This window comes from Petromyzon marinus, chromosome 6 (genome assembly GCF_048934315.1).
Source record: "Petromyzon marinus isolate PM22_M1 ecotype Great Lakes invasive population chromosome 6, UKy_Petmar_22M1.pri1.0, whole genome shotgun sequence".
Classification (NCBI taxonomy): Eukaryota; Metazoa; Chordata; class Hyperoartia; order Petromyzontiformes; family Petromyzontidae; genus Petromyzon; species Petromyzon marinus.
This window is the reverse complement of record NC_133672.1, coordinates 310872-599229: the sequence shown is the minus strand read 5'-3', so window position 1 is coordinate 599229 and position 288358 is coordinate 310872. Positions and strand designations below refer to the sequence as shown.

The window sequence follows — 288358 nt, the reverse complement described above, 5'->3', positions numbered from 1 at the left end:
AGGCAGGAAGGGGGGAGGGAGGGGGGAAGCCCTCCAATCATTGAAAAAGCTGTAATGATATCAGCATCGGCCACAGCCCTATCATATAAATGAGGTATTTGCCCAAACCGTATACATATGAAATAACAGCCCGAGAGAGCCCGGCTTGGGCTGTGGTTTTTTTTGTTTTTATGAAAGGAGAATGAAATAAAAAAGCACATAAATAAGTCGGCAGTTCAATGGCATAACCTGGACAGACCGTGGTTCAATTGAAAGGGAAATATGAGAAGGACGGAGGCATTGTTACAGGGAGACTGTGAGCGACTGATGGGCAGGTGACAGCAACGAGCGCTGTTTCATGCACACAAGCTCGGACCCAGTTGAATGTAACGCGCGGTGTATGCTGGCTTGTTGTTGTTTGTTGACAGGCCAGTGAAGAAAACCAAACTGCGGCGGACTCTAAACGCTCTAAACGTGTCGTGGCGGCGGAGGAGGTTGTGCAGCAGCCGCGGATAGGAGGAGTTCCTCTTGGGGTGCTGGACATTGTCGGCGAGTCGCGTTCTCCGATGTTGCGACGTCTTCTGTGCCGCCCAGGGAGGCAGTGTCGGGCCACGGTTTTGGGGCTGCAGTCTCCACGATCCCCTAGAGAATCACCAGAAACCACGAGGGACCCTTGTCGCAGACTTCAAACGCGAGCGTGGTTCAAAGGGATTATTCTCATACTCATCTGTACTCAAGTACCCCTTTACTGTTGCTGTGACATTGGTGGAAATTCCATATTTCGATGGCAAGGGCCGGTTTCCCTATGACAGACCCACCTTTGACGTTGTGCAATGTCTTGATAGGTTTGTCAACCGTGTGGAAGGATGGTGCCAATTATAGCGATGGACTGAGTCAACCCTAGGCTATCAGAGTCATGAGCTGATAGTAAAAATAAAAATCTGAAAAAGTGCGCTAAGAAGCGTGGAGAGAGATGCATGTTTTGGAATTACATTGTCAGACAGGTAAGAGGAAAAAATGGTTTGGATAGCATATGCAAGCTGGAGACATCATTTTGACTATTCAGGAACATAGAATGGGCTTGGGCAGGACACGAACCTACGGTAGAGACTTAACGATGGAGTGGCAGCCAAAGGAGGGAAGAGGCCTGAGATCGCACCGCCGTGGAGAGAGAGCAATGGAATCAGCTCGTGCGCAGGAGCTCGGGGGATTGTTGCAGCGCGTGACCGTGGGGGTGGCGGTGCTGGCAGCCAATGTAGAGAACCTGCAGGAGAGGACATCCACCACAGAGATGGAGACATTAAATGATCTCGTGTGCAGACGTGGCAGGGAATGTCCCATCGCGTGATGGTGAAGGATGGCGATGGCTTGGGGAGTCCATTGTAGTCATCGCAGCTGACGACGATGACGACGAAGGTAAGCGGACGGGAACTTGTGCCTGGACGCGTTCCTTGTCCACGGCCACGCCCGGAGTGCACGGCTCACCCTGGCTCGGCCACGTGGCCGGGCTGTAGCTGTGAGTCTGCCTCAGATGACGACTCACGGGCAGCCGGGCGCGTTCTCCCTGTCCGGCCACTCGAGAGAAAGAGAGGGGGGGGGTCTGGGGGAACGAGAGCCCCGTGTCCTCCAGCCTGGCCACCTTGCTTCCAATCAGAACCCCCACCCGCTGATTTCACTGCCGTCTCATTACCCGCCGAAATTGACACTTCAATCGTGCCCCGTTAAGTCATTTGGATGCAAATCGGGTTTGAATGGAAATTGTGGGGCGATCGCATTCCCTAGGGTCGCCGACCTGCCAAGCCGCCCCGTGGGCGTCTGAACTCTTCCTGCGGCCACAGCGCGGTGCGGGGAGTGACAGGCGGGCGCGCTGGGTGGGGGGGGCGTTCCACGGCCGCAGTGGGGAGAGAGTGAGCGCACTTTATTTGCTCTCCCGACACAATTATATGGGCCGACGGCACGTCTCAAATATGAAGGTTGAGAATAACGTAAACACCGCCGTGAAAAGTTTGAATTGAACAAGAAATCATAAGCGGCACCTAATTATGAGATGTGGCTTTTGTGAATGCGGTAATCGCAGTAACAAGTGTTTAATCTGCTCGCTTGTTTGCGTCTTTAACAGTCTGGCCATTTGGTGAAAATGGCTCTTTCTCAAATGAAAAAAACTGGCAAATCCTCGTGAGTCCGTGATTATTCATTTGTTTTCTTATTCAGTTTGCTTCGTTTTTAAACAATATAGTTATTCAGTAAGACGACTCTAAGTACATTTTGCAGGTGCTCAGAGCGTTTGTTTTTTTTTCCTCGCGTCTACCATACCGGGCAAAAATAGCCAATTTTTCCGCAGAGTTTACCCCCTGCCACTCCCAATTGCTTATGCGATATGGATGTCCTGCTGTGGCAGTGTGAAAGTGTTTGATTGGAATCGTGAAAGCATTCACACTTCCGCTGGAAACAACAGTAATCTGCTTGTTTATGATAAGCATGTTGTTTAAACATAAATTATTTTTGGGAAAGAAGAAAGGATGTGAAGAGAGGAGAGCAAGCGGAAGGGGGCAAACGGAGCCTCGACCAAAATTATAACTGCGGTGGGGGAGCGGTAAATTTGTCATCGCCGGAGCCCCAGCGCCCCCCCCCCCAGCCCCCGCTAACTGCGCGGGGCTGGGGGGCGTGGGGGGGGCGCCCGCGGGGGGCCGAGCGAGGCGGCGGCGGCGGCATCGCCCGCGGTTCGCGTCGCAGGTGACGGGGGAGTTTTTCTCGACCATGAATATTTCATCCAGGCAGCGCTGAAGTGTCAGCAACAGCCGAGTGGGCTGTGATGTCGCGAGATGCCATCAGCCCAGGCACAGATACGCGCCCTGCCGCTAACGGGTTCCGGCGACGGTGTTGGGCCCGTCCCTTTGCAATAGTGCCGCCTGGCAGATGCGTAATTACATTTTCGTTTCATTCCGATAAACCTCCCAACGCAGGTGGGGGAGGTACGGGGCGAAAGAATAGAAGCGATGGTAACGGTGACATTTAACCCTGTCGCTGGCGGCAGCGGTCTCTGCGTTCGCCTGCGGTGTTTGGACGTTCACGCCACAGACAAGCGGAGCGGTCCGTGCGATATCCTCCCTCGGGGACGCTCGGAGCCGTCCTCGCCCTCGACGCTCGCGGTTGTCGGGGCCGCGCGAGTTCCTCCTCCATCTCGGGGAACGGCCCCGCGGCGCGAACTGGAGCCGCGAGGCCGTTTTGCGCGCTGCTGCGCAAATCGGTTCCGCTGCTTTGGACAGAAATTTTTTGTATGAAAATTAATAAGCAGTTTAAATATGTATTTTTATATTCTTGGTTCTTTCCCTTCTACGTGACTTTACCGAAATAACCAAGAATATGAATCCCTGCAGTCACGAAATCTTTAAGTCGAAATGTATTTTTATATTCGCCCTGCACGGTTGCGTACATCGTTTTTTTACGGTCGGAGCAGGCGCCGGACTGCTTTGCCTCTGAACGAACAACTTTGAAACTCCCTCGTCGGAAGGTGCAGTCAGTCCTTGGCCACATTGAATTGACATTGCTGATAGCGGCAAGCAGGGGATACGAGCAGAACATCAATCTTGGCGGCGATGCGTACAACATTCCAATTCGTACCTGCAGACACACACACAAAAGCACAGATGCAAAACAAACGGCAAGGCCGAGGTTTTGAGTTCAACGGCGGCCGTAAATAGTGAGAGGCGAGACGCGTGAGAGCGCGAACGGTGCAGCGGCGACCGTCTCCGACTCCTCCTGAGCTGTTCGGGAGGACGGCAACAATTGCCCCTGGTGATGCAAATCGAAGATTTCCGTTTTATCTTTGAAGCTGTCACTTTTGACTTCCTTTACCTCGTGTAAGCACATTAAGTGGCTAGAGCTAGGTGCGTATTTTAAATTAATGACTATTAAGCGCTTGCCAACAAAGCAATTTTCTGCACTTCGAATGGTCACAGGCTGTTAGGTTTTCAATAACAAGTTTTGATCATAATTTATATTAAGGCGGGAAATGCATTAAAACGAATATTTTTGTGGCCCATCATAGGGAATGCGCATTTTGATGGCATCTCCTGTTTGATCTGGGAGATGCGTTTATTTGCGGAGCAGGTGTGATGAAATGTAATGGTCAAATCCCCGAGCATTAAAATATTTTCTTCAAAGGACGTAATGGCTCTAATTAAACATCAGCAGCAATATGTCCCCAGCACTGTGATGGAGTCACAGCGTTTGAAATGACGGGGACCTCGCGGGTGCGGAGTTCAAATATTGCCAACAAAAAATGTTTACGATGAAGAAGTAATTGTGCCACCACCTTGATGCCGCAAAAATATTCAAGCACATTTTCAATACGGATTTTTTTTATATTTCTGATCGAGACAAATTACCAAGATGTTGTAAAGCATCAACAACACAAATCTGGCCAGCTGTGAGAATATTTTTTTTCTTTCCTACGCTGTACTTTTTTTCCAAACGTATGTCCTTCTCTAGCCTCAATCGCAAATTCTACTTAGAAGTCAAAATGCATGTTCGTATTGCAACAAATAAATTCTGGAATGCATTGTGATACATTATTCTGTCTCCTGCCCTTTTTTTCAAGGGTTTTGATATACTGTGAGCCATTCTGATTTGATACACCGTTATGATAAAGCATTCTCATTTTTGCAAGTGTGTCGCCCCATCAGCGGCAGACACGATTTAATGTTATATGCATGAGATCTGGCCCTGTCGAACGTGCCGCGTGCAGACATGCAGATTGCGCGCGATGCTCGCCGCGCGGGGCCCTTCCTTCCGCCGCTCGGAGTCTGCGCTCGGACCCCCCCCCCCCCTGCCCCCGTCTCACCCCGCATCGCGCGCGCGCTGCGTTCCTGCTTGACCCGCGGCGGACGGAACGCGGACGAACGTCCGCCGCGCTCCGCGAACGAACTTCCCCTCCCGGCCGTCGGAAGATTTCCGCGAGAGGCGCCGCCGCGGTCGCCGCGATGCGGTCACCGGCGTCGGACACCGGCGCGGGTGCGCGCGTGCACGGAGGTGGTTTGTTCACGCTGCGCGTGGGGGGTCGCGTGCGCGTGGCCGCGTTGCCACTCGAGCCACAGTTGGTGAAGTCGCAAGGGCAAATCGTTGGTTGCGGGGGTCACCTGAGCCCATGGTCTTACCTCGGCAGACCACACAAGTGCCACCTTGGTGGCACATCAACACGGGTCGTAGCACGGAGATACTGAGCCCACCCTCCCACCTCCTCCATAGGAATGTGGAATTTCCACCAACGGATCTGGCCAGCTAACGTTTGGGAGTCGCTGGCATGTGCGAGTAAGTGTTGCTGTGCGCACAGCAGCAGTGGTGGAATTGGGTCGGTATATGCATTGCTCACGACACCAACGAGACGCGTGTGCACCGCTGCTATTCAGACAGCTTCCTGTTCCTATCCTGCGATCTTTCCAGAGAGGGGAAACGGCAGCGAGCATGAGGCTGTAGCACGAATCTGGTTTACAACGGCACTTCTATATTTACAATTCAGCCACTGATGCTGATGCACAGTAGGTTAAGTTATATGTGTATGTTTACATAGGAGCATGGTTATATCTTATCTGGTGTGTGATCTCTGACACTGCGAGTGTTTCGTTTTTCAACTTTATACCAAATATATTACGTTTGTATGCATGTGTGTCTGTTCTCCCGTATCACCTCCCATGTTATGAATATCCCCGAATGATAAGGCCGCAAAGAACCCTCTCTGGTGTACGATGTGTTTGGATTTAGAGAGAGCTGTGGGGTTTGAGAGAGAGTGTGGGGAGAGGCGCTGTGGAGGCGGCTCGTGAAGGACGCTACTCGACAGTTGGAGGCAGTCGCCCGCTAACAAACAACGGAGGGCAGAGGAACGACGCTCACAACAACGAGCAACGCTTGGAGCGGATAAAGCGCAGAGAGTTGGCATAGTAGGGAGTGCAGGTGGTGCATCTTCCAGTCTTCTCAGTCATTAATTCGAGATTTGAAGCTTTCGTGACTGCAAGGATTCATACTCTTTGATTTTTTCGGTAAAGTCACTCAGGTATAATAAAATTTAACATAAAAGAAAACAACTAAATTAAATCACGACGTTTCGGAGGCAACACAAGCTGCCGTCTTCAGGTGGAACAGTCACAACAAGATAGCTGCACCACTTTATGCAGCTATCTTGTTGTGACTGTTCCACCTGAAGACGGAAGCTTGTGTTGCCTCCGAAACGTCGTGATTTAATTTAGTTGTTTTCTTTTATTTTTAAGTTTATTTTACCTACGTGACTTTACCGAAAAAACCAAAGCGTATCTTCTCAGTCAACCTATGGCTCCTGGGTCTGTCCCGTGACCTACTCCTGCCAGCAAGCCTTCGACACTTCACGCAACAGCATCAAAGTGCACCTAGCCTGACGCAAGTGCGAATGGTGGCTGTTGTTGTCGAAGGCACTGATGAGGCTGTGGGGAGCTGGGTGGGGGGAGACGGCGTGGTTCGGGGTGAGGGGTCATCGCTCTCGGGGGGCCAGGGTCAGGCGTCATTCATTGCTCTCGAGGGGTCGTGGAGAGGTCCGTGGAGGACGCTTCCCTCCGCTGCTGCCATTGCTCCCGCTGAGCGATGAACACCCTGGCTCCACTTTCGTCTTTCACCACGAAAATTAAAACTTACGTTGTTGATGATCTCAAACTGGCCGTTAATCTTAGACGCATCCGGAATGCAGATTAGTCATGATATGTCTTAATGCGCGTGTAAAGATCGGCACTTTTACAAATATAATTAAAGAGGGGGCAAAAGTACGATTGAGAAGGGAATTTAATATTTCTTTACTTTGAAAAAAAAATTGCATTGTCTTATCGTATTAATAACAAAGTTGTGGCGATGAAATTATTACTGTCATTCAATTAATGAACGTTGGCAGTTCCATTTGCGAGAAGCGACTTGAAGACAATCTCATTCTTATCTCCACGCAGCTGCCACCGTGGGTGACACTCGAACCGAATGCAATTTGTTTTTTGAGGTTTAATTCTTAAATATTAACCAAGTCGCCTGAATGCAGTCTTTTTCTATTGGCCGAAACTTATAATTACCCCACTTAAATTGCTGTATATTAAATATTAATACTTGTATCTTGTATTGGCGTAAACGATTTATGAAAAACACTTTTTACTTAACATACAGAATACAATATATTTGTTGTTTGATTATAAAGTATGCATGTTGGAGTCACATACACGCACGCACGTATACTCCGCGCACGTACACACCACGCACGTATGCACCATGCACGTTTACACGCGCAGAATGCCACAATTACCGCAGCCTAATCCCCGGCATGGCAAGAAGCACACGGTACGTCAGTTAACACGCTGTAAACACCAATTAAATAAATTGATCCGTTAGTATTCGCAGCGTGCCTAATAAATACATTAATATGGATGTATATGAAATCAGGTTGCATTAGCATATTGAATTAACATCATTCAATCGCGCGGGGGGCTTGCGGCGCCGCAACTTCTCAGACGATGACGCAACTGAGTCTTGGCAGCTGCGCCATTGTGGCCGTTTGACAAAAGGAATATTCTTCAGTGGCCTTTGAAATTGTTTTATCAAAGTGTAAATTACAAAACACACGCTGCATATTGATAAAGAAGTAAAGGCAGGAGGAAAGCAATAAATAAAAAGCGTACGGCCAGTGGGAGAGGGAAAAAATGGTTTCCTTTGAAATGATCCCAATTGCGTTGGAATCCACAATGCACTCTGGGTACGAATGGTGGCAGCACTCTTGAAAATTTCATTAGCGACATCTTAACAACGTGTTTTGACCAAGCCGACACAATTCATTAAAATGTAAAGTATGAAGATTTTTTTGAAGCTGAGCGCACAGAGAGGCATTAATGTAATTCAAACACAAATTGCCAGCTAATGGGATAACGTGTGCTAATAGGCGTGGGTCACCTGCCGTACAAAGCAATAAAAGTTTGATAAGACACACAAAGGTAGCGAGAGCCACGTGCCGATCCTCCTTCCGCCATGCTGCACATTAATAAGGGACCATTATGGCAACATTACTTTTGAGAGAGCGGGGAGAACGAGCCACAGCACTCCCTTGAAACCGCACCGGAGTACAGTTAGGGGTGACACAAGCCAGCTCCGAGGACAGCTATATGTATGGAGTGTATCTATCTTGCGGGGTAATTTATGAGCTGAAGGCCTTCCCTGGCGCTTCGCGTGGCTCCAGTGCGGGGGGACGTGCCCGTGGCTGCACGCGCGCCGCCGGTCAAAGCTGTCCACGTGTTTGTTTATCACTCACCTTTTTTAATATATACGCAGACGAGGCGACGTTTAAGAAAACAATCGGAGTGCCGTTGCATTTCTTAATCTAAATGTCTCCCACAAGCAACACTAAAGCGCGTGTCACTATTCGCCGTAATGATCTATTTCCATTTAACGGGAGCGCAAGTTTCAGGAGCGTAATGAGAATCGGAACTTATTGACTAATAAAAGCTGATGAAAAATAGTTGCAGCATTTGTATTTTACTTTGGAAGCAAACATGCCATTGCATCTCCCTGCCTGTTCACAGTGGCTGTTTGCGAGAGACGGTATATTAAGTATTGGGGGTTGGGGCAGTGAGTAAGATTCATATTTATTATGTAGACGTTTTTAATATGCCCCTGAGGTCTCTGTGCTGGGATGCAAAAGCTCGCTATCTCTGCAAGCAGGCGGTAAACTTCCAATACCGCGGCAATTAGCAACTTCCAGTCCGCTATTAAGTCAGACACTGCGGGGTGCAGCCGCAGAAACTAGAAGGCAGCAGAGTTCAACGCCTGCTGCTCGGAATAAATTTACCAATTAATAAAGTCAGATGTTAACCCCCTGGTTGTGTGCATCTAGCAGAGTGACCGAAAATAGGAAGAGCCCTCCAACATGGAGACGCCTGGCTTCAGTGGACTCCGCTGGTCCGTCTTTCTATTCTCAAAAATGTAAGTGTCGCTTTTCGACTGTGATTCGGAAATCATTTTTGGGTTCGGCCACGTAAATGATCTGGCCAAATCTGTGCCGGAAGACCCTCCACCACCCGACGTAACCAAACTATTGCCCCAGTGTGCAGAAGAGGGATACTTGTGCCTGCGATGTAGCTCTGGCTGGAGATGTGCCAGTCGACATGTGGCACGGATACCAATATTACCGTGTGAGTCGGTAATGCATTGCAGGCAGGGCTTTAATTAATCGCTACTCGGGATGACAAAGGCGGCCTGGCATGGTGCTGGCCACCCACCCCCTCGTGTGCCCTGCCGGCCTTAGAATGTACTCACTAACAACACTTGCTCCAACAGTCTGTTAAGGTTATACGGGGGATCTTTGTCTTTGTTTTGTAGGTGATGCATTGCAGCCAGAGAGTTCCATTTCTGCCATGTCTCTCCAGGTAAGCAATCCAGAAACTATTTCGGCATCCAGCACACAGCATTCAGTATTAAAGATAAGATGCATTAAAGATAACATTCGTTGCTTGGTCGCACCATACCTACCAGAGGGGCCTCAACTAGAGGGGGTTCTAGAGGTTTACTTGGCCTACTCTTCCACGCTAACCTGAGTTATTGGAAGAGATGGAAGCACCCACACTTTACCCCACAGCACACGACCTGCTAGTCGACTCACCGCGGTGTATCCGTGTGTACCGCTGGGTGGACTGAGGCCGTGTAACAGGCGGTGGACTCTACAAAGCGTCCCCAATTGTTCCAACTTCCGCGACGGAAGTTGGAAATGAACCGGCGACCTCTGCATTGTCCGGCGTGAGAACCATCGCGCCACGGCAGCATCCCACATCCAGCATACCTCTCGCTACGGTGGTGACTTTGCGCAGCGTGCTCACTGCAGTCCATCCTCGTGACCCGGGACGCATCCCGTGGGAATGAAGTCCTGGCTACGGGATCCTGCGTGTGACGCGGGGCAGCAGTGACGCAGAAGTGCGCGCACTTCGCTCTGAACCTGCTTAGTGAAGTATGGTTAAACAGCCCCCGTGACTCGCACGGCATAGGGGGGCCTTCATCCAGCGGCAGTGGTTTATAAATTATACGAAAAATGTATAATTATATGAATGCAGGATATGTATATATGTGCATGGGTTTGATGTTCTTTATATTATAAAGCTCGAATTTCCAACAGTTCATTGAGCTGAGTATGTTTTATGACTTCATTTTTTCCAATTGCTTAAAGATTGAGGCCATGTGTAATGAATTAATCTGATGCTTGCTTGGCTTTCTAGTGGCCCGCCAATTATACCAACACACGAAAGAATTGCACATGTTACGAACAAATTAATAACATTTTGAATGCATTTCATTGGAATGATATTGCTAGTGCATATTAAAATCATATAATTTATAATAATCTATCCGTTTGAAATTAATTTTGGGCAACAACCAATCTCATTTACTTACTCTTGACCACATGGGTTTTCCGAACCAATGGGAGGCCAGTCTGCATGAATGGTGGGGCACGCACGTGGAGGTTTCTCTGCACCCAGGAGCCACGCTTTACGCTCGAGCCGCGGACACGTCCTGGACGCCGCTGTCCTCGCAGCTCGAGACGTCGACGCCACCGCTGCGCGACGCGCTTCCAGCCCTCCGCCAGGCCATACGGCTGCTGCACAGTGGACACTGGGCCACCTCCACAATCTGCCCCGACAGTCTCCCGGCATCTGCTCTGATGTCTTCCCCTCGGTCTCCGGACTCGTGGAGATCACTCCGATGGCTGCCACGACACCTGCTCCTCCCCCCCCCCCATGCGGCGCACGCGTCGCTCCCGGCACGGCCGCTGTTTCCTCACCGTCTCCACAACGCTCACCTGCCACGTCAGTACCTCGTCTTGTTCCAGGGTTGTTTCTTATTTAGCACCGACTCTCTACAGGGAGTGCTCTCACAGTCACACCTGCGTGACAGCTCATCTTACAAACGTCTATAGAGCAGTGGCTTCCAACCGCGCTGAGCCATGCGCACCACGCGCACCACTCTCCCCAGCCTCAATGTTTGCGGACCACCACTCACCAATAACACGTTGTACGGTTTTAGTAAACAAAGCCAGCAATCAGCAGACTCGGACAACAGCCATCCGTGTTGATGGGCTGTGAGTAGAATGTGAATGGTCGTGTCACGGGCAGTAAAGAATCTGGCGTTTTGCGGAAAAAAAACATGGAATCGGCAAGAGTTGCGCAGAGCACTTCCCACCACGGCCTTGAGGACACGGTGGTCCACGCAGCACTGGCTGGGAACCACGGAATCAGTGCAGTTCGTCTACATTCCGTTCAAATAAATACAATGATATATATTAGTTTCCAACTCCACAGCACTCCATTTTAAGAAGGGATGACAGCCAGGAGGTCATCCACCACGAAGACGGAACGGAGACATCAGCTCGGGTGCCGTACTCGACGCTCTGTTGCATCGTAAGACCATCGTAAGACCATCCAGCAGTGGATAGGTCATGGCCGATGATGATGGTGGTGGTGGTGGTAGTGATGATGATGATAATCGGCACATTAGATGGGCTTCTTTATTATTCGCACCGAAAATTTCCTTTTCTATTTCAGCAACGAAACAGTTAATGATATGTAAATCTGTTGTCACCCTATGTGCTCTGCTTAGCATCCGTTACACCCCATGCAAATACTAGTCCCAGCAGTGGCACGGTGCCAAATGTCCCCATTAGGTGCCAATCGCCACTGAGGCTGAGGAAGCAGCATTGTGCAGCCAGCCGCAAATGTGTTTTGGCTGATGGCGTGATAATATGGCTAAACGCAAAAAATGTAAGGTCAGGAAAGGTTACTCGGGGAGACATCCCCACCAAAAAAAACTGTTACGCAAATGTCTTTGATATTGCGCTGCAAAAAAAAGGAACGCGAGTTTGTTGTGCATTGCGTTGCGCTATCGGACAGAAATGTTGACCGTTTTAAGCTTTTTTTCCAAAGGCGTCGCTTAAATTACACAGCGCTTTTTAGGGTTCGTTTTTTTCCACCAGCGCAGCTGTCAAGAACCACCGTTGTAATAACTTGAAAAATATGTAGCGTAGAAGATTTGGCGGCTTATGAGGGTTATCTAGTCTTAGCCGCGGCCTATGGCTGCGCTTTGTGCGATTCCCCTCCCCGCGCGAGGGCGATCACTGACACAGACGCTCCGCCGGGCCCTTATCTCACCCGCTGGAGCCACATTCTCAATCCACAACTCGCCGGTTTACCGCAGGAACACATTAAATAAATAAATAAAGATACATTTTATACACACTGAAACCTATAAGGGCGACGTTTGTTGTGCAGAGTTGAATCCAGCTTACGCTTGGAATGGGACAGCTTTGGCGTGAAGTGGCGATTGATGCCCTCTTGGGTGTCAGCAGAATTTATTTTCATGTTCATTTTTATCTCATCGCCATCATCATGATTATCATCATCAGAAATACGTTGTAATACATTTTTAGTGAGTCCAACTGAGTCGCAGATGTTATTCTTCAGAGGCAACACATTTATTGTAACACGTTTATACAAAGGGGTAACTGCACCTTTACCAGATAAAGCCTGAGGTGGTGACCACCTAGCTAACTACACTATACATAGGGGTTACAGCTATGAAAGGTCGGACCCTCACTCGGGTCCTCGGCCACATCTTGATGCCTCTTCAGACGTAGGACGTAGAGCTTCCAGCTTGTAGAACGAAGCGACCCCGGTCCCTCCCAGGGACCCACCTTATATCCTCCCGGGTCAAGGCCGGCTCCGCCCTCGGCCCCGCCCACCTTCACGAGCATTCCAGCTCCCTTTCAATCCCTCCCGAGAGCTCTCCCTGAACACGTGATCACTCCCTAGCACCCCTACCTGGGGCCTTCTCTGTGGACACTCCAGATCACGTGTCCACGGTGTCAACCAGAGTGCCATGGCCCGGGGCAACCCTGTCCCTGGGCTGACACTCTCCCGCTCCCCCTTGTGGGAGCCCGCACCACACGCCATGTGTAGTGCCCGCGCTATCCCAGCACTCACCATGCCCCGCTAGGGCTGGTACTACACCCACCTATGGGGTGTACGCGATGACGGTGCATCGCACGCTGTGCTGTGCTAGAGCCGGCCTCACACAGCAACCCACACGGTGCTGTCCGTGACGTAAGTACATCGCACGCCACGGCCCTCCCGGGCCGGCACCATACAGTGACATCCCTGATGTCACGACATCACCCCCCCCCCCCCCCCTTCGTAGCATTCAGCCGTCCCGGCTGTCAACACCCCCTCCAAACGAACAACTTATTGAAATGCAAGAAAAAAACATAGTGTGCCTCAACTATAACAAGAACAGCGATAAATACTCAAACTCACCTGTACAAAATTAACACTATCCACAAATGTACAAAACCCACAGGGAGAAGGGTGTAAACCAACGAACCCATAACAACAACACAACCAAAAAGAAGAAAAAACGCGTGAACCCACGGGATCCCCTCTACCACCACACCTCCCACCTTCACCATGTAACGACGCTCGTGAGCTCAATGGCAGCAAGGATCAGCCAATAACCGCCACGACTCACCGAGCGCGACAAGCAACTGACAGCGTGGGAGCGTGTGTGTGAGGGGGTCACGAAAAACAAGTCTTTGAGCGAGTCTGTGATGCCGGGCCCCCAGGGGAGGTAGGCTCGCTCACCCTGGAGGTCTCGGGGGGAATGTGTAAATGTTCCGCCGAACCCGGCTCCTCATGGAGAGCAGTAGGCCAGGTCGACGGATCGTCCGTGCTCGAAGCCTGCGAAGCCGGCATGAGCAGCCATTCGGGAGACGTCAGTCGTGCAACGCCTTAGGGTGTAGGGAAGCGTAGGATGACGGTGATGCTGGGAGGCGCCATCATGGTACGCGGCAGCCCGATGACACGTGCCCCGGCAGGCCGCAGTTGTAGCAGGTAACACGGCCGCCTCTGGAACGAGACGACGACCTTGGCCACCGCTGCTCGTCCGTCCGTCGTGCGCCACCATCACGCCGGTCACCTCCACCCCGAGTCGACGCGCATGCCGAAAGGGGCTCCGCTCCATCAGGTGGCCCCGGCTCCGTGTGGGACACGGCACATGTCACCTGCGCCCTGTCCCGTTGTAGATGTTGCTGTGCTTGGATGCACTTAGCAACCTTGAGAGACGAGATGTCATCATCTTCGGCTAGAAGAATGGTGTGGAGGGTTTTCGCCAAGGCCAGCAGTCTCTCGAGGACCAACGCGTCGATCCCATCGTGGTCCATTTTCGGGAAGGCGGCTTTTGTTAGCTCCAAAAACGCGCAACAGAAGGTGAAGGCTGACTCAATCCCCCCCTTCCGTCGCGTGGCAAACTTGTGGCGCGTGTTCGCCGGAGGCTCGTAGATAGATGCCATCTGGTCGAAAGCCTGCGTGAGGGTGGACCTCTCCAGCAGTGAGATGGCGAGAAACGCCGCAAGGGCATCGTCGTCGAGGGCGGCAGGCAACGCCCGCAGCGCCTCCGCCTCTGTCCATCCCGCCAAGTCGGCGTTCGTGAGGAACCGCCACTTGAAGGCCACCCAGTCGCTACTGGTAGCCGCAAACTATTTAATAAAGGGAAGCCGACGGCGGAAAGCCGGGATGTCCATTGGCGCCGACGGCGCATCTTCAAGTTTGGCGGGCTGCACGCTCCACGTCGGCGACAAAATCGCGGCCGAATACGCGGCCTGCGCCGCCGAATTTCCCACCTGCTGCAAAATGGCGGAGGAGTCGTCGTCCACGAACGGCACCGCCACTTCCTCCTTCACCGGCAAGACCGTGGGACTGATCTCCACGAGGATCGAAGCTGCAGCATAGAGGAGCTCCGCGAGGCGCATGGGCGCCTCGCGGAGGGTCGCCGACGGTGAAGCGTCGCGCGCCCGGTTGGCGCTCTGCTCCACTGGCAACGTCTCCCCCGCATCCTCTGGAGCTGAAGGTGGCACGAGGTCCTCGTGGTCCCTGTCCGACGTCCTGATACGTGGTCTGCGATGTGTAGTCTACCACTAGCTGTACAGACTAGCGTGTTGGCCACTTCCGACACCAGTTGTAGTGAGTCCAACTAAGTCGCAGACGTTAATCTTCAAAGGCAACACATTTATTGTAACACGTAATACGTATATTCAAAGGGGTAACTGCCCCTTTACCAGATACAACTACACTATACATAGGGGCTACAGCTATGAAGGGGGTCCCCGGCCACGTGTTGATGCCTCTTCAGACGTTGGTCGTAGCGCTTCCAGCTTGTAGAATGATGTGACCCCGGTCCCTCTCAGGGACCCACCTTATGTCCTCCCGGGTCGGGGCCGGCTCCGCCCTCGGCCGCGCCCACCTTCGCGAGCATTCCAGTTCCCTCTCGAGAGCTCTCCCTGGACACGTGATCACCCCCTAGCGCCCCTACCTGGGGTCTTCTCTGTGGACACTCCAGATCACGTGTCCACGGTGTCAACCAGAGTACCATGGCCCGGGGCAACCCTGTCCCTGGGCTGACACTCTCCCGCTCCCCCTTGTGGGAGCCCGCACCACACGCCATGTGTAGTGCCCACGCTATCCCAGCGCTCACCATGCCCCGCTAGGGCTGGTACTACACCCACCTATGGGGTGTACGCGATGACGGTGCATCGCACGCCGTGCTGTGCTAGAGCCGGCCTCACACAAATACCCACCCGGTGCTGTCCGCGACGTAAGTACATCGCACGCCACGGCCCTCCCGGGCCAGCACCATACAGTGACATCCCCGATGTCACTACACATTATTACGATTTCTCTTTGGTTTGATAAGACATTTCATTACTGTTATTCAGCTTCGATAGGAAGCTTGTTTTACTAAATTGAATGGCATCCATTCTCTATTTTTAATAAACATTACCACTATTTGGTTCTTTCGGTTACGTCACGTAGCAAGAAAACTAAATTTAAGAGAGAGACAAAACACAGACACGGAGACACACAGACACACAAGCAGATAGAGACAACACAGAGACACAGAGAGAGACACACAGAGGTGTGTCTATGTTGTCACAAAAGCTTCAAATAAAGTTTCATTACAACTATTGTTTGATAGATTTGGCGTCAAAATGTGCATTACTAAAGTGAGGGAAAATAGTATTTGATCCCCTGCTGATTTTGTACGTTTGCCCACTGACGAATAAATGATCAGTCTATAATTTTAACGGTAGGTTTATTTGAACAGTGAGAGACAGAATAACAACAACAAAAATCCAGAAAAACGCATGTCAAAAATGTTATAAATTTATTTGCATTTTAATGAGGGAAATAAGTATTTGACCCCACTGCAAAACATGACTTAGTACTTGGTGGCAAAACCCTTGTTGGCAATCACAGAGGTCAGACGTTTCTTGTAGTTGGCCACCAGGTTTGCAGACATCTCAGGAGGGATTTTGTCCCACTCTTCTTTGCAGATCTTCTCCAAGTCATTAAGGTTTCGAGGCTGACGTTTGGCAACTCGAACCTTCAGCTTCCTTCACAGATTTTCTATGAGATTAAGGTCTGGAGACTGGCTAGGCCACTCCAGGACCTTAATGTGCTTCTTCTTGAGCCACTCCTTTGTTGCCTTGGCTGTGTGTTTTGGGTCATTGTCATGCTAGAATACCCACCCACGACCCATTTTCAATGCCCTGGCTGAGGGAAGGAGGTTCTCACATAAGATTTGACGGTACATGGCCCCGTCCATCGTCCCTTTGATGCGGTGAAGTTGTCCTGTCCCCTTAGCAGAAAAACACCCCCAAAGCATAATGTTTCCACCTCCATGTTTGACGGTGGGGATGGTGTTCTTGGGGTTATAGGCAGCATTCCTCCTCCAAACACGGCGAGTTGAGTTGATGCCAACGAGCTCCATTTTGGTCTCATCTGACCACAATACTTTCACCCAGTTGTCCTCTGAATCATTCAGATGTTCATTGGCAAACTTCAGACGGGCATGTATATGTGCTTTCTTGAGCAGGGGGACCTTGCGGGCGCTGCAGGATTTCAGTCCTTCACGGCGAAGTGTGTTACCAATTGTTTTCTTGGTGACTATGGTCCCAACTGCCTTGAGATCATTGACAAGATCCTCCCGTGTAGTTCTGGGCTGATTCCTCACCGTTCTCATGATCATTGCAACTCCACGAGGTGAGATCTTGCATGGAGCCCCAGGCCGAGGGAGATTGACAGTTATTTTGTGTTTCTTCCATTTGCGACTTATCGCACCAAATGTTGTCACCTTCTCACCAAGCTGCTTGGCAATGTTCTTGTAGCCCATTCCAGCCTTGTGTAGGTCTACAATCTTGTCCCTGACATCCTTGGAGAGCTCTTTGGTCTTGGCCATGGTGGAGAGTTTGGAATCTGATTGATTGATTGCTTCTGTGGACAGGTGTCTTTTATACAGGTAGCAAGCTGAGATTAGGAGCACTCCCTTTTTAAGAGTGTGCTCCTAATCTCAGCTCGTTACCTGTATAAAAGACACCTGGGAGCCAGAAATCCGTCTGATTGAGAGGGGGTCAAATACTTATTTCCCTCATTAAAATGCAAATCAATTTATAACATTTTTGACATGCATTTTTCTGGATTTTGTTGTTGTTATTCTGTCTCTCACTGTTCAAATAAACATACCATTAAAATTATAGATTGATCATTTCTTTGTCAGTGGGCAAACGTACAAAATCAGCAGGGGATCAAATACTTTTTTTTCCCTCAGTGTATATCCAACGGATTTTTAGCTGTTCTGCAAATGTTCGACAAGATCATCATCATCAGACAGTGAGACGGCTTGGAATCTTAAACTTTCTTCCCATAAAATATAAGTCGTGGTGCATTCTGGGTATGCACCACTACTGTGTTCTGGAATAGAATAACATTGCATTCGATCGACCTGCTAGCCTCTCACAGACATGTTAACCAACAGCATTTGTTCCGGCACGCAAACTCTGGGCCGGTGTCGCTATCCCAGGCTGCTCGGCAGTGCCAGATGTGTCAAACGAATTCTGACGGTTTACCACGTGTGATTGGCCAGTGCCGGTTTTTTCTTCTTTACGCCATGGGTTGTCAAGTGCCGAGACAACGCTATTGTGCACTCGCCGGTAAAATGTATCCAACACCTACTACATGTGCGTGTGCGTGTACCTTTATGTTTCTATGTATGCATGGACCTCATTAGAACACCTGGGAGAGAAGGAAGTGTTGTCTCAAAATCGAATATTCCCTTTTATCAAGAGACTTTCAAGAATGAGGAAACAACCCCGAGTGCAGTGTGCGCTGGTCTCCGATAATGACAAACGTTATTATATCGGCAACGTTGCCGGGCTGCATAAAATGTATCCCCGTTTACTGTAGGCGCTCACGAGGATCCAGATTGAACAGAGGAGCCACATTATCCGCCATTCTGACACGAGTAGGGACAGCGGCATTAGCGGTGTCAAGAGTGTCTTGTTGTAAGCCTCCACCGTGTCTGATCGCTATAGCACGTGGTGTGTGACGAGGCTGTGAGCGGCCGTCTCGTCACGGTGGCCGTATTTAACCAGCTCCGGTCTTGGCAGCCCGTTTATCCGCGTCTACCAGTGTTCGAGTCACTTGTAAATTGGCCCACAATTTCGGCCTTTATTTCAAATGTATATCCCGATGCACAGGTCCAAACGGACGTGGAGTTTAACATTTTTTTTTTATTATGCCACCGAAAGGGAGGGAACTTCAGAGCCAGTGGAGCGATTTTGTGACGCCGCTGCAGAAGAGCACAGTCGTCAGATTGGGAGGTTGTTTGTTTATTCATTTATATATTCCACCTGGAAAATCCCTGGAGAGGGAACGTCTCGTCTGCAAGCGGTGTTCGCGGTGTCCATCGACGCGTGCCGAGCGGACAACGAGAGACGACCCGAGAGGCGTTGGCGAGGAGAGTCGCGGCTCTGGCGCTGACGACAACTTCACCCTGATAAGGACATCGACACAAACAGTTGAAATCGATACCTTTAGCAGTGTGCATTTTATACAATAAACATCTCACCCACTCAGACGCATGAATGAATACAGTGATACGTGTGTGTGTGGCGCAGCGGCGGTGCAGCGGTCACCGCGCTGGGCCAAGAACCTGGTGACCCGAGTTCGATTCCTGCTCACGGCTAACACCATTGACGTTTAAATGAACCTGTCCTGGGCCTCCCCTAGGTCGACTCAGTCTCAAATGAGTACCTGGTGCGGTGTGTAAACAAATCTCTACTAGGGAGACAAAGGCGGTGGGGCGTGGTGCTTTGTATACCGTGCCGGCCTTCATAGGTGCTCGTTTACAGCACTTGCCCCAACAGTCTGTTAAGGCTATACGGGGGATCCTTGTCTCTGTCTTTGTGTATATAATTAGATGGGGCACACCGCCGGTTCATCGAGAATGGACTCCGGCTGTACGGATGTTGTGCGAGTAGAGTTTTTGATTGAAGATTTTAATCAGTGGAGACTTGCGCGGAATATTCAGTCAGCAAATTCACCGCCTGCCCACTCGTATGATCGTGCGTGCAGGCGTCCGTGTGCGCGCCCGCACCGCGAGTGCACAATCACGCGATGTGGAGGCACCACTCGTGTGCGTGCATGCGTGCTCGCTTCGGCTCGCGGCGCGGTGAATTTGCATGGGGAATTCGCGCCCCGTGGTGATCGCGATGCTTCCAGATTGTCCGCACAGCTAATTCACAGTTGAGTCGAGAATCCCGCGGGGAGTTCCACCGTCAACGCGTGGCGGTGTCATCCGAGTTGCGGTGCCGTGGGGGGTGGGGGTTCCTGGTTTTTTTGGGGGGTGAGGGGGGGAAGTGGTGGCGGTGTTCATTTTGAATTCACGACCCCAGCCGTTGCGCATAAAAAAAAACCCTGCAATGCGCGCGCGCGTACCACCACGCGTGTGAGCGTGCATCGCTCGGGTGCAGGCTGGCAGAGAATTTGAACACACACGGGCACACACACACACACACGTGTGTGTGTGTGTGCCCGTGCGCTCACATAACCCCAAGCGTGTAAAATCACACGCCTGATCACACGCATCCACGCAAGGCAGCGACGTACACGTGTCACATACATGTTGCATACATGTTACGTGGCAATCACGTACACCAACACCCGCGGTAGATTGAGAGAGAAGCACTCGCAAAAACACAACGCTCGTGGGAAGATGCTCACGCGATCATCAAGAGAACAACACGTGCGGTAATTGACACGCGCACGCATCCACGTTGGGGATGAGATCACAAGAGAAAACTTAAAACAACAAGCAAGCGTCATTCCACCGGTGGCATTCCCCAACAACTCTTGATTCGTGCGCTTTGTTCTTTCCGCGCCGCTGATACGCACCGAGGGATGGGCAGCACCGCTCTGCAGGCTGTTCCCACACGGTGGGTTTAATCGAGACCATAAGCAAGTTATAATTTTATAGGTCACGTCTCACGAGCTCAATGGCTATCCGGCCTGCCAGTGAAAAGCTTGTGTGAGCTGTCAGTTTAAATAAAGCCCACAGCCTCGTGTTAGCTTATCTGGGAGAAGTGAGGAACTAAAAGAACACAATCAGAGTAGTAATGTAGAGCAGGTGATTTAGTGGTGACGGCGGGTGTGGCGGTGTCGAATTGGCAGCTGCTCCTCTTATCTCTCACTCGCAAAATCGAGAATTGACATTGGCAGAGAGAGCCATAAATAATGGCGCTGCCACGCTCATATTCCGCATTATTATTATTAAACAAATGATGGAGTTCAGCAGCCCGGCATCGTCTCCGCCACCAAAAAATCATCCCACGATGCAAGATTTATTCTGTATAATCACTTTTACGACGGGCAGGCTGAGGGAGGCCGAGATGGGGCGGAGTGGGGAGTGCGAGGCGAGGGGCATTCCCGAGGTCCTTTGTAGAAACCATCTCCGTGCCACCGCTTCCACCACCAGGGGCTGTGGAGGCACGTGACTGGTTCCTTCGAAGGCCCTCTCTCAAGATGCCAGGGCAGGATCGAGCAGTGGCTCTGTTGGGTTTGTGGACAGTTCTCAGAAGAGGTTTATGCAGAAGAGGCTCAAGTGCTAGCGACCTCCGTCGTTCCAAGGGCAGGGTGGCTCGCGACGTCCGGCGGTGATGTCGAGGCTGGTGGAGTCGACGGAGTGCTTCGGGAGAGACGTCGTGAACGTCCGAGACGCCGCCGCCGAATGAGCGAAGCTCCGGCACCGCCGGACGTTGCGCTCCACGTTTTGACTCTCCGATGGCCGCAATCGCCGTGTGGGCGCTGCGTCTCATCTCCCGCCTCATCTCCCGTCCCATCTCCCGTCTCATCTCCTGTCCCATCTCCAGACTCATCTCCCGTCCCATCTCCCGTCCCATCTCCCGTCTCATCTCCCGTCCCATCTCCAGACTCATCTCCCGTCCCATCTCCCGTCTCATCTCCCGCCTCACCTCCCGTCCCATCTCCCGTCTCATCTCCCGTCCCATCTCCAGACTCATCTCCCGTCCCATCTCCCGTCCCATCTCCCGTCCCATCTCCCGTCCCATCTCCCGTCCCATCTCCCGTCTCATCTCCCGTCCCATCTCCCGCCTCATCTCCAGCCTCATCTCCCGCCTCACCTCCCGTCCCATCTCCCGTCCCATCTCCCGTCCCATCTCCCGTCCCATCTCCCGTCTCATCTCCCGTCCCATCTCCCGTCTCATCTCCCGTCTCATCTCCCGTCCCATCTCCCGTCTCATTTCCCGTCCCATCTCCCGTCCCATCTCCCGTCCCATCTCCCGTCCCATCTCCCGTCTCATTTCCCGTCCCATCTCCCGTCTCATCTCCCGTCCCATCTCCCGCCTCATCTCCCGTCCCATCTCCCGTCCCATCTCCCGCCTCATCTCCCGTATCATCTCCCCTCCCATCTCCCGTCCCATCTCCCGTCTCATCTCCCGCCTCATCTCCCCTCCCATCTCCCGTCCCATCTCCCGTCCCATCTCCCGTCTCATTTCCCGTCCCATCTCCCGTCCCATCTCCCGTCCCATCTCCCGTCCCATCTCCCGTCTCATTTCCCGTCCCATCTCCCGTCCCATCTCCCGTCTCATCTCCCGTCCCATCTCCCGTCCCATCTCCCGTCTCATTTCCCGTCCCATTTCCCGTCCCATCTCCCGTCTCATCTCCAGCCTCATCTCCCGTCCCATCTCCCGTCCCATCTCCCGTCCCATCTCCCGTCTCATCTCCCGTCCCATCTCCCGCCACGGGCGAGACTGGCGGCCACCACCGCGCCACCCGTGCGATGCTCGAGTTTGGTTCAGTGTCGACTGCGCCGTTCTTGGCAGCAGTCGCAGTAGGAGCGGTAATGGTACTCGCGGTAGGAGGAGGGCCGTAGAGGATGTTGCGCTTCGAGCCGGCCACTGCTGTCGACAGGGAGAAGGTGATTGGAGGGTGGCGAGGGCAGCGGGAGCCACGTGTTAAGGAGTGAGCGTGCGTGTCTCCACAACAGGGAATGTGCGAGCTACGCCGATCAGAATTTCGCGAGGTCACTGTGCTGGATCCAAAGCTGTCGCCATGGCAGAAGCATCTGTGGCCCGTTCTCACAGCCCTCCAGAGCGGAGTCTGGCCGAGGGAGAGCACTTGTTGTCGTGCATCAGTGTCCCGTTCATCGGCTCCGTCAGCTATCGCCGTGGGCAACGCGAGGCGTCGCGCCTTGCGAGCGTGGCCGCGTGCGGTGCCACCGCCAGTACGCCGCGGCTCTCCTTCCTCGCGGCCAGTCGATCTGCCCCGCGGCACCTCCGATTAGCACGGTTGGCTACGTACGGTGCGAAAGAAGTTCAACGTACAGTACCTACATACCTGATGATGAGTCTTAATCAAGTCCCTCCAGCGGCGTCGTCTGTTGTTGACCAATTTCACAGCTTCGTTCAATAACGTTACTATTATTTGCAGATAAAAAGTACAAATAATAACGGTTCTCATTTTATTTCCATCAGCTTCAAAAGAGAGAGGGCACATGCGAGACATTTCTCTCCTTCTTTTGGCCAAAATAACACCTCGAATTGATTGGTTTCATTAACGTTTTAAAATGTATATATATATTTCATAGTCGACAAGGGTTTGATTGGGACTCATAGTCTGGCAGGGTGACGCTATTCCCAGAGCAACCGTTCCTTCTGACACCGAGCATCTTCAGGAAGGCTCCACAGATCAATGTCTCAGGCTGAACACCACCTGGCCATGGCTGCCTCCTCCTCCTCGCGCGCCTTTTGCTTGGAATCAGAGAGCTGCGCCGCAGTCCGCGAGCGTTCCTTGTCAGAGGGTGGATGAGAAGGGAAGTTTGTAATGCAATCACAGTTTTGCTCTACTGCCAAAACGCCAAATATTGGGTTAGCAATCATGAATGGATGAGTAGACTGTATTAACGTACGAACAGCGTATTATCAATTAGAAAACTATTCCACAGCATGCTGCTTTACATAGCAATCATTTGCCTCTGTTATGTGGTGTCTAACACTAGACTGAGAGAGCCATTTATATTTAAGCATGTTCCATCATTCAAACGTGGAATTATAGCCTCGTATTTTTCTACAGCCGTAGTACTCGTAAATTTACATTTTTATTAATGCAAGCACACATATGAACTGTTATCCTTTGTAAAGATACAAACTGTTAATTTGCCAAACATATATAGCAGGCTTACATGGCCTAACAGTCACAATTCGCTGACAGCGTGCATAATGGAAAGCCACATTTTTACTAAATAAGCTTCCAATTTTGCATGATGATATTTATTCATTTATTATCTGTCACCATTACATTTGGTCAGCTCACGGTGTGGCTCTTTTTTTAAACCATAAGTCACATAATTAATAGGACAATACTGTAATTTAATCAGGAGGCAGCAACCAATTACGAATTAAAATGCCAACAATGAGCATTTGCGTGCGAGAATAGCACCCACCCCGAATGAGGAGACATGCCCAGTGAAAGCTTTGCAATGATTTGCTATTTTTGCGTCCATTTTCACTGAATCACATGATGGCATTAACTTATCTATATATGTTTAACAATCGATATATTTTTTAACGAGGTTAATATTCACGTTTGAATGGAGAAGCCAAATGTTATTACACTGAAGACGGGTGGAGTAGTGGTGCCGTGGTCAGCACCCCGCACCGTGAACCCACTCACCTGAGTTTGATTCTACGTCATAGACAACGCCTGTGGTGAGTGATATCTTCATGAAACCCATACTTGACCAGCGTGGTGAAGTATAGTCAAACACCCTCCATGACGAGCATGGCGTGGGAAGGTCTTCATCCAGCAGCGGATCCTTTACTATTTTTTAATACCGCTATGATTAATACGTTTCACGTGACTTGTAATCATTGCTATTCCTAAGCGTTTAAAAACATACCATTGCGTTAAATGTTGTGCCAGCAACATTGCAAATTTCACATATAATACAAATTAGTTTATTTCATAATACTATTGATTAATGAAGATATTGTTTGGTATTCAGTAGTCACTATTAGGTAAATACCGACTATAATGAGCCAAGAATGTCTGTGTGCAACGCTCGTGACGTCACTCCATGCCGACCAGCCCCCCTCAGTAATAATCATGAACAGGTTACGTTCTCCACATGGACCCCCCCCCCGTTCATTAATAATCATGAGCAGGTGACGTCACTCCACAATGAGCACCCTCCCCCCTCATTAATAATCATGAGCAGGTGACGTCACTCCACATTGAACATCCCCCCTCATTAATAATCATAAATTAACATACTCCAAATGGACACCCCCCCCCCCATTCATAATAATTAGCGGGTGACGTCACTCCACATGGGGGGCGAGGCGCCTCCTCCCCACTCCTCGGCGTCAACTTACAACCCTCACTACAAAGGCAGAACCGTCACGTCACGTGAACTCCGTGACGCTGTTGTTGAGACATCAAAGTAAAAAGGACGTCGTGATGAACAAGGGATTATAACCTTAAAATTAACTAAGTCTGTGTCACAGCGCACTTACAAATTGCACACGAATGTATGCAATGAATATCACGTCGCAGTCTGCTTTTCGCTTGCAAGTTTCAGATTTACTGCAATACACCCGTCCTTGGACGGGCAAAAAGCGTGACATGAGAGAGTTCTGCCTTTGTAGTGAGGATTGTAAGTTGACGCTGAGGAGGGGGGAGGAGGCGCCTCGCCCCCCCCCCCCCATGTGGAGTGACGTCACCCGCTAATTATTATTAATGGCGGGGGGTGTCCATTTGGAGGACGTCACCTGTTCATGATGAACTTTCCCAATTAAAAAAGAGAGATTACATCGTCATCCTCTCAGTCGACAAGAGCAATGCCACAGTCCGTCCTTGTGGAAGAGGTACGTAGATGACACGTTTGTCATCTGGCCAAATGGCCGACCAGCTATGAACCAATTCTTCAACCACATCAATTCCATACACCCAGCCATCAAATTCACCATGGAGGTGGAAAAGGATGTCAAGCTACCATTCTTGGATGTTTTAATCAAAAGGAGACCAGATGGCTCAATGGGATACGCTGTCTACAGGAAAGCCACCCATACGGATGCCTATCTAAAACCTGACTCCCACCACCATCCATCCCAGAATAATTCCCTCATGAAAACTCTGCACCATAGAGCTCGATGTATTTCCGACCATCACCACCTAGCCAGTGAACTGAAACAAGTACACCAAGCTCTCAAGATGAATGGATATTCAAACTCCACAATCCGTAAAGCTATCACCCCAACCGTTGAGAAAGAACCATCTAAGGACCCAATCAAAACCATTACCTTGCCATACATAGCAGGGGTCACCAAAAAGATCTCCAAAATCATGAGCAAACACAAGATCCAGGTTCGATTTAACACAGTGCATAACATTCGTGATCTGATCCCATTTGTGAAGGATGTGATCCCTGACATGCAATACCCCGGCGTCTACAAACTAAGCTGTGTCTGTGGCAGAAGTTACATTGGGAAAACTAAGCAACATGTCTCGGACCGTGTTTGTGAACATACGGCAGATCTGAAACACGGTAGGACCAATACCTTGGCTGTGGCTGATCATTGTTTTAATGCGGTGGGCTCACACGAAATAGATTTATCTAAGACGAAGGTACTTTGCCAACCCACTGGCTACCATCCACATATACAGACACAACTTCAATCGATAAGATGGGTATAAACTGAGCAAGCATTGGAAGGACGTTATCAACAAGTTTAAGTCATAACTGGCTGTGATCTTCACCTCCTAACACCTTCCAATGTTAGTTGTTATTTTCGGCTCTCTGATTTTACATTAACAGGTTAAATTTCCCACACTAACACAGCCACCTCGCTGGCCAAGCTCGATGTTGCTGCTTTGCGATCTTCTATTAACATGCTAATATCTCACATTAACATAGCCACCTCCACGACCTTGTCGTGGAGGCCCCTCTCCAATCTCCCATTAACATGCAAATTTCTCACATTAACATCACTAGCCCCGCCCACTTTGTTTATGACCCTTGGGCTACACCCATTCTAAACCTTTAAAACAGTCTGCCCCAGCAGCTTTCGCCCTCTTTTTTCCTCCTGATGACGATCGCTTGCGTTGTGATCGAAACGTCGTAGTTTTTGTATTTTTTTATTTTCTTTGAACCTATCTAAGTGACTTTACCGAAAGACCCTAAGAATATGAATCCCTGCAGTCACGAAAGCTTTAAGTCAAGATCTGTTCATGATTATTAATGAGGGGGGCTGTTCGATGTGGAGTGACGTCACCAGCTCATGATTATTTATGAAGGGGGGGGGGTTCTCCATGCGGAGTGACGTCACCCGCTCATCATTATTAATGAGGGGAGATGGTCGATGTGGAGTGACGTCACGAGCGTTAAGGCCATTCCTGGGTGATTATAGTCGGTATTACACAAACATCATACACGGAGAATATTTTTTCTAAGCTGCTTGTATTATTAGCATTGCCATTCCAACCAGGCGATCCGGTTGTGGGGGAACGCATCCCAACAGAACACCCCAGTGCACGGGGTGGCAGTCCCACCAATTATCATACGGAGAGGAGTACACAAACACAAGTGGCAATCAAATCTGCAAATGCCGGTGAATCACGGTGTTTTTGTGCCGTTGGCTTTATCCGGGGCCTTTGTGAGGGTTTTAATGGTGCCGCATTGCCCCTGGGTTTAGTGAAGTGGACGAGGAAGGCGACTGAACAACTCGACCCCGAGTCCTCCAACGCGTGATGGCATCGACAACGGAGGCAGGAGGAGACGTGGCCCACACGCCGGCGCCGTGGTCGTGCCGCAGGTCCCGTGCGGTGTCATTCGCGATTGCTCTCTTCTCATCTTCATGCCAACCTTGCGCGTGCGATCCGTTTTGGGTTTTGTGCGTTACCAGTAACCGCGTTGATAAGGACCACCGCCGGTTGTCCCGTGGACAACAAATTGTCCGAGTTGGTTGTCCTAAGGATAGATTCACCCCCGCCTTGGGAATGTGGAATTTCCACCACTGGCCGCGGGCTATAAGCGGGAGATGAGCACCAATGTGTCAGTGCTCAACTGGGCAGGAACTCGCCATGGCTTTGTTCCACCCCCTGGGTTCCATTGGGTCGAGATCTCGCAGTAGCAGAACAAAGCAGCCAGTCACAAATGTGGGGCGCATTGGCGATACACATCGACGTGACACCTCGTGGCAGCTCTGAAATGAAACTTGGCCGTTTTGTTTTTCATACTTTGGCGCAGAAACCTAAAACCCGTCCACAAAAGCGGGACAAGCTCCATCTGTAATGCTGCGCGCGCCTGTGATGGGCCATGTGTTTTCATTGTCATCCCGTGCTCGCGCCGTAGCCCCAAGTAATCAAGCTGTTCCTGGACTTGGCTGAATCCAGACCCATTGCGTGTACGGCTCCTCTCTCGCTCTCCACGTGGCATGTGGCATCTTTTAGTTTTGCCCGGGGGTGATGTCGCTGTAATCTTACATATATCGCTCTCTGTCTCTCCAGATATATTTTAATGTATCTCAAAACCAAACGGATGCTTTGACCTCGAGTTGCGATGAAAATTCAAGGCGCGAGCAGGTTGTGTAGTTTGTTAAATTGCGATTTCAAGGTTCCCCTTTTACACAATAGCCATCAAAGGGGAGAGTCTACCACGTGACAGCGCCACCTAGCGTTGGAGGTGGTGTTAATTGTGGTGTGGTGGTTGTGGTAGTTGGTGGTGGTGGGTATTGAGGTGGTTGTGGTGGTGTTAGTTTTGGTGGTGTGGCTGTGATGGTGGTTGTGGTGCTGTGCTGCAAGCGATCTCGGAGCGAGATATCGAACAGAAAGCCAGCGCATGCACACACGAAGACAAGCCCGTGAATAATAATATAACCATCATCATACAATGTAAAAAATATAGAAAGACAGGAAATACGTTCACGTACCGTGGATTTAGGACCTGTGGGTTGTTGCTACAAATGGCACAAGTCTCACCAGACCATGATCGTGATTCTTAAGTCATCTTTTCTAATCTTGCATACGATGGCAATACGTTCAGGAGCGCAACGCCAATATAGAGGTCTGCTGCTGGCCACGGCGAGAGGGCTTTAGAAGAGAGAGAGTTCGTGCCGTTTTGCTGTTCCTCCTCCGCTAGAGGAGCGCAGACCACAGTGGTTCACGATATGGGTCAATAGTTTGGGTTGCGTGGCCACAATCGCACGCCTGTGGCTTGTGTCTTTAATGACACATTTCCGAACGAGATGTGCTTATCGGCCTGTTGATGTTCTGATGCGGTTGATGCGGTGAGAATGCCAAAGGCTCCATCCAGCAACCAAACTCTAGCAACTGACAGAAGAGCCTCAAGCGTAGTGCGAGAAATGTTTAAGCCGTCGTGACGGGCTGCCTTGTTGTTCAGTACTCTCTGTGCAGAAGACGTCCGCCTCCTCCAGGTAATAGTGACACTCCACGTGTCGATGCGTTGTCCTCAGACAAAGTCCGCTCGATGAAGCTGCATCGTCAGCCACCTCATGTTGAGCTCTTCAAATAAACCCCAGCCGTGCAGTTCACTTTAACTCCCTACAATCCAAACTTCAATCATACTTACAGTTGTGTCCCACACACACATTCATGATCAGGGTTATTTTGGAGGGCTCGCTATCAGAAGGGTTATCATAAAGAAAGAAAAAACACAATTTAATGCGGAAAATAGTGAAGCCTCAAGTGAATATGTAATTGGATTGAAAATCTTTTTTTTTACAAAAGCTTCCAATTTGCCTGGGAATGGGATTGGTGGCAAAATTAATGCTTCAGCGGGAATGATAGCCACTTAATTGACCTGTCCACTGCGGGCAAACAGCAGGTAGGTGCGATATTTTAGATTAGTTCTCTAGAGCTGTCGCACAAAAGGCATTGCTTGCACGTCTGTGTGTGCACGTCTGTTAGTGTGTGCGTGTGTGTGCGTGCGTGTGCGTCCCTGTGATGGGGAGCGGTAGCGCAGTGGTTTACTCGCTCCGCTACAAACTTAGCGACCCGAGTTCGATTCATTCAACACCAGTGACATATCTGAACCGGCCCTGGGCATCCTCTAGCTCGACTCAGCCTTAAATGAGTATCTGGTGCGGTGTGTAAAGACAGCAGCACTGGGGAGACAAAGGCGGCCGGACGTGGTGTTGCCCCTCCCCCCCCCCCCACTTCGTGAGCCGTGTCGGCCTTCATAGGTGCTCGCTAACAGCACTTTTCCCGACAGCCTGTTACAGGCTATAGGAGGATCTTTGTCTTTTGCGTGTGTGCGTCCATGCCTGCGCGCACGGGCACGTGTGTACCTACGCGTGTGATAGTGTGCTGGTTTTGTCGCTGTGTACTTTGCATTATTAATGCTCGCAAATGCCACAGTTCTGCCGAGATTCTTTTCTTGACTTGGGAGACGGAGAGAATTCGGCCCTGGAGAGACAGAGAGAAAGGAAGCCAAATGGAAGAGGCTGGAACATCAGTCGCCCGCGCGTGCGGATTCTGCAAAGGGCGCTCCGTGCTGGATTAGCAATGCAGATCACTCGTGATCCCACACCCCCTCCGATACCGCTCAGCATATGGCTCACGCGTGGACATGAATCGCAATATTTACATTGATCTAATCATCGCCTTCATTCGTTTCTAAACACATCGCCTACACGAGTCTAATAAGCTTGATCGGCACGTCACCTCCCATTATTCCAAATTCATTTACTCTGGGACGGAAGGAGTGTTTTCCGTTATGCTGATATTCTACTTTTGCCGTCGAATACATTTTTAGTTTTAAGTTATTACATGTTTCATTTTATCATAAGTTTATTTTGGGTGAGATATAATACTACATTTTAACTATATTCCTTGACCACCGAACAGAGCCAATCAGACCACGTTAAGAGGTTACAAATGGCCCAAATTGATTTCGGTTTTCAGCAAAACTAAAGAAATGTTGAAAATGTTGCACACATTTAACAATCTTTATATACGACGTCCCGCTGGAGATTACACCCCGCATCATATCGGTGTTAACAGCAGCTCAGCTCTCACTGTCAGCTGGTGGAGCGCTGGACTTCAAATTTAGCATTATGCCTGCACGATCTCATCAAACAGATAATAATTATGAATGCCACCACGGGTCAGGAAAGCATACACGTACTGTATTTTTGCCCACATTTATCTCTGAATTATTACATCTATATAACGAGTTCAAACATTCCACTATCAAACAAATAATCACATGAACAGTGATGAAACATTATTTAGTGGCCCTTGGTTTTTGCTTTCGGCATTAACCACTGAGCACTCTAATCCCTGCGACAGGCATGGCGAGGCGCTCTGTCTTAAACAGGAAGCCGCTCTAACCCGATTATTGTCTTTTATTGGCTTAGCTGTTGCGCGGGGCAAGAGCGCCACTAGAATCGCACGGATTGGAGCCATTGGTGGGGAGTGAGCCCCACGCCTCCTCTACACGGGGCTCGTGTCCACTCCTACATCGACGCACCCCCTCCCTCCTCTGCTTTGCCCCTCAGTTCATCGTTCCCTCCTTTGCTACAGTTTCCCAATTTCCCTTCTACCCGTTTGTCCCTGTTTGCTGATTTTAAACGTGGCGCAAGTGACAATGACTGAGTGTGTTCAACTGCAGCGGGCGGGCGTGGAAGAGGATGGCCAGCCCCGATGGGGATCGCCTGCTCCGCTTGGCGCACACCGCGGCTTTGGTGAGGCCGAATATTCCACGTGGGCCCTGCCACGGGAATATGGAAGTTTAACTACAGACTCAGGGCCCCCAACAAAATTAGCTCCACTGTGTAGCCGTGCGCGGTTGTGATGCCTGGCTCTCTGATGTATTTTATGATTTTTCGACACGGTACCACGTTCCCGAAGAAGCTCCCAAGCACACGGAGCGAAACGTCTGACATCGTGCCAGACGACACGTGGCGGTACGACGCCGGAGTCACAACGGAGAGAGAGACGTGAACGCTCACGAATTTCTCGTTCGGCCTCGACTCGACTGATGAGGTATCGTGGAAATTATTTCTTGGGCGTGATATTTGTTTGGTAGTTGCAACAGACATCGTACAGGGATCCTCATATCCACAGCGTAAACCGGTTTACCGCCCCTTATTTGGAAACGTCTCCTGTTTCTGCTGCCCAGTAACTTACCGCATACACAGCGATGGCCTTCGGTGGCCACACGTCCGCGACTGTGAGCCCGAGCTGATGGTTCACTTGTGAGGGACAGGAGGCGAGGAGTGGAGGAGAGGGGGGGCTCCGGGGCATGGTGAATGAGAGGGGAGTGAGTTGTGGAGTGGTGGATAGGGGGGTGAGTTTGGGGACTATAAACGAGAGGGGGGTGAGTTTGGGGAGTGGAGCAGAGGGGTGGGGTTGAGGGATAGGGGGCGAGGTGCAGGGCTGTGAGGTCCCACGCCTTCACAACGACACGCGAAGCCCCACGCAGCAGCAGCACCCCGCGAGCACAATCATCTATGGATGGAATATTCCGATTAGCGCCTCGAGTGGCCGCTAGTAGTGCCACAGACTGCGAAATATGGAGGAATTATGCACGCATGAGCTTCATGCAGCCAATGGGGGAAGCAATGCCCCACAAAGTGCAACCATTGGAAAGCCTCGATTCTGTAATCGTTGCATCGAGCTTGGGATTGTTATGGGTTGAGCATGGGATCTAGCATGGGGTCGAGCATCAAAATCATATTAATCGATTCCTGTTCTTTAACTCCTTATAGGGGCAAGCACGCGCCCAGGGGAACCTTATTTGAGCATGACGCACCTACCCCACATCACAATGTATCCCTCCATGTGCCACGGCATCATTCTGTCGCTCTACAGCGCCAATCGGTGCGCTTCGGGCATCGGCGTGGCCCGAATATTGGCGCCGGCCTGGAGGTGACGCGATCGGGACGCGGGGTACCATACCGCACACCCACAGTTGTCATTCGCCACAACACCACGCTCGCTGCACGATACTCAGGGCGAAATGGGGGACCGTAGCAGCTGACCCCCACGTGGAGTCAAATACGACTTTACCCTCTAAACGTGTGATGGAGTAGCAGGGCCAGGAAGGGGAAGCTACTCAAGACAATGGCTAAGACGGAGATAACCTCGGACATGGAAATACTTGCAGATGCATTTTGTAGCTGGACACGACCAGTGGTGCTTGTATTAAAATGGGGAGGTCATCATCCAGCTTGATGTCAGAATCTGTATTCATACTGGAGGAATCCGATTAACTTTAAGGCTCTTTTTCGCAGATGGCCAGCCGGAGCAGGTCAGAACGTTACAACAATAAGCTATACAAAACACGTTAGGAGTCGAAGTAAACAAATGTGACGATGATGGTGGTGGTCCTTTAATTGGACCGAATATTGAATTCCCGCTCCCTCGCTGAAGATTCGCTGGTGTTTAATTTCGGGCGTTCCACGTCCCTTGCATGGGTGGGACTGGGTCCACGGTGCCTGCCCACGCAGCCTCACCCCCTGACAGACGGCTTAAATGTCGCTTCTTCAATCTGTCCACATAAAATTTTGCCAAGGCCTTATTTATCTCACGTGCAGGCGAGATCTCATTAGCGAGCTGACCCGCTGGATGTAAATGCTGTGCCATCACTCACTTGACAAATCAGCAGAGCGCATCGGAGCACAAGAGGCGACATCTGATATGGGCCGACCTCTGAGACCCGCGTGTCAAAGGTTAGCCGCGGTAGTGTCACCTTGAAAAGCCACCACCTGCCAAGATCAGACGGCGTGGACTGACAGAGGGCTTCGCGATCATTATTTTGAACCGCCTGTTAAAGCCACATTGACCTTGTCTGGGCTAGCACCGGTTACTTTATTACAGGGATGTCTCTCTTTTGTTCTGCTCTTCTGTCCCCCCCCCCACCCCTCCCTTTTACCTTTTAAGTTGCAAGAAATAAATAAAAACATTGCGGGTGCCTTCTACTTCAAAAGCCACCGTGAAAAATATAACGAACTGCATATGTAGAAATCGCTTTGTGCCGCAGACGCCTGTATCAAATAATGGGCGCACACCACACACACAGCCGCACTGTATAATACATAATCAGATGACAGCGAAAATATGGACATGCCTAAGTGTGCATACGGGTATTTTAGTATTTAAGTATTTTCAAAATGTATAACAATGAAAGCAATTATGCACACTGCCTTGTGTGTGCGGATATTACCATACACCATATTTTTAGTATAATTACATTTAAAAACTGCATTTTAAAACGCTCTAATCTTACAATTACCATTACCGTAAATTGCTCTCGTTCCCACTCAGTCTGGATACACTGATAAAAGGTGGCAGAATCTAACATGTGCTCCCGAGACTCGGCAATCGGAGTGGCTGAATATTTCATTGCCATAGAGGGGAGGGAGTACGTCTAGGGAGCCACGTGACTTTTGTTGTTGATTTTTTTTGTGTGGCTGTGTGTGTTAGTCTGTGTGGGTGTGTGTGCTGTTTGTTGGTACTGATCAGGTTTCAGTCTCCTGGGTGCCATACGCAAGCTCAGACTTATGCCCGGTACTGTTCATCAACACAATTCAATATGGATTCATGAATCGTCTTCGAAGGAAAAGTTCGGAAATGCACCGCAGAAATCAAATAAGGCTAACAAAATAATCTAAGGATTACAAAATAAAATAATAGGTCATGCAAGCTAAATAAATAAGAACACATACATGCATATTCAGTCAGACTACAAGCTTGATCGAGTAAAGGTGTCTTCAGTTTTCATTTGAACGCAGACCGAGAATAGTAAAGTTAATTTAAAAAGGAACAGTAATGAATTGTCCGTGCTTAACAGAGTCTTTGACGTGACTAAGAGAAGGGCAAATTCTGAAGAAAGTGTTATAAATGGACATTCAGAGATAGCAGTGGAAGGGGTTGATACAAAGCGTGGCCATCGGGGATCCATCATCCCAACAACCACGATGACCAAAGGTCAGTAGAGCTCTTTCAAATTACAGCTGACTGTCGTTACGCTTTGGGATACACGCAGACGATTGTTGACACAATCAAGGACCTCTCTCGTCCTCAATAGATTCACCAGCTCTATTCTTAGTTGGTGCTGGCTATAAACACACGTGCAGCGTCGTGGGGCCAGGTGACTCGGAGGTCAGACCATCGAGTTGTCATCCGAATTTCAGGATTAAACTGGTTTCTCAAAAGTAGCGAATTGATTCACTTGGCCCGGTCACCAATGACTGCACAAAAAAGAAGTCGCGTTAAATTTTGATGCCCACTTAATTTAGCTTCAGACATAAGAGCGAACAATATTGCTTTGACTGCCACGTGGCAAAACAATATCATAGCAGAGTGTGCAGGGAAGTGTTGCTTCTACTGTGTAACGAATGAAAATACCACTTCCCTTGAAGGATGTTTTATAATTCCCGTGAGAAATTTCCTCTGCGGCCCTTCTCTGACACGTGGAGTGCACTGCTCTGTGCAGTTCCCGAACGGACTCTTCACCTCCTCGCTGGATGCCACCAGCAGATTGAACATATTTGGGGGGGGACACAAACATATTTAAATATATAAAACACCTAGTACCACTGTTTGAATGCAACCTATTCCATGCCACGTGTAACTGACTGCTAAAAAATCAAAAGGCTTTAATGTAGCATATGATTGGCTTTGTTATACGTATGCCTGGCATTCCCGCAGGAGCAACCAGTTTCCATTCGTCTGTGAGTGTTACATTCATGTGGCTCATCGTCAAAGTCAGAGTGTGTCCCCGCTCCCGTGAGCACATCGGGTGACGCGCATCTTCCTTTAGCAGCTCGTAAAGCAAATGGTGAAAATTCCACATTCCTATTACGGGTGCCATTCTCGCGATGGGATGAGCATTGTTGACTTCCGCAAAGTGATGCGTACTCACTTCTGTCAACTACCGAGGCATCACAGTCAATGAGTCAATTCCCCGGGAGGGATTTTAACTCTCAACATACCGACTGCGATGCTGGCAGCTCTAACCGCACTGCACACCCGCGCCAAGTATTCACGCGTATTTATGAATAAGCAGGTATTTACACTCATTTAGCCTCCGGAATGCTTTCGTCTCGGCCTCAAACAAATAAGGGCTGAAGCGTCATTTCTCCAGGCTTCCGTACCACCCCGAAGCGCCACGGCTGCACCTTTTCGGAAGCGCATGGTTGCAGCCCATTAGGGTTTGTAATTAAATATGGAAATGCGACGCGGGTGCCTTGTACAGTCAGACAAATTGCATCAAAGCCACAAAGAGCATCGAGAATAATTTATGGCGCACACAAGAGTGCGGCAGCGCATCCCCTTGATTGATTCCGTACGAGCACTGGCACAGGAAGTTTGCCTCCGACGTGCGAGTGGCCTTGGGGGACATTGCTGGCAAGAAGTCAAAATTAAGTTCATCAAGAAAAAAAAGGGAGGGGGGGGGGAGGAGAAAAAGGCATTTAGCCGCGTAACTTCATTATCGCCCCTTATGAATATTCAAGCCCGCTCATTAAAGTCGTTAATGGTGGACTTTTATTGCGGTGCAACGCGAGAAGTCATCGAAATTGTCATCGCAACCGGCGCAATTATGCAAATTTATGCAAAAATTTCTAATCAGGCTCTAAGTGCACAAACGAGTGGCCTCACTCCATTGGCTGGCTTTATGAATAATTACAGAGCCTCTCCTGGCTTTTAATAGAACGCGTGCCTTTTGATAAACAAAGCTTTAATTGCCCGAGCGCTGTGGAGGGCTGCTGTGGCGGTCGTTAATTTCCTGTTACGGGCCTCCTGTGTTTATTGGGACGATCCACACGTGCGTGCGTGCGGGCCGTGTGCGCGGCGGTGCCATGGGGGGATGGGGAGGAGGGGCTGTAGGTGGGAGCAGGGCAGCTCAGCCCCGGGGTGCCCTGGGGGGTGGAGGAGGAAGGGCTCGTAGCTCGCTTCGGCTCTACGCCAGTGGCCGGCCCATGCCGCATCATCCGCACGCAGCTCGCCCGCCCGGGGCGAGGCTGCCCCACTCCTCCTCATCGCCCGTGCGTGCGCGCATCAGGGACACGCAGCGCGTCCCCGGGGGGGGGGGGGGGGGCGGGGGCGGAGTGATGGCCGCTCGCGAGTGGTGGTGACAGCAGAGATGGAGTGTGTGCCGAGGGTGGAGGAGACGGGGCGAGCCGGGGGAGGAGTCGTGGGGGGGGGGAGAGTTTTGGGGGGCGAGTTTGGAGTCGTGGAGAGGGGAGCGATTGGGAGGGTGTATGGGAACGATCTGGGGTGGGGGGGGGGCGGCACGGGGAAGGGGGGCATCTCGCCCCCCACGCGGGGGGCCACGTGAGCCGCAGTTCACGCTCCCGTGCCTCGCGCCGCTGGCTGCCGAGGGGGCCCCTCGCCGCGTGGCCCCGCCGGGCGCTCTCAATTTATCAGCGCGCGCCGCGGTGCCCCAGCTGTGGCCAGCCTGCTGCTGCACATTCTCTCAGCCAATTAACGCCTCTGTCGAAGCTACACAACAACAGATAAAAAAAAAATACAGCGAGAAATTAAATATATGTGTGTGCGCGCATCGCGCCGCGTGTACACGTGCGATGATTCCACGCGCACGCCCGCTACGCGTGGCACACGCGCCAGTTGCCCGATGTTTTGTACTTGACTTACCGTGCGCCTTCGGAGCATTCAAAAATGGATCGCTCCCAGTGACACCGTTTACATTTCTTTGCCCGTCCTATGTTGATATTCGCTTTCTGGTTTAAAGCGCAAGCACTTCTGGCTTTATTTTTAAAATGTAATCAACTAAGAGACACTTGATGTGGCATAATTTCGTATTTTTTGTATAGAATTGTGGTTTCATCGATTCCCAAATAGCAATTGTTCCTATACGGCCACTGTATCGTTGTGTGTAATTCGTAAAATAAAATAAATAGATACATAGTTAGCAATGTGTTGCCCTCTGTGAATCCTTGTTTTGACCGGACTTCAAGTCAGTGCGGATTGGCCAATTCAGATGTCGCTCGCCACGAATGTGAGGCCTTGGTCGGGAATCAAACTCAGGCGGCCAGGATCATGGTGCGGTGCACTAACCACTCCGCCGCCGCTCCGCCCCACTGGTTATACATTTTAAAGAGGGAAAAAAAAACATCCTTTTTCCACCCAGCGAACTGCACACCGCGGCTGTGGTCTGTTGCTCATCAATGAGCCGTGAAATCATTATATTTGTTGCTTTGCAACCATTCGTGTGCTGCTTTTTATTCACTAAATTACTCGCGATTTGAAGGTGCACTCGAACGCTGCGAGAGTCGCCCTTGGTCGGTAATGTGAGGCGAGGACCAGAAGACAATATTTAGCTTTGGGCAAAAAATTATCCTTGTTTTGCTTTATTTTGCAATTATCACGCTCTAACGACATAATGTAATCTCGTCAACATTCATCAATGACTGGCTCTGGTGATTGCTAGCCAGTGACACGGCCGTGCGCCACCGATTGTTTTTTGGCCGAAATAACAAGACACACGTAACTGGGACGCGAATGCCACGCGTGTGGAGTCCTCCCCTCGTGCACGCGTTGTCAGTGATGTGTGACGGCCGCTTCGGTGGCACGGCCAGCCAGCCCCGTGGCGTGCGCGTGGCAGCGTTCCACCGAGCGACGTTCCGGTGTCCTCACATCTATCTATCGTTGCGGTGCCTTGCCCTGGTCGACATTGAGAGGTTAATTTTCTCATAGTCAATTTAGGGTGCTTGAGATATTTACGAAATTCATGGGTATTGTTGGGCGGTTTGAATCTGTCCACAACGTGGCGGTGTCAGGAGACATTACCAAATTACAAGTTACAAAATATAAAAGCACGCATTAAATAGATGTGCATTTCTATTTTTTTTGCACATCCTCCAGGAGTGAATACTTTCAACAGCAAGCAAGCGCTGGACCAGTTTCTACACTCAGTGTCTCATCAGCAGTCAAGCTCGCTTGAACCAACGCTTAAGATGTGCACTGCTCGATGTGCATTAACAAATACCCTCTGCATTAGACATGGGTAAGGTAAAACTTTTATATTCCCAATAAAATTAAATAAATTAAGTATTATTTTCATGCATTGTGCATCTCATATATTTACCATTGTAATGTCTTCCCACCTCTATGGGAGCTGGTGGGTTACGTGAGACGCTTTGCTATACTGTCAGGCAAATCGGTTGGCAGAAAAAAAATCTACGAGTTTGCTGCAGATGGGATTACGGTCTGAAATTTGTCATCACGAAATATTCACGTTGCTTCTAAAGTTGCCGAGAAGCTCTTGGAATCATCACGTCCGTGCTTTCTATGCCATACCATGCCATTGTGTGCATGTCTACCGCATATGATAGATTAAAAATAATTCCCTTAGAACTGCTTTTTGTGTTTAGTTTGTTGGTCCATTAGCACGGTTGGCTACTTACGGTGCGAAAGACGTTCAACATACATACAGTGAGGGAAAAAAGTATTTGATCCCCTGCTGATTTTGTACGTTTGCCCACTGACGAATAAATGATCAGTCTATAATTTTAATGGTAGGTTTATTTGAACAGTGAGAGACAGAATAACAACAACAAAAATCCAGAAAAACGCATGTCAAAAATGTTATGAATTGATTTGCATTTTAATGAGGGAAATAAGTATTTGACCCCACTGCAAAACATGACTTAGTAATTGGTGGCAAAACCCTTATTGGCAATCACAGAGGTCAGACGTTTCTTGTAGTTGGCCACCAGGTTTGCACACATCTCAGGAGGGATTTTGTCCCACTCCTCTTTGCAGATCTTCTCCAAGTCATTAAGGTTTCGAGGCTGACGTTTGGCAACTCGAACCGTCAACTCCCTCCACAGAATTTATATGGGATTAAGGTCTGGAGACTGGCTAGGCCACTCCAGGACCTTAATGTGCTTCTTCTTGAGCCACTCCTTTGTTGCCTTGTCCGTGTGTTTTGGGTCATTATCATGCTGGAATACCCATCCACGACCCATTTTCAATGCCCTGGCTGAGGGAAGGAAGTTCTCACCCAAGATTTGACGGTACATGGCCCCGTCCATTGTCTCTTTGATGCGGTGAAGTTGTCCTGTCCTCTTAGCAGAAAAAACACCCCCAAAGCATAATGTTTCCACCTCCATGTTTGACGGTGGGGATGGTGTTCTTGGTGTCATAGGCAGCATTCCTCCTCCTCCTCCAAACACGGTGTGTTAAGGTCATGCCAAAGAGCTCCATTTTGGTTTCATCTGACCACAACACTTTCACCCAGTTGTCCTCTGAATCATTCAGATGTTCATTGGCAAACTTTAGACGGGTATGTATATGTGCTTTCTTGAGCAGGGGGACCTTGCAGGCGCTGCAGCATATCAGTCCTTCACGGTGTAGTGTGTTACCAATTGTTATCTTGGTGACTATGGTCCCAGCTGCCTTGAGATCATTGACAAGATCCTCCCGTGTAGTTCTGGGCTGATTCATCACCGTTCTCATGATCATTGCAACTCCAGGAGGTGAGATCTTGCGTGGAGCCCCAGGCCGAGGGAGATTGACAGTTATTTTGTGTTTCTTCCATTTGCGAATAATCGCACCAACTGTTGTCACCTTCTCACCAAGCTGCTTGGCAATGGTCTTGTAGCCCATTCCAGCCTTGTGTAGGTCTACAATCTTATCCCTTACATCCTTGGAGAGCTCTTTGGTCTTGGCCATGGTGGAGAGTTTGGAATCTGATTGATTGATTGCTTCTGTGGACAGATGTCTTTTATACAGGTAACAAGCTGAGATTAGGAGCACTCCCGTTAAGTGTGCTCCTAATCTTAGCTCGTTACCTGTATAAAAGACACCTGGGAGCCAGAAATCTTTCTGATTGAGAGGGGGTCAAATACTTATTTCCCTCATTAGAATGCAAATCAATGTATACAATTTTTGACATGCGTTTTTCTGGATTTCTTGGTTGTTATTCTGTCTCTCACTGTTCAAATAATCCTACCATTAAATTATAGACTGAGTATTTCTTTGTCAGCAGGCAAACGTACAAAATCAGCAGGCGATCAAATACTTTTTTCCCTCACTGTACATACACATACAAGACGATGCAAAGATCACCGTATAGCCTTAACAGACTGTTGGGGCAAGTGTTGTTAGCGAGCTCTTATGGAGGCCGATGCGGCGATGTTTACACGCCGCACCAGGTACTCATTTGAGGCTGAGCCAACCTAGAAGAGGCCCAGGATCCGTTCAGATAATCGTCACTGTTTATTGGTAGTGAGCGAGAGTTGAGCTCGGGACGCGGGGTTCATAATGCAGTGCGCTAATCGCTAAACTGCCGCTCTCCACACACACACACATGCAACACAGATATTAATCACGCAAATGTGAATTACAGCAACGGAGAACCATCTCGTAATCCGGACAGATTGCTCTGAGCGAGGTTCTCATCATGTGGAAAGCGTGCATTTGGGCCTCGGTGCTGTCAGATAATGGCGTGCCCTGGAGCAGTGGTTCCAACCTTTTATTCGTCCCGTGGACCGCCCAACAATACCCATCAACACTCAAGAATGTTAGCCGGCCACCGCAGCACAAATGTTATATGATTTCACAGAAGAAAATGCATCTGCAGGAGTTCGGCGGACCACTTCCCAGCACGGCCTTAAGGACCAAGAGTGTCGCGCGGAGCACAGGTGAGGAGGAATCACCGCTCGAGACGTCCCGAACTCGTCTCGCATCCTCTCCACAGCAGCCATTGTCACCCAACGGCCTCAGAGTTGACAGAGCCTGGGACTTGACCGCCGAACCCTGCAATGCACAACCGGCGTAAGTACACAATCCTGTCGCACACAATTAAGGGGTGAGGGAGGGGGTAAACCGTGTAAATAAATAAATAAGCTAATGAATAATTAAGCCGCGCGAAGCTGGCATTTGCTCATTTTTGGCGCAGGGTCCGTGGCTCACTGATCTGCCATTTGATTTTGCGAGCACAGCCGACGCCAAGCGCGGCGGAATGTAGACGCCGCAATTAAAGAGCCCTCCGTGAACCGTCGCGTTCACCTCGACCGCGGCCAAGTTGAGAGACTGCGAGGAGCTCTGGCAGGCCACCAGAAGCGCCCCTAATCGGACCGTGGAGCCGACTCTCGGCTGTCTGTATCAAGAACCCCGCGGTCAGCAGCACCCGGGCCACGCGACCCTCTCGACCCTCCTTCAGCTGCGGCGCGACCCTCGGAGCTCGTAGGCGGCGAGAGTTCTAATTAGGAGCTGTGAATGATAAAGGAGATGCCGCTCAGTGAAGCCCTTCCTCTCTCCGTGTGTACGCTACAGAAAGAGCCACGTGACGCGGCGCGTGCCTAAAACATCACATAGCACGAGCAACGTAGAATTCGTCGCGTGCGCAGTTTTCGTTCACTTTCGCAGAGAGAGGGGGAGAGAGGGAGAGCATGACTCAGAAGCGTGCGAAATTAGAGACAAGCGGGAAGGGCTGTCAGACCCGGGGCCAACAATTGAGATCCAACTGGGGCCAACCATTGTCCAAGTAATTCTACATCGGGATATTTGCCCCAACTCCGTTCCTGATGAGTATTTATACACGCGGGCGGAGACCAAAGTACTCAGAGAAAGCCCACGTGAGCCCAAGGGGTAACACTCAAACCCTGTACAGATGGAACAGAGACGGAAATGAACCCGCTTACCCTACTGCCATGACCTGGTCAGCCAGGAGATGGCGAATTCGATGCGTACGGGTAAAGAGCTTCGTGAATGTGTGCAGTGATCCATTAAACCCTCACCTGCACAGTCAAGGAGTGTAGGCCACGTGCATCGCCACCAGGGCGCGGCTATGGCCCAAAGCCATGGGGGCGAGAATTGGTGAATCATGCTGGGAGGCGAGATAGCTTACGGAAGGATCTTGAATGCATCTGTGCGGAGTAATGAGTGTTGTCCCCTCATGCGTGTGTGCCAGGGATTCCCTGGATTGCTGCCACGTGAATGGAATTGGCCAAACATTCCAGAGCAGGACCCAACTGAGACGATCTGCAGACTCAATGAGGCTTTCCTGCGAAACAAAGGGCATCATTATTATTATTTATTATTCAACAACATGGCATTATTCAGACAACTGTCTGGCATGAGCCACAAGAGAAGGGATAATGCAGCGAGTCATGTGAATGGTCGTGATGTGAACGTGAATTGTAGTGATACTATTTAGGATAATATTTTATTTCACTCAGAATTAAAAGATTGGACAGTTTAATTTCGAGTGAATTAGTTTTGTGTGGGAGGGCAGTGCAGTGCCCGAAACCCAGCCGTAGGAGGGAAATGTTCTCAAATGCCACACGGAGGACATTATGCAGCACTGTAGAACTCCTCTCCTTCGCCACCCTATCACCCACAATACCCGTCATCCGCGGGACCTGTTGGGTCCGTGACAACTCCTATTACGTCTGCACTGCTATTCTTGCTATTATTTGCGTTTGTCCACAACTTTTGTTTGCAGATAAGTGACATAAATTTGCGGAGAACATCACATATCGTAGGATCCGTAATGGCCATCCCCTACATCACCGCGAATAAGAGGAGCAAGCTGCCAATGGGGGGGGTCCCTAAGCTAAGAAGAAAAAACTGCGCTCTGAGATGTTCCACTTGTTATGAGCGTAATATAAATGCTACAATTATTAATTTGTTATTATCTTGAAAATGCTGTAACGGTAGCAAAGTGTTGTAGATGGTGTGTCATTCCCAGCGAGGCCGGAATCAATGCCCTCGTAGCAAGTGCAGCACGGTCCAAATGGCAACGTTCACACGCGCACTCAACTCGCACGCCCACAGGAGGTGGTCGTCTCGTCTCGTGGAATGCGCGTCGACGACGAACGCCGTGGTCAATCGATTGGTAACATCCACACACTGCAGTCTTAAGATGAAACACACCACACTCTTCAATGATTGCCATTGCTTCGTCTCGCTCAGTCTCGGGACTCATTTGCAAGAGGGTCCAGCGTTGGGATGCTTGGTTAATCCCGGCGACCAAGTGGTTGGCTTTGGCTGGGAGAAAAACCAAGAGAGCCTGGAGAAACCCCATCACGCTGTGCGCCAGGGGGAGACACTCGGTACTGCCATCTCCTGGCCACACCGCACTGCAGCTCCACGCCTACAACACCTGACAAGCCCCGAATTGGCAGTCACGCATTCAAATAATTGTGAATTAATTAGATTCATTAAAATATTTAACCTGAAAAAATTTCATCTAGAGTGGAACGTCTCGTTTCCGAAGGGTTTCCAGCGATTCAACTGACGCGTGTCTAGCAAACACGAGACGACATGCAGAGGTAACCAGGCCCAGCGCTGCTTATCTTCTGAAACGTGGCTAGACCGGCTGCGTTCGTGGTGGTGAACTGGTCACAGCCAACCCACACCGTCACCACAAAGGCGCTCCGCGACCCCAAGCAGAGGCGACGGATAAATGTCACCACCGCAGCCACGAGCGATCCACGGGGTGGCCATTTTCCAAGTGGTATCGGTCTCGGCGATGGTTCGGCAGGGGGCTGGGAGGACGTCTAAATGGTCCCTCGTGATGCCGCCGGCACAAGCGTGGAGGGGTCTCTGAGCGAGCAGCCAGGGCCCCAGGTAGAAGGGGAGGCTTCCCACAGAGCATGCACAAGTATCTCATAATAGTCCGAAACATAAACAAAGCAATCAGATCTATATTCTTTGGGTCTTTCGGTAAAGTCACGTATCTACGTCACGTATATTTTATTGTGGTTGTTGTTGTTTGACTTGCATCCCACTGGGATTTTTTGCACACAGCGTTGGTGTACGGTGCTTTTTTCAGGAATATTTTGCTGTTTTTTCGTGGATTTTCTGTTTGCACAGTCACATAGTCACTTTAAGATGTTTTTCTTGTTCGTGTTTTTTTGTTTGTTGTGATTGCACCCAATTCAAGAGCCGAATGTCTCACAGGGCTACACCAAAATAAATACAACTGAAACTGTATCTACGTCACGTATCTACGTGGTGACTTTACCGAAAGACCTAAAGAATATGAATTCCTGCAGTCACGAAAGCTTTAAGTCAAGATTCTAAGCAGATCTCGACACAATGTCGGATGTTCCGAAAAAAATTGTCGGATTGAACACGTCACGTGACGTCACTGACGTGACGTCACTTACGTGACGTTACAGAAGCGGTGTCCCGCGGTGTCGGGGAGGCCTCCATGAGCACGGAGACCTTCACCTTCCTCCAAAATGTAAATGATCCATAAATCTGAAAGAAAAACTCCGGATTATCCTTGAAATTTAGGGTTTTTTTCTAAAACTCATTTCAAATGCCTTCACATCTGATTAATTATGTCAGCTATATATATGAGGGAGCCGTGGTGCAATGGATAGCGCACTGCACTAAAGTCGCGGCCATCTAAGTTCGATAACCGACCACCAGTGTCAAGTGGCTTCTGAACCGATGCTGTGCTCCCACCCCTCCACCAAACCGCACTGGCCGGTGCGGTGAAGTATCGTCACCGACACGGCGTAAGGAAGGCCCTCATCCAGTCGTGGATTCACAAAGGTCTGTGAATTATAGATCACACAGCAAAGAATCTGACGGCTGTGAGCCATCTTCATGTGAGCCCCGGTTGCAGGCAGTTGGCGAAGTGAAGGCTCATTAGCGTGCAGCCGAAGTTGCATTACCCTTAATTACTTGTTTGGTAGGCATCCATGACTTGTTAAACCCACACTGTAACTAACCCTTGTTTTATTTAAGGCGCTGCCACCAAGTGAAAATTAAATGTGAACAAATTATGAAATTTCAGCATGAGGAGGAGGAAGAAAACTGAATGGGGTAAAGGATACACTGATGACGATGGGGAAAAGAACGTTTGGAATGTACCGCGACGCCACGTGGCATAATGAGGCTCTTAAACGCCCCCAGCGATCATCAGCGGGGGCATCCCCGGAACTTCTCTTCTCTGCCGGACTCCGTGTCGTCGTCTGCCTTCCCTAATGGGCGAGGGTCAACATTTAGAATTCAAATCCACTTCTGAAATCGTTCAGGAGGAGGATGCCCAGAGAACGGCGACTGATTCCAGCTGCCTCCAATCCCACCCAGATTACACCCACATCGATCCCACTCCGCTCTAAGTGACGATCCGCACATTCCCATTTACTCTTAGAGTGACCAAAGGCTTGCGCACACGCGCACGCGGCCTGCGGGGTTTGTCACTCGTCAATTATAAATTTGTGTGGAATTGTTGGGCAATCACGAACAATAATTTGCTCCTGACCCGGAGTCATTTCGGGCTCGAAGAATATGGGAGGTTTTTTTTTTCTTGCACGGGGCTCCGCTAATGGGCCGTTGAAGTGCCGCTCCACAGGCCACGTCGTTAAGGTCTCGCCGCGGATGGCGGATGGAGCTGGGCGGGAACGTGGCGTTGACCCCTCGCGAAAGGTCGGGGCTCCTCCCAACGCATCCTCGAGGCATTATCTGGACGCGGGGCACGCGCCCCTCCAGTCTAACCCTACCGCTGCCTGCCAGAGCCAGTGATAATTGGGCCCACGGAGGTCGCAGCCCACAAATCTGGCCCCTACTCCGGCAGCAGCCCCCCTCGCAGCAAGCAAAAGGCAGCTCACAGTCACCTTCGCAGCTCGCTCGTCACACTCTCGCTCAGAAGTGACGCGAGCGAGACAGCTCTAAGCGCGCACCTTGCGCCAATTTAGGCACGGCGCATGGTGCAAGCGCAGCCCCCCGTGCGTGAGCGCTTCCCAAGCGGTGTATCTTATCGTTGAGACGCGGGCTGCGTAATTTATAATTAAGTTTCGATGCTACGCCACGCTGGTTGCTTCTCGGCGTGACTCTTGTCTGTTTGCAAAATGAGCATTTCAGTCCGGTGTAAAATCATCCCTGTAAATGATGGAATGTCGGCAAATGTAAGAAGGAGCTAATGATGCCGAAAGAGGAAAATAAAAGATCATCATCACTTAAAGGGTCATTTAGTCTCTTTGTCATAGCGTGCCGGGCGGTGGTGGCTGTGCACGCAGCCTGGAGTCCAGCACTGTGGAGGCAGCAGCGAGGGTTGGTAGATCGCACGAAACTCTCTTCCCGTCTGGGGCAAGTAGACATACCCTGGATCGCCACGAGAAGGCAATACAGCACAGAGCGGACTAATATCGTCTCTCCCTTCTCTATGGCATAGAGTGTTGCCCCCTTGCACGCATTAGTTGTCTGCGGGTGCTCCACTTTTTTGCCACGTGTATAAACGCTGAGTAATTGGCTGAAAACATCCTCACATATAGAGGTCGGCAGAGCTTCGACAATTGTTTGTGACGCCAGCTCACCGCCTGGCTCCAACCTTGCCCGCTCGTGTTCGTGGTTCCCCAGCGATTGTGAGATGCGATTTGCCCGAACGATGACGCGATCTATCAACGTGATGATGATTATTATTATTGCAATTATTTGAAGTTTTATCAGTAAAATACTTTGCACATTTTAGTTACCGTTTTCATGGAAGCAAATCCTTTTCACAATCGTTTTGTTTCACGAACATTTGTGAAAAGAAGAAGAGGAAAATACAATGGCTGTGTTTCCTTTTAATATGATTAATGAATCGTTAGACATGGGTAACAACACGAGTGTATGAGAGATGTCTGAACCAGATCTGGGCCTCAACTTTACGCACCCATACTGACCGGCGTGGTGAAGTATGGTTAAGCAACCCTGACCGAAAGGTGTGAGGAGGCCTTCCTTCAGGAGTGGATTGACCAAGGGCTATAACCCATGATTACTGTGACTATCTCCGAATGGATATCATCACGAACGTCATCTCCACCATCCTTGCCAATGCCATCGACTTGTGCAAAAGGAGATTGGGTGTTTAACAAAATCCGCAGAGCGGAATATTTTGCATCTCTTTCATTTTTTTCTCACATCCATTTTGAACACTGCAGGTTAAAGTGGCTTCCAGCCCTTGCTGCTTGGCATCAACAAAAGCGGTGCACGACTCGTGCACGTGTTTCGCGATGTATCCCAGCGCAGCCGAATGATTGATTAACGAGCCTCGTGCATGCTGTTGTTGGGTTCATCGACGGCACAACGGCGTCAAGAACCCAGAGGCAGCGTGACACATTGGTCCGCCGGAGGGATGGAGAAGGCACGCAGCCGCGCGCCGCTCCCTCCCGAGACCGCGCGCCACTCGCGCTGCGATGTCGACTCAAGGAGGTTTCCAAACGCGGAATTCGCGCTGCGCCTTCCGCACGCGATTGTGCCGCTCTTGCGAATGATGTCACGGGGTCTTTAAGAGCCACACGTCGTGATGTGTAATTTCTCACGGGAATTGTCCGCACAACCACGAGAAGAAGAAGCCATGAATTTCATGCAAATGGACTCAATGTCAAGCGAACTGTGTTAACGCTCTGCCAAAGAGAGCAGTGCGCGTGTTACATGTGACAAAATTGAGGTCGTCACATCATGCCCCACCTTTTCAATATCCCTGCTAATTGTTCTTAAAGTGGCTGCAATTCATGCCTCATTGCCAGCAGAATTCTGCTCATATTTTTCCTTTGATTCTCAAAAAAATGTTCAAGTGCTTTCTCCTGCTCAAACGAGCGTGGCGTTATTGCTCATCTCCCGTTTACAGCTCTGAGTCGGTGGTGGAAAATCCGAATTGCAATGACGGGAGCAAGTTTGTGTTTCCCTCTCTATGTGTGTATAGATGTTGGACTTCTTTCGCACAGTACGTGGTCAACCGTGCTAAGCGGAGGTGAAAGGGAAGGATAAGAACAAGGAAGGGTGAGCTGCGTCAACCCCCAGGCAGGACTAGAACTCACACACTCTACATTAGTAGTAGAACTCACACACTCTACACTAGTAGTAGAACTCACACACTCTACACTAGTAGTAGAACTCACACACTCTACACTAGTAGTAGAACTCACACACACTACACTAGTAGTAGAACTCACACACTCTACACTAGTAGTAGAACTCACACACTCTACACTAGCAGTAGAACTCACACACTGCACTAGTAGTAGAACTCACACAGTCTACATTAGTAGTAGAACTCACACACTCTACACTAGTAGTAGAACTCACACACTCTACACTAGTAGTAGAACTCACACACTCTACACTAGTAGTAGAACTCACACACTCTACACTAGTAGTAGAACTCACACACTCTACACTAGTAGTAGAACTCACACACTCTACACTAGTAGTAGAACTCACACACTCTACACTAGTATTAGAACTCACACACTCTACACTAGTAGTAGAACTCACACACTCTACACTAGTAGTAGAACTCACACACTCTACACTAGTAGTAGAACTCACACACTCTACACTAGTAGTAGAACTCACACACTCTACACTAGTAGTAGAACTCACACACTCTACACTAGTAGTAGAACTCACACACTGCACTAGTAGTAGAACTCACACAGTCTACACTAGTAGTAGAACTCACACACTCTACACTAGTAGTAGAACTCACACACTCTACACTAGTAGTAGAACTCAAACACTCTACACTAGTAGTAGAACTCACACACTCTACACTAGTAGTAGAACTCACACACTCTACACTAGTAGTAGAACTCACACACTCTACACTAGTAGTAGAATTCACACACTACCACTAGTAGTAGAACACACACACTCTACACTAGTAGTAGAACTCACACACTCTACACTAGTAGTAGAACTAACACACTCTACACTAGTAGTAGAACTCACACAATCTACACTAGTAGTAGAACTCACACACTCTACACTAGTAGTAGAACTCACACACTCTACACTAGTAGTAGAACTCACACACACTACACTAGTAGTAGAACTCACACACTCTACACTAGTAGTAGAACTCACACACTCTACACTAGCAGTAGAACTCACACACTGCACTAGTAGTAGAACTCACACAGTCTACACTAGTAGTAGAACTCACACACTTTACACTAGTAGTAGAACTCACACACTCTACACTAGTAGTAGAACTCACACACTCTACACTAGTAGTAGAACTCACACACTCTACACTAGTAGTAGAACTCACACACTCTACACTAGTAGTAGAACTCACACACTCTACACTAGTAGTAGAACTCACACACTCTACACTAGTATTAGAACTCACACACTCTACACTAGTAGTAGAACTCACACACTCTACACTAGTAGTAGAACTCACACACTCTACACTAGTAGTAGAACTCACACACTCTACACTAGTAGTAGAACTCACACACTGCACTAGTAGTAGAACTCACACAGTCTACACTAGTAGTAGAACTCACACACTCTACACTAGTAGTAGAACTCACACACTCTACACTAGTAGTAGAACTCAAACACTCTACACTAGTAGTAGAACTCACACACTCTACACTAGTAGTAGAACTCACACACTCTACACTAGTAGTAGAACTCACACACTCTACACTAGTAGTAGAACTCACACACTACCACTAGTAGTAGAACACACACACTCTACACTAGTAGTAGAACTCACACACTCTACACTAGTAGTAGAACTAACACACTCTACACTAGTAGTAGAACTCACACAATCTACACTAGTAGTAGAACTCACACACTCTACACTAGTAGTAGAACTCACACTCTACACTAGTAGTAGAACACACACACTACACTAGTAGTAGAACTCACACACTCTACACTTGTAGTAGAACTCACACACACTACACTAGTAGTAGAACTCACACACTCTACACTAGTAGTAGAACTCACACACTCTACACTAGTAGTAGAACTCACACACTCTACACTAGTAGTAGAACTCACACACTCTACACTAGTAGTAGAACTCACACACTCTACACTAGTAGTAGAACTCACACACTCTACACTAGTAGTAGAACTCACACACTCTACACTAGCAGTAGAACTCACACACTCTACACTAGCAGTAGAACTCACACACTACACTAGTAGTAGAACTCACACACTCTACACTAGTAGTAGAACTCACACACTACACTAGTAGTAGAACTCAAACACTCTACACTAGTAGTAGAACTCACACACTACCACTAGTAGTAGAACACACACACTCTACACTAGTAGTAGAACTTACACACTCTACACTAGTAGTAGAACTCACACACTCTACACTAGTAGAAGAACTCACACACTCTACACTAGTAGTAGAACTCACACACTCTACACTAGTAGTAGAACTCACGCACTCTACACTAGTAGTAGAACTCACACACTCTACACTAGTAGTAGAACTCACACACTCTACACTCGTAGTAGAACTCACACACACTACACTAGTAGTAGAACTCACACACTCTACACTAGTAGTAGAACTCACACACTCTACACTAGCAGTAGAACTCACACACTCTACACTAGTAGTAGAACTCACACACTCTACACTAGTAGTAGAACTCACACACTCTACACTAGTAGTAGAACTCACACACTCTACACTAGCAGTAGAACTCACACACTACACTAGTAGTAGAACTCACACTCTACACTAGTAGTAGAACACACACACTCTACACTAGTAGTAGAACTCACACACTCTACACTAATAGTAGAACTCACACTACACTAGTATTAGAACTCACACACTCTACACTAGTAGTAGAACTCACACACTCTACACTAGCAGTAGAACTCACACACTCTACACTAGTAGTAGAACTCACACACTCTACACTAGTAGTAGAACTCACACTCTACACTAGTAGTAGAACACACACACTCTACACTAGTAGTAGAACTCACACACTCTACACTAGTATTAGAACTCACACACTCTACACTCGTAGTAGAACTCACACACTCTACACTAGTAGTAGAACTCACACACTCTACACTAGTAGTAGAACTCACACACTCTACACTAGTAGTAGAACTCACACACTCTACACTAGCAGTAGAACTCACACACTCTACACTAGTAGTAGAACTCACACACTCTACACTAGTAGTAGAACTCACACACTCTACACTAGCAGTAGAACTCACACACTCTACACTAGTAGTAGAACTCACACACTCTACACTAGTAGTAGAACTCACACTCTACACTAGTAGTAGAACTCACACACTCTACACTAGTATTAGAACTCACACACTCTACACTAGTAGTAGAACTCACACTCTACACTAGTAGTAGAACTCACACACACTACACTAGTAGTAGAACTCACACACTCTACACTAGTAGTAGAACTCACACACTCTACACTAGTAGTAGAACTCACACACTCTACACTAGTAGTAGAACTCACACACTCTACACTAGTAGTAGAACTCACACACTCTACACTAGTAGTAGAACTCACACACTCTACACTAGTAGAAGAACTCACACACTCTACACTAGTAGTAGAACTCACACACTACACTAGTAGTAGAACTCACACACTCTACACTAGTAGTAGAACTCACACACTCTACACTAGTAGTAGAACTCACACACTCTACACTAGTAGTAGAACTCACACACCCTACACTAGTATTAGAACTCACACACTCTACACTAGCAGTAGAACTCACACACTCTACACTAGTAGTAGAACTCACACACTCTACACTAGTAGTAGAACTCACACACTCTACACTAGTAGAACTCACACACTCTACACTAGTAGTAGAACTCACACACTCTACACTAGTAGTAGAACTCACACACCCTACACTAGTATTAGAACTCACACACTCTACACTAGTAGTAGAACTCACACACTCTACACTAGTAGTAGAACTCACACAGTCTACACTAGTAGTAGAACTCACACACTCTACACTAGTAGTAGAACTCACACACTCTACACTAGTAGTAGAACTCACACTCTACACTAGTAGTAGAACTCACACACTCTACACTAGTAGTAGAACTCACACACTCTACACTAGTAGTAGAACTCACACACTCTACACTAGTAGAACTCACACACTCTACACTAGTAGTAGAACTCACACACTCTACACTAGTAGAAGAACTCACACACTCTACACTAGTAGTAGAACTCACACACTCTACACTAGTAGTAGAACTCACACACTCTACACTAGTAGTAGAACTCACACACTCTACACTAGCAGTAGAACTCACACACTCTACACTAATAGTAGAACTCACACACTACCACTAGTAGTAGAACTCACACACTCTACACTAGCAGTAGAACTCACACACTCTACACTAGTAGTAGAACACACACACACTACACTAGTAGCAGAACTCACACACTCTACATTAGTAGTAGAACTCACACACTCTACACTAGTAGTAGAACTCACACACTCTACACTAGTAGTAGAACTCACACACTCTACACTAGTAGTAGAACTCACACACTCTACACCCCCAAAGGACTAGAACTCACAGCCTCTGCGGTTCCAATTAGTGGTGGCGAAACGCGTTCACGTTCTAGAGGGAAGCGCCACGCCATTCCCGCCTCCCTCGCCGCCTCGTCCCTTACCGGGAGAGGCCCTTCTCGTAGCAACATTTGCTGGCCGGTAAAACTTGCCTTTTTTAAACCTCTTTGAAACTTATTTCATAATCAGAAATCCCAAGAGCTAATTAAGACCGCACGAGCGTCTTGCCACACAGCTGTGCTTGATGTTATGCTTACCCCGTGTTGTCTGGGACCCTCGGGTCCGCAGACGACCTCTGTCGTCAAGAGTCGCTACCTTTTCATCTTTCCTCACTGATAAACGCGGCGTTCCGCAGAAGAAGAAGAAAAAACATCAAAGGCGTCGCGAGACGTGATCATGAACGCTTGAGCAGCGAGGGCGCGCGCGCGCGCGCGTGGCGTCTTACCACGGGCCGCGTTCATGGCCATCGCACTACACGCGTTGGGCAGTAGTTTCAGTTTTGTATTTATTTTCAGTTTTATTTAGTTGGTATAGCCCTGCGGCTCTTGAATCGGGTGCAACCGCAACAAACAAAAAACAAAAACATGAACAAGAAAACATTTTAAAGTGACTATGTGACTGTGCAAACAAAATCCAGGAAAAAATAGCAAAATATTCCTGAAAAAGCACCGTACACCAACGCTGTGTGCAAAAAATCCCAGTGGGATGCAAGTCAAACAACAACAACCACAAGACAACTTAGAATAAGGCCATCAGTCTAACTCCGTACTACAACACACAAACATGGCCAAACCAAATAAGTTTTCGACATCACCAAAATAAAGTACACTGCATCGGCAGTACACTGCATTAGCAGTACACATCATTAGCAGTACACTTCATTAGCAGTACACTGCATTAGTAGTACACTTCATCACCCTCACATTGGCTTCATTGGACAATGATCTGGGTATGTGTGGCCATCGCCACCACTGCGAAGCCGTGTAACCCTAAACTCTGTGTCTCCATGGGTATTTTGTTTTAATGCGCTTTTGACCATCGCATTGCTGCGGGGATTGCCAAGAGCACAGAGTTCTCTTTTTTTCACATAGTCACTGGGCACAGGCCCAAATGCCCGAAACGCCAAGCGCCCAGCAACGAACAGCGCTCTGAAATCTGTAAGAGGTAAGAGTGGAACAGGTTTCTTGAATCGAGCCGGGTTGCTGTAAGGATTTGTGAAAAGAGAGAATGACGGGAGATGGAATTCCAAAGTGGAGGTGTGCCAGGGGAAAATCAGAAAGGTAACTGGTGTGACCTGCAGTGTGGCGGTGAGTGCGCGTGTGGGGAGTGAGTTTACTGTTGCGACCTGCAATGTGGTGATTGAACACCGTGTAGACGAGATGAATCAGTCAGTCTGGTAGACTGAGTCCTCAACACGGGAGTAGAAGGCAACGATTGAGTTCACAAGAACGGTAACCACGGTAGGAGCGATACACGGGTGACACTAAGACAAGAGACTGCCAGTGAGCAAGCGAGTGATCGGGGTGAATCAGTGAGCTCTAAATCATCCTCCAGGCTGACTGTGCCATCCTGTGAATCACCACTTGGCAGCAGAGCCACTCGTTCAGACTGGGAAAGGCCCAGGAATGATTCCCTGTGGGACCTCTGCTGATGCCTCATTACCATCAATGCTCGGCCTCCCTCCTGCGCTGCACAGGAGGGACTTGCTGACTACAAAGTGCTCACCTTATCTCTCATGTTCTGCTTAGTGCCCTCAGAGCCAGAGCAAATAAAGTGCAGAGGAATCCGGTTTTGCATGTGTGGGGGTTTTTTTCATTCTTGGGCAGCCATCATCCCGAGAGGATCAATCTGAGCGCAACCAAGAAGGCGTTCCCCCACACCTCTGATCTTGTGCTGAAGGATCGACCTTGAACCTAGGATCTCAGAACTCTTGGCTGAGTACCCTGTAACAACTTGACTTTTAAGCTTCTCTTAATCTCAATTACTTCAAAGGAAAATGCATTCATTAATATGCCGCGAGAACTGGAAACGCTGGCGAGGAACGTTGGATCGAGTCCACTTCCGCGACACTGGGGCGGTTTTTTTTGTAATGATGAAAATTTATTTGTAATGATGATCATTTCTTCGTGAGGATGATCACCTCTTTATAAAGATGATAATTTCTTTGTAATGATGATAATTTATTTTCAATGATGATCATTTCTTCGTAAAGATGATCATTTATTTGTAATGATGATCATTTATTTGTGATGATGATCATTTCTTTGTAATGATCATTTCTTTGTGATGATGATCATTTCTTCGTGAGGATGATCATATCAGGATGAGGAGGCGAGAGACGCGGCACTTTGAGAACCGCGTTTTAGGTGCAACGAGGAGGACACACATCCTGGCATGGAACGCGGCGACCTCACGGTGTTCATTCTACCAACGGATAGACGCTGCTGCTGTCCACAGCGTCTATTCATCTATTAGGAGCTATGTATTTTGTACGTGTTTATGTATTACTTCATCCATAGCTAAGATCACTATCCGATGATATCTGATTCAGTCTTGCATGATGAAATATGGTCAACCACCTCGATTGACGCAGCGTGGTGGGGTCTTCAACCAGCAGTGGATTGACAATGGATTGTACGTGAATATCCGACTTGGTTCTTTAATTACACGACCTACCTCGATCGACGTATCACAGCGTGGTCACTCGAGTTCCAGCACAGGAGGACCTCCTGTCTCTACGGTGAAGTGGGTCACATCTATGAAAAGGCTCCCGATGCATTTTTAAACGTTTTCATTTTGTTGAGAGAACACTGAGGCTGTTCATCGCCTCTGGATTTTAAGCGGCGTTAAAAGTCATCTTCCTGTGCAATTATAAAACTTGCAATTCAAAATAATGTCCTTATTTTATGTAGATCTTTGGGTCTTTCGGAAAAGTCACGGAGATAGGTCCAGGATGACGACCGCTTGTGTTGCCATCGAAACGTCGTAGTTTTTTGTTATTTTTTGTTATTTTCTTTGGACCTATCTACGTGACTTTTCCGAAAGACCCAAAAATAGGAATTCCTGCAGTCACGAAAGCTTTAAGTCAAGATTTATGTAGATCAGTTGAGTAAAGCAAAGCTCATCTCTCTTCAACAAAGTGACGCGAAAATTACGACCAAAATATAACCGGTTCGAAAACCCTTCTTTCATGTTTCTGTTTTGGGCCATCCATTTATTTTGCTGTTACACCAGAAGAAAAAAAAACCCATTTAGTTACTCCGATGTCTCCACGTGCTCTCAAAACGGTCCTGGATTAACTACGAGATCATTCTCCTACCCCCCAGGCCTGGCACTGCGTCCCTCCTGCCCTCTCATCTCACTCTGCCACCCTCACGTGCTCTCGGCTCTCGGCTCACGCTCCCCAAGCCTCTGCGCCGACGCCCCCAGGGAAGCTGCACTTTGAGCAAGGTCGCCTCTCCTCCTCTCCCGCCCTCCTCACCTGCAACTCGGCTCCCCCAGTTCTCCGTGCTGGTGGCTTCCTGCACCCTTTCAAGTGGTGTTGATGCGAGACGCACACTCTGACAGTAGCGTGCGCCACTGAGTACAGCTGCGAGTAGACGCTCTATTCATCTCGATTCGGATTGGTTTTATACCGACTATAATCACCCACGAATGTCTGTCCTTAACGCTCGTGACGTCACTCCACATCGACCAGCTCTTCTCAATAATATTCATGAGCAGTGACGTCCTCCATATGGACACCCCCCCCCCCCCCCATTATTATTACCTACTATAATGAGCCAAGAATGTCTGTGTGCAACGCTCGTGACGTCACTCCACATCGAACAGCCCCCCTCATTAATAATCATGATAAGGTGACGTCCTCCAAATTGACACCCCCCCCCCATTCATAATAATTAGTGGGTGACGTCACTCCACATGGGGGGCGAGGCGCCTCCTCCCCCCTCCTCGCCGTCAACTCACAACCCTCACTACAAAGGCAGAACCCTCACGTCACGTGATCTCCGTAACGCGATTGAGACATCAAAGTAAAAAGGACGTCGTGATGAGCAAGGGATTATAACCTTAAAATTAAATAAGTCTGTGTCACCGCGCCCTTACAAATTGCACACGAATGTATGCAATGAATATCACGTCGCGGTCTGTTTTTCGCTTGCAAGTTTCAGATTTACTGCAACACACCCGTCCTTGGACGGACAAAAGGCGAGTGAAACAACAATTACTATCTTGATTTGAAGCTTTCGTGACTGCAGGAATCCATACACTTTGGTTCTTTCGGTGAAGTCACGTAGGTAGAAAATTAATAGATCACGACGTTTCGATCGCAACACAAGCGACCGTCTTCAGGTGGGATGGGTGCAGCCTCAGGGTAAGAGATGGTCTCCCTGAGGCTGTTGAAGTGGCTATTGTATTGTGAGAGATTACATTGACATGCAAATCTCTCACAATACAATAGCCACTTCCACAGCCTCAGGGAGACCATCTATAGCACCGCCCTCTTACCCTGAGGCTGCACCCATCTCAGGCCTATACAAGACCTTGTTTCAGTAGCTTTTTCTCTCTCGCCTGAAGACGGTCTCTTGCTTTGCGATCGAAACGTCGTGATCTATTAATTTTCTGTCTACGTGACTTTACCGAAAGAACCAAAGAGGATAGAGTTGTAATAAACAAACGTCAACAAATGATGCAATTGTCCTGGGTTCTAAAAGCTTGGGAAAGAGGATGATGACGAGGGAATTCTAAAGTGGAGCGGTACAAGGGAAGAAGCAGACAGAGAAGTGATGTGATCTATCGTGTGGTGAGTTGGTGGGTGGGTAGATGGGTGAATGAGTGGGTGAGTGAATTGTTGTGACCTGCAGTGTGGTAGCGCATGGGACGAAACAATCAGTGTCTGGTAAACCAAGTCCTCAACACGCGAAGAGGAATCAATGAGTGACGTTCACTCGAGCGGTAAGCACTGCATTAGAAGCAGCAGCAGTGGTTAAGCATCTGGGCGTTAGAGCAGCGAAGGGCTTTTAGTGACGGACTCTCACTCCGTCGGGAGGCCGCGAGTTCAAACCCACCACCCATCATTCCTCTGTGACCAAGAATGTGACGACCGCTTTGTAAGAAGTCAGCGGCTCGGGACGCCAGTGCATGAGAGCCGCTCGCATGCCAGGCTGGACACCGGGCTGTGTGTGCGGCTTGCGCTCTCCACACTCTGCCCCCCCCCTACCCCTTCTGGCTCTCACTTGACCCCACCGTGCTTCACTCGATGTGTTCCGTTCTCTAAGCCGGGGGTGCCATAGACGCCGTGACGTCTTCTGCGAGGACAGTCCGCACGCTGGGGCCAGAAGAAGGAAAAACCCCACACGCACGCACACGCACGCATTTAGCCCGAGAGAGATTCCCGCATTTCCCAAACACGTCCGCAAGAACCGGGAGCCTTGATCGCAAATTGAGACGGTGGGGAATCTCGACCGGAACGAGCCCCGCAAGAAAAAAGAACCGCCGGCGCGGTGTCACGCGGTGACCCCGCGAGGCACGTGACGGGACACCTCCACGGGCAACGAGCGCTATCGGAGGGGGGTGGCAGGCGGCGTTTGCTCGGGCAGGGACTTCGCGTCTGTCAGCGGGGAGCACCGCGCGGCGCTAGGCTGCCCACAGCCCTGCCGGATAAATGGCCTCGGTGTTTTACGTCCGACCCAGAGCAACGCATCGGCAAACAGCAGCGAGCTCCTTTGTAAGATGAAGCAGCAGCCGCGGCGTCAGTGCGGAGGGGGCCCAGCGTGCGGGAGCCGCCTCTGCCGCGACCATCGCGAGCCAGTAGCGGCCCGAGGTTAAAACATCGCTCTCGGTCTGGGCGCTAATCACAGCGGAGGCATTGGCGGGCGAGTTGTTTAAACGCAATTGCGGAGGGGCCACGCCATGAAGCATATAAGTGGCGTCTTAAAATTGACTACGCAGCCACTTGCTGCCAACTGATTCATCAGAACAACAATGTGATTTTCCTGGAGACTCATCTTTTAAATCCCTCTCAATTACAAAGTCGCCCGTAAAATCAACCAGCAATAATAAAGCAATGAATTGCCCAGGAGCCACCGTTAAAGAGATTTACTGCATCAGTAGCTGGGGCGGTAATGCTTATATATATAACAATCAAGACGCCGTATTCCTGCGTAATTGACGTTGTTTGATAATCAAAGTGGCTGCATTGGCGATGCGATAAATATTCAACGCGGGTTTATAAAGCTGCTTTAAGACACTTGAGCAAGAACAACAATCGGCGCCTCTCTCTTGGAGGCATGAAAAAGCGAGTCAGCAAATTAGAGAGTAGGCCTCGAAGTTGTTTTCCAATATACACACATAAATTGAATCATTCACATGGCACGCAGCGTTCGAGGCAGAGGTTGCACCCAGATTTCATGGTGGAACCCGTGATGAATTTGTCAGCTGTGCATTTCAATGCGTCAAAATCTATATAATTACAAAAATGTTTGAATGCGCGGCGCGTAATCGTGTTGTGATAGCTGGAGACGGTTAGTATCAAGATTTAATTGTTTTGAGAAGTGGGGTGTGACACCCCTTGCTAACTTTAAGCCTGTTGTCAACAGCTGCAGAAACAGGATGCCTTGCCACAGCATTCCGGATAATGATGTGAGAATGCATTTTCTCACATTGCACATTAATTATCAAGCAGGCTCGGGTGTGTGCTCCTCCCCCCAAGCCACGCGCCTTGCGACTGAGCGCGGCGAGGAGGAGAGGAGGCGCGGTGCAGACAAAGACCAACAGATAAACAGACACACACAGAGATATTTCCGTGAAATGGGGCTTCAACATTAATTGAAAGTACGACTTGTTTACCAGACTCTGCCATCGTGCTGTCAAGTGTACTTAAGCCAAAGCTGCTGCTTTGCACCAGTCCGCATTAATTGTTTTTCTAGAAGTGTGTGAATCATCATTAACCTCTTTCAGAGCCTGACATAGAAGTCCAAGATAAAATGACAGTCGCATTATTTGAATACGCCAGACGGAAGCCTCAATACATATCGATGTATTACGCTGCGCGTGATATTTATTTATTGTAGTGACTCGCCACCCATTATCTTCGAGTTATGTATCACGTATCGATCGCCTGGTATATGTAAACAGCGGTGCGAGAGAGAGTGTGTGTGTGTGCCAGACTGAGTGAGCTTCTCCACTCCCCGTAGTGACCTCTCGCGTGCCGCACAAGGCTTCGGAGAGCCTCGTGCGATCAGCCCAGAATGACCTCCACCGGCAGCGCCTAGCGTCTACCGCCGGTTACTGCAGGCGGTGGTTGTTGAACATCTACGACGGACACAACACGGGGGGCTCACGAATGCAATTTGCCTTGCGCGACGGATGAACAAACACGGCAGAAGAATCAAATGGCGCCGAGTCGTGTTGACACCTGGATGGTGTCTGTAATGCGCAGCTGCAAATCCGAGAGTAAGCAAAAGAGAGAAGATGTCCTTGTTTGTACGGCGTCAATATGTAAATGTCTGGTGGTGTTGTGCATATCGTGACGGATGTATATTTATGGACATAGATCGTCTGATGTGAGTAGTGGCACGCGAGCGTAGAACCACGTTGATGTTTAACGACTGAAACGCGAGTTGACGTTGTTAAGCGCGCGTCGGAGTTGCAAAACTTTGTTTCAAGTAACGAAGGGACATCATTCATTAGCGGAGCCGCTCGTGAGTGATGCGTGGACCAGATAGACACGGACATCTTCGAAGGAGATGGGACAAAAGCTACGCAGAGAAGCAGGGACAGGCGTGCGCTTGCACATGATACCGAGAGACGCGAAGAGGAGCGTTTGGTGGGCTGAAGATCCCACGCACGTGCAGACCTCACAAGTGAGCACGTGATCTACAGGAGTTGGCCTTTGTGCCTTGTTATTTAACACACTCACTTGTCCTGACATGCTTCAATATCCTCCTTTCAAAAATATACAATATTTATAGAGGCTTCCATGAATTCGTCGTGTTGATACTTTGGTTACTACACATTTTATGGGGGAAAAACCACTTTGTGTGTTTTTAATAGCTATGGTAACACTGCAGCGTTTGATCGCTGGGAAATCTCAAGATGACGCGTCCTGCGCATTGCGTCCCGGGCAGCGGCGTGCTGGCAGTCTCCTTCTTGTTGACTGCCAGTCGATAACCCTCCAGTGCCATTAGACGTTCTGTAAAGAGTATCTTGTAATATTAGTCTTATTATTTTAACACCGTGACGACTTTCTTGAAAACCAAGTAAGCTTACGCTTTTCAAAAATGTCGATGGATGACACTGAAGCAGTTAATTACGACATAATTTAAAATACGATATTCACAGTGCACACCATTGCCTCTGCGACTTACAGGCGGCTGGCTTTATTGCCCCAACGTGCAGCTCACTCAGTTGGGATCATACAGCAGCAGCAACATCATCGCACCCTACAGCGAGACGACCGCAGGTCGCGTCTGTGATGCAGCAGCAGCAGCGCCGTCCTGCGTGATCACAACCTCCTTGCGCTCTGATAACGATGGCCCCGAACCCGAATGCCTCCTCTGTGATTTGACGATGTGATGCGATGCAGGGACGGGCGAATGCCAATTGTACGTATAACGTGGTGACATGTGCTCCCAAACCCTTACGCGATGACCCACCGATCCACGGCAAAACGGGGTCTCGACACACACAGACACTCTGAAACTCAGGATGTGGCTTCAATGATTATCTGCAGCGTATGCGGCCACAGCAGCAGCCGCAAGATGTAAGCTGTCAAACTTTTAGATTAAACTAAAGAGATGGAAACAATATCGTCCGTCGACTTGTGTTTACCTCTCCTCGCGTCATCATATAACCTCTGCAACGCCGTGGCTGGTGGCTGAAACCTGCACGGTCCAGACAACCCTGTGCTGGATGCTTTTACCACCGTTGTTGGCGAATGAAGAGGGTTTTTTTCAGTTTCCCAGCTCATTCACGAGTTGACGCAACGAGCGAACGTGACACTTAGAGAGAGCTGCAAAGCAAGGCGGCACTTCGTAGCGTCTCTCTTCTTCGTGTTACCCAACTCAGCTGACCTCGAGAGGCTTAAAACGGGACACGTCACTCGAAGGGACGATAAGAACGTCCACCACGAGGAGATGATGCCATGGATTGAATGTGACATTGCAGCATCGAGGGAGGTGGCAGAGATCCGGGAAGCTTTCCTTCATCGAGCAGTAGATTGACTGTGGTTGATGATTATGAACCCTGCAAACATGAAGTCAGGAGGCAAGTGGCAATGTGTTTGTTGTCATCATCATCACATCCCTATGGGGATACAAGCTCCGCCATAGACATGTGGACATTCCCCACACAGATTGGGCAGAACTGTCTCCCGAAAATGTATCACTAACAACAATGTTAATTGCATTTCGCATCTAACGCAATGGCATCTCAATACACTTAACAAAAACGAACAAAGGAATCTCGGGGTGAAAGGGGGGCAGTAGGGTGGGTGGCAGGGAATCGCGGGAGAGAACAACACCGCGACACAGCCCGGAACCCAGCAGCCGGGGTCCAGCGCCAACGACAACAACCACAACCGCCACGACAACCACAACCACCACGACAACCACAACTATAAGCCCCAGGGACTTCCGGGGCAGCCGGTGCGTGCGCCGTGTGGACTCGTCGCAGGCAGCCGGACGCTGCACGCGCGCCCTGGCATCACGAGACACTCCCAGCTCGTCAGGGTATCGTCGTCACCTTTTATTCAGCAGCGTTCCTGTCGCGTTTCAAAAACCGATTAAAAACGCGGACGGATAAATAGATACAAGAAGGGCGCTTGATGAAGACGCACGCGCTCCAACGCGTGTACCAGAGCCGGCGCGTTGTATCTGTGCGCGTGTCTCTGTACCCCTGCGTGTGCTTGCAGAGAGAACCCCAGATTGGCCACGCGTGTCCGTGCGGTGCAAGAAGCCGAGAAGCATGCTTGGCCGCCACGTTCACGGCATTCCTCGTCACAATACACGGCCCTCGAAACGCGTCATCAAGTCAGATTTTGTTTTAAAAAAACCCAAAAAAATAGCAACATTCGACCATACGCTTGTGTGATTTAATTGAAGGCATAATTGGTGCTGAAGATGATTATAGGTTTCGTCGAGTCGCCAAAACGTGGGGTTAAAACGTTGGATGCGATTCTCCGTTGTGAATGCTGCGTGCTTTTAAAACGACTTTGCTGGCGAGTGAAACCGTGCGATTAACCACGCAACAAATTCAACATTGCGGATGCCAAGCTACAAACTGCATCGAAACGTGGTTAAGTGCGCATGGCCAGTTTAAGAAAGCAGACTCTCACAAAATCTCACAAAACATCGTCTAAGCCCGAACCGAGAACAAAACCATTGTGACCCCTCTGCTGTAATGTTTTGCCGTCGCCCCCCCCCCCCCCCACAAGTGAGTGAAGACTATATCACGTGTTCCTTTGCCCAGTAGTCAAAGGAAGAAACGTGCAATTGATAGTGAACCACTTGCCAAACATTGTCTTGTGATATTTTATCACTTCCAGACTAGTACGTGTCTGGTCCAACAATGCCAAACATGAACGTGCCTAAACATGCAAGAAATCTGAATATTTAGATAGCACTGTGTAACATTTTTTTTGTTCCTGGGTAATAAGTATTATTTCCCAAAAGTACAGAAAATGGATATTATTCCCCACAAACTGTGCTTTTGTGACCAGGACGGTGATATTTTGATATATACCTATTTTCAATGAAACAACGGGCGAATTTGTGTCTTTTCGCTCACATAAAGTCAGAAAAAATCAACATATGAATCAAAATTTGCATGTATATATATACTAAAGTAATACAACAATTACTACAAAAGATTTAGACACCAACGCGCACTACCACAGGCGGGACTGGCCACAGCTCACCGAGTTCTCTGTGGGGAGGAACAACGTCAAGTGAGAGCCACTGGTGGACCCCCGGAAGGTGCTGATGCCACCACTGCACATCAAATTGGGCCTCATGAAACAATTTGTCAGAGCTGTAGATAAGGAGTCGGCAGCCTTCAAGTACCTTCAAGACTTCTTCCCTAAGCTGTCTGAGGCAAAGGTCAAAACCGATATCTTCGTCGGAACACAAATAAATAAGATCCTGGAGTGCAATGAATTCCCCAAAAAGCTCACTAGTAAGGAGAAAGCGGCTTGGAACAGCTTTGTCGCAGTGGTTCGTGGCTTCCTGGGCAATCACAAGGTCGAAAACTAGGTGAGGCTGGTTGAGACTCTCGCGAAGAACTACGGCACTATTAGCTGTAGGATGTCCCTCAAAGTCCATATCCTTGATGCTCATCTTAATAAATTCAAGCTGAACATGGGAGCGTACTCAGAGGCGCAAGGCGAGCACTTCCACAAGGATATACTGGACTTTGAACGCCGCTACCAAGGACAGTATAACGAGAACATGATGGGAGACTACATTCGGGGGCTGATTCGTGAAAGTGATTTACAGTATACTCGTAAATCTCGAAAAACTACTTACTTTTAAATCCTTTGTAGTAATTTTGTATTACTTTAGCATAAACACGTAAATTTTGATTCATTTCTTTTCTGACTTTATGTGAACGAAAAGACACAAATTTGCCCGTTTTCTCATTGAAAATAGGTAAATTTCAAAAGATCACTGTCCTAGTCACAATAGCAAAGTTTGCGGGGAATAATAGGCATTTTCTATACTTTTTAGGCATAAGCAATTACGAAATTGTGTTACAAAGTGTAATCCGCGCTGCGTGGCAGTGTGGGCTCTAAGCAGCACATGTCATTTGTAGGTTAGCATCACATCCGCGTACAGTACGTCGTTGAGTAGGCCTTAAACATCTGGCACCCATTAAACATGGTTCACTTGGCGAAAATTCCCCGCTGCATTTCAAAGCGAGCGCAGCGTAAAGAGCGCGCCGCGCCGGTCCTCGCCTCTCCATGGGACGAGGGAGGCAGCAGCAGCGGCAGCAGCAGCCGCGGACAGTTTGAGGCTGCAGAAGCGGATCGGGCCGACAGATTACCCTGTATCCACAGTTGCTGGCCTTGGCACTCACCTCTCTCCATACCCAACAAACCAGAACCACAGCCCACCGTGCTCACACGATGCTGCCAAGAAGCCTGAACGCAAAACCAGAATTCTGCCTCCGGGTTCCGCAGCGTGCGGCTGAACGGTCACACACGCACGCACGCTCCTGAGCCTGTCTCACTTGAGAGACCACAGCAAACATTGGCATACTCCTCCGTGGCAAGGGCAATTGTGGTTGAACGAACCCAGGGCACACAGGCACACGCACGCAGCTGGGAGTTCGCGCGTCTTCCCCGTTGCGCGCGCTCACGGACCTCGTGCGTGTCTGCGGCGCATGAGCCAGAGAGAGCAGTTGCCCCGAGGGCATGAGCGGAGCTGGGCCGCCGCTGCCGCTGCTGACGAGAGGCGTTGCCTGTGAGTGGTTTTGGGGCAGGAGGGAAAAAAAAAGATCTGACTGAGGGCTTGCTCAACTCGGCTCGGTGTTTGCATCGATTTTGCCCGCGCGCGTCTCGCACAGTGCCAAAAACACAAACAGCCGCAGCCGGAGGCTCCGAGGCTCACACTAGAATGGCAGATGTGTGTTTGACCTGCATTTCTATTGCTGTAATGAATGTGTTTGGTTTTTGTGGGGCGACGTGTCGCCCCAGGATGGTCGCGAGCGGCTTGGGCTGCACTTCGCCCGTCAGCTTGGGCCTCATCGGAAGGTGGATTTTTCTCTTGACCGGAAAATGCTTCGAATAAGACTCAATTGTGTTCGTATTTACATAAAGGATGCAGTTTATTAGGGTCAGAGTTCAGTTTAACCTCTCATCATCTGTTGTTTTAATATGAATTTATGAGATATATATCTGTGTGTCTGTGGGCAGCTCCTACATAAGTTAGTAAATGTTAGCGAATGTATCCTCATTGAGAACCACGGGGATTACCCGAATATAATTGGGCAAGACAACTCAACACATTTCTCAATAATACCGCAGCCTTAAAATTTAAAATATATATGATAGGCGACGTTTCGGGCAATGGCTGTTCTTCATAACACGTGAAGGCCTATGTCCCGACACGTCGACAATTATATACTTTTTACTTTGAATGCCACAGTGTCATTGACGAATGTGATGAGTTGTTGTTGTAGTTGTTGTTTGTGCGTCTGTACCAGTGCCAATGCAGCAGCATCGCCAGATCATCATGTGGACAATGCAACCGGCTGCTTGACCACGCACTTTAACAAAGTAACGACGGCTGTATGCAACAACACGGTCATGACCAAAACACATTCATTTTACAAAACTACTGTAATAGATTAAAACATTCCAATCGTTTATGATGTCCCCCATGTGCATGAAGCCCAATCTATAGATGTATATTTGTTGAATAGAAACAAGATAAAAGGTGACCGTCGCTAATTATCGGAAGAGTCGGTGAGTGCAGTGCAGCACTCGTGCAAATGGGCCCAGAGGCGGATGCAGAAGCTGTGGGTGGCAGCTGCTGGCGCGACATTTCCATTTATGATTTAGTTTCATGCGGCCCGATGTAAACACACGCCAGTGAGTGTATGCTCTGGTAACTACACATTAAAGACAATGTGTGGGATCTCGCACGGCAGGGGAGGTGGTCGGCGATTGCCCCCCATGCCTCCCCGCCTTGAGCCGCCACTCAATGGGCCAAAGGAAGGTGGAGGCGCTGGGCACGAGGAGGAGGCGCTGGGCACGTGGAGGAGGAGGCGCTGGGCACGACGAGGAGGAGGCGCACAGGGTGAAGGGGGCCGCCAGGTCGAGTTCAGAGGCGAGCGCGGTGCCCGCGACTCCAAGGCCGCTCTGAGAGCACGGCCCGTGCCGTGACACGACCGTGGAGAACTCCGTATAGGGCTCGATATAGGATTCCGTATAGCACTCCTTATAGGGCCCCGTGTAGGGCCCCGTATAGGGTCCCGCGTAGGGTCCCGTGTAGGACCCCGTTTCTGAGTGCCGGGAGTGGAGGAGCAGTGCGGGTCGAGCAGCTCCCCTGCCCGTGCGGGAGGAGGAGGCCGCGCCGCGCTTTGCCCTCCAGGTGCTGCGTTGGAGCATTCACGGATTCGCGACGTCTCATCTCCTCCCGAGCCGGACAGGGGGCGGGGCGGGGGGCATTCTACTGCGATGTTGCCCCCCCCCCCCCCACCCCTCCTCGAGAGCGACCCCTGGGCCCCCCAGTCTCACAGAGGGTGCTCACCGACTTAGGTAAAGTTAAGCCGCTGCTTCGAGCGTGGCCAATTGCAATCATTAATGGGCGAGCAGCAGCAGCCCCGGTAAAGGTGGTGGCGTTGCCTGCAGTGGACCTGGTACGGCGGTGGCTGTGCAGTGCAACGTGTAGCCTCTACAGCGAGACCTGGGGTAGATCCACTGCTGGATGAGGGAGGGATTCCTCACGCCATGCGGATCGTGGGGATTCTTTTGACCAGACCTTCACGTGGAATGAGAGCGGCTTGGCGAAGGCGGTGAGCAGGGGGGCTGCTGCTAACATAGAAGTGCAATACAACCGTTGGCATTGCTGCACTGCCCGCTACTTCCCACAAAGTCGCGCTGTAGAATAACGTGCTCTGTAAAAGACCGCTCGAGCGCAGTGCCCTCTGTGGATTGCCGCTCGCTGTCCCTCCACCGGCGAGGCATGGCCTCAGCCATTCCCATCCTCGCGTGGGGGTGGTGCTTCTCAAGCGTGAGGGCCTCCTGCGTGGCACTGCCAGCTCGGAGTAGCGGGCACGGCGGGCCCGCCTACAGCAGGCGAACTGGAGGAGCGCTCCCTGCGTGACGAGACCACGACGAGAGCGGGGTACGCGTCCCCTGGTGATGGAAGGGGGCAATGGGGCGGCGCACGGTCTCCGTGTTGACGGGGGGCGCTCATTGCCAAATGGTGTGCTGTGAAGAAGGGCCATTGTCCGAAACATCGGTCATTTTCCAGTATTATCTCCCGTTACGTCCACAATGGTATTGTTGATGAATGTGTGGCGTTTGGTTGTGGTTGTTATTGCTGTGGTTATTGTTGTGGTTGTTGTTATTGTTGTTATCTGTGATTGTTGTTGCTGTTATTGTTGTGGTTATTGTTTTTATTGTTGTGGTTTGCGGTTATTGTTGTGGTTTGTGGTTATTGTTATGGTTATTGTTGTGGTTTGTGGTTATTGTTATTGTTGTGGTTGATATTATAGCAGCACTGCGAATGTAGCATAAATAAAAGTGGAATAATCGCTGTGAAATGCAATTCAAAATATGAACAAATGTACAATCTTCTAAATATTCAGATTTCTTGCTGCCTGCGTTTTTAAATATGATATTAGTTCTATTTTAAAAAGTAAATAAATCATCATGTTCAATATTCCCCTCACTTTGTCTGGGGTTCTTGTTGATATTCATTTGGTAATCCACTTGTCCAACTTATCTCTCCATTTTACTTCACCGTGAACCTCCATGACACGAGTCTCGCCGTGTCAACCAGACATCACACACACACACACAAACGTGGGTCTATCACACACACACAAACGTGGGTCTATCACACACACAAGTGGGTCTATCACACACACACACAAACGTGGGTCTATCACACACACACACACAAGTGGGTCTATCACACACACACACGAGTGGGTCTATCACACACACAAACGTGGGTCTATCACACACACAAACGTGGGTCTATCACACACACACGTGGGTCTACCACACACACACACGAGTGGGTCTACCACACACACACGAGTGGGTCTATCACACACACACAAGTGGGTCTATCACACACACACGAGTGGGTCTACCACACACACGAGTGGGTCTATCACACACACACGAGTGGGTCTACCACACACACACGTGGGTCTATCACACACACACACACGAGTGGGTCTATCACACACACACGAGTGGGTCTATCACACACACACGAGTGGGTCTATCACACACACACGAGTGGGTCTACCACACACACACGAGTGGGTCTATCACACACACACACACACACGAGTGGGTCCATCACACACACACGAGTGGGTCTATCACACACACACACGTGGGTCTATCACACACACACACGTGGGTCTATCACACACACACGAGTGGGTCTATCACACACACACACGTGAGTCTACCACACACACACACGTGGGTCTATCACACACACACGAGTGGGTCTACCACACACACGAGTGGGTCTATCACACACACACGAGTGGGTCTATCACACACACGAGTGGGTCCATCACACACACACGAGTGGGTCTATCACACACACACACGTGGGTCTATCACACACACACGTGGGTCTACCACACACACGAGTGGGTCTATCACACACACACGTGAGTCTACCACACACACACACGTGGGTCTATCACACACACGAGTGGGTCTATCACACACACACGTGGGTCTACCACACACACACACACACGTGGGTCTACCACACACACGAGTGGGTCTATCACACACACACGAGTGGGTCTACCACACACACACGAGTGGGTTTATCACACACACACGAGTGGGTCTATCATACACACACGAGTGGGTCTATCACACACACACGAGTGGGTCTATCACACACACACGTGGGTCTACCACACACACACACGTGGGTCTATCACACACACACGAGTGGGTCTATCACACACACACACGTGAGTCTACCACACACACACGTGGGTCTATCACACACACGAGTGGGTCTATCACACACACACGTGGGTCTACCACACACACACGTGGGTCTACCACACACACGAGTGGGTCTATCACACACACACGAGTGGGTCTACCACACACACACGAGTGGGTTTATCACACACACACGAGTGGGTCTATCATACACACACGAGTGGGTCTATCACACACACACGAGTGGGTCTATCACACACACACGTGGGTCTACCACACACACACGCACACCACGTCGTCGAGTCCAAGTCACCGTGATTGCTGCTCTCATTCGCATTGAGGCGGTGCTCATCTGTTTACAACCCTGAGACAGTGGTGGAAATTCCACATTCCTATGGCAGAGGCGAGTCTATCCATAGGACAACCACTTCTGACTTCCCCACAAACATTTCATTGACGGGCTGAGTTAATCTCCCATACCAGTTTTCAACTCGCAATTGCCGGCGGCTGGCTCTTCCGAAGGCCGAATAATCATAACAATTGTGGAGGTGGATTAACGATAAGGTTCACATTCATACATGCAACGCATTCAACAAACGTCCCCGCACAAGAGACAGGAAATACAGTTTCCACTCAAGTGTCTGTGCTCTAGCCCCGATGATTGTTTGGGTTGAGCGATTTGGAATCATCGTGCCGTGTTTGGAGATCGAGCATATTAGGATGAGGTCAACTGTGTAATTGTCCCCGAGACGACACCTGCACAACAGAAGCGCGTGGCCGCATTGTAATGACGCTGGCGTGGCCGGGAGTGGAGAGCAGCGGCGGCAGCGGCGTTGCGGGAAGTGGCAATTACAGTTCACGGCCAGAGACGAGAGCCCGGCAGGGGGAACAAAACAAAAATACCCACGGCTATTGAAACGAAAACCATCAACGGTGAAAGTTTCCATTCACACGGTTTTTTCCTCTCGCTCTCTCGCACCTATTCTTTGTTTCTTATTTACTGTAAAGGAGACGGAGTCGTCATCTCTATCACCCCGCAGGCTGGCGGACGGGCCTCCACTAAAAGCGAGAACTCTCCAGCGGCCGTTGGACTTGCTGGTACCCGGTGAGCAGGCGTGCCGGGAGAGGGCGTCCCCACACTTTACCCCACCACCACACGCCTCTTACCGAGCAACTGTGCTCTAACAATGTCTGCTGCTGGCTGGACAGAGGCGCTTTGGAAACGTGGCTCTGATTGTTTCAGCTGCTGCTTGCCTGGAAGATGGAATCGACCGATTTGCGTGGACCTAGAAGGTTGGTGGATCGCGCGCGAAGGGCTTTCTTCAGGTGCTTCAGTTTCCTCTCCTTTCACATCGGGAAATCGGCGAAATATTCTAATTCCAGGCGCGTCTGCAAATTATTCTTGAGACTAATTGAGGCTTCACTCAATACACATCTGTATTATTCACGTGATGTTTAAAAAAATATATTTCATTGAACATTTACTACACAATATATTATTTCGGTGGTAAGTTGAGTGGACTCAACACTGTACATTTGTACATACGTGTGTACGCACGTGTGTGTAAGTGTGTGTATGCGTGTGTGTGCGTGTGTGCACGTATGCGTATATTTTTCCCTATAATGTATGTAGTTGTTGGGCAATGATTGTGTCTCACAGCCTGAAAACTACTTTGCAATGCGCTACAAAAAATGGCATCGACGATGACGATGATGATGACTGAGAAACAAGAAGACACGCATGTGATGTGCCTACCTATTGCCGATGCAAAATTGTGCAAACTGTGGCGAAAAACAGCTTACAACAAAGGACAGCTTACAACAAAGGGACCGGCAGCTTACAACATAGGACTGCGGATGTGCAAAATTTACAAATGCGCAGACATTTTGGGCAGGTAATTGCAGTAATCATTTTGGACGTTGGAGAATCTGCGGTTGCGCGTTGTACACGAGTTGCTTCCAATCATCACCAGCTGTGCGTCTCATTATACGGAATTTTCCATGTAGATCATTGCGTCTCCCTGTACCCACCCCGCGCCCCACGCGCGCGCGCACAAACACGTGCACGCGCACACACACATGAACGCGCGCTCGCACACGTGCGCACGCACACAAATGCGCGCGCGCGCGAACACGCATGCACACGTACACGCACACGTGGACGCGCGCGCACACACGCGTGCACCCTCTTGCAGAGCTATTGGTCTCCTTTATCCTGGCAATGGCCCAAGCAGAGTAGCCCATGGTGGAACAGACAAGGGGGACCTGGCCAATGATAGCTATCGAAACCGTTTGGCTTCCACGTCGAAGGCGTGGTTCGTCTTCACAGGGATATGGATGGCCGGTGGTGAAGGCTCTCGAACGATTGAGTGACGAGCCAAAGATCAGCTCGTGAGTGGGAGCTGGATGGATTGTGGCGAGGGTTTAGGTAAGCCCACGATCAAGCAGTGGATAGATCATTGCGGTGTTGGATGAAGACACCGGCACAGGGTTGGCCACGCCTGGGGATGTGTCGCTTGATAAGCCAGGTAACGGTCCATTGTGACGTCATCTCAATGGAACCAGGTGGTGATCTCGAAGGGCCCTGCTGTCCGCTTTCTAATTCCGTGCATAGTTCACCAAGCGGCGGCAGGAGTTGAAGCGTGGCCCCTGTGTACATTGTCTTCAATGGCGAGCACTGACCAATTATTACGAGTTGTATGTCAGGCAGCCAGCAACAAACAGCACTGTCAGCGGTGCAATTGGTACGAGTCTTGAATTTTGCGAGAGCTTGGAAGGAAAGAGACGATGAGCAGACGTTACGAAGTAGTTTCCGGCAAGAAGCATAACGAGACGCCAGGTGACTTGCAGTGAGGTGAGTGAGTGGTTGAGTGGGTGGGTGAGCGAGTGCATGGGTGGGTGAGGGTGTTGTTACGAGCTGCAGTGTGGTGAGTGAGTGGTTGAGTGGGTGGGTGAGCGAGTGCATGGGTGGGTGATGGTGTTGTTACGAGCTGCAGTGTGGTGAGTGAGTGGTTGAGTGGGTGGGTGAGCGAGTGCATGGGTGGGTGAGGGTGTTGTTACGAGCTACAGTGTGGTGAGTGGTTGAGTGGGTGGGTGAGCGAGTGCATGGGTGGGTGAGGGTGCTGTTACGAGCTGCAGTGAGGTGAGTGAGTGGTTGAGTGGGTGGGTGAGCAAGTGCATGGGTGGGTGAGGGTGTTGTTACGAGCTGCAGTGTGGTGAGTGAGTGGTTGAGTGGGTGGGTGAGCGAGTGCATGGGTGGGTGAGGGTGCTGTTACGAGCTGCAGTGTGGTGGTTAAACGCGGTGTGGACGAGACGGCACAGTGTCTGGTAGAGACCAAGTCCTCAAAATAAGTGGAGGAATATGAGTTCACAAGGAGGAGTAACCATGGGAGTAGCAATAGAATGGTAGAAATGCCACTTATCTGCCACTTAGATGCCAGCATGTCAGACATACAAACACAAACGCACACACGAACTTACACAACACACACACAGCCTCTCCCGTCCCACCGTCTCTACTCCCCCACCCACGCCACCCCATTCGACTCCCCAATCACCCCACCTCGAACCCCCCTGACAGTCCACAGCCTCCTCGGAGAGGAACAGGCGGATGTCACATCCCATAATGCAGTGAGACCGTTGAGGCTGTCATGTGTGCGAGCCCTTATCCGTCCCTCCCAGGCTCCCGCTGAAGAAAGCCGCTTCTTTGCTGCCAGTTCAAGCGGCACATTTGATTAAGGCACCGCAACGCACTGCAGAGCAACATCTGTGTGTTTTGTGGCTGAGTATGGCAGGGTGGGGTGGATGGTGGGAGACAATGTGTGTATGTCCCTGTATGTGCAGATGTTAATGTGCGTGCTTGTCAGGTGTGTGTGTGTGTTACTGTGTGTGTGTGTTACTGTGTGTGTGTTACTGTGTGTCTATGTCAGGTGTGTGTATGTTACTGTGTGTCTGTGTCAGGTGTGTGTGTGTGTTACTGTGTGTCTGTGTCAGGTGTGTGTGTGTGTGTTACCGTATGTCTGTGTCAGGTGTGTGTGTGTTACTGTGTGTCTATGTCAGGTGTGTGTGTTACTGTGTGTGTGTTACTGTGTGTCTGTGTCAGGTGTGTGTGTGTGTTACTGTGTGTCTGTGTCAGGTGTGTGTGTGCTACTGTGTGTCTGTGTCAGGTGTGTGTGTGTGTTACTGTGTGTCTGCGTCAGGTGTGTGTGATACTGTGTGTCTGTGTCAGGTGTGTATGTGTGTGTTACTGTGTGTCTGTGTCAGGTGTGTGTGTGTGTTACTGTGTGTCTGTGTCAGGTGTGTGTGTGTGTTACTGCGTGTCTGTGTGTGTGTGTTACTGTGTGTCTGTGTCAGGTGTGTGTTACTGTGTGTCTATGTCAGGTGTGTGTGTGTTACTGTGTGTCTGTGTCAGATGTGTGTGTGTTACTGTGTGTCTGTGTCAGGTGTGTGTGTTACTGTGTCTATGTCAGATGTGTGTGTGTTACTGTGTGTCTGTGTCAGGTGTGTTATTGTGTGTCTGTGTCAGGTGTGTGTGTGTTACTGTGTGTCTGTGTCAGGTGTGTGTGTTTACTTACCATCATTAGGGGAAAAAACGGTGATCCAATCTCCGACCCCCAGTAACAGGTTTGCAGATTTGCTGAGCATTTCTGTGAGGTCCTGGGGGAGGGAAAATCCCTCAGCCAGGAAAACATCGTGGCACAAAGTGAAGATGACCCTGCTGAGGCTGCGGTGCCTCAAATATTGGAAGAAGTCACCCCCTGTGAGTGGCTGGCTGAGGTGCCATCTGTTGAGGAAGTACTGAAGGCGATCCGGAGTCTGAGACCAGGAAAGGCAGCGGCAGAGATGATCTCCCAAGCGAAATGCTGAGGGAGGGTGGTGTTTGTGCACAGACTGCCCTATATGACATCATAACAACAGTCTGGACCACTGGACGGGTTCCGCAGGATTGGAAGGATGCCCTGGTGGTCCCCTTTTTTAAGAAGGGGGACCGCACAGACTGTAACAACTACAGGGGTATCTCACTCCTCCGTGTGCCGGGAAAGGTCCTGGCAAGGATTATTCAACATTGCCTTGCCAGGCACGCTGAGGAGAGGCTTGCGGAGCCCCAATGCGGTTTCAGGAAAGGGCGGTCCTGCACAGATGCCATATTTTCTGTCCGTCTGCTACAGCAGAGGTGTAGGGAATTCCAACAAGACCTACATCTCTGCTTTATTGACCTGGTCAAGGCCTATGATACCATCAGTAGGCCTGGGCTCTGGGTTGTTCTTCGTGCTTTTGGAGTACCTGACCCTCTGCTCACGATCATTAAGGACCTTCATGATGGTGAGCGGGCCCGGGTAAAACTACGTGGCCGGGAGTCAGAGCCATTCCCTGTACACCTTAGGGTGCGAGAGGGATGTCCTCTGGCTCCCACATTATTTAACATCTATTTTGACCACGTAGTTCGTGAAGCCTTCAATAGCTGTACCGGAGGAATCTCCATATGGTACAGATATGATGGGAGGCTGATCGATGCCCGGGTGCAGTCAAGGGATGGCTCCCTATTGCTCAACCACGTTATGTATGCTGATGATTTGGTAATAGCTGCTCATTCAGAGGAGGAGTTGGAGACGCTGCTGCTGAGTCTGGGGCGTGCCACTAAGAGGTGGGGCCTTACCATCAGCCCCACCAAAACTAAGCACCTGCCTGGGTATTTTGTACCATCGGACACTCCAACCCCACAACTCCCAATCGATGATGGGGCAATTGTGGAGCGAGTGGAGAGTTTCCCATACCTGGGCAGTGTGCTTATGACCGGCTCCAGTTTAACAGCAGAGGTCTCACTCCGAATCAGTCGAGCGGCAATATATTTTCATCGGTTGCGTAACGCTGTGTGGAAGCTACCTGGTCTGTCGCTCCGCACTAAGCTTCAGGTCTTCTCGGCCACGGTCATTCCCTCCCTTCTCTACGCTTGCGAAACGTGGACCCCCCTAATGGAACATCTTCGCCAGTTAGAAACATTTAGGCTGGCCTGCCTACGATCCATCCTGGGTTTAACCAGACTGGATTGTGTGAGGAGCTCACAAATCCTTGAAAGATCTGGGCAAGGTCCCATCGGTGAGCTCCTCCGGCAGGCAAGGCTGCGATGGCTGGGTCATGTAGCCCGCATGCCCAGCCACCGCATGCCGAAACAGCTTTTGTTTGGCCGGATCGAGGGGGCTAAACGAGCGCGGCACGGGCTAGAGTAGAGATGGAGTGATGTGGTACAGGAGGACGTGGAGCTGAGTGGACTTGCCGATGACTGGTACCAGCGGTGTCAAGATCGGCCTCTGTGGAGGAAGCTCGTGAAGGACGCTACTGGGCAGTTGGAGGTAGTCGCCCTCCAACAACAACGGAGGGTGGAGGAGCGACGCTCACAACAACGAGCAAAGCGCCGGGTGGCTAAAGCACAGCAGATTGGCACAGTAGAGAGCAAAGGTGGTGCATCAGCCAGTCATCTCAGTCAGTCGACCCGTGGCACCTGGGTCTGCCCCGTGACCTCCTGCCAGCGGGCGTTCGACACTTCACGTGGCCTCAGGGTGCACATAGCCTGGCACAAGCGTCGTGGTGACGTCACCGCTGCGCTATGAACCTGGCGACCCGGGTTCGATTCCCGCTCACGGCCAACACCAGTGACGATTATCTGAACCGGCCCTCGGCCTCCCCTAGGTCGACTCAGCCACAAATGAGTACCTGGTGTGGTGGATAAAAACATTGCTACTGGGGAGATTAAGGCGGTCGGGCGTGGTGCTAGCCACCCACCCCCTTGCGTACCGTTCCGGCCTTCATAGGTGCTCGCTAACAGCACTTGCCCCTACAGTCTGTTAAGGCTATACGGGGGATCTTTGTGTGTCTATGTCAGGTGTATGTGTGTTACTGTGTGTCTGTGTCAGGTGTGTGTTAGTCCTATGTTTAAGGTACCTGTACACGTGCTTTTTTGTATGTTATTTATATATACATATATATAGCTTAATAATTTCCCACACTTTTTGAAAATCCACTAGTAGATGAAAGCCTCCCCATGCTGTGTTTGTCGTCGAGGTTGGTTGATCATACTTTACCAGTCAGTGCACTCGCCACTGCGCCACCACGCCCCACGTTTGCTCCCTGGTGCCAATAAACCAAGTTAGGCAGATTATCGGGTCAAAGGTTAAACCTTTACGTAATGAAATCTTGACTTAAATCTTTCGTGACTGCAGGCATTCATACTCTTTGGGTCTTTTGGTAAAGTCACGTAGATTTACGTAATTTTGATTTCATTCGCGTAAACCGCACGGCGTGAGCTGTTAAACGACTTCCGTTGTCACTGAACCTGGCGGAGCGGTCTGGAAGGGGCAGTCCGGGCACACAGATTAACTGCGTCTCCTCCAGGTGTGGAGGTGATTAGAACTCTCCTTGAACACGTGCCGTCAAGAGACATTAAGGGCGGACGTGCAGTGATTCACGCACGCTGGGAACAACTTGGCACGTTTGTGGCCCGGCCGCCACAACACTGGTACCCACAATTGCGCCATTCGTTAGAACGTGGTCATTGTTGTTCATCTCTTCTCTTGGCTGAAATAAAGACGCAGACTCATCCAGCACGCTCTTAAGGGCCTCTAAGCTCTGAGTGAGATCTGAACAAAGGGAGAGCTCGATTTGCAAATGAATGACATGCTATACATTGTGCATTAATGGGATTTTCTACACGAGTGTGTGTGCGTGCACACGTGTGTGTGTGCACACGCGTGTCACACGCAGGCTATGCATTCAAAACGAATAACACTGCTTCACTGATTAAACACAGGGGTGGAGTGGTGGTGCATTGGTCAGCGCACCGTGCTGAGAACTATTAACCCAGCGACCTGAGTTTGATTATCAACCAGCGTTATCTGAACGTGTCATTCAAAAGTTGGTTTACTTCCAAGTAAAAAAGAATTTATATTTTACCCAGTGTCTCTTCATTATGTATAAAGCATGTGTGTGGGTGTGTGCAGTCAACAACGTGATTTTCCACATGCATTTAATTTGACGCATCTGGGTGAATATGTATTGCCACAAACACATGCTCTCAAACGTATTCAAAATGCAATACAATATTTAAAATTAACATTGTTGATACTGCTCCGTCGGCAATGGTACAGAAGCACACGTGACAACACACTCATCACATTCAACAATACCACTGTAGCATTAAATTGGAACAAAATAACGTTTATAATAGGCGACGTTTCAGGCAATGCCCCCTTTTCATGTGCTATGAATAAATTATCTGAAACAACCACAGTGACGATGTTCTTGATGAACGTGTTATGGAGTGGATATGGTGAGGAATGGCCTCCCTTCCTCCATCCCTCCCTCCCAGACGCGCTCAGTCCCCTGCGAGCGCGATCACACTGCTCCTACCAGCGGGTCCATCGCCCGTGTCCGTAGGCAGACCGCGGCCTCGTCAAATAAAGGGGTTAATGCAGTCGGCGCCTCTCCCCAGCCACCCTTTCTCCATTTGTGACCCCGCTTACCCACAGCCGCATGCACCGCCCCACCCCCTCCCCACAGCCAGCGCTCATTACTTATTTATTTGGGTGCTCAGAAGCTGGGAACCGTGGGGGCAGGAAATTAACGCAGTGCGGCTTTAATTAGCATGCCTCGCTCGCCAATCTGCGTGGATCAGTTTAATTGGGTTTTATTGCTGCTTCTGATCGTGTTGTTTAATTAACAGCGCTGGCTGGCGATAAGACGAAACCGTATTTCACGTGACACCTTTGATCTCGACCATATGGAGCCCGTGCAGGGAGAATACTTTTTCCATCGCGTTTACCTCGGCGCGCTTCTCTCCATCACTGTCCTCCCTGCCTCCACGCGCAAGGCCCGGCGTGTCCTCGTCCGCGCGCGTGCCCCCGTCTGGCACGCTCGCCGACTCTCACCACCCCGCTCCGTGCGTGTCCTCTGTGCGCTGCCGTGTGACCTTGTCGCTACACCTGTTTTGCGCGCTCGTGACGACCCCAGGTTAGGAGTGGAATTCGCTCTCTTGACCGGAACGCGGGCGTCCTTCTCCGCCCTGCGGTGCATCGCGCCCCGCTTTGCGGTGCTGCTCACGCTGCCATGAATCCACGCGTCCACACGCACTCGCTCCGATCGCGTGCATTCATCTTCGTAGGGAACATTCACCCCTCACAGTCGTCTCTTTCGTTCATTTTTAACCTCAGTTTTCCTCTTACAAATGGGACATGCAAAAATATATGACCCCGGGCTTGTCGTGAAAAAAATGTCAATATCGATTTTAAAGATCGATTTTACTATATGCTCGATCTTCCTACGTAAATTAAATCATAATTTACTAAACCACACAAGTCATAGATTTGTCTCCTCCAATACTTTATTTGTACGGAACAGCTGCGAGTTACTGAACGTGGTGACATGCGCATGCATTCCAGCAGAGTGCAGTCCGCGTGGGGGTCATTCCGTGATGAGACCGTGTGTTCGAGACACCTCCACAGGGCAACGAGACTCTTGCGCGGAGCAGCAGTACAGCAAGTAGGTTTCTAACGTTTTAGTACAACGATTATCCCATTGCATGTGCGGGATTTCTATGAACAGACGAACTGGTTTCCTCACTATAAACTAGAAGCATGGTGATGTGTGCTGGAACAACATCCTCATACGCAGTGCATTTCGGCTCAGCGAGGTTTTGCAATATAAATAAATTACTATTATAAATTACTATTGTAAATTACTATTATAAATGGAGGACTTTATTCCTCCCGGGTTTTCCTGCTGGGGTATCACAACCTAGAGACTGCAGCGGAACGGTTTCGGGACGCGTGGCCGTGCCAGCAGAGCCACCGTGAGAGCTCGCTTCAAGCAGCCCTGTTTGTGTCTAATGATGTCAAATTGACACTCACGTGGGCCAAGTCTCATTTATTGTCATGGACTCTTGCACCCCGTGTGCGCGTGCTGTGGCACGCCTGTCCGTGTTGGCGTGGACATGCGCGCGCGTGCCTGCAGGAGCGTGTTTCAGTGTTGCTGTGTGTCTGCGTGTGCGTGCTGCTGTGTGTCTGCGTGTGCGTGCTGCTGTGTGTCTGCGTGTGCGTGCTGCTGTGTGTGCGCGCGTGTCTATGTGTGTCTTTAGGAGCAGCAGCGTAGCAGCTAGCACACTGCGCTACGAATCCGACGACCCCAGTTTAATTACCACTCGTGGCCAAGAAACCGGAGTGAACATTTGAACTGGTCCAGGCCCTCCCCGAGTTCGAATTCACATTGAATACGAGTACCTGGTGCGGTGTGTAGTAAACACCAGCACTGGAGAAACAAAGGCGGCTGAGCGTGTTGTTGGCCCCCCACCCCTTCATGTGCTGTGCCGGCCTTCATATGTGTTCGCAAACAGCACTTGCGCCAAAAGTCTGGAAAAGGCTATATGGGGGATCTTTGTCTTTGTGTATGCTGTGTCATGAACATTCACTGTTTTCCATCTGTGTCTTTCTATATTCACACAGCTTTCTGCGTGATCTAAATGCATGTTTGCCTTTTTATAGCCATTATATTGGAAATGCATTTCTTTTTTTTTGCATCTGCAAATTCAGCTATTGTAATTTTCTTCATTTATTGTTTACACAGGAACACAGTTTGCACAATTTCTGGCGACAAAAACATAAATACTCATTTGTACTCCATGCTGCGTTATTCCGAAATTACCTACTCAGCAGCATTCAGTCGTGTAACCTTGTGTTTTGAATCATCTTAAAACGTTTTGCAAACAAAACTAAGAGGCCAGCTCTCTCGTACAGCCACACATTGTGTTTTCCGAGAGCAGGTAACATGCACCACGTCCCGATTAAGTGCATTGTCACAACGCGCATCGTTTAACGCGCTGCGCAATGTGCTGCGTTTGTTTTGTGGCGGTCGTTGTGGTTGTGTTCAATGTGCGTGAGGCATCATGGTGACTTGCAGACCACCAATCCATGCAAAATTGTCATCATCGGCATATAAGGAGAGGTTAATGATTCACGCATTCCTTTTATCCTTTTGCAAATATATTGCGTTTGGCAGTGTTGCAGCATCTACGCGCGGAGAATCACCCACATCCACTCAAATCTGACTCTCAGAGGGCAGAGAAATTCCATCATTTCGCCGGTGAATTCTCAGGGAAAAATCCTTCAACGTTTCACCGTCCAAGTTCCCACATTCTCCAGGACATTTTATTAATGAGCAACTGGATTAAGGGTACCTGGCAGCTCGCCACACAAACCCCGCACGGGGGCTGTCCCCCCTCCTTTAGTGAATGCGCTCCCAATTTTTAGATTCATCCAAAATGTCTGAAAATCAGGCCTAGACGACCCCATAACATATTTTTGTTGTTTTCAAATTGATGCGACAATTGGACGCAACGTCACTGACATGGCGGCATATCTTCACGAGTCCACGGCGGGAAGGGATTGGGCAGCACGCGAGAGATCTTGAACGGCATTGTCCCTGAATGTCCAAAAATACCTAAATAAGTTGGAATAACTCCCTCATGCACATTTTTCCACTGTGACATCAAATGTGTGTGTCTGTCATGCAAGTTCATGAAATCAGAACTTAAGATATTTAATTTATTTTAAAAAAGATTTGCTAAAAAAGCAATGTCCAAACCACAATAAACAAGTGTAGATTGCCATTTGTGAGACACATTACTAAAGCAAGACAATCCTCTGATGGTACCAGACAGCGTCGATACAGAGGAACTCCTCTCATTTAGGACAAGCATCAGACATCTGTCAAGCCACACAATAAATAAATCACGTGTGGGTCAATTACAGATGTGCTGCCAAATGCATGTTATTTACTTGTGTCTGTTTATTGAGATTTAGACAGTTTTGATCTTGCAACTGTAAACTCCCATTTCGGCAATTTGAGCTTAATTGCATATATTTTAAAAAGGACCATTTGTCACTGTAAAACTGCAGTCAGTAAGGAATTGTCTGTACAATTGAAAGCACTCCGGAATGCGCTGGATATTTATGTGAATACCGCTACTGGAATGTGTATTTTTTTATTCCACACGCACAATATATAAAATATTTCATTTTTATTTTTTAAAACACTTGTTAAAATTCACAACCCCGATTAAATAAATAACAGCTTGAACGTGACCAAGATAGCGTTTGTAAACCTACATTGAGATGGAGCGGTTCCGCAGCAGTTAGCGCACTGCGTTAAGAACGAGCCAGCCTCTCTTCTGTTCCCAGTTAACAGCGGTGGTGAGTGATGTCTGTACTGGTCCTGGGGCTTCCTTCAACCTACATTGACCAGCGTGGTGAAGTATGGTCAACCAACCCTACAACCTACACGACATGGAGGGAAATTCACTCCAGCACTGAATTGGCAAAGAGCTGAAATTCTACAAACCTGCAACGGGTTTGGTGTCATAGTTAGTTGATTTGGCTTTGCTCATCCTTTCATAATATTAGGCAGCAAACAGCACGTGCATCTGGAAGCGTGTTTCCTTTCAGAAGGCCAGATCAGCTTCACATCGGCCTTCAGAACACGGATAAACAGAGATGGCAGCGAGCCGACACAGGGCCTTTTGTGGTGCTGAAATGGTTTCGCTGTCCAACAGCAGACCACACACCACCGCGTGTCATAATAGCAGGGCAGAAGCCTTTGTTGCAGGCCTTATTCCAAAGCCTGACAAGAATGTATATTTTGAATAATGTTTAAAGTACAGTGATAACAATTATGTTTACGAAGAGAAAATAGAGAGTCTTTGGTTAACTTCAAAACAAGCGTTAATGTGGCCTTGTCTGTACGCGATACACATGTATCATTGGCCGCCCAGGTTTACAATTATTTTCTGCTATGCGGCAAACACTTCTTGATTGCAAGAATTTCGGTTGCCAATAAAATGGCAGTGGCATTTTAGCTGTCATATTGTGTGCACTATGGGGTGCACTGGCTTTCCTGTCGCGTGTTGGAAAAATGTTCCTTGTCTGATTTTATATTCTTTGGGTCTTTCGGTAAAGCCACGTAGATATAAAAATAATAAAAAATATCACGACGTTTCGATCGCAACACAAGCAATCGTCATCAGGTGAAAAAATATAGCGGGAGAGCTGCTGAGGCAGGAGCATTTTTTTCCCTGCCTCAGCAACTCTCCCGCGATCGAAACATCGTGATATTTTGTGTTAATTCTTTTTCTATTTATCTACGTGGCTTTACCGAAAGACCCAAAGAACATTAATTCCTCCAGTCACGAAAGCTTTAAGTCAAGATTTTGTCTGATTTTAGTTTTTTTTTATTTTAATTTATACAAACCTCTCCATGTCTCCATTACCAAGAAGAGGGCACCGCTGTCAAGGTGTGGCACGTTATGGCCGTTTCATCGAGATGCTATTCCAGCCTTTAAAGAGTGCAGTATTGGCGTCTGTGCCATTAACGTGGGGTCGTTTCTCACGGCAGTGCAGTTGCACGAAGAATTCAAGTTTCAGAAAGAAACAACTCCTCCGAATGCCCAGCAGGGACATCGCGCAGCGTGTACGGAGCAACAGCTGTAATCCCAAGCTTTGCGCGTGGTGCCACCTCTCGCCTGCGAAAACAACACTTGATCACGCACTCACGTCTCGGAGAATCTCATTGTTGGAACACTCAGGATTCAGTGGACACGGCTAATGGCTCGGAGAGAGCGTCTTAGGCACGCCATAGCAAGCGTTCTGATAAATACGCACGGAATGCAAATGCAGTCGTGCCAATATGGACCCATTATGAGTGGGATGGAGAGTACCTTGAAATGTTCGGAGTGGCTGTGTTTCTAGATTTTATCAGCGAAAGCTGCAGTTGATGAAGCACCTAATGCATATTTAATGACGGGACGCTCCACGCTTGACAACCTCTGCAGCTGGGCAGCCGATTAAAGTCCCCTCGGTCCCGCAGCTGAACCGATCCACGGACACCCAGCGAACTGGTGACGCGGCATTTCATCAATCGTGTACGGATATTTATAAACGAGGCGGCTGGGCGGCTCAGAAGTTGGCGCATTTGTCTCCGCGTTCAGAGTTCACCACAGTTCAAGTGCAACGTCGCGACGGATCGAGCTAGCGGCGCACAATCCGCTCATTTGTGAGACTGCGAGAGACACGTGGCCCAGGTCACACGATTTAAATGATGACATCTGCCATGAATCAATCAGACCAACAGGGGCGGCCCCAAATGTCAGGGTTATTATATAGGGCTGCCTACACTAATACAACGACAAAAGCCATTCATGTACTTTCCCTGGTAAATATGGTTTTAAATGCCAAATTTCAGGGTCTCAAGTGGGGGGGGGGGGGGGGGGTACTCCCCATTGCTCACGCCCCTCCCCCGGGCCTCCTTTGGCCCCGCCACTCCTCACCAATCCCTCGTTGCTCTTGCATCTGATGGGCCAACAGCAGATAAAACCACGGGGACTCGCCAGCTGCTCTATTGTTATGATTGCGGCCAGCTCTATTGGTGTCTATTGTTGTTATCGCGGGCAGCTCTATTGTCATCATCGCGAGCAGCTCCATTGTTTTATCATGTGGAGCTCTATTGTTATTATCGCGGGAACCTCTCGTTGTTATCGCGGCATCTCTATTGTTATATATTGCGGGCAGCTCCATTGTTGTTATCGCGGGCAGGCAGATTCATCTGCCGCCCCAGATCGACTCGGCCGCACGAAAGCGCATGAACACTTTTGCATCGCTGCACCGGCGGCAGAATGGAAGCATGAGGAAAAAAGTATCTGAGCTGATTAAATCAGTCGCAGACGAGTGGAGCTCAGTGGGGGCTGCGGGGCTGCTGGGAGGTGGGGAGAGAGGAGGCGGAGGGACAGCAGCGGCGGTAGCGGTGGTGGGGATGGTGGTAGTGTGGAGAGAGTGCGCGGTTGTCAGTGGTGCTCCTGCGGGTGGTGGTGGTGGTGCTCGAAGATGAGGAGTCAGGGCTGGTGTGAGAGAGCCGCCCTGGTGTTGATGCAGAGGAGGTAATTAATAGTGGTGGGGGAGTCCTTTATTTATCCAAATAGAATTCACCAAAGTCTCAACAATCTAACAGGAGGGTCCTGCGTTTGAATGTTTGACCAATTTACTCTTTCGTTGGGGAGGAAACTGAAACCGGAGTTCCCAGAGAACCCCACTGCTAACACGCGGGGTACCATTCACAAATCAGCACAGACAGAACAGGAACCCACTTGCTTTACTGCCAGCTTCCAGCGCCGCGAGCAGCGTACCATGATCCGTCTGTCGCACACCCGCACCCTGCCCCCAGAGCGCTGCCGATTGGGGGAGAGGGCGCCGGGGTCACGGGGCTGTGTGGTGAGGGTGTGAGGTGAGGGTGTGCGGTGAGAGTGTGAGGGTGTGCGGTGAGGGTGTGCGGTGAGGCTGTGCGGTGAGGGTGTGCGGTGAGGGGAGCGTTGGAGTGTGCAGGAGTCGCGGTCGTGTCGTTAACGAGATTAACAGCCGTCAGGGGGGCCGTGCTGCAGCTTTTGTTTTGCCTTCTTCTTCTGCTTTCACCCCCCCCCCTTCCTCCGACCTGGTAATTTCATCCGCCGCCTCTGCGCGCGATGCGATGGCGTAGCTTGTGACAAATAGAACGCGTCGCCAAAATGTGTCGTGAGGTTGTTGCATTTGCGATGGGAATCGCACGTGTTGTTTCCCTTCTCCTGGTGAAGGCCTCGAAGAGTCTCAGGACACGTTTACAAAGAGACCTCGCACCGGGATGTTTGGCCAATCTACCCATTATTTTGTGTTGAGATATTTTTGTGTGCTCGGGAGGAACCCAGAGCATCTGTCTGAAACTCGAATGCGAAAACTCTGAACCTACTAGCAGTGCTACCTCCTGCACGTACATTATCAATACAGATAGTTCAATCTCGTGTTACTTCCATCTTTGTGTGACCGCCAACACAACCGGTATTCATAGAGTTTAAGTTATTATCTTTGCATTCGTGATTGCGGATTTATTTAGATAGTTTGCGTATTCGGACATGCAGTGGCGTATGAAGGACATCGTGAAGGACGTTAAAGACTCGTGTCCAGGAGGTAGCGGCCTTGAACATTGCCCCAGAGCATCGCCTGCGATGTCATCGGTTCTCGGAAGCTGATGGCTTGAGCCTGCCACGTGCTTCGACTCGTGGCCACTGCGGCACCGAGGTTTGGACTGCTAAGACGCCCAGGTACTGTTTATGGTATTGGCCAAACAAACCAAGGCCGGACCCTCTTGAAAACGCATTGAGAGTGAGTGAGGCTTCTCTGGATAAATACTGTTTCGTAGTAGTAGTATTAGTACTAACTAAAAGCAGATCGAGCATTAGGTCTTGCTCACTGATTGAGTGGTGAGCGTACAGGCAATGGCAGCCGGGTAATCCATGGCACAGAGCAGAACCACTTCAGGAAGTAAACCCTTCAGGAAGTAAACCCTTACACGGTCAATACGAGTGGATTCTCTGATAACCCTACGAATGGCAGTGGTTATATCATTACGTCACTTAGCGTTATTGGCCACAAAGAGAAACCGGAACTCCTAAAGCGGTACCGACCAGTGAGACATCTGCTCTGGGCTCGTGGACCGTAGGACACACACCGTGGTGGTGGCGGTGGTCATTTTGTTGTATTCATGTCTTCAGTTTAGCCAGGAGAAGGCTGGGTAAACGAGAGACGTGAATACACTGAGTTCCTGCCACGTTTTCGCAGGAGAGGGCGACGTTGCTTTTGTCTCATCCCATTTGTCATCAGTCACATGTTTGGCCAATACCAGTTACATTCTATATTTTAGCTATGGGAGGAAAACCGAGGCTTCCTGATGAAACTTGTGTAGGACAGGGGGAGAGAGAACAAACTCAACACAGACAGGCGCCAGAGTCTAAACTTGTTTTTATTTTATCAGGTAATGCCCACTGAGCTATCTGTATAGCTCTTTTTCAGAAGCGATCTGACCACAAATGATAGCGCAACGATGTGGCCTATCACGTGGAAATGTATAGCAGCCAAATACTCTAACCGCGTGTTGATGCTAAATGGGGAGAGAAAGTCCAGAGAAGCCGGAGAAAAATCCACGCAACCACGGTGAGAGAGAGACCATGCAGACTCCAAATATACAGCAGCAGGCGTCAGAGTCGGGATCAAACCCACGTCCTCCTGTAGACCAGGCGAGGTCACGTAGCTAGTCAGGAGTCGAACCCCTGTGCTGTGCTACCTACGTGTTCCTGCTGCGCCACTCTGGTGCCCAAGCCTGAGTGATGGTTGTTGCTCTCGCCATTGTTCACCACCAAGTGTACATTCGAGACGCAACGTGCGGACGTTATCACCATTGTGCATCAAAAACAAATCTTCCCATCGATTTCCTGTCCTGCGAGAGAGAAAAAAACATCAGAAGGACACCCTCACCAGAGGTGTAATTCTCAAAGACAAACCTGCGCATCGGTCGCTGTCCGTTGTCATTTCTCATCAAAGTCGCTTCCCCCGCTGTTGTGACCCGACAGCTTCTCGGCGGTGGAGCGAGCGGCTCGCAATCGGAAGGTTGCCAGTTCGAATCCTGGTTGGTGGTTGCCTCGGCTAATCATCTTTCTAGGGTAGATAAAATGATTATTGTATTATGGATAAACTTGCCCCCGCCATAGGAAAGTGTAATTTCAACACCAACTCATATCTGTGTACAGCTGATGAGTGCTGCCTCAACAATAATTTGAGCATAACTCACCCTGACTGCAGTTTAAAGGTCAAGGTCACAATGGTTTTGGGGTGGAGCTCATGTCCACTGCTGGACATGAACCAGCAGTGGGAATTCGGTGGACATGAACCAGCAGTGGGAATTCCACGTTCACGTGACAGCTGGCAGCCCATCGTTGACTAACCGCCTTTGACCTCTCACAGAGCAGCACGTGTGTCACTTGCCGCGCAGAAGGGCCGAGAGTCACGCCCCGGCCGGGAATCCAACTTGGAGGTTTCCGCCCGCGAGCCGTCGCCCTCGCTGCGGTGACGCGCGGCCCAGGAGGGCCCCAGCCACGCACTGCCGCCACGCGCTGCCGCCACGCGACCTCCCCCGTCCGGAGCGGGGAAGAAAAAATGATCTCCTCTCACACTGACAAGGGGGGTCATCCATAATTCATCATAATTATTATCATTATTATGATATTGGTTCATAAAAGCGTATGTATTGAGGACATGTTCTCCCTCCCCCTGCAGCCTCCCCTGCGCCAGAGCTCACTCCGTGTGCGTGTGGAAATGACGGTAATTATTATGGATGACCCTTAATGTGTGTGACTAATGGAAATCTGAAATGATAAGTCTTTTTTTTTTTACGACTTCAAAAATAGTTCAGAGCAATGGCCCGTCCGATTTGCGGGAAAACCTGAAGACAAAGACTCTGCGTGCGCTGAACCCGAATCGCCGGAGAATTCCAACCTGCTCCTCTTGTTTGTAAGTCTGCTGTTTTCAAGGCAGCGCCATAGCCGAGAGGATAGCGCGTTCACTCACAAGCGAGTAGACACAGCCGTCGGTAGTTTCGCTCACAGCCCCAGGCAACGTTCGTGCAGAGCGCTGGGTGCGTTCGGCAGCGCCCGTGACGCCGACACCTCCGATTGGCATGGTTGGCTACGTATGGTGCGAAAGAAGTTCAACATACATACATACAAAGCCTTTCGTTTGCGTGCGAAATTCTCCTGCAGGATGCCATGCCCATTAAGCGCAAATTTTGAGCGCTTAGCCTGCACATGCGTCGGGTTATTTCTACGTGATTCTTGCCGTATTTCTATGGCTTTCTCCCACACACTCAAGTACGCAGTAATTGGCCAACCATCCCAGGCAGGGTTTTCATGATAGAGAGTTTTGAGGTTGGGTTGAGAGTTTTCTTGGTAACAAAAATATATATTCTTGCAAATTGTTGAATCTGGAGCATCAATAATTTAGCAGAGTCATTGTGTGCCCGCGTCCGATCCCAGTATCCCACTTTTGAAAATGATTTGCAATTGAAAATATATCTAAAACCGTGCCTGTGTAATGACTGTTATTAGTCGTGCATAGAAAAAGGTGGAAAATAATCTGAACGGCCTCTGACCTGGCTCAAGAACATCGATTCGAATGGACGCAACGCCGCCCGCGGTGCTCCCACCGTCAAGCGGCACCGCTAATGCCCACAAACCGCCAGCACCACCACCACCACCACCGTCGTCGTCTGCCAGCCTCCTCCTCCTCCTCCTCCTCACCTGTCCCGTCCCCACCACCCGACTCCCCGAATTCAAACCAAAAATAATCCGCGGGCTTGCGTAAGCTTGGTGGATGGGTGGCTGGGTGTGGGGGTTGAATCTGCATAATCTGACACGGCGAGCTGACGTGACGTGGCGAGGTGTCGGCGGAGACGGGGCCATAATCACGCTGTCGGGGCTCGCAGGCGGGTGACCACCTGCTGAGAGCAGAAAATTGCCGTGATGGCAGGCCGCTGTTAAAACTAAAAAAAAAACACGCCCGCTGCAAATGGCACACGCACGGGAACGCCGCTGCTGCTGCCGCCGCCTTTGCACAACGGAGACGCGGAGCCGTGAGGCCCGAGAGCCCCTCCACCTCCCTGACCCCATCCCCCCACCCCAGCCAAACCTGCGGTCCGGAGGCGTTGCGCGCAATGACAATGTACACACTACGGCCTCGAGCGCTCTGTTCGTCGTGTACACAAATGTGTACACGACGTGTGTGTGTGTTCGCACAGATTTATGCAGGAGTAGTTGTGCAGTGGTTAGCGGCGCACCTCGCTACGAACCCGGCAGGCAGAATTGTATTCGCGCTCACGGGCAATCTTGGTGGCGATTATTTGAACGGGTCCTGGACCGACTCGGCCTCATATGAGTATCTAGTGTGGTGTCTAATAAACATCACTACTGAAAAGACGGAAGTGGCCAAGCGTGGTGATAACCACCCACCCCCTGGTGTACCGTGTCGGCCTTCCTAGGTGCTACTTGCAAACAGCACCTTCCGCAAGTCTGTTGAGGCTACACGAGGGATATCTCTGTCTTTGTGCGTGCGTACGAGAGTGTGTGTGTCGGAGTGGTGGCTTCGTGGTGGCGTCGAGGTTCGTGCACCACGCTCTGATCCCAGTTTCCACGGTTCGATTCCAGGTTATGAAAACCATCGGCAATTGCTCTGCCTGAACGTGGCCTGAGCGTCGACTTGAGTCCAGGCGAGGCGAAGTCGGTTCGGCACGGTGCTGCTGCTGCTGCTGGCGGTCACACCACCACCACCACCCCCTCAAGTGCAGTGCCGCCCTTAATTGGTGCGTGCTAACAGTAGCACTTGCCTGAACAGTCTCTATGGATACATTTCGTTGCCTGTGTGCATGTGCTTATACGTGTAGGCGTGTGTGTGCGCATGCTTGTACATTTATATACCGCGTCACATATTTCTTACCAATATCGTGTCGGTGCCCTTTTCTGTCGCGAGTATATTGTCTGCTGCAGGGAGTGCTTCCTTTAAGTGACTGAGTGCCACTGGATTTTTCATCGGTCCCCCCTGCCCCAGACTAAATGTTCAAAATCGTGGACAAATGAATCATTTGGCGGGACCCCTGGGGTCCCGCAAAAATCGGGTCAATAATTATTATTTTTCAGTCCGCCCACTCGTGATCCCGACAGCAACGTGCCGCCCGCCCAGACTCGCACCAACAAGCGCCAGCAGCAGGCGGCGATCGACACAATGGGCGCCACCCCACCGGCCAAACGCAAGCCCGGGGGGCGTCCGCCGCAGTCGCGCGCGGCGACAACGCCCTCCGGTCAGCCGTCGATCCTCAGCTTCTTTGCCAAGGCGAGCCCGCCCCCCAGGCAGTGAATTTACCGTGTTTATGTAATTTTTCAACTTTTTACGAAACTTAGTGCTCCGAGTAGCTCTCGACGAGGCCAATCGATTGACGCCAGTTCTGTTGTCGGTAAGGCAAGACTCGTGTCGCTACGCGGTTTTTCCCACCCCGGGGCAGTGATGGGACCCCGGGGTCCCGCCAATTGCTTCAAATAACTGAAATAAATTATCGAATGTTCTGTTTGTGAATTAATACCTCGATGTACTAGTCAGTTAATAATGAACGTGGAACCAACGACAGCCCCCTGGGTGTATCGTCGGCAGTACTGCAGAATCCCGACACGACTGATTCAGCTGGGATTTATTGATTTTCTAATGACACGGGATCTAATCAAACACATGTTTTCAAAGCAGAGTAATTGTTCAGTAGTTGCAGAGTCCCTGTCAACCTTGCCCCAGTACAGCTCAACGGCTCAGCAGAGCGATGATGCACCACGTATTGTTTAATCTGCACTTTGTAGATTGGCGAGGCAGGCCTGGTACCAGCATGCTCCAAGCGTGGAGAGATGCATTTTGGAGTTACACTATGAGGGCAGGAAGATTAGCACACCGATCAGGAAACGAATACAACTCAAGAGTGGCAATGATGCAGCCCTGTATTCCTGTGACTTGGATCGCATACAGATAGAGCCACGATGTGTGTGTGTATATATAAGTAGCGTTTTGGCTGGTAGTGTGTGTGGAATTTGAGTTTTCACTCCCTTATATATATGGGGGGGGGGGGGGGGTCTGACTGGTTTCCACCTCACATAAAAGGCTGAGAAAGACGCATGGCCCGGTAATGCTTTGCTACTTAACTACACACAGATACACACTAATCTATTACAGCGGGGATTGCAGCTTAAACAATATGAAAAACACGTACGAGAATGTCGTTGAGAAATGTGATGTTTTCATCTTTATTAAATCTCCCACCCATCCAATTAGGGCTGTAATGAAGATGTGGATAGACTCCCGACTGAATTTGTATTATTATTTTCGCACAAGATTTTACAAAATTCCTCGCTCCGCATGTTCCGGTATCTGTGGAGGCTAATCGGCAAGTTTTTCAACGTCAGATATTTTGTCAGTGACAAACTGTCCTCTGACACGTACTAGACAGAGACACACAGCAGTAGCCAGGCCGGGTAAGAATTCCCATATTAAGTCATTGAACCAATGTTTTTTAGACATTAATTCTCCTGTGTCTCGTGAAAGTTGAGCTCGAATTCTGATTAATCCTCAGCGCCGGGGTGCAGTGTCCGCGCAAGAGCGTACATATGGAAATACTAGAGCGAGGGGTAGGACGAATGAAAATCAGTTCAATGTAGGAGCGGCGCAGCAATAAGCTCGACACGCAGAGAAATTAATCTCGAAGGCGAATTCCAATTCGGTGCCTCGGTGACTGCCCAGACATCACGGATCATGTTCAGCTCCAGCGGAATCCAGACATGCGGTTTGCAGAATCTGGGTTTATTAAACTATCACAGCTAATGTTTCGCGTTAGCGTGTGCGTCGTGTGGCGCGTGTCATTTGCTATCAGAGATCCGGCTCGGCGAGCCTCCTGGCATCGCGGCCCCTGCTCTCACGAACGTGACATTTTAGTATCGAGGCTTTCGTTTCACCTGGTCTCACGGTGGACTGGTACTCGCCATGGGAATGTGGACTATCCACCGTCGGCGCAGGGCGGCCACTAGAGATGATGAGCACTGACCAACCCACTGTTCGTTTGTGCAAAGAAGCCGTTTGACCGTGAACAATCGAACAGCTGTCTGCGAATCTTGGAGTCGGGGAGAAGTGTGATGTTTGCGTTTTGGTATTGGTGAAGACTGAAACCCATGAAGAAGACTGAAGAGTCGACCTTAAGCGAGTACCTGGTACAGTGTGAGAACGTTAGCACGAGGAAGACAAAGGTGGCCAGGCATTGTGCTTAATGGTCACACCATCCCTTGGTATAGCGTGCCAGCCTAAATAGGTGCTTGCTAACAGCATGACAGCCCATACGCTTGAAAGTGGAATATTTTACTTCGCGTGACGGTGTGTGTGTGTACACATACCGTCACGCGCGTGCGTGTATTTGCATGCGGGCGTGCCACTTTGCACGCCCGCGTCTGCCCATTTCTCTCTCTCTCTCTGGAAAACTGCTTCCCGAGGATGCGCGGAAAAGACACAAGAGTCTCGTTTACAGTGCGGCGCAGGGTCATACACCATTACAGATAAGATAGACAGTGCATATTTATAATGAATTACATAATCTAAGCCAATAGACTCGAGCAGAATCGCCAGCTCTATTTGAATGCAGCGGGATGCGCTGCGCGGTGGCTGCGCCCCCGCCGTATCGCTTGCACGACGGTGCGGGCCACGCGCCCTGCGCAGGAGCAGGAGGCTCCTTCTCTCGGGCCCCTGGAGCCCGTCGAGCGAGGTTCGGGCTCCCTGGCTGGGCCCGGGACCCGCGGCTCCTCCCATCTGCCCCTGCGCATGTTCACGATTGGATTTCGTTTTTTGTTTTCGCCAATGCCGAGGGACCCATTTTAGTGACCCTCAACCCTTGATTCACCGACAGCAATTGTGACGTCTCGCTTGACCTCCACCCCGTGACCTGTGAGCCCAGCAAACTGGGCCTCGGCGGCTCTTCATCTGCTTCACTTGCGTGACTCGCCACGTAAGGGCCCATTGGGGCCGGTTTTGGGTTCTCCATTCCATTAGAAGGGGGCACGTTCATGCGAACTTAGATGATGATGACCTCAACTTGTAACATGCCTCTGCCGCATACTATTTGCTCACTCTCATAGAGAGAGCGCGCATGAAGAGCCAGCGGCAAAAATTCCCCAGGCTCTGTGGTCCTCTATATAGTCAAGTGTTATCCACCAATTAATGCGTGTTCACATGTGGGAGACATCCGGAGCGGCCGGCGAATCCCCACGCATTCGAGATGTAAACACTCTGTCCCATACAGACGGAACATCTGGAACCCACATTTTAGGCGATACTGCATTCACTTGGCGAGCCTGGGTATGGTTCCTCCTTGACGCCCATGGGAAGTGCATTTTTTCAAAATTTGATCTGCCAACCGTCATCTCCACAGTGCTGGATAAGAAGAGTGTAACGCCATTACTATAACAATCATGAGTTACAATGAAACCTTGGATTGCGAGCATAATTCGTTCCGGAAACGTGATCGTAATCCAAAGCACTCGTATATCAAAGCGAATTTCCCCATAAGAAATAATGGAAACTCAGATGATTCGTTCCACAACCCAAAAATACTGTATTCATATAAAAATGATTAATACAAAATACCTTTTTATATTTTTATTAAAATGTAATATAAAGTAATCAAATGTATTAATTACATTTAATCGTGGCTGGTGTGAGGGAGACGAGAGGAGAGGAGGGTTATTGTGTAGGACGACTTTCACTTGCAGTACAGTTACTAAAGAACAGTCACTACACTTGGACACAAAATAAATAAAATGCTTAACGCACACACACGTGGTCACAACACTATAGTAGTGTAGTAAACAATATACACGTGGTCACAACACTATACTGTAGTAAACAGTATACACGTGGTCACAACACTATACTGATTTAAAGCTTTCGTGACTGCAGGGATTCATATTCTTGGTTCTTTCGGTAAAGCCACGTAGAATGGAAACAATAAAATAATAAAAATATAAAACAATAAAATTATCACGAAGTTTCGACTGCAACACAATCATCATCAGGTGTTAAAACCACAACAAGAAAATTTGAAAAAAGTGGCGGTTATACTGTATTAAACAGTATACGCGTGGTCACAACACTATAGTACTGTAGTTAACAGTATACACGTGGTCACAACACTATAGTACTATAGTAAACAGTATACACGTGGTCACAACACTATACAGTACTATAGTAAACAGTATACACGTGGTCACAACACTATACAGTACTATAGTAAACAGTATACACGTGGTCACAACACTATAGTACTATAGTAAACAGGATACACTCGCACGGATGTTGACTATATGAGTGAGGCACGCCGACTGAGACCGAGCATGGGAGACGATTACCCACAATCCCGCAGAGAGAGAGAGAAAAAGAACCATCGGCTCAGTTGTGATCACGTGACACGCGGCAGACAAAGCGTTATACTTTACGTACTACTCGTATTGCAAGACATCGCTCGTTTATCAAATTATTATTTTAAAATTTTGCCCGTCTTGCAAAACACTCGCAGACCAAGTTACTCGCAATCCAAGGTTTCACTGTATATCTCTGTGTCAGTCCACAGCTGGATGAACAATTCAGATATCAATCACCACTGATGTTAGCTGTGGCACACTCAGGTCTCTGGGTCCACACAGATATCACATGCATATCATATATATACATATACAACACACACATATGCACAGCCCACAGCCTGCACACATGCATGTACATATGTGCATATCTTACCTTGAATTGGAACAACACCCCAATGTTAAAGAGGTGGCCGATATAGGCAAATATCGCCGTATTGAGAAACCAATTAAATTATTTTATACCGCATTGCATCGTACAAGTGAGAATCGATTCATCACCAGCCATCATTTATCCACTGCTAGGCGAAGGCCTTCCCAAAGCTGTGGCCATCTATTCTGACCTCACGATGCGCTGGAGCCAATCTTATCGCTCCATCTCTGCGAGTGACGTCTCATTTGGCTCCCACTCCATCATTCGTCTCAACTACCAGACATGGTCTCTTCCCACGACGAGTCCTGCCCAAGTCCACTTACTTGTATGAGCAGTGTGTGCCATTCTTGAATAAGTAGCGATAGCGAATAGCGGGGGGGGGGGGGGGGTTCGTCAAGTGTTTAAAACTTTTAACAACGGCCGAAATAACACAAGATACCACGAAAATAAGACAGCAGTTATCCACAATAAATCTCATGAATTAATTAATTACATAGCTATAAACTAGCAACTGCGAAAATGAATTCAAAATCCAACAATCAATCTACTCACTTGTAACAATTTCCACTCACAAAATGTATCAAAGCACTTGTGCACACACGAAATCTGCTTTAGACTCCGCCAGCAGCCGCTAACGCAGCCGCAGGGTGACACAGAAGACTCCCACATGCTGGCACGCCGAGAGGGCGAAGGCAGCCGGCACGAGCGATGGGACCGCCGCCTCGCCCAGAGACCCGGGCAGGAGTCCCGTGGCAGCTAGGCGAGAGCAGCAATGGCAGGGTAGAAAGGCTGACCTTTTCTGACAAAATCCTGGCCTTTTGCTTAATGCTTCGCCGCCCTCTATCAATATTTATATCGTTGTTGAGCTTAACTTTCCCCTTTTGGGTTTATCCCAGGCTCTGGTGCTTGATCTTGACACCGTCTGCCACATCTGTTCAAGCCGAAGCCCCTTTCCTTGAAGTATTTTTTTAAGTTGTGGCTGTGTGCACAATGCAGTGGCTGATGTCTCTTCTTATTTAGGGCTTGTCTTGTGATTTCCCCCAAAAGCCTTATCTCTCGCTCTGCGTGAGACACAGTCGGTAACGCAGCCGCCTGTTTCACCGAAGGAGGCCTTGGGGAGAGGGCCCGGCAGGCTGGGGGGCGCCGACCAAAAGTGGTCTGGCATTAATGGCATCACGCTTCTCCCGTGAACGTATTGCGCCACACGCACACGCAAGCGCACGCTCGCACACAAGCACAGTGCACATTAAAACAAGCGATGCAATTGAGAGCTAAAGGCAATTGGTGAAAATCATTAAATCGATGTGGCCGTGCTTGCGATCTAAGGATCAGATTCGGCTTCGTGAGAGGGAGGGAAGGCGTCGTGTTTACGGACAATTCTGTCCACAGAGATGCGTGTCCGTTATTTAATCGTTTTAATGATAACGTCACTAAAGCATCACTGCCATAAGAAGTGTTCCTGCACAAGGTTTTTAAATTTCACGCGTTCCCGGGCGATGCGACGAGTCTCTTACACAATTTGAGCTCTATAAATGCATTTTTATCGGTTAATTGATTAATCAAGTATATGGTGACACTGAAACAGCCGTTACATCGACATCTTAGAATACTGCGGTTGACAGACCATTAGAGGATGGGAGCGATGTTTATGTATCCTATATCAATGTTACTGCGTGTATGCATCATGTTTTGTTTTTGCTACAGCAGCATATCTTAACAATTAACAACTCACCAGGCCTCGTGGTGTAATTATTATTATGTGCGGTTGTCGGATGCAGCGCAATTGATCTTTACCATGCTGATGTAGCACCATAGATGGAACGGTACCTCGTACCGTCAGGGGAGGGGCTGCAGTCCCAGCCCAAGAGGGGAGGGGCTGCTGGGGGCTCAGGATCCCCAGCCAGCTAAGCCCCTTGGCGCCCCCAACGGAGGGGGGGGGCTGCGGGGGGGGGGTCTAGGATCCCTCTCAGCCCCACCCCTCAATGGGCATGGGGCATAAAAGGGGACCTCCCCAGCCGATCTGGGACCAGTTGAAGACCGAAGCCGAAGACCAGCAGCTAGATAGGACCCTGGACCCCCTCGACCCGCTGTCCTTGTCAGGGCGACGACGCTGTGCGGGCCAGTGGTGGGACTCTGGGCCAGTGGTGGGACTCTGGGCCAGTGGTGGGATTCTGGGCCAGTGGTGGGACTCTGGGCCAGTGGTGGGACTCTGGGCCAGTGGTGGAACTCTGGGCCAGTGGTGGGATTCTGGGCCAGTGGTGGGACTCTGGGCCAGTGGTGGGACTCTGGGACTCCCGGCCCTGCGCCCTTGTAGGGGCGAGGTCCGAGGAAGCCAGAGTCTAGACCCGCACCTTGGCTGGGGTAGCCTCCCCTAGGGTAATTATAGCGGAGGACCCGAGAGCGTTGCCAGTGTCAAGGCACGCTAGGAGTAAGCTGTGTCCCTAGGCTGAACAGTGTATGAGGACTGTTGGAGTGCTGTATTGTAATAAAGAAGTTACCAATACGAAGTGTCTCCGGAATCCACTTCACTGAGGTCCACGGCGGCCATCACCGCGACGCGTCGCCTGCCACTTTGTTCTATGCCTGGGCCTTCGTGTGGCTTTCTGAGCATTGGGCATTTGTGGTGAGCCGCACAAAGAATCTCAAGAAGAAGTTTAAGCCAGATTACGGGTCACGGAGCCAGCAGGCTATCACCTGCATCATCAGCGTCTACAACCACTGCGCTCCATGTGGCGGGTGTGCAGCCAATCACAGGCGAGAATCTGTGGTGGCATGGTTTATTCCAGAATCAATCAAGGCGCGAGGCTGATTCTGTTGCATCAGGCTATCAGGAGGCAGAGTTCACCACATTAACATTCTTCCATCTCCTCTAAGTATGAATTTATTTTATTTGTTGCATGTATGTTGAACTTCTATTGCACCGTACGTAGCCAACCGTGCTAATCGGAGGGATGATCCCATTTAGCCAACGCAAGGCCAAGTCATTACAATAATTAGTGAAAGTGAGGCCCTGCTGCTCAAACGAGCTTTGAGGCAATTGTGCTCATCTCCTGTTTACAGCCCTGCAGAGCCAGTGGTGGGAATTCCACGTTCCTATGGTGGCGGCGAGTCTATCCACAGGACAACCATTGTTGATTTCCCCAAGCCATGGCACGCACTGCATGATGCCCCGGCGTGGAGGGGTGCTGAGCGAATATCAACTATTGTTGATATGACAGAATGATAAAACTTACAAAAGTTAATTCCTTTGTCAGTCCTCTGCTGGACAAAAGCCTCCCGCTCTTTATAGTCATGGGGGTTATTGTCCATACTTCACTTCCCCCGTGACAACCCCCTTCCCTGCACCCCGTCCCGCCAGACGGGTGCCCCTTTGGCCGCTGTAGCGCTCTCTGTCCGCAGAGCGCCGCGCCATCGCCGGACTCGCGGTCCCCCGGGAGCGCGGTCGCCGCTCGTTCTCTAAGTCCTCCATTCGAACTCAGCAGGCCGCTCTGGTTAGCGCTCCTTTCAACTGTAACATCGTGCGCGACGTCTGCTTCAGAGTGGCCGTTAATGATGTCGCGATGTCGTTGGGAGCGAGAAAGCCGTCGCGTGCCGACGTCACGGTCCACATTTGCCACGTTCGAAAGTTACACCGCAAATTTTCTCAATTGGGATTACGCAAAGCAACGTTGCTCCCTGCTGTGAAACTACTGCGGAGTAATGTCTGAGACCCGTCGGGTCTTCGCGATAGCCTTGCGCCATAAGAATTCCGGCACAGCAAACCTCCACGCTGTGCGCACGGGCATTTAATCTCTCCGTCGTAATGCAGTGCACAGCTTTGTTTTGCTTACAGGGGGTCGGCCGACGCGGCGCCTAATAAATCGCCGTCCGTGCCACGGGGTACACGCAGCACGCGGCACGCGGCCCTTCGTTCGCCGTTTACGTCGCAGGGCTGACGCGCGGCTCTTCTCGAACCACGGCAGTGGCAGCCGCGGCGGCGGTGGCGGCGGCGGCGTGCCCGTTGGCTTTCCCCGAGCGTGGCGGGGGTCTGGTACATTGCTGGCCCTACTCCATATATTTAGTCAATTATGATAATGCCCCCTAAGCTGGCTTACTCTTGCCCTGAACTGACTTGCTTCAATAGCTACTGTAATTGCGAAAATTATTTTTATAGCCTAAAACCTCTAGACCTGCATTAAATAATTTCCATTACATTAAGCGATACATTGTAATGAATTTCGGTAACGAGATAAGACCGATACAAAATCCTTCCTTGCTCCCGGGCACAGGACAGTCATATTTTAATAACTTCCTCTTGCTGCTTTAAAGCCTTTTAAATGTTATTGCAATTCATAAAAAAAATCATAATCTCCAGGCACAGAACACTGCTGCTTTGTAGGACTTACACGAGAAAAGATGTAAAATATCGTGAGAAAAAAAAAACAAGATAGAATGTACGGCGAGAACTAATCACCAATCACATGTCCCGCTCGCAGGAGCGAAGGCTGCGGTGCTGCACGAGCCGTTCCGCGAGCTTCGCGAGAGAAGCCCGTTAAGAGAGGCGGCTCGCAGAGTGATATACATTGTCCCTTTCTGCAATTGCCTCGTCTGTTTTGTAAGCATCTGCTTACCTCCCATCAATTGTATCTTTCAGCGCCCGCATGGCCTGTACGCTGGGCTGGTTTGAGACAACGCCGCTCTCAAACGCTCGTCCCTCGACCAGCAGCGTTGTCGTCAGTTGTGGAATTCACTCTCCCGTTTTCTGACGCTGCCTGCCCATGAAACATGTTTTTGTTTCAATCTCACAGCAGCAACAAAAAAGGCATAGTTTCGGATTTGCAAAGATTCCTACAGGAAACACAAGGGTGGCACAGACACTTGGTTTGGCGAGAATCGTAGCTTCCGGCAACTCGCAGTCACACTGGTTAACACTTAAAGATTGTACAACGAATAAGCCTGTTGGGTACAAATCTATAATGTGTCCATCAAGCCAGCTCGCATGGTGTGACAGTAATGGCTTGCTTATGTGCGCGGCCATGAATGAGCCGCGCTAATGGCTAGTCAGTATATATGACCCGGGATGCTAAAATCTGTCAGAGCGTGCCATTATCACAAATATACGACTGGCTTAATTTTTCAGCTAATGGCAATATATAATATTTTTGTAAATAAACCTGGCACACAACATTTACCCGCTCGGCAATGAAACCGGGGGCCGTTCCACGTGGGCACAGCGACGCGGCAGTGGCACAGCCGGGAGGCGTCTCGAGCCGTTGGTGAACGAAGCGGCGGTGAGCAACGGCGTGGGCCACGCTGCTGCCGGCTCCGCTGATCTCAATAATCCTTCACAAAAAGGCTTTGCCCGAACCAAAAGCAACATTTTTCCACATTTTGTGATTACTTTTTTGCTGCCAATTTTTCTTTTGAATCAATATTTTTTGTCGGACGGTTGTTAACAATTGGGCAGAGGAATGCATACATTCAAATAACGCCTGGATATAAAGAGATCTTCGTTTCCACAATATCACCAATGTCTTTTTAGAAAGGTCCCTTCGTCACCCTGAGCGTGTAAGCGGAGCAAAGATACACCCTTTGTGGAGCGTGCCTCCTGGGCTACGGTGGCCAATTGGTGAAGGTCGTTTAGTCAATGTGTCGCCTGCTTTGAAGATATTGTTTCAATGTTTATCAGCGTTTTTGTTCACATATTTCCAAAGTTTATATAAATTAATGAGAGGCATGCTATTAAATGTGTCTGTCCTTGAAATGCTGTGGCTAAACGCAGCTTGGTGCGATTGTGGCCGTGTGGCTAAGAGACTGGCGCAAACCAAGCCGGCCCGTACCTCCCATTCGCGCTGCTGTCTACGGACGGTGCGAAAGAAGTTCAACATACATGGATATATACGGCGCCGCTGACATTCTGGAGTCGAACGCGGGTTTCGGCCACTGCCTGTGATTTAACCGAGTTCTTGTGTCAAGCGAGTTCTTGAGTCAACCGAGTTCTTGAGTCGAGCGAATTGATGGCCTTCGTCGGGTCACCAATGAGCGTGCAGACACAAAAAAACATCTACAGCGTATAAAAAATTGTCGTTGCCGTTAATATTGCTCAATTGCAGCTCTGAGAACTAAAAATGCAGTATATCGGTTTGATCGTCAAGTGACGCTCATCTTGACCGGGGTTTTGGGGAAGTGCAAGAGCCCCTAAAGCCACAGGGAGAGTGTTTTTGGAGAGGTCGTGAAACAATCTATTTCACCGATATTATTCTCTGGCACGGGGAAGCCACACACGGCGAGGGTTATGAACGCATTCTCCATCTCGTTGCGCAAAGCCGAAAGCACAAATTGTCGTCAATTGAGAACAAAGACCAAAAATAAATGTTTCTCAAACAAGTAGAACATGGCGTCCCTTTTGTTCAGCACCCGTGAACAGACGAGGCTTGGGTGATAGACATACGTTCATCTGTAAGGCGTGTTTGTGTTCATCACAAGGGTGACAGAGATACGTTCATCTGTAAGGCGTGTTTGTGTTCATCACAATGGTGACAGAGATACGTTCATCTGTAAGGCGTGTTTGTGTTCATCACAAGGGTGACAGATATACGTTCATCTGTAAGGCGTGTTTGTGTTCATCACAAGGGTGACAGAGAAACGTTCATCTATAAGGCGTGTTTGTATTAATCACAAGGGTGATAGAGATACGTTCATCTGTAAGGCGTGTTTGTATTCATCACAGGGGTGATAGAGATACGTTCATCTGTAAGGCGTGTTTGTGTTCATCACAGGGATGATAGAGATACATTCATCTGTAAGGCGTGTTTGTGTTCATCACATGACTTATTTAGTTCAACACTCCTTCTATGTCATTTTCCTGTGGAGGTGAGCCTCCGAGAGTCTGGAGACGCGAGTGAGTCACTCTCTGGTTGCGTGCGTGTGCGTACATGCGCACGTGTATTCACACGTACGTGTATTCACACGTGCGTGTATTCACACGTGCGTGTGTGCGTAGCCCCAGAGTCATAAACGACGTGGTGAGGGGGGGGGGCTAGTGATGTTAAAGTGATAAATTTGCATGTAAATGTGCTGTGTAAATGTGAGTAGCATGTCAATGTAAGCTCGCAGCGCACCGTCACATCGAGGACTGCATGTAAACGTAAGATCGGCTCGCAGCGCACCGTCACATCGACAACCTACCGACGTGACTTTACCGAAAGAACCAAAGAGTATGGATTCCTGCAGTCACGAAAGCTTCAAATCAAGATTAGACACACACATGTTTCGTTAATTCGGTTGCTACTCGTTAGCACAATGCTGACGACTCGTTTGCATGATATCGGATTGTGTTCCCTTTCATTTGAAGAAAGCAGACGCACCCAACAGCCAATCAGCATTCAGCAGAGCCACGCCCTACATGACCCATGAGAGTGACGGTGAAGGTCACGATGATGACAATGATGATGATCACTTCCAGACGAACTGAACAGAGCACCACTTTGACCCGCACTTTACTTTTCCATCGCCAGACAAACAAATGAGCGGAGTCTGACAAGATGGCATGATACGTCGGGTGGCAGAGCAGGGGAGCAGCGAACAGCAGCTACTTAGGAGCTAGCAGCATGTCCATCTCCAGGCCACCGAGATTATTGAGATGGTAGTTGTGGTGGTGGTGGTGGCGGTGATAGTGGTGCTAGTTGTTGGGTTTCCACCTGTCTTGACTTAGAAAGTCCAAGAATTGGCATCTGTGTTTGGGTGGCAGGAATTGTTTGACGGTGGCATTGTGATTAACTTTATTACCGCATACTGCACAGTTTAGAAATATTTCTGGGTTTGGTCTATGGAAATGCGGCAACCTTACTGTGGTTGATGGTGGCGGTGGGGATGGTGACAGTGCCCGTGATGGTGGCGATGAGTGTGGTGTGTTGGTGGACGTGGTGCTGTGAGAGCGGAGGCCACCGTAGTGGCGGTGAGCGTGTTTAGTAGTGGTGGTGGTGGCTGTAGTGTGGGCAGCTCAGGGCCTGGCAGCACGAGGCGAGGCAGCCAACCCGGCTGCCACGAGCAGCGCAGTTAATCAGCTTGCGACGTCAGGAAGGCCCTGCGCTAGGACTCTCAGAGGAGCCGGGAATTAACGCCATGATGGATTGGGTTTGCAGCCCAGGGCGGCCCGAGGCCCCCAAAACAGCTGCTGCTGTTGGCGTCGGGGGAGCGCGGGTGAGAGGGGAGGGAGGAGGCGTTTGTGTTGCGATGGAGTGGAGGAAAAGGTGGCAAGGAGGAGGGGTGGGGAGCTGGGATCAGCCGGGGAGGGAACAGTGGAGAGGGGAGAGATGGGAGGTGAAAAATATCTAAAGCCTAATTAAATCTGAATACAGTAAACACACGCCCTGCAGCGCCGAACTCCACGGGGCTGCTACTCGCTCTGTCCAAGCTGTCCATGATCTCGCGTCCAGGAAAAGGAGGAGAGATGGTTGGTGGTGGTGCTGTCCGTGCAGGTGGTAGTGGAGGTGGTGGTGCTGTCGATGTTTGGTGGTAGTGGAGGTGGTGGTAGTGAAGGTGGTGGTGCTGTCCGCGGTGGTGGTGCTGTCAGTGCTGGTGGTGGTAGTGGAGGTGATGGTGGTGGTGCTGTCCGTGGTGGTGGTGGTGGTGCTGTCTGTGGTGATGCTGTCCGTGGTAATGGTGGTGGTGCTGTCCGTGGTGGTGTTGTCTGTGGTGGTGGTGATGGTGGTGGTGTTGCTGTCCGTGGTGGTGGTGCTGTCCGTGGTGGTGGTGTTGTCTGTGGTGGTGATGGTGGTGGTGCTGTCCGTGGTGGTGGTGCTGTCCGTGGTGGTGTTGTCTGTGGTGGTGATGGTGGTGGTGCTGTCCGTGGTGGTGGTGCTGTCCGTGGTGGTGGTGTTGTCTGTGGTGGTGATGGTGTTGCTGTCCGTGGTGGTGGTGCTGTCCGTGGTGGTGGTGTTGTCTGTGGTGGTGATGGTGGTGGTGGTGCTGTCCGTGGTGGTGGTGCTGTCCGTGGTGGTGGTGTTGTCTGTGGTGGTGATGGTGGTGGTGCTGTCCGTGGTGGTGGTGCTGTCCGTGGTGGTGGTGTTGTCTGTGGTGGTGATGGTGTTGCTGTCCGTGGTGGTGGTGCTGTACGTGGTGGTGGTGTTGTCTGTGGTGGTGATGGTGGTGGTGGTGCTGTCCGTGGTGGCAGGACGGATGCGACCTCGCGCTTTGTCGAGACGTTTCAGCTGAAGTTAGCGGCGTGATCTGGAGACTGCCTGCATCCTCTCCTCACATTCGGTCATTCCCTGCCGTTCCCTGCACTCAGTGTAATTTCCTTGTTTCGTTTTGCTGCCAGAATTGCTTTCTGATTATTTCGTTTCGTCCGTGTCTTATGCCTTACGGTTGATTGCGAAGTAAATGTTCTCATTTGAGATGTTCGGGCTACAGCACTGGCAGCACAATCACCAAAGTCCTGCGAGATGTTAACTACCTCGCCTGGTATACAGGAGGTCGTAAATTCGATCCCGACTCTGACACCTGTATATTTGGAGTTTGTATGTTCTCCCCGTGGTCGCGTGGATTTTTCTCCGGGACCTCCGGTTTTCTCCTCCACATTTAGAAGCATGTGTTTGGAGTATTTGTCTGTTATGAAAAAATATATACACATGATAAAACACTTCGTTGGCTATCATTTGTGGCCAGGTCGCTTCTAAAAAAGAAATACACTATATAGCTCGGTGGGCCTTACCTGGTAAAATAAAAAATAATAGTGTATAGTTTATTATTTTTTTATAGATAGGTCACAGATTCAGTTCGTCAGATGGACGTTTATCTTGGGGTCACACGCAGCGATGCTGGCGATGCCGAGCGGCCACCCCCACGTGTGCTGTGTTCAGTTTGCGTCACAGCTGCCGGTTTCTACTCCAATCGCAATCGGTATCAATGGGAGTTTCCAATACTGCAGTTTTATTTTACGTAATACAAAACAATCATCGGCGTCATCGTGGTGAATATCAGGAACTAAATAGATACGCGAATAATTCGCCTCCACATATCTGTTCCTCCACATTAAAATAAATAGATACAGGTATATATGTTTTGATTTAAAGCTTTCGTGACTGCAGGGATTCATATTCTTGGTTCTTTCGGTAAAGTCACGTAGAAGGGAAACAATAAAATAATAAAAATATAAAACAATGGAATTCTCACTATTGAGAATTTTATTGTTTTATATTTTTATATATTGAGAATTTTATTGTTTTATATTTTTATTATTTTATTGTTTCCCTTCTACGTGACTTTACCGAAAGAACCAAGAATATGTATATATGTGTTTATACATCCCATCAGCCACACGGCCTTCCTCCTGGGAGTGTATTCGTTCAAGCCGTGCAAAATCTCCGAACTCCCTTTACAATATTCCGTGTCTCGTCAGCAGCAGAGTGAGGCTCGCCTGAACCAATGCTGGTGAGCTGCCAGACGACGATCGTGAGAAACGGGAACGACAAGGGAGAGAGTTGAGAGAGAGAGAGAGAAAAAAAAAGCGAATCCTACCAACTAAATCGCAAACCGTGAAACAAAATCGCGCAAGATGCCCCACTCGCGGACTTCCCCTCCCCAGCCAAGGACTCCGGGAGCCGCTGCATCGAAGGCCTCCCGTGCCAGCCCGTGACAAAGGCCTGTCGCCATGGTGACTCATCAGTCCATTCATCACTGCCAACAGCGCACATGCAGATTTGCAGTTTCCTGGCAACGGCCAATTGCAGCCGCGGCCCGGGATGCGTGATTGCGCCTTGAGATGCACGCGCCGAGCCGCGTGCGCGTCCGTGCGCGTGCGTCGGCTCAGTGGCTAAAGAGTACCTGATGCAATGTGTGGTAAACATCGCCACGAGGGAGACAAAGGCGGCCGGGCCTGGTACTGGCCACCCACCCCCTCCTATGCTGTGTCGGCCTTCATAGGTGCGTGCTAACAGCACTCGTCCCAACAGTGTGTTCAGGTTATACGGGGGATCTTTGTCTTTGTACACTTGTGGGCGCTTGACCTGCGCGCTTTTGTGTGAATGTACGTGTCCTGGGGCTCCCCTAGGTCGACTCATCCTTAAATGAGCACCTGCCGGGGTGTAGTAAACATCATCACTGGGGACACAAGGCAATCGGACGTCGTGCTGGCCACACCACCCCCTCGTGTGCCGTTCCGGCCTTCATAGGTGATGCTCGCTCACATCACGTGCCACAACAGTCTGTCATATGAAAGTGGTAATGCTTGTTTGTGTTATTGGAGTGTTGGTGTTTAGATGCACAGGCCGTCATACAATTATTAACACGTAGGTTCAAGTCGTGGCTGTGTGCAGTAGTAGTGGCAGGCCCATGACTTGCCTGGCATATGAACTCGACGTCGTGTGTATCTGTTGAGCCAAGCCAATGCCAATAAGTTGGCTCAAACGAGTCACCTTAGATTAGAAGGCTGAGTCAAAATGGGATTGTTTGCGCATTTACATGATAATGTGGGATTTTGACAGCTGTCAATTTAGCTGATCATACACATTAAATGTAAGTGCACGAATTGTTGATTGAACCTTCACTGGAACAAGTAAAACTATCACTTCAAACAATAATGTGTTTACCAGCATGCAGATGAGATTTCTACAGCCCAGCACTTCTCTGGAGTCACGTACCGGCCCTCCTCATCACACCGTGCTCGGCGGAGAGTCTCAGGTGCATCGGTGCAGCCTCTGCGCAATGGGATTCGGGCCCAAGTGTGCAGAACACCGACGGAGCGAGAACACCGTCACCATTGCTAGCACCAGATGGTGAAGGTAGTTGTATTTTTTTTTAATAAAGTTTCTGTTCATTTCCAAGTTCTATCACCGGCCTGAGCAGCTCATTACCGCGAGGCAGCCACCGATCTCGATTTGCGTGGTGGCTCGATACCGTGCATCACGATACCGTGCATCACGATACCGTGCATCACGATGCCGTGCATCACGACGCCCTGCATCACGACGCCGTGCATCACGACGCCCTGCATCACGACGCCCTGCATCACGATGCATCACGACGCCCTGCATCACGACGCCCTGCATCACGACGCCGTGCATCACGACGCCCTGCATCACGACGCCCTGCATCACGATGCATCACGACGCCCTGCATCACGACGCCCTGCATCACGATGCATCACGACGCCCTGCATCACGACGCCCTGCATCACGACGCCCTGCATCACGACGCCGTGCATCACGACGCCGTGCATCACGGCACAGTCAGGAGATGAGTGGGTACCGCGTGCGCTGGAAATGCGCCGCCCCCGGCCCGCCACGGCCACGGTCCTGCCCACCCGCCCGCCGACCCCGCTTCGGACCTCGCTATTTCCCACTGCCCCCCCCCCCCCCCCATCCGTCTCGTTCCTACAATCCCATCCCTCCATTCCAAACTCTCTCTCTCTCCTTCACACGACAATAGCAGCCCCCCCCCATCCGCCCGCCCCCCAACTCAGTGGCATCGGCACCGAAGGAGAACAAAACATCGCCACGACAAACGCAGCCGCCGTGGTGCAGTGTTGTGCTGCGTGGTGCAAAAGCGCAGCTCACGACGTGGAGCCGTAATCAAGTCTGTTGCGGCAGCGCTCGCGCAAGTGATAGGGTCAGGACCCATTCTGGCGATGCACCAACTGCATAATGGCTTTCTTAGTGCTACTTGCAAATTGCTTCATGTGAACGGCTAGCGAAGCGCATGGTGGGGTTAAAGGTAATTGTTAAATCAGGCTACGTGTTAATCAAACGCTGCTTTAAATTTCAAATTCATTTAGCGGTTCCTGCTCGGGCGGCGTGGTTCATTGCTGGGACGCGGCGCTCCGAGAAGGAGGAGGAAGAGGAGACGGGGCCCGCGGCGCTGGGAGGGGACGCGCGCCCTCGCGGTGGCGGCGGCGCTAAGGCGACCCGGGCCCCGGGCTCGGCGCTGTCTCTCGCCCCGCGGAGTAGCCTGGCTGCTGGCATATCTGAGATTTATTTGAAGATAAATTGTCAAAGTGCGTGCGTACACCGATGAATTTTTAAAAAGCATTCATTATTAACGGCGAAGGACATCACACTTTTAAAAGGTCCTCGTGTCAGACCCAAAATTCGCCTTTTTGAAATACGAGTTCTGCACATTCCACTGGGGTGGTTTTTTATTTATATATATGAAGAGTGAAGGTCACTTTGTGGACCACAACGATAGGAAGGATAGTGAAGATGAAAATATTGTGTTATTTTTATTTGAATTCACAACCAAATATCACGTGCGCCTAGTTAACCCGATTGTTAGAACGCCGCGCATCATTCACGAGTCACATGGCCGAGGTTCAACGGCTGAAATTCCACCTCCACCTGTCACCGCTGCACACCAATTACTGCGATGTGGATTTGAGACTGGCATAATTGCAACGAATCGGCTGTAGCGTGCTTATTTGGGGGCCAATGTCTGAACATTTAACCATAATCGACTATTTACAAATATACATGTGTTTGATATATTTATTGGAGTCGGGAATATTTGGTGTAGTGGATTGCAGTGCTACAAACCCTAAGACTTCAGTTAAATTCTTGGCTACATCGGTGGAGATGTGCATGGGTCCTCACACTTTATCAACCTCACTTACCAGAGTAGTTAGGTATGGTCAAACAAATCCCTATAACCGACACGACCTGGGAATACCTTCATCCAGCAGTGGATTGGTAATACTTATTATTGTTCGCCAATATTACATGACGTTTCTGTGTGTAGTTAATCTCTATTATCCGTAGTTTCTTCATCTTGCTTGGGTTGCATTGTTGCTTTGTTTCACACAACCTGTGTCCTGTGGCTTTGTTGCGTTGCTTGCAAAGGAACGCACGATCCCGGTGCGTGCTCTAACACAGCCAAATACATTCCACGGGTTGAGATGCAGTTGCTTCCCAACTGCAAGGGAACAACTGGATCAATGCTTCAGCAATTATCTTTTTACGGAAACCAAAATTATAAATGAACCTTTGGTGAACTGAATACATTTAGGCAATAGGACCATTTTTTTAAGTGCCCTACTTTTCCAAAAGTTATGGAATTCCTCGCGTGATAACTTGAAGGTACGCATATTAATGTCACTTTGAAATCAGCAGAGGCGTCGAGTCTGACGAAAGCGTTTACTCTTTTCCACTTTGCACTGTCTGAGGACCTGCATATGAGATCAAATGACCTTGATTCAAATGTTCAGCGAGTTCTACCACCCGGCACTTTAAGCCCCTGGTATGTGCCACCGCCTGCCTGTTGACCTGTAGACAGTATTCCAATACTAATGTAATGGTTTGATAGAGGCGCACACACTCGTATGGAGGCAACACTATTTAACACAACTGCAATACAACTGTAACACACACACTGATATATAAGGTGGTGACCACCGTCCTAATCTCGCTAACACTCGAACACTCGGGTACTACTCAACGTGGCCAAGCTAGGAGAGCTTCTGTTTGGCCACGAAGACTTGAGGCGTCTGTTTTCAGTCTTCATGAGGCGTCTTCGTCCCGGACACGAACAGCCCCGCTCTGCGTGTGGAGTCCGCTTATATGTGCCTCGGCGTGGCCGGCCACACCCAGGTCACACCCACCTTCTAGAACCCTCGAGAAGGCTCTGCTCCCCGACCACGTTACCCCCAAGGTCCCCCTGGGGCCCCTGGCCCCCACCTTGATCCGGTCACGTGTCCGGTCGGGTTCACTCAGAGAGCCACGGCCTGACACGACCCCCATGACACTCGTCAACAGTTCTAGATTTAAAGCTTTCGTGACTGCTAGGATCCATACTCTTTGGTTCTATTGGGTAAAGTCACGTAGGTGAAAATAAAATAACAAAAAATCACGACGTTTCGGCCACAACACAAGCGGCCTTCATCAGGTGAAGGGACGAGACTGTCTGGAGGACAGCGCTGGAGTGAGAAAAGCCACGCTTAGATCACAACCTTTAAGCTGTGTGAGAAGAAAACAAAGCGCCTTGACAAAGGAATTAGCATATAATTTAGCATTGAAATGGCTCATTGAAATAGCTAAGTTGAAGTATACACATCCGCAGAGGTACCCCTTGACAAAAGAATTAGCATAGAATTTAGCATTGAAATAGCTGAATGATTAGCTTGTAACTGGTCACAGAAATAGCTATGTTAAAGTCAGAGCATATACATTCACCGAGGCACCTAGTACTCATCAAACAGGAGAATTTAGCAAAACACAACCACGCTCAGACAGCGGACCTTTAAACTGTGTGCGAGCAAACAAGGTGTTCTGACAAAGAAATTAGCATAAAAATTAGCATTTGATTGGCCGATTTTAGGAAAGAGGTGGTGTACGTGCCCGTGGACTTGCCGTTTGGCGCGGGGGGGGGGGGGGGAGTTTGCCTATTGATGGTGTGAAAAGGGAATTTATAAGAGCTGCGAAAGTTTGGGGTAGCACTATTTGAAAAAATATACTGTACCATTGAAATTAGTTTAATGTTTAGTTCGATTTAGAACATCTTTCCAATGGTTGCTTAATTTGAAACCATCTTCTCGGTTGAAATTGTGTCTGTGTTTGTAGATCTGAATTGCTTCATGAACAAATCTCTGATAAAAGCCCGTGGGTTTGCAAAGAACCTTGGTATCGGAGAAAATTATATCGTGATCCCCCACAGCGTTGTAACAGTGATCAGCCAAGGCAGAAGAATTCGTTTTGCCGTGTTTCAAATCTGATTTGTGCTCGCGAATTCGGTCAGAGACATGTCGCTTTGTCTCCCCGATATAGCAATCACCGCAGGTACAACTAAATTTGTAAACCCCGGGGTACTGTAAGTCAGGAATGACATCCTTCACGGATGGGATCAGATCACGAATTTTGTGTACTGTATTGAACCGGACCTGGATCTTGTATTTGTTTAGAATTTTGGAAATCTTTTTAGTAACGCCTGCTATATATCACACTTCCATATATAGAAGGCATTACTAAAAAGATTTCCAAAATTCTAAACAAACACAAGATCCAGGTCCGGTTAAATACAGTACACAAAATTCGTGATCTGATCCCATCTGTGAAGGATGTCATTCCTGACTTACAGTATCCCGGGGTTTACAAATTGAGTTGTACCTGCGGTGATTGCTATATCGGGGAGACAAAGCGACATGTCTCTGACCGAATTCGCGAGCACAAATCAGATTTGAAACACGGCAAAACGAATTCTTCTGCTGTGGCTGATCACTGTTACAACGCTGTGGGGGATCACGATATAATTTTCTCCGATACCAAGGTTCTTTGCAAACCCACGGGCTTTTATCAGAGATTTGTTCATGAAGCAATTCAGATCTACAAACACAGACACAATTTCAACCGAGAAGATGGTTTCAAATTAAGCAACCATTGGAAAGATGTTCTAAATCGAACTAAACATTAAACTAATTTCAATGGTACAGTATATTTTTTCAAGTAGTGATATACCAAACTTTCGCAGCTCCTATAAATTCCCTTTTCACACCATCAATAGGTAAACTCCCCCTCCCCCCCTCCCCCCGCACCAAACGGCAAGTCCACCGGCACGTACACCACCTCTTTCCTAAAATCGGCCAATCAAATGCTAATTTTTATGCTAATTTCTTTGTCAGAACACCTTGTTTGCTCGCACACAGTTTAAAGGTCCGCTGTCTGAGCGTGGTTGTGTTTCGCTAAATTCTCCTGTTTGATTAGTACTAGGTGCCTCGGTGAATGTATATGCTCTGACTTTAACATAACTATTTCTGTGACCAGTTACAAACTAATCACTCAGCTATTTCAATGCTAAATTATATGCTAATTCCTTTGTCAAGGGGTACCTCTGCGGATGTGTATACTTTAACTTAGCTATTTCAATGAGCCATTTCAATGCTAAATTATATGCTAATTCCTTTGTCAAGGGGTACCTCTGCGGATGTGTATACTTTAACTTAGCTATTTCAATGAGCCATTTCAATGCTAAATTATATGCTAATTCCTTTGTCAAGGCGCGTGGTCTTTTTCTTCTCACACAGCTTAAAGGTCGTGATCTAAGCGTGGCTTTTCTCACTCCAGCGCTGTCCTCCAGACAGTCTCGTCCCTTCACCTGATGAAGGCCGCTTGTGTTGTGGCCGAAACGTCGTGATTTTTTGTTATTTTATTTTCACCTACGTGATTTTACCCAATAGAACCAAAGAGTATACTCGTCAACAGCCTCCACACTGCCCGACCCGGCAGTGACGTCATTCGTACCGACCCAACATAACAGATACGGTGACGTCACGACGGCGCCTGTGCCAGGGCACTTTGAGGCCACGTGAAGTGTTGAAGGCTCCCTGACAGGCGTTATTGGGACAGACCCAGGTGCAATGGGTTGGCTGACTGAGATGACTACTGTGTCAACTTTCTGTATCTTAGCCCCCCTGCGCTCCACTCGTTGTTGTGAGCGTCGTTCCTCTCTGCCCTCGGTTGTTCTTGGAGAGTGACTGCCTCCAACTGCCCAGCAGCGTCCTTCACGAGCCTCCTCCGGGTTCCTCCAGGAACAGCAGAACGCAGACATTGGCCACGTGGAATGTTCGGAATCACCACAGCGCGTCTGTGGGCACCCACAATGCTGGACATAGGGCACGGCAGTCACGCTGCACGCCAGTTTGGCTGTCGGTGCCTGAATTTTAAGAATCCTAAACACAGTGTCGTGTTACGTAGGCAACTTGCAAGCGACCTGCATATCTTAACCAGACTGATTGCCTCCAAATTTGTTCCCTTAATTGTCTTACTATTTGTGTTATTATTGTTGTAGTACAGTACCACCCGCGTGACGCACTCCCCATCTTGCATTGTGGGAAATGAAAATGTTTTTAATTGGAGATTTTGTTAAAAAAAAAAACATTTACCATCGTTTTACTTTCTTGCATATCACACCGAGAGATCAGGTGTTTCTCTTTGATTTAAAAAAACCTTACCTTCTAAGTATCTTCCTGTGGGAGAAATAGAAAATCCACCAAATGTCATATAGCCATCCGGGGCTCGTGTTACCAGATGTGGAGAATAGAGCCTCTGGGTGACGAGACTTAGATTTGCGTACAATAACATTAATACAGACGTTACAAAAATATACCCAAATAGAATCAACTTTAATTTCACAGTATCATTAAACAGCAAGGCAGCTTACCTGTCCTGTATAAGGTTAACACCTAGAGATTTAAATCTGGAAAACAACTCAAAAGTCGCGAAATATAATTTTTTTAAACAGTGACGAGACCAGCAAACATTTACAGGCTGGTGGCATCATAGCGGATCCCCCTCCAGCTGCTGTCCCCTAGACCCCCACGAACTCCACGTACCAGCGGAGGGATATACCATCTCCTCACCACCACGACACCCTTTAGTAATCTCAATCGATAATGAAATGGGATCATAGTAAATACATACATCAAATACCATCTTGTTACAATGGTAATTGTAACAGTGTCTATGCTGACAGCACACATAACGACATGGATTCCTACATCAATTGGTGATCGTGATGCTGACTTTATTTGAATGCCAACGCCTGCCGCTAACAATTCAGCAGTGGTGCTGCTGGGAAGAGCCAACATTGGAGTTCTGGCTTCAGTACGTGGCGTTCATACGTTTCGTATCCATTCGTGTCAACTAACAATTTATAATTTGATTTTTTTTTATCTGGCATTCCTAAGTTCCTATACTGTCCAAAATGCTTAATAACTGCCTAAATATGAACTTCATTGAGTCCATATCTATTTCCTGACTTTGCAAAGTACAGTGCTGAGAATCACGGAAAATTAACCAGAAGCATGACAATGATTAAAATATATCTCCATAACTCAAATGAATTCGTGTAATTCTCGATCCATTAAAAACATAATCCTGCTAATTAATGAATTAAGCAATCACACTGCGCTTAAGTAGAAATGCATGAATATGTTAATAAAACTATTCAAATATGATAACAATTTTTTTACTAGGTTTTGTTAAAAAAACATGTTCTGTAAGCTCTTTTAAATTAAAATATAATTAAGGGGATAGAAATGTAAATTACCATCGCACTGTAATACAGTGGAATAAGGCAGCACGGTGAGGAATCTGCGAGCAACACAATGTTGAGGCATTCAAAAGATAAACACGGCGCCTTTATAGACGCTGGGACAACACCAACACAGATATGCAGCTGTGTTGACCTCGTGCCACGCTTCTGTCGCCACTACCACCACCACGGTCACCATTCCTGTGAACTTGACTCACTGATTTCTCCTTTACCCGTGGTGAGGTCTGTCTACCGCACTCACCACCACCACACTGTGTTCAACCACTACCACCACATTGCATGTCACCGACCCACTCACCCACCCACTCACCCACTCACCCATCCAGTCACCCATCCACTCACCTACCAACTCACCCACCCACTCACCCATCCACCCACTCACCCACTCACCCACCCACTCATCCATCCACTCACCCATCCACTCACCCACCCACTCACCCACCAACTCACCCACCAACTCACCCACCCACTCACCCATCCACCCACTCACCCACCCACTCACCCATTCACTCACCCATCCAGTCACCCATCCACTCACCCACTCACTCACCCACGAACTCACCCATTCACTTACCCATCCACTCACCCACCCACCCACTCACCCATCCACTCACCCGTTCACTCAGACACATTCGCTCACCCATTTACTCACACACTCACCACTCACTCGCTCACCCATTTACTCACACACTCACTCAAACACTCACCACTAACTCGCTCACCCATTTACTCAAACACTCACTACTAACTCGTTCACCCATTTACTCACACACTCACAAACTCACTCTCAAACACTCACCACTAACTCGCTCACCCATTTACTCACACACTCACAAACTCACTCAAACACTCACCACTAACTCGCTCACCCATTTACTCACACACTCACAAACTCACTCAAACACTCACCACTAACTCGCTCACCCACCCATTCACCACAACTGCAGGTCACCACACTCATTCTGCTTCTTCCCTTATGCTGCTCCACTTTCAGAATTCCCCCTCACACTCGTATCTCTTACAGCTTAGATGGCAGCGCTGTTTGTTGCTTGACGTGTTGTGCCTTTGAAACCTCAGCAAATCGTTTTAACATAGAACGAGCGGGCACTCGCTCCACCACTCGCCCGCTCCCTCGTGTCGCCGGGCACGGCGCGGTGGGAAGAGCACGCGGAGGGCTCCGAGCTCACGGCGATGCTCAACACAAGAGCGCGAGGAGCGGTCTCCAATGGAGTCCTCCCTCCTCCCGGTTGGATTCCCGGCGCGGGGAGAGGCGGCCGCGTGAGGAAGGCGCCGCTACAATGAACACGAACACCGCCCCCGCTCCAGCGCTCCGTCTCCTCGCATGCAGGAGGACCGCCTGCAAGTTGAGGGTCGGGGCTGGGAGTCGTCGACTTGTGCCTCACGCGGCCTCTCGCTGCCTCCTGCGCCCTGGCAATGGGGGGGCAGCGCCCCCCACCACTCTAACTCACTCCTCACTCACCCACTCAGTCCTCACTCACTCAGCCCTCACTTACTCCTCACTCACCCCTCACTCACTCAGTCCTCACTCACTCAGTCCTCACTCACTCACCCCTCACTCACTCACCCCTCACTCCTCACTCACCCCTCACTCACTCAGTCCTCACTCACTCCTAACTCACCCCTCACTCACTCACCCCTCACTCACTTAGCCCTCACTCACTCAGTCCTCACTCACTCACCCCTCACTCACTCCTCACTCACCCCTCACTCACTCAGTCCTCACTCACCCCTCACTCACTCCTCACTCACCCACTCAGTCCTCACTCACTCACTCACCCCTCACTCACTCAGTCCTCACTCACTCACTCAGTCCTCACTCACTCACTCACCCCTCACTCACTCCTCACTCACCCCTCACTCACTCCTCACTCACCCCTCACTCACTCAGTCCTCACTCACTCAGTCCTCACTCACTCACTCACCCCTCACTCACTCAGTCCTCACTCACCCCTCACTCACTCCTCACTCACCCACTCAGTCCTCACTCACTCACCCCTCACTCACTCAGTCCTCACTCACTCACTCACCCCTCACTCACTCCTCACTCACCCCTCACTCACTCAGTCCTCACTCACCCCTCACTCACTCCTCACTCACTCCTCACTCACCCCTCACTCACTCCTCACTCACCCACTCAGTCCTCACTCACTCACCCCTCACTCACTCCTCACTCACCCCTCACTCACTCAGTCCTCACTCACCCACTCAGTCCTCACTCACTCAGTCGTCACTCACTCACCCCTCACTCACTCCTCACTCACCCCTCACTCATCACTCACCCACTCAGTCCTCACTCACTCACTCATCCCTCACTCACTCCTCACTCACCCACTCAGTCCTCACTCACTCACTCACCCCTCACTCACTCACCCACCCCTCACTCACTCTTCACTCACCCCTCACTCACTCACTCCTCACTCACCCCTCACTCACTCCTCACTCACTCCTCACTCACCCACTCAGTCCTCACTCACTCACCCCTCACTCACTCACCCACTCAGTCCTCACTCACTCACTCACCCCTCACTCACTCACCCACTCAGTCCTCACTCACCCCTCACTCACTCCTCACTCACCCCTCACTCACTCACTCACCCACTCAGTCCTCACTCCTCACTCACCCACTCAGTTCTCACTCACTCCCCACTCACTCACTCACTCCCCACTCACTCACTCCTCACTCACCCACTCAGTCCTCACTCACTCACCACTCCCTAACTCCTCACTCACCCACTCAGTCCTCACTCACCACTCACTCACTCCTCACTCACTCACTCACCCACTCAGTCCTCACTCACCCACTCCTCACTCACCCCTCACTCACTCACCCCTCACTCACTCCTCACTCACCCCTCACTCACTCCTCACTCACTCACTCAGTCCTCACTGACCCCTCACTCACTCACTCCTCACTCACCCACGCAGTCCTCACTCACTCACCCCTCACTCAATCCTCACTCACCCCTCACTCACTCCTCACTCACCCATCACTCACTAACTACTCACTTAACCATCACTCACTCCTCACTCACCCCTCACTCACTCTTCACTCACCCACTCAGTCCTCACCACTCACTCACCACTCACTCACCCTTCACTCACTCCTCACCCCTCACTCACTCACTCCTCACTCACCCCTGACTCACTTCTCACTCACCCTTCACCCACCCCTCACTCACCCCTCACTCACTCCTCACTCACCCCTCACTCACCCCTCACCCCTCACTCACCCATCCCTCACTCACTCCTCACCCCTCACTCACCCCTCACTCACCCCTCACCCCTCACTCCTCACTCACCCCTCACTCACTCATCCGTCACTCACCCCTCACTCACCCCTCACTCACCACTCATCCCTCACTCACCCCTCACTCACCCCTCGCTCACCCCTCACTCCTCACTTACCCCTCACTCACTCATCCCTCACTCACCCCTCTCTCACCCCTCACCCCTCACTCACCCCTCACTCACCACTCACCCCTCACTCACCCCTCACTCACTCCTCCATCCCCGCCCCCTACCCCGTAAGCCCCCCCCCCCCCCCCCCCCCGTGTGCTCCTGTGATCTAAGCCCCCGTGTTTTTACATTATTTATCATTCACTTTGCTTTTTCTGAGTTTTTACAGTATGTACAGTACAGTATGTTGAACTTATTTCGCACCATACTTATCCAACCGCGCTAATCAGTGTCTTAGTCATATTCACTTATCAAAGTTTAATGCACGTTATGTTCCTTTCGAAATTTTTCATACAACTCGTCAGTATATATTGCCTCTGACGTTGTCGTGGATATAACTGATACATGCAATCATTTGGGTCCTTTCAACTTTTGCATGAGTCGGAACACTAACACGTTTAGAGAGCACGAGTATCGGAATCCTACGTTAAGTGGACTCTTTTTCACGGTATTTATACACTTAGGACCACTTAATAAACGACTACTCTATTTGAACGTGAACACACGAGGGCTGAGCTGCAGGCCCCGAGTGATCGTGCGTCAGTGTCAATGTCACCACTTCCAGCGGGGACCGCGTTCGAGGTGCTCCTCGCGGGGCTCCGTAGAGGCCACTGGGTCAGGGTGTTGACCCCACCAAGACAAAGATCCCCCGTATAGCCTCAACGGACTGTTGGGGCAAGTGCTGTTCGCGAGTAGCACGGCGCAGCAAGAGGTGGGCAGCCAACACCACGCCCGGCCGCCTTTGTCTCCCCAGAAGGCGATGTTTCCACATCGCACAAGGTACTCATTTCAGGCTGAGTCGACCTAGGTCAGGCCTAGGACCGGTTTAGATAATCGTCACTGGTGTTGGCCGTGAGCGGGAATCGAACTCGGGTTCCGGGGTCGTAGCGCAGCGCGCTAACCGCTGCACTACCGCTCCCCATATTGATCCTACCAAAACACACACACACACCTTCCGAAGAGCAAATAATGGCCCTTCGTAAGGTGATTGTATTATTATACCGCTCGTTCTACCCAGAAGAGGCTCACTGAGTCTCAATACTCCTTTTTTCAGGAGGCTCCTGTTCGGTTTTTTGTAGTCGCGGTGCCACGTGTTTCAGAATCGAGTAAATTACGAGGAATGTTTCAACTATTCTTCAAATAACGGCACTGAAGCGAACAGCACGTCGTATGTTGTGGTTAATAAGCCAGCAGTATTAACCGGGGCAGTCTGCCGGTTTCGAACCACGCACTGCTGTAACAAATGGGGCGAACGCGCGAATGCTGAGCCACAACGGCCCCGCCACCTCGCATCCGAACGGGCGCAGACCTTCGTCGTCTTTGATAACGGCACTGGGGTCACAGTGCGATCACCGGCGTATCGCCTTTTTATAGCCCTGAGTCATAGGTGGTAATTCCACATTTCTATGAAGGGGGGTGGCGAGTCTATTAATTTAATCGACCCCCAAGTGATGATGGGCCGAGTCAACCCTCAAACAGGATGTGAACTCGCAACCTTCCGATTGAGAGCCACCCACTCTCCCGCTGAGCCACCCGGCCGCACGAAAGCACCGACACTGATGTACAGATACACACAGACCGTAGTGGAGCGGTTTCACGTTTGATTGTCCTCATTTTAGTCGTTGTTGTTTTACTTTTCTCTCCTTAAAAATACTGAACGTCCCTCCGTAGGCGGGTGCGTCGTGCGCTGCGCTCGCGCGCGCTTCTTCGGAGCACTGGGCGGAGGCGAATTTAAATGAGGAGGTAATTTATGGGAGATAGGGTAGAGTGAGGGAGCTCGCCTTCGGGGATGCATCACCGGTGACCTTGAGGTGATCAGCGCCGTGGCATCGCCGGGCTCGCCGCATTTACATTTCACGGCGCTCCATTCCGCGTGCCGCAGTCATCGATCAACGGCTGCCCCCGGCGCTCTGCCCGCCGCCGTAATCAACACAACTGTTTACTTAAACAAATCGCTTTATGAGATAGTGCTCTTCATTTGTATTGATTTATGTTCTGTCTTAGCAGCACGAGAAGAAAGGGGGAAAAATTAGGAGAGAAAGAATAACAACGGTGACCTATTTTCTCTTTCTGCTAAGTTAGTTTTGTGGAAGTCTGAGGAGATGTTTCCTTTTAAGTTTCGGCGAAGAGACTGCGGCGGTGACAGCCAAACTAAGTTCCTCGGGTGCGCCGGAGAGATGGGAGACGGGGGCTGGCCTGCATGCGTGTTTGGGAAGGCGTTGGGGTTAATCGTGCATGTGAAGAAAGAATGCCAGCTTTAATGTGAAACGTAAATTGCCAAGGCAGTTTTTAAAAGGTTGATGCGAAACGATCGTTAATGGATTTGATCAAACATTCCCAACGCAGGATCCTCCTGTAAAGGAGTCCAAAGACTCGGTAAGCCTCTCTTGGATCATACGAAGGGAAAGATAACAGTTATTATTGAGGGCTTCATGAGGTTTGAGGTGAAGGGTTTTCTCGCATTGGGTTGGGTAAATCATGCGATCGACATTTCCATGGATTTTGAGAGATTCTCAATTCAGTGAATGGGAAGAAGCCTGAAACTCCACGGGGGGCATTGGGTAACGCTCCGCCAACAAGTGTAGAACTGTTTCAAAAAGGCACAAAGCTATGTTGGGATTCGGGGCACTGAGAATATGCCACAGATACACATCTGTCAGTTGACTTGTTATAAACAATACCTGAGAGTGAGTTCAAAGCAAATGTATGGTATATGCAGTGGCTGAATTGTAAATGTAGAAGTGCCGGTGCTGCAGCCTCATGCTCGCTGCTGTTTCCCCTCTGCGGAAACATCACAGCACATGAATAGGAAGCGGTCTGAACAGTGTGGGTGTACACACACGCGCGCGTGCGTGTGTGGTGTTGTGAGCGGTGCACGGTGATAATTGACATCCCTCGGTCAATCCAGTGCTGGATTAAGGACTCCCACGCCCTTTCGTCGAGGGAGTTGTTTTACCACAATGGTCAGTACAGGATGGTAAAGGGAGGTGGTCCCAGAACTGATTCAGATATCAATCGCCACTGATGTTAGCCGTGGTCGGGAATCAAACTGAGGTGGCAATGTTTGCAGCGTGAGTCTGGCTAAGCACTTCACCACGACCTCATTACGTATTACACTGTTATACAGTTACTTGTTGCATTAAATGCACCATCATTATCATGAGAGTATGTTTTATGCGAAAGCCCACGTATACCAGCACCATCCGTGATTGCTGGTCACGGCGGTAGTGATGTTGGACACCGTTCTTCACCTGTCCAACCCAGCAGGAAACTTCCAATGTCAACGCGTTTCAGTCAAAAGTTATTCTGCACTTAGGCAGACTTAACCTTTCCTAGTCACAGAAGGTCTTATCCCACCCTCTAGTGGAGACATGAGGTTATTATAATTCCTCATTTACCCAGTAAAGCTTTTCTGAATCTCAAGGCTCATTCTCAGAGAGGTCCTGCTTGAGGTGCCTGGCACATTTAGTATTTGTGTACGGGATGACACTGGTGTGTCCGGAGAGAACCCGGACGGGCCACCATTGCGCGGTTCGCTTTTCTACAGGTGGTGGTGTCTCGTGCCTAGCGGCTTCTTCTTTGTGTGATCTATCAACCCCACGTACACCTTTATGCCACTGGTTTGCAGTAAGTAATCATGCCCGCTAAACTCGACTTTCAGCAAACGCTTTACCGGTAAAATATTAATTCCAACTGCCGAAGTGCAAAAGCCACCTCTTTGTTGTCCTCGTGAAGATTACAATCTCTTTTTGAAGTGTGCCGGTGGCGCAGAGGTCAGTGCTGAGCCAGCACCGCTGGGATCCTTGGTTTGAATTATGGTAGCTAAACGTGATTAAACAAAATACCTCGTTAACATTGGTTGAGCAATTAAACTAAATTCCGGCTCTAAGAATAAAAAAATATATTCATCACTATCACTTTGACTGGCGCTCACTCGACACGTAGGATCAGTTTTGCACGGTTTCCGTATGGATTTTTTGTCACGTGACGTGATGTCAAAAGCTCAACAGGAATAAATCGAGAAAAATAACCCAAAATAAATAATAGCAAGCTTTGTGCGAGAATCGGGGAGACACCGCCGATGAATGCCACAGCATTTTGAGAGCGCTCACTAATTCACCCCGCAAAAACACCGGGATTGATTTTCTCGGAGCATTTAAAAATCAATTGAAATTTTTATTTGAAATTCCCCGCAATATTTTGGTTGGAGGTATTGTTTAGAAGAATGGGACACATTTGATTGATTGTGTTACCGAGCGCCGAGATCAAAACTGCGATGAGGGCGCCACGTGGCCCGATGGTCTGGGGATCCACGGCAGACGCGAAGCCCCCCGATTGAATCAGGCGAGCGCGACTCACCGCACGGTCGTCTGCGGCCCTGGGCCCCGTCGCAGCCGTCGATTATACATATCACGACACATGCATTCGATGTTGTGCATGTGACCATGATTTGCGGCTATCAAATGCAAAAGACCAATGACAAACAGTACAAACAAATATTCAGTTGCTAAATCAAATTGTACAAATTAATATAATCAGTTTGTGTATTCATCACTTCATCGCTCATAGAGTATGGACATGTGTGCGTGTGAATCCTACGCGGCCTGTGCAGCTGTAGAGAGTAAGAAGTTATCTCAAGAGCCGTCATTAGGCCACGCCTCGCTTGGGGATCTTTTGGAATCTGTGGGTTGGTTGTTTTTTTCCGTGGATTCTCCGGGGTTGCTGCGCTGGCCTCGCTAATTGCCGTGCACGTTTGAGATCCCAACAGCGAGATGTTAAGTGGCATCCACTGATGTTGAGATATCAGTGTGGAGGCGTTACGTGAACCCCACTCTCTTACCTTTTCATCCTTTCTGGATGCACTCGTTATGTTATCGCGTTTAAATCGTTTTGAACTTTATCTATTTGTCGTTTTTATTTTTGGAGAAAAAAAATCCATCCCATGCAAATGATCAGGTGGTCCGTTATTGCTGAAGTTAATAAGCCAACGCAGTCTGGGCTCATTCAGCGGAAGAGGAATAGTAAAAGGACACGAACTCTCTCCTAAAACCCTCTAGTCGTGGCCAGCAGACCTCGGCATTGGCATCTCGATCATGAACGTATTTCTGCTGCCATACGCAAGAAGAGAATAATATTTTATTAAATTAAGAGGAACGTTTCGTGCATTTTCCAAATCAATGTTTTTTTTTATTTCAACCTAATCACTCACACCGTTTTAAATGTAATCGCTCGATGGCAAATATCGGAAAGAGGGTTTTTTTGTGTATTCACAAAAAAGTGCTCCTATACTACAATTAAGCAATTGTGGCCGGAATTCTGGGGAACGTTGCCGTGCGGGCACGCACGCAGCCTGGGGTCACAGCTGCGCCCGGGGAAGGGCGCGGGTGCAGCCCAAGACAGATGGCCCCCATTGTGCCGACAGCGCGAGCCGTGGCGGCGGCGGTGACCCCCGAGGAGGGCCCGGCGCCCCGCGGGGGCGCGCTCCTTCGACAAGAACGCGGACCCCGCGGGGTGCACGGGCCACCTTCCCAGGGCAAACTCCTCGTTAAAGTTTGTCCTACGCGTTTGACTCGTTTAATGCCTCATTTCGCGTGGATAAGACGCTGTTATTGATAGCCACCGGGAGGACGTGTCTGCGTGTCTAGTTAGCAAAGTACAAAGTCAAGTTGGGGCCACGCTCGGATAGATGCTGGGACGGTGCTCGTCTCCACGGATCGGCCTGAACCGCTGATGCAAATTCCACATTCTCATGGTGGGTGGGGGGAGGGGTAATTCTATCCATAGGAGGTCACTGGTGACTTCCCACGAGGTGAGTCTCAATTTAACAATCCTGGGAGTTGACCGCTGGCTGAGTTTGGCTGTGAGCCGAGTGCTCTGCCACAATGCCATCCAGATTAACAAATGCGAGTCATCAGATGCGCTTGCGCATTACCAAACAGCGTCTGGCGGCAGAGGAGAGTTGTGAAGAGATAAAGTTGTCTTCATCGATTACTTTTATAATTTACACAGGACGCGCTGCGATATGGCCGCTCACCTATCAACACCCGTTTCTTCGCTGATTTACAAACTTGTTCGAACAAACTATGATGGTGGAGCAAATGTAAACAAAAACTCGCTTATTAACTTGTGATATTCTACACGAGCCTCCTAAATAAGTAAATGAATAACGATGATAGACGCGAGCGACCGTAGAGGAGGGAGGGGTTGGCATGAGACGAGGTGAAGGAATTATCATGGGGGCGACTCGTGTGCCGACTTCCCGTCACTCCACGCAGTGGCGCACGCTGCTGCTGCCTCCCGCACCCGGCCGTCATTTATTTTTAATCAACATTTAATAACAAAGTCTGAGCAAAACTCTCCTGCAGGTGCGCGTCGTCTGCGTGCGCTATCTTGCACAAACAAGGTGACCAGCTCGCCAGCCGAGGCAATGTCACGCGACACATCAGAGGAGCCCGCGTGCTGAGCCCCCGTGCGGGACTTCGCTTCCTCTCGTTTACCAGAGTTTGTCTTTCATTCGCACGCGGCGCCGGGAAATGAAAGGCGCGGGGGTCACCAACGCGCAGCCGCTCGCCGCTCCGCGCTAATGACAACGAGGCAGCGCAGCCGCGTCTCGTGTTGAGTCCTCACGGGTCCACACTTCGTTACAATCCGCTCGAGACCGCGCCGTTCGCGGAGACGTGGATACTGCGGCAGTGAGCAGCGCGGGTGGGGGGGGGGGAGTTTAAACCCCCAATGAGGCACGCTGACGACGGAGCCCAGGTTTTTGTTTTACGTTCGGGGTTATGACGCCGAGATGACACCTGCCGTGGCTATCGGTGCACTAAAACGGGGATGTGATGGCGCGACGAGGCCGCAGCCCCATTCTGAGACGAGGCATCGCTGAGCCTCCGTCGGGCTGCGTGGTGACAGCCGCTCAGCGGGCTCGGAAGGTCGCGAGTTCAAAACTCGGTTGGGGGTCGACTCAGCCCATCATTGCTCCGGGGTCAATAAAATAGGTACCCCTTAGTGGTGTGGAAGTCAGTGGGGGCGGACATTTCCACCGCTGTTTAAGGGCTGTAAACAGGAGATGAGTAGCAGCACCTCGATGCCCGTGTTGACTTTATTAATCCACAACATCTCGGTTCTCGTGATCAAACGCGCCCTGGCAGTTTACGCAATAGGAGTGCGTTTGGGACGGTGCTGTTGATGTGGTTAAATGGTTTCCTTCATGGACAAATAAACCCATGTCTCACAGCCGGGCTGTCATTCTGACACTGCAATAGATCAATGAGGAAAAACAAGTGCAGAGGCAACTGGCCACAGTTTCATTTGACCCGAGAGACAGGGGGCCGTGGGTGAGTGGAGTGATGCATGAGGCGAACATCTGTAGCAAAAAAAAGATCATTAAAATTCTCTTTTACAGAGAGCTGTAGCTGTTTGCACAGTAAGCAGTATTGAATCCCTAGCTGCTGCAAATTCAATTACGTTTCCTTTATTTAGGAATAGGTGACAGCCCATGGAGATGTATATCTCCTTAGCCAGGGAGACCTGAGTAATTGTACGAGGAAACGAGATGGTGGTGATGTATTTTTAATCCGTCGTGGGGCGGTTTTTTTATGAAACGCGGTTGCAACATTTTTTAAACCTGGAATAGCACAGAGCGCAGTGCGCGAGTGGTGGTGCAGTGGCCCATAGACAGCACTGTGCACCTGGCGAGGTGATTCCTGCCTGTCAGCAACGTCGGCGGCGAGCCATGTCTGAACTGATCCTGCTCCGCTCACACTCTCTCTACCAAACTGCATTGACCATCGTGGTGAAGTATGGTCAAAGAACCCCCACGACCGACAGGGCCTCATATGGCCTTAATACACTCTTTATGTGTACGCTGGCATCTGCGTCAAGTTCCGTATACCTACTATAATTCACTGTGTAACAAAATGATTTCATTTTTTTTCTTCCTGGGTAATAAGCGTCATGTCCTAATTGCTTTTGTGACCAGGAGAGTGATATTTTGAAATGTACCTATTTTCAATGAGAAAACGTGGTGTGCATTTGTGTCATTCCTTCACGTAAAGTCCTGGTCACAAAAGCATAGTTTGTGGGAAATAACAACCATGTTCTATACTTTTGAGACATAAGCAATTAGAAAATAACACTTACAACCCAGGAACAAATTTGTGTTACATAGTGAATCATCCAGGAATGTCCTTAACGCTCGTGACGTCACTCCACATCGACCAGCCCCCCTCATTAATAATCATGAGAGGGTGACGTCACTCCGCATGGAGAACCCCCCTCACTAATAATCATGTGCAAGTGACGTCACTCCACATCGAACAGCCCTCCTTATTAATCATTATAAGGTGACGTCCTCCAAATGGACACCCCCCCCCAATTCATAATAATTAGCGGGTGACGTCACTCCACATGGGGGGCGAGGCGCCTCCTCCCCCCTCCTCGCCGTCAACTTACAACCCTCACTACAAAGCCAGAACCCTCACGTCACGTGATCTCCGTAACGCTGTTGAGACATCAAAGTAAAAAGGACGTCGTGATGAGCAAGGGATTATAACCTTAAAATTAAATAAGTCTGTGTCACCGCGCACTTACAAATTGCACACGAATGGATGCAATGAATATCACTTCGCGGTCTGCTTTTCGCTTGCAAGTTTCAGATTTACTGCAACACACCCGTCCTTGGATGGGCAAAAAGGCTCGTATATTTATAAGCAGAAATGTCCTCAACCAATTGATTTGGAGCCAAATAAAATCCCCCCCCCCTCCCCCATGTCGAAAAACAAAAGTCTGATGGAGCAATTGGGGTTCCAAATGAACCGTCAGCTGATGCAAGTGTGAGGCTGAGCTCGCTGCCATCCGCAGCGAAACCTCTCAGGGTTTGGCGTCGATGGCTGGAAACCTCGAGCTGGACTCTGAGAGTCGTCGCTCACGGGCGAGAGGAGCAAAAATCCCTCGCGCTGCCGCAAATACACCGATATATCATAATATAATCCAACATAATATACATGAAATTCACTTTTTGTGTGTAATTAACGCGCCCCCGTACTTTTTTACTGGATTCCTAAAAACGAGGCATGATAATTAAATAAATGTGCCGTAGAGCCATTTGTCAATCCACTGTTGGATGAAGGCCTCCCCATGCATACTTCACCATACTTCACCATACTTTACCATACTTCACCATCCTTTACCATACTTCACCATACTTCGCCATACTTTACCATACTTCACCATACTTCACCACACTTCACCATACTTTACCATACTTCACCATACTTTACCATACTTCACCATACTTTACCATACTTCACCATACTTCGCCATACTTTACCATACTTTACCATACTTCACCATACTTTACCATACTTCACCATACTTTACCATACTTCACCATACTTCACCATACTTCGCCATACTTTACCATACTCCACCATATTTTACCATACTTCACCATACTTTACCATACCTCACCATACTTCGCCATACTACGCCACGCCGGTTCGTACGGGTTGGCCAAAGAGGCGGGGGTGGCCCAGCCCAGGTTCTGACGTCACTCGCCACTGATGTTCGCCGTGGTTGGGAGTCAGCGTGGGGCCAGCAGAACCTGTGGCTTGACTTGGGGAGCGCAGCGGCCCTGACGGCCGCTCCCGAGCTCCTGGCGACCATCGCTCCCCCCCCCCCACGCCACGTTCACGATCGTTAATATTTGTGAGTCTACATTATGTTATTGTCAGCATTAATTAAATATTTTATCCGGCCCTCATTAAATATGCATCACGATTTATTAAAGTGTCATTTGTTTCGCTCCTACGCTCCCCTTGACCCCGCCGCTCCATGTAATATTTACGCGCGGCCGTCTGGAGCCGCCGCGCCACGTGGCCCCCTCTGCGTCTCCGCCCGGCGCAGGGTGCCTGCAAAGTCACCCCGAGGGCCGTGGCGACTTCGTTTTTGTTTGAAACAAAGTTGCTAAACAAAGGCCCAAATACGTCAACCGGCCAGAAACTAACAGCACTCACAAAGTGGTGATGGATAACAGTGAGAGCATTTCTTACATTGAGCCTGGGTGAAAGAGGCAATGGAAATAATTTTCAAAGCGGAGCAATGTGTTGTGACCTGCAGTGTCTGGTGGTTGAGTGAATGGGTGAGTGGGTTGTGACCTGCAGTGTGGTGGTTGAGTGAGTGGGTGAGTGAGTAGGTGAGTGTGTTGTGACCTGCAGTGTGGTGGTTCAGTGAGTTGTGACCTGCAGCGTGGTGGTTGAGTGAGTGGGTGAGTGAGTAGGTGAGTGTGTTGTGACCTGCAGTGTCTGGTGGTTGAGTGAATGGGTGAGTGGGTTGTGACCTGCAGTGTGGTGGTTGAGTGAGTGGGTGAGTGAGTAGGTGAGTGTGTTGTGACCTGCAGTGTGGTGGTTCAGTGAGTTGTGACCTGTAGTGTCTGGTGGTTGAGTGAATGGGTGAGTGAGTTATGATCTGTAGTGTGGTGGTTAAGTGCGTGGATGAGTGAGTAGGTGAGTGTGTTTTGATCTGCAGTGTGTCGTGGTTGAGTGAGTGGATGAGGAGGTGAATTCCTTTTAAGTGACCAGCAGTGTGGTTGTGGGACACAATATTGTTGAGATGAATCAGCCAGTCTTCTAGACCGAGTTCTCAACATCGATGGAGAGGAATCAATGAGTGAAGAGTAACCATGGTAATAGCAATGGAAGAGTGACATTTTGGCAACTAACTACTGGTGGGTGAGCGAGTGAATGGAGTGAATCAGTGAGCGCTGGATCATCAATCACCCTGACTGCGTTGAATTCTATCCGGTGCAGTGAGGTAAGAGCAGGGTGCTCCATAGTATTGCAACTTCTCAACCCTGAACATGGTTTACGGTAAGTAGCTGTTGTCGCTTTGTCACGTTTACACGAGGCTTTTAATAAATAAGTTTCGTGAACGAGAAAATGCATTATATATTGTTGGATATTCTTCAGGACTTGGGATACCAAATCTGCGAGGTGAAGAGAAATGTTTTCTATCCGGAGTTATGCTGCCTTCTGTAGATAAAAAAAAAAGTGTTCGGAGCAACTTCTTGGGTTTTATTTTCTGGAGCGGTACGAAGCCCCTGCAGTAAGATTTAGTAATTTCTGAGGCATTACCAATATTTGCAAAAGAAGGCCAATATGTCTGTGTCACAGTCCAAATCCAGAACTTGAAAATAATCCGCAACTGAAAATCAGAGCATTATTTTTTTGAGCGTGTATCAACCCAGCTCTCCCTTGGAAACACAAAATAGTAACTTAAAGGGCTGTGATTTGATTATATGAAGGACGTTGGAACGAGCTGCATTCTGACATTTTGCGCAATGCTACACAACAAAAGCTGCAGTCTGTAAGTGGACCAATGGCCAATCAGCGGATGCAGTATAAACAGACGCGAGTGAAAATGGGCACTAATTTTGTGCAAGTATATCTCATTATGGCAATTACACAGAAATTGGTATTGGATTTGGAAAAATGTCACAACATTCATTGCCGATTAATAATAAATTAGGGATGCTATAACAATTGGCCTCATCTCTCAACAAAGAATTGCGAAGCAATGCAGTTTTGACATTAAAAACGTGCACTATAGCGCGGCGCTCTGACATCATATGGCTAACCACAGCGAAGCATCTCTTGCGCCCAGCATTCGCGCGAATGCTACACCTGTCGGAAAGTAATGTTATAAAATTGTGAAACTAAAAAGTAAAAATTTAAGTATTACTTTTACGCGATTGTCTGCACGTTGAAATTCTGCCGACAATGACTCGAGTCAAGAAAGGAGGTCACTGGAGCTATGTACTTTTGAATATAGATTTAAGACTAATTTCTTTAAAACTGCTTTTTGTGTTGAGTTTGTTGTCCTTCCACCCACACCTCCGATTAGCACGGTTGGCTACGTACGGTGCGAAAGAAATTCAACACATACAAGAAAGAGAGTGGTTTTCACATCAACACTTTGGTCATTTTCCCCACTGTCAACAGCAGCGTTTGCCCGCGGAGCATCGCCGTTTGCGTTTATTGGATCTGTCCTCGTACAGCTCTGCCATTTGTCCGCGTAACACACTCAGCTGGCGACTACGTACACGTGCCAAAGCAAAGTCAGAAAAAGTAAATGCAGAAGTGGGAGGCGTCTGGAAGGCCCTCGTTGATTGTTGTGTGTAGCGAGTGTCACGGTTTTAGAGGCGCATTGCGATGATTGCACAAACGAGGCATGGTACAAACTTCGCGATTGCTCCTAATTTGCATCTATACCCAGCTCTGAGAGCGCGTTCGTCGCGTGCATGCGCGGCGTGAACGGTGTTCTCGTCTCCGCAGCAGCGTGTGGCAGACGTCTCGTGGAGAGAGGAGTGACCCTGCAAAGCGTCAAGCAGTCTCGTGATGAGTTTCGTGGTGGATCTCGTGTTGGATCACGTGGTGGATCTCGTGGTGGATCTCGTGGTGGATCACGTGGTGGATCTCGTGGTGGATCACGTGGTGGATCACGTGGTGGATCTCGTGATGAATCTCGTGGTGGATCTCGTGGTGGATCACGTGGTGGATCACGTGGTGGATCTCGTGGTGGATCTCGTGATGGATCTCGTGGTGAATCTCGTGGTGGATCACGTGGTGGATCTCATGATGGATCTCGTGGTGGATCTCGTGGTGGATCACGTGGTGGATCTCGTGATGGATCTCGTGATGAATCTCGTGGTGGATCTCGTGGTGGATCACGTGGTGGATCTCGTGATGTATCTCGTGGTAGATCTCGTGATGGATCTCGTGGTGAATCTCGTGATGGATCTCGTGGTAGATCACGTGATGAATCTCGTGGTGGATCTCGTGATGAATCACGTGATGGATCTCGTGGTGGATCTCGTGATGGATCTCGTGGTAGATCACGTGGTGGATCTCGTGGTGAATCTCGTGATGGATCTCGTAGTGGATCTCGTTGTGGATCTCGTGATGGATCTCCTGGTGGATCTCGTGATGGATCTCGTGGTGGATCTCGTGGTGGATCTCGTGATGGATCACGTGGTGGATCTCGTGGTGGATCTCGTGGTGGATCTCGTGATGGATCACGTGATGGATCTCGTGATGGATCTCGTGGTGGATCTCGTGATGGATCTCGTGATGGATCTCGTGATGGATCTCGTGTTGGATCACGTGGTAGATCTCGTGATGGATCTCGTGGTGGATCTCGTGGTGGATCTCGTGATAGATTTCGTGATGGATCTCGTGGTGGATCTCGTGGTGGATCTCGTGATAGATTTCGTGATGGATCTCGTGGTGGATCTCGTGGTGGATCTCGTGGTGGATCTCGTGATGGATCTCGTGGTGGATCTCGTGGTGGATCTCGTGATGGATCTCGTGGTGGATCTCGTGATGGATCTCGTGGTGGATCTCGTGGTGGATCTCGTGATGGATCTCGTGGTGGATCTCGTGGTGGATCTCGTGATGGATCTCGTGGTGGATCTCTCCGATGCTGCCCTCTTTGGAGGCGGAGTGGTCTCGCCCACCGTGCAGAGTCTGGTGTCGGGCGAATGATATTGGTTTATTGTTGCAATGGCGATGATTTGTTTTTAAATATCATTTGAGAAAGAATTCCATATTGACTTAATCACATACATGTTCACATACAGTACGGTACGCGGATTTTTCACACGTATTGCAAAGTAATGCTTAAATACACTTGTATGCAATGCATACATGTGAAAATGTATTGAATTACTTTGCATTGTGAAACGTGCATTTGTGAAATGTGATGTGCTATCAATGTTCAGTTTCATCAAAAATTATTAAAGCATTCTATTCTTGCGTGGTGTAATGGAACCAATGTGTTCCCGAGCTAATTGCCGATCTCGAGGTTTGCTGGCCACGAGAGTGTTTCAGGAGAGAGTCCGTGTCGTTTGGCTGTTCCTCCTCCTCCGTTGAAGAGTGCTGACGACAGTGATTCACTATAAGGTCCATAGTTTGGGCTGTATTAACAACAGTGGCGAGTGATGTCTACACCGCTCCTGGTTCTCCCTTCAACAACCTGCTTCACTGACCACCGTGGCGAAGTAATGGTTAAGCAGTCCCAATGATTCAGACGGCGTGGGATAGGCTATCATCTTACAGTAGATTAATCAAAGAAGTTGCATATGTAAGGACATCGGAATGCATGACTGAAAGCCAGCTATACACAAGTTAATATTGCTACTGGTTGATAACAATTGTCAAACAGATTGATGTTTTAAGCAATGAACAATTGAGGGTGTCGCTGTAGAGTTTGTCTCTGATTCAGCGGCTTTGTGACATAATGGCGTGACATAGCACATGGTGGGACTTGTATCGGATCAGCTTCATCGCGGGCTGGAGTGGGAGTGCAGGAGATCACCCAACCACACTCCCACACCGAGTCCACAAACTTAGACTCACCAGACATGGCGAAGCATACTCAAAACGACGCTTTGGCCTGCGGAGGCATCATCTAGACGTGGAATATAAGGCTGAACATTGTTATGTTAAGTTGTACAGATTTAAACTTAACAACCTTAGCCCTGGTGCAAATATGGATGGTTATTTTCTACAGCAAGACACGGTGGCGACGCGAAGATGTATGTCCGTGAGACATTATTGCCAGCAGAGGAAAAGCCAATAAAATGTTTGAATAAAAGTCAAACACTAGCAAAAGAGACTTATATCTGTGGCTCCTGTGCTCATTGTAATGAAGGCGGAGAGAATTAGCTACCAAGAGTGAGCATGTATTTAATTGGCCTGAGTACCGGTTAGTGGCATAATAAATTAGAAATTCGCTGTATATCAATGGGTGAAATGCAGACTATTAAACACGCGTTTAAGATTTTTTTCCAAAAGGCATCAACGACTGTCGTGGTTTATAACTGTATTTCCCACTGTCACGTTGCTTGCTATATTATTTGGGGGTGTTATTCTCCAGGGCTAGAACAACTTTGTCGATTTTCAAATTTTATCCAAACCGACACAAGAGAGGCTTTGATTTCAGACGTGTACCACAATATAATATGTATTTCCTGCGAATGAGCAATGAGTTAAACTATATATATATTCAATGCGTTCTTCTTGTGCTAAACTTGCAAACACCGTATTTGCAGTCAGCGCCTGATGACGCGTGCCGTCCTGGCTGCAGTGATTTTATTATTTTGCTGTCAACTGCTGATACAGCAGTCCTGTAGCCCGATAATGATGATGATGGGTTTGGGTGTCGTCTGAATTAGTCACAGTGACCCTGGCAGGGCACAACGCTCCTCGCGGACACCGCCAGTCCACCCGGCCCTGCGCACGACGCTGAGCCGGGATAACCACGACGACGACGACGCCGACGAAGCCGACGAAGCCGACCGGGATCGGCTTCGCTCGTGCGCGGCCAGGGCGGCCCTCGGCCTGCCGTCCCGAGGTTAGGGGTCTGTGTGCGCAGCCTGCAATACGTTGCGCACGTGAAGGCACGGGAGAAATGTGATGGTGCTGAAGGATTTTAAACGAGCCCGTTCCTAAAGTAACATTCTTTCATTTAAGGGATTTGTCACGAAGTGGAGCAACACGACCAAATATATTACACGTTTGTTAATTATCATCATGATAATCATCGGCAGGATCACCAATTCACCAAGTGTTTCATTGCAGCAGATTTGGCCCACGGCTGCTAAGTAACTCAGAAGCAACTATTTTTAAATATAGTCATTAGACAACTACGGTTATCAAAACTCTACCAAGCAATACTCTTGAGAACAATGTTGTTGGATAGATTACCCCCAGAAAGATCAGCAGATGTTTCCCCCGTCTAGATGTTTATTCTTCTCCGCATGGATGCGCGTGTGAATCCAGTAAGAGGCCTGCAATTGCCCGTAGAGAATTCCACACTGAGCACAGTGCCCACAATGTTAGGAACATGAAAAGCAATGGCCCTAAATTATAACCATCATTTTCAAGGCTGCCTCCAAATGACAATGTACCGTGATCAGCATCATAGTTTAGCTGCTAAATTATTATTATTCTTTAACGAAGTCAAATATGAAAAAAAACAGTCTTCCTCATATGTTTTATTAATTGTAATTTTCTTTAAAAAGCAAACATTAAGAAAGCATATTGTCCATCCACCCAGTTTGCAGAGCTTCGTTGCCTTTAAGGTTAATTGTTGGTTTACTTTTGTAAGTATGCTTTTACTTGCAAACGTAATTGCATATCGCATTGGCCAACCTTCATAAACCTGTTGTCAATGTGTATTAGGATTGAGCAATTAACCAGAATAATGATACTAATCAATTATGTGTTTCAAATCACTACGCTCATTTGTGTCATTCCAAGGCAATCTATTAATCTGTTAATTGATTATTTACGCTGAGTCTACGTGGCCGAGATATAAGTAAATAAATAAATACATTTGTCAAAGTAATTGAAGTCGGGGAGGTGCTGAGTGGCTATGGAGGCTGATCCCGTGTCGGAGCGCTGAGCCCACACTGTTGAGGGCCTGGGTTTGAGTCCGGGTTTCAGACGCCCGTGATTGAAGCGGGTTCTTAAGCGCAGTGAGTTGATGGTTTCAGAAGGCCTTTATTTACTTTGAGGATGCGTCCCTGGAAAACCCAACGTTCGGCAAAACAACGTAAATCGAAACCTAGTTTACCATTGGTTGAATGATATATATTTAGGATATGTTCCGGGATTCTTTTTTGTCAAAAAGTTTAAACAAAAATATTAAATTAAATACCACAAAAAGATAAGATACCCAAGAAGATGTTATATAATTCGTTTAAATAAATAACATAAGTCAACACAGAGTACTCACGGGAGACGGTGGCGGAGATTGTCAAGCACTGGGAATTTAATTTTCGCCGTGGGGCGCTTTTGCGTAGTGGTCGTCACAACACCACAAGCACGCCGCAAATTACTGCATTGTCTTTCGTTGCATTTCTCAAAACAACGTTGTTGTGAATCAATGCATTTTAAGTCGAATTCTGATCCCTAATGCGTTGGCGACGTTCTAGTAAAACAGAATAATTAGAAGCAACGCAAATAGAGGCTTAACTGTATTTTCATTCAATTCTGTTTATTCCAGCTGAAGACATATGTAGACGACACTTTCGTCATTTGGCCACATGGCCTCCCGGCTTTGAACCTTTTCCTAGACCACATTAATTCCAGACACCCCGTCATCAAATTCACCATGGAAGTGGAGAAAGATGGCAAGCTGCCATTCTTGGATGTTCTGTTTGAGAGGAGACCTGATGGCTCATTGGGACATTCTGTCTACAGGAAACCCACGCACACATATTCCTACTTGATACCTGATTCCCACCACCACCCGACGCAAAAGAATTCTCTCATCAAAACGTAATACCACAGGGCTCATTGCATTTCGGACCAACACCACTTGACCAGTGATTAAAACATGTGCATCTGGCCCTCAAAAGGAATGGATACTCTGACCGTGTCATCCGCCAAGCTGTTTCTCCCTCCATACAGAAACAACCACTTGATACTCCGATCAAAACCATCACACTGGCATATATAGCAGGCGTTACTAAAAAGATCTCCAAAATTCTAAACAAACACAAGATCCTGGTCCGGTTCAATACAGTACACAAAATCCGTGACCTGATCCCTTCCGTGAAGGATGTCATTCCTGACTTACAGTACCCCGGAGTTTACAGATTGATCTGCACCTGTAGTGACTGCTATATCGGGGAGACGAAACGACATGTCTCTGACCGAATTCGCGAGCACAAATCAGATTTGAAACACGGCAGAACGAAATCTTCTGCCGTAGCTGATCACTGTTATAACGCTGTGGGTGATCACGATATAATTTTCTCCGATACCAAGGTTCTTTGCAAACCCACGGGTTTTTATCAGAGATTTGTTCACGAGGCAATTCAGATTTACAAACACAGACACAATTTCAACCGAGAAGATGGTTTCAAATTAAGCAACCATTGGAAAGTTGTTCTAAATCGAACCAAACATTAAACTAATTTTCAATGGTACAGTATATTTTTTCAAGTAGTGGTATACCAAACTTTCGCAGCTGCTTAAATTCCCTTTTCACACCATCAATATGTAAACTCCCCCTCGCCGGTCTACACATGTTCACCCCCTCTACACCGTTCACCATGCTGAGTCCGCCAATTGAATGCTAATTTTTATGCTAATTCCTTTGTCAAGGCACCTTAATTCCTCTCACACAAGCTTAAAGGTCACGGTCTGAGCTTGGCTGTGTTCACTCCAGCGCTGTCCTCGAGACAGTCTGGTCCCTTCACCTGATGAAGGCCACTTGTGTTGTGGCCAAAACGTCGTGAATTTATTTATTTTTTGCTGTTTTATACTTTTACGTGACTTTACCGACTAGAACCAAAGAGTATGGATCCTTGCAGTCACGAAAGCTTCAAATCTAGAATTGGCTTATTGGGCTTGCAATTAAAGGGTGAGCCAATAGTGGTGTCATCTGAAACCGTGTGGTGCAGTGCTTGCTGCTGGAGGTCTACATGAGTGTTTCTTATCGCATCACGTTTACACCAATAGCACACGTGCAAAATAATTAAGTCGCATTAGGCATCTCAAATCTTATTCTTGGTTCTTTCAGTAAAGTCACGTAGAAGGGAAACAATAAAATAATAAAAATTTAAAACAATAAAATTCTCACGACGTTTCGACTGCAACACAAGCAATCATCATCAGGTGTGAAAACCACAGCAAGAAAATTTGAAAAAAGTGGCGGGTTTTTTTTACGAGCACCACGGAGAGCGATTTGGAAGTTATTCAGATGGTATGGTTTATAACATGAGTATAACAATTAATAGTATAACATTGTAATGTTTAACATAACTCATAAGGCAATATATAGCATCGTAATTGCATAGTGAATATACAGTAGTGTGGTATATAGTTGGATTCATAGAATAAGACATAGTATAATGTTACAAGTCTAATATTTTATAGTCTAAAGTATAGGGTAGTGTAAAGTAACGCATTGTATAATTCAAAGGTGGAATTTGTCTATGTTATATCATGTAGTTTAGATTGGAGGGTATAATATTGTATTACATAGTAGTCCTGTTTATAGCATAGTCATAATGCAACTCAGTACACAGCAGCGCACCTAGGCTGCGGCACTTGTTTACCTTTTGAAATTGTTGTTTGTTTCCTACCAGCACCCCTCCCTCCTCCACCCCGGAGGTGGGGGCTGGTAGCATGCTAATCCAACTCTGCTAATCCAACTCCGCCCATACAGCTTTAAAAAAGACTCGGTCCTTGCGTGACAGCGTCCATTCAAGCTCTGTCTCCTGGATAGACCTGTTTCTTCACCTGAAGAAGGCCACTTGTGTTGTGACCGAAACGTCGTGAGAATTTTATTGTCTTATTTTGTTTTATTGTTTCATTCTCATTCTATGTGACTTTACCGAAAGAACCAAGAAGATGAGTCCAACTATGTTTGGAAAAGAGGAGGGGGGAGACGAAAATAATGGATGTGGTCTGAAAGCCACCGTAAGCGTGAACAATCAATTAAGACCCCAAATGGTTAACAAATCCTTCCAATGATTGCTAAGCCAGAATCCAACTTCTCGGTTGAAATTGTCTCTGTGTTTGTATATGTGGATAGCCTCATGAACGAATCTCTCATGGTAGCCAGATGGCTTGCAGAGAACCTCTGTCTTGGAGAAGTCTTGGAGAAGTCAATGTCATGTGAGCCTACTGAATTATAATAGTGATCTGCCACGGGCGAGGTGTTGGTCCTACCGTGTTTTAGGTCTGCTTTGTGTTCACGGATGCGGTCCGAAACATGTCGTTTGGTTTCTCCAATGTAATTATGACTACAGAGGCAACTTAGTTTGTAGACGCCAGGGTACTGTATGTCCGGAATTACATCTTTTACAGACGGAACCAGATCACGGATTTTATGTAATGTGTTGAATCGGACCTGGATCTTGTGTTCATTCAAGATTTTGGAGATCTTTTTTGTGATCCCCGCAATGTAGGGTAAAGTGATGGTTTTGAATGGCTCCTCAAGAGGGTCCTTCTTCATGGTTGGAGTGATAGCTTTGCGAATTGTGTAGTCGGAGTAACCATTAGCCTTAAGAGCTTGGTGTATGTGCTTGAGTTCACTGGCTATGTGTTCCTGGTCGGATATACATTGGGCTCTATGGTGCAGAGTCTTGATGAGGGAATTTTTCTGGGATGGATGGTGGTAGGAATCCGGATTCAGGTAAGCATCCGTATGGGTAACTTTCCTATAGACAGAGTGGCTCATTGAACCATCAGGTCTCTTTTTTATTAGGACATCCAAAAAAGGTAGCTTGCCATATTTTTCGACTTCCATGGTAAATCTGATGGCTGGGTGTATGGAATTGATGTGGTCGAGGAATTGGTCTAGAGCAGGCCGGCCATGTGGCCAGATGACAAAAGTGTCATCCATGTACCTCTTCCATAAGGTTGGGTGCAGAGTGGCAGTCTGGATGGCGTCAGTCTCAAATTTCTCCATGAAAATGTTGGCTACAAACAGAGATAGGGAGGAGCCCATTGGGATGCCCTCAGTTTGTTTGTAGAAAGTTCCATTCTAAGTGAAGTATGTATTGTCATCTGGCCACATGACCGGCCTGCTCTAGACCAATTCCTCGACCACATCAATTCCATACACCAAGCCATCAGATTTACCATGGAAGTCAAAAAAGATGGCAAGCTACCTTTGAGGCTAATGGTTACTCCGACTATACAATCCGCAAAGCTATCACTCCAACCATGAAGAAGGACCCTCTTGAGGAGCCATTCAAAACCATCACTTTACCCTACATTGCGGGGATCACAAAAAAGATCTCCAAAATCTTGAATAAACACAAGATCCAGGCCCGATTCAACACATTACATAAAATCCGTGATCTGGTTCCGTCTGTAAAAGATGTTATTCCAGACATACAGTACCCTGGCGTCTACAAACTAAGTTGCCTCTGTGGTAGTAGTTACATTGGAGAAACCAAACGACATGTCTCGGACCGCATTCGTGAACACAAAGCAGACCTAAAACACGGTAGGACCAACACCTCGGCCGTGGCAGATCACTATTATAATTCAGTAGGCTCACATGACATTGACTTCTCCAAGACAGAGGTTATCTGCAAGCCATCTGGTTACCATGAGAGATTCGTTCATGAGGCTAACCACATCTACAAACACAGAGACAATTTCAACCGAGAAAGATGGATTATGGATTACCAATCATTGGAAGGATCTGATAAACCTCGATTTAAAGCTTTCGTGACTGCAATGATTCATCTTCTTTGGTTCTTTCGGTAAAGTCACGTAGAATGATAATAAAATAATAAATTGATAAAATAAAATAACACAATAATATTCTCACGACGTTTCGGCCACAACACAAGCGGCCTTCATCAGGTGAAGGGGGGCGAGACTGTCTGGTAGGACAGCGCTGGAGTGAAAGAGCCACGTTCAGATACGGCCTTTAAGCTGCAGCAGCTTAAAGGCAGCAGCTTAAAGGCCGTATCTGAACGTGGCTCTTTCACTCCAGCGCTGTCCTACCAGACAGTCTCGCCCCCCTTCACCTGATGAAGGCCGCTTGTGTTGTGGCCGAAACGTCGTGAGAATATTATTGTGTTATTTTATTTTATCAATTTATTATTTTATTATCATTCTACGTGACTTTATCGAAAGAACCAAAGAAGATCTGATAAACCATTTCGGGTCTTAATTGATTGTTCACGCTTACGGTAGCTTTCAGACCGCATCCATTTTTTTCGTCTCCCCCCTCCTCTTTTCCGAACATAGATGGACTCGTCCATCTGAATAACTGCCAAATCGCTCTCCGTGGTGCTAACGTTAAAAAAACCGCCACTTTTTTCAAATTTTCTTGCTGTGGTTTTCACACCTGATGATGATTGCTTGTGTTGCAGTCGAAACGTCGTGATAATTTTATTGTTTTATATTTTTTTATTTATTTGTATTTTATTGTTTCCCTTCTATGTGACTTTACCGAAAGAACCAAGAATATGAATCCCTGCAGTCACGAAAGCTTTAAATCAAAATCTCAAATCTTGTTTATTTTATTGTCATTATTCTCAACAAGCACTCATCCTCTCTTCTGGTGACGCGTCCCACCCAGACCCACGTGCCCTGACCAAACCCATCTATATTCACGGTTTGAAATACGTAAAAAGAAATGTACAGTACGTTCTCTGATTCGTGTTTTTTTGTCTTTCAATGCAATTCCAACAATGCTTATCTTCTTGCTTCTGTTTTCAGTTTTTTTTCTTTGTTTATGACTAGCTTGCTGAACCATGTTTCATAGCAGGAAATATATACTGACTTTAAAAGTTATTGTATAGGCACAGGGTTGTGCTGCTTTTCATTGTCAAATTGAGTTTTCCAAAACCACTTCACCCTGCTCTAGTCCACCTTTATTTCATCGTTGTGATCTTGGTCGGCCTTCAGTAGCTGTCCCTGGTTCACACGTGCTTCTCTGATTTCCAGTTGTGTCCCTCTGCCAGATGTCCCCGACTGTTCAACGGACTTGTTGTACGTAACCTTTGTTCTACTCACATTCTATCCTGAGCCTTTTTCCGTAGAGACATTATTTCAATATGTGCGAAAATTGCTGATCAATTTTTTTCTTAATTTTCCAAGCCATTATTGAGAACTCTAATAAAATAAAATAACATCAATTTTCACGACCCTCATAAACAACTGCAATCTTCCCACGTGGCTCTGTGGAAAGTACCAATTATCAGATTTGAAACACGGCAAAACGAATTCTTCTGCCGTAGCTGATCACTGTTACAACGCTGTGGGGGATCACGATATAATTTTTTCCGATACCAAGGTTCTTTGCAAACCCACGGGCTTTTATCAGAGATTTGTTCATGAAGCAATTCAGATCTACAAACACAGACACAATTTCAACCGAGAGGATGGTTTCAAATTAAGCAACCATTGGAAAGATGTTCTAAATCGAACTAAACATTAAACTAATTTCAATGGTACAGTATATTTTTCGAGTAGTGGTACTCCAAACTTTCGCAGCTCTTATAAATTCCCATTTTCACACCATCAATAGGTAAAATCCCCCTCCCCCCTTTCTCCCCCCCCCCCTCGCCAAACTGCAAGTCCACCGGCACGTACACCACCTCTTTGCTCGCACACAGGTCCGATGTCTGAGCGTGGTTGTGTTTCGCTAAATTCTCCTGTTTGATGAGTATTAGGTGCCTCGGTGAATGTATATACTCTGACTTTAACATAGCTATTTCTGTGACCAGTTACTAGCTAATCACTCAGCTATTTCAATGCTAAATTCGATGCTAATCCCTTTGTCAAGGGGCACCTCTGCGGATGTGTATACTTTAACTTAGCTATTTCAATGAGCCATTTCAATGCTAAATTATATGCTAATTCCTTTGTCAAAGCCCGTGGTCTTCTTCTTCTTCTCACACAGCTTAAATGTCGTGATCTAAGCGTGGCTTCTTCCACTCCAGCGCTGTCCTCCAGACAGGCTCGTCCCTTCACCTGATGAAGGCCGCTTGTGTTGTGGCCGAAACGTCGTGATTATTGTTGTTTTATTATTTACCTACGTGACTTTACCGAATAGAACCAAAGAGTAAGTACCAATCAACCCATAGCTACTGGCTCAGTGTTGAGCACACTTACGACCTGGCACTCAGGAGGATCTTGCGCAAAGCCAAAGTGTCGCGGTGATCAGACAGGTTGACCATGGAGACTATGATGTGCCGACAGTAGAACAATCTAAATCACAAGACCAGTCCCTTAAAATCACAGTAAGTTTGGTTCTACACGTTATATGGATACATTTCAGCTCTGAGAATTAAAACTTGGTTTGACTGCCATGTGACAAACATTACGATTAGCGGTAGGGCGGGTGGGAAGGTGTTGCCCCTTACAGTAGGATCTCAGAGGTAGTTCTGTGGTATCAGCTTCTGTGGGCCATTCTCCAACAAAAAGTCAAAGTTATTTCTTGCCCAATGGGTGTTGAGGCGGTGGTCACATCTTCTTTACAGCATTCAGCCAGTGGTGTAAATTCCTCATTGTTATGATGGGGGTGAGTCTCTCCATAGGATAACCTCTTTGGATTTCTCACAAAGAGTTACAAACTGTATTAAGGCTGAGGGAATAATGGGTTTGGTGATCTGTGACCAGGAGTTGAACCCGCAAGTGTGTAAGCTTCCAATTGCACGTTGAGAATTTAACAAATAGTGTCCCTCAGCTGTGCGACAACTGCCTCCTGAAAACCCCCTCCACCCAGGACGGTGATCCTCTGGCAGGCGACCTATCTGGGATGAGTCGTGGTGCCGGCTGGAGAGCCGAAACCCGCGTCACCCGTCATTAAGCGCATGCCGGCCCCTGTTAGAGTGCTTATTTGTACGCACCATACGAGCGTGCTTAATTGTGCATTGCAAGCACGCTGCGTACACATTCACACGAAAGACCATTAATTGCTCGATCGCAGGCGGTAAACTCAGAGGTGAAGACTCAACCAAGCGTTGTGACAAATTCTTTGCCCTCATTTTCCCTTTTATTCTTCTATCCCGTGCACTGAGAACCCCCCCCCCCCCCCCCACCCTCTCCAATAGCTGTTCAGCAGATATTTCCCCCTTCATTTTATTTCTTCCTCTCTCTCTCCATCTCACTCGAATTCTTTTTCCCTGTCCGCCAAGACCTTCAAAGACATTTGGCGGTTCACAAGCGACTTGCTCGGCACACAATTCCGTGTGGATTTCGGTGGTGACGTCGCTGCATATCTGAGGAGGAACATCAAAAGGCACGAGGCCCCCTCGACGTGCGGACGCGCAGCGGGGCCTGGCTTCGGCGATGGGTTTTTTTTTTGTTGCCTCTTTTCATTCCGGCGGAAACCCGGAGCCCCCCCTCCCCTCCCAGGCCTGCTGCACGCACGCGAGCCCCGTCGGTCGGTCCGCACGGGGGGGCATTTTCTAATCAGGACGTGCGAACATCCCCACTATCGGGCGCGCAACAGAACGGGACCCGCGGAAGAAAATTACACCGGTGGCGCAGTTGCAGGATATCATACATTTTGACGACCTCAGTTTAGCCCAAACGCACGCACGCATGGTACACAGTAGCATGCGGTGCGGCGGCGACTCCACCCAGCGGCAGCACGTTCACCGCTTGTTGCAAAGGTTTGCGGTTTAAATCCAGCAGGGCACCTTGGTTAATACTCTTGATTGTGTTGACCATAAAATGCCTGCTTCACAAGGGACGTTCAAGATCCCGTGACGTCAATCAACACGAGTAGGCCATTGCGTGCTGGCGTTGCCGAAATTAGAAAAATTACCAAAATCTTATTTCATTACACAGCTACATTGCTCTCTACTGGAAGACTATATCCGTGTGTGAAACATAGCCCTTCCAGATCGCCCTGCACTATAAGAACGGCGCTAATACAAAGCATACTAAATTAATACGCGCATTATAAACACATGCACGTGCATGCACACAGGTACACGCGCTCTCACGCATGCACGTACGGACGCCACACGCTCACAAGAAGGATCCCAGTTGAGGTATTAACACAAAACCACTCCCGTTGACTTCAATGCTTCTCGGCTTGTGCCAACCGCCTCTTGCTTTTATCTGTCACTGTATCCATCATAGGCAAAAAATATGGATTGAATTTTATTAAAACTTATTTTTTTTAATTTCCCAACTAAAAGGCATTTTCACATTAGAATTAAATGCAGCGGCTTTTGAAATTTGCCAGCACAGTGGGATGGATTTTGATTGTGATCATTTCAACGCTTTTCATAATCTGCCATATTCTATGTGTCTTGCTAAAGGTATGGGAACTGAATTCCCATTTCAAGGTGGTACATTACTCATTTTCGATTTAACTAAAAACTGCTAAATAAAAATAAATAAATAAATTCATTCAAGAAACCCATTTTTAGAATTTGCAATTCACGGTTCTTTTAAACAAAACAAAAGAAATCAACGCATTGAAAACTGTCTGCGGTTCAGAGCTAAAGTCAACGTCTCACAGCAGGCCACGTGCAATCAACGGCGACTCGGTGTTGGCCAGTGTGTGAGTGACATGTGCTTTGGTTAATTTATCATAGTCATCATACAATTAGTGGCCTGAAGATTTGAAAAAAAATGCTTTGGTAATTTCAGTATGCAGCACGGGTCACATAGTAGCATGGCATATTGATTGGCAATGTTTATAAAAGTTGGGCAACATCACCTAAAAGTGGAAATCATGCCAACTTAATCCCAACTTACTGTTTTTATTCCAAATTGTAATTTTTTTAAAGGGCCAGAATCCCACCGAGCATTTTCCTACGTTAAACAATAAACAGAACAATGTTGAATAGTTGAAATATAAAATACTATCATCACTGAAATGTTGTTTACATTTGAGCGATTGTAGCCTGTATATTTCCAGAATGTTTATGCCACCGAAAGCCAAAGACATATCTAGTCTCAATTGCAAGGAATTCCCAGCCCTCGCATTACACCACTTTAATTGTAAATTACCTATTGTGGGTTAATTTGCAAATCTGGCAAAGTTGGCCCATGATGTTGGCACTCCCTATGAATGATTTCACATGGTCTTTAAGCTAATTCCTGATCCGTTCCAGAAAGCAAAATCAATGGCATGCTTATTTACTTCATTACAAACTATCTTTCCTGAAAAAACAAGATACTATTAAGTGTCGTGCATCTTGATTGTAAGCATTCCACCAAACTGACAGCCCGTGGTATTTATTCAATAGACTTCTTATCAGACTTTAGTATGAATAAAAATAGGTTAAAGTAGCAAAACATTCCACTTTCATAATAACGGTAAACATTACATTTAAAGCGACATTCTTACTCAAAGGCAATAAACTTACGCCTTTCAAGAACACTTTCAAGAGAGACTTGAAAAACCATGTAACAAATAAAAACCTTGCCGTTCTTCTTTTACTTACTTTAAATCACCTTTAATTTACAAATGTAGAATCTACCCCATTCACACTGGAACACTACGGACTACTCTTGCACAAGATGCCACAGGATCTAAAACATACCTCACAGGAGAGAGCTGAGATTTAGTTGCTTTGTACATGAACAACCATTTTCCAAGTCACTGCTGGATGAGGGCTTTCCCACGCCTTGTCAATCATAGGGGCTATTTGCTCGTACTGCAGCACAATGGTCAGTGCAGGGAGCATGGACGTACTGTACAGCACAATGGATGTTGCTATACCGCCCTCTGCTGCCAACAACATAGCCCCGCAGCCTGTAACAACCTGCTGTGCATGGTGGTCACCCATCCAATCACTGCCCTGCCTCAACGCTGCTCCGCTTCTAAGATCGGGCAGATTCCGCGTGGTCTGCTCAAAGGCAGTTCCTTTGCCAAAGCCCAAACCACACAAGGTCAACTGTTTGTGTTGTTGGTGTCGCCTGGAGTGATCTGCACAAGGGGTTAAGCCGCCTATTAAGTGACAGCAGAATTGATTTGTTTGATTGGCCTGTGGCAGGGTGAGCAGCAGGCGCGGTGCTCCGACTGTTTTGGAGGGGTTTTGCGAATGCTATTGGCTGTCCCTGGGTGCCCATACGACATATGCTGCTTGCCGTTAGAGGTTAATGAGCCAGGCAAAGAGGCTTTAAAACTGTATAATCGGAAAGCAAATGAAGACATATGCAAAGTGATTTGAACGTGAAATAGGTTGAAAACCTGGGGACGGGGGTAAAGAAATAATTGTGCTCCGCGCTTCCTCGCGGCGGGTCTCGATCTTTTTTTTGGAACGCGATCAAAAGTTGAGACACGTCGGAGAAGTTGGGAGTCGACGGACAATGCCCGTCCAGTGGCAATCCCCTCGCTGGGACCACACCGCTTTGCTGTTTTCACCGTGACTGTGCCAAACCGAGAGCCAGTCAACAATTTAGTAAAATAAAAACGTGCATCTCAAGGCGTGTTGTGAAGCATGTACACAATGAAGGCAGGCGATGCTTCAAAGTAATCTGCTCAATGAAGGCAGGCGATGTGCGTTTAGAACAAAAACATCCCCGATGTTTTTCATTATCGTCGGCAGCGTGTGCTATTCACCCTGGCCGTGGGACACAGCTGAGACACATACCCAACACGAAATGGACACAGGGCCCAAAGTGAGTAAGTGACAAATACAGCCGGTAACGTGATGTCACGTGAGCATGGCCCTGGTGGGACACTGTTATGTTTGTAATCGGCTGCGGACCCCTCGCACGGCTCCTGTGTTCAGACCTCAGTTTGTCGCCGATCTTCACTTTGCACGGCCACCTTGCGTGCAACCAAACAAACTACGCGCTTCACCAACAGCCATGCAGCAGCTCCCTATTCAGACCAAGTGTGGTTGTTGTATCACGTAGGGTCCTTGTTTACTCGGACTTGTCACCCTCCGTAAGTTTATGTTTATAATGCGCATAATATATGCGGTGGGCGATAAAACAATTTAAGGACGTGAACTTAAACTGAACAATCAACATCAATGATATTTAGTCAGAATAAATTAGCATTGTTACATGATGAGTACATCAAGATAAACTCATCAAACCTTTACAGGCGTTATAGAGCAATGTGACACCAAGGAGCTTGTTCTTAAATCATTCCGACCCACGTGTGGGAAAACACTCGTGTACTGTGCACGCGTGCCGTGTACATATCTCGGTGTAAGTGGTCTATCTGGCTGCGTGCTGCAGGATAAGCTCTGTATGTACCGCAGCGGTCAAATGATCGTAAATCTATCAGAATGAACATATGCCGCGCCACAGACAGTAATAGCTTGCTGGAAGTTTAGTTTTCTGCCTCATTTGATGAAGGCGATTAGGCCCAAACGCTATACATAGGAATTAATTTCGTTAATGCCTTGTAAGGAACGGGGCTCTATTAGCGCAATGAGCGGTGAAAGTAAGCGTGTCCGAGGAAATGTATCGCGAGTCTGGGAGCGGATGGCGATTGGAAAGTTAAAAAAAATATATTCAGGCTAATGACCTTGCGGAGCAGATGTAGCCCATTAAAATACAATTTGAAAACCTAGAAATACATCTCTGCTAAATAAAACAACATTGGAAGCAAAACTGTTTTTTTAATAAAGATGCTTAATGGCAGTGATTTTTCACACTATCTGATGGAAGTGGGTTTTTTGTGGGCTGACGAGTCATCACAACTCTCTGACATTTGCCCAACATTTTTTTAGGAACTTGGAGTTGGCACAAAATGAGGAATTGTTGATTTTTTTTATCTTAATTACACATACGTGTGTGCATGTGTGCACCACATTATATGTGCATATACACACTTGGGAGACAGCTTCAATAAGTATTAGCAACAAATTGCTGTGAAAACGATGTCTCTATTCCGTAACGCAGCCATTAAGATGATTAAAACGTGAATTAGTTTAGCCTTATTAAATTATTATTAGGGAATTACCATTATCAGCAATTTTTTTATTCCCCTTTAAAACATATGATTCATGTTAATTTTCATGGGATTTCCACGCTTTAAAAAAAAAACAGACCTGTATAATTCCTCATAATGGAAGAACGTGAGAGAGTGTGTGTGCATCTCTATACTTGCGTGTTCCATAAAGCACGCGTGCAGCCCTATTGCAAGCAAGGCATGCCACACAAACCTGGCCATACACTCCAGACAACAGCTCCGAGCCATGCAATTATGCGCGGGACAATTTTCACTGAAAATGGCCGGTGGGGAGTAAATTGCACTCATCAGCGTTGGGCTCTTGCTACTGTCCCCCATCTTCCCCCACCTCTCCACTAACTCCCCACTCTCCCTTGTGTGTTTTTTTAGATGCAGTGGCCCCAAGACCATCACCACTTCCTACCAACCCCCTTGCTCCTCTCTTAAAACCTCCCAGCCAACACCGTCTTCCTGCCACCCTGTGTCACCCCCCACCCACCGCGCCCCCCCCCCTCCACCACCCTTCCCCCCCACCACCACATTTCAACAACCACCACTTAGCGCAGGGTGAAGTGTTTGGCACACATGCGGCACAGGGAGAGACAACGCGGGTCACCTTTGTAGGCAGCGAAATAAATAATTAATTACAAATAAAGACGACACAGAAGCCCTCTCCGCGCCAACAATGGCGACCTGACACTTAATTGCAGTCATTTTCATCGTCAGGTTTGAAAGCGGTCATTTAGTCATTTTTAGATCCACAACGGGACCGCGCACGAGCCATACGAATGCGCTCCACGTTTCATGTGGGGCCAGAATAGTAATTGCCACAGACGTGCAGAGGGGAGACGTGTTTATCCATCATCTGCCACGTTGAATTCAGCAATCTGCCAGCTGAACTTGTTCTAATGGTGAGTGTGATGTCTCACATTTGGGTTCTGTTCTCGATGCAGTCCGTGTATTTTTCGTTTATTCTAACCTTGCCACGTATTATTTGCCTTTAAGCGATTCTCAGATGTTTTTCTCTATTTTTTATGCCATTGATCACATCTTCGATCCATACACTGTGGCCAACGGTGTGCGTTGATCGATCGATGAGGGGGAAACAACGATGACAGGGGGAGGACACTGTGGGATTGGGTCGTGGTTAAGAGGTGGCCTGTGGGCAAGGTGGAGACAGGTAAGCGAAAGATGGAGCGATGAAACCCCTACAGTGGAAGTGAGGATTGGAGATATGCAGGAAGAATCATAGGCAAATGTATCCATTTGAGGTATTCGTTCAACAGGGGATTGAAAAAGGTTGCTAGAGATATCTAGCTCTGCAGACTATAACACACATGCGTGTCCAAGGGCATTGTTAATACCACAGGTATTTGTTTTATGTTCAAGCTCTGTAAAACACATGTATATTACTATATACAAATAATGCTGTGAGCTGGAGCTTATCAGTTAGACTTTGATCAATACATTGCCAGGTATAAATACTATCTTTGTAAACGTGACAATCGCATTGGGTGGTGGAGGGTTCATGACAAAAAAAATTGTAGACAACTACCGTCTGTCACGTGGCCTGGCTCAAAAACACAAATGTGGATCAAGTTAAATTTCAATTTAAAGCTTTCGTGACTGCAAGGATTCATCTTCTTTGGTTCTTTCGATAAAGTCACGTAGAATGAGAATAAAATAATAATATTGTGTTATTTTATTTATTTATGATTTTATTCTCATTCTACGTGACTGTACCGAAAGAACCAAAGAAGGTGGATCAAGTTGTTGCGTGCCTGCTGCCACGCGCCTGCTTTCAGACCATGTCCACAACACATCGTATGGAGCAGTGGCCACCATCAGCACTCGGGGTGGGCCATGTGGCTCGCAAACGATGTTAGACTCAGGTCCTATCACCACAGGGCATTCATGGTGGCATTGACATCCCGCGAATCCCTCCTCAACATCTCCCATTGCCTTTCCACAGGTGGCAGCGGGAATAGGATCATTGTGATTCCCCGGTTGCCATTGTTAATATACAACTGCAGATACACAGGAGCCCTCGTTAGAGCCTAGTAGGTAATAATGATGCCCTTTGCCCAGGGATGGCCGATTGAATCTCAAGACTTTTTAGGACGATCCAATTTGGGATGTTTAGCCATTTTAATTCACGTGTGATTTGGCAGGTGAAGGGAAACTGAATTCGCCTAAATAAAAATCCGCACGTAATAGAGGGTAACGCTCAAAGCTCCGCCCAGATATATTTAACAAATCCACTCCTGTACTGCCATCACCTGACCACTTAGGTGGAGTGAAGCCAGGGACCATAGACATGAGAACATACAAGTACGGTACAACCATCAATGTTGCTGTACTGCCCCTGCTGGACACTGCATCCAGGTACAAAACCATGCTGTGGACTTCGCGTTGCCCTTCTTGGAGACCTGCTGTTGACCAACACAATATTTTGTAAACAAGAGTACAGTTATGCATATATTTGCAAACCATATTAACTAAGGAGACGGACGAGAGTCGGTGATGACTTTTGTAAACAGTTGCTGAGCAAAGTCCCAAAACGCGAAGCAGCCAGAAACAAACTGCACCATCCAAGTTGTAATATAAATGAGTATCACACGATTCTTAAATAGAAGCAATGTGATTATTTTAAGAGCTTGACGGAAATAAAGAATTGGAGTGAATTCCAAACTCTTGCAATGCGAGGGAAGGAGCAGAACGAGAAGAGTGCTTTTGAAGAACTGAGTGTAGTGACAAAGGATATGTATATTAATTATTATCGTTCCTGTTATATTGAAATGATAAAAACTCAGAAGCCCGAGACCCACAGGCACGACCGGTGGTACAATGGCGCTCCCTGGCGGCCACAGCGCCCGCGACGGCAGCAGCAGGAGGCGACGAACTCCGCCGGTCCCCTGGTCACCAGAGCGACGAGCATCATCGATTGCAATCGATTCACATAGTGCATCATCGCCCACCTCCTGGCTGTGACAATCTACCTCGAAGACACTGGTGGGACCATCAATCATATCAGGACGTCACCAGCAGTCCGATGCGTGCATCTCATTCATAATTCACGGTAGTAGCGCGATTGTAGATTAAAACCACTGTCGTCTGTGCACCTTCCACGGATGGGGCAATCACACAATTACACGAACTCTCTCTGAGAAGTCTCATTCTGTGAAGCCCTCTTGCCGTGGCCGGCAGTCCTCGACGTTGGCATCAAGCTCCTGAACACACCGCTGCTGCCATGCCCAATAACGCATCGAGATTCACATGCATGGAGTCATGCGAATTGGTTACATAAGATTTATACAAAATTATCTGCAAATAATATGCAGGCTGGCTGCCTACGTGTATATATTTTACCTCAATTTTATGAAATCGTTTGAATGTAGAGGGATTTCCCCCATTGTCATGTTTTCCCTCTGATCTGGCAACCGGAGTGGGGACGGAAGCCGCCTCGGAGGGACTGGACGTGAGTGAGGCGCCGAGACCACGGCATTCAAACATTACATTACCTCATTATTACATTACCTTACACGGCGATTATTACAACAACAATAGGAACACAATTGTCATTGCATACGTAGCAATGATAAATGTTACGAGGTAAGAGTAGCCGCGTCATTGATGAAATGGCTCGGAATGCGCGGGAACTTGTCGCAGGCGTAGAGCCTGGACAGTGCTTTGATGAGCGACCGCTCATCATCCACGAGAGTCCTGTATGTCTTCAGGTTGATGGGAGAAGGCCACGCGGCTATGCTGCTGCTCGCATTCACCAGCCCGTGCTGACCAGCGCGGTGAAGTATGGTTAATACGAGGGGGGGGGGCTCTGTACGCAGTGCCGCCAGCCGCCTCCTCGTGGCCGCTCGCGCGTTCCGCTCCCGCCTCCTGTCGGGGGAGGTCAGAGGCCGAGACCCCACGGGGGGTCCCCACAGTCACACGTTGTTCTTACACAATTGGTTGTACACTTTATCTTTAATACACGGTCTAGTGATTGTTGTCATAAAAAACTTTTATTTGCTGTTGATGAGAAACCATGGGTTCGTTTGAATGCTGTAGAGGTATATTGCCATGCATTCCGCTATGATGTCCAAGGACCACCTTTGCGCAAGGAAACTTTTTTTTTGCTGCATTCGGGGGTCTGCAATTCAGTGGGGGTTCGAGAGCAAAGCTATTGCCTACTCGTAAAATAATTTGGCTTTCTCCAATCATTCTTAGGAGAGACAGTACTCTCATTACATGTGGATTTTTTCTTTACTTAAAGCTTTCGTGACTGCAGGAATTCATATTATTTGCGTCTTTCGGTAAAGTCACGTAGATAGACCCAAATAAAATGTGGTTTTGTATTGCAGTATGTTATATAATTTGGTGAACTCCAACGTTGTGTTGTGTCCGCGCCAACCAACCCATCAACTCTACCGATTCCCAACCAGCATCCCATACATATACTGCAAATAAGTAAATATAATCAATTCTAATTTCATGACTTTTACACGTAATTATCCACCAAATACATTTAGTTAACACCTAAATACTGAATATCAGTGAAATATATAATGTATGCTTTTAAAATATATGCTACTGGTTAGCAGAGTGGGGAGGCTGGAGATCCTGACAGGAGTACAATAATCGTTGCCTATTTGTAAAATAAACAAATTTAGAATTAAATTATTTGGTACTAACACGTACATTGGTATAACCAGATTATTCCTTAAATTTAGAATTAAAATAACGTTACCAGCAGATATTTAAACATTTTTTTGTAGTAATGCTAATTTGTTATTGATATGCTCGTATGTAAATAGCAAATGTGGAAAACTACTGCATATCGCAAGTGTGCTTTCATGAATAGTGTTGTAAGCCACGGTGTTGGCATACACTATATAACCAAGTGTTCAGTCTTGTCGTGAGTGAGCAGGAGTCATGGCTTGCAGTGGGATGATGCAGGAGTGCCCTCTGCTTGTGCGGCTGAACCAAGAGGGAACCCTCTATGATGGCTTCATCACCGTCAGGGTAAGCCCTCGTTTCATTCACATTGTTTAGAACAACAACCGTCTCAATTGAGCGTTCTCATGACAGTGATTTTTATAAATATGGTTTAAAGGAAGTCTTTTCGTGTCTTTGGTCAATTCACTGTTTATGACTGAACCTTGCCCATGTTTGGAATGCAGTGGCTATATTTTTCCTTTTTGTGTGCCACAGTGTTATTTTTTATCGGTAATGTCTCCAATCAAATTATGCCCTAATTGTTTGTGTAAAGCACCCTTGAGTGTCTTCGATGACATGTTTATAAATATGCTAAATGTAAACCTTGTAATAATTGCATCAGAATATTTTTCATTAGTTTACAGAAATGTGTTTTTTTATTCCCTTTGAATCACACTCATTTTACAGATTTGTCTTTTCATGATTTTTTTAGGAAAGAGATTTTAGGTTGCATGTTGCACTTCCACCAGATGGCCAAGTGAGAAATGCAAGGTAAACATCAGTCGTCACTGTCACGTACTTAATGTGACATATACAGTTTATTTCTGTCATCAGTAGGTTATCGTATAATTTTCATACTTCAGATTTTAAAATTACAGTGTAACCAGAGGTAGTCGTGTGGTTCGGAGGTCAGAATTTTGAGCTGGTAACCCCTGATATCCTGATTAAAACTTGGTTCTCAAGCATATAGTGAGTTGATCATCACACCTTGGTCACCATTGACCACAAAATACATCACATTAAATTCGTTTGGCTAAATTCCAGTTCTAAAATTTGAGATATCAGTATGACAGCACACTCATTTTACAGATTTATCTTTTCATGATTTTTCACAGCTCATCGAGACGCTGACCTTCCTCTTCTCACACAGCTTAAAGGTCGTGATCTGAGCGTGGCTTTTTTCACTCCAGCGCTGTCCTCTAGACAGTCTCGTCCCTTCACCTGATGAAGGCCGCTTGTGTTGTGGCCGAAACGTCGTGATTTTTGTTATTTTATTTTTTACCTACGTGACTTTACCCATTAGAACCAAAGAGTATGGATCCTTGCAGTCATGAAAGCTTTAAATCTAGAATTGATAACCTCTATGGGGAGGGCTTTCACCTATCTGTTAGAGCTTTTAACAGACAACGGGACAAGAAGTCACAGCTCATCGAGACGCTGACCTTCCTCTTCTCACACAGCTTAAAGGTCGTGATCTGAGCGTGGCTTTTTTCACTCCAGCGCTGTCCTCCAGACAGTCTCGTCCCTTCACCTGATGAAGGCTGCTTGTGTTGTGGCCGAAACGTCGTGATTTTTGTTATTTTATTTTTTACCTACGTGACTTTACCCAAAGAGTATGGATCCTTGCAGTCACGAAAGCTTTAAATCTAGAAAAGAGATTTTAGGTTGCATGTTGCACTTCCACCAGATGACCAAGTGAGAAATGCAAGGTAAACATCAGTCGTCACTGTCACGTACTTAATGTGACATATACAGTTTATTTCTGTCATCAGTAGGTTATCGTATAATTTTCATACTTCAGATTTTAAAATTACAGCATTTCACTTTGTAGAAGGGCAGGTGGGAAAGTGATATCCTTCATGTGCACACATTCCATTCCTTGCTTGCCACTCCATTATTACTCTTCACAGTCGACCATCATCCCTGAAAGTAACGTGTCATGCCCAAGCCCACTTTCTTAACAGTTTGAATAATTTCATTAACTTGTTTATGTTCTCAAATCCATGTTTTCCTCTTTCTGTCTATTAATGTAATTCCAAGCATGCATCTATCCAAGCTTCCATGCGCACTTTTAGTCTGTTGCATTTTCTTCAACATTCATGTGCCTGAACCATATCTCATTGCAGGTAGTACGCACTTTATTTTTCAGGTGCATTATTATGTTACTTTCATAATGATTTTTTTTTTACAAAAGCACCCCAACCTGATTTTGTCCACGTCATTATTTCATCATTTGGATCCCCGTCCACCTTCAATAGCCACACTAGGTATACATATACTGCTTTGGTTTCCAGCTATGACCTTCCAAAATATATATATCCAATCGTTTAGGGAACTTGTTGTCCATCACCTTTGTGTTTTTCATATTTATCCTGAGCCCAACTTTGCAGGAGCTTTTATTAAATTATTGTACCATTTCCTGCAGTTCATTCCTATAGGACATTATAATGACAATGTCATCAATAAATATAATATGGTTAATGTCTTCTCGATTAGTATTTATGCTTTTGCTTCTATAATCCGATTTTCAAAGAATATCTTCTAATGTCGCTGTGATTTAGTGCATCACCTTATGTGACTTCACTTTTAAGATGTAGCTTGGTACTTGATTCATACAATATGTGACTGTTCAATTTTTTTATGCCATATAGTATTTCTCAATATTTGTTTTATATTTAGGCCAAGGCTTGAGAGAGAGCTTGGATGACAATCACTTTCTACCAAGTCGAATCACCCTTTCACAATCAAACATTTACATGCATCCAACATTAAATATTAAACATTTTTTACTGCCTATTGTGTGATTTCATTACTCAGAAGCCATTGTGCAGAGTTTTTACTGATCTAAATGTTTTGAATAAGGTGTTTCACTAGGATATTGTGTTCCTACAAAAAAAAACTCAACTTTGATCATCTGCTGTCTCTGACAGATTCTCAGTGACCTGAAATGCAATTTCTTCTGTTGCCAGGCTGCACTGCAGCTGGCAGCTCAAGCAGGCACTCCGAGGCCACCAAGCACTTGTGAAGCAGGTAATTTTGGCTACATTAATAAATACACTTTGCGAATGCTAATTGCATCTCGAATGGCTTTCACCAGGTTAGACATAAAATTATAATTGTTGCTTTTGGTTCAGTACATAATTATTTATTGATCTTATATTTAAAATGTTAGCTTTTGTTTCGATTTAAAGCTTTCATGACTGCAATGATTCATCTTCTTTGGTTCTTTCGGTGAAGTCACGTAGAATGAGAATAAAATAATAAATTGATCAAATAAAATAACAATAATATTCTCACGACGTTTCGGCCACAACACAAGCGGCCTTCATCAGGTGAAGGGGCGAGCCTCAAATTTGAGGCTTAAAGGCCGTGATCTGAACGTGGCTCTTTCACTCCAGCGCTGTCCTACCAGACAGTCTCGCCCCTTCACCTGATGAAGGCCGCTTGTGTTGTGGCCGAAACGTCGTGAGAATATTATTGTGTTATTTTATTTTATCAATTTATTATTTTATTCTCATTCTACGTGACTTTACCGAAAGAACCAAAGAAGATGTTAGCTTTTGTATTTTATTTCACAAATCATTAGGCTGTTGCTTACCTTAGTCTTATAATATACTACAGTACTTGTCTGTAAAATGTCTAGATTTCTAGCATTGTAATTCCGTAGAAAAATTGTATTGTGAAATCTTCAGGATACCAGCAGAAACACTCATTGTTTTTGTAAATCTTGTACAATTTTCAGTGTAAAATAGTTCACGTATAATGTTTCAGTTATCAACATTGTAATGCTTGAGGCATTGTAAAGTTTGATGTTAACATGTGTTCTACTCTTTGCACACATGTTTTACCATATAATTTTACCTTGTCATGAATATATTTTCCTGTTCATATTTTCAAATGAAAACATACTACACTTCTAAAATAGGGCACAGCATTAATAATATAGTGTGAATTACAGAACTATAAATAAGTCGCACAGTGGTGCAGCAATTAGTGCTCTGCAATGCATCCAACGACCTGAGTTTGATTCCTGGCCATGGTTAACGTTGGTGGCAAGTGGTGTCTGAACCATCCCTGAGCCCCCCCCCCCCCCCATTTTGGAAATCTGCACTACAACCAGCTTGGTGAAATATGATAAAACAACCCCTATGAGCTACATAGTGGATTTAAAAATTGTATTATTAATATACGATAAAACATGCTATGCACGCTTTGGTATGTCACAGGTATGCTTATGTATTTCAGAGGCTAGAACAAAGCCAGTCCTTAGAAGACTTCATCGTGGAGCTAAAGATGATCTTGGTGAGTGTCGGTGTTTCAGTGTAACCCTGGTGTACTGCCATTTTAAGATGTCTAGCAGCGCTCCTTCCCACTGACAGCACCGGCTTCCATGGTGGACATGTGCCACCTTCGTACCGCCCCGTATCTCCCAGGAGACTTCTTTAAGGAGCAAAAGAGCACTGCACGCGCCACCACCTCCTTCTTACTACTCGCGGCTCATTGGAGAAATTGAGGCCCTGGGATGGGAAACGTAAGTGCAGGAGTAGTAGACCTTTGCCATATGTGTTGTGTTCATTTCTTTATTTAGCATACTGCAGCTGGTTGGCATTGTAGGCACAGAAGGGATTTATTGGCAAGCTTTTGGATGTACTGGCAGATGTGCCAAATACAGGGACATATGATGCTAATTTAGAGTAAAACTCTAAAATGTAAGTGGGGGCAAGAAAAATTGTGACTTGTAATTACAACACCAGACACGTACGTTTAAATATCTATTTGTGCATACTTTTTTAGATGAACATGTTTTGGAAATATTCTTAAGTGTTTTCTTTGACAAAGATCTATATAATTATTGTCAACACTGTAGTGTCAATCTGAGTCTGCTTAGAACAAGGTGAGGCCCCAATGACTTAATGCATTCAGATTATCAATTGAAACGTCTAGTAACATCAGGAAAGTGTAGTTATTAAGATTTTATATTTTTGTGATTTTTTGTTAAAGCGTGGTGTTACAGCAATGGTCATCCATACACAATGGCCTACTTTTACAGATGATGTCTTATCGTCTTTAACATCCTCCTGTCAACATATGGCATGCTTTCCTAATGGTCCATAACATTACCACATTGATATGGGATTCAAGCTGTGAATCCTTACCTTCTCCGTGGTAGAAGTACCTCGTAAGGTAGTTCCACTGGGAATGCAGCAAAAAGATCAACGCCACTTTGTGCGGTCTATAACAAAAAGTGTTTTACATGTATTTTTCCAGATGAACAACATACATACCATTACGTTTGGTTTGATTAAAATATTCGAAAAACAATGCAGTGTTTAAATGGTTTTACTCATAATGTAGGTTATACACTTGTACAGCACTGTTGTGTGTGCTGGCTGATTTGGGGACATCAGGCAATCTACGCGGCGGGCTGCTTGCACACATTAAAGGTGCCGCATTGCTGTGCAAGAAGAGGCTCCTGTGTTCTGACAGCTGGGCCAATACAACCACCCGCTGACTGTAATAACAATAACAGCATGTGAAACAGACACACGATCGTTTATCCAATTCCTGGCACAAATAGTTTTTAAGAAAATTTCATAAGTAAAAACTCTTCAAATTTAGGCATTTGAAAAACATGCATGTGAGGGGAGGCTCCTAACCTGCACAATTTGATGCTCTGCACGCATGCCCTAACCTGCTGTAAGAGTAACAGTGTCTAGCACCAGTGTTTACGAGATTGCTGACTCATGACCTTGTGAAGGTTAATGTGAGAGGTGTAATCATGATTCCAGAAGTGTTCCATGTCAGGTTTATGTGCAGATATTCGGTTGTTGATGTGGGAAATTCTAGTGAAGGATTGAGCTGTTTTTGACAGATCAGTGATGCAAATTTTGCATTAAAATGTGAAAAGTCCAGGATAATTTTTTAAAAATGCTGTATTAGGTATTTTATACCTCTGACTTGTGTGCCCAATTTATTTTACATTTCACAGTAGAGTCAAATGAAGTGATCTCTTGGATTGAGCTTCTTTGGGTGCCTGTTTACCACATTCAGACCACTCATGTGTGGTGTACGCACTTGCTTTACAATGAAATCAAGCAATGCATGATATGAAAGATTCACTCTCTGATGTGCACAATGGAAATTACATTCTTAGAAATATTTTTTTTTACATTTGAGCAGCCAGTTTCCTTTTACAGACTATTTTTTTTCGGCAGGCTAACTTTCATCGACCCCAACTTCAGCACTATTGGGTTCAGCTTCTGGGACACAAGTGGACGCCCGCATACCATCACCCTCAACCTGAAGCCACAGGTATTCACCCACCAAAGAATTTGGTCCAATTTCTTGGTCAGCTTTCAGAAAGAGGTTTAAAATTCTGCAATAGCATTGTTATTCGTTGTACTAAGTAACTTAATTAGATTAACGTTAAGAGCAAACACTCTGTTACCCAAATAGAGTGTTATAATATTATGATAACATCATCACAAGCCATTTGCCTGTGGTATCTGCCTTGATAAACAGCCCAAAATAGCACACTATGCATAGACATATAGAGTACAACTCAGAAAGTGTGTCCTCCAATAATTATTTGCAGATTAATTATTGGAGTTGCCTGGCCAAAAACTCCTAAAATCAACAGACTATGCAAATTTAGGTGCAGCTATTTGGAGTAATATCACGGTGTGCTGTTGACTATAAGATTCGTGGCACACCGTCACATTGCCATGGATTTTTGTAATTCTCCTGAATGTATATTCTTGGTTCTTTCGGTAAAGTCACGTAGAAGGGAAACAATAAAATAATAAAAATATAAAACAATAAAATTCTCACGACGTTTCGACTGCAACACAAGCAATGTAGTTTATGAATGTTCTACAGAATACTTTATAGATACAATTAATATAATGAATCCTACACACACAAGATGTGTGCATGTGAAGTGCATTACATATATAGATTTCAGTCTCCCACTGCTGTTGAATGGGCTCATATGGATCGACCTGCATCGATAAGTCGTAGAGAACAACTTATTATCCTTACAAGTACATATAACTATATATAACATTCCTTTCTGGTTCTAGCCTTCCATGATCACATACAGCGTCATCAAATCATGGTTCTTCTGGTTTGGCTTCAGCCTCGCTTTCCTGGGACTGAGCCTTGAATCAGCATCTTCTCCAGGCAGTCTCCAGGTTTCTTCAGGACGTGTCCCAGGAACATCATCTCTCTCTCTTCTTAATAGACTTAAGCAACCCATTTATGTAGCCCATTTCATCGAGGATCGATTTATTTGTGATTCTGATATGTGTACGTGCAATTGAGAGGATATATTTGTACCCAATTAAATATCTTCCAAAGGGTAACAGATAGGTGTGCTGGCAGTGGCTGCAAAGAGAATAGATTTTGTTCAGTGCATTCACGCTTATTAGCAACAGGATGTATGGTGTTAAGGCCAACAAGCTCATGTAGATCAATTAGCACACTTAACCGTTCAATACATTGTAATGGGGCTAAAGTGTGTGCTGAAAAATCCCGCTCCCTCGTGAGTCTGACTGTATAATTGTGCTTCGTGTTAGTCTCTCATTTAAATAGCGGTGCCAGTATTTAATGGAATACTTGACAGTTCTGTTAATTGGATACAGCATATATCTCTATATACACTGCACAGTTCTTTTCCACGATTCATTTATTGTCCGTACTACTCATCCGTTTCAGAAAATATTTTCTGGGTCAGTCCCGACAGCCGGTGCGGGTGACTGGCTTTACGATTCCTGGGTAATTGTGTGCATGGACAAAAATGAATGTGTCCCTTTCTCTGAATGCCAGTGGTCGCTCACCCTCATTTTAATCTTCCACTGGACCCTGTGAGCCGCGCTGACAGGAGACACATTGACACATGTATGTGTCAAGCCACATGGCGGCTTCTACCATGCTGCTGAGACCAAAAATGTTGAGAAACATGTACCTGACTACAGTTCTTAGCCAAGCTCAGTTGCCATACATATGTAGTGAGTCCAACTGAGTCGGAGACGTTGTCTTGGGAGCGACACTATTTATTACATCAACTCAACACAACAACGTAACCTACACTCAGGTGTTGAATGCCCATCAAACCATACTATGGCAGAACTAGACAGGTTCGCTATCCCGGTCCAGACCACGAGCTGGGTCCCTGACCGCGTGGCTAGAGGCTTCTTCAACCCGACGTGGATCTTCTTCACCAACAACCCGAAGAACCCTGAGCCCCACACGGGGCCCCCGTTACATCGGCCTAGGCTGGGGCTGGCTCCGCCCCTCGCCCCGCCCACCTTCTAGACCTCTCGAGCTCCTTCCCGAAGGCTCCCGAGAGCTCCTTTATACCAAGTGACCGCCCAGCGGCCTCCCGTCCACCGGTGGCCCCCTCCAATATCATCCAGTTACGTGTCGGCAGGTCAACCGGCATATCATGTCCCAACGTAACCCTGGCTGGCTGACGCTCTCTCTCACTTCCTTACCGGGAGCCCGCACCACACACTGCTTGCGGTGCCTCCGTGCTGACCAGCGCTCACCCAAGCCCCGCTAGGGCTGGTACTACGCCCAGTAAGCGGGCTGCACATAATGCCAACACATTATCCGCCCGGCACCACACAGTGACATTCACAGTTACTACACATATAAGAGGGCATTCGGTGATAAATCTGTTACCTTTCTGGCACCTCTTGCGCAAGGAGTCATGCCACGTGCACAGAGGATGCTTTCAGTCTTGTTGCTTGGCTACATTACAAATTTTTATAAGGTGAAAATCAAGCAAGATGTCTGTGGAGGTGTGTAAGGGTTGTGTTTGCATGCTAATGGATCATGTTTATGATTGTTGTTGTCCACAGTACCCTGTTGAGGCTCCAGAATGCTTGGTTGATATCCCTGTGACATTTGACCTTCACTGGACCCCACAAGTAAGAGTATTTGCTGTAAATAAACCAGAGACAATACTTTGCTAATCACACTGACACATTAATCATATACATCCGAAGATAAAACAACATCACAGTGACTAAGTGGTTATATTTAATGCACAGTTTTAAAACTATTGACGCTTCAGGTTATCTAGTGTCACGAACATACCTTATATATTTTTTGAGATGCACTGTTTAATGTAATACCATACCTCGGGCAATCACGGAAGGAAGACCGGGATAAAAATGATTAAATGAAGAGATGAAAATGACACTGACAAGGAGTAGCAACCAATGTACCTCAAGAAGAACGTGTTCAATTAGTGCATAGTTTCGACCATGACATGCATCAGAAACATTGACACTGAAATAAAATCCAACAAAAGCTGAAAATGATGCAAATACACTTGGACAGATGCATGTTTGGAATTGCACAAACAAAAAAGGCAAACACGTGCATAAGAGAATAAATGCAAATCCGAGACACTGAGGATTTTAGGTAGGGTGCACTGCAAGAAGGAATGATTACTGGGGACAAAACCGTTTATGGAATTGTAGCCAATTGATGAGATCACCACTGGGGAGACATAGCAGGGAGATAACTTCACGTGCAGGAGCGAGATGGATTGTGTCATCAAGAGACCATGAGGGACATAGATTGGTGTGGTGCGACCTTCACTCAGCAGTGGATAGATGATGACTGACAATGATACTAGGAAGACTATTGCAGTAGTTTTTTGTCTTAATTATATCATGTCATCTACATGTCAGTAACTGGAAAAACTTTTCCTTCTACGTTTAAAATCGTATCACTTTGACCACAAACAATATGCATGATTGCAGGCTTGTTCGTATGCAATTCCCTCTTCTCCACTCAGTTTTAACAAACAAAACAAGACCTGAGCATACCTCATCAAGGCCTAGCAGTCAGAGACAGTATTTTAATTACCTGTTATTCTTATAACATGTTTGTTAAATATCCCTGCTACAGCTTGCCAACCACTTAATTGCACAGTGGATAAACACATACTATAGTTGATGAACGCAGATCAGCGGGAAGCAAATCTCCACCTTGTGTATCCACCCCACTTGTGAATAATCACACATTCCCACCCAATACAGTGGGTGACATGGTGTGATAATAGGAGCCTGATTTTTTTTTAGTCATTGTCAAGCATATTGTAATGTCTGAAAACCAGTATTGATTGATTACCGTTACTGAGTTCTGCAAGCAAATGCTTGATTACAATATTCTAAAGAGGTTTGGTAGCTCTCTATATATCTGTCTTCCAGTATTAAGACACTTTCATGCATTAATTTCCATTGTGAAACCTTTTAATCTAATGAAATAATGTAGAATATAGCTGACATGCAAATTCTCATAAATTTATACAATTTTGCAAATTGTGCCATTCATATAATCTGATAATATTTACATTCCTATCTTTGCATTGGTAATTCTGGTATGAATGCACAACATTTGTTTTTGAGCATTTTTAATTGCTGCACGAAGCTTATCTATAGTGAGTCGTCTATGGATTCACCTTGCCTTCTAATCCCGAGCCCTGAATGCAAGTGAATATCATGGGACTGGCATGCGAATAGCACTTAAATGGCTTGTGAATTGCGCGTGAAAGTCATGTGAATGGCACGTGAATGCCGTGCGCCTACAGAGCAGCCTGGCTACCATGCAAAGTCATTTCCTGACAGCCGTGGAAGCCCTGAAGGATTTCTGGGACACGATGGATGAGATCGACCGGAACACCTGGGTGCTGGAACCCGAGAAGCCCTCCCGTGCTTCCACTACACGCCGCATCGCCATTGGTCTGTATGCCACACACGAGCATCTCCATCCTTAGTGGTTACCACAAACACTATGGGCATAACAGGGATAATATCATCATTTGCTTATCCATGCATCTTCAGACTATTTTTACGAGGGTCTTGTATTAAGAGATTTGGCCGATTCTTTTCACGAGTGTTTTTTGCAAATAAACTCTACGGCGATCAAGGGGTAGACCTGGGACCAAATGGCAGGACACTGCCAAGGTAGATCTTGGAGGTCACAAGTCGACTGTGCAGCAGCTACGGAATCTCAGAATCTCAATTTATCCTGGAGGAATCCGATGAACTATGAAGCTCTTTTTCACAGATGTCCAGTAGGAGCAGGTCAGCGAATTACAAGGGTATGTGTTGTGGTATCAACGGCTTTGGGCATGATGACATCTTGATCTTGAGTAAACTGAAGTACCTGCTAGGCGAAATACTTTGTTTTAAAGCTTTCGTGACTGCAATGATTCATCTTCTTTGGTTCTTTCGGTAAAGTCACGTAGAATGAGAATAAAATAATAAATTGATCAAATAAAATAACACAATAATATTCTCACGACGTTTCGGCCACAACACAAGCGGCCTTCATCAGGTGAAGGGGCAAGACTGTCTGGTAGGACAGCGCTGTCCTACCAGACACCCCGTAGGTGGGTGTAGTACCAGCCCTAGTGGGGGCTCGGTGAGCGCTGAGTCATAGCGCTGGGTGGCACCACGCGTGGCGTGCAGTGCCGACAGGACGGGGTGTGGGAGTGTCAGCCATGGAATGAGGTTACCCCAGGCCATGGCACTCTGGTTGACCCTGGAAGGCACGTGACCAGTAAGATCTACACAAGGGCCCCAAGTGGGGGCTGGGGGTGGTCACGTGCTGGGACGAGATCCTGCTAGAGGGTTCGAGAAGGTGGTCGTGGCCAAGGGCGGAGCCAGCCATGGCCAATGAGCATATAAACCGGGCCCCTGAGAGGGACCGGGGGTGCAGCGTTGCTGTTGCCATCTGAAGATATACGTTCTACGTCCAAGAAGAAGTCACCAATACGTGGACTAGGACCCAAGCCAGCGTCCTGTCCGTTGTAGCTACTCCCAGTGTAACTAGTTTAGTTTGCCTGGTGATCCACCACCATAGGGTGTTATCTGATATAAAGGGGCAGTTACCCCTTTTGTGTTAATGTGTTGGTATTAATAAATGTGTTGCCTCCAAAGAGTATGTCTGAGACTCAGTTGAATCCACTACATATGACAATTTTCTGGCCACCCCAAAGCTCAGCCCAGCTGGCATTTCACAAATCCATGTGATCCACCATCCTTTAGCTGCAAACTACTAAATTACAGACATGCACAACCATTCCCCTGACACCGTACTTGCGTGTGAGGAAAGTGGAGTATAGTTTTTAGCTCATGGGAAAAAAGTAACATGTGAACACAGAATAATGTTTCTATATCTATGTCCCTGGTTTTTTTTTTATCAAAAACACATTGAAAATAAAATTATTTCCAGGCAATAGTGCATCGCTGCACCTGGAGGTGGACCCACAGCATCCCAAGACGTTTCCCGAATGTCGCTTCCTAGGTGCTGACCACGGTATGGCATCCACTGCTCATGGGTTTTGTTCTAAACCCAACCCATACTATTATACATCCATCGTATCCCTTTTATAACCGATGCTAAGGCACCCCTTTGTTCATTTCTGGATTAAGGCCTCCTCCTTGGAGTTGTCTGGTCATACTTCACCATGCTGGTCAGTGTGGATTGGTGAGTGTGGAGCCAGGATCAGTTTAGATGATCTCACTCGTCATCGTTGTTGGCCATAGCTGGCTTTCCTATTTGGTCCGCTGGCATTACAATGTAGTGTGTTAATTACTATGGCACTGCTTTCCTTGATTATATTTTATTAATTCTAATTCATATTCAACTGGTATCCCTGTAATCCGGTTATCTTGAGTGATGTCATGTTGCAAAATTACTGCAGAATAGTCTAAATATAACTTGTTATCCTGTCTCCTCAACTATTATTCTGTTAACAGAACCACAAGACTAAACTCCATCTGCTAAAACAACTGCATTACGATGAAATTGTGTTGTATAACAATAATTTTACCTTTTCAGTGGTCACCCCTCTAAGGAACAAGCTCAGTGCAAACATGCATCATTGGTAAGTAACAGGAATCATGAGAAGTTTCAGTTTGTGTGAAAATTGTGGCTGAAGTTACTGTTGGCGGTGCATGCTCGTGTAAGCATTGCATCTACACTTTGTATACTTGCACTCGATATAACGTTGGGAAATGACCACGTTTGTACGTTTAACAGGCACCCTGAAGCCTCAGTATTGCACAACCTGCTCCACCTGCTGGAGATTGAGCTTCCTTCGCCCGCAACCCACAACAAGGCCGTAAGGCTGCATTCTCTTTCACCACTGCCGACACACGCATTACTGCCGCTGCCATTCCCGAGGTTCATTAACTGTTTGCTGCCGTTGCAGTGAATCGTTAAAAACACCAAGTGCTGTCTCACATCACTACATGTCCATTGTGTTTCATCATCAACTGTGGAATTTTTTTTTTAATTACTGTTTTTTTACACTTCATTGGCTTTCATACATCTATGAATTAGCAATTGGGATTGCATTGAGCTTTGACTTATAAATCTTTTGGTGTTGACGGTATAGGTAAATCTTCTTTGGTTCTTTCGGTAAAGTCACGTAAAATGAGAATAAAATAATAAATTGATAAAATAAAATAACACAATAATATTCTCACGACGTTTCGGCCACAACACAAGCGGCCTTCATCAGGTGAAGGGACGAGACTGTCTGGAGGACAGCGCTGGAGTGAAAAAGCCACGCTCAGATCGCGACCTTTAAGCTGTGTGAGAAGAAACAAAGCGCCTTGACAAAGGAATTAGCATAGAATTTAGCATTGAAATGGCTGAGTGATTAGCTTGTGACTGGTCACAAAAATGGCTATGTTAAAGTTAAAGCATGCACATCCGCAGAGGCACCCCTTGAAAAAGGAATTAGCATAGAATTTAGCATTGAAATAGCTGAGTGATTAGCTTGTAACTGGTCACAGAAATAGCTATGTTAAAGTCAGAGCATACACATTCACAGAGACACCTAGTACAAATCAAACAGGAGAATTTAGCATTGAAATAACTAGGCGAATTTATCATTGAAATAACTGAGTGATTAGCTTGTGACTGGTCACAGAAATGGCTATGTTGAAGTCAAGGCCTACACATCTGAGCTATTCACAGTAACTGGGTATACACTGCAATATATAATGAATACTATATAGTGAACCAATAAAAAAACTAAAATATAAATTACCTCAATATTATCAATAAACTCTATATATTCTCCAATCAGCTAAGCTACCAACAATAACTCGTTATATATCACAATGCTATATGGCGAAAAAATGGGTGGATTCTTACCCTCAACTTTAGCAACACGGATAGCTACGGGCCCCGTTCAGACGGACGAGTTCATCCATGGTCGGAACAGAGGAGGGGGAGAGAGACAGCTGCGAGGCGCTGTTATACTCCATGTTGTAAACCATACCATTAACCGTGGTGTGAGAGGTATTAAGAGTCAATGCCAGCGAAAGAGCTGCGGTCTGAAGGTCATCGTAAAATACAATTAATTAAGAATGGAAATGGTTTAAAACATCTTTCCAATGGTTACTAAGCCAGAATCCATCTTCTCGGTTGAAATTGTCTCTGTGCTTGTATATGTGAATGGCCTCATGAACGAATCTCTCATGGTAGCCGGTTGGTTTGCAAAGAACCTCCGTCTTGGAGAAGTCAATGTCATGTGAGCCCACTGAATTATAACAGTGATCTGCCACGGCAGAGGAGTTCGTTCTACCGTGTTTCAAGTCTGCTTTATGTTCGCGGATGCGGTCCGAGATATGTCGTTTGGTTTCTCCAATGTAGCTACTACCACAGAGGCACTTTAGTTTGTAAACGCCCGGGTACTGTATGTCTGGAACAGCAATGTAGGGTCAGGTGATGGTTTTGAGTGGCTCCACAAGAGGATCCTTCTTCATGACTGGAGTGATGGCTTTGCGGATTGTGTAGTCGGAGTAACCATTATCCCTGAGAGCCTGGTGTACGTGCTTGAATTCACTGGTAATGTGTTCCTGGTCGGAAATGCATTGGGCTCTATGGTATAGAGTCTTGATGAGGGAGTTCTTCTTGGATGGATGGTGGTGGGAATCCGGTTTCAAGTAAGCATCTGTATGGGTAGCTTTCCTGTAGACAGAGTGGCTCATTGAACCATCATGTCTCCTTTTAATTAAGACATCCAAAAAGGATGTCTTAATGACTTTACCAAAAGAACCAAAGAAGATTAATCCTTGCAGTCACGAAAGCTTTAAATCGAAAGGTATAGGTAAAGTTGCAAATTTTTAAGTCTCCCACAACTTAATTTAAAGCTGGTGGTAGACCTGAATACCTTGTTTTGGAGACAGGACTATTGTTTACATATTTTTTTTATTATGTTTGAAGCATGGCATCGGCAGGTCAATTGGTGACCTGTGGAAAGCAGTATATATGTTTTCTGCTACTACAGCACCTCCGATTAGCACGGTTGGCTACGTACGGTGCGAAAAAAGTTCAACGTACATACCTACAATTTCCTCCGACATGCAAAATAGCCACAAAGAAATATGCAAACATACAATTGCAGCACCCTTCTAACAAAGAGATACTTTCACTGGATACTAATTTGGTTGAATGAAGGACATTTGACTTGTGTGCATCGCAGGACTTCAGTATGGAGTGTGGCATCTGTTATGCATACCGGCTGGAAGGTGCAATCCCTGACCAGGTGTGCGACGAGCCTCGGTGTGGTCAGCCCTTCCACCAGGCCTGCCTTTACGAGGTCCGCCAAGCCATCTGTGTGTGTGTTGTGAATTTTAACTGCTTCATTGGTCGCACTGAGGGCAATTGTTGGATATTATTTCTGCTTTTGTAGTTCCTTTTTGGACTCAAATTTAACAAGCAGTGGGATCTTTCTATGTTTCTGAATCGAATTACACCGTGGCTACAATATTATTGGCATGCTCCCTTCATTGTATACATATATGTTAAAGCTGCCAGTGCTATTTTTTGTTTCGTTTTGATGACAGATTTTGATTACTAATATTTTCGTATTAAGTTTAGGTTGTGGTCTAATCAGCAATGTCACTAATAGGTTTAAAAAAATGTTACAGGCATTTGTAATTATTATATAGTATTGTTAATTTGCTAATATACAACCTTTATTGCATTCACCTGGTCAAATACGGACTACTGTACTGATTTGAGAGAAATAGTGAGTGTTTGTTTACATAATTATGTCAGTTCTAACAGTTTGTTAATTGTTGCAAACTTGCCAAATTATTCATTTGTCTTGCTTTTACGATAACGCATCAAATTTACATTGCAATCGGTTCAACTTTAAGCAATTTTATCCTCGTATGAAGCCCATTCTAAAAGCGGTAAATGGAACAGCAATCAAAATATAACATTTCAGGGCCGCAATCGGCATCAACGGCAACGCTGTGTCATGTTATTGCATTGTACAAAGCGGCCGATAACATTAAACATTCTGAAAATGCGAAAAAAAACGATATGTCGGACACGATGGCAGCCTAAATCTTGTTACAGCCAACAGTCATCCTGGCTGCATCAGATAATAATGCTTCTGATTATGGTCGGGCAGCATCGTGCGAGATTAACAGGTTTAGCGATGCTTTCGAATGTTGTGCTGCACCAGTTAACATCAGCAAATAAGCCATCAACAGAAAATAACTAACAGACAGGATTGATGCGTTTCAGAAGTAGCATGGGTTTTAGTTTACCTAATGAAAATGAATGCATCGTAGGAAAAATCTGTATTGGATATCCTTTATAAAATAACAATTGAGCATTTAAAATGATAGGGTATTGAAAAGGGTTAACTTTTTCTCTTTGAATGGGATTTGATGAGCTGCCAAGTTTTGACGCACAATCGTGGCGAGTCAAAAAAAATACCAGCATAAATTACACACCCACGAAGTGTATCACTCATTGCTGATTATTCTCTGACAGAAGAGGTACAACATTGTTAATGAAAGTTGGCCCATATAGGAATGCAAGCACCGAAAGTATATGGTCAAGGCATGGCCTCAAACATGAAAGTGAATTAGCCAAATTAGATTGCTTTAAATAAGCACTGGTTTACATAACCCCATCGTATAGAATTTGTGTAGATGTAAATATACTGCCGTGCCACAAATCAAATGTTTCCTTATATATGGAATGTACGATCAAAAATACATTTAGCCCATCCCATGCACAGTTTCTCTAAGTCACAAATACTTCAGCTTGGAGTGCGCCAGAATTTAATTACTATTTAATTCATGTAATCTTTTAGGACAACAGCTTCAAAGATAGTGGCTTGTTTCACGGTTAAGACACCTGCTGTCGTATGCGTAATTATGTAACGATTTTAATTACTGTCTCCATCATAATGAAAACAGGAGGTCATCTTCTTTGTTAAATCAATTATTTCTGATAAACACCTTAATTCAATGTTTGTACTATTTAACACCTGCTCGTGACTTCATTTAAGCAATAAATGTGTCATAATTTAAATTAAACACCTGGACTTGTTTTGTCTTGCCACTGGACTGAAAAGGTAAATAATCACGAAAATGCAACCATCGAGCCTGTTAAGCCACAGAAATGTCAACATTTTCCAAGTATTTTGACCCTGGTTTTGCACCCTGTGACATTTGTCTCTTCAACAACTTGTCTGAATACTGTGAATGTGTCCGTCTGTGTCTTGATGTCTGCCATGTGAGCAGTGGCTGAGGTCTCTTCCCTCGTGCACACAGAGCTTCAACGTCGTGTTTGGAAAGTGTCCTTACTGCAGCAAGGTATTCCCACAAATTACTCCTTCCGTAATGTTTATACAGCATTTTACTCCACATTTGAAAAGGGTCATATTTTTTTTTATCAATTGCTGATAAATTACAACCAATGCTGTTGAAGTGCTAAAGAACCTAAACATTGATATATAACTTTTGTTGCTGTTCCAAAAATGTATTATTTGGTTCTTACGGTAAAGTCACGTAGATAGAAAATAATAAAATTAAAATTAGATAAAGAATATAAGCAAAAAACCCGCGACGTTTCGATCGCAACACAAGCGGTCTTCATCAGGCGGAGAGGAAAGAGGGGGCAAGCCTCCAAATGCAACTGCTTACAAGGGCTTCCAAAGTTGTGAGTGGGCGGAGGACGAGAGTTGCGAGGCAGAAGCAAGGAAAGCTGTTTGGCGTAAACAGCATGGGAGGGGCAGCCAATGTGTTGCTTACAGTGAGGGAAATAAGTATTTGATCCCCTGCTGATTTTGTACGTTTGCCCACTGAAAAATAAATTATTAGTCTATAATTTTAATGGTAGGTTTATTTGAACAGTGAGAGACAGAATAACAACAAAAATCCAGAAAAACGCATGTCAAAAATGTTATAAATTGATTTGCATTTTAATGAGGGAAATAAGTATTTGACCCCCTCTCAATCAGAAAGATTTCTGGCTCCCAGGTGGGTTTTATACAGGTAACAAGCTCAGATTAGGAGCACACTATTAAAGTGAGTGCTCCTAATCTCAGCTTGTTACCTGTATAAAAGGCACCTGTCCACAGAAGCAATCAATCAGATTCCAAACTCTCCACCATGGCCAAGACCAAAGAGCTCTTCAAGGATGTCAGGGACAAGATTGTAGACCTACACAAGGCTGGAATGGGCTACAAGACCATTGCCAAGCAGCTTGGTGAGAAGGTGACAACAGTTGGTGCGATTACTGTATTCGCAAATGGAAGAAACACAAAAGAACTGTCAATCTCCCTCGGCCTGGGGCTCCTTGCAAGATCTCGCCTCGTGGAGTTGCAATGATCATGAGAACGGTGAGGAATCAGCCCAGAACTACACGGGAGGATCTTGTCAATGATCTCAAGGCAGCTGGGATCATAGTCACAAAGAAAACAATTGGCAACACGCTACGCCGTGAAGGGCTGAAATCCTGCAGCGCCCGCAAGGTCCCCCTGCTCAAGAAAGCACATATACATGCACGTCTGAAGTTTGCCAATGAGCATCTGAATGATTCAGAGGACAACTGGGTGAAAGTGTTGTGGTCAGATGAGACCAAAATGGAGCTCTTTGGCATCAACTCAACTCGCCATGTTTGGAGGAGGAGGAATGCTGCCTATGACCCCAAGAACACCATCCCCACCGTCAAACATGGAGGTGGAAACATTATGCTTTGGGGGTGTTTTTCTGCTAAGGGGACAGGACAACTTCACCGCATCAAAGGGACGATGGACGGGGCCATGTACCGTGAAATCTTGGGTGAGAACATCCTTCCCTCAGCCAGGGCATTGAAAATGGGTCGTGGATGGGTATTCCAGCATGACAATGACCCAAAACACACGGCCAAGGCAACAAAGGAGTGGCTCAAGAAGAAACACATTAAGGTCCTGGAGTGGCCTAGCCAGTCTCCAGACCTTAATCCCATAGAAAATCTGTGGAGGGAGCTGAAGGTTCGAGTTGCCAAACGTCAGCCTCGAAACCTTAATGACTTGGAGAAGATCTGCAAAGAGGAGTGGGACAAAATCCCTCCTGAGATGTCTGCAAACCTGGTGGCCAACTACAAGAAACGTCTGACCTGTGATTGCCAACAAGGGTTTTGCCACCAAGTACTAAGTCATGTTTTGCAGAGGGGTCAAATACTTATTTCCCTCATTAAAATGCAAATCAATTCATAACAATTTTGACATGCGTTTTTCTGGATTTTGTTGTTGTTATTCTATCTCTCACTGTTCAAATAAACCTACCATTAAATTATAGACTGATCATTTCTTTGTCAGTGGGCAAACGTACAAAATCAGCAGGAGATCAAATACTTTTTTCCCTCACTGTATCTCTGCAACACGGCACATGAAAGAAGGGGGCTTGTGTAGCAACAGCAGAAAACATGCGGCAGTGGCATGCATGAAAATACGAGAAACAGCGAAATTGGACAGCAATAGCAGAGAACAATACAGCAAAAAACAGCACTATCAAAGTTATAGTCGAATAGAGTTAACACATTTCTTGAATACTTTGAAAAATAGAGAAGATGGGATGGAATTTCATAGGCGAGTGGTGCGAGGGAAGAATCCGAACGAGAAGTGTTGTGATCTGTTGAGCATAGCATGGGGATGAGACAACGCAGTCAATCTGGCAGTCCGAGTCCTCAACATTTTCCATTGCCACCCGAATTAATCCTGGTTATGGCTGTATTTATTCCATGATTGTATTTTTCGTTTCGCTGATAACAAATAGTTTTAAAATGTGTTACAACTACCTTGTTATAAAATTTTCAACAGTTTCAGCTTCTAAGGAGAATCATATGAATGTATTTGAATTGTAAGAATTACGTAAAAAATGTAATTCATTGTATATACTGTACACCATTTATTTTACTGCCTACAGGTTGGTTTGTAAGATTTTAAAATGTGATACCAAAATAACTTGTTTTTTGTCTTCACAGCCCATTACATTGAAGTTGGGTCCAAACACCACATAAGTAGTTCCGAGTGAGAAACTGGTATTCAATGTGAATGTTCCCCAGTTCTGGGGTGTTAAAATGAATTTTGTTACTTCAAAGCAATACAATTCTCCACAGAAGACACGTGTGCGCCTGTTATCACACCATGCCAATGAGTTGCCAGTTCTAATTCTAAATAGATTTTTGGTTTAGGCCACGTGATGATCTGGCAACATTTCTGCTGTAAGACTCTCCACCACCCAACATAACCAATCATTAAATCGACTACAGATATTTGACCAAACCATTACGTGGTCTGACTCAAAACACAATTATAAATGATTATGGCTGCAAAATCTACATGTTAAGAGTTCCTAGTTTAAGCACATGGCAGTGCATATGCTTTCGGAATTTATAAAATACAATTTTTTTTATTTGTATGAAGTCGAGAACACTTTGATGGTTGAATTTGTTATAGATGTATAGTGTACTCTAATGGTGGATTGCAGATTGTGTGAATCAGTGCTGAAATAAACCTTTTGTAAATGTTGCCGCTTCATTTATGCATATTGTAATCATGCTCTTACCCATTCTTGTTAAGTACTGTTTGTTCTGTTTGAGAAATGTAGTTTAATTTCAAATGTGGTTAATTCAAGATGGATTTTATTTAATACAAAACATTGAAATATGGAATGATACATTGTACTTTATACCACATTAGATGTGAAGGTCAGTGAGCTTAGACGGATTTTGTTGTGTTTGTGTAAGCTACGCTTCAGTACCTGTACACCCAAACCATGTCTTGACAATGGTGTGGGAATGGAGTTGGGAAGGCATTTATTTGCCTTCCCCACCAACATTTGAATTGAGGAAATCATATACTTGTGCCCTCAAAATAATGCGGGCGGATATAATTGTACCACATATAATAGCGATTTGTTGTGCCCTGCGTCTCCACACTGCGGGAACTTGGCGTTCCAGGAAATATCGGTTTAGTGCATTAATGCACAACTGCTGTAGCATTGGATTGTTTGTTCCAGAATTGGATTGTAATATTTGTGGTTCCGTTGGTGTTCTCCTTTCTACCTTTTAATGTAAATAAAACCTAACATCAAAGCAATATTAATAGCAAGCTGGAAATGGGCAGCATTTGTTCTCCATGGAAATAGCAGGGTTTTCATAATTAGCCTGGTAGTTATACTTATTGTGCTCCATTAAAAGCATTCAAGTACCCCCTTGAAGGCTATCAGTCTGTAACATTTGGCAATCTTCTGACTTCATTCCACTCAGCAAAGTTCTCCCACAGGATTCTGTGCTAAGTTGCAGTATAGTCTATATAAATAATATCGCATCAGTTCTGTCTCATTTTAACATACAATTTTTGGCAGTTACATAATTATCTCTGACCCAGGATTTCCAATTCGACAATGTACAACTAAAATTACAAGATGACTACAGCCACTTGAGTGCAAACACAAAACAATGTGTAACTTACAGCAGCTCGGAGCAACTGCACTTTATCCATAGCCATTGCAATACGGGACACAATACTAATTGAAAATGAATCATCATACAAGCATCTTGGCATCTGGCTTGATTCTCTTCTCAATATTATTGTGTTATTTTATTTTATCAATTTATTATTTTATTCTCATTCTACGTGACTTTACCGAAAGAACCAAAGAAGATGAATCCTTGCAGTCACGAAAGCTTTAAATCGAAATTTAAATCTCTTCTCAAACTTCAAATATTTTAAGAAAATTTAAGAATAAATATGGGGAACTTTGTATTCAATAAAATCATGTTTCCCATCTTCTACATGGAAATTATTTAAAGCTGCTGCCTTCTATGCCTCACCTGGACTATGCTGACAATACACATCAACCTCTAAATCCACCTTAGATTTGCTCAATCCTGTCTGTTATTGCGCCTTTTACTTGAACTTACAAACCAACTACTCCACTCATCACTGGAATCTTTACTCCAAGACCAGTTATCACCCTCTTTCAAAACAACTCAGTCGCTTTAGCTGACCAAAGTGTTTATTCAGGAACAAACCCCTCTCAATGTTAGACGCCCCATAATGCTAACGTGCATTGCACCAAGAACGGATTACTCGCATGGTTCTCAGTCTGCCCATGCCCCAATTATAGTCCATGGGCCCCAGACCAAAAAAAATCACTTATTGGTACCAGCTGAGGTGGCAAAGTCTAGTAATGATTTTTGTAATCCTCCATCTGTGTGGGACATTTTCTGATATCATAACCTTTGCGGAGTGGCAGCTTAGTTGTAGTTACCATGATTTTTATACCCATACCCCATGACCGGCATCCGGAAGGTTGAAATTGGCATCATTACTGAAAACTACCTCGACCAAAGCCAGTTAGGCCACAAACTGATCTTTATTGGTTTAAATACACAATGAAAACAGGATAATAAGGAAAACCATAGTGAGGTCAAGAACTACTTGAATATTATAAACATTGTCATTACCATATACTTAGTCAATGATACATGTAATCCCATATATATCGTTAGTGATGGGTATATGTGAAGAAGGTTACATTATTGTTATCAAGCTCTGTGTGTACTTGGTGTTAACAAGGGTAACCAAGTCCAGAATCACCACACTGCATCAATGTACACTACTACCACCACAGTTATACCATCAGAATCACCACCCTGTGTCATTCGTCAAACTGCTCGTCTATCTCGTCATCTGACTCCCCGAGTTCAAAGTCAGGTTCTGGATCATCCTGCAGTTTTTAGTTACTGCAGGTCTGTAACCTGCGCATGTCTGCGTGTCAGTCTATTTGACAGTCACGTGCAGCTTGGCATTTTGCATGAACGCACAAACTTGCATGCTAGCAGTTCCAAGACCACATCTGGTGCGGGTGGGGAGCGCAGCCAGTAAATGGCCAGCTTGCCATCATCGTCTGTCCATCCATACTCAGTAGGGCTTGGCACCACAGGGTTAGCCTGCAGACAGCACTTCCCGATTGCTGCCTGATAGTTGGCTCGTTGAACATGCATGGAGAGACAGTCTCTACATGGCGGCAGCTGGCTGGGCTCGACTTCTCCCCTTTTGGTGCAGAAGAGCTGGTAGCGCAGTTCGTTCACCTCACCAGTGCTGCTGTTAGCAACATACAGGCGACAGGTGAACTGCAAAATTTTCTGTAACAGCTCATCACTCACATTTCATGACTGCCCCAGTCGACTAAAAGTATTTTGGCAGGAAGTGTCCTTTCTCACCATCTTCAGGGCATTCAGCTTCTCTCGACCGGCGAATGTACTGATAGTGTCGCAACCTGTGAAGGCGTGTAAGCCAATTAGGCTGTCAGAGATGCTGTCTCCAAGTGACCTTGCCAGTTTGCTGATATCGACAAACCGTGTGCGGTTCTGTGTCCCACACTTCTGTTAGATGGGACAGGTGATGTCCTTCTGGAAGCCAAGACAAAGCACCATGACATCAGTGTCCTCAGCTGTGATGATAACTGCCTTTGAGCCCACATTTGCTGCGTGCAATGCATGCAGACGGATGTCAGCTCTGCTACTTCCTCACACTCATCTTCTGTCAACTTGTAGCAGGTTTCCTCAGGTCATGTACAACACCTTGCCATGCAGCATTTCTCTATATCGTGGGAGTTTCCACTCTTCCACCAGAAACTTGATGAGACTGGTCTTGTTGGAGGGACTGCACAGGAATGTTCTCTACTGCTGGATGTGGTGTCCCCCTGCAAGGTTATTTGTACGGGAGAGTGGTGTCTGCACCCGGTTCAGTCGTTCAGCATCTTTTATCGAAGTCTGTCGGTAGACATCAAAAATAACATCAGTCCTCTCACTCTGTGCCCCCTCGTGGAGGACCTGAGTCAAGGCTGACCATGCAAAGGTTTTGTTGTTGCCATTCATTTTTTGGACCAGGCTCATCCCATCAATGATGGCAGTAGATGGGGTTGGGATGTCTTCTGCAGGAGACACATTCTTTTCAAGCTCTCTGGCAAGTGCAGTCTTGTTTGTTTTTCGTAGGGACCCATCAGCATTTGCCAGCGCCCATGGCAGTAGGCCCAGTGGGTGGGCAAGGACATCCTTCATATTAACCTTTCCTGCTTTTAGCCACCAGGATCATGTGGCTGAACAGGTTTATGTCTTTAAATTTTGATTTAAAGCTTTCGTGACTGCAGTAATTCATATTCTTAGTTTTTTCGGTAAAGTCACGTTGAAGAGAAACAACAAAATAACAAAATATATATAAAACAATAAAAAAAAAATTCTCACGACGTTTTGAGTTATGGTCGAAACGTCGTGAGAATTTTTTTTTATTTTATATATACTTTGTTGTTTCTCTTCAACGTGACTTTACCGAAAAAACTAAGGTTTATGTCTGCCTTCAGAAACACATCCTGTGCTTTCTTTCCATGTGCTGTTTTTGTGCTGATATTGGATAATGTCTTCAGACTTTTCTTGGTCATCTTGTCGTGGAATTTCACAGATGGTTGGTCTTCAGCTAACCTTGTTTGCTTGAATACCTGGTAGGCCTCTTCTCCTATCTCAAGAGCTCTCAAGAGATACCTGGTCACATCAGGTGGAGCCATGGTGCCAGTGGAGAGGCTAACCAGGTCATCAGGCGACGTAGGATTGATCCAGTTATTCTCCATAAGGTCAATGAGAGACTGGACATCTGCTTCATCTCTTTTGATCCTTGGACCCTGTAAATCTGGATGGGACAGTTTGGACCTGCCTTGACCTATCAGGTCTCTCAGCTGTCTAAGGTACATGCTTCTGTACTCAGCTGTTAGCTAATATTTGGTCATGGCACCTGGCTTCAAGCTGAATCCCTTTGTCCCTCCAGCTGTCTGGGTGTCTTTGTTCACCGTTTCTTCTATAGCTTGGTCAACAGGGATTCGGCCAAAGGGATTGGTGGAGCCCATTTGAACTGAGAAGCCTCCTTCCATGAATTCCGTGGACACATCTGGGTGTGTGATGGGCAGCTGAGACATCTGGGCGTAGTAGTAGGGGAGGTAGCGTGCATAATTAATCCTATCATAAGCGAAGCACCATGGGATCATTGCTCGAATACTTGCCAAGTGTAGCATCTAGTCTCCCTCTCTGGATGCGCGGATGAGCCCTAACAAGATTTTTACCATGTCCAAATAGGACATCCAGAAGGTCGAGAGGCTGCCGTTTCCACCTCTGAGTAACTCGTGGTAGACATCAAACAGTTCCATGATGCGTGTACATGAGCTGTTCTCGAGGACCTCCTTCAAAGTGGCTTGTGAGACTTCTTTCCCAAGGTTGTCAATGGTCCTCAGTGTCTCATCCAGGTGAACCATGTCGTTCATGTCAGTTGCTTTCAACCAGGACAGGAAACCATTCCATGTCAGTCGCATGAGAGCTTCATACAGGAGTTTGTGTAGTCGCACTGCCCTGTTGCACTTGCGGCCATCCATAACACCAGCAATGGAGCCTTCTGCGATCATGCCAGACTCAATGCAGGGATCTCGGAGTCCAGCATTTTGGAAACGCTTTCCTATTATTGCCACCAGTGTGCAAATGGTGTGGAATACCCCAAGCCTGACGATGATATCATGGAACGTGTCACAGTGTTTCCAAGTGATCTCGACAGCCTTTGCTTGCAGGGCTTGGTCAAAGATGCAGACAATCTTTGTCAGGCTTAAGTACTGCATGACGCTCAGTGACTGGTTAAGCACCTCGTTAGCAGTAGACATTTGTATCGCTGGAGCATTGATGGTAGGCAGATAGCCTACATTGTCGGGGATGACCATCATTTCACAACCCAAAAACAAAACTAACATTGATAAAGGGTCAAATTCACCTTAACTAATCTTAACTAAATTACCAGATGAATATACACAAAACTACAAAAAAATGTTGTATTGTGACTTTCCCCTCATTCATTTATGCATATGTGTTATCTCATTAAATATGCCCAACATTTGCATATTATGTAAAACACAATATTGACGTAGTAGATAAAATCAGAACATTTTGGATTGTTTTAATGTGATCAATAACTAATTGGTTGGTAATCTACAGAGGCTTTTGTCAAAATATTGTTCTTTCAGTTAATTATGTTAAAATACAATTGACACGTAAAAAGAAACAAGATTTTCACCTACTTTTTTAGATATAATACCACCACGTAAAATACAAATGACGAAAGATATAAAACAAATCCTTCTGAACATTTCTAGCCGTCCCAAGTAGGAAGCAGTATGTAGAATACCTATTATGAAACATGAGTTGTCAAACTCGGCATGCAAATTGTCATTTTGAGCAAATCGCAATGCCAGTTCTGGCATTGTGATGCTAGTAGTGTAGAGGTGTTAACTACGCACTGTTCGGTAACCTGCATTGCCACCAGGTATCAAAGGGGCAGTGCAGCGTTACCTCGGTGTACATAACGGTTGGGGCCAGACGAGGTGAAGTGAACCAATCAGACGGTTCCACGTGAGAATGTGGGATTGGTTGTACCTGGCCACAAACGAGTATAAGAAGGGTGACCACGCAGAGCTCAGGGAGTTCTCTTTTTACATGAAGACCGAAGCCCGGGCTGAAGACTAGCTAGGACCCTGGACCAGCCTTCCAGCCCTTCTAAGGGTTAAGGCTCAGCGTATCCAGTGGTCAGGACCCACCGGGCCAGCGGTGGGTCAGATAGCCTCCCCTAGGTCCCAGCCGGAGGACTCTGGGATAGGGTAGCGGTAGATGTGCAAGTCCCGCCAAGCTAGGAGGCTTACCTCCTTAGGTATCAAGGAGACCTGTGTGTAGGTTACGCTGAGTCCGGAGGCTGTACCTCCTTAGGGTATCGGGTGAGGGGACCGGATACCCCTCTGTGTGTTAAGGACTGTATGAAAAAGGAATTACAATAAACAGAGTATGCCTCCTAAGAAGTTTACTCGTCTTTATAAACACTACAGTAGCAATGAGATTTGAGAGTGACACTTGTGCTCCCCCTCTTATTGCCATGACAGCAAAGTAAATAGCCATATATGACTAAGCTAGACATCTGATCCAGAGAATAAGCTTTTCAATGCAATTCAACGAGGTAATTTCTTAAAATGCGGAGACAAATTGCGATGAAAGATGCTCAAAAACGCTAACTTAAGGTGTTATTTACTTAGTTTGTATAAAATCGTAGTTTGTATAAAATCATCAATTATTACCAATAACAAAGTTAATAATTGTGTGCATGTTATGAAATTTTACAATTTATAGAAGCAAAATATAAAAACAATATAAAAATTGACAAACTGAACAAAAATCATTATTTTTGCCTGTAGTACCTGGCCTTAACTAATAATCTTAACAGGAACATGATCAATACATTGAGGGTAAAGTTTGCACTTCAGATATCTTTACTGAACAGAAATAATACAGAACCACCAGTGTTTGCCTCACCTGCCAGTAAATGATCATGAGCAAACAAGCTGCTAGAAACGGAAAAGAGATAGCGCCAATCTATGCCAGACTTAACTAAGTCACTAAAATTGAAGAACAAGCGTGAATAAATGCAAGAATATGTATGAAATACGTGCCTTGGGGACAAACATCCATTTTGTACATTATTTATTGTCGTAATTAACAGCAGAGGTGTTGGAATGTTTTATTTGTAACGTCCGGGCAAATAGGCGTGATTGCGATAGGTGCAAAAACAGGTTTCCTGCGAGAAAAATTAAACAGCTGCTCATTTGGAAAGGTTATCATGTATTAAATCTTGACTTAAAGCTTTCGTGACTGCAGGAATTAATATTCTTTGGGTCTTTCGGTAAAGTCACATAGATAAAAAAAATATATAATAACAATAAAATAATATTCTTTAGGTCTTTTGGTAAAGTCACATAGATAAAAAAAAGAACAATAAAATAATACATATAAAAATAAAGCTTATATTATTTGTTCTAGCTACGTGCCTTTACCCAAAGACCCAAATAATATAAATTCCTACAGTCACGAAAGCTTTGTCAAAATAAGATAATGAAAATAAAGTGAATAAAAAATAATAAAAATATCACGACGTTTCGATCGCAACACAAGAAATTGTCATCAGGAGAAAAAGATGGGGAAAGCTGCTGAGGCAGGCTGTTTTTAAAGGTTTGAAATGGGTGTAGCCCCAGGGTCATAAACGAAGTGGGCGGGGCTAGTGATGTTAAAGTGAGAAATTTGCATGTCAATGTAAGATCGGAGAGCTACACGACGAGGGCGCGGAGGTGGCCATTGTATTGTGAGAGATTAGAATTTCAATATAGGATCGCAGAGCCACCGCCACATCGAGGACACGGGCGTAGACGGCTGTGTTCGTGTGAGACATTTAACCTTTTAAATGCCAATGTAAGATTGGGAACATGTAGACAACATGACAACATGACAGCCTCTTCAGCCGCCTCAATGTCAGCGACAGTCTAAAATTGGTTCTAGCTAATAGGTTGAATTTCGCAGTCACCCCTAAACACATCCCAGTTAATGATATTGCCCAGGTCGACGTAGCCCTTAAGGGTTTGGGACACATTCCTGCAAACGTGGCAAGATCGGAAATCGCTGCAATCCTCAAAAATGCTAAGACACCTATTGGCAACATCAGTAAGGATGAGCGCTTTGCACTTTCTCAATTAAAAACAAGAGATGACATCGTCATCCTCTCAGCTGACAAGGGCAATGCAACTGTCATCATGGACAAAACCACATAAAATAACAAAATTCAGGATCTACTTAATGATGGTAGCTATACCAAAATCAATAGAGATCCCACCAACCGCCTGGTTATGAAAACCAACAATATCATCACTGATTCGACATCTTTAATCAAACCAACCAAGCGGGTTTCCTTAAAACCCACTGCTGCTAGACCACCCAGATTGTATGGCTTACCAAAAATCCGTAAAGAAGAGACACCCGTCGTCTCCACCATTGACTCACCCACCGACAAACTGGCCCGATTTCTGTCTGAGACCTTACAACCATTCACTGGTAAGACCACCTGAGCTGTACTTAACTCAGCTCACTTGGTATCATTAATTAAGGACATCTCACTATCTCCAAGTGATTTGCTTGTTAGTTTCGATGTAGTCTCTTTGTTTACCAAAGTTCCTGTGCCTGACACCATTGCAATCATTGAAGATTTGGTCCAACAAGGACTGAATGCTGATGTACCGGTCCTGGTTAGACACTACCTCACCAACACTTACTTCACCTGGAATGGAACATTCTACAAACAAGTTGAAGGTACCCCAATGGGTTCTCCCTTATCTCCAGTTGTAGCCAATGTTTTCATGGAAAATTTTGAGATAGATGCCATCCAGGCATCCACCCTACGTCCTTCCTTGTGGAAGAGGTACGCAGATGACACGTTCGTCATCTGGCCACATGGCCTACCAGCTCTGAACCAATTCCTCAACCACATCAATTCCATACACCCAGCCATCAAAATCACCATGGAGGTGAAAAAGGATGGCAAGTTACCATTCTTGGATGTTTTAATCGAAAAGAGACCAGATGGCTCAATGGGACACTGTCTACAGGAAAGTCACCCATACGGATGCCTACCTAAAACCTGACTCCCACCACCATCCATCCCAGAAGAATTCCCTCATCAAAACTCTACACCATAGAGCTCGATGTATTTCCGACCATCACCACCTAGCCAGTGAACTGGAACACGTACACCAAGCCCTCAAGATGAATGGATATTCAGACTACACAATCCATAAAGTTATCACCCCAACCGTCAGGAAAGAACCATCTGAGGACCCAATCAAAAGCATCACCTTGCCATAGATAGCCGGGGTCACTAAAAAGATGTCCAAAATCATGAGCAAACACAAGATCCAGGTTCGATTTAACACAGTACAAAATTCGTGATCTGATCCCATCTGTGAAGGATATGATCCCTGACATGCAATACCCCGGCGTCTACAAACTAAGCTGTGTCTGCGGCAGTAGTTTCATTGGGGAAACTAAGCCACATGTCTCGGACCGTGTTCGTGAACATAAGGCAGATCTGAAACACGATAGGACCAATACCTCGGCCGTAGCTGATCATTGTTTTTTTGCGGTGGGCTCACACGAAATCGATTTCTCTAAGACAAAGGTACTCTGCAAACCCACTGGCTATCAACAAAGATTTGTTCATGAAGCCATCCAGATATATAAACACAGACACAACTTCCACCGAGAAGATGGGTACAAACTGATCAATCATTGGAAGGACGTTATTAACCAGTTTAAGTCATAACTGGCCGTGATGTTTCCATCCTACCTTACGATGTTAGCAGTTATTTTCAACACACTAACACGGCCGCCGTCGCCCGTGTCCTCGATGTGACGGTGGCTCTGCGATATTACATTGACATGCTAATCTCTCACAATACAATGGCCACCTCCGCGCCCTTGTCGTGTAGCTCTCCGATTTTACATTGACATGCAAATTTCTCATTTAACATCAATAGCCCTGCTCACTTCGTTTATGACCCTTGGGCTACACCGATTTCAAACCGTTAAAAACAGCCTGCCTCAAAAGCTTTCTCCCTCTTTTTTCTCCTGATGATGATTGCTTGTGTTGCGATCGAAACGTCGTGATATATATTTTAAAATTATTCACTTTATTTTCATTTTTTTATTTTATTGTTATAATTTTTTTCTATCTACGTGACTTTACCGAAAGACTCAAAGAACAATTATCATGTATTATTTTACTTCTGTTGGTGTAACAAATAAAATGGCACCAGTGAAGTTTTGCCACCTCGGGTGGTATCGATATCTGGTCTGGCCCAAGGACTATTAACAAAAATGTCCTTGGTCACTGCCATCAAAATCACAGTGTGATACCAGGCTCTTTATCACGTCACTACAATTGATTTGGACAGTATACATATGTGGTACAATACCCACGGTATAGCTGTTACATGTTTCTGTAACTCAATTGAAATTGTGCTATGATCAATCGAAAAGTAATCTTCCCAATCCAGATTTGCGCTACAGGAAATGTATAATGTTAAATAGATTTTTGTGCGCAATATATTTTGCTTCTCATGTGACAGTTGTTTTCACCGCTTTTTTCTATTTGCTTCATTGCATTACTTTTCATTTCGATTTAAAGCTTTCGTGACTGCAAGGATTCATCTTCTTTGGTTCTTTCGGTAAAGTCACGTAGAATGAGAATAAAATAATAAATTGATAAAATAAAATAACACAATAATATTGTTTTGTTTTTGTAATTTTTGGTGACCCAGGTCACTTACAAATGAGAATCTATTCTTTGTCTCCGAGTTCTCACATCGTCAATCAAAATCAACTCGAACTTGACGTTTGACGTCACCACACCAGATATAGATGTCGTGATGTCATTACGTCAAACCATCGGGGCGTTCATGACGTCATGGCGCAGGGTTAAAGGTCGGCCCTGGTAGCCTAGGCGACGGTGGAGGCGCTCATGAGCGAGAGGCCGTGAACGTAACGGAGAGTGTCTCCACACGGAGAGTGTCTCTGTCTGTCTCCACACGGAGAGCTCTCAGCGAGTGTGTCTGCACAGTGCCGCACTGTGTCACCCTCCACACGGCGCCTCCTCAAACCCGAGCAGCCATGGAGAACGCAGACGCCAAGGAGAGGTGAGTTCGAGTCGCCCAACATCACTGTTCTAGACTTAAGGGGTGGGTGAATGGCTTCGGCTCCCTGGGTTCCATTCCACATGTCCTATCCAGTGCTGGATGAGGGGCCTTATTCCCCACGCTGTGCAGGTTGCGATGGTTGTTTTTGCCATACTTCACCACGGTGGTCGGTGCGGCTTGATGAAGGCGGGGAGGACAGCGGGGTTTGCTGCATTGCCCTCTGTTGCCCACCACGCAGCGCCTATCGCACCTGTTATGCATCGTGGTCTCCCATGGCGAGCACTCTACAGGCTCAAACCGGCTTAGCTTCCGAGGGAAGGTTACCGGTGATGTCAGCATCGGCGCTTCACGTTAGACTCGTCAACTTCATTTGGACACGTTACGTGGTATTTGCTCATTAATCACGGACTGCTGTGCATACGATGCTAAAGATAGCCACATGAAGAAACCACCCTTGTAGAGAATTACATTAACAAAAAAAACACGTAGATTGTTTATCGAGAAAAAAACCCTAAATTTTAAATACTTTTTGGAACACAAAATAATCAGCATTCAATAAATAACGAAATACGTAAGCGGACTGTCGCCTCGATATAGGTCTACATAAAAAAATATTTCTTACACAAACCATCGGTCATATGGGCTTCTGAGAGCATAATTTCAGCAGCATTGATTCATCAGTACGAGCAAACTCTGGCCGTTTTTCATCATTCAACGTCTCATCAGCAGAGGCAGTCTTAAATAAATGCTGATGAATTGCCAGATGTTATAGGCAAGGACCTTCACTTTAATATAAGGGTCCTGGCTGGATGCAATATTAGATATTTATGTAAAATAGAAATATATATACTATTTAATGGTCATGTATTTATCTTTGACCAAATTAATGAAATTATTGCTGTAATAATATATAACTATTTAATTATATAATTTAACCAGGAAAACTTTGCTGATCCTATCCAAATCTGATCTGGATCCCATTCAATTTCCTTAATCCCATTCTGTGTATTATTCTAGTAATAACCCCAATCCCTACCACAAATCTGTACCAATAAATCAACACTTCAGACATGTTTTTTTTTAGTTGAACAAAGATACAACTTTCTGCCATCCTGGTGAAAGCATGGAAATCCCAAATATAAAACTGTAGCTACCAGAAGCATTGCAAATGTAATTGTAGCATTTGGCAAAAAGTCCACGTGTACAAGTGTCACAATATGTGGATCCTAGCCATGTGTTCCAGATCTTCACAGGAATTCGAAAATCTTGCCGCGATACAAATAAAAATATGTTCCTGATTGATCGAAAATATGACGTCAAAGGAAGCAATATCGGTGACATGACATCAGGCCTGTGCTTTTTTAACCAAAGTTGAGTCATGTTATGGTTGACCAGGCTCTCGTGCATATCGCTAGTGGATAGCCAGTGTCTGTTGTCATTGTGGGTGACGTGGAGCGATGTTCTGTGTTTGCAGTGTGGAGGGGAACCCCAAGTGGCTAGATGCACACTACGACCCAGTGGCCAACCTGTACACCTTCACTTCATGCATGGGTGAGGTGTACAGCTACGTTTGACATGCAGCTGACTTATAAGATAGATGACACTTGAGATGGTATTTTGCATCAATTTGACTTATTGTCAATGTGTCCACACCACTTAAATTGTCTTCATGGTTACAGATCATAGACTGACTTTGAGGTTTCAGGTTTATTTTCATGGCACAATGTTTAAGGCCACTGCATGTTCACATTTATCCATTCATCTCTAATAACCAATCTGATGATAAGGTTGTTGGGGCACCATGATGGTAACTCTGGTCGTGGTTTTCCTTTCACCTTGCCATTCCCCAGCATCGTAGATCAGCTGCTTGTGATTTAAGTCATCCACGTGGCTGTATTCTGCATCCAATTATTTCCTGGGCATAGCACTGTCCTGATGTAAACTGAGTGCCCCGTTTTTAATTCAGTTTAATCAAAATCAATATGAAATTGTTTAAGTTTCGTTATGTTACTTTTAAATGGTTATTTGAATGTTTTATTGAAAACTGGGGAGGTTGCCAACCTACTTTATTAAGTGAACTTTCTATGAGTTATTGGGTTTTTTCCCGCACCTCAGCTGTGAAATTTTATATATACAACTGTGCCAAAATCATAACCTTCATAATAGTTCATACTTTTTAATGTGCCTTCCTCCACTTATTAATCAATATTCGGGACATCATCACCTGACAGCAACAAATACATTGAATTTTATATCTTTAATATTGTAAGTCATTTTGATATGGGAAAATATCCATTAATTTTTAAGTAAAGTGGATTGAAAATGACGTCAGTTTATACCTTCACACTTGCCTGCATTTATTTTTCAACAGCATTGGCAGATCTGCATGGAGATGGAGACAATAAGGTATGTGCAGGTATAGTCTATCAGAGCACATCAACTTCCTGCTATGATAACACCCCATATCTCGTGCATTTCGCTAAAGCACCATGAAAAATTTGTAGCATAAAACATTATAAGTATTACTTAAATTTTTAATTGATGAAAACGAAGTGCTACATGGCTATATGAATTGTTAATTTGTTACATAAAGCTTAGACACACAAAAATATATTAGGTGAATGTGGCTTTATGTATTTTGGATCGTGTCTCCTAATTATATTTAAATTATGCTGTCACATCAATCTATTATTTTGTTTAGTCCTCATTGCTGAAAATATGCCAAATAAAGTGAAAACCAAATTCTGCTATGATTGAATTTTTTGTTACAATTTTTGATGAAAGAACGGAGATCGTCAACTCTTAACTTAAGAACCCAGTTTAATCTTGAGTGGCTGAAACCCGCAATCGAACCCAGAATGTCAACACTACGAGCTCTCAGTGAGCACTTTGGCCCGGGAGTATCCCATTTGCATCCAGGTGGCCACAATGTGCCTTTATTTAGTATTACATCTACTTGTGGCATCATGATGATAAAGGTAAAATGTTAAGGTGCAGCCCTGCAATTCCTTGATTAAGCTACTGCTGCATGAAGAGCCTCAAATAGAGCGAACGCTCGAGGTTATTCTACTCTTCCACGTTCACCTGACGTGTTAGAAGAGATGTGTGTACTCACATTTTCCCCACCACATCCAACCTGCTGATCGACTAACTGTGGTGTACCAATTTATACTGCGAGGTGGACAGAGACAGGGGATTTGAGAAACGTTCCTCATTGTTTAAACTGCCACCCTAGGAGATCAAATCGAATTAGTGTCCTTTGGATGGCCAGTCCAGTGTGCTAATCATTACTCCACGGCAGCTGATGATAATGATGACAATGCAATAAATTAGGGTTAATAAAATGCATTTTGATTTAAAGCTTTCGTGACTGCAGGGATTCATATTCTTGGTTCTTTCGGTAAAGTCACGGAGAAGGGAAACAATAAAATAATAAAAATATAAAACGATAAAATTCTCACGACGTTTCGACTGCAACACAAGCAATCATCATCAGGTGTGAAAAGCACAGCAGGAAAATTTGAAAAAAGACAGAGGTTCTTTGTAAGCCATCTGGCTACCATGAGAGATTCGTTCATGAGGCTATCCACATATAAAAACAGAGACAATTTCAACCGAGACGATGGATTATGGCTTAGCAATCATTGGAAGGATTTGATAAACCATTTCGGGTCTTAATTGATTGTTCACGCTTACGATGGCTTTCAGACCGCATCCATTATTTTCGTCTCCCCCCTCCTCTTTTCCGAACATAGATGGACTCGTCCATCTGAATAACTGCCAAATCGCTCTCCGTGGTGCTAACGTAAAAAAAAGCACCACTTTTTTCAAATGTTCTTGCTGTGGTTTTCACACCTGATGATGATTGCTTGTGTTGCAGTCGAAACGTCGTGAGAATTTTTTCAGTCGAAACGTCGTGAAATTTTATTGTTTTATATTTTTATTATTTTATTTCCCTTCTACGCGACTTTACCGAAAAAACCAAGAATATGTTCATAAAATAGTTTTAGCAGCTTGAAAGAAAATGGTAAAAACCGACTACCGGTTTGATGCACATATTGAAATATCGAGAAATATCCATTGCATGTTTACCTTTTTAACTGAGAAACGAAGGGAGCTGTCGTGGTTTAATGGTTAGCTCACTAGACTTGCAATCTAAGGGTCACCTGTTAGTGGCGGCAGTTGAAACAATAGGATACATTTCTTAAAACAGTGTCTTTATTTATAATATCCTACTGGACATGGCTTCCAGTATAGCGGTTATCATTTAACAACCCGAATATAAATCATTAACGATTCTGATTTTGTGCATATAGTTGGTGGTGGCCGACTTGGGCACGGGCGCGTACAGCATGAAGCTGCGCGTGTTCCGCGGCACGGCGCCACTCGTAGAGAACACCCTCATCGACCTGCCCACCGGCGTCGCCACCTTCTTCATGGACACCAACGAACCCCGCTCACCCGCCATCGCCGTCGCCTCGGGTCCCTTCGTGTACGTCTACAAGAACCTGCGGCCCTACTTCAAGTTCACCCTGCCGCCACTTGAGGTCAACCAGCTGGAGATGGACCTCTGGATCCAGGCGAGAGAGGTAAATGAGCCCCTTTTACCATCTGTCATTAATTTCATCATGATTATCAATCCCATCAATTTTGTCAATTGAAGAATAAATACTTTTTTGTCGCTAGTGTAAATTATTTTGTCTTGTTTATCATTTGATCTGTTTCATTTGTGTACATGCATTCACCCTATTAGCCTAAATGTATCATTTGCATATACTCTCCATAAACAAAAACATTGATTCTTACAAGAATTGTTCAATACATGTATCTTGGTGTTTCCCAATGACTCCCATTGTTAGAACACTCATTCATTTAATTTTCTAAACATCCCAATGTTGTGCCGTCTTGAAGAATATTGGTAGTAAGGATTTTCTGCATTATTACACCCTTACTGTATATATTATTCATGACAACACAGTGAAACTTCTTAAATATAATTTGTATTCTTAATCACCAGAAAAATCTGAACCGTGCTGTCACTGCTATGCTTTGAGATAAAGATATTCCCGTTCAGAACACTAATGGAGAGCCGAACAACACATTGGGAAGAGCCCCCAGGGAATGATGCTGCAAGATTTGTATCTGAATGTGTGGCTTCGAAAATTGTTTCTTGACATTTTTAGGACAAAATCGACTACATGGCTCTCAAAGAAATGCTGGAAAACATACGGTAAATGGAAGCTTTTAAAGCTCTTTTTGTGCCAAGTGATTTTAAACAAGTACTGTTGCTAGTAGTGTTCTGTGTATTTACTTTACCGAGTTAAATGAAGGGTTGCCTGAAAAAAAGATATGGTGCATTCAAGTGATACGTAGCATTGTCATCTCTGAATCGGTGTTCATGTTAAGACATGCCAAAAGTACTCTGTTAGGTCCAAGTCAAAATTAGTTCCTGCTCAAATGAGCATTGAGGGTATGCCCATCTCCTGTTTAGAGCCCTGTGCCGGTGCAGGAAATTCCACACTTAAAACATTACTATTTTTAAGACTCTTGTTAAATGATGACAGTAAACTTTTGAAAGTGTTTGCGGCTGGGGTTATGGTAAAACAGAAAAGGGTTTGGGATCTATGGTCAAGAGCAGTTGAATAGGATCCATATTAGGATCAAGTGAGTTAGATTAAGGTTTGGATTTCACAATGAAACGTTACTTCCTGAAAATTCCAATGTTTTACTTCCTTGTGCTGTACCAATGGAGAATGTTGTTGCTCCTGATTCTCTCACACATTGCAGGAGCAAAGGAGACGTCCCTCTTACTGTCAGATCGCTAAAGTAAGTCCTGTTTGTGCAATGCAACATCAGCTGCAAGCCATGCACTCGCCTCAGAGAACAGGTTGCACTTTGTATTATGAAGTCTATGCTGTACCATTATGCGTATCAAACAAACAAAAAGACGGGGCACATAGAATTTCATAACCAATATTATTCATAATTGATTTGGGTTGAACCACGTAATGATCTGGCCAAATCATTCTGACTTCCTGTATTTGGTTATTGAATTCCAGGATTTTCCTGGAGATGTTTGACATAGTTTCAAGTGAAGCATCTTTTCTAATTGCTAGATTGAGTTGTGAGAATTGTTCTTCAGCTTACTGGTGAGCTGAAACAACAATTTGTGGGTTAATTGGTGCATTGAAATTGGTGCATTGAATGCTTTTACACGTGGACTACGGAATTTGTTTGGCTGTGTCGTGTGCTGGAGGGTTTTGCGGGAGATATTAGCCAAGTTATTACGTGGCCTAACCCAAAAATATATTTGTGTTGGAATGAGTGATAGTCCTCTATTCATCAAATGCCCACCGTTACAACGTGTTTCTGGTTTTGCATTATAAAATGCGTCAGATGTAGCCTGCTGCTGAGTTTCTTGTCCTTGTTTAGTTGTTGCCAATATTGTGGCTCAAGAGATGCATTTATTTAATAATATACATACAGCGGACTGGCCTGGTTTATTGTATACCTAGAAAGTAATGAGACAGAGCCTCTAATGCTAGAAAGCCTCACTTAGCCTGAAGGCTTTTTTTCAGGAGGGTCCTGCCAAGTTTTCTGTTGATATATGGAATCCCAATTTAGTAATTTGCAGGTATATTTCAGAATTGGGATATTTGGTGAAACCCAGTTACATTGTGTGTTTGTTTTTTTATACATTTTAAAATGAATCTCACACATACTAAGTTAATTAAGTTAATCTATTTCCTAAGTGATGGCTTTGAATCACACAGCTAATATTTGCATATAATTCATATCCGTCTCTGAGTACATGCAAAAATATATATTGCCCATAGGGTTTCCAAGGGAAGCATTACAGTCTTCGGCATTTGCACATAATTCAGCCACAGTCCCTTCTGAGATCGCATACATATATTGCAATGAAAGGCTTAGCTACATGCTGTAGTGGTGCAGTGCTAACATTTGTATGTACTTTCCTGGGTAAATGAGCATAATAGAAAAAAAGGATCATACTGTCATTAAAATCACATGGAGTTTTTATGTTCACCTGACACATCGTAATTTGCTTAGCTATGTTTAGATTTTTTAGTGAATTAGTAATTCTGTTACTCCTGCATTCTGGACTTCCCTTGGCTAATCCTCAATGTCTCCTACTTGCTGTCTCTATTGGTGTGGGAAATGCATGTTTTATTTTGTGTCTGAACAACGCGTGGCTGATAGGGTTGTAGGTTGCATTCACATTACTTCTGTTCATTCGCATGGCAGCTCACAACTGGGCTGAGAACATCTAACTCGCTGTGCACAGAAAATCCTTTTGGGTGGCAACCCGAGCCTTGAACCCTAGATCCCAGGCCAGATAGATCGGTACATAATCATGAGGATGATTTCCCAGAGCTCCACAGCCTCTGCTTGTGTCTGGCCCAGGTTTTAAGAACATGTTATGCTGCTGACAGGTTCCTCATGGTGGAGCCTCAGGAGATGGCAGCCTTCGCTGCCGTTCACAAACACACGCCACTCAAGCGCCAGGCAAGCCACACTCACCCGTAAACCACCCAACAAGCCGCAAAATGTATTTACCGCATTCGGAAAGCTCCTTGCCTATGAGCTGCGTGCAGCCTAGCTACTTTATGGCAAAGCTATATTGACCACCGCGTTGCATAGGATGATGTTGAGGCTCCTGATGCAATAACATCTTCACAATGCTTTATTTGAACAGCTTCCACTGGATCCAAAGAAACAGATAGGCTGCGGTAATCTGTTGTGGATGTGCATGGCTTTGGTGGGCAGTGTTGTTCTGGACAAGCTCAAGAGATTACTGTAAATACCTTATGTCTATCTCATGCCTCCTTTGGTGTAAATAGTGTAAATGTGAATTTGTGTTGAGTGTATGAAATGTATACTTGTTTTGTAATGCTCTTAAATGAAGGGCTCAGTACTGTCCTATTAAAAATATCTAATGATAGGTATCACTGGAGTTGTACATCTTACACGTGCAGCATTAGTTGACAGTCAATTAGTCTGCTATTGCCTCTAATTTGCAACACTGAGCCGTGAGCTCGGGCATGAGAGTGCAGGAGGCGCCACGTGTCTGCTTCTGTCAGCTTTTTGAGGGGTTTGAGCAGTCACTGGATATTGGCCACGATGGAACCAAACTATCGTGAGAGTTATGCATGACTTTTTTTCCACCAACATTTGCACAGATTCTAACTCTACTGGAACTTAGATACATGTGTAACCATTATTAATATATCCAAGCTATTCTGATTTCCCTATAATGACATACTGTGGGTTTAGTTATATTCTACATTGCATATGTGAACAATTTTTTTCAAGCATTAAATCTGTCAATAATTTCTTACAATAGAGAATTAATAAAATACAAGATGCCACCTATGGAAGATAAATGATATGGCATGGCACAACCAGATAGAATTACAAAAATGACACTAAGCCACAAATGCAAGGGCAAATGCTTTATGCAATAAATACAGTTTAACACGTAGCCTTTTGTGACCAATATCATCCATAATAAAGGTTTTTGGGTTAGATCACATAAATATATAAATGTGTCATTAAAACCCGCCACCACCCGACACAGCCAACTATTAAGGGTTGTCATGTAAACAGAACATGCCATTTCGTCACGAGTACAGCACACCGGTGTGTTGGAGAGCCAAGCCACAACATTTACAAACCGAGTACGACGTTTCGCCAGTAATTACAATGAGCTTCATCAGGCGACAGCCAGATTTGTGAAGAAGTCTTACTTTAACATCTTAACACCTATTTCATTGCCGTAAAGGGTAAAACCTATTCTTATATTTTAATAATAGCAAGAGAGGTCTCAATGTCGTGATAGTGACATTGTCTTTGTGCTGTTCGCCTTTTGGCGTCCTCTGGTCTAACACTGTTTGAGACTGGGCTCTAAAGAAAGCTGTCTCTGGTGTGGACCAATCAGTTTAAAAGACAATGCATATACTGTCAGAGCATGTTTTTTGTTTGCATGTTCACAAGTATATGTGGTTAATGCAGACACGATTCCTTGCAAAAGGTTTCAGTTTGGTGTTTTAACATCGTAACACAACTGTTTTATTGCCAGAAAGGGTAAAACCTATTCTTATATTCTCAAAAGTATTCAGACAAGGGATGCTTCTTTGTTAACTCGTGCAAAAGAACATTTAATTTTTTTTGTTACCAATGAGGTTAGGTTGTTATATTTAGCGTAAGTAAATGTGTGTCACCTGAGTCGCATGCAGTCGAGCCTAGCAACATTTAAACACCGTTACTCATAACTCAAGGTTGGTCACGTGTTTTAAGTAAATTCGTCAACTTATTAAAAGAACACTGATTTTTTTAATCTCACTTTGTTTCTACAGCATGTTTGCAATTATTTTTAACGTTTCTGTAATTATTTTAAGCACACAACGAAAGAATAGTCAACTTGATCTGGGCTTCAGACCGTCATTGAGACACAGACATATATACATGCAAGCAGTTATGCAATGTTCATCCCAAATTGTATTATTACGCTTGTTTACCCAGAAAAGCCTCACTGAGTCTCGTTCAGGAGGGTATTAACAAGCCCAATTGAGTCATTGAGTCTTGGGGTGAGCTGTTATCTGCTGATAAAACTTGCAGACAGTGATCACGTGCCTGAGCACGCTGCGGAAGAGCCTGGCGGATGAAGACGCTGTGAGCTGCCTTGTGGTGGGCACCGAGAGCTCCGACATCTTTGTGCTGGACCCCGAGGCCTTTACTATCCTGGCCAAAGTGAGTGTGTGCAAAGCTACAGCCCTTCCCTGCCCTACCCAAGCCACTGCGTTGTTTTACAAATGCACGGCGTGCCAAGATAACAATGGGGATATCGTTTATTTAGCTATGAAACTAATTCTCCATATTCATTTTCTGGAGGTTCTTGCATTGGAATACTTGACTAGTTCCGTTTTAAGGAGTTTTTTTTTAGTTGGGAAGAAACCAGAGTACCCAGATAAAACCTATACTTCCAAGGGGATAACACTCAAATGTCCGCACAGATGGATTCATGAACAGATTTTCTGTTGTGGCCACTTCGCAGCCTGGTGAATTTGAAAAATCTACGAGGTACATCAACCCTTGCCTCTGAAGCGCTGGGTTACAACGTGCGCCACTTCCCACGGGAGTTCATGCCTCACCCTCGCTTGGGATCGTGGGTTAGGAGGTAGACTTTTAATGATGATCATCTGTTGTATTAAATGTAGCACCCATAGTGCCTTCATGATTAGCACGGCTGGCTACGTAAAGTGTGAAAGAAGTTCAAGATACATACGTGTATATGAGTTAATTATAATAATTTTTATGATTCAATGAATGTACCATGAACCCTCAATTAACATTAGGGCATGATTCAATGCACTTGACATGCTATTTGCGTGTTCGGGCTTGAATAAGGATCACATGTTTCTTGCTAATCACAGAGAAAGGAATCTTTGGTGCGATTGTGCGCTGTTACTCCAGGCACAGTCACTGAGCACCAGAGTCAAAATATTTAGTTTGCACAGTTTTCCATTCCCGTGACCCTTCACCCCCACACCCAGAGCTGACGCTCACAGTCCTGCAAGATGCCAAATGGTTTGTGGAAACATCTGTGAATGATCATATACAATATATTTATTTATATATGGTTTTATTTATCACCATCTGTTTGGGTTGATGCATTGTAGAATCAAAACTCTTGTCTGTGAGATTTTAGATAACGGGACATTTTAAGATTTTATATTTAAAATAGTGCCACAGTTTGAGTGTGTGCCGACTGACAGATATGTTGCATATCTAATGAATTAGAACAACGTTATGTAAATTGGGATTTTACATGTACATACACAAATATCTAAAGAAACTATAGCCCAGGTAGTGCACTATTCACAATTATGGAGGAAACCCATAGAGGAAAATGTAAAGGAAGATGTTTTTAAGGTGAAAGTCTACAAAGATGCTCCCATCAATGTGAAACATGTTCGATATGTATATCGTATATAATGGGGGTGTTGACATTCGGGCAATTGCGTGGTTAATTGAAGACAGCACTTCTTGAGTTGTAATTGAATGAGATGAGGTGAACAGCGTGGACCTTAATCGACACGAGGGTGATGGTGGACTGCATGCGTCCCGACAGATGAGCCTGCCCAGTGTACCCGTCTTCGTGGACATATCCGGCCTCTTCGACGTTGAGTTCCGAGTGGTGGTGGCTTGCCGCAACGGCAACGTCTACACCCTCAAGCGGTACCTAGCAGCACACGTGCACGTGGAGCATTGAATGTCCTAACATAAAGCATTGTGAGCGTTGACAAGAGACAAGTTATTTTGAAGAAAGACAGTGCTATCTGCTGCGTAGTTATTTTCATTTAAGTAAAAGTTTTTAACTATCTCAGTTCCCATAAAATGGGTTTAATAATCCTTCTGTACCCACTCTATATGAGCTCGAGCATCCCATTTATACAAAGGAGATTACTCCGGAAGTATGTTGGCGAGTGAGAATCCACTTGGCTTGAAATGAGGCTGGCACACGAGACGTTTGTTTTCACTTGGCTTTAATACGCTGCTCTTATTCCATCCGGAATTTTAGAAAATGCATGTAATTTTTTTAAACCTAAAAATTACAGCACGATCCATCAGCAGCTGGAAAGGGTGCAGCCTCGTAGCGCGACTTCTGCCTTGGCCATCGGCAGTGCCCGTTTGTGTTGCCGTTACGCGTGTCGACGATCTGAAGTGCAGTCTCGCTTAACCCGAATGCCCGTGCGCTTTCCCGTATCCTGTCGAAGGGACTCGAAGAAGCCGCGGCACTGCATTGAGCTGAGCTCGCAGCCCGTGGGGCTTGTGCGCGTCAACAAGAATGTGGTGGTGGGCTGCATGGACGAGAGCCTGCAGGGATACACGCAGAAGGTGTGGCCGTGCCACTGTAGCTCCTACAAGCATTGAGTTTGAGCATTTATCATATTTGTTCTTGTTGACGTGACCCAGCGGGAGTACGCTCGTCTGCTTGTTGCAGAGGTTTGCAGTTTGGATTAGAAATGGCACCCTGGCTGTTACTGCTGGTATATTAATCATAATTGTCCGCCGCCTGCTACCCAACTTACATTGGGATTACACGTACCACTAATCGTCCCTCACTCGCCAACGATTGCCCACTTGCAAGCTGCCGCTGGGGGTGCCCTTTGAATGTTGGAGATTATATGCAAGGCAAGGCACTTTTAGTTGCTGAGGCATTTAAGCAGCGACATATACATGTAAAGATTAGTATTGTTATAACCATTGCATACAAATGCATAGAGTTCCCTGTTTTAAGTTGCTTTCATGTGTTTTATGTTTTTGCAAAATGTTGCCTCGAATTGTATGGTTTAAACAATCATGTTATTTTAAACCTATCTTTACACCACATTCGTAAGTTGTAGACATTTAAACTCCTGTCATATAAAACTCGGCATATTTAAATTCATTAACTAAAAGTTGTCATTCCAACATAAGTCACACCTTCAATCCTTTGTTATTGTGCAGAGCCGAGTCTATTAAAATTTACCACATCCATCCCTGCTAATGCAGAGGACAGCCAGTGGCAGTGTAGATGAGCGGTGACCATGAGTGTTCCTGTCTTGGTGACGGTGGATCACAGGGAAAAAAGTTGTGGACTGTCAACTTGCCGGCCGCCATAACCACCATGCAGCTCATGGACCACAAGGGCCGAGGCTTCAAAGCTGTTCTGGTGGCCATGGTTAACTCCGAGGTGCATATATACCGGGACAAGTACCTCGTGAACATCATCAAAACGCAGGTACAATGAGCGTCGGTGCATGCTTTCAGGTTTTAACACACAGATGGAGTGACGTTTCACGCCTCGTTCCAGAGGGACGGATTTTCATTGTCTTAATGGTTCACGGTGCGGGTTAATCGTGATGATTAGCCATTGTGTGCCAGCGTCCCGGTCCAAATTTAAAAATAATAATTACCCTTAATTTACTCGTTGGAATCTTCATAGCAGTCATCGCCCCTGACTGACAAAACTTGACAGGACGGTACTGATAAAGAGCCATGAGCAAGCCTTTCCTGGGTACTAACAATAAATTGTTCTCAACAGAAATGTTAAGTGCCTAAGGTATATTCATTGCCTTTATAAAACAGGGAAGTGGATTGTGAAGTATTTGGTTTGAGAGAACCATAATTGCGCATGCGTTTTAGAACATCTATAACACTAATTTAAAGCTTTCATGACTGCAGGGATTCATATTCTTGGTTCTTTCAGTAAAGTCACGTAGAAGGGAAACAATAAAATAATAAAAATCTAAAACAATAAAATTCTCACGACGTTTTTGTAATTATTTATTGTTTCACTTCTATGTGACTTTACCGAAAGAACCAACAATATCTATAACGCTGCTGAAATTTGTGACATTAACGTCTTTGTTATGATGCCAAGTTAGTAATTGACATGGGTGACATTCACCACTGATTAATTGCGGTCTTTGTTGTTCGCAGGATGTAGTGACCAGTGTCTGCTTCGGCAGATATGGCCGTGAGGACAGCACATTGGTCATGACCACCAAAGGTAAGGCAGATGCATGAGAGATTAATTATGGTGTGGAAGTAGGTAGCACTTACCCTCACATATGTAGTATTATGTTAATACATATATGATATGTATGTGTGTGGGATGGTATTGTTTTACCTCTATTTTATATAGTTTTGCGTTGAACTAGAACCCATAGCTAATAGAGAGCACCCTTGCCTAAAAATATGATAGTTTACCAGCATTGGTTTAAACAAGCCTGACCCTGTTGATGAGACATTGATTGCAAAAACCTGTGCGGAGTTTACTTGTAATAAGCCAATGTTTCTGAAAATAAATCACTATCAGAAGGCCCGGTTGTGTAAAAAATACATACTTTTCTTTTGTATGTGTAGAGACAGATTTGGGTAGGAGGTGTACTGCTTGCACATTTGTTTTGTTGCCTGTGTTGTTTACAATGACACTGATGTGTTAATTTCTACATTGATCAGGATAACTGTAGGTAATGTCTGCCTCGTTTTTGGCAGGTGGTGGCCTGGCCATCAAGATTCTGAAGCGCACGGCAGTGTTTGAGGAGAAAGACGCCACTCTGGGGCCCCCTGTGGCGCAGAACATCAAGCTCAACGTGCCCAAGAAGACCAAGCTCTACGTGGATCAGACGCTACGCGAGCGCGAGTGTGCCGTTTGTGCGTCTTCCTTATCGGGGGGCGAGAATAAACATCAACTCCATTTCACTGGTGTTAGGGTGCCATCTCAATCAGAAACATGCGGGTTCAAATCCGGTTCAGGGTTTTGTGGAAATTCGACAGTGCTTGCCGAGTGTGCAAGCTGGCTCCCTACATGGGAATGTTGAATTTCCGTCGCTGCTTCAGGGATGCCAGTGGAAATGAGCACCATTCCATTGCTCGATTGAGCACGGAGACAATTTCACTTTTTACTTTGACCAGACGAGACCCATTTTTCATGATATATCCAAATGCCATCGCAAATTGTCCAGCTTCAATCTGGAGCATGGCACTGTGCAATGTGCAACGCATTCACAAAGACTGCCACCACCATCTAGGATCCGCATTGCATGGCATGTACTTCCAAACGTCTCTGTAATTTGAGTGTTAATAATGAAACCTTTTTTCATCCGAAACATATATTGAATCTCAAGACCTCAGGACCCTCCTGGGGATGTGTAGCTAGTTCCTTTGGGAGTATTTTAGATACCTACTTGGCCACAAATTGTGACAGTTAATTGAATTGTGCAGGGGTTGGATTATTACTTCCCTATAACCAAATATATAGAGTTTAAGTTAATTATTTAGTCATTGGATGAGTAGTTGCTTTATTAAGCAATTCCCTCAAACCTTTCTTGCAACTTGCTGTCTGTTACGCACATTCCCAGCCATGCACCGGGTGTTTCAAACGGATCTATATCGCCTGCGTCTGGAGGCGGCACGTGCCTACATGAAGGCCCTGGACTCCTGCCTCGCGCCCGTCTCCTCCAGCCTCGCCGAGCCCCTCAAATTGAACGCCACGGTGCGTGCCTTCCTCGCCCATGTGCACGTTTCTCTGGTCCAAACCTATCTCGAAGCCCGACCTTGTCCAATCCATTCACCTAAGTGTAATATAAGTATAACCTTAATTGCTACCATTTCTCCTGGTCCGATCATCTTTATAAGTCACGATCTAGCAACTGCTAGGTAAAAGCCTTCCCAAGCAAATGTCATCTGGCACGGTCTTGCGATGCAACAATTAATCTAGCACCTGTACAGGAGCTAATTTAATTGCTCCCAATTCGCAGTCTTCTCAGTTGTTTTATTCTCATGAAGTTACCTTTGGTTAACCAGGTGAGAACTCGAGGTAATAGGATAGTCTCATTCGGAAGAGTGGCCTGGGTCCTCAAAATGACAAGCAAACCAAACAAAATAAAGGACCGAAGCTAACAAATTATAAAACAACCGTATATGATGTATCTTACTTGCGTTTCTTCCCTAATCCATGTGTTCCTCTTCCCCTCTCTCAGTGCATCCACCAGGTCTGACAATTTTGTTGCAATTGTGATAAATTGTTTAGTTTGAATTCCATTCTATATTGTAGGCTAATCTCATTTACTAGATTTGTCCACTAGAGGGGGCACGGAGCGCACTTGCAAATTACCTTTACGTAGAAGAATAGAGCTTCACTTGCAGACAGCAAACATGAATATAGAATGACTTGTGATAGGATGGCTTTGTGCATCATAATTGCATGTAATTACTCTGCATCACTTTACAAGGGTCTGTGTAGAAATTCCTTGACATCAGGACCGCTGTGTGGTGCGTGCAGGTGCAGGGCATTGGCCCCAACTTTAAACTGACGCTGAACTTGCAGAATACATCGCCAAGCCGTCCCTGTGTGGGACTCTTTGTCTGCTTCTTATATGATGAGCGCCTGTACTCTATGACTCAAGCCTTCTTCAAGGTGGGATTGTTGGAAACATTTTTCAAAAAAAACAATTGTTCAATTCTATTTTGAGGAACAAATATACAATATACTTTGTGTATGTATGCTTTTCTCTAGCTTCCAATGCTGGTTCCTGGACTAAATTACCCAATTGAGACCTTTGTGGAGTGTCGCAGTGACCAAGGCATCTCTGATATCATTAAGGTATGTTTTACTAATCACTTCATTGACTGGGCAATTATTATTTTAATGATTACAGTGCAAAATTTTGTTTAAACATGTTTATTGCATTATAAGCATTTGTATTTGCTGGATGTAGTCACTTAATTTTCATGGTTGAACCCTGTTTGTTACAATGTTAAAATCCAGTTGTTTGCTGTCTGTTAATTTCTAATGTTCAATGCCAGGTGTTTGCAGTCCGTGAAGGAAGCAGCATACCAATTCTGACTGCTCATATCAATATGCCAGTCAGTGAGGGCCTGCCTTTCTCCTAAGCAGAGGGGATATTTGAGTGGTTGTCACCACTCTTATGCCATCTGTGGTTGTTCCAGCCACTTTCAGTCACTATCAATGGGAGGTGACCATATAACTGAATGATCTAAGGTTCATGACAAAGTTCCTAGGTCAGAACTTCTTATATGCTGGCTTCAAGTCCTGGATTATTACCGACACCACGCAGAGGTCACCATGTGGTAAATTCGACGGTCCGAGTCCTTTTGGCAGTGATTGTCCGGAAAAAAAAAACCCCAATATGCTTTCATACTCAATTCTGCCAAACCCTATGCTGATGATGTATGCAACAGTGTTAGAACTGTTATTAGAACTGTTGCATGAAATTCAATTTTCTGAATTTCTGAAGAGTGGGTAAATGAGATGTTCCATGTCAGATGCAATTATTTTTCTCTTTATTAGAATAATTTTAGTGATGTGATGTTTTATTATGATGCATGAAATTATTGTTTTGCATTTAAAAGACTTGTGTAATGAGATGATCCTGACTGCACAAATACATCTTCTAATATTGACCATTGCATTAAATGAACTACAAAAATGGTACGATAATTTCCAAATCCTGTTATTTGTGGCGCCCCTACGGTTCGCGGAAACTCCGGTAATCCACAAGGGCGAATATCCTTACATTTATGAGTTTTTGCAAATTATTGGATATTTTTTGGAGGGTGGCTCTACATTTCTGTAATCCGTAAAAAAAGTTAGCGATTTTTAAGCGATGGGGCTTTTGTAATAAAATCACGTTTCCCCATGGATTACAGGGTCTGCAAGACTCTACCCCCACATCACCGTGTATTTTTGGATTTCTGTTGTATAGAGTCAGCTCTCTTCCTTTCAACGCAAAATACAGCACAGGATTTATACATTAACATTTCAAATGTGTACAATCTTTTCTTCAATCAGTTGCAAAGTCATGTTTATCCATCACATCATGCCGCGGGTCACGGTGAACCTCGGTTAAACAAGGTTACGTTAGAGAAAACGGCGCAAGCAACTTGTTTGTTTTACTTTTCTGTATTTTTTTTCCTTCTCATCAGTCCTGAGCTTGAACGGCAGCCTTCTTTTTATGCAACATTTACCAACATACCACTCTATGCAGAGGCGCACACTGGCACCAGTAGGAAACAAAAAGCCCTTGCGCGTATCGCTCCCAAGCTCATTCCTGAGCTGCACCCTTTTCCCACGGCCCTACCAGCCAACCAAAGTCGAGCAATTCCCCTTGGTCATTACCACGTGATGAATGGTCGGTTGTTGGGGTGCTAAGAGCACGTTAAACTCAGGAATGAGATCACTTTTAAAATAACACGCCGCTTAGTTAATGATGCCGATGGAAATACAAAAAATACTTATTTTAATTTCAATGAAATAAGATGTGTAGAATAGTATATTTTAGACATGTTTGTCATTTTGGAAATTGAACAATTTAGCAAATAGGGCTATTTTTATGTGCATAAACCCTGTATAGCTGTGAATGTTGTAAATAATAAAGATAGTATGTGCAGAAAAATATCTCCAGACCTTTTTTATTCTTTACTAATCCACCTTTCAAAAAATATTTTTTTACACATCCCATCAGCCGCAGCCACCTGGGAATGCTTAATTTCAGTAGCATTGGTAAATTCTGGACCGATTTCGACATTCAGTGTCTCATCAGCAGTCAGGATGACTTGTGGAGGGACATACAAGAGACGTATTGTGTGCGTATTTATGGTTACTTAAATTATCCACGACGGTAATTATTTTGTTCACTATTAAGGTTAAGTAGCCATGCCTGTCTCTTCCCAATATCTGTTTGACCTAGTGACCAATGTTAATGAAATGTCCAGAAATGGTTCATTACCAACACCTCTTGCCTGGGATTTCTTTTCAGGCGAAAAGGTCAGAGGTTAAGACCACAATGTCTGTCATGAACAGGACAGAAGCCTTAGCCACACATTCAACCAAATGCCTTTGCTATTGCTTTCAGATAATTTTAATTCAAAATGCACACACTATTGTGTCTCTTGAAAACCACTTTCATTTGTCTTTCAGAGCGCTTTCCCGAGAATGCTTTGTCTCACTGCAAGAAATGTAGTGTGCAAGGCATATGTGTTGTAAAGTAGACACCTGCTCCTGCCATGAAATTGACATCATTGTAATTGCATAATTTCAATGGCATAATTTTGGTTCTTAGAAAATGAATATCTTCAAAGGCCGATATTACATAATTTACGTGCCAAGCTTTGCAATACATGTGATGTCATCTGAAGTAGCTTACAGACTGAAATGAAGACTACGTATGCAGTGTATATATACTGTGAATACAAAAATCTATACGCATCTGCATGTCCACACGTTTCTGATCAACGAAAAGCACCTTACATCACACCTCAACTATTGATTCCGTCACAATGATCATGTGACCTGTAATGTCCACTGACGCAAACGGCGTGGAGCGGTACACAGCATACTGTCACTGCGCCCGCAGTATTAATCAGGACGGCCACTGAGAACCCAGCCGCAAACCTTTACAGCAAAAGCCCCAAACGGGCTACGCTACAGCTTTGCTACGTCAATAGCATCCCCCAATTTGGTTGTAACAATAAAAAAAAACACGCACACGCATGGATTCTGTGAACGCTTTCACACACGCGCACCGAAACCCAGTTGGTGGCTACCTCTCGGCGCAACTCTGGGTTCAATGTGAGCAGTTTTCACGAGACTAAGTCGCTCTTAGCAAAGCCTGTGTTACAAGGACAGTGTTGGTGAATTGAACACGTAAGCTTTCGCGACTAATATCCACGGTAACGTTGTTTTGGGTTAGATCGCGTAAATAAAAATAAACCCGCCACCACTCGACACAGCCAATTAGCAAAGGTTGTCACGTAAACAAAACTTGCCAATTCGTGACTACTTCGGTACACCGGTGTATTGGGAGAGTAAACCCATAAGCAGATTGTTATCACCAGCGAGACGTCATACTCGAATTGTAAATATTGTGGCTTTACTCTCCAACACACCGGTGTGCTGAAGTTACAACTAACAGTATTGGCACGTTTTGTTTACGTGACAAACCTAATTGGCTGTCGGTGGTGGCGGGTTGAACGACACTTTTATTTACGCGATCTAACCCAAAGCAACCTTGTGGACATTGTTGGTGTATCTCGGGCAATCTTTGCGAGTTCTCCTTCCCCAAGGGGTCTGTTGTGGATGGACAGCTCGTGGACAAACGCTGAGTGGGAAGGCGTTAATGAATGTGTCAGACGAGCACGGTGCGGTTCTCCTAAAGCACTGCTGATGATGTGGGTCCTCATTTCCAGATTGAGTATTCTTTCTCATTCTACGTGACTTTACCGAAAGAACCAAAGAAGATATTCTTTTTTTTAATCCACATTCTCATGGCCAGACCCAATGCCTTCCTAAGGTCGTCTAATCAATCTAATCAACGCTGAAAATTGTTCCCGTCCAAACAATATCACGTTGGTGATTATAAAGTATGTTTTTCTTTTCACCCGAATGGCACAAACTAAGACGAGTACTAGACTAGTTATAATTTAAAGACAAGGAAACTAAAATACAACAGTGTGAGTCGGGATATCCCGAACCAAGATGGCGGTGCGAGCTCTCATTTCCGGGCGGCGGCAGCCATGACTACCCGGAAGCGCTGTTCCCCCGCCCCCCCTCCCCCTGGGCTTGTGGCGTCACTTCCTGCGGCCCCCATCCCAATCATCATCATCAGCAGCCGCTGAAGCGGCATCGTCGTCAGAAGCATCATCAGCAGCAGCATGTCCAGCTGTGCCGCGCCGCCGTGACGGCAGCCAGGCCCTGGCGGCCCAGGACGAGGACGAGACGGGGGCCCGGCAGGGAGAGCCTCCGCCGCCGGTGAGGGATCCCAGCGCCTCCCTGGTGCACCCCGCTCCGCTCGCTATCCCACGCTCTGCGTGCACGAGGGGGGGGGTAGTTTACTGCTGTTGTTGTTGTTGTCACCTGTTGTCTGCTTCGTCGCTATCAGCCCCAGCATCGCTAGCATTGTCTACCGCGTCACACAGGTGTGTATGTGTGCGAACACATTGCACGCAGGTGTGTTATGCACGGGAAGCATGCCGTACACCTGTGTGCAGTACGTTCACACACACTGTGTACTCACACCGTACACCTGTGGGCAGTATGTGTACACACAGGCAGTATGTGTACTCACACCGTACACCTGTGGGCAGTATGTGTACACACAGGCAGTATGTGTACTCACACCGTACACCTGTGTGCAGTATGTATACACACAGGCAGTATGTGTACTCACACCGTACACCTGTGTGCAGTATGTATACACACAGGCAGTATGTGCACTCACACCGTACACCTGTGTGCAGTATGTGTACACACAGGCAGTATGTGTACTCACACCGTACACCTGTGGGCAGTATGTGTACACACAGGCAGTATGTGTACTCACACCGTACACCTGTGTGCAGTATGTATACACACAGGCAGTATGTGTACTCACACCGTACACCTGTGTGCAGTATATATATACACACAGGCAGTATGTGTACTCACACCGTACACCTGTGTGCAGTATGTGTACACACAGGCAGTATGTGTACTCACACCGTACACCTGTGTGCAGTATGTATACACAGGCAGTATGTGTATACACAGGCAGTATGTGTACACACACACAGTATGTGTACTCACACCGTACACCTGTGTACAGTACGTTCACACACAGTATGTGTACTCACACCGTACACCCGTGTGCAGTATGTGTACACACAGGCAGTATGTGTACTCACACCGTACACCTGTGTGCAGTATGTATACACACAGGCAGTATGTGTACACACACACAGTATGTGTACTCACACCGTACACCTGTGTGCAGTATGTGTACACACAGGCAGTATGTGTGCTCACACCGTACACCTGTGTGCAGTATGTATACACACAGGCAGTATGTGCACTCACACCGTACACCTGTGTGCAGTATGTATACACACACGCAGTATGTGTACTCACACCGTACACCTGTGTGCAGTATGTATACACACAGAAAGTATGTGTACACAGGCAGGATGTGTACTTATACCGTACACCTGTGTGCAGTATGTATACACACAGGCAGTACGTGTACACACAGGCAGTATGTGTACTTACACTGTACACCTGTGTGCAGTATATATACACAGGCAGTATGTGTACTCACACCGTACACCTGTGTGCAGTATGTATACACACAGGCAGTATGTGTACTCACACCGTACACCTGTGTGCAGTATGTATACACACAGGCAGTATGTGTACACAGGCAGGATGTGTACTTATACCGTACACCTGTGTGCAGTATGTATACACACAGGCAGTACGTGTACACACAGGCAGTATGTGTACTCACACCGTACACCTGTGTGCAGTATGTATACACACAGGCAGTATGTGTACACACACCGTACACCTGTGGGCAGTATGTGTACACACAGGCAGTATGTGTACTCACACCGTACACCTGTGGGCAGTACATATACACACAGAAAGTATGTGTACTCACACCGTACACCTGTGTGCAGTATGTATACACACACGCAGTATGTGTACTCACACCGTACACCTGTGTGCAGTATGTATACACACAGAAAGTATGTGTACACAGGCAGGATGTGTACTTATACCGTACACCTGTGTGCAGTATGTATACACACAGGCAGTACGTGTACACACAGGCAGTATGTGTACTTACACTGTACACCTGTGTGCAGTATATATACACAGGCAGTATGTGTACTCACACCGTACACCTGTGTGCAGTATGTATACACACAGGCAGTATGTGTACTCACACCGTACACCTGTGTGCAGTATGTATACACACAGGCAGTATGTGTACACAGGCAGGATGTGTACTTATACCGTACACCTGTGTGCAGTATGTATACACACAGGCAGTACGTGTACACACAGGCAGTATGTGTACTCACACCGTACACCTGTGTGCAGTATGTATACACACAGGCAGTATGTGTACACACACCGTACACCTGTGGGCAGTATGTGTACACACAGGCAGTATGTGTACTCACACCGTACACCTGTGGGCAGTACATATACACACAGAAAGTATGTGTACTCACACCGTACACCTGTGTGCAGTATGTATATACACAACTATATGCTGCGGGAGACGCATTGTGCACACAGGTATATGTCAGCCAGTGTACATGCACAAGTGACCGCGCACCTGTGTCCAGCACGTGTACAGGTGTGTATGTATGTGCATACAGGTAAGTGTATGTAAGTAATTATATATTAACTGTTTGCACGTACAGGCATAACTCTTTTTCTTTACGGTGTAGAGTTGTGTGTGTACAGGTATGGGCATGTATGTATGTTGAACTCCATTCTCACCGTATTTAGCCACCCGCACTAATCGGGTGTGTTGTCTTATGGGTGTGATTGCATATCGGTGTGTGTACACGTTTATGCTTGCATGTATGATTGTGTACATACACGAGTGTGTACTTAAAGGTATATATGTATATACAGGTTTGTTTCTACAACCTATGTGTTGTAGAAGTGTAGTGTTCTAGATTTGAAGCTTTCGTGACTGCAAGGATTCATACTCTGTTTTTTTCGGTAAAGTCACGTAGGTAAAATAAAATAAATGATGATGATTTAATTTAGTTGTTTTAATTTATTTTATTTTACATACGTGACTTTACCGAAAAAACCAAAGCGTAAGTGTAGTGTTTTTCACTGAGGCACACACTTGACTTGCAGGCAACACGTTTATTACACATCCCCAACAGAGCCAACTACATAAACGGACACACGTTAACTAGACCCCAACAGGGTAACCACATAACCAGGTCAGTCAGTAACATCCTGACTGACCCACAATATCGAGCGGAGATCGGAGAGACGTAGCGCCGAGGGTTGAGTCCAGAGAACAGCCGCAATCGAGGCTCGGGACTCGGCCTTTATGGGCCGCGGCGTGGCCGGGCCCCGCCCTGGGCCGTGGCGTGGCCGGGCTCCGCCCTTGGCCACACCCCCTTCCAGATCCTTCCCGAAGACTCTGGCCCCTACATCACATGTCCCTCTCTCCCCCTTTTGGGCTCCCCTTGCCACCCCATCCGGTCACGTGCCCTCTCGGGGTCACCCAGACTGTCATGTCCTCACTCGACCTTTCTCTCACTGTCACCACGACTATGCCCCCTCGGGCCTGCTTCCATGGCATACCCATTCTGGTGTCCGAGAGAGGCTCAAGACACACAGCTCCACTCTTGTGATGGGAGCTGGCGCGATCCGCCATAGTGACTACATCACCCCCCCCCCCCCCCCCCTTTATAAAACACAGCTGTCCCGGCTAAAAATCCCCCCAGAATTGAAAAAAAATCAGCAGCATGTCTCAAGTAATTAAAAGCCTAGCAACGAAGAACGCAGCCAACGACGGCGCAACAAATACAGAAACCATACTATGTATACAATCACCGAAAAAATAAAAAAGGGGAGAAGATTTTAAAGAAAGATTAAAAAATGTTGGCACTGTGAATGTGCCAAAGAATGCGCCAATTCGAAGTCCAGGCAGCAGCACAACCAACCCCCGCATATGAGTCACCCCCTGTGGCATCTGAAGAGCCAGGATCAGCCAATGACCCATCCGGCTCACATGTGTGACCACAACCACACGGTGTAGGGACAATTAGCTTGCTAAATGAGGGTCACTTAAAACGGGCAGTTTTTGAGCAGGTCCTCGTCGCTGGACCCCCAGGCGGGGCGAGTGTGGCCTTCCCGGGGATTCTAGGGACAGGTAGAAGATGGCTAACGAGCACGGCCCCTCCCGAGAAGAAGAAGGAAGTCCGGCAAGAGGAGAAGGAGTGGATGACGGCCGCTCCTCTCTCCTCAATCCACCTCCGGTTAGTGTAACCGGCTGCGCCAAGGGCTCTAGGTGCTGAGATCCTGCGGGCAGAAAACCAGAATCCCCTGAGGAACAACCTCCGCGGACACGTGCCCCAGCTCGTCTGGTGCATCAGACACATAGCCCCTGCTTCGTGGAGATGAAGGGATCCCGTCCGGCAGAAAAAAATGGTTTCAGTCGTGACGGATGCCCAAACCAGTGCCTGCGACCGAACTGGATGCGTACACTTTGTGGACATGTAACCTCTATAATTTACACCGGGCCTCGCCAAGGCTTATACAATTTGGGGGACGTAACTACTGGAACTTGGGGGCAGTGAAGCCAAGTCATATCACCTGGTGACCATTTAGTTCCAGATTCCCGGAGCCCAACTAGATGATTGTTTGCAGCTTGCCGCAAGGCCGAATTCCCTCGAGAAGCTTCCCTTGCTTCTGATAACCGCTTGAGGGTAAGGCGTATGGGGCTAGGCATTTTCTTATTACCCTACTCCGGGTTCAATTGAACCTTAATTGGTGGATCCTGCTCCCTCCCGTACATAAGAAAAAACGGCGAGAAGCCAGTGGAGGCGTGAGGGGTCATTCTGTATGTCGCGAGAACACCTGGAACGTGAAGGTCCCAGTCAGACTGGTCCTCATTGACCTGCTGACATAACATGTATGTCAGGGTCCTGTGCAGACGTTCCACCATGCCATCAGTCTGCGGGTGATAGGGCGAGTTGCGAACCTTCTTGGTGCCCAACAGATCACATACCTCCTTTAGTAATTTAGAAGAACATTTTTTGTCTTGGTCTGTAAGAAGGCATTCCGGGGCCCCCTTTTCCAAAACGTGACCGTGGAGAAACGCGTCAGTAATCGTCGCAGCCGACTGGTCCGGCACCAGCCAGGCCATTGGCCCACGAGATAGATACTCGACACCTCCCAACAAATATTTATTTCCCCGCGGGGTGGTAGGAAACGGGCCGAGCATGTCGAGCGCGACGAGTTCATTCACACGGGACATGCTGATCGATTTTAGTGGGGGACATGCCATTTTTGGTGGAGGTTTCTGACGAGCGTATTTCGTGCATCCTTTTAAAACATTATGGATGTCTCCTGCCATCCCGGGCCAGAAGAAGTTAAGCCAGAGAGTCGACAATGTCTTTAGGACACCAAGTTGCATCACTCGTTCATGCTTTGCCCATATTACTTTGCCCCACAAAACGGTGGGCACAACGATATTATATTTCCGCAATTCCCCATCCCACCTCATCAATAGACCCCCTCTAAGGATCACTGTGGACAATGCTCGTCGGCCCCCATCCTCCTCGAAGTTCTTAAAACGGCGCCCTATTTTAAATAAGGAGGCATCCTCCTCTTGGAGTCACCCCCATGCCGTGTGGGTGAGGCTGATTGTGTTGTCCCATATGTCAGCAGTGTCTGTGTGTGTGTGACATGCGCTGCAGCCACAACAGTGCGAGACGGTCCCGTCGCAGCGGGCTTACAACGCCCTGCCCCTGTAATGCATGCACACTGATCACTTGGTGGTAGTCATGATAGGGCGTCAGCGTTTACATGGCGAACACCCTTTCTATATGAGACCACAAACGAGTAGTCCTGAAGGTATTCTAGCCATCGGGAGAGCTGGCAACTGCCAGAACCCCGAAATGATGGTGGCGGATGCTCTGGTATCGATGAGCACCCGTACTTCTACGCCCTGAACGGTTCCGATAATGGCTGACGATCCCGCCGCAGCAGCAACAACACGGCGGCCCAATGCCAACAACTGACCGGGACGCTACGGCCACCCATCGCCCACAACAACTCGACCCTCGTGCAACGCAACCCGGTGAGGACCGACGACCCGCAACTCCGAACCCGATGCCTGAGGTGACTGCAAGGGCTGTGCGTGTGGTGCGCCTCGACTTGCCTGAGGACCGAGCAGAGTGATGGATGGTCAAGCGTATGATTGCGGTGTCGTGAAGTTCCTCCCTCGTCGAGCATGGCATCGCATCGAGACGTGTCCCGGCAGGCCACACCTGAAACAGATGACCGGGTCGTCCCTTTGGCGAGGGAAGGTCTCCTTCGGCCGGTCTCGACCACCTTGTCATCTCGCATCGCCCTTCTTCCGTTTTGCACCGTCCAGTGAAGCGCAGGCTTGCAGAGGCTCTGCGTCTTTGGGTGCACCTTCGCCCTTGGAAGGTCCGGTGCACGCGGCCACAGTCGCACGTTGCTGGATGTTGAAATGTGCCTGGAGGCACTGTGCGACTTTGAATGAGGACAAGTCGTCCTCTTCAGTAGCGGCAACATTATTTCGAGGACCAGGGAATCCCTTCCGACATGGTACATCCCGGGGTACGCAGATTTCGCACACGTTTTGCGATCGGCGCTCCTTCTCCGGCGGCGCAGTGACGTCCGGGCTTTTTCCCTGCTCTGCCTGTAGAAGATCTTCGGGTTCCATCTCCGAGGCTGCAGCTCCCGGGGCTGTCTGTGGAATCACCCCGTCGTTCTCCTCGTCTGAAGACGACTTGGTGAGTTTTTTTCCGCTTAGTTAACATTATTTAACGCTAGGCTCACCTGACTATTATATTTCACTTCTGACTCCAGTTGTAGTGTTATTCACTGAGGCACACACTTGACTTGGAGGCAACACGTTTATTACACATCCCCAACAGGGCCAACTACATAAATGGACACACGTTAACTAGACCCCAACAGGGTAACTACATAACCAGGTCAGTCGGTAACATCCTGACTGACCCACGATGTCGAGCGGAGACCGAAGATCGGAGAGACGTAGCGCCGAGGGTTGATTCCAGAGAACAGCCGCAATCGGGGCTTGGGACTCGGCCTTTATGGGCCGCGGCGTGGCCGGGCTCCGCCCTTGGCCACGCCCCCTTCAACATCCTTCCTGAAGACTCTGGCCCCTACATCACATATCCCTCTCTCCCCCTTTTGGGCTCCCCTTGCCACCCCGTCCGGTCACGTGCCCTCTCGGGGTCACCCAGACTCACTCGACCTCTCTCTTACTGTCACCAGGACTATGCCCCCTAGGTCCCGCTTCCATGGCATCGAGGCCCAAAACACACCGCTCCAATCTTGTGACGGTAGCTGGCGCTAAACGCCATAGTGGCCCCATTTATGTCACGACACAAGTATGTCTTTTGACGTTTCTATATTTTTTCATACATGGATGTATGCATCTCTATAGAGGAGTATGTACACACAGGCACGCCTTCGCAGGGAGGTGTGTGTACACACAAGTGTATGTGAACAGGGCTGTGTGTGTACTTACAGGGATGTGGGGATATACAAGTGTGTACTACATCCTTGTTTGGGGGTGCGTGTACACAGATTTGTGTACTTACAGGGATGTGTACACATTTATGGGTGTGCGTGCATAAAGTGATATAGGTACACGCAGCAATGTATCTTTGTTCAGAGTGTACTTATCCCGTATAAATATAATTGCAATATGTGTAAACAGAACTGCATATGCTAATTTTACATTTTCCAGGCAGTGAAAATCCCCATCAGCTGTAAATAGAAACAGCACAGGCAGAAGCACATTTGACACGAGTGTGTTTAAATTCACGCAATCGCCATCGTTGTGTACGCTCCAATTGGTGTGGCGGCAGCGTTCCTGCTGTGTGGAGCAGAACGCCCTCGTTGGTTCCACGGTGCAGCTGCCCAACACACTGTCAACGGCTTCACATCCCTCCGCATGGTCGGGACACTTCCAGTTTTTGCATCTCCACCTATGGCACAACCCTTTCCTCCATATCTCCCTATAAGGGCATGTATATCGTTTTAATGTGGCGTCGATTTTAGACTGATAATTATGTCCCTTTGAAGTCAAATCCCGATTCATGTAACATCCCTTTAAAGGGACGGCGCATTTCGTGTTCTCTCCCGGGTAATCGAGACTTTCGTGAAGCCCTGTCCAGCGACAGGCCTCTTTGTGATGTTGTCCATGTCTCGCAGTCAGCGCTGTGATGTCTGCTGTGTGTAGATGTGTACTTTTGTGTGTGAGAGGAATGCTATGTTGATTTCCTCGTCCGTGTGTGTTTGTGTGTTGGTTAGGAGTGTTGGTTAGTGCACTGCACTATGGTCCCAAAAATCCGTGTTTGATTCCCTGCATCTTACCCTGTCCTTTACTAGGTCAGCCCAATACGAGTGGTTGATTCAGCTTGTGAACATCAGCAATGGTGAGACGGTACTGGCTGTGTGTGCTGTTTCCTGCATTCATCGCCCCCTTCACCTGGCCTAGACCCAATAGGTGCTCCCTAACGGTATACACGAATCGCAGGAGTACAGCAGCACAAAGGGCTGGCCGGGGCCGGCGACTTAGCCCCGTGTTGGCGTGCGGACATCCACCTTCGCGCTACCACGCTACATCCGGCCGAAATTAGCGTAATCACATCCACCCGGCAGAGTGGTCTGCGGGGCGTAGTTGAATTGAGTTACAATTGTTTATGCGATGCAGGAAATGTAATCGGAGCGCACGCACGCCAGCAGCCAAAAAGCCATCCCACGCCTACTCACTCCTCCGGCAAGCATCTGCGCTGGCCTTTCCGAGTGTGTGCTTGTGTGGGTGGTGAGTGCCACCACAGACCTCGGGCCACCTCGGACATATGCGATACCTGCCAGCCTTTCTGGGATGAATCGGAGCCTTTGAGATGCATTAATGCGCGTCTGTGTTCAGTGGCAGCGCAATGTGCAAACTCTCCCCCGCGTTCTCTCTCGGCCGGAAGCGTGCCTGCCTTGGCTGTGTCCGGCCCTCTCATGGATCTCTAGGAATTAGTGCAGTTTATTTGAGTGTGGTTACCAAATTCATATTTCACTTTTCCAATAGGAGATGCTACCTGGTGCTTGACCTTTTATGTGTTTTTAGGGTGGTGGTAGGGGTAGAGAGGAGCATTGGTACTGCCAAGGTTTATGTTTATTCAAGAGGAGGAAGCACAGCCCTTAATTTAAGAATGCAGACAGCATTGAGGTGTTTTGTGTATTCCCCTGTGTGCTGTACTCCTTAGCAAAGGACAAAGGCCTCTAGCTTCTGCGAGGAATGCAGCCTGCTCTTCCACCCTCACCAGACCGTTCTTACAGGGTACTCACACTGTACCCCAGCTCTCGTGATCTAACTATCGACATGCTACAGTGTTCCCATTTGTACTGCAGGGTGGAGAGAGTGAGTGGTGGATGATGCAACACTCCATGTTTCAATCACCCTGGTGTGGAATTGAACCCGGGGACTCAGAATTGGGGATCTGGGTTGCTAGACTCTGTGCCAGGGTAGCTCTGGTTGATGCATGGAACACATTCATTCAGGGTAACTTTTTTTTTCGATTTAAAGCTTTCGTGACTGCAGGGATTCATCTTCTTGTTTCTTTCGGTAAAGTCATGTAGAATGGAAATAAAATAATAAAAACAAAACATAATAAAATATAAAATAAAAAAAATTGTTTAGATGTTTTATTTTATTATTTTATTTCCATTCTACGTGACTTTATTGAAAGAACCAAGAAGGTAACTTTTTGGTTTTATGGAGGTGCACCAGCATGGTATTTTAGTGGATCGACAAGGCGAGCATGTGACATCACCCAAATAACGCTGCACACGAGCTGCAGCTGTCAGTTTTTCCACAACGTCTTTAATACTCACCGATATATGTGGCCCGTGTGAGTCCCATGCGCACCCTACGTTACTCGCGAAAGCTAGCCTTTTGTGCCTCATCTTTATTGCGACAGGTTGTTGGAAAAACTTGTGTATGAATTTTGGAAAGGTTACACGTTAAAAAGGAAAAATACAATTCCTTCTCCGAGTGGCAGTAATTGATGTGCTTCACTTTTGAGTTGGTGTTGAGCACTCGTGCTCAAACATTTTTTGCAAACACTTGGTTTATCTTCTAGTGTGCCCTCACTAAATGCTGTCTTCAGGAGTGCCAGAGGTCATGTTTCACTGTATTACACATTTATTTCCTATGAAGTATACCCCAAAGCCGAACACATTTTTATTCAGTGCAGATATTATTCATTGGGATGCCATCTTATGGCTGGGTTGGCACCACCGAATTTGCCGCTCAACCATACAACGTGACACTCAACCATACAACGTGACGCTCAACCATACAACGTGACACTCAACCATACAACGTGTGACACTCAACCATACAACATGACGCTCAACCATACAACGTGACGCTCAACCATACAACGTGACGCTCAACCATATAACGTGACACTCAACCATACAACGTGACGCTCAACCATACAACGTGACACTCAACCATACAACGTGACGCTAAACCATATAACGTGACGCTCAACCATACAACGTGACGCTCAACCATACAACGTGACGCTAAATCATACAACGTGACGCTAAACCATATAACGTGATGCTCAACCATACAACGTGACGCTCAACCATACAACGTGACGCTCAACCATACAACGTGACGCTCAACCATACAACGTGACGCTCAACCATACAACGTGACGCTCAACCATACAACGTGACGCTCAACCATACAACGTGACGCTCAACCATACAACGTGACGCTCAACCATACAACGTGACGCTCAACCATATAACGTGACACTCAACCATATAACGTGACACTCAACCATACAATGTGACACTAAACCATACAACGTGATGCGCAACCATACAACGTGACGCTCAACCATACAACGTGACGCTCAACCATACAACGTGACACTAAACCATACAACGTGACACTCAACCATACAACGTGACGCTCAACCATACAACGTGACGCTCAACCATACAACGTGACACTAAACCATATAACGTGACGCTCAACCATACAACGTGACGCTCAACCATACAACGTGACGCTCAACCATACAACGTGACACTCAACCATACAACGTGACACTCAACCATACAACGTGACGCTCAACCATACAACGTGACACTCAACCATACAACGTGACACTAAACCATACAACGTGACGCTCAACCATATAACGTGACACTCAACCATACAACGTGACGCTCAACCATACAACGTGAGACTCAACCATACAACGTGACGCTCAACCATACAACGTGACACTCAACCATACAACGTGACACTCAACCATACAACATGACGCTCAACCATACAACGTGACACTCAACCATATAACGTGACGCTCAACCATACAACGTGACGCTCAACCATACAACGTGACACTCAACCATACAACGTGACGCTCAGCCATACAACGTGACACTAAACCATACAACGTGACGCTCAACCATACAACGTGACGCTCAACCATGTAACGTGACGCTTGAGCCAGGCATATCGGAGAGACTTCTCCTCCTGAGAGTCCAGGCCCCCCCAGGTCTTATTTTTCTCAGGGGCTCTAACGCCGAGTTGTGATGAGACAAAAAATGTGGGGTGCACACCACTTGAACAGGTTAAGTACTGCTTGTTTTTCGGGAGAGATCTTGAAAGCTCCGCTCGTTTGTCATCGGGAAACGCTAAAGCATTTCATCCCATGGTGGCATTCCCGCAGGAAGCAGGCCGATTTATTAGGCATACGATCGGGATTCCTGCGAGAGGCAGCGTTCTGACGGCGTTAAATCGCACATCTGGTGTCACCGTTCCGGCTGCTGCCGTAAGCGAGCTACCATTCGCGAGCGCACGGCGGGCAGCCGCTCTCCTAACGTGATGTACGGAAAAAATATGCGCGCTTTATGTGACATCATTCACGCTCTGCCTGTCTCCTTGCTGAGGCACCTGGCTGCTTTATGGGATGCGAGTGAGAGATTGAAAGCTCATTCTGCAATGTTTTTCAATATACTTTTATTGCAAGGCATACTTTATTGGATTTCTGTTGTATTAGTTTGACACGGTGTTGGTATTTCTTTTCACTTTTTACCCTTATACTTTACTCTTTGCAAAAATTATGTACACACATTCATCTCGCTCTCTATGTACCTTCATCATGGTTTCCTGTTTATTAGTAAAAATAAAAACAACCCTGTGATACTTTGCATTTCCCCCACTCGTGTGAGGTCTGTCAGCCTGCTGCTCTTTCTTCACTCATTCTTGTCCCAGGCCATCATCTGCACGTCCTCTCTCTCCACAGTCCTTCCATACCGGTTCATCACTGGGAACTACCTCCATCTAGCCCTGCCTCTTGGTGTCCGCCCTGGTGCTTCCGTGGTGATCATCTTTCTTCTTCCAATATGGTTTTTCTCTCTTCATGTCCTGACCATCTGAGTTGACTTTCTTCCAGGTTGTTTGTGTTTTGTAATTCCAATGAACAAAACTAATCAACAGAATAATCTGAGGTAGTTGTAATTATCCCATTTAACTCTGCATGATGATCAATTATGGCAGTGGTTCTTGACTTCTTTAGCCTATCACTGTCATCCCTCAACATTTTTGCGAACCACCACACACCAATAACATTTTTCAAAGTGATAACTGCTCTGAATCGTAGTGTTTGCAAGAGTTCCACGTCCCACGCTTTGGGAAACACTGCATTATTGTGTAAGATTGCCTTGCTCTTTCACAACAACAAAATCACCAAATATTTTCACGCTGGAGACACGTGCTCGCATGCCGCGGTTTTGAGCGTGTGTGCTCACCTTGTCCACCTGTTGTGACTTTACAAGCGCCCGCGCTCTCCCCGTGGCCGCGCTCGTAATCGGAGCCACGTTGCTTGCACTTTGAAGGTTCGACGGGCGACCTGGCAGCAGTTAAAAAGTATTCCTCCTGCGTGATTGATGACCGCAACGCGCGGTCATCCCGTGCCGGCGAGTACACCTGTTTGGCCTCCACCTTCGCATGGCTGCAGAATCTGTTAAGGATCTGGCCCGTCTGAAGCAAAGCGTTGTGGGTACCTGTAAGACAATACAGGTGGAAGAATGTGTGCTCGGGCCGGCTACCACGTCACCTTGAGCCCTGGTCTTGGCACAAACGGCGCGACGGCCTGATCCACTTACTAAACGCTCACAAGTGGGCCAATTTGACGTGGGGCCACTCAATACCACAGTGAAAAGAGAACGCGTGTGGCGATGCCATTGATGGTCCTATCATCGACTCACACGAAATGTTCTCGATCTCATAAAATCTCAGAAGCTAAGCAGCACGGAGCTTAGTTAAGTTACCTGGGTAGGTGATCGTCATGGCTTGCCAGGTGTTCTAGACAGTGGCTGTGATGTGGCCGGAGAGGGCAAGTGCTGTGGGTCACCCCCTCATATGCATGGGTTTTCTCTGGGTACTCTGCTCCTTCCACAGTCAAACTCTCATTCATGGTATTTTCCAAACATTGCAAAGCAGGACCGTCTTAAAAAAAAAGTAATCAGCTCGGTGAAGTTTTTTCCGATTGGGTCAATGGGTCTGTTATGCATTTAATTTGGCCGAAATATCTGTAATTAATGTGGAAATTTATACATCATCGGCACTGCATTTCTGTTGCTAAACTCGCATGGTTGCCGCATTGTCAAGGTGGTTAACCTCTTAATAGCCATGGCTGAATAGGCAAACATTCGCCAGTAACATCCGCACCAGAAAAGCATTTTATTGCTGTGGCTGTGGGATTGATGCCCACGTTGGTGAAACTCCGTGTAGGACAGAGAGACATAAGGCGACTGAAGACAGCTTCATGCCTTAACGCTGCACATTTGCCTCATCCTTTGTGGCGGTGTTTAACTGTGATCTAAAGGTAGGAAATTAAGTCTGCGGAAAACCTCTACATGCCACGTTGAGTGCAGCTTGGAGGTAACATCAAGTGTCCTTTTCTAATTTATTTGTGCGGAGTTTACAGCCGGTTTGATGTGGACCGAGTGAGCTGAGGGCTAGGGGTGACTAGGGAGAGGCCATGTCTGTAAACTTAACGTGTGCGTGTGGTCTTCAAGCTGATACAAAAAAGCGCAGCGTTGGAATCGTTTGTGGAGAATGGAGCGCATTCAGGGCTCTCCGGGTGTCGTTTACCCTCCTCATCCAACAAAATCGCCCGCGCTCGGAGTCGAGGTGCTTTTTTCCGCAATGAGAAACACGTGCATTCAAAGCAAAGAATTTTGCCAAAATATGACATAGATGAAAGTGAGAGGGCAATGAAACAACCATGCGTCCATTCCCCTTGTAGAAAAAAACATCTTCACTTTCAAAATAAAATACGACTCGTGGTACTGCACTCTACAACCTCCACGAGGCAGCGTGCGGCCTTGCCACTCGTCACCAGGGTTGCCGAGTGCGGTGGGCCTTCCTGCACATCACCGCAGCGCCTCGAAGGAAACGTCCTTCCCCGGGCCTTGGCGCTGCAGGGCCGCCCTTTTGCATGGCAGTGGCACCGCCGTGTGATGGATAACGCAGGGTCTGCTCGCTGGAACGTCAGGAATGCCACTGAGGGTTTCAATTTATTAAAAAAATGGTTCCACGTTTTTGTTCCCCGTGTGGTGAAAGCAGAGGGGTGCGGCGGATTTTTTGCATGGCCCTGCCAACGCAAGGTGCATTTGGTTCAACGTATTTTCTTAACAGGGCCAGGTGAGTTCAGCTAGGACGCGTCTAATGGCGCAAAGGCGAAGTGCAGGGCGTGCAGAACATTCGGTAGAATGGCCGAACAGAGCGGATGCTCGCAGAAAAGAGAATGAGTGCAGGACGAACGGGGCTGCTGAAATAATATACACGCACACAGGTTAGCTGGCTCATTACAACGTACAGGCAATGCGGACAGACATGCGTTCAGGCAAAAGGAAGGCCGAAGACCGGTTGGCAGACAGGGCCGCAGATTTTTCCATCTCGCTGTACAGTAAGCGATGGGTTACATGGGCTGTGTTTCGGCGATGTGGGAACTGCCAGCGAGGGCATGTTTAAGGCCGCGTGTTTCCTTAGAGACACAGAAGCACGGGTGCAAGGCACTGTTGACAGAAAGGGAAGCAAATTTGTTCAGAAACTTTGCTCTGTCGACGCCAAATAAGGGCCGTCTCGCTGGGTGACGCGCAGAATCTGCGACGAGCGCCTGATCAGGTGCTTTGCCCCGTTGATATCCACGCTAACAAATGCTCGTGCGCCGCATCGACTGCTGGAAAAAAAACAAGAAGGGTTCAAAGGTCATCCAACTTAAGTAATTTTTGTTGTTGAAAATCCTAGGTGCAAAAGAAGGGCTTTGAAGTCTAATTGTCATATCCTCCTCCTGGGTACCTCTCAGGCCACAGCAGCAGTTTTGCGACCCATTGCTCGTACTTAAGCGCCTCAAAGATGCTTCTCAAACCACGTATCCCTGAGAGATGGCTCAGGGATGAGGTCTCAGTAGCATTCCAGAAGCCCAGTGTTGAAGTCAAATAATTATGGAGAAGCTCTGTCTTCGGTCAGGTAGCATAGTCATAGCCTGAGTTCAAGTGATTTGAACGTTAATATCCAGATGTTGCTGACATTGTGTGTGCTTGAGACACCTGCCGAGGGTTAGAGAGGTGCCCGTTGGAAGTCGACAAAAAAGCAAGAGAAGGTTGCTGACTCGTCATTGTGGTGTTTCAGCGTCCTCCTGCTACTTGTGCGTGGGATTTCCACGTTCGTTCTGATTTCCTGCCATGTACAGAAATACAAAAAAACATCCCCAACCAGGTCCCTCCCGAAAATATAGTCTTGAGTTCCAGTTGAGGCTTTGCTAGGGTAGAGAAATAAAATTGAGTTGAGTGGCCCAAAAATAAGCTGTTGCAGAGAGCACGGTGGCCACAACACTGCGACTCCGAGCGAGAGAGAAGCGGGTCACGGTGCCACAGCGCTGCATTGCAGAGCAGCACGGACGTACGTCGGGATACGAGGTAGAATGGACGCGAGCCGAGTGCCGCTGCGCTCGTCAACGAGGAGGAAATGAAAAACAAGATGCCACGTCGTCATCGCCCGTCTGAAGGTCGAGCCGGCTCGCGGGGCCGGGCCACATTCCTGAGGCGCTGAGGTCAGCGGCCAGGTCCCACGGTCCAGGTACAGTGGAGACCGGGCCTGCGACGATCGCCACCCCTGCGCAGCCCTCCCGATTGCTGCTGTCACAATTTGGGGTCGTGTCATGGATTAATTATTTTGTTTTCATCATTGTTTCCATTTTTTCATAGTGTAGTTGTTCTCGCTTCGTTAGCCTAAAGTATCACCAGCGACTCATTGGCGTGGATCTTCAATAATTGATTCTCACACGCACAATTTGATGTTTGTATTTTGAGCAAATGGAACTGCCACGGTGGAGTAATGGTTAGCGCACTGGACTAGTAGTCCAGAAGTCGCTCGGTTCGATTCCATCTCCTGGCACAGCAGTTGAAGCAGTGGTGCCAGTTCCTTAAATTGCTCCCCCCACCGCCTCTGTCCACCCAGCAGGGTGAAAGGGTTCACCAAAGCAAATCGATCGGGAGGTTGTGTGTGGTGGGGTAAAGTGCAGGTACGCCCACCTTTTTCAAAACCTTTACGTATCATGAGTGTAAGAATCGATGTGAATCGGAGAATCGTTGCGTTGTTCCGTGCCGAGTGGTGAGCTCACTGTCAGCGTCCAGGCACCCATCCAACTCGCAGCTCCCGGGTAACGGAGGTTAGAGTGACCCAGTGGTTATGACTTGTCAGCAGTGGTCTGCTTCTTGGTCAAGTTGCCAGTCATTGGAGGGTTGTTGTCTTATTGGTGGTACTTGTTTTCGAATGTCGTGGCATGCCACCAGTATTTTTTAAAGTGAGTTTTATTTGTCATGCACAATGTTAGCTGATGTTGCCGATTTTGCCGATTTCTCCCTCGATGCACCGGGGCGCCCGAGAGAAGACGTTTTATATCACTGGGGTGGTGGGGGGGTCTTCGTGGTTGAATATCATCTCAAGAAAAAACGTGTACATTCCATCAGTCTATCTTTATTTAATCCGTTCATAACGTTTCAGCCGCAGCATTTCTTGCAAAAAAATAGATTATTTGCAACCAGGAGTATTTCGTTTCAAGGCTTTGCCTTTTGCGAACAATATCGCGTGGCCTTCAACGTCCACCATGTAAATGACCAGACAGGTGCGGGAGTCGAACTGTCGTCGATCCTGTGCGAGCCGGCTCAGTGGCAAGCGCACTGACTGCCAGTCACTGCAGCTGCCCCACGTGCGTGAATAATATTTTAATTTTTCTTGTCATAACGCCCTGCAGCAGCGCCTTGTTATTAGCGGCCGTCCGGGGCCACTTGGCGTAGTCATCGTGCAGCGACTTGCTTGGTTCCCCTGTGATTTGTGGGTTTCTTCTCTCTTCTCTCTCCGGATTAATCTCCCTCTGTCCGAGCGATCACAAAGCAGGAAACAACTGTGGCACGTTCTGATCACTGGGCCTCTTGTGGGTTTGTCAGGGCGGCGATGATGATGATGATGAACCATGTTGGACGCTACCCCTTTTGTCATTAAAATTGATATCGTTAGCGTGTTGTTATTACCCCAGGTTTGTGGGGGCCACGAAAACCAAATAATTTATTGCTTTAAAACGGTCGTGCACCGGTGGGCTATTCCAGCACGCTGTGCGATATCATCACGAGCTGAGCTGGCGGCTCGCGTGGAGACATTACAGCACTGCAGGAACGAGCGTAGCGCACACTCCCCATCGATCGTGACAAACATTACTCCAAAACTGATTGTTAAATAATTTGAGTGTCTCGCTTGCAAATCTTTTAACTGTGACTTTGTACCAATGTAATCTCACACACTGACTGGAAACTGTGCTTGGAAACTGTGCTTGGAAACAAACATTTAAAAATCAAAATCTATTTGCAGAATTGACGTGTCCCCATTCAGTTCCCATTGAACTTAAAGAAAAACACCGACTGTGATTTGTGTAATCCATAGAACAACCCCCATTGACTTCTCCACAACGTGGTGCTATTTTATCAATCCCAAAAGGATGATGGGCTGTGTTAACCCTCGAACCAGGTTTTGAACTTGCAACCTTCCAATTGCAGCCACTCGCTCTTCCGTTGAGCTGCCTGGGTGGTCTGTGCAATGAATCCGCGTCACGATGATTATCTCAAATTCTGGAACCCTCTTTCTAGACTAGTTACTGTCAGTAGGTATGTACGTATGTTGAACTTATTTCGCGCCGTACGTAACCAGCCATGCTAATCGGAGGTGCGGGTGAAGGATAACAGTTGTTCAGGATTACTTGTTCGGTATATGAACCTTATGGCGGGACCCCGGGGTCTCGAATAAACGTCAGTAAAAATCGCAATTTATTTATTTATTTTTGGCGACTCCGCCCTACCGCGCACATCAACGCTACGACCCACCAGAAATCAGTCCTCTTCTCGTTCTTCACCAAGCACCTGTCGTTGGCAAAATTGGCGTAGTCATAAATAAAATGTTGAAACTTTGATTAGCGCATCGTGTAGAGCTCGTCGAGAGGAATAGATTGCTGTCTCGTTCGCCTTCAACAGACATAAAATTACGTTGCAACGCAGTTTATGTGGGAGCCGGGGGCTGATGGGACCTCGGCGTCCCGCCATACGGTTCATGTCTTATTGTCGTGCATTCTTGAAACGCAACAAGCTCACCGTGACGATTGTCTCCCGTTGACGACTAACTGAGCGGTCTCATCCCCACGCCGTGTTCAACCGCCACACTGCAGGTCACGACACTTGCACTGCTCCACTTTGAAATTCCCTCACGTCACCTCTATTCCTAATTTCTTAAATCCTCGGCATTAAAGAAACGTGGTAACTCTTACAACTTTGATGGTGCTTAGGGTGCTGGCCTCTTGATGTTTTGGGCCATTGGACCCAGTCCTACGTAACTGTGTAAATAAGATGTCGTCGCTCAGGGAAGAGAGGCACAGCTTTCTCAGGAACTATGGCAGCTGCAGCTTTGCGCTTCATTTCGCGAACACCACCCTCACAGCCGTACGCAGCCCCGCTCATCGCAAAGGACATTTGACTCGGAGAGGCATGGCTATCGTGAGACGTATACTGGGTGCGGATATATTTCTAATACACAGATCCGGCTGAAATTAGGCCCAGCTTTGTTGCATTTGAATTCCCGGGAAACGCGATTGCTGCCACAGTTGCTCTGCCAACACTCGCCTACCTCCGACATTTTCCCATTTCTGCCCAGATCAGTCGCTGGCTCGTGCACAAAGCCTCACGTAGCCATGGCACTACCCCCCTCACCCCGCCGTGCCACCGCCCCCATCCCCGGTAAGGGCTTGGGCCCAACACCACAAGTGAAAGAGCAGGGACAGAGCTTTTTGGAGAGACAGCAGTGTCTGCTCCCCCTTCTAATTACACCGTGTCCATGCCGTGTGTCTGAATGCTGCGGTTACCATGTACGCACATGCGCAGCCCTTCCTCGCTCTGCTGCTGCTGCTCAGTGAGGGCCTCCTCATGCCGTGCCGGTCACATGGGTTATTTGGCCATACGCTGGTCAGTGTGAGAAGGGTAAAATGGAGAGCATAGGGCATGGGAGTATATAAGTACAGTACACCAATGGATGTGGCTGCACTGCCCTTTGCAACCCTCAATGTAGCCCGTAACAGCCTATAGCACCTGTTGTGCTTGACAGTCGCCCTTGCAAGCACTGTCCAGGCTCAGTGCTGCTTAGCTTCCAGGTTCTGAGGGGTTTAGGCGCATGCCATGTGATTTGGCCTGAGGCTTGTTCGCATATATGTGCTGTGCAATTTTATTTTGTCTATTGCCAAAACACAAAATAGTCTCATGCTGTTTGGCCGTAGAATATACTTCTGTGGTCTGTGCTGTGCACAAGAGCCATAGGAATGTGGAATTCCGCCAACAGAGGCGAGCAGTGCCCAGCGCTCGTTCAAGCGTGGGGCCCGAGGTTTTGTGGTGGCAGGCGGTGACGCGAGGGATTAGCACAGAGGAGTACTGACACACACACATGTAAATGTGCAATATGTATGTAAATGTAAAGTAAGCAGGCAGAGTGTAGAGAATTAGTAGCGGAATGGGTGGTGTGTAATGGAGAAGAAAGAGATCTTTATTCTGGATTTGAACAGCGAGAGAAGCTGAAGGACGGACGACGAGGCAAGATTGTTTCGACAACTTCTCATTACGAGGTTATTCAAAAAAAATTAATTTACATTTTTAAGCCACTTTAGATCTGCTGGGACGCGCGTAACGAATAAGACATAGCGGACAACATCATACTCTCCAGCGGGATAGCAGGGCCTCTCCGAGCGCCAGAGGCGCCCGCGTACCGGGCACCCGCACAGCGGGCGGACACAACTCACTCGTGGGCACAGCGCACTCCGCTGCGCCGCTCCGGAATCACGCTCGCATGCAGGGGCGCGCCGTCCAACATCGCACTCCGCCTCTCCGCTTTGCCACAATGGGTTGCGTGTGAAAATCCGGCAGCTGTCAGCAATCGGCTCAACTAAGTGTCCAGACTGAATATTAAAGAGTCGAATGGCCGTGCGTGATTCATCAACGAATTAATTGAGGGCATTGCATTTTTCGCAACCGTTTTTTCATCGAACCACTTACACGCCGATTGTGTTTTAATCTTTAACGAGCCGTTCCGCTGCATGGAGGCTTGAACGTGTGGTCTTGTCGCCGTGTCCTGTCGAGACTTGCTCGATTCGCGCTTCTGTGCATTTGGTCACAAAAGGGTGAATTCCTGCGCGGTGTTTAATTGGCTCCCGTTTGGTGCCCGTGAAGTGGCAGCCCACTCCGCGAGCAGAGCTCGTGTGCTGCGCCGGGAGGGCACGGCGGCGGGCCGACGTGGCGGAGATGTTTTGTGTCGGAACCTCACAAACACTGCCCCCTTATGTGGCGCTCCCTAATGAGCCAAGCGGCCGCAGCCACCCGGCGCTTTACGCCGCACGATAAATAATGGGCACGAGAATTGTTATTTCGCGGCTCCCTAATTAAGCGCCGTCTGCTGAGTTAAGTGAATTGTTTTTCCTAGAAATGCCGTTTCTACTCATTGGAGTTATTTTGCCGACGTTGTAATTCCGTCCATTTGTTACGATCGCAGAGTTGCGCGCTGCGTGCAGGTGGTAACATAAGATGAGCTTTTTTTTTCTCGTACATTTAAATATTATTTCTGAGCTTGAAATTAAAAGCCAATAAACCTAATGTATTCATTGTTCGTAAGATACAAGATTATATGACGGTCAGGTCAAAAGTCACATGATTTGCTGCTCAAATGAGCACCGATGCGGCTGTTCATGGGGCCGACGGTTCGATTCCAACCTCTGCCCGGTTTATTTTCGCAGGTCACTACAAAAAAGCAACTGTACGCTGTAAAGCAGATGGGAAGGTTCGTATGACATCAATGGGGAACGCATGCCAATGTCACCGCTCGGATCCTCAAATTGTAAAATTACCCTCGGCTACAATAACCTCACTGGTGCCCTAGAATTCATGATACTGGTTTAAGGTGACCCTTGCAAAGATGATTTGGGTCTTAGTGGGTTCTCACCGTATTAAATAAAGGAGGTTTATGGTTTTCTCAGGCCAACAAGCACAGCTTGCTCATAGTTCAGTTTGCATTATTCTTTGAGTGTCCCTTTTCCCCACCTAATCCTACCTCCTGATTTACTTGCCTGCCTAATTGCTTGATTATTATCCTCACGTTAGGCAGGTATATCGGAGGCGTTGGTGGTTATCGTGAAGATGCGCTGAGCGTTGTGTGAGCTCAAGGTCGTTGAATGCAGTGGGATTGGAATGCTCTACTCGCCTTGTTGACGTGAACTAGCATTCACCCGCACTGCTCCCTTGACACGTGAGCAGATTCTGAAACACCACTTTATAGTTGCCACTTGTATTTTATTTTACAGCGGCACTTAAACCACAAAGCCGACCTTCGATTCTCACCGTTCATTATATTTGTAGATCGTCTACGAAAATGTAGCCCTGGATTTAAACATTGTACAAAGGGTTTTCTGAATTAACAACTGTGTTTGTTTGCTACACATTCAACCCTGCCCACTGTGTCAGCTGTTTTTGTGGGCCACTTTGCACCAATTAAATGTCTTTTATAATTAAAACGACTCTCAAAACTCTTTAAAACCTGAATTAATATGCCATAAAAATTATGAACTTGCTTTTCACTGATTCACGTAAATGGGGACGGATATACCACATGGCTTTTTGTGACAAATAAATCGTCGACCTGGCAGTGGTCCACGGAGCACAGCTTGGGAACCACTGGGTTATCGGAAACGTTGCAGTGCAACGTGACTTCTAATTCCACTCGGAGTGATGGGAGAGTGGTTTCAGACTCGCGATTGCCGTGCACGAGGATGGGCGAATGGGGACGTAATCCCCACGGGGGAACAACCGGGGAGTGTCCATCGCCTTGATGGTCACGGCAGCCAGCTCATTATTCTGACTTCCTGAAATATTAACGTTGCGTTTGTGTAAATTCCTGAGCCAAATTCGGATTAGGGGGGAGGCTGCGGCCAAAAGCGGCCACGCCGACCGCGGGGCCTACGCCAAGTTTCCGCAGCGTCGTTGGTATCTTCCCCCTTCCAGCTCGCTCGTTGCCCGGCCGGCCCAGGGCTCCCTCCGCACACCCACGCCCCCCTCACCGCCTCTCTCGCGCCCTCCACCCCCACCCACTTGCGGTCTCCCAGCACCAGCCGCACCGCGAGTGCCATGGGATTATAGAGACTGCCACTGCTGTAAAGTTCAATCAGACGCGACGGGCTGTTCCAGCACGATGATTGTGCGAAAAACGTCGCAATTATGCCATTACCACAATTTGCCGAGGTGATACATGTGTGCGCAAGGTGGGGTGCGGGTTGAGATAACAGGGGCCCTCATTGTCAAGTGGAAGTGGGGATTTGTCTCAGCCTGTGCCCACTTGTGCCCTGCCTCTGTGGCTTTGGTTTCACTGCTCGCCCCCTCGGTTGCATTTACGCGCCGCGCCGTCAAGGGAGCGTCAAAGCGTCTTCTGCCTGCGAACGGCCGTGGGGGCTCCAAGCTCACGGCAGAAGTTGGGCTTCCGCACCGTCGCTAGAAGCCACGTGCACCCATTCAGATATACACGCAAAATACGCTTATCGCAATACCTAGATAGTAAATCTAGAGTCTACGTAATAAGAATACAGTAAATCCAGATGTAAGTGTGCATGTCTTAACGTCTGTACTCCTTTTAAATATTGCGGCTGGGTGTTCCAGCCCCATTGCTCTCGCTGTCGGCGTAGCCCCATGCCCGACCTGCCGGCTGCCCGGGGAAAACGGACGGCCCATTCTCATGCCAGGGCACCGTCACAGTGCTCTGTAGAGAAGAGTGAATCGGCTCGGCGTCATATAGGAAGTGATGCACGTGAGATTTTACACATCAAAAGCTGACAAATTCCACGATATAATTTTTACTATTCGATGCAATATTGATTTTCACGATGTAACCTTTATCGTGATATCAGTTTCCTGTGACTTAGTAATTGTGGTACACATATTATTGTGCATATGGCTGTTGTGCTTTGTTGTACTTAATAGTTCTCCAACCACACAAGCCAGACCCCCCTTAATTTTTATCCTAGTCATCGCAAATGTAACATCTCTATCGTCTTATCACTGGTGCAGACACACGCGTGTGTTGGCTCACGGGGCAGTTGCACAGGCACATGCGTGTGTTGGCTCACGGGGCAGTTGCACAGGCACACGGTCTAAGAAGGTTGTGAGTTCAAATCCTGGTTGGGGGTTGATTCGGCACATTATCCCTCAGGCGTCAAAAAAATGAGAACCACTTTGTGGGGCGATCAACAGTGGTTATCCGATGGATAGACCCACAAATGGCCAGAGGAACGTGGAATTTCTATCACGAGCTGAGGGCGGTAAACAGGAGATGAACACCGTCTCAGCACTCATTTAAGTCGGAGCTCACTGTGACTCTGTGTTGTGCTCTCTGGTTCTCTCCTGCTGCTGCCTTGGCTCTAGGGCTCCTGGGTCCCGTGAGATGGACCAGGGTCCTGCGGTGTTTGCAGAACCCCTGTGGATTCACAAAGGCGCTGGGAATGTTGGGGGGATCCTGTGTGAAGAATCAAAGATTCTGTAGATTGTGACGAGGTTGCTGTGGCTTTGACAGGAAGTCATGTTGGATGAGCAAGCGTTCTTTAGGAATTGTACGCTTTCTGTAGGACTGACGGGTCCTATAAGATAAATGGAGTCCTATGGAATGTAGAAACATAATGTGGGGTAGAGAGAGAGAGAGATGGAGAGAGATCCCAGGAGGTTGCAGGGATGCTTTGTAGTCTAGGGGGGTCATGTGGCATGGACAGGGATCCTGTGGGGATCACAGAGCTCTTGTAAGTTATCTGGGGCACTGATGAATACATGGGCTCCTATAAGGGTGCACAGAGGTCCTGTGGGATACATGGGGGGTCCCTTGGATGCTGCCCAGACCAGTTTCACACCGTGGTTGTTTGCTCTGCTGCTGCTGCCTCGTTCTTGCCGCTCATCGCCGACCGTCTCTCCTTCCCGACCTCGTCTGCCTTTTGGGAAAAGCCCCCCACACCTCTCTAGAATAACACGAAAACACGGCAGCAGCAGCAGCAGCATTCTCAACCTAGAGAGAATGTACCTGCACGTTTGCGTGTCTGGTATGTCTTAATTTTATATACTTGCACGCGTACCGTATAGTTCACACACAGTCACATGGTCATTGCCTGTGTACGCCTGACGCCAGTTGTGCAATTCCACTTGACTATGGTTGGGAGTGTCCATGCATTGGGTACTATACTGTTGACTCACTACAAATTGCTCCCCAACAACAATAAAGTGTCAATCAACCAATACATTATCTGTATTTAAACTAAATAATTGAGGTAGAAGGGGTGATGTAATGGTTAGCACACTTCCCTACATACCTGGTCATATGAGTTTGATATCTGATCATGGCTCATGTCAGCCGTGTGAGTATTGTTTGAACACTTCTGTGCCTCACTCTTAAACGAGTACCTGATGTGGTGTGAAATTCATCACCTCATGGGAGACAAAGGTGGCCAGGCATGGTGCTCGCCCTATCACTTGTGTACTAAGTCGGCTTGAATAGGTCCTCACCAACAGTGCTTGTCCCAACAGTCTGTAAGACTACATTGGTGATCTTAGTCTTTGCGTGTGTCTGTGTTTATCTGTATTGCATGTTGTTGTTGTGTCGTACTAGGAGCCATGTCGAACAGAGAGGGTCCTTGCCTATACACATTTGGACAGTTCACCAGCATCGGTCAACCAACCCTGACTCTGCTGATGAGACATTGAATGTAATAATAGGGTTTTTCCCCTTTTTCTGGCAACAAAACTGATACCTTTTTACAAGGATTCATGTTACTGCATTAACCACAATACCTGCAGTCAAAATGCAAACAAAAAACATACTATGATAATATATGCATTGTCCTTGAAACTGATTGGTCCACACCAAGGGACGGCTTTCTTTTGAGCCTCGACCCAGTTTTGTTGCCAGAAAAAAGGGGAAAAACCCTATTATTACATTTTGGTCCTGGCAAAGGAGGTCTAATGATGTATGATGATGATGAGACACTGAATGTTGAAAGTAGTCCAGAGTTTGTTTATATTGAACCACGTTGCCGAAATCATGCACTCCCAGTAGGCCGTGTATAGCCGACGGGATGTGTGAAAAATACTTTTAGATTTTATGTGGAGAGATGGATAGGGGGAGCAGATGGGAGGAGGCAGAGGAGGAGGCGTATTGTGCGCGCTTGTCTATTCCGTTGAAGCCCACTGCTGCTGGGCTGCTGGTAGCACAGAGCCAAGTGGCAGTGTAAGGACCGTGCCCGTTGGATTGGAGGGAAGGTCACATCAAAGCCGTCTTGTTCCTACCTCCCCACCCACCCTGCCGGACCCTCCCACAAGCCAGCACCCCCACCGTCCCCCCCAGCTCCTCTTTCCGCCGCTAAGCCCGTGTGATGTGGGCTGGCTGGGAAGGGCAAATATTTAGCCAAATCTGGGCGAGAAAGACCTCGTGTTGGTCTTAACGACCATTTGCATCTGCATGCCGTGGCGGCCGTATCCCAGCATGCAGCTGTGCCCTTGCTTCCTCTTGGGGCAGCAGCAGCTCTGGATCACCGCTGTAGGTGCGTGCGGTAGGTGGCACGTTGTGCTACAGCATAGGCGCACGCTCAATACTCGCCCTGTAAGTAGCAAAGTGAATAGGTAGACCATTCGCCTTTTTCACATATCTGTCCCTCCACGCAAAAAATATATAAACTATCATTTTACGCATCCCATCAGCCACACGCCTTCTGAGACCGGTTTTTACAATCAATGTCTCATTCGCTGTGACAGGCTTGCGAGTTGCCACAGGCCTGACACAACGATACATTACAATATCATTGTTTACAGTATAACGATTATCACAATAAACCTTGTATCCCGTGGTATCATCATATCAGTGCGTAACGTTGTCCATAGTGGCTGTAAGGAGTTTTTAGCCTCTGTGCGTGAATGAAAGAGTGATTAAAATCCCTTAAATAAGTGGAGTGTCTGGGATCGCTGTAGAAGGCTGTAGGGTGCAGGGCAGCGTAATTAGTTTGCGGATGACCCCGTGCAACAATCGGGAGGTCGAGAGCTCCGCTCCCGGCTATGTCCACCCTCAGGGGTCAACACAATCAACGCCGCTCTGTGGGAAGTTGGCGTTCTTCATCAAGCCTGGAAGAGAATGATTCAAATGTGGAATTTCCACTCAATTCTCAGAGAGGCTGGTTGATATTAGTAGCCGTCCTGTTGCTCGTTTGGTAAAGCTGTCTTTAAAATCGCTGACGGCCCATTGTCACTCCACTGGTGGATTAAGGCCTCCCCACGTGGTGTTTTACCGTGGGTGCGACACCAGTTTTTGCTCTGCTTAGAATGTCCTTCAGTGCAGATATCTCAATCCGATTCTCATCATCCTGATGACGATACCAACCCCTGCCGATACCAATCCTGCAGCACGTCATCGGCTAAACGAGAAATGTCAACTATTTATTAGGCAGCATCTATGTGCAATGTGTGTGTGTACTGTATTTCACAGGGGTCTACAAAATACATGTGGAATTTGTGTTTTATTACTCTACCTCCAGTTTCTCAGCAGGTTCTTCAGTGGAGCGCCTGCTGAGAAACGGCACCCCGCATTCGCAAAGGAGGCCAGGATTGCTGCACCACAACAGCCTCATCGACATAAGCATTTTTCACTGAATGGATAGAGTGATCCCTGCCATAGGAATGTGGAATTTGGTTCAGGACCACCAACATTAAGGATTACTATCCCATTGCTCATTTGTACAGGGAGACATTTACTTTTGTGACAGTCACACCAGCATGCCATCACCCGGGGTTACAAAAGTAGTTTTTGTTATCGTTCTTCACTGTGGTAATTCCCAGCCTCTCTGGACCCATGCACCACTCTCAACCCTCAAACATTTTTTTCTTACGACCACGCACCAGAAATATATGTTTTTAAAATTCAAACTACAAATTGTGGAGTCTGCATAACAGTTCAGGGAGTGCTTCCTACGCATTGCCTTGCGGAGCACATGCTGGGAACCACTCTACTGACCTTACTCCCTAGCAGTGGGCATCTAATTAACAACACAAGCCACAGGAGTGCGATTGTGGCCTTGCTACCCAAACTATGGACCACGTAGTAAACCACTGCAGTCTGCACTCATTCAACAGAGGAAGGACAGTAAAAGAACACAAACTCTCCTGAAGCCCTCTCGTCGTGGCCAGCAGACCTCGACATTGACATTCAGTTCCTGAGAACATTGCTGCCATCATACGTAAGAGTAGAATAGTGGGAACGTTACCCTGGAATCTGTGCTCCATGACTGGCATCCGGGCCATTGGGCCACCTGGGCCAACAGACGATCCCCTGTACGCACACTCGCCTCCTAATATCAGAGCCCGTATGATCCTCACACCAGCTTGCGAATGGGGAACATCAACTGGTTTGCCTCAGGGCATCGGAGTGGATGTTAAAAGGAATGTTCAACTCATTATTCCGGCATCAACGGAAATTATAATCTGGAGTGGCATAATTGGTTCATGTGCGTTCTGTATTCCCCGTGATGCGCTTCAGATACCCTCGCGTGCATCTACGCGGGATTGTTTCTGTGACGAGGTGTTTGTGTAACACAAAGAGCTGCCACAGTGGATGGCACGTTAGGATCGCTGTAATGTTTTGCTAATCGCTTCTGCCTCCTCTGCCAGGATTGCTTCAAGGAAACTATATCGATCAAAGTGGAATACCCTAAATAAGATTACATTTCTATATAATGTAGCTATTATGTTTTTTGTAATAGCAGTCGGATGTATGGGCGTGCAAGCCTGTTATGAAGCCGTATAGAGATGTATAAGGGAAAGTTTTGGTTGCATAATATGACTCTTTAAACATTTTCAGAGACAGCCGACTGACTTGTGTGTATGTATGTATGAATCCTTTATTTAACCAGGAGATTAAATCAACCCATTGAGATGCATGATACGCCTTATTGCATCTTTTGCGAGGGTGACCTGGGTCACTTTAGGATTTCACTAAAGGTTTTTAGACACGTAATTTTAAAATAAATAAATACTACTTCTAGAACATTTCAAACTGCTTTGTAACTCTGAAATTCATGAAAAAAACACAGATGTTTGGAGTTGTATTTATTTCAAATATACAGGGACGTAAATGTTAGCATTTGCTTGCTCTTCATTTACCAAAGATTAATGTGGCACTAATCTTTGTTATCGGCCTTCAGCTTGTGTTGCAAATTCCACATTATTATGATGATCCAGTCGCAAGAACAATCGCTGTTGTCTTTTGAGAAAGTGGTGTATATTTTTATAGAGCCCAGAAGGATGATGGGCTGAGTCAACCTCCAAACAGGATTTGAACTCACAACCTTCCCGTTGTGAGTCAGGTGCCATTTGTCAACATGTTTGAACATTTAAGAAGAAACTGTGGTGGGCACCATTCTTTCCTGCAGGATGACCACCGTTGACTTTCAACGGATGCCAATATTATCGACCACAGATGTCGATTCCAGCCGTCTCTCGGTGAGCCGTGGGCCCTACCTCATCCGCGCTACCGCCCTCCGAGTTGTGCCGTCGCTCTGTTGTGCCGCGGAGACGCACATTCTTTTCGCGGCCTCCGATGCAGCGGCAGTGGTAGGCGGTGGTCGTCGCGATCAAGGTCGCTATTGAGGTCGCCGGGACGTTTCGAACGCTGCGCTAACATGCGCAGCCCGTAGGTGCACTTAGGCGATTGCGCCCACGCCCGGTCCTGCCGCCCCTACCATCGGCCATTGCTATGCGTGCCACGAGTCTCCTCCGGTAGTCGCCCCCCACGGTAGAGTCGTCCTCGGGAACAGCTGTAGCTGTCGATTCATCACCAACAATAGCAGCAGCAGCCATTCCATCTGTTGGCCGTTGATAGCAAAACAACGCAATAGAAAAGTCGTGTTCATCTCATAGATATGACCCGGCTGCATGTTTCAGGATGCCCAACATTAATTTTAAGCGTTTTAAAAAGAAACAAAAAATAAAATGAAGCAATTTACAGTCATGTTTGTCATTATGGCGCTTTTGTGGTGGGAAAGGTGCAGCCCTGCAATTGCTTGCTCATGTCATTGCTGGCGGAAGAGCCTCTTGAGGGTATTTTGGCCTACTCTTCCCCACTGACCAGATGTCTTGGAAGAGGTAAGAGTACCCACACTTCACCCTACTATGCGTGACCTATCGATGGACTCACCGGTGAACCCAGGAGACGGAATCAAACTGCTTACCCGTGGATCGCAAGTCTGGTGCGCTGTCCACTACACCACGGCAAATTCCCTGGCACTTGTACGTTTAAAGTAACGTCAAAGCAGTGACATCACTGGGGAGCTATAGCAGAGTGCCTGGCTGTGATTTTAGCCGTGTTCCTACTGGCGAATCTCCAAAGTCTTGTCACAGTGCCCGTGTTTTCTTTCTACACGAAAAGTGCCGTTTGAGTTTTGCGTCATTTGTTTGTTTAAGGCAAATTGGAGTCCAGGCGCTCTACTCCATAGCTTTGAAATCCTCTTGCAAAAGGATGGACCAGCTGGGCTGGCAGGGGTGTTTTTGATTGATGTAGGGGGGGCTCCTTTGGAGAAGCACTGGTCCCCTTGGGGAGGACCTCTTACCCGTGGGCAGGGTCCCGTTGGCCCTCCGAGAAGTTGCACCAACCGCACCATCGTTAATCTGCTTCTGGATCCAATAGAAGCCTCGCTTTAGACTGGTACCACGATGACATCTTGATCTCGTGGGTGAAGCACTCGTGAGCGTATACATCTTGTCACGGCCTTGGCTGTCATTACTGTGGCACCAAGTGGTTTCTTTTGGAACTCACTTTTTTGCCTGTCCAAGGACGGGCAAAAATAGAAAAATTGTTCAGCTCATGATTATTAATGAGGGGGGTTGCCCCGTGGAGTGACGTCACCCGCTAATGGTTATTGGGGAGGGGTGCGGCATGTGGAATGACGTCACCCCCTCATGGTTATTGTTGAGGGGTGCGACGTTTAAAGTGACGTCACCCGCTCATGATTATTAATGAGAGGATCAGTGCAGCATGTGGAGTACGCGACCTTGTGCCTTCATATAAATTTCCACGCGTGCATGAATATTAATGAAGGGGTGGGGGGGGCCTCTTTTGCAGTGACGTCATGCACGGATGTACTGCTGCGTAGATTTATTTTTTACCGTCACTTTCTGTAAATAAACGTCATATTTGAAGCGACTTTGCATAATAAATTATTTAATTCAGCTCGACCTTCCTCTGCGTTAATGTAAAAATCCACCCACTCATGAATATTAATGAGGGGGGGTGGCCCTCATGTGGAGTGACGTCACGTGCGGGACGGACAGACATTTCTGGGTGATTATAGTAGGTAATGAGTAACGTGACTTGAATGTAATAATTGGGTCTGATATCTAGTAAAGTGTTAGTTTAATGTTTATCTAGTGAAGTGTTAGTTTAATGTTTTGTAAAGGTTCCTACTGCACGGTGTTTTTAAACTGACTGGGAGATGTGCGGGGTGGTTGTTTGTGCCAGAATGTGACCTTCTAACACAACTGCTCTGTGTTCTTGTCGCCCAGCTCAGCCCCCCAGTCACTTAACTCAGGCCATCGTTTCACTTAAAGTCAAAGATGTTCATTTCAGAAAACCTACATTTCCTTTTATGGAAACTAAACACAAATCGTAAACATTTTAAGCAGCATATTTATGCTGCAGGAGTTTTTGTCTAATAAGGAAATTGCCTCTCTGCATGGCATGGATAAATGTATGTGATGTTGATTGTACTTTTTGCGCACGTGCGTGTATGATGCATTGCTGTGTGTATGTTAGCGGTGGCAGAGTGGCTTGAGTGTAGCGTTACAATCTCGGTCAAGCCACTTTCATTTCCGGCCATAGATAACACAAATGTCAAGCGGTGTCTAAATATGTCCTTGGCTTCCCCTAGATCGACTCGGCCTCAAATGAGTAAATGCGTTGTGTAAACATTAAGACTGGGGAGGCAAAGGCAGCCGGATATTGTACTGGCCATACGACCCACTGCCATGCCAACCTCAATAGGTGCTCGCTAACAATACTGGCGCAGGCCTCGCTCCAGCTCCACACGGATGTTTGTTGGTGTGAGCTCGTCTCCGCCTGCTGTGCGGTTCCTGCTCTTTACTGCCAGAGCGTCAGCACCGCTGTGTATATTCCTGTGTTTTCCTTCCTCCTCTGCTCTGCAATTTCCATTAAAAACCGGAATTATCTTTCAAAATGATGATTAATGTTTATTTTAATCTTATGGCAGAAGGAAATGACTGCTACAGGCTGCAGACCCAAACACACTTGGTCTCGCGTGTCAGTGCATGCGTTGTGCTGCGAGTGTGCACGTGCACGCGCGCATGGTGGCTCCGAGCACTTAGAGCACACACGTGTCTGTGCCCGTAGTATGGAGACAAAGGGTTTGGTGGTTCCCGCAGCGTACGAACGGCGAGAGAGTGCTGGTGTGACTCCTGACCATTCACATCAGCGACGGCCTTCACCTGCATTCAAATCTAAGTGTGTCTGCAATCAAATAAGTGTGTGGAAGGTCTCATGTCTGTTGATGGCCTTGAGCCACTGGTGAATGCTACACATTCCTATGGTGGGGACAAGTTGCATCTGCACTAACCCCGGTGGATGGTGGGCAAAGGCAGTCTACAAGATTTTAACTCTAAAACTTTCCCACCAAGTCAGGCGCTGAAGTCACTGCTCCGTTCGTGTGGATTCCGCTGGATTGACTCGCCCTCAAAAGAGCTATTGCCTCCGTTTGTCAATAAACAGTGGTCCTGGTGTAGAACGGAGGCTTGCTCGTCACACGATCGATTTTAAGGAGCGTTATGCAGCAGTTAGTTTTCGTGCACACTCAGGACATGCGATTCCCACGCAGGTATATAGATGATATGGTAACGTGTGGGATTGTGATGTTTGTTGAGCACGACAGACTGGATACTTGGGCAGCCATACAGGGGTTTTTGACACGCTCCAATCACAAGACATATCTCTGTCTAGCGCTGGGCACCTAGAACGCTCTGAACATCACCATTTTAACTTCAATAACCGAGGTGAGGGCTCCATTCTTGCTCATCCGACACTTCTAGACATCTGTGAAAAAGAGCTTCATAGCTCATCGGATTCCTCTAGGATAAATTAAGATTCTGACTGATTCCCTTCCACCCCATTCGGATGCCCATATTTTCTTTGAGTGTGGACACTTTTCTATTGTGTTCTGAACATCTCGACAAGTGGGGAAAGCTAGGTATATGCTAAGCTGGGTGGATGCTAAAGTTCCTGCATGTATTATGATTAAATTCCCACATTGACTGCGCTCTATGCTTTGAGTGTGCGTGATTTCGCGGTTCATGTCTTGAGTGGAGTTTGAGCTATTGCCTGTCAGAAGTCATGGATGTCTCTTGTTCAGCTGTAATACGCAGAGTAGACTGGCTCTGCGTAATGATATTAACCAGATTCTGGTTGTGCACTTATCTGTATCGATGTCATTGTGAGAGAGTTCCTATCTCAAAATCACGAGGTTACAAATTCAAATCATGGTCAAGGATCGTTTTACCCTATCTTGCTGCGAATGTTTATCAAATTAAGTTCCACTGTGTGGGACACTGACGGTGGTTGTGATAAGTGTATACTGCCCCCGCCATAGGAATGAGGAATTTCCACCACCGGTGCAGGGTGGCCAGTCGAGCTGAGCGCCGTCCACCGCTCGTTTGAACGATCTTACGTTGACTGCTGACCACGTGTTTAACGGCTACTGGCCCATGGAATTTGTATGCAGCTTCATATTTCTGCTCTCACATGATCAATTCATTCTGCAGACATGATGTCATCTAATTTATTAATAAAATGGTCCACTTTAATTTAAAACAACCGCCTATATATAATGCAAATCAATAGCTTTCAAAACCTCCCCCTTGTGACCTCATCTGCAAATGCTCTGTATGGTGTGCGTTTCCCTGAAGTGTGCGTGCGTGTCGCGTTCTGCGTTCTTCATTGTGTTCACCGTGCCCTCTGTCTTGTCCTTGTTACCGTGGCCCACGCTGCGCTCACCATCGGCTAGCTGCCCAGATATGCGGCCTTGTAAGCGGACGGTGTTTTGGGTCAGTGTTTTTGATCAAACATTCATCCACCTTTTATAAAAACCGACGTGGTGTCATTTCACTTCCTACTTGAAGCCTGATTCCCACCACCACCCAGCTCAAAAGAATTCTCTCATAAAAATGTTATACCACAGGGCTCATTGCATTTCGGACCAACACCACCTGACCAGTGAATTAAAACATGTACACCTGGCCCTCAAGAGAAACGGATACTCTGACCGTACCATCCGCCAAGCTGTTTCTCCCTCCATACAGAAACAACCACTTGATACTCCAGTCAAAACCATCACACTACCATATATAGCAGGCGTTACTAAAAAGATCTCCAAAATTCTAAACAAACACAAGATCCTGGTGCGGTTCAATACAGTACACAAAATCCGTGACCTGATCCCATCCGTGAAGGATGTCATCCCTGACTTACAGTACCTCGGAGTTTACAAATTGAGTTGTACCTGCGGTGATTGCTATATCGGGGAGACGAAACGACATATCTCTGACCGAATTCGCGAGCACAAATCAGATCTGAAACACGGCAGAACGAATTCAACTGCTGTGGCTGGTCATTGTTACAACGCTATGGGTGATCATGAGATTGTCTTCTCCGATACCAAGGTTCTATGTAAACCCACAGGTTATCACCAGAGATTTGTCCACGAAGCCATTCAGATATACAAACACAAGCATAACTTCAACCGAGAGGATGGTTTCAAATTAAGCAACCATTGGAAAGACATTTTAAATCATACCAAACGTCAACTAATTTTTAACAGCAATTTCAAGTAATGGTATACCAAGCATATTCCTTCCGAACTTTCTATTAAACCATTTTTTCTACTCTCCCCTGACAGCACATTTTTGCCGATCTTTAATTTTTTCCGTTCTATTGCACACACACAGTGACCCATCCTCCGCACCCTCTACACAACAAAAACATGCTAATCCCCCAGCTAATTTTCTGACTTTAACACCCTGCTGCTTCAACACTTTAACACAGCTATTTTTGATATGTAAACTCCTTTGTCAAGGCGCCCTGCTCCTCCCACCGAGCTTAAAAGACGCTGCGAATCTTAGCAGCGGTCATTCAAGTGCTGTCGTCCCGACAGTTCTGTTCCTTTACCTGAAGAAGGCCACTTGTGTTGTGGCCGAAACGTCGTGATTTTTGTTGTTTTATTTTTTACCTACGTGACTTTACCGAATAGAACCAAAGAGTATCATGACGAATATTTTGCACAGTTTATAATGTACAGTATTACTATTTTTATTACATTGTTATTATTGTGCAATAGTTACTTTTCGAGGGTTTTATTATCACAGTGCGGTTTTACAGTTTGATTTCCTCCTGCGTGAATCACCTACACCGTTCACTGTTTGACCTGCCCCATGCTTGTCTGAGCAAGAGAAACTTTGACTTGACTTTCATTGTCATTATCGGCCACTATCCATCCACTGCTGAATGTCATCCCCAACACTCATGGTCACGTATTGACACAATCCACCTCGCTCCTGCATACGAACTGATCCAAAAAAGAATGGAGTGGTCTCAAAGGGTCCGGTGACCAAGGAGCAGCTGGTGGGAGACTGTCAGGGCCGAGTTTGGAGGTCACGTGTCAACTACAGCAGCCGTGGGACCTGGCAGGGGGCGTAAGGCGTTTGGGAGTTGTGGTAGCATCGGTGGTTTTACCCATGATGACATCTCGATCTAGAAATAATTAACAGCCTCCACCGGTCGTTTGCACGCATGAGTTTTCTCCGGGTATACCTGTTTCCTCGAACAGCCAAAAACTGAACTCCTTAAAATGGAATTGGGCACGTTTCCAAAGCAAGACGCTGCTGAAGAGAGAATTTGGATACTCGGTCGTGAAGCCTTTGCCCAGACTGAATGGGGCCTTCCTGGACAATTTAGTGACATCGCATTATTAATACAGAATGAATGACAATGTAGCACAGAGACCCGCGCCGTTATTGTACCTCCCAGTTCTCGATCAAACATTGCGTCCGATTATTGAGCTATGTGTGTGTTATGAATCACGTTTATTGTAACGGCCACCTGAGTAGCGAGCCACACTCTGCGGAAAAACCCTGGGCGACAGCTGCTGCCCTAAACGCAGAGCTGGGCTGTCCTGGACAGCCACGTGCGGGCCGTGTCGGGCGTTCCGCACTCCGCGATCGCTCCGCACGGCTCGTCTCAATTGCGAGCCCTCTCCTCCGCAGTCTCCGCCGAGCAATTAGTGAGCTCGGCCGTGCCAGAGCCTGTCAAGCTGCTTCCTGCTTTCAGCTAATCAGCTTTGTTGGAACAAAGATATAATAAATACAAGAGGCCCTGCTTTCAGAACGGTCACTGTTTTGTTTTTCGACACAATGTGCTCATTAATGTTTGTTTGGGGTGTTTCTCTCTTTCCTGAATCGCGGTGAGGATTGTTTGCAAGTTTGGCTCGCCGGGCCCCAGCCTGCGGAATACAATTATACAAATGTTATGAAATAAGAGGGCTGCGTGTTTCGTATTACAGTACATTTGTTAAATTGTTTGCTTTTTTTCCTAAAGCTTACATTTATTTTCTTCCTCGTTTTTTTCGACTGTGTAAATTGGGCAAAGCTTGCTCTTTCGTCTAATTTTTGAGTTGCAGTGAGTCAAAGTTGGATCGCTAAAAGCAATATTAGTCCACGTGCTGTTTTACGACCTGAGTAACATGGAGTTCGTGTGTCTTCTCTCTGAAATCTCTGCCACGCACACCACTGTGGGCATCTGCACCGAGTTGAACTAGAGATGCCCGCATTCGGATTACAAGCGGGCAAAACGTGCACGTTACATCATAACTCTTGTTCACCCACCTCCTCTGCGCGCATACATATACTGACCGACGGCCTTAATCACATCTTTGTCCTTGCACTTTGCTCATCTGTGGGTTTGATTTAGGTTGCGTACATAGAGTTTCATGCTTGATGGTATACTCCACTTTGACACGGCAAGCACGAGCACCTGAGTTAAACTCCTGCTATTCTGCATGTGAGCTGAATGCTTTGAGTTTTGCGCGCCTGTGTGTGTGCGCATCTGTGTGTGAGTGTGTGTCTCTGGCTGTCTTGGAATGTCTCACAAGGAGGTTAAAATTTCCTGGGTGTTTACGAGAATCTTGTTTGCACTGCAGCTTAGCTCTTATTCATCCCTGAGCCAACCCCACAAACACCCACCCCCCCTTTCACCCCCCTCCCCTCCTGACACCTCACCCCTCTCCCACCCACACCCAACACACATACCGGACCCACCCATCCACTCGCACATGCGCGCACACCAACTTACGCACGCCAGCTTACGCACGCCAACTTACGCACGCCAGCTTACGCACGCCAACTTACGCACGCCAGCTTACGCACGCCAACTTGCGCACGCCAACTTACGCACGCCAACATACACACGCCAACTTACGCACGCCAACTTACGCACGCCAACTTACGCACGCCAACTTACGCACGCCAGCTTACGCACGCCAACTTACGCACGCGCGCACCAACACTTGCACACACAGACATGCACACCAGGCATTCAGCCTCATGACACTAACACTCCCAAACTCACATCCACACATTTTCCCAGATGCACCAACACCCAGATGTAACCACAAAGACGAAGATCCCCCGTATAGCCTCCGCACGTTGTTCGGGCAAGTGCTTTTAGCGAGCACATAACAAGGTTGGCTCATTGCACAAGGGATGGTATGGCCAGACACACGTCTGGCCACTTTTGTCTCGCCAGTTGTGATGCTTACATCCCACCCCAGGTATAGACTATTCTGATCTCTCAAGTTCTCACCTGGTCAAACAAATAAACTTGACCTCTACTCATTTGAGGTCGAGTTGACCTAGAGGAGGCCCAGGACCGGTTTAGATGTTCCTCACCGATATCGGCCACAAGCGGGTGGGATTCGAACTCGGGTCGCCGGCTTCGTTTTGTAGTGCCCCGACACGCACACACATGCCCGCACGCGACACACGCACGTCGCTCTCCACTCACGTCGCTCTCCACCCACTCCCCTCAACGCCGCGTTACTCGCACGGCCTCCTGCCGGCATCCCCCTCCAGCCGCCGCGTGCGGGCGGGGCGGCGGGGCGGTGCAGCGTGGCGGCGGTAGCGGTGTGGGGGGGGGTGATGGGCGGCGGTCTCCGTTAAAGGGGGGGGGGGCCGAGCGCCGAGCCGCGTGGCGTCTCTCCGGAGCGGAGCCGTCGTGGTGCCAGACGCACGCTGGGCACGGGCAGCAGTGCTCGGTGCTCCTCGTCAGCGCAGCTCGAGAGATTGGCTCCAGGGATTGACTCCTCTGTGCGCTCGCTCTCGCGCCCAACCTCTCGATCCTCACATAAATATTACTCTTGCTCACGGTCAGATTTCTTCGTCTATTCATTTGCCTCCGTTTTTATTTCTGTTTTAAGGATCCAAACGGGTACGTACGCTATTGTCTGCGCATTCAGAGCGATGCTTAACTAACGATGCAGCTCCTAATGGGTCAGGCTTGGCCTTAACCCTTCAAATGCTGTGTAAAATAACATTGCCGTTATTATTTTGGTACAATACTCTACATCCACACTAACCCTGTGTACCCAAATGGATGCTAATACAATGAAGCTTCTGCGATAACTAAAAGGTGATCATTGTAGCTTTTGATAACACACTATCTTATTAATATTGCGCTACATTACAATGACGCACCGTGTCTCTTTGTTTCATTGTGCTGTACTATTGCAGTGCATTATGCAACTGTTATTTTCATAACTATAATTGATCCGTATTGATATTGTTCACGGCCACGCATTTGTTATCCCATGTGTGCGTGCGAAGCCTTTGTGTAGCCTCTCCTTTGAGCGCTGAGCGACGGCTCTCCGTCCCGTCGCAGGGCGCTTGGATTAAGGAGCACCGCAGGCAAATTGGCGAGTCCGTCGCGGTCGTGCGCCTCGCGTTGTGGGAGAGATTTTCAGGCTGGGGTGGTGCAAGCGGTGGCGCGGGGACGTCACCCCTTGACCTTCCCCTCCCCAACCCCCACCCCCAACCACCCACACGCGGAGCTCCGGACGGTCCACTGGGCTCCTGGGAGCCGCACCGCACCGCTCTTCCCCTTGGTTGCCCGTGTCTCCCAATCACTGCCCCCCACCCCATCACCCGAGGCAGCAGGACAAGGGACCGAGGTGCTCTGGGAGTGTCGTGTTGCTCTATCTGCGTGACTGAATGCCTCCGACGGAGATAGAATGCTTCCCAGACGATCAGGTGTTGGGTTTCCCCGCTCGACCTATTTTCCTGCTCGGGCCATGTCGGGGTAACGCGAGACCGGCCACTTCTGCTCTTAACGCCTCTTTTCTTTCCTCTTCGTTTCTTTGTACCTCGTTCCACTTTGTTGTCTGGGAGCCAGTGTTTTTCTGGATGGAAAAACGGAATCGGGCCATGCCGTCGCAGTGGCACGCCAAGGTGGCATTAAGAAGCATTGATGCCCTTTGTCACGGTTGGGAGTTGTGGCTGTGTGGGTGTCTCGTCTTGTTTATAGTCGGTGGTAATTGTCCGCATGGCATTCTTTTTTTCTGCGCCGCAGCCTTTCCGAGAGGCCATGGGCGAGAGCGTCTCGCCCGGCGGCTCGGGGCCTGCGGACGACGAGGAGGCCGGCCACGGGGCTTTAACAACGCGGCCCGGAGCGGCGCGCTCCGGAGACGCCGGCCCTAACGCGGACGCGGAGGAACCCGCCCGGGAACGGGATGGCGCCACGGCGCCGCAACCACCGTGCCGCTCTTGCCGCCGTCGTATCGGCCACGGCACGACGGGCTCGGCGATCGCTGCCGTGCGCTGCCGCACGTGCGGCGTGGCCTGCTGCGCCGAGTGCAAGGCCCGGCTCGGCTCGGCTCCGACCTCCGCCGTGCCCAACGGACACCCGCCGGGCGCGGCTTCCAAGGGCGCGGCGACAACGACGCCGACAACGACGCCGACGACTCCGCCGCCGCCGCGCGAGTGCGAGGCGTGCGGCAGGTGGGGGGCGCCCGCCGACGGGGCCGTGCCGCGCTGCTGCTGCCACTCCCCGCTCGGCGACGGGCAGCAGGGCGCCGGCGGCGCGGGGCTCTTTGCCGCGGGCTGCGCGCACGGCCGCCACCCGCTGTACCGGCAGCAGCAGCAGCACTTGTACTTGCAGCAGCAGCAGCAGCAGCATCACCTGCATCGACAGCAGCAGCACACGCGGTGCGCGTGCGTGCGCGCGGGCGCCGGCCGCCCCCCCTGCTGCTGCTGCTGCTGCTGCTGCCGCCTCCGCTGCTGCGTCTGTGCGCGTCACGTCCCGGGCGCGGGGCTGTGCCTCCAGCAGCCGGGGCGATGTCATCACCTCGTAGAGCTCAGGTGAGAGAGTGAGATGAGTGAGGAGAGAGTGAGAGGCCAGGAGGAGCGTGGGACGCACGCCGCTCGGTGTCCGGCTGTGTGAACGCGTGGGATGCCGTGGGGCGGTGTGTTCTGTACTGCTTAAGGACCGTAGCAACCTTGCTTCCATCCATTGCCACGGGTGGCATCATTTGCTTGTGGTATTTGAAGTTAGTCAACCCAGTCTTGAGTATCTTCCGCAGTGGACACACATAAGGCATGGTGCCGGTCACCCTTTCGTGTACAGTGCCCTTCTTAAATAGGTGCTCGCTAACAACGATGACTCAAATAGTCTGGCTGCTTCATTAACGTTGTGGAGAGTGGTACCATTGTGGCGAACGCTATTTTTGCGTGTTGGCGTGTGGAGCGTACGAGCGCGTGAGTGCCCAAGCTCGTGAGCGTGCGAGCGGGGCGATGACACTCGTGAGCGTGCGAGCGCATGCCGAGCGAGAGCCGTCTCCGAGTTGTCGCTGGCACAGAGCTCGCGTCTCCTGAGCGTAGCTTCCTGGCAGCCTCGCTGAGGAAGGGCGAGATCGCAAAAATAAAAAAAGTAAAAAAACAACACAAATAAAAAACTGAAAGTTTCCTAAGAAATCGAACTGCCTTGTTTGGATTTTGTTAGGGAAGCCAAGATGGGTTGGTCACTGGCCACCGAAGCCAAAAACCCATGGCCACATATTTGGTGGTATTGTGTAAAGAAGTGGGCAGTGTGAGGGCAGCCGCCCCATCGCTGAAAAAACCCTTGCCCTAATCTCAAGGTCCTTTAACCATCAGGCCTTACTCCTGCCACCATGGATCTTTGAGGGCACCAGAGTCAGTAAGAGCTTGAAAATACCCCTAGGCTGAAATGTCAGCTCTGCCTTGCTGATAAAGGATATACGCTGGTTCATTTGTTTAGTTAGTACATTTCTTCCACAGGAGTTGCGTATATATAGTCGACGTGTGTGTGTGTATATATATATTTTGTAAAAACCTCTGAAGCTAGACTTGAGTGCTGCAATATGGGATAAGCTGGGAGGACAACCAAACAAATAGATACTGATATTAAATAATAATGATAATATAACAGCTTTGGAGCACTGTTCGTGAGCTAATTAATCTACGCTCGGGCAAAGCACTGTGCCAATCTTATGCTAAAACAAAAATAGATGCATTTATTAAGACAGGGAAGTGTAAGGATTTAATTGTTAGCTAATGTCTTTTTTTTAAAGTTGTGAATAACAAATTCCCATTTTACATAATGGTGGAAAAGGACAAAGCATTTTTTGCGATGGGACAGCAACGGTGCTGCATCTCGGTGCGTCTTGCGTATCTCGCACCGAACGGGAATAATGACTCGACTGCTGGGACAAATAACCGTTGTCGTTTAAGTAGACCAGTGGTGCATTAAGAGTCGTGGGTCACTGCACATTACCGAAGTCACACGAGACCACTTTTAGAATTTTTACAATTAATTGTAAATGGCAGTAGCCCCAACAGCCACACTAACGCTGCCGGTCTAAGGTCCCCCGAGTAGCGGCAGCAACGTCCCGATCCACAACGCGCATCGTTATATTTGTTGACCCAGGAATGCTTCGCTGAATCTCAAGGCTCTTTTCAGGAGGATCCTGTCGAGTTTACATAGTAGGGGGATGGCGATTGCTGTGCCGCCACCACACAGTGGCCGACTTTTCTCTGAATGATATCACAGAATCTCTCACGTCAACTGTGATGGTTAGTGCACCCGCAGCATTACCCAGTGTGACTGGTCAGATTTGAACTGTGATCTTCTGCACCAAGCAGTGAACGGCCAAGTACGATGTTGCGGTTCTCTGCGTGATAATGATCAAGAGGTGCGTGGATTAAGCGGTGCATTTGTTGTTGTTAGCAGGACTGCTTTTACTGCTTACATTTTAAATTGCCTCTTTGGTAACAATTTGGTTTTTATTAGCACTTAAAACTTTTGAGCATGTTGTCACTGCCCCCCAATGTTATCCCCATTGTACTCTGGGTGTCACGCTATGAGATGAAGAATGCGTTTGGATCTCTCGCAGGGCAGTGCAACCCTTCGTGTTAGAGAATGGCCCACTGAAGCTGATATTGCAGAGCTACTTCTGAGATCCTTCGGGTGACCTCTGATCTGCACAGGAGATGGCGGCAGCACTTTTCCACTTGCTGTGCATAAGAGTGAAGTTTTTCACGTGATGGTAAAACTGATATTTTTTTTTATTCTCAGAGCTGGAATTTAGCCAAATAAATGAAGAACTAAATGATATGTGACTTTGGTTTGTTAAGCCAGGGGTAGATATGCTTAGACCGTCCACTGCTGCCATTAAGTCACAGGCGGCTGCGTAGCTTGAACCCCAGATCTCCGCGGTGCCAGCTCTTAAAACCTTCATGAGGACGTTGTTAGATTGAGTTGATGATGTTGTTGTACCGAGTAATTGCTATATAAAATATGTAAGAAATTAGAGTGGTAATAATTAATATTCGCATTATATATTTTGTTTGGGGTCCTTATTGTAGAAAATTAAAGATTGACATAGGGAAAAGACATTAATTAAACTTTGAAAATAGAAAAACATGAATTTGGTTGAAACCAAGATAATGAATACATAATGGTCGAGAATGGTACGCATCAGAAATTAAGCTTCATGAGGTCTCACCGGATTAAACATCGGAAATTAACAGAGTAGTTAACTACCATGCAATACAAATATATCCACGTTCTTTAAACGATGCATGAGACTGCAACTCACGAGTTTACTGTTTTCTATTTATGCTGAACAAAAACCAATACAAGAGATCACATTCAGCTCGTGCTGCAGTTTGTTAACAGTGGCAAATAATTGGTGGCAAAGTTACCGACTTTGTTCGTGGCTTTTGTCCCCGTTATTTTATGAGTTTCGGGGTCACTAAAGTCTAAGCGCGACCCCCGTGGCCGTTCGAAATTCCTCCAAGCACCAAATGAATTTCTAAGCAACTCAAGATTTGCTGAAAATAAAAGTCAGCGGAAATTCTGTGGCCACCGAATTTTACGTGGAGGCTCTTTAACGAAACGCAGAAAACGATTGTCACTTTTTTGTGACGGTTTTGCGGACAGCACAAACGTGAAAAATGTCAAGTATTCCTTTGAGTGTGCTGGCCACGGCTTAACCATTTCTTGTGATTTCTGTAAAGGAGGCCCGGCTAATTGTGCAGCGAGTGGGGGGAGGGCGGTCTCTATAGGAGCCGCTCGCTCAGGATCGGCAGCGGCGGCGGGAGAAGCGCAAAACAAAAACACAAAAAGCCTCTGTGCCGTGGGTTTGTTTGCTCTTTGGAAGCCTCAGAAATAACCGCGAGCTCCGGCGCTGGGCACCGGGCGCCTTACGGGCGTGACGGATCTGATCGCTGAGGGTTTACCACCGCGGGCGGCCAAACCCCCCAAAAGAAGAAGTGTACTTTGCATCGTCTTTGTGTTGCGGTCGGGAGCGGTGGTGCCTGAGTGAGGGTGCAAGGACACTCGATGGTCCCGGTTTGATTCCTGGCAATGATGCAAATCGCCAACGTTGGAATTCTGATATCTGATCCATAGTCTGGGTGCCCTGAGATTTGTTTGGCCAAATGGGAGCACTTTCTCTGTGTGCAAGGCACTTAGTTTGATGAAATGGGCTTATGAACCTGGAGGTTGTTGTAGTAACGCAGTGGCAGTTGTTAACGTTTCAGATGCAGGTTTTCAAATTTGTTATTTGGTTGATGCATTGCATTGTATACATCCATCAATTACATGTATTTATGATCACATGATATGCAAATGAGGCGAACAAAAGTGTATAACCGAGATGCAAAAGAGTAATTTCTTGAATCAATTGCGGACCGTGACGACACGCTGACACCACGCGACACGGATCGACACAGCGGCGTCCCTACTCTGTAATCCGTGTGGCGCTCCGGCGATTCCACACGCAGGTGGAAGCCTCGGCGGTGCGAGCCGGCTCCGCACCGCCGCGACGTTCGTGACGATGATGAGTTGCAGCGATCATGAAACCAACCCGCACACGTGGATAGCGTGCCCGCACGCACGCGCGCATTATCTCACCGCGGGGGGAGGGTGTATTCGCAACACGCACGCGCTACTTCAACGTATGCAACTGAAACATCTGTGAGTGTGTGACTCGAACGGTGCGTGCGTGTGTGTTGGGTTGACGTGATATCGAGTTGCAAAGCCGCTCACCCCGTGACATGTTTTGACAAACCGTGCTTTCTTATTCACAGCTGTGTCTGTGTTGTCGGTGGTGTTGTGCATGACTGCAGATGTGTGTGTGCATAGCGCTAGAGTGTTTGTGTGTCGCACGAGGCCGTGTGTGTTTGTGTGAATTTGCAATCGGCTGGTGATTATACGCATTGGGTGGAAATTAATGGATATGATTAAAAGAGAGGATGCAATTGATGTTTGCATTTCAATGTGGAACCCTGCTGAAAGTGTATTTCCTGGGTAAATGAGTCACCATTATCATTGTATCTGCATGCATTTCGTTTTGCTGTGCATCACGTCCTGTAATGGACGGTACATTTTATTTACGGACCGATTATTTTCTTTTCTTTGCCAGGTCCAAGAAGCCGTTTGAATTCCCAAAGAGGTAAGCGCCGCAAAAAAACATCAACAGCATCCAGCAGTGTCGCACTTTGTTCCAGTGCGTACTAACGCAGTCTGTGGGGCCTGACAACACATTGGCAATCATTTGCGGACTCTCCCTCTCTGCCTCTCTCTCTCACTCTCTCACTCACTCACTCACTCTCTCACCCTCTCTCTCCCTCTTTCACTCTCACACTCACTCACTCTCTCCCTCACTCACTCACTCACTCTCTCTCCCTCACTCGCTCACTCTCTCACTCTCCCTCTCTGCCTCTCTCACTCTCTCCCTCACTCACTCTCTCACTCTCTCTCCCTCTCTCACACTCACTCACTCTCTCCCTCACTCACTCTCTCCCTCACTCACTCTCTCTCTCCCTCACTCACTCTCTCCCTCTCTCACTCTCCCTCTCTGCCTCTCACTCTCTCACTCTCTCACTCTCCCTCACTCACTCTCTCACTCTCTCACTCACTCTCTCATTCCTCGCTCCCTCTCTCTCCCTCTCACACTCCCTCGCTCCCGCTCTGTCTCCCCTCGCTCCCTCCTTCCTGGCCCCACATTCTTCTGCATGAGTGCGAGCAGCAGCAGTGTCCAGCCTCGCATCCCCTCCCTTGCCACCCCCAGCCTGCTGATGAGACGCCCTCTCATGCTCTTCCTGTGTGTAAGTCTAGAGACCCGTACAACGTAGCTACTTAACTTGGGTGTGAGCATGCGCGCGCGGTAACGCGGCACTTTAAATCGTCACACTCTGCACGTAATCGTTTCTCAATTTTTCCCTTGTAATTGGTTTTTGCATTGCGATGCATTGCGTAATTTCCTTGGTCATTTCTCCCAGATGGCGCGGCGCGGTGTGCCCCTGCGGTGCGTTCCGCGAGAGGCGTCCATGAGGAATGGAGAGTGTAGCGTCGCTTCGCTGCGCAGTGGGTGATGAATGAGCTGGCGGCCGACCACGGCACTCGAGTCAGACCCCAATAGGTGGAATCCAACGGCGCTTCCTGTTTGCCGATGATGCCTGGCTGTGTGTGCGTGCGTGATTGCGCCTGCGTGCGCTCACGCACGTGTCGTCGTAAGTTGTACGTCGGTGTCGGCCTGTGCTCGGCTCGCTTGAGGCCCACGCGACGTGTGCAGAGAGACGGTTTGGGACGCTGTTACGCGCAGCGTGTGTCGTACTTGCAGGACACTGAGAACCGCGGTCCGTGCGGCTCTCCGTGCGGCTCTCCGTGCGCAAGTGACTGTGTCCACACGCAGCGCGCCGCACGCTCGTCTACGGCCACGCCGGTACTCGCCATGCGGCGGTGCGAATGTGAACGTAGAAGTCCGCGTACGGAGCCGATTCGTCCTACCGCCCGTGCTCGCTGCCGTTTCCCATCCGTGAAAACATCGCAAGATAGGAATGGAAACCGTTGCGGATGGTGCCGGTTTGTGAGAATTGCCGGTGTGGCGTGCTGGCGTACCCTAACCCCAAGTGAATCTCAAACGGTTGCTGTTCATAGGCCACGCGGAAGGAGAAGAAGGAGAAGTGACAACTTTACCTGCCCCAGGCCCGCGCACTGGCTTCACTCGCGCTCGGCAGACGGCGACCGCTAGAAGCGCTCGCCGTTCTCGGGCTGCGAGGCTTAAAGGGCCAACGCCGACCCCCCCCCCCCCCCCCCCTCTCTGTGCGTGCGCAGCTACTCGGAGCTAATCGCCGACTGGCCGATCGTGGTGCTGGCCATGTGCACGCTTCTCATCGTGGTGTGCGCCCTCGTCGGAGTTCTGGTTCCTGAGCTGCCCGACTTCTCTGACCCGCTGCTGGTGAGCTCGCCCAGACTCACGCTCGCCCGGACTTGCACCTAAACACAACTGAGACTCGCACTTGGGAGCAAATGAGTGTGAGAGTGAAGGAGTGGAGAGAAGGAAAGGGATAGACCGAGGAAGCTGGGGCGAGTCAGTACCGCGAATAACTCTCACGTGTAAGAGTGAAAGGGCGAATGTACGAACGAATTCGAGCAGCGCGATCTGGGCAGCTGCCGGCAGGGGAGGTGGGACGAAGGGGGCGATTTGCCGTGCGGAATGCGCGGTGCCGACGGTCGCCGGTGTGTGGCCCTGGCAGGGCTTTGAGCCGCGCGGCACGGAGATCAGCCAGCGCCTGGTCACGTGGAACAACATGCTGAAGAACACGGGCTACATGGCGACGCTCGCCAACTACCCCTTCAAGTACGCCGAGCAGGTGTCCAGGAGGTGAGGCTTCCGCCTGCGTCGTCGCAGTGTGTTGCGTTTGACGAAAAACATCCACTTTTGCCTGTGCGTCTGTGTGTGTGGGGAGCGGTGGTTTAGCCGTTAACACACTGCGCTACAGGTGCAGTTTCATTTGACAGCCATGCGCAGCGCCGATATAAATCAGTACGTCAGGGTGGTGTGGGCCCTTCGCGCGGTGCGGAGGGCTCGTAGGGCTGTGTTCTGCGGCCCTCTGCGTACCATGCGAGGCTTACAGGAAGACGCAACAGGAACACAAATCTACAAAATCTTGTAGATTATGATCCAGGGCGCCCGTTTTCTGGAATTGAAGTTGCATTAATGAGAGCGGCAAAAACAAACCCCTGTAATATGGGTGTTTTATTAAAATATTATGGGAGTGACAGTCGCCGCAGTTAAATCGAAATTTCCACAACTGGGATGACACAGAGCAGCAATCATGGGCCCCGACTGGCAGACCAATGCCCCCTTGCTGAATCATCCCGAGCTGCTGCCGTGCAGCCCCTCTGAACGGTTGACATGAGATGCCATGCAGGCACTCGCTAATAGCGCTCACCCCGGGATTAACGGGGGTTGTTGTGTGTCCACGTGCTTCCCGCCCCCGCTGCCCGTGTGCGCGTGGTGCGTGCGTGGTGCGTGCGTATGTGTGGTGCGTGCGTATGTGTGGTGCGTGCGTGTGTGTGGTGCGTGCGTGTGTGTGGTGCGTGCGTACACAGCCAGGGTCAGCTGGACAAACCCTGGAACGACGATTACGGGCGCGACCGGAGGGCGGCCGAGTGGGACTTCCACACCGACGCCTTCTTCTGCGACCCGCCCGGCGAGTCCTCGCTCGCTACACCCACGCCGTCGCATCGGTATCACCACGGCGCTTGTGTCGGGTTGTGCGCACTTTTAAGCCATGTTAACTGTCAAGGGCCTGCTGGAGATCACGGAACAGACCCCGGTGCTATGGGTTGACTGAGATAACCGGTAGATGCACCACCTGTGCTCACCATGGTACCATCCTGCTGTGATGTAGCCTCCCGGTCCTTTGTTTCTGAAGGGGTGGCTGGTTCCAACCACCCAGTGGTGTCTTTTACCGTCATACATTCCATGCACACGCACGTGGAATTGTAACCACCACCTTGTCTTGGGCCTTCCGTTTGGTCACTAGACACGTGGAGACCACTCCAACGCCCATCTCGGCGATCAGTACCTCCTCTATCCTGGACACGCGTCCCACCCAGCGCAGCCGGTTTTATTCCTCATCATATTTAGTGTTCATTTCAGACTCCTGGAGTCCGCCTCTCTGATCCATGCAGTAATTCCATTTGGCAAACGCTGCAAGATTAAATTGTTGTTATTGTGTTATTCCAGCAAAGGCTGTGGATGCACACTTTGTAACGGCATCGATGTTGTTGCCGTTTGCGCTGCAGGGGACGGCTACTCGCGCGTTGTCTTTGCCGCAGCGGATGGGGGAAGCCTGTGGAACATCACCACCATCCGCTCCATGTGCAGCCTCTACGACGCGCGGGTGAGGAGGGCTCGCACACCTCGCGTCTGCGTGTGTGCTTTTGTGTGTGAGCATGTGTGTCTGTGTGCCTGTGTACGAGAGTGTGTTATGAGGGTGAATCCATCCGTAGGAAAATGACTGTTAACGCCATGAAGTGATACTCAATTTATTGACCCCCGGAGATACGATGGACTTCGAATTCACAAGCTGTGTTTGCTCTACCGCTGTGCCACGTGGCCGGGTGCGTGCCTGCGTGCGCGTGCGTGCACGTGCGTGCGTTTACGTGCGTGCGTTCACGTGTGTGTGCGTGTGTGTTCGCGTGTGTGCGTGTGTGTGCATGCGCGTGTTAGCGTGTGTATGTGTGCATGCGTGTGTTCGTGCGTGTCTTCGTGCGTGCGTGCGTGCGCGTCCCGTCCTGCAGGTGAGCTCCCACCGCACATTCCCGGAGCTGTGCCAGCGCACCACCACCGCCGTGTGCTGCCCGAGCTGGTCCCTCGGCAACTACGTGGCGCTGCTGGGCAACCGCTCGTCGTGCCGCGAAGTGACAGAGCGTGACCTGGCGCACGCCCTGCGCCTGCTGCAGGCCTGCGCGCCGCTCTACCGCAACGGCAGCCTGGGCCCCGACTGTTGGGACGCCGGCGCCGGGCGCCGCGACCGCGCCAAGTGCCAGGCCGTGCCGCGCCGCTGCGCACGCCACAACGCCGTCTACCAGATCCTGCACTACCTGGTGGACAAGGACTTCCTGGCGACGGGCGGCGGGGAGGGCGCGGCGCGCCTGCGCTACAGCATGCTGTTCGTGCCCACGGAGAAGGGCGACGGCATGATGCGTCTGTACCGCGACAACCTCGAGCGCTGGAACCGCACCGACGGCGTCACCAGCGTGGTGGGCATCGAGTTCGGCATCAAGCACTCGCTCTTCCAGGACTACCTGCTCACGGACACGGTGTACCCGGCAGTGGCCATGGTCATCGTTCTGCTGCTCATGTGCGTGTACACGGGCTCGGTGTTCGTCACGCTCATGACCATGTTCGCTATCGTGAGCTCGCTCATCGTGGCGTACTTCGTGTACCGCGTCGTGCTGCGCTTCGAGTTCTTCCCCTTCATGAACCTCACGGCGCTCGTGGTGTTGGTGGGCGTCGGCGCCGACGACGCCTTCGTGCTGTGCGACGTGTGGCGCCACGCCAAGGCTGACCGCCGTGCCGCCAAGGGCCCCGGCGCCGGCGACGCGGGGCTGACGGAGACGGTCCGTGCCACCCTGCGCCACGCGGCGCTCTCCATGTTCGTGACGAGCTTCACCACGGCGGCCGCGTTCTACGCCAACTACGTGAGCAGCATCACGGCCGTGCGCTGCTTTGGCGTCTACGCCGGCACCGCCGTCCTCGCCAACTACGGCCTCATGGTGAGCTGGCTCCCGGCCGTCGTGGTGCTGCACGAGCGCTACCTGGCCGACGCGTTCCGCCCGCGCGGGGGCTGCCCCGGCGGCGCGGGGGAGGGGCCGTCCCTGCCGCGCCGCCTCTGGGCGCCGGTGGAGCGCTCGCGGCGCGCGGCGTCGGCGGCGTCGCGCGCGTTCTTCGAGCGGCTCCTGCCGCGCATCGTCGTGCGCCTGCGGCACGCGTGGCTCTGCGGCTTCGTGGCGCTGGCGGCCGGCGGCGCCTACGCGGTGTTCGCGTGGCCCGGCATGCGGCTGCCGTCTCTGGAGCTGGCCGAGTTCCGCGTATTTGCACCGTCGCACCCGTTCGAGCGCTACGACGCCGAGCACCGCGCGCTCTTCGCGTTCGAGCGCGCCGGCCGGCCCGGCTCGGGCGGCGGGGACGACCTGGCGCTGCCCGTAACGCTCATCTGGGGCGTCGTGCCCGAGGACAACGGGGACCCCCTCAACCCGGCCGACCGCGGGAAGCTGGTGCTGGACCCCGGCTTTGATGTGGCGAGCGCCGAGTCGCAGCTCTGGCTCCTCGACTTCTGCCGGCGCCTGCGCAACCACAGCCTCTACCTGCACCGCGAGCGCGAGGCCGACTTCTCCGGGTGCTTCATTGAGACCTTCAAGCAGTGGATGGAGTCGGAGGACTGCGACGACGCCGTCGACGACCAGCACCGTCACCGGCAGCAGCAGCGGCGGCGAGATGGCGGCGGCGGCGGAGCCGCGGCGTCGCGGGGCGGCGGGGACGCGGGGGGGCGTGGCGGGCCCCTCGGCCTGAGCCTGGGTGGCGTGGGCCTCGCCCCGTGCTGCTCGTCGTCCGCGTTCCCCTACGAGCGCGACGTCTTCGAGTTCTGCATCAAGCGCGCCGTCCTGGAGCTGGAGCGGCGCTTCCGCGTCACCCTGGACGGGCGCACGCCGGGACCACGCTTCGACGCCAACGACTCCCTGCGTGCCGTGCTGGTGGAGTTTCCGAGCTCGTACCGCTTCACGCTGGCGCACGAGCGCATGGCGCGCTTCCGTCACGAGGTGGACGCGTGGCTGCACGCCGAGCTGCTGACGGCGCCGCCGGGCCTGCGCCGCGGCTGGTTCGTGAGCTCGCTCGAGTTCTACGACCTGCAGGCCAGCCTGTGGGCCGGCTCCCTGCTGTCGCTGGGCCTCGCCGTGGGCCTGGCGTTCGGCGTCATGCTGTTGACGACGCGCAGCCTCGCCGTGAGCGTTTACGCCCTGCTCGCCATCGCCGGCTCCATCGCCGTCACCACCGGCTCGCTGGCACTGCTCGGCTGGGAGCTCAACGTCCTGGAGAGCGTCACCGTGTCGGTGGCCGTGGGCCTGGCCGTCGACTTCGCGGTGCACTACGGCGTGGCGTACCGCCTGGCCCCGGGGCCCGGGCGGCGGGCGCGCGTCAGCTTCTCGCTCGGCCGCATGGGCCCCGCCGTGGCCATGGCGGCGCTTACCACCTTCCTGGCCGGCGCCATGATGATGCCGTCAACGGTGCTCGCATACACGCAGCTCGGTACCTTCCTCATGCTCGTCATGGCCGTCAGCTGGGCCTACGCCACCTTCTTCTTCCAGAGCCTCTGCTGCTGCCTCGGGCCCCGCGGGGAGAATCCCACGGCGCCCGACTTGTGCTGTGGCGTGGCGCGGCCGTGCGTGGGCACCCCAGGCCAGAAGAAGACGACCACGGAGGAGGAGGAGGAGGAGGAGTCCAAGACGACGCTCGGCAAGCGGGTTCACTACGGCAACGGTGGGCCACGCACGGGCGCCGAGGAGTACCAGCTGCAGGCGCTGACGAGCGAGCACGGCGCTGACGAGAACGTGTGCGACGCCTCCGCTCCCGAGCGTCTCAACCGCGACCTCGACGCGGCGTCCGTCACCGATGAGGACGGCGTCGAAGAGGACGGCATCGGAGAAGACCCCGCCGCTGCCTCCTCCGTAGCCTCCTCCTCGTCACCAACGATACCCGAGGAGGAGAACGGGGCGGCAGCCACCGGCCCCCACGACGCCGAGGCCTCTCCCCTCCGCGTCGGGCCAAAGCGGCGGCTCCCGCGGAGCGGCCGGCTCAATGGCGGGGTGGATTTCATCGCGCGCGCGGAGCGCACGGTGCCGGTGGAGAGCCTGCTGGAGGCCCTGGAGGGCATGGGCTCCGTGGCCGAGAGGGGGAGCCTCAACGGAATGCGGCCGGCGCTGCGTCTGGCGCTGAGGGGCAGCGCGGGAACGCGGGATGGCGCCGGCGCATGCCAGGCGACACGGTCCCTGGACCCCATCGTGCTGCCCAACAGCGAGCCCGGCGTGCCGGACGTGTGGCTCAAGCGCGCGGATGCCTCGCCCGACAGCTGCTCCGTGTGACCTCGCACCGCCGCCACACCGGCAAAAACAAATCTCCCCAAATTGTTGTTTTTTTGTATGATTCAAATTCGTAAAAACTCACGTGAAGCCCAGCTCGTACAAGGAACTGGCAAAACTCTTTAATTTTTGTGGGACCTTTTGGTTACATTCCTACAGACGTTCATTTTTATATATAAATATATATTACTTTAATGTTGGTTTATTTTTTAAAAAAATATTTATTTCTGCACAATTGTTCAGCCTCTTCCCTGCGTTTAATTTATTTTCCTGACCAATACGCAATGAAGTAAGATTTAACGAGTTAATGAATAAATAAAAGTTGAGAACATGAAGATGATTAGGAAATGCTGCTTTCCATAACCCACTTACCAATCTGTTACGTTTATACAACGCAAATTATTTAAAACGAGACGCGTTTCTTCCAGATGAATGTTGTGCGCTCACCCCATCTGTCACGTTCTACGGAATGACATTCCAGTCGAATTATTGCCTGTCTGTTTTTCCTGCATAACAACCAAGGTGCTTACGGGTCGGCCTCTTAGCGAGCCCACCCATTAACTCCAGTACACCTGGACCTATTTGTAATCCAGGTTTGAAGGACCAATCCAAATACCACACTTTGTACTCACGGAATAAAAAACGAAATACAAGATGAAACGAAGATACCTGTAACACACGATGCCGACGCTGTTGTCTCGTGCTATGAGGATCATGCTGTGTCGTGCGCGCTGTGAGATGATGCCCTCTTCAGGTTATTTATTAATGACGGGACTGTGTTGGCTGCGAGCGTGGGCGATGATTGGGGAAGAGCAGCGGTGTTGTCCTCTCCTCGATGCCTGCATACAAATCGTTCCGTTGTTGTGGCAGGTGACCTCATTCTCTGCTGCAGACTTGTGTCTTGTTAGTTGTGTCGTGCGATTCTCCGTTTGGAATCACAGTTGGTGCCTGTGCAGGAGGATGGCAACATCTTTGTTTTGCTGCTCACCAATTACGGGCTCCGATTTATAAACACTTTCTAAAAATGCAACTTTTAAAATATCGATTTTTTTTTTTACATTGAGCGCTGCTCCCGGTTCCGTTTGTGGCAGGGAATCTTGGTGCCCTGCCGCAAACGTATGATTTGTACGCACGCGTTTCCAAGCCCTTCACAACAATGGTTTCAGCTCCAGGACTTCCAGACCAAATGTAGTCCGTCCATCAATGTCGGCTTAAATTCGCCCATGTTGACAAGTAAATTACACTGCTGATCAGCAGACCGGGTTGAACTAAGGCACTCGTAACACATTTCAAATGCATGAAGTGCAATTGTCAATAAATAACCTGCATCAAGTCTCCAGAATTATTCCTCAATCTCGACGTGCTGTATCGCCACCGATAAACAGCACTGCGTTGCGTTGGAATGGCCCCAAAAACGACGGCTGTAGTGGCACGAGACAAGAAACGTAGTTTCGGAGGCAGAACGCGTAGTCTCGCTGTGTCGGCAGCCGTGGGGTTCCTCTGAATATCGGCCAATGCTTGCAAGGCGTACAGCTTGTGGAGACGGTGATGTCTCCTTTGTTCGTGTCAGTATCATCCGTCCAAGGTGTAGCGATTTGTGGAACAAAATGTTGTTTCCCAGTGGTGTTTATTTAACGAGAAAACTCATGCGTGTGCCGCAGAAGGGGGCAAGAGGCGTCCAGTGTTGGACCCAAGCATTTCTTGGCGGTGCACGAGGCCAAATTATTACGTCCACTCTGCCACTGAAGCAAAGTATAGTGACAATAAAAATGCCGGTAAATAATCGGTCTTTTATTCGCTGCGATATTCGCGTTGCCCGGTCAGATTTTCCTTCTCAAATTCAGGTGGCATTGGTTACCTGGCTCGAGCACCTGCCTGGCACGAGACGTGGGCAGTGGCGAAAGCACCCAGTGGACAGCACCATCTCTCAAAGCACGTGTTCTTGCATGCAGGTGATTGGTGCCACTCGATCGATGATTTTCTGAGCAGCCTCAAGGGCACGCTGTGACCAGGGCACTCGGTTTGACCCCCCCCCTCCCCCGGGGCTGTGCGTGCGCGAGCGTTCGAGGCCAGCGTGCCACCCACTTCATTCCGCGATGCCGAGTGTAGCTGGTCTATCTGTCTGTAGTACACATCCGTGCAATAGTGTGTGAATAAAGAACATAAATATATTGAATAATTAAATTAAGCCAGTATTATATGTGAACGTTTGTGAAAATTCTGATTGTGAACTAGTTTTTTTCTTGTAAAAGTGCTACATGTCTAAATGTGTGTTTTTTATTTATATACATGAAAAGCTGACAAATACATGCAGTTCTGATTCCAGGTTTGTCTGTAGTAGTTTTTTGTTGGGATGCGCACACCACTGATGTCATCACAGCCGTCACCACCGCCATCTCCGTCAAGGTATGATGCTTCAGTTTCCATATCATCGCCTGCCTTGTGCCCCATGACTGACCCAGGCCCATCACTTGCTTTAAACACGTCTTTTTGGTTGAGACATGGTACATATAACCAACCGGTGTTACATACAGGTCATGTACAACAAGTTCACTAGACAAGAGATGGCGGCATCTGGAAATAGCAGCAGAGTGAGTGTGGGACAGCCACCGAAGGTCGACCGAGATCAAACCGGCGAAGTAAAGAGGGCGATAGCAGGTTGGAGCAGTTAGGGAAGACGGAAGGATGCTGCGTCACAATGAGGTTGAAATTGGTTGTCTTGTCTGCTGCTGTCGGTCGGTCGCATTTACTCAAATCTATGTTGATGGTGACCAAAGGGGACTGACAATGCACTGCATGAAATGCTGATGGTTTTTGAGTCGTGCGCAAAAACCGTGTGCTTGTCACGCATGTGTGTTGTTTAGACTCAAGCAGCGCGCGAGCTGCACCTGGACAGAGGTCGCACACCTTGCGAGGCTACTTTGTAGCCAGAACAGCAAAAACAATCTCAGCTGCATTTGACTCACGATGCAGAAAAGAAACACGGTCGGCAAGAAAATGCTGTGTGATCCCAAAGTACCACGGCCTGGTCGCCTCCCAGTTTGAACAATATTTGTGGCATCAAATACCCATCCCGTATGTTTAACAGTGTAAATGTCTTTTAAATGATTTAAAAGATCCCACTTTGTTCCTGTGGCGTGGCGACAAGCACCACATGGTGAGCAGTAACCAATAACCATGTGCATGTGGGTTTAATACAAGGGATGCAAGTTCAGTTCGAGCTGTCTAGTACTTTATTCTGTATATTATGAGAAGAGCGTGCAGGTTGAAAACAAATAGGACGGCAAACAAGGCTGGGTGTGCATTCCACATGCAGCGCGGTGACTTCACAGCACGTGCACAGCCTGGATGGGAGGACCCATTGGATGGTCACAACTGTAATTTTGACATTTAATAATAACATCTTGTGTGTAGTAGTAGAAGTCATAGTAGTAGTGTTACACTTCAATTCTGGTACCTACGAATGTGAAGACACCTTGCAGGCACGTATGAGGCAATAGAAGCAGGCATCGTACACAATCATGATAACTTTTGTTTTTAAATGAGCACATTCAGGTCCCTGTACACGGTCAGCGAGTGCGGAGCAACGATTGCTTCTTGACGGTTATGATTGAGTGGTGGGAATTCCACATTACGAGAGCAGAGGCCTGTCCATCCAGAAGGTAATTGTTTACTTCACCCATCTCTGAAAGATGATGGGCTCTGCATCCCAATATGCATTGAGTCTCCCCCACACAGCCAGGTGCTCGGCACGGAGAGGCCCATCCCACGACTGGACAACATAGTCATGGTTCAATCTCACAGTCCATTATCTTGTTTGTTGGTCCTCTTTGCTGCTTTGTATCGTGTATATTTGAATTTCAATGCAATCTACATAAATCAAACTGATTCTGATATACACGACTCGGGGCACATGTAGAGCTCGTAAGAACGCATTGTAACGAACAGATAAATCATTAAGTGCCCACCAGATATCCAGCCAGCTATTTGGTAACATGTGTGACACTTTCATTTTGATTCACGACCTCACCCGAGCTACATTAACAAATGCTACACTTCCAGAACATGAGGACACCTTGACGTAGCTGCGACCTAAAATATTTGTTTAGCAAACAAAGAAAAAGTTCTCGCCACAATCCAGGATCATGAAACTGGAGTTACCCACGTCAGGGCCGCCCATCACTCCAGCTCTGAAATAAAAGAAGTTGTTTAAATCTTTTTAGCACAAACCATGTGGCCAGACCGGACTGCATGGGACAAAGGAATGGGACCAGTGTCACCTTTCATCGCCTCCGGTTGAAAAATGGCATGTTTTCGCACAAAGAACGCCAAGTTTCACCGCAGTGACGGAAGGGGTGTTTGCGGTTGCCATCGTGCCTGGTGGCAGTGAACGCGGCTCGCGACGTGACCACGACGAGTGTGGGGTCGCAAATCCCGGGCGGCACTGCGCACGGTCGCGCAACGCTCACTCGTGTAGAGAGTGACACAGACCGTGGATCCACCCCCGTCGGAGTGCACATCGCCAATTATGGCGATCGAACACAAAATGATGTTGAGAATGGTCGACTCAGATGCTGTTCATGCAAACCGAATTCCGAATTGATGCATTTAAAGAAATTGTTTTCGTTTTACTGTGAGAATCGTAAACCCTGCACAGGGGGATGTTGGGTTCAAGTCTCGGGACCAATAGAATCAGTTTCTTGAATCTGAATTTCTTGGGTGGGAAAAGTGCAGCAAAGAGGTTCCCCAACACTCCCTCTAACAAAGACAAAGATCCCCCATATAGCCTTAACAGACTGTAGGGGCAAGTGCTGTTAGCGAGCACCTATGAAGGCCGGAACGGTACACGAGGGGGTGGGTGGCCAGCACCACGCCCGACCACCTTTGTCTCCCTAGTGGCAATGTTTACACACCGCACCAGGTACTCATTTGAGGCTGAGTCGACCTAAGGGAGGCCCGGGACAGGTTCAGATAATCGTCACTGGTGTTGGCCGTGAGTGGGAATCGAACCCGGGTCATCAGGTTCATAGCGCAGCGCGCTAACCGCTACACTACCGCTCCCCGCACTCCCTCTAACACCACCCCCTACACCCGCACCATGCCTCCACCCAGACCACCATGACCCAGCCACCCTGTGCCCACAGTGGCAGGCTGCACCTACAGCAGCATCAATAACACATTACTGCATCATCATAATCTAACACCAAATATATTTACAGGTAGTGACGAAAAAATCTCCTCTTAAAGAGTACTTACAATATCACTGTTTAAATGTTTTATTTCACAGTTATATTAAAGTTAAAGAAAATTATTTTGTAAAGTACAGTATGCATTGGGGTAGACTTCTAACGCTACCATCTCAAGTTTGTAAATGCCAGTCCACGCGTTTCTGGGTGACGACTGCTGGCCGGCGGAGAGATGCTGGGAACTCGTGGGGTGTGCAACGAGAGATGAAATGACGTACTGTGCCGCCATCAGGACTCCTCTCACTCCCTTCCCTTGCTGTAATGTCACTGACCCACAAATGATACTTTGACTAATTTCTGCATCGCACTGCAGGAGCGCAAGACGTTTTTTCACTTTTAAGGTCGCGCACGGCTGGTTAATAAATAAGTGCGACATTCTAGCGAGGCTCAAGCTCTGGGAGCAGCATGTTAATTATTGCAGCTGCAGCAGAGTTAATGTTCGGCTTTGTTCTCGCTACTTGCATTTACATCTGCGTTGCTTTTGCGCTAACGTCAGTTTTCTTACACCTCACGTTTGGCTGATATTGGTCGCGAAAGCCTATGTGTTAAACTAATAGGGTTTGTTTGCATCTTACCCACTCGAGATTTATGGCTGCGAGGCACCGGTAGTCGCGTAAATATTGGCGCAGGGCTGTGAATTTACCCCTATGACAAGTTCAGCAAGTGTCACGCTGTGGATGATGTACCTTACCAGTGGCCTTAGTACGTCGGCTACACAAACATCAGCAGCGCTAGCGACGCCCCGACAACATCCGTACGGCGCCCTCTTCACCCTGTCACCATGAAAACTGCCAGCTGCGTGTAGAATCGTCACAACGTACACACCACCATCCCCCCTACCCACAGTGCATCAGACCATTTCAGTGCCACGCTGCCCATCACTCAACAATGTTAGAACTTTTAATAGGCTCAGTCTGGTGATTCCAGTGGAGGCTTCAATCCATTAACGATCACCCTTTAACCTGAGTATTGCTGGTTAAATACCCTTCAGCCACAGCCACCTCCACTTGTCTGCAAGACTCCAGCAGGCTCTCCAGTACCACTGTCCACACACTCCACTCGTTTATACCGGACACTGCGGCTGTGTAGGGTCACAGCGGCGGCCCACGTAGCGCAGTTTGGTAACCCGCTGCCCTCGCCCTCAAGTCACCGGGGTGACGGGTCGGTGGTCGGGGTCAATGCTGCAGCTCTTCCCTCCGTTACTGTAAAACGGGAAGCGGCTATGGCGGCGCGGGCAGAGGGAGGCAGCGGTCACCCACGTGGGCGCCCCGCCGGGCTGGCGCGCCTCCTCACAACAGCTCCCAGTCGTCGTCGTTGTCGTCAGTGCTGCCCAGGCGGTAGGCGTGCGGTGGGGCAGCCGCCGCCGTTGAGCGGCGGAGCAGGCGTGTGAGACGGCGCACGAGCACGCCCTCCGGCGTGCAGCCCCACACCTCGTCCGCGCCCGTCACTGTCGCACCGCGGCGGGGACGGGGGAGGATGGCACCGGCGGTGAGATGAGCGCTGATCACGTAATGAGTGCTGGCCGCTCTTGCCAATCCACTGCTAGATAAAGGTCTCCTCACTCTGTTGCAATCGTGCCGATTATTTAACCATACATCACCCCACTGGTCAGTGCGGGTTGGTGAAGATGAAGAGCATCGACGTCACGTAGAAGTACAGAACGAAAGGATGTTGCTGCACTGCCCTCTGCTACCCATCACGTAGCCCCGTTGCAGCCTATGATGACACTTGCCTGTCCACAGTGTTTGCACATCCATGCACCATACAGGCTGGATTCTGCTTAGCTTAGAGAGAGAAATTCCAAAATTCCATGGCAGGGACCATGGAAGGATTTGAACGCATGCCTCAACTGGAAGCCCCGCTGCACGAATGACCGAGCCACGATCCGCAAGAGGATTTTCCCACCCAACGAAAAATAAAATCCGCACGGCGCTGACCGGCAAGCGAGGTGAGCTGCCCAGGGATGCGCTTCCAGTAGTCTCCAGCCGCGTTGCCTTCCCGCACGCCATACCGCCGTGCCACCTCCCCGCCGGGGCACAGCACCCACGCCGTGTGCTCGCTCAGTGCCAGCGCCGTCGCATTCAGCCCTGGGCCGCGGATAACGCGCGCGACGGGCTTGCACGTGAACACGGTGCGTGACGGTCTCGTACGCACGTACAGCAGTACGCATGCAGCCATACAACGTAACGTAAATGCGAAACAATCAACAAGCTGACAATTCGTCTCCTTTACACATCCCATCAGTCACACGGCCCTTCCGGGAGTGCATAATTTCAGCGCCATTGGTTCAACACAAAGTCTGTACCGGTTTCGACATTCAGTGGCTCAACATAGACATTGGTCATTGAATAAAATGTGCACATGAGCAGTAAACACACCCAGTTCTGTGAAAAGATTTGGCATTTTTCACTTCCTGTGCTGGAAATCTGTCGGGAATGACACTGCCCTGTGAGCCCACGATGTTTACCAAAGATGGCACTCCTAATTCACCAAATGAAACAAGTCCAGAGTAAGGAGCAGCTGCGAAGAAGCAACTTATCTGGCTTGTAGTGGCTTAGAGCAGGGCGTGTCTATTTGTCTCTGCAAAAGGCAGCTGAGAGAGTAGACGATGCAGTTATCGACAGCTTCATGTTGGTACATGGACTTATTGTCATTATTATTCTTATTCTCTTATTAAACTCATTAACTCTAGCGCATGGATCTTCATTTGAAGCTTTCGTGACTGCAGGAATCCATACTCTTTGGTTCTTTCGGTAAAGTAACGTAGGTAGAACAAAAAAAAGAACTCGCGGTTAAACAAAACTTACGATGTGGAAAATAAATGCTCATCCCACCGAACTTTTCGGTCGCACATTAAGCATTTCCGTTCATAACCAAGAGCGATGGCTTCCACCTTGGCTTGACTCACACGGTCGACTTACCCGGCACGTGCTCCCAGCTGCAGCCAATAGGCATCGTGTGGGAGATGCCCACGCGCACAAACACGTTCCCCCGTGCGTCCATCGCCCACACCATGGCGTCGCTGGGGCTGCAGAACAGCTTGCACAGCTGGAAATTCTGACGTGCGCAAGGCGAGCCACGCACACACGTGTACACAACGCACGTACACGTGGACACACAACATACGCACACAAAACAACATTAGGCACGCCAGGCTTCAGCTCTCAGAGGTTGACTACATTGGAACCGATCAGGGGTCACGGATCAAGATTTGATTCTTTATTTTGCTCTCACCGTCCTGATCGTATTGTTTCTTGTTTGTGCAGTTGTGCAGTTTGCTCAATTAGCTTAATGTAATATTACCCCATACTTTACACAAATCCTAAATCACACTCACAGCTCGACACCTGTATTATGAGCGTAGGAATCTATTTAAATTCGCGAGTTGATGCATCATTATAAACCTACATAATAATGTATAAAAAATAAGAATAGGTTTTACGCTTTATGACAATAAAACAGGTGTTAAGATGTTCAAAAACCAAATATAAACCTTTTGCAAGGAATCATGTCTGCATTAAACACTTTCTTGTGGTGAACATGCAAACAAACGTGATCTGATAATATATGCATTGTCCTTGAGACTGATTGGTCTACACCATAGCCTTCTTTAGGACCTAGTCTCACCAGTGTAAACCAAAGAATGGCAAAAGTTGAACAGCACAAAGACTGCCACTGTCAGGGCATTTAGAGCTCTGGGTGAGCAGCTACAAAATGGGTAAAACCTATTTTTATTTTTTCATACTTTGATACTGGTAAACATTTTCCCATTTTCTACGTAATAACACGTGCAGTTTTGCAAGTGAACCAATTATTCTGAATAGTGACCTGCTTTTGCAAACAAGCTTTTAATATGTTCTGTAGCCAACACTGCAGTTACTCCCAAACTGACATGCCCTCTGCTAACACCAACTGTATTATTAGCATCATCTAATACAATGCAATTTGGCTCAACAACATAAATCCATCAATAACTCAAGTAACAAGACTTATGCACAGATGCCCGGCGACCGGTGAGATTTACTGGATGGCTGACGGATGGCTACACGGCTGGAAAAACTGCAGATAACTCAAGTTTCAATTAAAAAAAATATCGCTCCTATAAAAGAAAAACGATGACCCACGAACCAGATCCGACACATTGACGTAAACCCCACGCAGCCTCGTATGGACCAATGCCACATTCCATACTTAATAGGGAATTCTAATTTTGTGTTCAAGATTAACGTGGATTTTGCTCATTAATTGTGAGTACGCCTCACGGCTCCCTGCGTGAAGCAATTTGTTTACGACCACTCTGGCCGAGACAGTGGGCCCCCTCAGAATTATGGCACAAGTAGTGCGAGAGTTTTATTTTTCCTTCCCCAATCCAATCTGGCTCAATACAGAAACTTTCCACACATGTGCTGGGCATCGGCTTTTACTGGAGACTGTTAAAATTCTTGTAAAATTTTCCCTAGTTGATCTGCACATTTTGGACAGGATTGAGAGAACGCAAAATGGTTATATTCTTGGTTCTTTTTGTAAAGTCACGTAGAAGGGAAACAATAAAGTAATAAAAATATAAAACAATAAAATTCTCACAACGTTTCGACTGCAACACAAGCAATCACCATCAGGTGTGAAAACTACAGCAAGAAATTTTGAAAAAAGTGGCGGTTTTTTTTTAACGTTAGCACCACGGAGAGCGATTTGGCAGTTATTCAGATGGACGAGTCCATCTATGTTCGGAAAAGAGGAGGGGGGAGACGAAAATAATGGATGCGGTCTGAAAGCCACCGTAAGCGTGAACAATCAATTAAGACCCGAAATGATTTATCAAATCCTTCCAATGATTGCTAAGCCAGAATCCATCTTCTCGATTGAAATTATCTCTGTATTTGTATATGTGGATAGCCTCATGAACGAATCTCTCATGGTAGCCAGATGGCTTGCCAAGAACCTCTGTCTTGGAGAAGTCAATGTCATGTGAGCCTACTGAATTATAACGGTGATCTGCCACGGCCGAGGTGTTGGTCCTACCGTGTTTTAGGTCTGCTTTATGTTCACGAATGCGGTCCGAGACATGTCGTTTGGTTTCTCCAATGTAACTACTACCACAGAGGCAACTTAGTTTGTAGACGCCTGGGTACTGTATGTCCGGAATCACATCTTTTACAGACAGAACCAGATCACGGATTTTATGAGGCTATCCACATATACAAACACAGAGACAATTCCAACCGAGAAGATGGATTCTGGCTTAGCAATCATTGGAAGGATTTGATAAACCTTTTCGGGTCTTAATTGATTGTTCACGCTTACGGTGGCTTTCAGACTGCATCCATTATTTTCGTCTCCCCCCTCCTCTTTTCCGAACATAGATGGACTCGTCCACCTGAATAACTGCCAAATCGCTCTCCCGTGGTGCTAACGTTAAAAAAACGCCACTTTTTTCAAATTTTCTTGCTGTAGTTTTCACACCTGATGATTATTGCTTGTGTTGCAGTCGAAACGTCGTGATAATTTTATTGTTTTATATTTTTATTATTTTATTGTTTCCCTTCTAACTGACTTTACCGAAAGAACCAAGAATATGAATCCCTGCAGTCACGAAAGCTTTAAATCAAAACAAAATGGTTAGTTATGGTGTTAACACAGAAAAGTCTTCTGCAACAAATACATGCTGCTTGAAATGAGACGCAGCTTCAGATAAGCGATCGCGTGTATTAAGGCACAGGAGAAGCAGGCTCGCTTATCCCAAACAGTTTTTGAAGGGGGCGCTAACATCGGGGGCACCAACATTGAGCCACCCATCTCAAGGGGTTGGGGGATAGCTTGGCTCTCTAGCCACCAGAAGCACTCTCGTCATGGTGCACCGTAAGACAAGTACGCTCACGTTTCTCTCTATTACAGTGCTCAGAACTGACAACCAACAACTGCACAAAAACACGGCGGTCAATTGTTTTTGTTCTCGCTCCATATTTAGCTTCTGCTGTGGGGACCTAATGTCTGTAGTGTATGGCTGACGCTACGCCACCGTGTGGCGGTGACGATGAAAGCCGATCCAAGATACGGCCGTGGCTGTCTTATTTGGCCTCTCTCAGGGCGATCGCACGAGGCTCTGCTGACACCAAATAAAAAAAGCACAAGTACTTGTTTCTCTGCGGTAACACTACTCGCACAATGAGCATAAAATCACCAAGAAAGACAAAAAAAATACCTTAACCAATAAATCACCAACCTGTCCAGTAGCAAGCCAGTAAAAAATTGGGCCCGTATTGGGCTCTGGGGCTCGAAGTCAGTTTCTCAACTCCAGTCCGTGTGAACCGCCACGGTACAGCTTTGCGTGATTACCCACCATCAGGCGCGTGCAATGGGCATTGTCTTTTGCATATGCACAGAAAAGATCGGTAATCGTGAAATGGTGGTAGGCAGGGAGTGGTGAGGGCCGGAGTTCAGGGACACTACTCTCTGCCACCCACTCAGAGGTTCACCAGGGAGTGTGGACGGCTGGAGGCCCAGCGTACCTGTGTGTCCCTGTCCAGGGCCACCCAAGCGGGCATCATCTGGCTCGAGTTGAGGGGCTGTGTGCCCATGCGGAAGTACACGGTGCCAGCCGCGTCACACGCCCACACGTTCTGGCCACCGCATGCCACGCTCACCAGACGCGTGGACCCTGGTATGCACGCACGCACACACACACGTGAAGGCATGCAGATTTAGACACCTTCGACTCCACTTCTTCAGACAGCACAAACATTTCATCTTGTTGCCAGCACTTAAGTCAACATTTATTTTTTATTATAGTCAGTCTTCATATAGTCGATGCAATGTGTATTTTGGTGAAGTCTTAGTCTGCGGGTTTCACCGAGCGGAATGATGGAGTAGTAGCCAAAGGAGAAAAGGAGAGGAGTGTGGGGACCAGTGGACCTGATTAAGGCTGTTCTTGAATGATCCAGGCTCATCAATGCAGTGATATGGTCAGGTAGACCATTCCACAAGCAAACACGCAGTGGATTCATCTTCCCAACTAACGGCTCACTGTGTTAAGTGCTGCTCCCTCTGGCACGCCTCGCACTGTTGCCATCCACCTACGCAGAGACCTATCGTGATGCTATTGGACATAAGTAGTCTTTTTACCAAAACACTACAAGAACATCAAAGGCTCCCCTATATCCGACTGCAGCTACGAACTCACGCCCTGGTCTGTATTACATCGCATTGTCTAAAATATACGTGTTAATGCAGTGCGCGAGTGTATCTGCAATTCACTAACTCAGGCAAAGGAACTAATAGTTGCTCTTCATAAGATGGATGAATGACAGAAGCCTTCAGAAAAATACACAGGCAAGAACACACGCACGTGGGCAGCGCACTCACCCAGCTGCGAGAGATCTAGCGGGAACCAGATGGCGCCAGCGGGAACTGAGCGGGACAGCGGGCGCACGAAGACGCGGCCGGCAACGTCGAGGGCCCAGACGGCGTCATGCGCCACACTCAGCTGCACGGACGGCTGTGGGAGGGGCACGACGATGGGCCACCCCGCGGGCTCCAGCCGCCCCCCGGCGTCGGGTGGCTCGAATGAGAACATGAAGAGTTCGCCGCCGTTCTGCATGGCCCACACGCTGTGGCCTGGGGGAGGCCACGGGTGGGTATCACAAACAGCTACCGCGATGTAATTTTTCACGACGATATGCTATCACGATTTACAATATGGTTGTTACGATATCGGTTTCCCATAACTGTGAAACTGTATTTCGAAATTGTGTAATTATGTGCTTTTCTCAACTCCCAGTAGGAATAAAGATAATGTTCTCATGAATGAAAGATAACTAAGTTACATTTTGCTCTTCCTAATCATTTTCGTTATATTTTCGTCCAGTTTTAATCCAGTCGTGCCGTCGGTTGCCCGTCACTAGCATAATCCAATCAGAGCTCTCGCAGAGCAGCACACCCCTTCGTGTTGCAGAACGGCCCATGGAAGCAGATACCATGGAGCTATCACCGAGATCCCTTCAGGTAACCTACGTTGTAAACAGTAGGGGGCAGCACTAGCCCACTTACTCTGCCAACGAGAGCGATGCTAATCCCATGTCAGCTATTTTTAATTAAAGTAATGTTTTTTTGGTCTGGTCATTATTCCTGCACCTTTGCGGCGAGGTGCCCCACACTGGAGGGAGGTGCGACACGAGTCGGACGGTCGGGGAGCTACCTGGGCCACAGTCGACAGGGCAAGGGGAGACGAGCACGGAGAGCCAGATGCAGGTGGAGGCCGTGCCCCGGGGAACCACAGATGCCCAGTACGCTCCTGCAGAGCCCGTCACATGGACACACACACACACCCGTACATACATGTACACAGATACATTGGGAACACAGACAAGAATCCCCACTGCAGCTTACATTGACAGCTGGAGCAAGGGCTGTCGGTGAGCACCTATTAAGGCCAAACAGCACATGGGCTCGAACAACCTAGGGGAGCCCCAAGACTGGTTCAGACATCACTCGCCACTGGTGATGATCGTGGGCCAGGAATCAAACTCAGGTCGCTGGGTTCTCCCAAGTGCAGGATGCTAACCACTGGACCACAACTCCCCATAATACACATAACAGCACTATGGTAGATAAGTATAAACAAAACATGTGTTAGCCTGGCTGTAAAAGCCATGCAGTGCTTTCAAAAAAGTTACACACATCCCCATGTTCAAATGGGGACGGTGCTCATCACCTCCCTGCCGTGAGCCGGCGTTCCAGAGTCTAATCTCTAAGGTGGGCGCCAGGTTTTGCACAGGATAAGGCCTCTTTATGTCTCATAAAGGGATGCTCATCAATCCAAGTAGTGTGATGGATTTAGTTGATGGTTAAAATATCCACTTTGAAACATGAATGCCTGTAAACAAAATAAATGAGATAAGGTATGAATACGGCGGCTTGCCCTGAATAATTCCACCTGCTGCAGAGCAAACGTCAACGGCCCTGCTTCAATAACTGTGAACGATGCTGTGACATCGTTCACAAGAGTAAACCACCATCGTATGCCATGACCATTAACGGGGCCGAGTCAGCCGCCAATCAGAACACGGATCTAGCTGCTCGATCGACCAACCGCCGTCCGCAAGACATCGCAGACGAGCGCGTTCGTTACCCGTCAGGTCCCCGCGCGACACGTGAATTTCATTGCGCCCCGACAGCACCCAAACGCCGGAGCGGCCGACGGCGAGGAGTGGCGCCTGGTGGGCCCCGACAGCGAGCGGGGCGCGCAGGCGCTGCACGGCGCGCAGGCGCTCGGCGAGCATCTCCACGGGCGCTGCTGCCGCCACGCCCGCCGCCGCCACTGCCGCCGTCAGAGACTGCAGGATGGAGGGCGGCTCGCAGAGCACGTACTCGCTCAGGCACACCTGAACACCACGGGGCCCGTTGTGCACAAGGGAGGGGAGGGGGGGTCGTGGGGGGGACGGAGGGAGGGAGAATGGGGGCAGAGGATGTTAAGGAAAATGAGGTAAACTTTGACCTTGTAACAATTCGAGTCATTATCTCAATACTCAAGTCTCCATTGCCAGACTTGAGCCAATCATGGTAATTCTACAATCATAAGTTTCTCTGCACAACTATTAATTATGTAATGTATTTACAGTAAAGCCTTAATGAATTTCAAGGCTCGATTGGAAGTGTTTTGCACGTGGAAGGGAACTGAAGTGCCCAGAGAATGTGCACTCGTATGGGGGATCACGCAAGGGGGTGTTTCACAAACCCACTTACTACTGGCTTCTCTGAAGCCTAGAACGTTTGTAATATCACAAATCTACATGATTCACCAACTTTTGCTGCAAAAGCAAGAGACAAGTGGTTCCCAACCTTTGTGGACTGGTGTTCCAGTGTCAACCATCAAAACAAGTTTAAGGACCGCCATGCAGTAAAGAACATGTGGTGTCTTGTGAAAAAAACACAACAGTTCCACCGACTACTTCCCAAGGCCGTGCAGCCCAAGAGTGGCATGCGGACAACAAGTAGGGACCATTGCAGTCAATAATGGAGCCAGGATTTTCAGGTGAGGGGGGGCAACCCCTCCAGCAATGAAAAATTTATAGGAGTTGTTAGTTAGTTAGTAAGGACTTGTCCTTACTTACTTGTAATTCGATGCGTGTGCGGCGATGGCGCAGCCATCGATCGAGGGTCGAATCCGAACCGTGTGTGATCGGCATCGCGCTCGCTGAAGGTATGCCTTCAGGGAAGTTGTGTACTGTATACGCAACTGCGCACAATTCTTTGAGTCGCTTATAACTGTTTTGCCGTTACTTATTGCCAATTATGAACTCATATTATCCTATCATCTCATAGAGTCCCTGGCACATAATAATATGTTACATATTGGCAGTGGGGGGTTGCAAAATGCCGATTTATTAATAAACCCCAATGATCCGATCGAAATTAGGGATTTCGATCGGATCATTGGGGGGGCACGTGCCAGCCCACCCACCCCCCTGGCTCCGCCAGTGATTGCAGTAGAAAGTAGAGTCAACATGCCCAGCAACGCATGCTGGCTTAGAGATACATTTGTGCAATACAGAATTCCCAGAAGTTGGTATATAAACAAGATGTTGTTTGTTCATACATGCTCGAGATGGCCATCAGCTGTACATATGTGCCAACTAGGAATACAATTTCATGCAAAGTCAAGGTATAAGTATTTAGACTGCATTTTGCATGGGAAATAGTTGACATACTAACCACCAAATATTTCTGTAATCATATTCAGATGTACTATTCTTTTCCAGTTATATTTGGATGGTGCTTTATACAACTTACGATTTGAATCCACGTTTCAGAGAACTGTGATTAGAGGGTTCTGCCGGAAGTTAATGGTTTTCAGCCTAGTCAACAAAAACCTCTATCACATTATTATTTTTTTGCTTCATTTGGATTATTCCAGCAATGAGAATTTAACATTTTGGTTGGATTTCCATGTAACAAACACATTTTTATGGCATATTAAGATGTTGGATTAGAGGTCCATTGAAGAGACGTCAGAAGTAGTTCTGTCACGCCAACTTCAGCTGCTATTCACTGATACTGCTGACTACAATAATTCTGCATGAAAATGACTTCTCTCATTTTATAACTCTGACAGCACAGCTGCAAAACAATTAATGCTGATAATAACCACAATGTTACTGTTAATAACGATGATCATATGATGATGAGACGTCACCTGCCACCAGTGGTCACCCTCCCCAGCAGGAGTCTGCGACGTGACCCCAGTGCGAAACCACAGGCGTCCCTGGGCATCAAGCACCCATCCCGTGTGGTCGTCACCAAGCGCGATGCATACCACCTCCAGGCCCTGCTGCACACTGCATTCAACACAGCAGAAGGTCCTCTTTGTCACTCGCTACTCCGCATGGGCTCGCCTGCACTGCACGTGACTCAGCATGGGCAAGCCTTCAACATGTCACACATTATACTAGCCTCCTTCATGTGTCACACAGCTCAGAGTAATCTCTATGACAGACTGCACAGAACAGACTAGCTTTCATCATATCCTGCTTGCCAACGCATGTGCTAGCTTCAACACCATCCACTTTTCCTTTGCCAATAAATGTCACTTTCTTTCCATTAAGTAAACAAATAAGCCCATGTCCCACTGTTCGATACAGCAACTTGAGATGCGGTCGCATTTAGACGCTACAAACAGGACTTCAATGTGAGATAGCATCGGGTTGTTATTTGGGTTGCATTTTCCGCGACGCTTCCAACGCGATGTTTAGCAGGTGGAGGGCGGTGTGGCTGCCCGGCGCGGGAGAGGAGGCGCGGGCATGCGCGCCGTTTACCAGGCTTGCTCGATGACCCAGCGCTCGCCTTCGGGACACAGGCTGCTCACTCCCTCACGGCACATGAGCGTGGTGTTGGGCTGCGACGTGATGCCCCACACCACGCCGGCGCGAGCCGCCACCTGCAGCAGGGGGGGCGAGTTGTTCACCTGCACGGGGCGCGCGCATGGCCGCTCCCCACTCAGGCCTGCACACACACACACACACATGTCCTCCAGTAGTCGTGCACGCTGGTGTGGGGAAATTGTTGTGAGCGAGCACACATGAAGGGGATGATGTGGCCAACAGCACACCTGGCCGCATCAGCTCCCCAGTGCTGATGTTTACAATGCTTCATAGTGCTAATATTTACATTTAACTGCACCGGGTAAACATTTAAGACCGAGTAGAATTAGGGGTGGCCTCGGAGTGTTTCAGATACAACTCTCCACTGATGTTAGCCATGGCTGGGAATCAAACTCAGATCGTTGGGCTTGTGGAACATTGCCTTAACAAACTGCACTGCACCACCACTTGCTCACTTCAACAACGATACCCGCCATTAACCACGAAGTGGCAGTGCCGTCACCACGGCGCCTGTGCCAGGTTATGTGCACATTGAGTCCACGTGAAGTGTCGAAGGCTCACTGTGAGGCAGGTCACGGGACAGACCCAAGTGCCATGGGTTGACTGAGATGACTGACAGATGCACCAGCTGTACCCCCTCCTGTGCTCATTGTATCGAGCTGCCTACACACAAACACACACCCAAACCCACACCCACAACCGCGCACCCCCACCCGCACCCACACATGTATACGCACCCACACGCGAACGTACCAGTCTGCACGTAGAGGTGCCCGCTAACGTTGACGACCCAGGCCGAGTCGTCTCCCAGCGCCACGTGCGAGACGCGCGTCAGGGCCTCGTACCAGTGCCGCTTGCCGCGCATCGTGGCCTTGCTGGCGGCAAACGCCTTACTAGACTTGTGCTCCACCTTCCACAACAGTATGCCTACGGGCGCACACGTGCACACCACACTCATACGTCAGCTTCACAGTCGGGTGGGGGAAATGCACAGCAACGATGCCACCACACAGCAAACGTCCAACTTCTGATGATGGTGATCAATCAACAGTGTTTCTGTGGTAACCAGTCTCACCGCCAACGTGGTGTGAGCAGAGTTAATACCGATATTTCGATTTGAATATATTGAAAAGAGCAGTGCGCCACCACTTTGTTAGAATTGGGGTTGTGAGCTAACACTATTAACCTACTACTCATGTCTCTACGGGAGTATAAAGGACGGCACGCTCACCGGAAGGCGACACGGCCACCTGGCGCACACCTTCCTCATATTTCTGCCACAGCAGCCCAGCGGGCGCGGGGGCCACGGGTGCGCAGTGCAGGACACCGCGGCCATCCACGCACCACAGGTGGCGCTCCGACACCGCCAGGCCGGCCGCCAGTGACCCCGGGCCCGCGTGCCGCATCCAGCACTCTGACAGCTGCCGGCACAACGCCACCACCGTCAGCGTCGGTGGCGACACGAGCACCGTCGTTACCAGCCGCCACCATCGCCACCAACAAAGTCACTGCACCATCGCCATGCGGGGCACTGATGTGACACAGCACTACAATGTAGAAAAGTACGTCGCTGGGAATTATATTGGAGTGCAATGTATTGTACTGCAAATTATAGCATCATGTAGAATTGAAATGCAGTACAGCAGAGGGCAGTGCAGCATAACCCAATGTGCAGAAATTGTCAGCTCCCCACACCAACCAGTACCGCATATAGTGCAAGGGGCAAGGCAGTGCATTGGCGTGCAGGCTTCACGCACCTGCCCATCCCTCGGCACGCTCGGGGTGGAGCCGCCGACCGCCTGCCGGCCTTCGCACGCCGAGCCCGACGAGGTGGACGACCCTCCCCCGGCCACCTCGTCGGGGCTCTCAGCGTCGCCGGGCACAGTCCCCTCCGCGTCGGCCGCGCTGGTGTCGGATGATGAGGCAGGCGCCCACCGCGCGTAGATGTCCTCGCTGTCGCTCTCGTCCGAGCCGTCACCCCGCGCGGCAGGCTTGGCCTCCTCCTCCCGCCGCGCTTCCTCCTCCTGTTGGCAACGAGGCTCCCCGTTCCCCCCCTCATGCGCCGTCAGCTTCTTCCACCAGTGCTGGTCGTCCACGAGAAATGCCACCGGGACGGTCTCCCCGAAGTAGCCGCTGCCCTGCGGCGCGACGCTCCCGGCGGCTTCGTCGTGCCGGGGAGGAGCCTCGTCGCCCAGCAACCAGGCCAAACTGCCGTCGTCTGCCAAGGTCACGCTGCCCAACCGGCCTTTGTCGATACCGGTGCCCGGGCTCTGTTGTTGCCGAGGGTAATCAAGGCTCCTGCTGACACCGGCAGCGACGCCAGGGGCGCCCAGCAATTTGCCTTTAGTGTCAGATCTGCGGTGGTCATAGGAGGCTATCGCCGTCTGCGATTTGTCCTCGTCGAAGAAAATCAGGGGCGACGGAGCGTCGCTACGGTGCTGTTTGACGAGGTTTTCTTGTGGCACTTTGCTCAATGAGGTCCACTCTTTGTTCACGTCCACAGCTGGCTTTGGCAGCGAAGACGACACATCCACGTCTGCCATCTCGTCAGATATATTCTCCGAATGTCCGGCCGCCAGAGCCGTGAGGTGCAAGGTCCAAGGAGTTTCCTCGCACTCCCCAAGCTCCCGTAACTCGTCATGCAGTGACATGGGGCCGTGCCTCTCGGCCGCTCCCCTCCCCGTGTGGCCCTCTCTGCACGCGTCGGTGCGTGGTTTGGACCCCACGGCTTCGGGCAACGAGCTCTTCGTAGTCACACGCTCCTGGGGCACGGCAGCGACCGACACGGCGCCCGCACTGTTAACACCGGACGAGGCGCTGTTCCCATCTGACTGAAGGTCTACTACAGGTGCTTCCGGGACGCTGTCGGGCACTCCGCAGGCCCCCGCAGACACGTCAGCAACAGAAGTCTGGGCTGAGGGTAGAGTCGTGCTGCTCGGGTTCTCCTGGGTTAGTGGTGCAGAGCTGTCCTCCACCAAGCTGCCGCTCCCCTCTGCATGTGAACATCATCATCGCCATTATCATCACCATTATCATCACCATCATCATCAACCAACCTTACCCCTAAAAATATTGTAAAATGTCTTACCACCGTTACTGCATCATCAATCCCTTATTTGTTATTCATACGCATGTACACACTCGGACTTTCCCCGACAAGCACAACGTTCTTTGAAGATCCTAATGCAGAACCCTCCTGAAAAAGAGTCGAGAGACTCGATGAGGCTTCCTCGATACATTATGTTATAACGACAGCGACACATGGTGGGACAACAGATATAAAAATGCTCCTGCTTCTATATTATTTAAAATGCTAAAAGGGCTTGGGCAAGGCTTGTCTCTAAAAGGGATGAAGGCTAGTGGTCGACACGAACCGTGGATGAAACATTCATCGCGCCAAAAGAAAATTTGGCGCGATGAATCGTTTGCACGAGCCGGATGGACTGTGTTCATCGCGAGACCATGAAAGACGGCGATAGAGAGGCCTTCATCTGGCAGTGGATAGAGCACAGCCGATTATGATGACAAAAGCGACCGCACTAAATAAATACAAGGTACTCACCGTGCCTCTTCTTCTTCCTCCTGCGGAGCGGCTCCGCCAGGACCCTCCCCGCCTCCTCCAGCTCCCCGAGGCTCAGCGAGTGCAGTCTCTGCTCTGGCAAGAGCTCCTGGGCGGCCACCCCCGACCCAACCTCTGACACGGGCTCGGCCGCCAAGCCATCCGCAAGCCCCGAGTCCAGCGCGGGGGCATGGGGCGCGTGAGCCGTCGATGTGGCTCCCTCGACGGCGACGTCGGCTTCATCACCCGCGCGCTGCTCGGAAGCGAACGCGGTCCCCAACGCGGAGCCGGGAGACGTCGCCATCGCCGAGGGCCGATCGTCGGGGCCGGTGCTCGGGCTTGCAATGATGGGGGGGGCGTCCGGGCGAGCCGTGGGGATGGGGGAGCCGCCGTACGGTGCCGAGGACAGCGCGGTTGGGGTACCGGCCGCTGGGACGTCCGGCCCCACGCCTCTCTCGGTCAGCGGAACAGCTGATTCACGCCAAGGATGCGAGGAAGAAAAACGTAATATTTAGTGATGTGAACATAGCATTGCAATGAACCAAAGCAATTAAATCGTCTTAGTTTGCCATTTACTATTTTATTATATTTTTATGAAATTTCATGTTACATATGGACAAAGAATGTTAGTTTAACACGTAGACTTTTGCGACCAATATTATTCATAATAAAGGTTCTTGGGTTAGATCACGTAAGTATAAATGTGGCGAAACCCTCCACCACCCGACACTCACATTGAGTAAATTTACAATTTTAGTATTCAAATTGTAAATGTTGTGGATTTACTCTCCAACACACCAGTGGGCTAAAGTCGTAACTATATGTCGCTTTGTTTACATGACAAATCGCTTCCTAATTGGCTGTGTCGGGTGGTGGAGGGTTTCGACACATTTATACTTACGCGATCTAACCCAAAAACCTTTATTATGGACAATGTTAGATTCAGCCAGGATTTACAAGATAAAAATTACCCAAACAAAGCATTCATCATCGATAATATGCTTAAGACTTTTTAGTGAAAATATCCTCCTGATGATGTTTGAAGTGGAGGCCCTGCCTGGTTCGGGTGTGCCCTGCAGCTGAGCCGACAGGCGCACCAACTCCCGCTCGCCCAGCAGCAGGAAGACTTCATCATTGCAGCAGGCGGCCGCCACCAGGTCCCCAGCTCCCAGCTCGAGGCTGCCCACCACCGCCTTGATATCGAAAGGGAGCGGCGGGTGGGGGGTGTAACGCACAACACAAAACATGAGCAGCACAAACGGACGCCACCAACAGAAGCAGAAACGTGAACAAGCAGCAACACCTAACAGCAGAGGTAGATAACGACAGCCGCACCAGCAACGACTGCAACTAAGGAACCATTCCTTTCAAATGTTTGCAAGGCCGTCCCACGTCCACCTGTACCTCTAAAAGGGGGCGAGGCTCTGGACTAACGAGAGATCCCAGAGGCCCACGGTACTGAGAAATGGCTCTCTGCATGGCCTGGTGACACCTGGTGGGTATATACCCAACTGGAGTGCCCGTGGGTGCTACCAAGCCGTGTAGGACTATACACTGCCGCTACCTGCTTGGTGGGGTCCAACACATACAGGCCACTGGGGCTCCATGACATCAGAAGGCCCTGCGTGGGCAGGAAGGGCCGCAGAAGCCCGAAGGCACGCTCCCCTGCACCGCCGCCACCACCTGCCGCCACCGTGGGCCGCGCCGTCAGCTGCACGGGCCGTGGGTCCAGCGCCAGCACGTCACGGAAGATGTATGTGGCCTTCACGGCGCCGGCCATGTCAGCGCGCCAGAGACGCAGGCCGGGCCGCGCGGCATGCAGCGTCAGGTCGGCCGGCTTGCACAGGCCTGGGATGAAGCACGCACCAAGTGGCTCCGTGCTGGCACAGGCACATGCCACAACAAAGTGGCAGCTCCACATTACTCTGCACTGTAATTACGTCGGGTTACTGTGTACTCCCAAGAGTTTATTTAATGTCCTATTTAGCTAAGGGAGGCATTTAACAGATGTTGTGATTCTCTCTGGCTCACATTACAACACAATGAACCACAACATCAACAAAAGAAGCCACAGCTGGTGGAGACTTTAAAGAGCTAGTGACTTCGAATTGGGCAATTTTCTCGTTCATTATTTTCATCATAAATGCAGCTATACTGCAGAAAGTCAATTGATACATTTGTCGTGTGTATCTTACGTTGTGGAACTCGTGGCAACATCGCCAAACCCATGGCAAACCTAGCCATGGCTCGGAGGGGCCCCTCACCACTTGCGCGGCTTGGTCCCGACCTGCCGCGTGGCTTGTCCTGTCTCGGGGAAGCACAGCACGGAGCGCTGGCCAGTGGAGACAAGCAGCGTGCGCTGGGCATAGTCGAGCTGCACCACCCCGCTGCATTCCTCGTGCACCAGAAACGAGTTGCACACGCCCTGTCAGCCATGAGGGGGAGGTGGGGAAGGAAGTGATGGAGAGAATGCGAGCCCTAACATTTGCTTTCAGTGTTCAAAATAGAAAAGCAGGCAATATTTATTTCATACATCTGCCTCTCCACCTCAAAAATAAAAGGTATTTCTCACACAACCATCAGCCACACAGCCTTCTCGGAGTACATAATTTCAGCACCATTGATTTTAAAAACTCTGGACCAGTTTTGACATGCACTATCTCACCAACAGGGTCACGAATGCTGTAATGCCGGTGAACTGTGAGATGTTACAGGCAAGGTCCTGTTTTGTTTATCTATTTTAAACTCTCTCCACAATAATTTTGACTTCGCTCATTCCAAAACATAATGAGCTTTTTTCATTATCCTTAAGCAACTAACCTTTTCTCAATGAGTTTGTTTTTCTCTCCGTAGATTCTCGATGACTGAAATGCCACGGTATCACCAACTCCCACAACACACTTCTGTTTTGCAGTTTTGAATATTCTGCTCTGTGGTGTATTTATTTTGTGTGTATGTCGCCATTGAGCCCAGGGCTCATGTTAGCAGCTGCTACTCACAAGCTCAAAGTCGATGCTGGTGCAGACGACCTTGCCACGCTCATCGCCCGAGAACAGCTTCATGCCATTGGTGCTCCAAGCTAGCGCCACGACAGACACAGAGTGCTGGCCCGCCACCTCGAACCTGTGCAGCTTCGTGGCACAAGGACCAGGACAGCGTAAACAACAACAAACTTATGCGTGCAGCTATACCAACAGACACACAAAGACTGTAGGAACAAGTGCTGTTGCCGAGCACCTATGAAGGCCGGGACGACACTCGAGGGGGTGGGCAGCACCACGCCCAACCGCCTTTATCCCCCGAGTAGCAATGTTTACACACTGCACCAGGTACTCATTTGAGGCCAAGTCAACCTAGGGGAGGCCCAGGACCAGTTCAGATAATCGTCACTGGTGTTGGCCGTGAGCGGGAATCGAACCCGGGTCATCAGGTTCGCAGCGTAGCACGCTAACCTTTACACTACCAATCCAATACCCACCATTCGCCACTAAGTGACGGTGACGTCACCACAGCACCTGTGCCAGGCCAGGAGTCCACGCAGGACCGCCCTGGTCTGAAACACATTGGGGCTCTGGAAGCCTTTCCTCAGCGTGCCTGGCAAGACAAAGTTGAATAATCCTTGCCAGGACCTTTCCCGGCACACTGAGAAGACAGGTCCCCCTATAGGTGTTACAATCTGTGCAGTCCCTCCTCATAAAGAGGGGAACCACTAGGGCATCCTTCCAATCCTGCAGAACCCGTCCTGTGGTCCAGACAGACAGTTGTGATGATGTCATGTAGGGCAGTCTGCACACAGATGCCACCCTCCCTCAGCATTTTGCTTGGGAGATCTACACTACCACTCCAATACACAAACATATAAATATGCACACATGCACATGCATGAAGAAAATAGGGACAGCAGAACAACTGTGTTGACATAGACATACATTTGTGTTGACACAGCACTGGATGCCAATATTTTCAGCTAAATTAACTTAAGCGTGACTTCCCAGGGTCTGGAATGCTACGCCAATAAACTGCAACTTGAATCACTACCTGTGAGATCTTAACTCAAAACTGCTCTTGAGGAGCTGTACACCCCTAGCTGCCACTGCTATGCAGAGTGGCCTGAAATAAAAAAAAAACATTGCTCCGGATGACCGCTGCAAAGTATAATCTTGAGTTTTTTTATTATAGTGTGCTGATCTTTAAAGGTGCAATGAAAAATTTTGATACTCCTGCTGATATGGAGTGACTCATGCTGCCAGCAATGGCTGCAAAGTTTGGTCGTACATGTTATGTATATCGTTTATTGTTAAATTTGAATAACAGTTCCAATGATCACTGTTACATTGTTTTTATAACTTTATTTTGGTGATTTCGAAAACGTATGGTTTAGCCATGTTTGTTTGATGAGGTACAGAGTTAGCCTGATAACTTTATCTAAATTGTCTTATGGTTTCGATTTAAAGCTTTCGTGACTGCAATGATTCATCTTCTTTGGTTCTTTCGGTAAAGTCACGTAGAATGAGACTGTCTGGTAGGACAGCGCTGTCCTACCAGACAGTCTCGTCCCTTCACCTGATGAAGGCCGCTTGTGTTGTGGCCGAAACGTCGTGAGAATATTATTGTGTTATTTTATTTTATCAATTTATTATTTTATTCTCATTCTACGTGACTTTACCGAAAGAACCAAAGAAGTTGTCTTATGGTTGTTATTTTTGACTTGCATCCCACTAGGATTTTTGCACACAGAGTTGATATAAGGTGTTTTTTCTGGAAGACTTTGCTGTTTTTTCCTGGATTTCTCTGTTGCGCGTAGTCACTTTAAGATGTTCCTTGTTCATGTTTTTGTTTGTTGCGGTTGCACCCGAGTCAAGAACCTCATGGCTCACAGGGCTACACCTAATAAATGAAACTGAAAACAGCTGGCATGGCCAGAAATCAATCGAAGGGATTTAGTGAGCTATCTGCCACGCAGCTAATAATGTAGGCGAAGCACACACATCCATAACCTGTCCAAACTTACAAGAATGCAAATACACTGAATCTAATTATATTGCAAGTGAATGCATCAACACAGGCACAAACACGTACAATAACACACGCGCAAGTAGACGTGTGGGCAAAGATGTAAATGTGTGATGATAACATTTCCAATCAATTTATTTTATAGATTTGTCCTCAAAACTGTATGGCAAATAACAAATGTGACATTTTATGCAGAAAAGTTTTTGATGCAGTCATTGGTGACTGTATGATACCATCAAGAGGCTAGAATGAAAAATCTTGTTTATTTATGGATAACAATTTTAACCCATTATTTAAGCAGTGCTGGCTCCTGATTAAAACCACTAGGCCAACTCAATGGTTTTATTTTTAAATACTATCTTAACCTCTTATCGCTACAGCCTAATTTTGTGAAAAATTAATTAAATAAGAATGGGGGTTGTCTTCCAACTATAAGACAAGGTTCGTTCTGGCCCAGCTGTGCTCTCCACACGAGTTAACTCCTTCCCAGTGCCAGACTCAAACCTGTTTGTTGCGTCCAGGGAGCAGAGAAGCGAGCTGAAACAAAACCACCCGGCCAGTTGCAGTTCCCACAGCAACCAGGTCATCCAGGCAGGTGAGCAGCCTCACGGCTGTGATGGGATCATACTTCACCTGCAAGAGACGCACGCACACCACAATTGACGACTACTGCCCTTATCCATAGCAATGACAGTATTTTACAGACTGAAATCTTCACTTTCAAACAAATAATCGATTTGAGAATGAAAATAACAATTGTAATTAAACCTTTCATTATGGATTGGACTTTATTAAAAACTTAACTTATTTATAACATGTTTATCAATTTAAATGTTTTGTATAGCCATCAAAATCCTCACCGAGTAAATCAAGATATTTTCAGGAGGGTCCTGCGTTCATGTTTGGCCAACTCCTACCTGATGATGTTTGCATGTGGGAGGAAACTGGAGTTTCTGCAGTAAACCGAAGGATAAAATACTACACACTAACATTACAAAGACAGGTATACATTTATATAACTTGGTGAGCTATTTCAACTTGCCAAGAGCACTTGCTGTGTCTATTAGATCTACAGCTCGTGAAAAGCCAGGATTATCACACACGAAAGCCACGCCATGTACTAATCTGGCACACAACATTTGTAATACTCAAACACCTGAAGAAGTGCATTTTGAAGTATTAAAGCTTTCGTGGCTGCATAAAATTACTCATTGTTTTTTTTCGGTAAAGTCACGTATGTAGAAATACAACAAAATTATATTAAAACAAAAAAAAACAATCATGACGTTTCGATCACAACGCAAGCGATCTTCATTTACAAGAGGTGGTCTTTTTTTGAGCTGCCGTTTTATGTAAGATGTGCGTGTTTGAGCTGCCGCTCTCGCTCTGGCCCCTCCCCCCCGTCCAACCGTATTTCCTATTTAAGCTTCTGTTCATCCCTCCGCACCCCCCCTCTCTCTGCCTCCCTGTCCATCTTTCCTCCCTCCTTACCTCTTGGTGGACTTGTATATGTATTTCTACTGACCGTGTACCTCGTATTTTTCATTTTATCTATGCTGGTATGTGCAATTCAAAGGTTGAACACGAAATTTAACACTCTTCTGAAATTCGTGGTCCGCCAGGAAGTGTCTGTGTTGTTGGCCTGACTGGATGTGCTTCACATGTTTTTTTCAGGTTTGTTGAATTCTCGTCTCTCATCTTTTTGTTGTATTTACCTCCGTGATTTGTTCTTGACACCTGATGAAGATCGCTTGCGTTGTGATCGAAACGTCGTGATTGTTTTTTTGTTTTAATATAATTTTATTGTATTTCTACATACGTGACTTTACCAATAAAAACAATGAATAAGTGCATTTTGGTCCTCTTGTCTTAGGCCACCATCACAATAAATGTGAGCTGTGACCAATTCATATCAGTAGTGAAACTGTGGACCTGCTTCATCCTCTGAACTCAATATTATTCTGTTATGATGGGATTTTCTCATCATTTACAGATTTGGTTAAAGTGGCAGTCAGTGTCGTTCACGTTCCAGCGGTATGTGCAGTGGGACGCACATCGAGCTTCTGCAAGCGGTGCCGTCGCCGGCAGTAGAGGAAGACCTGCCCCACGTTGGTGCCCAGCGCCAGGTACTCGCTGCTGGCGTCCAGCACAGTGAGGCGGAGCGGCACGGAGCGCAGACCACGGGACACCCGAGTGGGCAGTGCGTTCGTTACGGCGTACAGCGGGCCGCACTCCCGCAGTGCCATCGCCTCCGGGCTGGCCATCGTGCCAGCCAGGCCGGTTGGGCCCTGTGTGGTACCAAGACAGACAGCCGCGAAGTTTGAATCATTAATGCTGTCCTGCACACAAAACCACAGGGAAAATCATCGTGCATGTTCATTAATGTGTGGAGTTTTTAGGGAACCGCACGTCAGGGCCCTTCAAGGAAGGGGGGGGGAGCAACGTACTGCCCCACAATGTCTCGAGCAAATAAAGGTGTGGAGCCGGGCTAGTCGCGGTTTTCTTCAGGATTCGAAAACCTGTACTGAGATGGTCAGTGGTCCAATTATGGGCCCGCTTGGAGCCTGCCAATCACAGCCTCGCAGTATACTAATTGGGCGCCGGAAAGCATCTTGCACACGTATTTCAATTCATAACGTTGCTTTCATTGGATGAGAAGACACTCTTTCACGTGTTTTAATTAAACCCAGCTCCAGCTGGTTTTAGCTGAACGGAATTGCAACGCGGAACAAAAGCGCCCAGAGTACATACGGGCGGGCGTGCACAACCATTCCTGAGACAAGATGAGCACATCTGCCTTGTTGTTGTTGGAGGTGCATTTGTGCGAGCGCGCAACCGAGTGAATAATCTGGCTTGTACGAACGACCAGAGCCAAAACCTCGGCAACTGGGTGTGCATGAGAGGCAATGTGGGGTGTGCTAAATTCAGAAAAATGTCTGAATATTTGTTTAAACGGAGTGTGAGCGAGAGATGGTGGTCTCCACAAGATCGACTCCACCATCTGGGCCGACACGACACTTCACACCAGTCGGTGTTGGTTGGTAGAGGTGACGAACCCACGGAGCATCCAGCTATATATTTTTCTGCACTACCTGCTGCCCACAACGTAACCTCAGCCTAAGACGCCGACCACATGGTGGGTCACCGACCCAAGGACTTCCCCGAATCAAAGCCTTCTTCGCTTCTGAGATTCGGCTGCAATCCGAGAAATTCGGTAAGAGGCGCAATATTTATACATAAAGTGTATCATTGTACTGTAGAGATACTGTGATACACACTACACGTGTACTATCGTTGTACTGGCATTATACCGATACTGTCATAGCAATCATTTTACAATAATCGCTTTACAAGCTTACAGATGTTGCTGTTATCGCGATACGCTGTCATAAGTACAGTAATTACAATTATCCAGCATGATCATAGAGCTATACTTAAACTGTTATTAACCGTTTACCGTCACAAGTCAGCGTCGTTTCCCCCCTGAAATGAGCATTGAGGCGGTGCCCCCCGTCTCTTGTTTACAGCCCCCAGCTCGGGATGGATATTCACCATTCCTATGGTGGGGGTGGAGCTGCCCCTCACCATTCTACGGGGATAGCATTTACCTTCCGAGCTGCGTCATTGTGCCACGCGTATTGTGAAATCTGGCCAAACCGCTGCGGATCCACACGGCGTGGAGAGTCCTTCACCCACCAGTGGAGTGAGGGCTGCTGTGACACGAGGGCTGCTGTGACACGAGCGCTCCAGCCGTGCCGCGTGTTATCGTAGTCGTCGTAGTGGTGTCATGGTACTGTTGGTCCCCGTGGCCTTCCCCCCCCCTCTTACCCGAGTGCAGTTCGCGCTCACCCTCCTCGTCGCGCTCTAACAATGCCCTTTCACCGAGGCTCTGGTGCTCATCCAGCAGTGGAGTGGGGAGGCACTGTACGCGGTTTTCGCGTCCGAGGGGAAGGCGAGCGGCGTTGAGTTTCCAGACTCCGAGCACAACAACCTCCCTGCCTACGTCACTTCCGTCACACCCCCCACCTCCCGGCGGCCATCTTAATGAGGGGCTGACCCCACGTAAGATGGCCGCGCAATTCTCAAGGCGACCAATGGGACGGGGTAACAGTTGTGTCGTGCATTGCGCAATAAAAACACATTTACAACTAAAACTCAAGAAACCTAACACGTCCGTCTAATTGCTTTTAACTACCCCAAGAAGGATAATTGAATCGGTGACAAAGCCTTTTCCGTTGCAGCACAAACATTTTGGAACCTTGTTTCCTCCCTTCGCATCGTACATCTTTAGTGCTGATTTGTAACTTTGATCCTTATCCATGTGTAGTGAATTACTCAGGGCTGTGAAGGCACCTTTATTCTACACGTCAAGAAACTAGAGACGTCCTACGTGCTTACACGCTATTCAAACATCCGTCAGACATCCGTCTCTTCTGACGGCACTACCTAGCAAGTACAGTCGGCAGGCTGTCGAGCTCGCGGCGTCTAAGGGTGGTCGAGGCGGCGGTGAAGGTTGACGAACAGCGACACCGCGAGGGGGCCTACTGTCCGATAGGTGTGGGGCCGAGCAAGTATTTAAGGGGGAACGAGGCCCGTGATCGGGGCTCTACTTGTACAAAAATGAATGTCTCCAAGGAGCTTCTTTACACTTATTACACGGCTGAATTCAAACTGAACCTCTGCATTACGCAGCATACGCATTACTGCTCGGCCATGTCACCACCCCAATGACGAAACTTCACCAGTTGCAGCAGTACAGGAAGGTAATAACCCCAACTAAAGGCACATTCTAGGTACATTTCTGCATTATAATTTTAATTACTGAAATACATGTGGAAAGGTTTTAATAAATAGACAGGAGTGCAATAACATGACATGTAACAATTTAGCACTTATGTCCTTATTACATCATATTTTGTGAAATGGAAATTTTTACAATTTAATGGTAAATAACTCCAAAAATCCACGCACCAATAATCCGCGAACGCCTGTAAATTACAGATTTCCCGTGCATTCCAACTTCTCCCATAATCCACAGGTTTGATCCTGAAATGCGCAAAAAAACGGATTTCAGGATTGCTTTCTGCAATGGCAAATTCCTCTCATTGTGCAGTATTACTGCAGCGGCATCTGCATAGACAAATTACTCTAATTAAATGTACTATATATAATGTTCGAAGCACTAGGCTTTACAAACATGCCACCATCTTCTTTGCAACGCAATCTCAATTTCATAGTTTCATATTGCAAAGGAGGTGGCAGCCTCTTAAATAACGAAATAGATGGGCAATATTTATTATACACTCCAAGAAGCAGTTTGACATATGGGTTGTGTAAGTCCTCTTTTTTTACAGACATACAGTACTGTATAAGGAGACGTAGTTTCTGCATATATCTATATGTATACTACACAACACTTATTTTGTTAATAATGCAAAGAACAATTCTAGCAAATAAAATAGCTGTGGCTCACCACTGAATACACATGCACACACTGCATGATGCATTGGCTCAAACGATATGAATATTAAGTTATTTGGCCATGCATTTGGATTTGAACCTCAAAGTTAGCCTGCAAGTTACTTTTTATGAAAAGGAAATACTGCGCACAAAAACACATTTTATTGTACCTATCCAAGTACAGATTCCTTCTAAATGGACTCATACGTGGTTCATTGAAGATCAGTGACTTGCTGTATGATGTGCGATTGCCTAAGTATTTAAATGAGTCCTCACTATACAGACTACGATGTACCACATTCGTCAGTGGTATCCAGAAAGGTCAAACAGGTTTTGGGAAATGCAAAACAGATTTGGTCAAGATGTAATGTGAAATGTGTTCATGCAATACTAAATCAAAATCCATAAACTTGTGAAATATAGGATTTGACAGACAATTCATACAGCATGTTGTGACTTCCTATATATTGTATATATTCAATTGTATGAATGTTCCAAATTAAATTCCATACAACATAATTAACAGAAACGATGAAAAGTGCACAACGGTGTTCTCGTATATGTAGCTCTATTTTGGAAAAAAATACCAGTGACATGCCTGAGAAATCCCATTGCATGCTTTCACAACATGGTATGCATATTCTAGATTTGAAGCTTTCGTGACTGCAAGAATTCATACTCTTTGGTTCTATTCGGTAAAGTCACGTAGGTAAAAAACAAATTAAAAAGAAACACGACGTTTCGGAGGCAACGCAAGCTTCCTTCATCAGGTGGGACCAGTCACAGCCAAAATCACTGCACCAAGTGGCGAGGCTCTGGGAACCCAGCGCTTAAATACAGATCAAGGTGGGGGGGGGGGGGTGTGGGAGGGGCCATGTAGGGGGACTTCAGTGGGGTGCGGAGGGATGGGTCGCTGTGTGTGTGCAGGGATGAGTTAATCCGTCTTTTGTTGTGTGTAGGGAGAGGGAGATGGGTCACTGTGTGTGTGCAATATAAACGGAGTTAATCCTTCTTTTGTTGCGTAGAGGGAGCGGGGGATGGGTCGTTGTGTGTGTGCAGGGATGAGTTAATAACTCATCCCTCGCTCTACGCAACAAAAGGATTAACTCCGTTTATATTGCACACACACAGTGACCCATCTCCCTCTCCCTACACACAACAAAAGACGGATTAACTCATCCCTGCACACACACAACGACCCATCCCCCGCTCCCTCTACGCAACAAAAGGATTAACTCCGTTAATATTGTACACACACAGTGACCCATCTCCCTCACCCTACACACAACAAAAGACGGATTAACTCATCCCTGCACACACACAGCGACCCATCCCTCCGCACCCCACTGAAGTCCCCCCACATGGCCCCTCCCACACCCCCCCCTACCTTGACCTGTATTTAAGCGCTGGGTTCCCAGAGCCTCGCCACTTGGTGCAGTGAATTTGGCTGTGACTGGTCCCACCTGATGAAGGAAGCTTGCGTTGCCTCCGAAACGTCGTGTTTATTGTTTCTTCTTTTATTTTTAATTAGTTTTTTACCTACGTGATTTTACCGAATAGAACCAAAGAGTATGGTATGCATATTTATCCTCGTTTACAGTTTGTAAATTCCAAAACAATTCAATCCGAGTACAGATAAATAATAGCAAATAGTATCAGAGCTTAATCATTAAGTC

General features: G+C 47.9%; 4 protein-coding genes across 12 annotated transcripts; 3 read left to right on the top strand and 1 right to left on the bottom strand.

Annotated features, from left to right (window-relative positions):
• The first annotated feature begins 149438 nt into the window (after positions 1-149438).
• FANCL (FA complementation group L) lies at positions 149439-172104 on the top strand. Of its 4 annotated transcripts, none has more exons than XM_032948475.2 (15): positions 149439-150009; positions 151456-151550; positions 151957-152015; positions 154214-154274; positions 155490-155546; positions 155678-155775; positions 157460-157556; positions 160109-160177; positions 161851-162001; positions 163500-163583; positions 164109-164154; positions 164310-164391; positions 166768-166884; positions 168833-168904; positions 171558-172104. In XM_032948475.2, the coding sequence occupies exons 2-15, from the start codon at positions 151461-151463 to the stop codon at positions 171591-171593; spliced, it is 1119 nt and encodes a 372-aa protein (XP_032804366.1). In that variant the 5' UTR covers positions 149439-150009; positions 151456-151460; the 3' UTR covers positions 171594-172104. The 4 variants fall into 4 exon arrangements, with proteins under 4 accessions (XP_032804366.1, XP_032804363.1, XP_032804364.1 ...); XM_032948472.2 differs by having other exon boundaries at positions 149441-150009; positions 151437-151550; XM_032948473.2 differs by having other exon boundaries at positions 150004-150143; positions 151437-151550.
• Positions 172105-182927: 10823 nt separating this feature from the next.
• On the top strand, positions 182928-201159 carry BBS1 (Bardet-Biedl syndrome 1). Its single transcript, XM_032948476.2, has 17 exons — positions 182928-183172; positions 184647-184723; positions 185544-185578; positions 187489-187761; positions 188356-188402; positions 188960-188998; positions 190627-190699; positions 192812-192943; positions 194325-194431; positions 194971-195091; positions 195819-195977; positions 196679-196748; positions 197237-197395; positions 198103-198236; positions 199026-199160; positions 199260-199346; positions 199550-201159. The coding sequence occupies exons 1-17, from the start codon at positions 183147-183149 to the stop codon at positions 199634-199636; spliced, it is 1761 nt and encodes a 586-aa protein (XP_032804367.1). The 5' UTR covers positions 182928-183146; the 3' UTR covers positions 199637-201159.
• A 97-nt stretch (positions 201160-201256) lies between these two features.
• On the top strand, positions 201257-257853 carry LOC116939719 (protein dispatched homolog 1-like). Of its 4 annotated transcripts, none has more exons than XM_076063297.1 (8): positions 201257-203513; positions 242644-243431; positions 248018-248047; positions 249712-249835; positions 250134-250261; positions 250993-251093; positions 251692-251789; positions 252190-257853. In XM_076063297.1, the coding sequence occupies exons 2-8, from the start codon at positions 242659-242661 to the stop codon at positions 255529-255531; spliced, it is 4596 nt and encodes a 1531-aa protein (XP_075919412.1). In that variant the 5' UTR covers positions 201257-203513; positions 242644-242658; the 3' UTR covers positions 255532-257853. The 4 variants fall into 4 exon arrangements, with proteins under 4 accessions (XP_075919412.1, XP_075919416.1, XP_032804368.2 ...); XM_076063301.1 differs by lacking the exon at positions 201257-203513 and adding an exon at positions 241245-241707; XM_032948477.2 differs by lacking the exon at positions 201257-203513 and adding an exon at positions 241246-241506.
• Positions 257854-258738: 885 nt separating this feature from the next.
• TECPR2 (tectonin beta-propeller repeat containing 2) lies at positions 258739-285745 on the bottom strand. 3 transcript variants are annotated; one of them, XM_032948481.2, is made up of 20 exons: positions 284831-285745; positions 283277-283510; positions 281727-281855; positions 279209-279340; positions 278474-278634; positions 277774-278089; positions 277267-277402; positions 276213-276680; positions 274408-275642; positions 273882-274071; positions 273404-273577; positions 272585-272771; positions 271966-272107; positions 269902-270154; positions 268969-269064; positions 268137-268388; positions 267284-267432; positions 263696-263831; positions 262712-262861; positions 258739-262221 (listed from the first exon to the last, which is right to left on the bottom strand). In XM_032948481.2, exons 2-20 carry the CDS (start codon positions 283484-283486, stop codon positions 262064-262066), a joined length of 4674 nt encoding a protein of 1557 aa, XP_032804372.1. In that variant the 5' UTR covers positions 283487-283510; positions 284831-285745; the 3' UTR covers positions 258739-262063. The 3 variants fall into 3 exon arrangements, with proteins under 3 accessions (XP_032804372.1, XP_032804373.1, XP_032804375.1); XM_032948482.2 differs by having other exon boundaries at positions 284919-285745; XM_032948484.2 differs by having other exon boundaries at positions 285051-285745.
• Positions 285746-288358: the final 2613 nt, after the last annotated feature.

What these genes read in the sequence shown, in the direction of transcription:
- TECPR2 (XM_032948481.2), bottom strand. Translation starts at nt 283,486, where the DNA reads ATGGCCAGCCCGGAGGCGATGGCACTGCGGGAGTGCGGCCCGCTGTAC. An exon ending in TGTTGGACCCCACCAAGCAG is followed by an intron (nt 277,403 to 277,773) that starts GTAGCGGCAGTG and finishes TTCGATATCAAG; the next exon opens with GCGGTGGTGGGCAGCCTCGA. An exon ending in GCAGCTCACCTCGCTTGCCG is followed by an intron (nt 262,222 to 262,711) that starts GTCAGCGCCGTG and finishes GCGGTGCGACAG; the next exon opens with TGACGGGCGCGGACGAGGTG.
- BBS1 (XM_032948476.2), top strand. Translation starts at nt 183,147, where the DNA reads ATGGAGAACGCAGACGCCAAGGAGAG. An exon ending in AACGCAGACGCCAAGGAGAG is followed by an intron (nt 183,173 to 184,646) that starts GTGAGTTCGAGT and finishes CTGTGTTTGCAG; the next exon opens with TGTGGAGGGGAACCCCAAGT. An exon ending in CCCTCAAATTGAACGCCACG is followed by an intron (nt 198,237 to 199,025) that starts GTGCGTGCCTTC and finishes TGGTGCGTGCAG; the next exon opens with GTGCAGGGCATTGGCCCCAA.
- LOC116939719 (XM_076063297.1), top strand. Translation starts at nt 242,659, where the DNA reads ATGGGCGAGAGCGTCTCGCCCGGCGGCTCGGGGCCTGCGGACGACGAG. An exon ending in CCGTTTGAATTCCCAAAGAG is followed by an intron (nt 248,048 to 249,711) that starts GTAAGCGCCGCA and finishes GTGCGTGCGCAG; the next exon opens with CTACTCGGAGCTAATCGCCG. An exon ending in GCAGCCTCTACGACGCGCGG is followed by an intron (nt 251,790 to 252,189) that starts GTGAGGAGGGCT and finishes CCCGTCCTGCAG; the next exon opens with GTGAGCTCCCACCGCACATT.
- FANCL (XM_032948471.2), top strand. An exon ending in ATGGCTTCATCACCGTCAGG is followed by an intron (nt 151,551 to 151,956) that starts GTAAGCCCTCGT and finishes TGATTTTTTTAG; the next exon opens with GAAAGAGATTTTAGGTTGCA. An exon ending in GAGGCCCTGGGATGGGAAAC is followed by an intron (nt 155,776 to 157,459) that starts GTAAGTGCAGGA and finishes TTTTTTCGGCAG; the next exon opens with GCTAACTTTCATCGACCCCA.